The following is a 288,358-nucleotide window of genomic DNA, read 5'->3' on the forward strand; positions in this document are numbered from 1 at the left end:
TCAGCCAGCATGGATCTGAAATGCCATAAAAAGTTGTAAAGGTTTAAATTGTTTCACATTATATCAGTGTTTTATATCCACAATACACTGATATAATATAATGCACAACATAATAATAACGGAAAATCAAATTTATTAGTAAGACCATCCATCTGACATTTAAATAATTTAACTAAATTATGTTTATTCATCATTTTTATAAAACGAATATCGTGCGTGAGAGGAAATTAGTAACTAACCTACATCAAATAAATCAAAATTCAGTTGTTAAATTTCACATAGGAATTTTTTCTTCCGTTCCATCTTCCTAAATAGGCCTAATATTGAAACTTTTCAAGAGATATTTGAACATAAAATCCAATCTTAATAATTATAAATTATTTCAAATGTTTATGAAGAATGTTTTCATTTTCTGTTGCATAACGGATTCTTCGCGATGAATCAGTGGATTTTCCTAGATTTGTCGTTAAGAATTTATCTAAAATTTTCATAATTTCTCACGCAAAATTTGAATTTAAACATTATTCTTAATTATTATACATGCAACAAACTCATTTCACAGTGGAAAAAGTTCAAATATACCTTTATCACTTAATTTTGTTAGTTGTTGATTAAATTATTTATTAATTTTAGCTATTTAAGTCAAATAAGAATATTTAATAAGAAATTTTCAATTTTTAGCTAAATATGGGCCTATAATTAGAATCAAATCGCTATTCAAACATTTATATATTTTGGAAACAATTTTCGTAACTCATTTTGAATATAAAATTAATAAGATGCCTATTTTAAAAATTAAAATTGCTTTAATTTCAATAATTTCAATATGCTAGTATAGAAATTAATATTCAATAATATATAATTTTGTGAGAATGTCTAATTAATCAAAGTTATATACAGTACTTAGTTTAAAGATCATTGGTGAAAATGTCTTACTTTTTCCCTACATTTAATTATTCGATTTATATTTTAAAAATTATTATTTATATTAGGCCTATTATTGTTTATTGCAAAATTTTAAAATTTCCAAATTTTTTGTCAGAAAGACATTTATGTTATATATATTTTAACTTTACTCCAAATTGCTCTGTCTTAACCAGAATTGATACAAATCTTCATAATAAATATATATAATAAAGTAAAAACTCTAATAATCAGTTATAATATCAATTTATAATAAAAAATTCCTATTTGTTATAAAGTTAATAACTAAATAAGTGAAGTTTATTTTGACTATTTCATTACTAAGTTTATATTGTTACAGTATAGTATATGCAGTTCATTAAATTTTATAAATAAAAACAGTTATTTAGGAAAATTTTGATTAATATTTAAAGAAGAAAAAATAAACAAACATTCGTTTAAAAGGGAAAATACAAATATTTAAAAGAGAATAAAAATTTCCAAAGAATGTTTTTTCCAACATGAAAATTTAATGAATCAACAGGCGACCGACTGAGAAGGTCACCTACTTTCTTCTTCCAAATTTATAATTTATAGTGCAAACACGATATATTTATTTCCATGTTATAACTATGATAATCCAAGCGAAAATAATTACATCTTATAGGCTATTTGTAACTTCATTTTCATATTAAATGAAGATATTATAATAGTGTATACAGTATAATGTACTCATCAAATAAACCTTAAAGATAGAAAACTTTGATTTTATTTATAGTAAAAAGAATTTTTTATTTTGTTTGTGAATTTATTACAATATTAAAATCATAAATCTATAGAAATTTTAATTCGAAATATATAACAAATATTTAAAAAATTAATTAATATTTTACGCATGTAATAATTACCATTTTTTTAAAATATTAATACAAAGACTTTTAATTATAAATCGATGTCATTTTTAATTTATAACTCGAGCATATTCCTGTAAATTGCGGTTTTTGATTGTATTAAAAACCGCAATTATAAAACCTCGAATTTAAACAGCGGTTTTATAATGCGGCTAGTGTCGTCTTCATTTAAATAAACACGATCTTCCAAAAAATAAAACAATTTAAATACAGAATTCATTTCACAATCACCGGTCTTTCGACTCAAATGTCGTGTATTTAAGCTATACAAAAGTAATTGTATGACTTATTCTAGGCTTATTAACATATAGAAACACATCATCTTTTATTTCTTTACGTTAGAATTCTTTTAAGAGATTTTGCGTAATGCATAAAAATGATTTATTTGAATTATAAATATCTCAATGTAAAAACATGGCATGGCATATTTATTTATTCTGAATCCGCCCGTTTAATGTTTGCCTAAAACATTGCTAATAATTCATTTTTATTTTGTATTATTACGATTAAATGAATAGATGTATTTATTAGAAAAGTAAAATCCAAGCACCTATGAATCAGCATCGGATATCCTTACAACCTTGTGAAACCTGTTTAATTAGAAGGGTAAGTAACATATCCAAGGCTGATTCAAGGTTAGTTTCATTTATATTCGTTATATAAAGGCCTATATATTTATATATAATGATTTATTATGAGTTCAGTTTGTTTTTTCCTATCTCATCTATTGGTCATAACACAATTTGCAAATTTCGAAATCATTTAGGAATTAAGAATATCATTAATACTAATTAAGAAATTTTCAAAGTATTAAATTGATTGATTCCTACTCATTCGAATTCTCTAATTGAAAGCGACGTTATTAAGCTTATATATTAATTGTTGCGATCATTAAAAAACGCACAGCACCAAGCCTCATTCAAGGTGTTATGTGTTTTAATAATGGACGTTGTTTTCTAGTTATCTTAAATTGTAATCATTTTTAAATAAATAACGTGTTATATCAAGCCAAAAACATGGTTATAAGAACATATAAAGTAGGGTCCCATTATGGTCCTCAAATACAATATATTTTCCAAGAAATGACTGAACTATCATCTAGAGCAGCGGTTCCCAACCAGTGGTCCGCGGACCACCAGTGGTCCGCAAGAGCTAAAATATGGTCCACGAAAGATTTAAAACTTTTATTCATTTTAAATTATTATTCCCACATTGATACAAACTGAATTTAATTTTTACTAAAAATGTTATGTTTTCTATTATAATAGTACTGTTAAAGCATGTTACTCTTGAGTTTAACGATTACTTATGTTAAAAGTTTTGATTTTTAGATTGACAGTTTATTTTTCTTAAACCTTGTGGTCCCTGCTAACAACAATGAAATCAAAATGGTCCCTGGTCAAAAAAAGGTTGGGAACCGCTGATCTAGAGTCTAGGCGAGAGCTTAGCATGTGGAACACTTGCTTGAAAAACGCTTAAAAGATTAAGATTAATTGTATTTTTTCTTTTTTTTAAATTTTTTTAATTAATGGAAGAATTCTCAAATGGGAATAGCAAGCATCTTCATCGTCACTGTCCACTCTAGCAAATGAATTAAGGGCTTATTTGAGGTAGTTCTGGCAAACGATCCACCCTTCAACAGATCCTGCCCGGACACAAGATATGTTTGAATGTTGTCAGTCTATGTTAGAAACTGAAAAGTTTCAGCATAAGTACGTGAATCTACAGTTAAAAGTGTAATATTAGAGAACTAGCAACACGTATAACACTTAACATTGACTTATCGTGAGAATAAGAATCAGTAAAATTATAATATCTTGCTGGAAAAAGGGATGAACTCGTTTACAGTATGTAATTGCCAACTCACGGTGACCTCGACAGTGCAGACGTGTTGTAGAGTCTGTCATGAAGCTCTCGTTAATTCGCACCTTCCACTGACCAAAAAATGTAGGGAGTTATGTTCTGCCAGGTCACCTCTTATATGACTTTTTATTATTGTTAATTACATGTCTAGTATCTGACAAGAACATAAAAATGGCTTATTATAGAAAACTGATTTTATTGCCATAAAATTTATTTTCATATTACTTTTTGGAATAACCAAAAATTAAATGTGGTCTGAAAACTGAAAGAAAACCTGAAAACGTTTTGTCTCTATAGGAAAATTATTACATACGAAGAAATGTGTTAAATACATTAGACAGATTAATATATATTTATAAAATATTTATTTAGATTTGCACACACAAAAGAAATATGAAAATTTCAGAAAACCAATAATTATTATTTCTGAATTTTTTTCGGGAAATGGCTCATCTCGGATACGTCAGGCTCTGTCTCTTGTCACTCGACCGCCACATTATAGCCTGGAGAATCCACGATGGGTTTGAAAAAAGGCCCTTTTGATGCCTGATGGCTCGTCCATTAGGTAGGTTACTTTAAGAGTAAATCAAGAGCGGACAAATTTTGGGGTGGTAAAATATGAAAACACACGTAATAGTATTTTATAAAAATTGTCACGAATGGAAGGTGATGTTCACTGGCTTGCTTATTTAGCCTACATGTAAGATCGATTTTAGGTTAGGCTAGATTTAAAGCCGCGGGAGGTAAAAGGATATGGTATCTAGGAAACAAACAGGTATAGTCGTCGTTGTTTGAGTAAATGAAAGGAGAATGGAAGTACTGTAATACCTATGTCATGATGGCAAAGTAACAATTGCTAGTGAAATTGAAATTCAGAGAAGATTATAACGAAATAACTTTAGAACTTATTAACTTATTAATAGAAATATTCTTGAGTGCTATTACCTAAGGCTTGGCAAGAACAAAATAAAGAGTATTACTCATTCTTTCGTGTCTTCTTATCACAGTTAATTTTAGATTCTGTTTGGGAAGAAAATAGACAGACTGTAAATATATGGTCGTCGCTTTACTACTACGTGGACTACGATCAATTGATATTAATTACCAGTAACTACGATATTTTTTTATTTTAATTAAATGATAATTTAAACTTAAAGTTTGTGGTGCATACAATATTTTAATGGAGACTAAGCCACATGTCCCATTATAATTTAAATATGATTTTAAAAAGACGATGTGATTATGACGTAAAGCCTCTGATGATGTTGAGAAATGTCTGATCATAAGAAATGGTGTTAAGAAATCGTAAAGGTGATGAGAAATTAGAATTAGGAAGTAAATTGAATAATTTTTTTAACTGTTTAATCATCTGAAATTGTTTTATTTATGTTTTTTAGAATTGTTTCAAAATTTTATTTTGACTCTGGAAATTACGCAAATTAAAATTTCAGAATTACGATGTAAATGACGGAACTTTGCTGTAAAAATTATAGATCAGATTTTTCAAGGAGGGAAACTACAGAAATACCTTTCTTCTATAAAGACTGTAGTGAATTTAATGATTCTGTAACAAGACAAAAATGTAACAGAATTTCCTGACACAATTATGAAATCGGCTGTCAGAATTATACAAAATGGTAAATAAACTTAGTCTTAAATTCGAAATTGTATTTTGAAAATTAATTATGATCATCTTAAACAACCAACACTATTTGATAGTTATAAAGCTAGTTTATGTGAAAAACACCCGTCTCAGCGTAACTAGGAAAAGTCGGGGCCGGCTTCCCCTTACTTTTGTAAATAAATTAATCAAAGAAAAAAGTCAAATGAGTACAGGAAAAAGATTTGAATGTATATAAATATACAATATCTGAGTTTACTCTTTATTCACGGCACTAGTGACTACATCTAGTGGTAAAAGAGTGCGCGTTCTATTAATAGTTCGGGGTCTGTACTAATATCGCTTCTAGTTACACTACTGGTTTTAAAGCGTCTTTACGAAGTCAAATTGGTTATAATTCTTTTTGATACTGCAAAAATGTAAGTAAGATTATACATAAGAATTACAATTTTTTAAAATAAGTTTCTTTTTATTCTTACATAGTTTTTAATCCATCTTTTTACCGCCTGCCGACTGAAGAGAGAAGGAAGCATTCACTAAAATGTCGATTGTTGCAAAATTTGTGACTTCAGCATATCTATCCTCTTCGCAAAAGTTGAGGACATCTATGCATATGTTGGCGTACCAACTCTACAGTACAAACGTTGCTTAAAGACCGATATTAGCTCTTTACGCATTGATTCAAATAATCTTTTTATTTTTATAGTATATTTGTAAAATTGTGAGTTTAACTTCCGTATTATCAAAGTTCTTTTTTTAAAAAATTAACCGTAATTTATTTTAAATATTAAACATTTTTATTTTTAAAAATTACGGTGTGTCGCAGGAATCTTATTAAATTCAGCGTGTTGCTAATCCAAAGAGGTTGGGAAACACAAATTTATTTAATAGCAAGCATAATAATTAAATCACATTTAAGCTCGGAAATTTATCTACATTTACTATTGACAATACAGCAATTTCATAAAATGTATGAATTTTAATAATTAAATTACTATGCCGAAATTTTAAATATCTTTAAATAGTATTGGTATTTACTAGAAATTATTTTTATTACTTAAGAAATATATTATAAATCAAAGCAGTTACAGAGTCGAATTAATAAATCTTATGCCAGTTGTCACTTGTAAACAGCATTATTCTGTACGCTCGCATCAAAGTCCCTCCCACTATTTTGAGACTTATTGTATCGTAAATGTAATGAAAATTGTTTTAAAAATTTAATAATTAGAATATTTCTTTTTCTAAATTATAATTTAGTTTCCCGAATAAAATGCAACTAAATTTATAAAGATTAACATTTATTTTAGTCACATATAAGGATAGATCAATAAATAACTAGCCAAAAGCAACAGTTTTGTTGGTTGTCCCGGCTGATTATTTATTGATCCACCTTTATATATTGAATAGCATAAAGGAAAGGAAGTTTATTTAAAAGTTTTTCTGGTGTTATTAATTTAGATATCATGTGCTATTTTTTTTTAATCGTTTGATACGAAACTATAAATTTCTGTATTTAAAAAGTATTTTTTGATTTTTATAACCGACCTGTATCCTTCGTGTAGTTTATTCTAACGGAAATTACGCGATAGACAGGATTTCTGGTTCCTCGATTAGACTTTCAAATGTTTCTTTTTACGTGTGGACTTTTACATGTGGATTACCGCAATTAATTTCGCGCATTAATCAAATCCCGCGTTAAACAAGCGATGCCTGTATTATTAAAATGTAGGCCTATATCATAATGTATCTATAGTATAATACATTAATAGTATTGTAGTAAAACTACTAGAGCTTTTAAATATCATTGAATTTCTGAGGAACTGTCACAATTCTTAATATTTTATAAATTACCAAATTTGTTATAAAATTTTAAGAAAGACTTTTTTGGATATTTATTTGCCTAAATGTTGATATTAATTTATAGTTTACATATCAAATGTTTTTCTTTATTTTTCGTACATCATGTTTGTTCAATATAAGACAATAAGAATAATATAGCTGTTTAATATTGGAAATATTGGCACATATTCAATATATTTTGAATGCCTGCAGATTTTCCTCAAAGATTTAAACGATTGAAATAAACAAAGTAAAAATTAAACTGTGTTATTATATACATTGTATTATATTTTTCAATTGATTAAACAGTACAAGTAGCCATTTGCATTTCTAAACATAAAAACGTTGTAAATATAATGTTGTATGTTTTAGAATAATTGAGCAAAATAAATTACAATGTAAACAGTAGATTTTACGCAAAATGTTTGATTATAATATACAGAAATTTATAAGTTAAATATGATGTAATTTATTTTCAATATAATTTTTTTATTACAATTTATTTTTTCTTTTGTTATTTTCGCCAAATAGAACACTTGAAATGTCTCTTATTCAAGTTTTGATAGGTGTAAACTCTTCTTGATATTTAAAGAAATACTATAAAATTTAGTATAGAATAACATACAATTATTAATAATGGGAAAATTTTAATTAGGCGATTTTATCTCGTTATTATTCTTACCTCATTTTAATAATTATAAAGGTTATCTTTACGGGTATGATTTAAAGGTTTTTACAATGACTTAACAAAACAATTATTTTAAAAAATTAATAATTAAAAATAGAATTATTAGGTTAATAAAGTCTTTAGTTTAGAGAGGTTACAAATAAACGTTCTTCATATAATTTTGAATAACATATTGTATTTGATAATCGAATTAATGATCGGCTTCCGACTGATTAAAAATATAATTGATTACATTAACTTTTTTAAACAGGAAAAATTTATTTTTCTTGCTTGTTAATACCAATTATAATTTTTCCTGTTAAAACAAATTTATTCTTAAAGCTAGGCAATTTTAAAACAAAATCTTACTTTAAAGACAAATAAACCCAATTCCGTTTTTATACGGACCCTTCTTTATCTCACTATTTTGATTTAATACGTTCTTCATTTGGTGTTAAAAGCAAGAGATATTTTGGTGATTGAAAAAGTCGAATAAAAATAAAATGTGTGCGAATAATATAAATCTATTAAAATTTATTGATAAGTAAGCTCCAAAAGCTTTCCCCTTCTCAGATTTATTAACTAAAATTGAAATATTTTGTTTAAATACATCCTGTTTTATATAGAATTTATATTCTCCTAATTTACATAAAATCAAAAATTAAAATTTTATGTCGAATAGAACTACAAATTTTTAAACTTATCTAAGTTATATTTATTTACTTTGACTTTTATTTTCGTTTAAAATTTGATTTTAAAAATTTTATTGCACATTAATGGTATTTTTTTTAAAATATATAACAAAGACATTTATTATTTTTATAAGGTATATTTTTTCACTTGTAAAAATTCTAAAAATTTGAATCGTAAGTCTAATCTGTTACTCTAAAAGACATCGACAAATTTAATGTAAATGGAAAAAATTCAAACTTGCATTTGTTGCAGAAAAAATAATCAAGTGTGTAAAATAAATTTACTTTTATCTTTCTAAGTACATATTATTTGCTTACTAACAGAAACAAATCGATTAAAATATTTAATGAATTGTGCACTTTCTTTATTTCAAACGGCTATTCTATCACTGTATAAACAACAAAATTGTTACTCACTCATTCATGTTAATACGGATAAATTTATATATTTAAATGCTCATTTACATAAACAATTTCAAAATATACCACTCTCGCTAAGTAAAGACTAAAAGTAAGGTACATTTGAATTTTTAATCATCATGAAATAGTAAACAAAAATAATATTATAATCAAAGTGACCAAAACTATACAAAAGGACAATTTTATTACAATATAATTTATTGTATCGTAAAGTTTTATTATGCAATTCTGATTTACTCATTTCTCATATGCTACTTTTTTGTGCTCAGATGATTATTATTTTCATATTATTAAAGAATCAAATATCAAATGCTATTTCTTTTCTTTAATAGCATATATGATGTACTTTAAAGTATTGAAAAGACCGCAAATTTTTACCCAGTTCAACAAAACGTTTGTAATAATTCGTTCCTAAATATCACAATGGAATAAAGAGTATTATGAATTTATTCATAGCTTGGTGAAATCTATTCAAAATCCCAAAATATATATCCGATATACAGTAGTTAAGTGAAGTTTGCACTTCAAATCCTTAATGGTAAAATCCTCACATTACAAGATCTTATCACGATAATTTAAGATAGTTATTTGGGTATGACTAAATAATCTGAAATTATTTGAAATAATAAACAAGCTTACAAAATAATGTTTTAGGTTATTAAATGTAGTAATAATAACTATTATGTCATTGAAAGCGCTCCAGTAACTAACTATAGGACATAAAGGTCGAGATGAACTGAAAATGGAAACATGAAGGAAATATGCCAACGTAATGACTGGTATGATAATTGTTATTTCTTTCAGATCCAAATTCGATGTCTCTCAAGTTTTCTTGTACAACATCCAGAAATTTCGCTGAGGCTGCAGCAAGGAGTACAGCAATAGGAACAGGACGAGGATTCGTCCACTGCATGCAAGAATGATTGTACTGTACTTCAAAGCGAGAAACAGCAAAATCTTTGCAACTCGAAATGCCACAATAGCACGCCTTGTTCCAATAAATAAAGGAGAGCAAATAGCGTAGAGTATACTGATAACAATTATTAAAATAATAGGTCTAATAAATTTTTTTTCGCTAATTACAATTATTGTTAATATTATTTTTCTCTTGTTATAACTAATTTTCACTAACACCGTGTGTTTTAACAGTGAGAAATTTGTTACTACTGTTTCTTACTAGCTAGAACTATAGAAATTTTAGCAAATAGTGTTACTGTTAACAGCATTTTGTTACTTCTAGATTTAACTATGTAATTAAAACTAGAATTAACGAAGAGGTTTGTAATTTTGCCATTTAAGATCGATTTCTGACTGTAATACACATTGCAGCGTAAATTGTCTATAGTTCTTGCAGAAACCCGTATAGTTTATACCACATGGTTTATTCATTCCAAACTAAAATTTAATGTAAATTTGGTGAATACTCGACACATTTTCAAGTATCTAAAAACAGTAGAATTAAGTTTATTGTAGTAATTAGCCTGACACATTGATAATGACACGGTAAAATTAGCGCACTGTTTCTACATCAAATTTTATTTATTTTTTTTAGTAAAATTTACTTTGGAATTTATTTAATTATTATTATTATTAACGCTAGAATTTAAATATTGAAATTCAGAGGTTTAAGTCTGGGTCGCATAAGAGTAAAATGTGACGTAACGACGCGAATGATGTCACTTCTGGTCTAGAGAATGAGACTTCGAAGTTTAAATTTACTCAACTTTTTAGGTCGGCCGACAAATCGATCAATCAAGCAACAGGTAGACGTTATTACATTCGAAAATGTACTACCAAGTTTATGGCTAGCACATTTGCAAAGAGAATGTCTGTATACACGCGTTCAATAATGAATTGTTTTTACAGGAAGGGAAAATGATTTTAGGAGAAACTTCTTTTTTACCTCTACGTCCTTTAATTAATGTTTTAATTTTTATTTTTATATTGTCCACGTAGACCTTGTTTATAAATAGAACTTCTTATCATTGGCGTAGCCAGGATTTTGTTATGGGAGGGGCCTAGTAGAGGCTGTAATTTTCTGGGAGGGGCACCAGGTTAACTGGGGGGGCCGTGCCCATCCATGCCCCTTCCTGGCTACGCCCATGACTTCTTATACTGTTGTGGTTTCTAAATTAGCGGAGGGAAGAAATCTTAAGTCGAATGGTAAAACAAAAGTTATCTTACATCTTATTTACTGTTCAATATTAATACAACAATAATACCGACGTAAAATATCCAATAAACAGAGCTAAACATAATTTATCTTGACGTTTTCCTATTTACATTTTATTTTTCCTATATAAAATGATAAAAACTATTAAAAAAATTTAACTTCTGTACAAAATTTTTGAAATCCTTTACTCACTGGCTTATATTATTTAACTGTATTTCTGTTCTACGTCTCTTCGTGTTCTTATATTCTTTTTTTATTATCTTTTCCACTATTGCTTCTATTTTAAATACTTTTTCTACCCATAACTCCCTTTGTAAAATGAAACTGTTCGATGATTGATGGATTTCTCTTCCTAAGTTATCATTAATTCTATTACCTTGTATTTATTATTTTTTTTTTTTTAGGTAAATATGCTCAAATAATTGTCTTTTAAATCTATTTCGTTTTTTATTTTTATCGTATTTTCGCATCCTTCGTTACATTGCTTGGCCGCTGCTGAATTTTCGTAATTTCCTTTAATTGACCTTATATGTTCCTGTATACGTATTTTAAGTTTTCGTTTTGTTTCATCTATGTACGCTTTATTTTGTCCACGACTACATTGAAAAGTGTACACTACTCCTTTTTCTTCTATTATTTATATAACATAAATGTTTTTTTAAATAAATCATTTTTTCCGGTATTAAACTTATTTTATTATTTAATAGTTTCTTTGATCTTTCAAATGATTTAGGAATATAATTAAATTTTACACATTTTTTATTATCATCAAAATATTTTATTACTTTATTTATCCATTCGTCTAATAATTTTTAGGATAATCATTGAGCATAAATATTTTTACTATTCGTTGTATTTCTTTTTCCTGATTTTCTGTTTTACTAGTTCTACTTTTAATTTTATCTGTATACATTTTAAATGTTAAACTTCATATTTATTGGAAGGCTTACCATAATATTTTTTTCTCAAACCGGGATAATTTTGAGAAAATAGTCACAACAGAAAATAAAGCCTACCAGGATAACTATCTACGATTGAAAAGGATAAAGAAGTTGTTAACAAAAAACGAGTTAAAAGCAATTTTTAATAACTCAACTGAACATACATTATTATTAAGAAGTTATTAATATTTATCACTAGTGTAAACTTTCTTTAAAAATTCTTTGTCACTTAAATCGGTACCTTTAAAATATGACAATATATTTGAAGAAGTTCCTTTCCGTTGCTACTAGACTTACCTTAGTAAGCCTAGTAGCTGAAAAGGGGCTACAGGTCCGAAACACACAAAAAAGAGAGTACAGGTGAAAATAAAGATAATTTTTTTTTTACCATTAGACTAATGTTTCCTCCCTCTGCTAATTTAGAAACCACACCAGTATAATATGTCCTATTTATAAACAAGGTCTATGTGGACAATATAAATACAAAAATTAGGAGAAACTTTTTAATAAAAAATGTCTATCAAACATGAACATTTATAAATACATCAATAATTTAGTCACCAAAACCAATCAATTGCAATAAACTCATATTTAATTCGTCTTCATGTAGTTCAAATTTCGATAAAACTTTTGAAGTAATTTATAAAATTATGATAAAGATAAGTGTGCAGGAGCTACATTTAATAATAAATTAAACTGAAAAAAAAGTATATTGATAATCTCTGATGGTAAGCGCCATGATAAAAGTTAAAAGAGAATGGAAAAATTAAAAGTCTGAAGAAGTTTCCTACTTTGTTTTCTATAATCAGAATAAAGTGCATGTTATAGTTAAAAAGTACATATAATATTTAATTTAATGCGTAACAACTAAACAATGTAACTTATTAATGAAAATGGTACTTGGGGGAACACGCGCACACGTGTGGACGGACAATGGGAATTCGAATTTATGTAACGCCACATATATACGTCATGTTTTACACCCGTGATGCCGAGGCTAGACAGAGCCCTATGTACGCTACGAATTTATATTTTACGAAAAGCTTACATTATATTCTGTATTTTTACGATTTTCAACATATAATCTACTCTCGTTAATACGAAATAATTATTGTACGAAGTTGTTCGAATTAGCGGGGTTATCTATATAATAAAGCTACGCGGATCTCAGAAGCAGACTTCTGACGAGTGAGAGAAAAATGAAATGGCGGAAATTCGAAAGACAGCATCGACTACGATATATTAACAGAAAGATCTGAAATTTCAAAAATATCAAATACATTAGATCCTATGAGACGTCAAAGGTCACACGTCGAAAACTTCAGCACACAATATTTTCAACCTTTAAAATTCTTTTAAAATTTTAAGCATACCGCGAACACGTAGATGATTGTAAGCGTAGTTAAAATTATGAGCCCACTCTTGTGAGATGAGTTAAACATTCTTCGTTTACATAACATTGAACTTGTTAGTACTTTCTGAACGGAGAGAGGTTCAGTCAGGCTATCCTCTCAAAAGATAAAAATAAAAATCCCTATAAAATCAAAAAGTACCGATACAAAGTCAGTAAATTCCTGTTTTCATTTTTTTACTAAATCCAGAAAAATAATCTTTAATTTTTCTATATTATTAATTACATTTTAGGATTAGGAGTAAAAAACTAAATTGCTTTATAACACTCGAACATTTTTAATTACTATACAATGTACAGCAAAAAATATGAAATAAACGACATTTATATTATTTTATTTTATTATACATATATTATTTATCACACTTATATTTCTTAAAGAATCCATCGCAATGTTGGGCAATTTTAGATGCTTATCAATTAATCTGTAATTGGTAAGCATAGATTTGTAATCACATTTTCAGCTTCCACCTTTGAATGTGGTAAAATAAGATTTAATTTGGCTGTATATAAGTTGTGTATCAGAGTGTCATCAAATCATTTTCTTCAGATTACAGTATATCAATCCACATCTAGTCAACTCCTAAAGACTTCATAAAAAAACAAAAATACTGACTGGCTACAGTTTAAGAATAAATATATAAATACTTCTACTGCCATAATAAGATTAGTTTTAACAATTTTAAAAGATTTTCTCTAAAAGTTAATGTTAATGACACGTAAATGTTGATATTAACAGGTCGAGATAACATTATCTAGAATGAAGATTTATAACAGGAAAGTCTTAAATTTTATTATTCTATGGGAAATGCCTGGGATTAAAATTCCCAAAATTTAAATTTTTAGAAGAAAAATTCCGATTCTCCCCTTTTAGAAGCGAAATTCCCTAAAAAGAAAATTTCCTGGAGTTAGTATTACTAATTGGACGATTATCTTAAAAGTGCTACCACTGAACACTAGCAGTTGTTGGCAGATTTGCGCCCGACCAACGGTTTGGCATTGAAGCGTCACGTGTCTTAACACCTAAATAAAGGCCAGTTTCTCATTGAAAGACTTTCCGAAAGACACCCCTATTGGCAAATCGCCCACGTGTTGTGTTGCCGAATTATACCTACCAAAACAACCAACCTTCAGCGCTACCTGTCTTGGCCAATGAGCGAATGAGTCGATACAACGAATCGTATCAAACTGGTGTTTCCATGAGTCGACTCTCGGTATTTCGATGTTTCGAAACATCGACTCAGTTTTAGTGTGCCGCCCTCTGCAAAACAAAACTTTTGAAGATTCGAATATTAATTGAAAAGTCGAAATGACAAACGTTTTATCATGAAATTAAGCAAAGTCGATCATGAGAGAATATAGGCTACCTTCATATCTTAGTATATTTGCTTAGTTGTTTTATTTTCAATTAATCCACAGCGTAGAGAATCTCAACGTGCTTATAAATTTGATGATAGATATTATAGTATAAAAATAACTGTCCCCTAATTGAATAATGACATTAATTTGTCATTTTTCTGCACTCTAGGTACCACACACAAAGAACTTATATCCACCTTAACGTTACAAGCCATCCCTAATAGAGAAAATCTTCAATTTGGACTTTTTCTTCATTCCACGCAGTTCAAATATGAAGAATTTATTTACAAAAATATTTTTAGTCGTAAGATAATGAAGTTGTAATTTTGTTTAAATGTGAACATTTTTTTCTATGTAATCTTTCTTTTCTTACATAAAATGCCATTAAAGTGTTGAAATTTGATTGATTTAATTGTTCCTATATATAAGTTATAATATGAAAGTACTGTATTGGTACAACAGACTAAAACTGGATGGCCAAATTAATAATTCTAACAAATTTCCAAACTCGAATCTGTCGGAGATTTGAAGTATTTTCACGGAGCTCCAAACGGATACTTCAATTCGATACAATATAATTGATTAGTTGTGAATATTCAATTCAGTCTTTAATGGCAGTAAATCGAAACGTTTACTCGTTATGAAGCTTAAAGAGCAATATGAGATCTCACTATAGTAAAAAATCATTAATGCAACAGCAAAAAATTTTTAGAATACATTATAACGATTGTCTGTTATAAAATATCAGATTTTATGTACAGTACAGTATAGCCTACTTGTAGTCAAACGTGGTATTGGTCAAAACGTACTTTTTTAATACTAGAAAATCTTTGTAATCTTTGTAAAATTGTAGAATGTAAAATATTCATTTACTCTATATCTTAAAATATAGATATAAATGTTGATAAAAATACGATTTATATGTGAGAATTTTAATCTCATTTGAACTAGCACAAGATTAGAAAAAAGACAGAGCTCTCTTGTTAAATTTTTCATCACACACAATTATACTGATGATGATCAAACAGCATTCAGTTCCGAGGAGATAAGTTTTTTTTATATCAAATATGAATTTGATATAAAATACGATAAATAAATAGAAAAAACATAATATAAAAAAATTCAAGGATCACTGCTGAGTTCCTGCAAGAGAGTAGTGTTTGGTGACAGATTCTCTTTTAAAAACTCAGTAACAATCTGACAATTAAAGTTGAATGACTCTGTTATTGATCATAATCATCGTATAATGGATAAAATTTTAGAATGTTAGTGCTTTGCTGTAGCGAATTGAACCCAAATTCTTGTTACTGATAAAAATTAATCATTTAAAAGCTGTAAGAATTGTATTTCAATTTTCAGTAAATTTAAAATTAAAACATTGTTGAATACAGCAACACCAACATTCTAAATTCAATATCTCATGAAATTTTAAATCAGAAAATTGACTCAAAATAATTTTTTATAGTTTATTACCGTTTCATCATTTTTAATCTTATCGACAAGACCTTTCTTTAATGAATTATAAACATTAGGAAACAGCAGCAAAATGATTTTAAATCCTATTTAAATAGTTCATGATTATAAATTTATTGTAAAAAAATTATTCATTTCATAATTTTAAATAAAAAGTCTTTATTAAAATGAAACAAACTCGAAGGTTCTTATTTTTTCCGGATTTCCGATAAGACTAAGTAATATCACTCTTAACTACCACCAAAAAGCTAATGACTGATTTTAAATTTCTCTTAATTTAATTATACTAAGGCTTTTTATAAACGCCTGATCGATGGATTGACCACGTGGAGATTTTTGGGTTTTCTTCTAAGCGTCTAACACCTAAATATAGTCCATAGAAAGTCCTTCCGGGAGGCATCCCCTTGGCAGACTGTCCTCGTGTTGAGTTGACTTATCCCACCAATTTTATCGTTTCGAGATAAAAATTTAAATAAATGCAACGTCGTTTATATCTCTTTTCCGGAATTCTATTAGAATAATTTTACAATATTGTAATAATCGCAGCTATAAAACATCGAGCTATAAAAGCTTCAAATATAATTTTCCTATTTCTCTTCTTCTTATTATTATTATTTAATAATTCTATACTATTTACTTGCTGTACTTTATTCATTGTATTTTATGTATTTTTAATCGTGGTTTTACTATTAATGAGGGAGGAAGAAATCAAATGTCGCAAGACATTTTCTATTGTAATTGAAAATAAATAAATAAATTAGTAATTATTATCATAATTTTAGTAATTGAGATAAGAGATATATATAAAGTATTGCTGTAAAAAAACTATAAAAATATAATTTGTATAAAAAATTTCAACATATCTTTCACTTGTTCAGGAAATTATTACAAATATTCAACATTACTTTAACCCGAATTAATCTCGACTATAAATTCTATGATTCATACATGTGAATTCTCATTTTCAGTAATGTCATTGTCAGTTAAATGTTAAAACAATTCATTAACATACCAAATAAGTATTTCGCACGGAAAACCCGAAATTGAGGAAATGCTTACAGTTGATATTTTCCCAAGTTTTTACCGTAAGGAAAAAGTGTATAATATGAGTATCGTAATTAAAATTATTTTATGATTAAGCTACAATGTTAAATATTGATTGAGGTATAAATAATTTTTAATAATTATTGAAATTAAGTTTAAAAATTAAATCAAAAAATTCAAAACAGTTTCTACAAATAGATTTAATTGATTTTATTTTTCTATAGATCTAACTTTCGTGGCTTTCGAGCCGTCAGAGCCTTAATGGGCATTTTTCATGATTAATAGATGGAAAACAAATTATGAATTGGAATAATCAAAAAGCTCACTCTCCCTTTGATATTCCACCTCCACGTGACATTGCTTTATATAAACCATGATAATGATTCGGCTTATGGGGATAATGCTTCAATATAAAGGTTTATAGGCCTATATGAAAACATTATCATTAAGTTAATTTAAAATTTGATAATACTAACGCAAAATTTAATAAATGCAATTTAGATGACTGAAAATTGTCTTATTTTTATATAGTTTTAAAATACATTGTTTTAATTTTATTAATAATTTTTTTAATGTATCATTTCAGCCTAAAAATTTTATATGCTAAAATAAAATATTAATTTTTACAGATGTAATTATAGTTATAATTATGCTATATATGTAGGCCTATAATTTCAGGTTATAATTAAATGAAAACTTAAAATAGATTCTATCAATAACCAGGAAACCTGATGTATTCATATCAAAATTCTTATTAATAAATCGAATATCATTTCTATCGAAAAAAACTAATTTAGTCTTTTAATTTCTTTATCTTTTAAATCATATAATTTTATTGGAGTTAATTTTTTAATATTTAAATTTCAGTATAAACTTACATTTAAATATGTATTATGTATTATTATGTATTGTTTTCTAGAGCTTCAAAAAAGTTTAAATTATCATTATTTAATTTTAAACAATTCGAATATTCTTTAATTAAAATTAATGATTTACTTATGTGTAAAAAATTCATGGTCTTATATAACCAGATAAGTTATATAAGCCTAAACTATATAATGTATAGAATAATTTAATTCAATTACGTCCAGTAGACGAAGATATTCATTTTAAAATTTGTCGATAAAACATAAAATCAATAAAAAAAATCTACTCATATTGTTTCCTACATTTGGTTACTTTTTATATTGTTATACCATTATTGGGCTGCAATTTAAAAACATTGTAGACCTATAAATTGCTACTGTCGTCCATCCGTCCGGATTTGTCTTTCTTTAATCTCGAGAACGGAGTTAGATAGACGAAAGGGGAGATCAGATATGGAAAGCATACAGGCAGGGGGCCCCGATTAACCATATACAAAATTTCGTTTAAGACCGAAAGTCACGTTATTTCAAACATTTTCCCCTGAAAGGAGTTAGATAGATGACAGGCATGACTTTGTTGCTAACAGGAAAAGTATGATGTACAGGGGCAAGACATTACAGTATTTATTTGAGGTGGAGAACATATATTTTAATTTAAATAAATTAAAAATATGATTTAAAATTGCAGCCTGGCATTGTGACATAAATAATTGCTCGTCGTTTTATAGAAATTATTAAAATTATTAAAAAATATCGAAAATTCTCTCATTTCAGTTTATATATTTTGAGAATATTTTCTGAAAAGAAACTTCATAATCATCTTTAATTAACGTCGTCACTTTTTGCTTACTTGTTTGATTGTGACGTATTTAATAATTCGTCATAATTTCTAATATATTTAGTGTATAATCCGGATTCTCTCAACAACGAATATTCATTTCATTTTCGTGACTTTTCATTTGAGTCTGCACTAAAACAACCAGATTATAAAAATGGCGGCTGTCGAATTATAAACGTCAATTAGCATTATGAAACGAGAATAATTTTTGTCGAAATCAAAAATCAAAGAAATATAATTATCAAAATACATTATCTTTAAACTTTAGATGATAAAACTTTAGATTTTCATATTGATGAGAAAAATATCTACAAATAAGTTTCATAATATCAAAATTACAAGATTATATTAAATTTGTAGATAATAATTCTCACGGGTTCGGTAGAACTCGTACGAGTCAGTTAAAAGATTTTTGTTTCCCTGATTAACTTTAATAACTTAAAAATAGAAACAATAATAATAATGCAAGAGGCCTTTAAATCGGTATTTAAAAAATTATTTAATTAGAAAATGAATAAAACAATAAATATATTTAAATTATTATTGTAATAGAAAATCCTGCAATACATTTTTAAAGGAACTTTTTGAAGTGAGCTCTTTATTAAATATTTCGAGTGACATCACTATGTAATCTTGTACAGAAAGACTAATTATCTGATATGTATGATAATCTTAACAGCGCTACCAAAAATAGAGTATACTACAGAAGTTAAATTAATAATTTAATAATAAATAATAGAGGAATAAATAGAGAATTACATGTTTTTTGAAAACTTTACTCTAGTTACAAAAGAGCGGAAAAATTTTTTATGATTTGAAATAATATGTACAGTACAAAGAAAATAGAGAGAAAATACACGACGTAAAGCTGAATTAAAGCATTAAAATTTAAGGTTAATGTTACCTTAGGTAGCCAAGATGGCGGCTCGTCTCTGATTCCAGCAAGGAAACAGTGGGATGCACGTTCTAACCTAACCTAACCTATTCTAATAAATTACCATAATTATTAGCAACCAAATTATTAGAATAGGTTAGGTTAGGTTAGAACGTGCATCCCACTGTTTCCTTGCTGGAATCAGAGACGAGCCGCCATCTTGGTTACCTAAGGTAACATTAACCAAATTTAAAAAATCTATAATTAATATTTTCACAAATTACAAAAACAAAAACAAAAATTATAAAAACAAAATATAAATAAGCCGACGTTTACAGGAATAATTTTAATAACAAAAAGTAAACTATTTTTAATTGTTAATAAAAATAAACTTTTCTTCCATAAAAAGTATCGTGTTTTAAATCAAATCTTTAGGCAAGATTACAGCGTAATCCGGCGCAACGATGGATAAAGCCACTGAGCACCGGTAGTTAAGATATATTTTCATTACAAGAAAATATTTTCCAAAGAAACGCTGTCAACAGGGCCTGAAAGATATGATACGTCTCTACCAGTTGTAAATTAAATGTGGAACTTTGCACCGGAACAATGAGCTTTTCGCGTGGAGTTTTAAGCCTTTTTCTTCACGTGCCTTTTGCATCACGTGCACCTAGTGATGAGTTTCACAGGAAAGAGCATCCGGGAGGAAATACTTGGCAAATCACTCTCGTGTTGCGTTTTCTTATCCCATCGAACTAACCACTCTAATCCAAAAATCACTTTGGCATGATTATTTTAACTATATAATCATTTTCATGGTCAATTCAGTTACATTTTTAATCGAACAAACTTAATCTGTAAAGCGGCGGATTCTTAGGTTAAGTAATTATAAAATTTTAGTAATTAAGATTTTCCTATCACAACTTGATAGCGAAATGTATCTAACGGCTACTTCAAAGAATCAATTTAAAAACAAAGTATGCGAAAGTTTCCTTGAAGAAACTATGCCGGATATATACAGAAAATTGAATGGGCAGACCTTTTCGGCAATAAAAATTTAGGAAAAACTGAAAAGAAACTGTGAGTCACATTCATCGTAGCTTTACCAATAAATAATATTTTCTAAAATATAATGGTAAAAATGAAATTAATTTTTTATATATAAAAATTACAGCAAGAACTGTCATTCAACTGTGAAAGCCGGTTTTCAGAGAATACAATAAACTCTAAAACTGGTTATGATTATTCCCTTGAAATGCATTGTGTATAGAAACAGCTACTTATTTGGTAAATTAAATTACATTTTAAAATAATTCTTTCAATATTTTTCTATTCGTTTCAATTTATTAACTCTATCATTTTATAAAAATCACTTCTTTTTTAAATTCTTTCGGCCACGAGAGCACTAAGAAAGCCTTTTTTCACGGATCGGGCCAAACCAAAAAGAGAGACTTCGACTAATGAGAAACGAGCTTTCCACCCGAATTGAAACCCGGGATTCTTTACCGTAGTATTGTACTAATTTTCAGAATTAATAAAGTTATAATCCGTAAGTCTAAGAATAACACAAACCATTATAAGATCGAATGATCTTAAGACGGTTTGTGTCATGTTCTGTACGTTATGGTTTGTATTCGTTTCATATATAACCCGTGTAAATATTGATTCGCGTTCATAACTAGTTAATCTGTTTCAACTACCGCTTCCATTTACTTTGACATCACATTATACAATAACTAAAATTATATTCAGAATAAATTTAGTTATTAGTTTAATTTTCGAATGAAAGTTTTATATTTACTCCCACTAAAAACGAATCTTACTAGCCTAGGCAGATTCAAATAATCAAGCTAAAAAAACAAAATAAATTATTATTATTATTAGATATATTCGGAATTATTTGAATGCCATCGACCTATTAGCTTAAAAATACAACAAACGTTGAATATTTTTATAAGAAAGAAAAATTCGTAGTATTAAATTATTTTAAAACTTATGAAAGTTTTGATGCCAGAGGGCAGCACTATTAACCACATTTAAGTTCATCAGTTATGTTGCGTGATAGAGGATGTTGAAATTTTGAGAATCGAAACATCGATAAAATATTCACAATATGTACAGTACTTGTTAAAATGAATAAAATGAATGAATACTTCGAGGACTATAAATAAAAGAATAAATGTTTAGAAGGCCGTTTATATAGACCCGAAGGCCGATATTCAGTCCTACTGTCTAGTGTCCGTTTTATTTATCATCGGGATCCGATTAATTAATTTTTTCCAATTAAATCACATATAAAAGTTTTCCTTTTATATACAGCATTTAATAAGATTAGAAACAGTTAAAATACAGGAAATGAATCCAGGAAACAAACGAAAATCCGTTTACAGACGTGTTAATCAAGTTTTATATAACATAAAATTATTAAAACACATCAGAATAAAATTTAAATATGTATTATTTATTGATTATAGGATTAGAACTATTGAAAAACCTTAACACTTGTCTACTTTATACCAAATTTCGGTATTTCAACATGAAAAAATCTCAGAAAAATGCCCGTAAACTGAGCCTTATATAGTCACATAATCTTATTTTTAAACACATTTTAAATCATATCTGATAAAGATTGTAAACGAAATTGCCAAATAAAATTTAAAAAAATATCAAACATCGATCGGATAAGAAGAAAATTTATCATTTTTATTACATAAATCGATAGTCTATAAATTTTAATATTGAATTATTAAAAATGATTATACAGGAATATATCTTACCTTTACATATTATTACGTTAAATTATATTGCGTGTAATAGTAAAAGGATTTTTAGATGTTGATTATATTATTTGTTGTCTTTACGTAACTTATAAAATATACAGAATACGACGAAAGAATAACTTAACTACTGTTTGTATTTAAAACGGTTACGTAAAACGTTACAAAGAATAAATTTACCGATTTTTTAGAGTTGGATCATGAAAATTACGTACTGTACAGTACGTATAGCTTATATATTCTAGTTCGAAAGATGATATATATTGTAAACTTTGGCCATCCAAATTAAACATACGTTCGCTTCTAAGTCAGTCATCGTTTATTAATAATGATTATTTAGTGATTCATCAAATACTGGGGAAAATTTAGTAAATAGTGAACGTTTTAACGCTTTCTGTATGTTTTTCCGATTATTATAACTATCGAATTGGGAACAAAGCTCGTTCTAAACTTTAAAGTCGACGGAAGTTCACGTTATATAACAAAAACTTCGTGTGGACTAACTATATACAAAGCTCAAACTTCGATCTGTAACTTAATAAATTTACAGAAAACTAACTTACAACTTTTTCTATTTATATAAGAGCATCGCATCCGATAACATTTCGACACTGAAAATAAAATTATTTGAATAATTAAAAGTATAATAATTATCTTTTGATACTTTGCCAAAACTTTCTAGGGAGCTTACACATCCCTTCGAGTGCAAGTCAGCAAAACTTATCATCTCGTAAATACAATGTACACCATAAAACACGCGTATTGTTTATTTATATGATCATTAATGTATTAAAAACCAAAGAGATTATAGATTTATATATATATATATATTATTTATATACATAATATAATTCGGTATCATCCGTGATAACGAGGAAAACTTTAATTCGTAGAAATTGATTAAATGGCTACAAGCTGGACGATTCTCGGAAAACTGTACCAGATAACGCCCTTTCAGATTAGAATCAAACATGCTACGGCACAGGCAAAAAAAAAACACTGTTTAATATCAAATACCTGATTTAATAAAGTAACCGAATTAAAACTATTAACTGGTTCCATGTCTAATCACACATTATACACAATACTGTCGATAAATCTTGATAATTTACAGATTAGATCTGTCTTCAATCGCTCTTAATAAATCTTGTGTTTCAACTGTTACGAAAACAAATCTTTTCATTTGTTTAGGAAGGAAAATTCACCGAATGTAAACTACTAAAACTAAACTACACGGTGAAAATGGTTGGCAAAACGACTAAAGTTATAAATAGAACACCTTTAGTGTGGCCTTACGTAAGTGTTTATACTACGATGCCACGTATAACACTTCCGATTGTCGACGTCACAAAAGCTATGCCAAATCTCGTGTATCGAATAACTTAACACGGTTCGTTAAGTATATATCTATTTCGTAACACAATTAAAATTATTTGTAAGTAAATTTACATGAAAAGAAAAGATTTTTATATAAGTTGTATATCCGGAGTAAAGGGCCTTCTGCGTGAATCGATTATATTATCTTTTCTATCTTTATCGCAAAACTGGTGTTGTTAAATATATTCAAAACAAGAAAATCGTGACCCGACACGACCATTCTGCATGATGTAATGTTTTAGATTCCGGGAAGCCGATTGGACGAACTGCTTACGTTATTAGAAGAGCTATTCGTTAAAAATGATATCATGTCGGAGTTCTCCAATTGGACGCTTTAAGTTGATGTAATGTATATTTTTAGTCACAGATTATAAAAGTGTGCGTTAGTGTCTGTGGAGTCTTCCACCGATTAAACCATCCGAGTCGGTCACTGGACTTCTCGCGGCTAGAAAAATACAGAAAGTTGACAAAAAAAAATCTACCAAATTCTTTGGTGAGTTTTAAACTTTTTATTGCCATTTATTTCTATACAATATGACATTTTCTATTTATTATATATATGTAGAAAATGTTCACGTGTTTTAAAAATTTTAAATATATTTGTTTTTACTTGATTTATTAATTATTTTACTTAATTTAACTTAAGTTTTAATTCCGGCGAAAATTCCTTTCTATGATATACGATCTGAAACGCGTGTTTATATTATAAACACCGGAATGAATTGGGAAAATGAAACTTATTTTGCAATAAAAAGACCACTCCTACTCCGATCTCTCGTTTTATCTAATTAGCAAATATGAAAATAACATAAAAATTTATATTATATTACAGAATGATATTATATATAAATAAAATCAACTTTTTTTTTACCGAAAAATATTAATTTTAGTAATGTCATAAATATTTAAATTGAAGAAAATATTTATTTCTATTTTAAAATAATTAATTATGAATAATTCTCTTTTTCTTTCAGAATTTGGAATGAAAATTTAAAAAAAAAAACTTCCAGGCAGTAACAAAATTCTCTATCCAAATAAAATGTATGAAGATGGGTTTACATTTTATTCTCCTGAACTTAAACCAAATTTCAATATTCCACTGTGCGTTCAACATCTGGACAGTAAGTTTTATTTTAATAGTTAATAAAGATTATATGTAAATTTTTAGCATTTTCTCGGGAATTATATACGTACACTTGCATTTTTTCGGTAGCTACACGCGCACAAAACTGTTTCAGTAAAATGATACACCTTTATTATATCTGTACACTGGGCTCGATTCCAAGATCGTTATTAGACACGATTTAAAATCTATATTTATCGAGTCTCTTAAAGATATCCCACCGTATAATGATTCGTAATCATTTATTAGACCTCAAAAAAATTCACGTAAAACATTTTCAATTTACAATTAGCTAGTTTATTGGAAAATCATCAGATTAATATAAGAACTACTAATTTTTTGCCCATTAACAAACAATTTGAAAACAAAGTAAAGAGAATTAAGATGAAAATGCTAAAAAATATTTAATTTTAAAAAGTTTTCCGAAATCATTTGTTTACTTACATTTTCAGATTTTATGTTGGAAAAAGACAGAGTTAATGTTCCCGAAGTAGGAGAATTTTTATTAGAAAAAGAATATGACCCACTTCTTCATCTCGAAGATCTGATGATGTTAGATGACATCAGAAAGTGGAACGAAGGCAATAAAACAACAATTGATGATCAAGCCCTACCGTCATTTACGGAATTACATTCGATGGAGACTAATCACGTATTCCCATCACTGGCTCAAAATTCTAGTCATAATACATCATCTTGTCTAAATAAGAATGAAGAATTCCTTCCAAACTTCTTGGACACATCAAGTGACACATTCCAGGATCTAACTCCACTCATGCCAGGGGTTAGTAATTTTTAATTAATTATATTCTGGTATTAATTTTTTTAAGATTTATGCATAAAAGTTGTATACAATTTAAAATACAAAAATATTGGCAACTTTTATACTTAAATTTTATTTTAAATTTAACAGGGAACAACAGCTCAAACTGCTTCTACTTCATCTGTCCTGTCTGAATCGTATTCTACACATTCGGGTATCGGAGAAAATAGCTCATCCAATAGCTCATTTACCGTAAGCAGCTATTCGAGTGAAATTGTATCCGTAAATGAACGATCTTCGTTTTCTCCGTCAAGATGTTTTAACATTTCAACCGAAGAAATTTCTTTTGAGAACTCTGCAAAACTTTCAAAGTATAATAAAAGTTTAGTCATTAAACACGAAACTCATCAAGATGTACGACGAAAAAACAACATTGCTTCCCAAAGATCCAGAATGACTAGAAAAGAAAAAGAGAGAGAGATGGAGAGGAGGGCAGATATGTTGGAAAGAGAAAATGAAACTTTGCGGATCAAAGTTAAAAAAATGGAAGAAATTGCCGAAGAGTTAAAAAGGCACTTGTTACAAAATATTTTAAAGAGGTAAATCTCAAGTTACAACATAACCACATTCATCAGAAATCATTGGTTATTTATTCTAGTCTAAAAATCAGTTTTCTAAAAAAAATTGTTTTTACATGTAAAATTCCTTGTTTGTATCTTGGAATTAAATTTCATTAGTGACAGCAGAAAAAAGTTGTGATTTAGTTTCTAGAAATTTTTGACAGTTATACAGCTTGCAGCTCAATTTGTTTGTTTGTTTTTTATTATTTTTTTTTTAATCTTTATTCATAGTGTTTGATATTTTGGTAATAATGCTTGTATTTTGATATTTGGTGTGAATGAATGTAAATAGCATATTCTTATTTATTCATTTCATTTTATAGCATTTTTGCCTGAACGATAGTTTTGAAAACACATAAATCACAAATTTTACAATAATTTTTAAATATGTCAGACTCGGTTACATGGAATTACCTGAAATCCACCAAAAATTATTGCTAAATTTATTACTGAATTAAATAACTTGGCACTGTTAATTGTTTTGTTTCCATATCACCTTGAATGATATGTAATTTAAGAATTAAGATAGTCCAGATTCAATAGTAAATTTGGTTTCAGGTTATTCATTGTATCTAAAACAATATATTAAAGCAAAAACTACATTACATAGATTAATTTATATTTATTGAAATGATCTGAAATAGAAGTTAAAACAATAATTGGTTTAATTGTAATGTATTATGAAATATTTTCTCATATAAAGTGGTAAAGGTTAATAATATATTTAATACAATTATGTGTTTTCATAAATTACTGAGGTCTAATGGGAAACATTAGTGTGTGCAATAATATGTAATCAATAGTAGATAGGAATTTATTGATTACTTGTACTATATTTTGAATGGTTGATGGTGCATTAGACATTTTTACCAATTGTACAGGTGGAATTTTCCACATTTCATCCCATTTCTGCTCAATTTAATTGTATTCATGAAAATGTTGGATGTTAAGTCACATTTCTGTAAATGTTTTGTGAAAAGAAAAATAAACACAGTTGATTTTATAGAAATATGATTGAAGCATTATTGACATTTAAGAGGTTTTATTAAATATAATTTGCATAATTGTGTACAATAATATATATAACACTTGTGTAATTTTTAATTGCTGATTGACTGATATGTTATACATAATACATTTGTGCATTTTTATACTGTTTATATAAAATGCATTATCAAACAATCATTTTTTTTAATTAATCATTTCTTTAAAAAATGTATAATTTGCATTCAAAATACATATTTTCTTTGCTATACAAGTAATACTGATAATTCTTCAGAATGAACATAAATACTGAAAAATAATTTAAAATTATAAAGGAAAGTAAAAAGTAACATATTTCTATAATTGAATTAGATACATTTATTCAAGGGGGAAAATAGAAAAATAATAAATATGTGCATATAATCCTCTTAAATCTTTACCATAAAATTAAACAATGCCCTTTAAAGTTGGATTAGATAAATATTAAATAGTATTATTGTATTCTTATAATAGGGTATTCTATTGAAGTATACTGTAGTACTATTTAATATTTACATTTGTACCTTTCTGATATAAAAATTATGCAAGGGATGATCAATAAATAAAGTAACAAGTTATTTCTGAACATACCCTTGTTAGTTGAAATGTGAAACTACAAACATACTTAGGGATTAGATGATTATGCAGAAACAGTGTTTTTACACTGTTTCTGCATAATCATCAAATTTGCCAAGCACTTGTTCTACCAGGTGAACAATGCATCCATTCTATCAGGAAAAAATTTTGGGTCAACACCCTCCAACCAGGCAATAATGACCTGTTGTATGCTCTCTGTAGTCAAAGCATCCACAAAGATGTTTTTCATGGGCCCAAAGATATGGAAGTCACTGGGTGCTAGGTCAGTGCTATAGGAAGGGTCTCTGTGTATAGCAATGATATACACAGAGGTTGCAAAACCTCTGTGTATATCATTGCTGTGGGAATGAGTGCAGTGGGCAGTGTGTGGTCTTGCATTGTTGTGCACCTTCTCACAGTGTCCCTGGCCTTTTCTGATATTGAGTGTGCAACGAGCAGTCATCACTTGGCTGGAGGATGTTGACACAAAATTCTTTTCTGACAGAATAGATTCATTGATCACCTGGTGGAACAAGTGTTTGTTTCCACATAATCATCAAATTTGTCCAGTGTTTTTACCTACAGATTGTGTATCTGAAATTTCATATTTCTACTAATAAATGTATATTCAGAAATCGACTTGTTACCTTATTTATTGATCCTCCCTTGTAGTTATCAATGCATAGAAATTGACACTAAACAAATTATTCATAAAAGCTATGAAGCAACATTACAATAATAATACAAAAATTTATATAAAATTTATTTAAATACTATAAAATTATCAAACTGAATGTTCAAAGTAAAAAATATTTTATTTATTAAATGAAAAATTGTGATTAATGTTATTAAACACAATTAACTGTGTTTGAAAATTTCATTAAAATTGTGTGGGATGTATACATAGTACATTTAACAATAATTATAGTAAAAGTGTATTTACACAAATCATTTATGATATACAAAGATAATTTACAATAAATATCATCTACTCTATTAAATAATTATTGAAATGTGTAAATGGCATCCAAATTTTTACAAATATGATAATGTCTGACATGTAACAGTGAAAGCAGAATGTTTTTTTACAAATATTACACTCATTAAAGCAAAAAATTGATATTCACAAAGCCAATTTTGAGCTTAAAATCTTCATTATTTTGTGAAACATGTACTGACTAAATTGCATTATTTTGGCACAAAGATAGCATTTGCTATATGACATACAAACTTATTGAATATTAAATTGTTCCAGACCCTCACAAAGTTCAGATGTATTTTCTTCTGCAAGCACATCATCTTCACTGCTAAAATTATAAAAATTTTCAATATAATATATATATATTAATAACCAGTAATTTTTTAGTATTGCTTGAAATTAAATCAATTTTATTTGGTGAAAACTGATATTTCTGAAATTCACTTTTTCTGATAAACTGATTTTTTAAGAATAATAAGTATCAATAAATAATTTATTCAACTAAAAACAATGAAAACTACTTAGGTTTAACTGTATAATTATTTTACAATTGTTTTAACAATATGATATATACTTCTTTGTAAGTGTAGAAAATCTGTACCATATGCTATTGTTGTAGACTCACTACTTCAGCCTTTGATAATCCAGCTATGCCTTCCAATGTAATCACCTAAGTACTTTTGCTTCCAAGAAAATGTTAGTTATGTCATACATCCTGTTCGCCTCTTTACTCGGGTTTCATTTCTGTATACAGTACTGCATTCATATGCCTACCTCCATAAAAAAAATTGGTTCCAAAGGGCAACAGGTAAACATCATTCATTGGCTTTAGGCCTATACACCCTCAGTAAACTGACACCCCTCTGTACCAGAAATGATAAGATTAGTGAGAGTCTATTGTACATACATCTTTGTTTAATTTGTGAATATCAAACAAATATGTATATAATAGCATATACAGATTTTCCTCATATTAAAAAAGTGAAACTTTATTGAGGGGAAATCTGAAATGAAGAAAAATTTTCTTTTCAGAAAATGCTACATTGCATTTTGCTCTATAACAGCATACTATAATTTATAAAAGTTTTGTATCTATGTAAATAACATTTATTAGTGAAGTATTGACAGTTACAAAAGTATAAATTTTATCATCATTTTGAGCAATTTTAAACAAACTATAATAATATTTAATTCATTATTTGCTATAATTAATGTCCCTCTTCTAGAGAAACATATTTAATTAACCATAATGTAAAATTTTAATATAATATTAAGTATAACAGATTTAAGAACTGAATTTCACTAAATTATAATTCCTTAAATTTGAAAGAAAGTGAAATAATGCATATTATAATTTATTGGCATATTTGCACTAATTTAAGGAGCTGTCCTCTTGATAAGATTATCTACATTTCTTCCAACAGTCAGGCTGCCTTGAAACCACTTGAATCTTGTCAGTTCACTTCAGCACTTGTCTAAAAGAGCAGTTTGAGTCTCTCTGAACTGGCTACTCACAACAGCTTCTTTTGTATTGTGGATGCCAGAGCTTGAAGGAATTGCTAGTAATGTAAGTACTGATTTATTGTATGAAGGGAGCTTTTTATTTGATTTATTATTTTTAATATTTTTTTCTATAGAGTTATTAAAGATAATCATTTCTAGTCATTTAAAATAGTGGAGGATAACTCCTGGACTGAAGAGGAATAAAGCATTTTGTCTAGCTTTGATTTTTGTGCAAAGTACGGATTTTCTTTCTTTTAGCAAGAATTATATTTGCTTTTTGGTTGACATCATAATCAGTTTTTGGTCACTTCTGTAAACATTTATGCCTCCCTGAAACTCACCTTCTTAAACTTACACTGCTTTTGCAACTGTGCCAAAGAAACTTCTCTGTATCTCATTTGTGAAAGTGCAAACCTTTGCTTGGGTGGACTAGTTTTTTTTAATCCTAATAATATCTGCCAGCTTTCCTGAAACATAACCAGATGGATTCTTTTTTGGATTCCTAGTGTTGTCTACTAGTGTTGACAAATTTATTATTTATGATAATGTACAATGAAAAGATCATAAAGTCAAATGACTTCCTTCAACATAATCAACAGCCAGTTTATATCTGAGATACAGGCAAGGAATTATCTATTATGAACTGCTATCTCAAAATCAGACCACTAATATAAAGAGAAATACTGTTCCCAACTTGATAATCTGAAGACTCCCATCAAAGAAAAACAATTAGCATTAGCAAGAAGTGTGTGGCTTTCCAGCATGACAATACTTGATCCCATACATCTTTAATCATATGGAGAAAATTATTAAAATTTGGATGGGAATTTTGTGCTATCCCCATATTCTCCTGATCTTGCACCTTCAGGCTACCATTTCAATCTCTCCAAAATAGTTTACAGGGGAAGAAGTTCAGTAATTTAGACAATGTAAAAAAACCATTTAAAGACATTTTGAAGAAAAGTCTCCAGAATTCTTTGCACATGGTAAAATGAATCTACCCAACAAAGTGATTGAAAACAAAAGTGCATACAATTTAAATAAGGTTATTCTTTAATTTTTTAAATTTGAATACTGGTATTATTTTTGTCTAAAATGAATTTTTCATCAACCCAAAATTTACCATACTCAACAGCAGGGGTCTTCAACCTTCCACAGCCTTTGGAACACATCTAGTTTATAATATTCTTCAAGGAACCCTACATTTAGATAACAATTTAAGACAGTGTTTTCAACTTTGGTTACCTACCCAAGTTCCACCTAAACATTCGTTTACACATCACGAAAAACTGTGGGGTAGACTACCCCTAGAAAAAATGTAGTTGCAAACCATTCTTTGAGAAACACTGAAGAATGGTTTTAAGAAGGGATGATGGTTTGGGATGGATCTTCAGGGTATGGGGTAAGGGGTAACTCAGGGGAAATATTCTCTTATATTTATTATATAAAAAAATAAAAATCAATTTGTTTTGAATATTACAATTATAAAAAAAAAAATAAAAATGAAATATATTATTCTTAGATTTGACCTTTAACCAAACTAAATACTATCCATTTTAAATATATGAAACATGTAAATACAAAACAAATTATTATACAAACACAAGGACAAAATAATACAAAAAAACACAAAATAACACAAATAGAATTTAATACAAAAAAATCATTAATGACTAGCCTGGGCCTGTTTTTTACCACAAAGCATATTTATGTCCAGAGTAATGGTTGAGACTTGTAAACAAATTTCATCTTTTGCGTTTAACCTGTTTTTGTATTTAGTCTTTGTTGCTGCGTACAGAGAGAAAGATCTTTCACAGATATACTTTGATACAAACAACATTAAGTATTTTACAATGCCATCTCTTGAGGTTTTGTTGAACTGCAGAGAAAGGTGCATATGACGTTAAGGAACCCTAGAAAATTTTGCAGAACCCAGGTTGAAGACCCTGCACAAGAGCATCCAATATAGGTATTCCTCATATAACATGGCATCCCTACAACACTGTTTTGCTCTAAAATGATTCAAGAATTAGAGACATCCCCATACAAAATGTCACAATTTTTAAGTTCAAACTCCATCATTTGATATTTTTTTTATTCAAGCAAGTGTGTGTTGTCTCCTATTTGCCAATGGATTTTAGAATATGAAAATTTTCAATATTGTTTTGTGTCTTTTGCCAGTTTTCTTTAATGAGAACTGATTGTATGATATTTTTTCTTCCTTCTAGCTTCTCCCTATTCTAGCTTTCTTATATGCAAGGTGTCACTGTCATTGGTGATAGTTCTCTAAATGAACTCAAAACTTTCTCTGTTTTGTTTTTATATATTAAATTAAAAGTTACTACATAAAAAGATTAAATTTTTAAAGATCTCTTAGGAAAAGGCAAGCAAATGAAAATATCAGATTTTAATGAAAAAAGTAGAGAAAATCAAGATGTTGCTGATAATTCAGATTATGGTCAACAAGAAAGCTAAGATGATGACAGTATTTTGCCAAAAAGAAAACGTCCTCATTTAACAATATTTATCAGTGAAGAAAAAAATTAATATTAATGTGCAATACTTTTGATTGTAATTGTTAGTTAATTATTGATTGCTATAATTAACATTTCTCTTAATTATGAAAAAGACTAGTATACTTTTGCTAACTTTTGAAACCTAACCTTATATTTTGTACTAGTCCTTTTTCGTATAGTACAGATTCACATAACACTGCACTTTTCTGGAACCTAACTAGCATATTATAGGGAGTATATCTGTATATGTACTGTACCTGTACATTGAATTTTACTAAACACTTTGAAAAACAAATAACGAAATATCAAATGACTATACTGTATTTATTTATGAAAATGATTCTATAAACTGTATAAAAGTTTTTGAGTGGTTTCTTTGTTTTGAAGAAGTACCACTACAAACTCACGAAAAGTGATAATCATCTTGGATGTGATTTAATGTACTGTACGGTACATAAAAACTGAAATGACAGAACAACATATTTTAATGAAAGCTGGTCAAAAATTAGCAATTACAAAAATTACTAATAAAACATGAATCTCTTGATTCATGTCAAGCAATTTTGACAGAGTATTTGGTCAAATTTTTTCCCAAAGTTCTAACTATGTAGTAGTACTTCTATTGCTCTTCTATGCAATTAGTCTGTTCATTGTCACAACTTGTTGAAATGTGCAAAAAGAGTTTTTTTTTTTTAATACAAATATTTTTATATGATTTCAAATATAGTAAAACATTATGGAGAACTGTCCTTTGTGAATAAAAACTGGAATTAGGCAAGGATATGTGCTTTCACTCTTTTTGTTTCTTACAGTTATTTATTAGATAGTGTGGGAGATCAACCAGGTTCAGAAGTTTAAAATTAATAATAATTTATCAAACTATAGTTAATGAATGAAATACAAAACTTTAAACTACGAGGGTCGTTCAATAAGTCCTTAGAAAAAGATAGAAAAACAAATTATTTTAAGTAGATTTTTTTTTTATTTTTCAACATAATCTCCTTTAAGCTCTATACACTTTTCCAAGCGTTTCTCCAACTTTTTTAAGCCATCTAAAAAGTAAGATTTTGGAAGGTTCTCAAAATAGGCATCTGTTTGAGCAATGACCTCTTCGTTCGACATGAATCGTTGTCCGCCGAGCCATTTTTTTAAGTTTGGAAACAAAAAAAAGTCACTGGGGGCCAAATCTGGTGAATACGGTAGATGTTGTAATAATTCGAACTTTAATTCCATGATTTTGGTCATTGAAACTGCACCCGTGCATTGTCTTGATGGAAGAGGATCTTTTTCTTTTTCAAATGAGGACGTTTTTCCTTGATTTCTTTCGCTCAACCGGTGCAATAATGACGCATAATATTCTCCAGTTATTGTTTTTCCTTTTTCCAAGTAATCAGTGTAGATGATTCCGTGTGCATCCCAATAAACCGTGGTCATCACCTTCCCGACCGATTTTGCTGTCTTTGCCTTCTTCGGAGCCCTTTCGCCTTCAAAAACCCACTGTTTTGACTGTTCTTTTGTCTCTGGAGTATAGTAATGTATCCATGTTTCGTCCACAGTTATGTATCGACGCAGAAACTCGTCAGGATTTCGACGAAAAAATGCCAAAATAGCCTCAGAGTCAACCACACGATTACATTTATTCTCCACTGAGAGCAAACGCGGCACCCATCTTGCTGAGATTTTTTTCACACCCAATTTTTTGTGCAAAATAGAAAAAACCGTACCTTGTGATATGCCTGTGGCCTCAACTATTTCACGCACTTTGATTTGTCGATCACTCAAAATCATATCGTGGATTTTGTCAATCATTTCGGAAGTAGTCACTTCCACTGGACGTCCCAAACGATGTTCATCTTTTGTGGATGTATGGCCATGTTTGAACTCATTTACCCAATTGTAAACAGTTGCAAACACAAGAGCAGATGTGCCATGAACTTCATCCAACTCAGCTTTGATCTCTTTCGGTGTTAAGCCTTTTAAATATAAGTGTTTAATCACCGCTCAAAACTCACTTTTTTCCATTTTTCTAAATAAACAAAAGTTTCTTGCTTCAATCGACAATAAAAATTAAACCATGCGATGAATATGACTGAGATTTTCACAATTGTCCAGTGAGCCACGATGCTTACTAAAAACGCGCCAATTTTGATGCTACGAGCGCCATCTATTGGATTTTCTAAGGACTTATTGAACGACCCTCGTACTATACTGTAAGCAAATAATGATTAAAATGATAAATGTTAAAGCATTGCTTAAGACTATGGTAAATTCTAGAAATAAACTCTTGACATGAGTTTGACCAATTGGAACTTTGGCCAACCTTTACTTCATCTTATTAATTAATCAATTGTTCAACTGGTCAGAGATGAGCTACATTTGATGGATTATTTTCTTTGAACATAAAACTGATGCTTAACTCAATCAGCTTTGCTTGAGTCTGATGTGCATAGTGAGCAGGGGCCAGATTGGGCCAAAAACATATCCTTTGTTGTTTAGGTTTTGTTTATATAAAAAAAAGATCTCTTCTCAATGCACTCAGTTATGTGTGTTCTGGTTATGGTTTTGTTTGACTCCACAAAAAAGTTCTCATGATTTTTGGTCTGACTGTCGGCTGACAGTCCAGTAACTTTTATCCAAATTTTGTTTTGCAGTGCAATCTTTTCTGCCATTAAGTATTTCTTCCTTTTCTACAAAGTACGAGGCAGGAAAGGATAATAACTCATAATAAATGTTACTGTCCTTTTCTGCCTCTTACTTTGTAAGAAAAAGAAGAAATACTTGATGACAAAAAATTGTACTGCAAGGAAAAATTACTTCAAGTGTGAAAGGAGCATCTCTGCGTGAGAAGAAACTGGACAGTTTCTGTTACTGTTGTCTTCTCATCACATAACCCATGTTAAGCACAATCCTTTTCACAGCACTTTTAACTGATATCCCATATCGTTTGACCAACAAGTTGAAACTGAGACCAAGTTTTGTATTGAGAAAATGTTTCAGGATACACTTGTCTTTGTTGTCCAATTGCACCATTGGTCAACCTGAATCTGGCTTTTTGTTACTATCACAACATTTTTAAGTCTATTCAGGAGCTTTTAGATCCAACTCTGCTAGAAACCAGCAATCAAAATATTTAATAATGTCTGATTTTTTTCATGTCTAATTGAAGCTTGCGAAAACTCTCCACTTTTCATTGACTGTCTGTTTATTTCCAGTCATTGTGATAATTCTGAAGAAAATAATACATATTTAATATCAGATGAAAGCAGACAACTATGTTCTAATTTAGAAATTCATTCTCATCTTAATCAGAATGAATTTCTAAATCTTAAAGTTTTCTTTGACTTTTCAATTCCCATAAATAGTTTATAAATAATTAATTATAACTTTTCCAAATGACAATGGCTTCTTTGAAGCAGAAGAGCAGGTAGAGTCAGGGAACCCTCTTGCTCTTGAGATGGGAAGCTGTTCCTAAGTCATTAACCTGAGGATCAGTGGCATGCCGTCATTGGAAGCGATGGAAGCGCCGATTCCACTTTCCAATGACCTTCCCTTGTATTTTATAAAATATAAATTTTCATATTTTAACGTACTTTGCATTAATTAAAGTTAATATTTTATTATAACTGCATTATGTATCTTTTACAAATTTCTATACTACACGTGAAAAAAACGATAAGATTGCTATTGTATATTCGAATGATTCAGTGGCGGAAGGAGTGTCGAAACCGGGTCGGTTTCCAATCAGCCAGATTATAAAGGCATTGTCACATGCGGTTTACAGAGCACCAACCTCACCCGGTTTAGCTGGTAGAAGCGACACACTCATAAAGAGTTCTACTTTATATCCCGGAGTGGTTGTGGGCTGTTAGCCGCCTGCTAGATATTCGGCCACCCTCGCCCGATTATGTGAATCATGAGCAGACTAGATCAACGGCGGACAACCCCCGGCCCGCGGGCCAGCTACGGCTGGCGAAAAGTTTCTATCCGGCCTGCGAGATCTTTAATAGATTATTAAATTGGAAAAATAACTAATTAATAGTTATTTTTCCAATTCTTTGTAATTTTCGAAAACGATAAGAGAAATAAATGTAGTAATTAACTTTTTATTTATTTATTTCATATTTGCAGACTAAAAAAATTACGAGTCACAAGAAGGCGTCAATTAACTACTACGGCCCGCGGAAAAAAAAACGTAAAATTTATTCTGGCCCACGTTATAAAAAAGGTTGCCCACTGTAGACTAGATTTATAACTTAACCCAACCGATAGGAATTTACTGGCATGTTTTTATGATAGTTCTGTATAGTTGACAGGAGATTAAAAAAATCCATTAAAATATTTGATACATTTATTCCGCGTTTATTCTGCTCTCCCATCTTATATTACTTAAGGATTTCAATGTGTTTAACATTGAACCGGTGATATTACGATTTAGTATGTCCCATCTGTAAAAGGCAGAACACAAAGTAAAATAGACAATTACTTGGAAGATAATCAGCTCTGCTTCCAGGTAAGTAAAGTTAGCAAGAAGCTATCTTTGCATTGTGAATGATTCTAGAAAGAGGCTAAGAAATGAACAGAAAAGTATATCTCACATTTAGATCTAGAGAAGGCATTTGATACAGTGAAATGGGATCTATTGTTTAAAACTAAGAAGAAAGCAAGCTTAGACTGGAAGGATAAAAGGATAATTTACCAGTTATACAAACCAGCATATATATAAAAATATCAATGGGGTGGAGAGAGAAGCAAAGATAAAGAAGGGTCTCCTTATCTGTTTAATATATACATTGAAGAGATTACACATAAAATGAAGGGTAAGACAAAAGGTATAATGATACATTGCATCAGATTTGCAAATGATATAGTGACAATGAGTAGTTTAAAAAGAGAAATGAATCATATGTTTAGTATACTGCATGAGAACTTACATCAATGGGGTTTAAAGATAAACATTAAGAAAACAAAGGTGATTGTAGTAGAACAGAATATCAGGAAGACAAAAGCTAACATCAGGATTGACAGAAAGGAGATGGAACAAGTAAGAAATTTCATCTATTTAGGGAGTGAAATCATAGCAAATAACAGATTTATAAAGGAGTTAAAAAAACAAATAGGAATCATGAAACAAGCTTTCCAAAACAAAATAAGTCTTCTAACATCAAAACATCTAAGTATGAAAGCAAAGAAAACATTTACTAACACACTTCTCTGGAGCATTTTGCTGTACAGAAGCAAATGCTGGACACTAGGAAAATCTAGAGGCAGCAGAAATGTGGATATGGAGGAGAATAAACAAAACAAGCTGGACTGAACAGAAAACAAATGAAACAATTTTGAGGAAAGTGGCAAAGGAAGTTAATATAAGAAAAATAAAATTAAATTTTTAGGTCATATTATTAGGCACAATAATTTCCTATAAGCTATCCTTAAGAAAATATTCTCGGAAAGAAAGGAAGAGGAAGACCAATGGAAATGTATCTTGAAGAGGTCATGCTTCTATGGGTTTCCAAAATTATTTTGAATTAAAAAAGATTGCAATGGACAGAGAGCATTGGTTGCAGTGACAAGGCAAAGCCTTTAGTAATAGATAGATTCTGATCTTGCACATACTCTACATCATGAATCCAAGAACACATTGAAAGTTGTGCACAGCTTTTGCAAATACCTTAGGGATCATTCAAATATGATGTCGCCAATTTTAAATCATTTTTGACTACCTAGACTATTTACTCCTCACGTCAAATTTTGTCACCAATTTTTAGACACCCCCACGCTGATGTCATGCTTGATGACCTGCCACTCAATATCAAAATCAATCATTTCCATAAGCAAATATACAGCACATTAATTTATCCATATTTCCTGCCAAGGAAAGACTAATTTTAAAAACAGGCAATAGGAAAAGAAAAAGAAATTTATTGATTTACCAAAGAAGAGGACTCTGATGACATTACTTAAGTAATTCAACTCTTATAGCATTCAGCAGTATCTCTATCAGTAATGGTTAAATTTTAGCCATTATCCTTTCATATTAAAAGTTCCAACACTGTAATAAATATGCTATTTAAATAAGCAGTAACTTGCTGTGTGAGCACTGATCAAAATATTTCTGCATAATGATTTTAGTAAAAAAATTATTTCAAAAGGAAAAATTTTTGAGAATCTTTAGGACATCATTCTACTGACTCTTCCACCCCATCACAATCTATCACAAAATTTGTACATATCCCCCCTTCCCAGTGAGGATGTAAAATAAAGATATTTTTAAATCATAAATTGATGTTTCTGAACTCAGTAGAATTATTGTATTTGTAGAAAATATACATGTGATTTTTTCAAAGAAATCTGCAAAACTCTGTTAGAATTTGTTAGAAAAACATATAATATGCAAATTAAGGTGACAGCAGCATCAAATTTCACCCTAGTGACTAAATTTTGAAGTAAAAAGTTATTTTTCCAAAAAATAAACCACACACTCAGGACAGTATATTTACCAAATCTGGTTAAGATTTGTCCAATGGTTCTTTGTACAGTGAGCTTTGAACACCCACTGTTTAATTATGATTGCCCCTGTATTTTAAATTAAATATATTCAGTTCAACTAACATTTATTATAAAATTTTTCAAGATTTATCATTTTTTTAAAGTTGAACATATATTTTTCCATAAACAGTGATTTTATTAAGTAATGAAATAAATAAAAAAAAATACAGAAAAAAAGTTGTTATTTTCTTTTGTATTGAACCTAAATTCATTTTCTATTAAATGAAATTATCTTTTAAAATATAAAATTTCCAGATTTATAATAAATTATTTTCATTCTTGAAATCATGAAAACAATATATTGTTCAAAACTTTTTCTATCTCTAAGAGAATTGAATTGATTTTACACATTAAAAAAGGAAATCACATGCATCATAAACATTTAAGTTAGTAATATTTACTCACTGAATAATCTACAGGTCAAGAATTAAGGAAAAAGTGATTCACATTCCTCATAGAACTGCCAAAGGAAGTATTGGGAAGTGAAAGTAAAAATTTTTAGATATATCACCTGTGAAACCTCTTATTATGTAATATGTTTTGGAATTTTCATATTTACTCATAAGTACAGAAGGAAATACGAAAATTACAAAAATTTATTTCATTGTTTATTTTTATTAAACTTCTTTATAAAAATGAAAATAAAAATAAATACTTTTAAAAAACGAAATTGATTTTCTAATTTAGAGCATTTGTATAATATATTTATTAAATATACTGTGTCAAAATTTTATAAAAATGGCATTTTTAACCATTCAAAAACAAGAATCAACTAATAAATCTAATTAAAAATTCATTGGATAATATTTTTACTATTCATAACTTATATGTGTTCATTTGTAATGGTTGTTTTTGTTACAAAATAATACTTCAAATTTACTTTTTCTTTTACCATTTACCAACTACTTAAATAAATTTTGGATTCATTAAGTAGCAAATTATTTCATTATTATTATTAACATTTCAACATAAAATAAAGTTCAAAAAAATAAGAACTTTCATTTAAATTTAACGATAAGATAACGTGAAAAAATTTATTACTTTCATCATTCATAAATATTTCATTTGTATTTTACATAGAGATTATTCAGTAGATAACCAGGTCACATATAATAAAAGTATTTTCAAAATTGAAAAATTAATTAAAATATTTCCATATGAAAATCCAAAAATTTTTAAATGTTAACAAACAAAATAAAGTAAAAACAATAAACAAAATATTTATACATATTAAAACAAATTAAATAGGTTAAAAATTCTAACTTCTTATTATAATTTAATCTACTGACAATATAAAATAAATGATTTAACAGGGTATATTAATTAGTAATTTAAATATCCACATATAATTATGGAAGTTATTCATAATATATTGTAATAAGTAAATATTACACATATATAAGTATACAGATAAGTAATAAATACTTAAGCTAGGAAAACAAGTATTTTCCAATCTGCCAATAAAGAAACATTATTATTTGATGCTACTATTTCTTTATTATTAGATTACAAAACATATGTCTTTCTAGTTTTAGTATTATAATATAATAATAAAAAATCTATAATGGAATTATTATTCTCTTTATATTGGTAACAACATAAATTATGCTGAAGGCAAAATTCCAGATGGTTTTAAAGATAGAAATCACATGATAAAACAATGGTGCAATTTTTGTAAGAATTGAACAGCAGCATTCCTTATTTCAAATATTATAATTGGAGGACTTTAACAATAAATAATCTTTTTAATTGTATTTTATATATAGAAATAAAGTACAAGATTTAGACTGTGTAATAAGAAAATTCAGTTTTCTAAAATAATGCTATTCTAAAACAGCATCTAGCATTGTAAGGTAATGTTAATATAGGGTGTCTGAAAAGTTACTGTGCAGTAAGAAATTTGTAATGACATTAAAGGTATACTTATAGCATTGTTTATGAGACCTGTAAATCATTCCTGCTTTTTAACTTTGCAGTGCATGGCATTATTGCTTGTTCACAGACATTCTGGTTTCTGGAAGACTTCTTTGCTGATAGCATCATCTTCCATGGAATCTGGCCTGCTGAGTCTCCATACTGTACTACCCTGGCAGACATTTCCAGTATTTTCTGACATTTCTCATTTCAGTAGGAGAAACTACAATATTGTATGTAAAACTTCAATTTTATTAAAACTTTTATTTAAACCTTTTCCACTGCAGAGTAACTTTTCAGACACCCTATAGCAGGGGTCCCCAACCTTTTTGTACCTAAGAGCACATTCTAGAATACCAGCCGGACGGCGAGCACCATTTATTTTTTCAAGGTGAATTTATACTTAGACATAGTTAATAATACATACACATAATGTACAGAAAACATTTAATTTCAAAAATGTAATAAAACATACACAAGACTATTAACAATAATTTTTACAAAACAAGTAATTACTAAACAATGCATACAAAATTTAGAGTATAAAAATTCTTTATAAAAAATATAAATCTGAAAGTAAATGTGATTTTTTACATTGCATTTCATTGGCCATTGCTTCGTAATTAGGAGAGTATGATGATATTCCTGCTCGTAAGCAATCGTCAAGGAGTTCATCTGTACTTTGATTTTATGATATTCAGAACGGACCGGTTTATTTCATTTCAGGTATGGGAAATTTGGTTGGTGAACATTTGGCGGAGGGGAAAAAGAGATCGGTTGTATTTCGCTTTGTGCTTTTATCTGTGTTGGACGCCATTTCTACTTTTGAGTGGTTAATCATTAAAAACGAAAAAATTTTTACATAGCATTTTATTGAAAACCGAAATATTTTTATTTTTATCATGGTCGCACAGCGGCGGGCACACGTAAAACGATCGGCGGGCGCTATGGTGCCCGCAGGCATAGGGTTGGGGACCACTGCCCTATAGTGTAGCAAGTTATCTACTTTGAAAATTTGTTTTAAATATGATTTTATTCATTTCAGACCAGGTCTGTATTGTCTGCATGTATATATGTATAGAGTGGTACTTTGTATTATGACCATTCCAGAGTTTAAACAATGCTTCTATGTTCATACTACATGCCAGCAAAAAGATGTCCTTGCTGCGTAAACACCAGTGTTTTGGAGTTGGAGTCGGTAAAATTCTTTCAACTCCAGCAACTCCAACCTCAAAGTTTACTACTGTTAAAATTTGAAGTAAGAAAAATACTTTCTTACTTCAAATTTCTTAGAAAACAGACACTTTGATAAATTTAGATATCAAAATGATATTAACCTATGAAGGCCATTTCCTAGCAAAATGTTTCCTGCATATCTCATGAAACATGCTCTATACTTTCAGAAAATAGCTTTTTTTAATTTAAGGCTCACCAGTGGCTAAGTGGATAAATCCACTGAATATTTACAGTTAGTCATAGAATCGTGCCTGGAAAGTAAACACTTATGGTATTGCTTTGAAGCAGAAAACTTATCTTTACCAAAGAGAAGCTCCCAAGAAAAAATTTGACTTTCATTTTAAATGGCATAATTTTTACTTAGTGCAATATTTTTGTTACATCTCAGATGTTAAAGTGTCATGTCAGATGATCAATCAGAATCAGACTTTTTGTTTACAGACTCTACCACATTGGTAAACACCATCTGTTGTGCACCCAAGTCATCTCTTGTTCTTGTAGTGAAAGCATCTTTTGCATTATGCTTGTGTGTTAGTGCTTTTTCACTTTATTTTTGGTTATGTATATATAACTTCTATAGTGTTTGGTTATATATGTAACTCCTACTTATTACCCACAGCATGCAAAAAGTATGGAAGCAATGAAATCTGGAGGTTGTAGTATCAACAACTGAGGTGACAAAGGAACTTATCACAATGCATGGAAGTGATATATGTGTAGTTGAGCTGGTGGCTGTGTTTAAGGTGCCAAAGTTGATGGTGTGGGCCATTCTTAAGAAAAAAGAAGCAGCAAAAACAGCAAATGTGGTGTGACAATATTGGCCTCCAGGAGATTGTTTGTTACTGAGATGGAAGAACTTCTTGTGTGGATAAATGAGAAGCAATTGGCTGGTGATATCATCTCTGAGTGGATTATTTGTGAGAAAGCCAAGCAACTGCACAGTTACCTTAAGAAATGGGACAATATCCTCACTCTTCATCCTCACTAAAGGTACAGTAAATGCAATTTCTATTTTATTATACAATATTTACATATTTTATTTATTGTTTTCATGTTTTAATTTATTATTTAGGGTATTTAATTCTGTTATTTTAACCTTAAATTATGTGTATTTGCTGTTTAAGTTTATTGAACTGTTTAGGGTTTGGAAACATATTAATTCATTTTCTATTATTTCTAATGGTGAAAATTCAGATTTCAAACAACCTCCTGTAGAAATTAAATTCAAAGTATGAGGCATCATTTATCTAATTATTTCTGAAAAGTGTTTGCAATACTGCAAAATGTGCATTTTTTTTGTCTTTTTTGAATATAATTTCAAAATAAACTAAATTGTTAATTGCACAATCTTAACTCAGCTAAAATATAATAATAAATTCATATCACAATTTCATTCAGAGTTCTATCTCCTGAAAATTCAATACCGTTTATTATTATTTTTATCATATTTTACTTTCACAAGTACAAATTATATTATACAATATTTTTAATTAATTTATTAAATTGTAGAGTTTTCCCCAAAAATATCAATTAAAATTAATTTAATTAAACATATAATATCAAAATTAATTAATAATATAAATGTTCAGATTGTAAATACAGAGATAAAAACAGAATAACTATGCAAATGTTTTAAACTTAACTCATATATAAACATTCATATAATTTTATTGTAAAAGTACTTGTTTATTTACATAATAAGATCTCAAATATAATGAAAATTTTAGATCCTGGTTGGTAATTATAGTATAAGTTGTGAAATTAAGAATTCCTAAAAATAATTTAAAAAAGAAAAATAGTTCTAAGAGAAAATTAACTGATTACATAACTGTTTTAATAAAATAAAGATTCACTTAAATTTAAGATTAACTATTATCAAAGTATCCAAAACTTAGAAATCAAGTAAATAAAAACTAAACAGTACCAATACATATATTAATTACAATATATAAATTAGTATAAGTGTAGATGTATTTTGGAAATTTAAATTTATGTCAAGCATTATAAGCAGATTTTTTCAAATACTCATTAATGGTTTAGTAAATATTTTAAAAATAAACTATAAAAATCGAAATTACTTATTGTGACATTAAAAATTGCAGCTCAGCATTGTGAAAATTATATTTTAATGTAAATAAAAATTTTGAATTGAAATCATGTGACTTCCAGTCCCGACTGAAAGTTCATGTATATAGTTAATCATGGCCTGCAGCCTCTAAACTTTCTATATCTGGTTATGATTTTCATCTATCTAACCCCGTTCTTGAGATTAATGAAGAACAGAAAGGCAGACTACAGTGGGAATGTATAGGTCTGCAATTTGAAAATTGTAGCCCAATAATTTATTTAAAGAAGAGAGAAGAGTAAAAATTTCATATATTAAAAGAATTTCGAATGTTTACAGCTGACTCGCCCTATGCTCCAGCAAAACTTAAGACTACACGCAATTGAAGCACTCGAAGTGGCAGAAATATTTATTAAACCAGAATAGTAGCATTGCAGCTATTGGCATTACAGCACAAGGACCAGTACATCTATCAACTCTGGTTTAGGTAGCAATAGTGGTGCCTGCCACCTGTCCGGTTTTTAATTCATTGTCCGGGTTAACAATTAATTTTGTCCGGAATTTCATAGAAAAAATGAAATTATGATGAAACAAAGTACTAGCAAATATTTTTATAAATTTACTTTATTTTAACAGCGAAAGGCTTCACACACTCACTGAAAGTTAATTTGCCATCTTATGCCGATGTACGTTGCAACCTGTTGACCTTTTTTTGCTTCTCAGCACTTTAAAGCTAAGTTATTTCATTTCTTTATTTAAGTTGCTCCTACACAAGTTCCTAACTGGTTTAGAACTGGTGTGCACGTTATTCTTCGCATGGTAAAATAACATTGCGCATGTGTCAGGGACTCTGTTCAAACAAACTTGACCTGCCATCTGGGTCAGCAATTTTGAAAAGGTGGCAACACTAGGTAGCAATCAGTCCAAAAGGAAAATCTTATGCATTCATAACACCCTGTCCCATTTGCATCAACAAAGAAGTGTGCATAAAGGAGTGTATTAAGACAATGCTGATCCTATTCGTCAAGAAGCATCACTCAGATGATGTGTATGTCTTCTGGTTGAACCTCACAGCTACACATAACACAACATGTACAGTTTCTGTGCTAGAGGATTATGAAGTCTAGTATGTCAGCAAAGAGAACAATCAAATATTCTTTACCTGCACCCAATCAAACAATTCTGGTTCCAGCTGAAACAGAAGACACACCATAATTTCCATAATTCAGAAACAGAAGAAACAAATTTTGTTAATTTTGTGTTCCTACATAATCATGTTATAAAAATAAAAGAAGTTTGATTTTTGTGCAAAGTTTTTGCTTACACAACCTTACATTACAACAAAACAAAAATGATGTTTTCTAAGAATGTTTTGCTAGTTTATTTACAATATAAACTTTATTTCTTGTTTTTACAACTAAGTAGCATGGAGACACTGTTAATAAAGAAACTACTAAAAAATATTTAATATACTATTATACAAATTACATATTTTTAAGAATTTAACATACTGTATTTGGAATTTGGATTTCTGGAATGAAGCCCAATATGTTTTACTTTTTACTTTATAACAATCTAACAATCATACCAATGCAATTTTTTTTTTTTTTAATTAACTAACCTATAGTAACCTTAATTTCAAAAATAGCACAACAAATATCCCAAACTTTAATCAAGATTTGTAATATGATATTTACTATATCATTATTATAAAACTATCACAGATTTAGCTGACTTTTCATTATCCATCTACTTATATCAGATAATGAAAACAAACAATTTACAAATATAAAGTAACTTGGAAGAAAAAAATCAAAGCAACTTAAAGAATATTTACAATTAATCATGATACATATTCTAATACTTATTTTGTAAATACTAACCTATTGCTACAGGATGAACATGAACTATTACTGTTTCCACTATCAGCACTGGAATAATAATCACTGCTATCATTCTCATCAGAATCATTTTCACTCTCAGAATTTTCATCTAGTTTTGCTTCTGAATTCACATAAAATTTTAAATTAAAATAATAGAAACAAATATAGTGTGTCTTATTAAAATTTTTATCTTACCTAGTTTTAATTTTTCTTCTATTAATGGAAGAAATTCTTTTGCAGTTTTATTCTCTGGTTCATACTGTAGAACTAAAAAATTAATGTACTAATTAATATTAAAAATTTGCAAAAAAATACTTATTAATACTTAGTTTGGTGATCTACTCACTGATTCTGCAATAATTTAAAGCACTTTTATAATCTTTGCTCATAACAGCTGATAAAAACTGAAAATAATGCATATGAAATTATCATTAGAATTAAACTTAAAAATTATGGATAAATTCAAATTAAAACAAAGAATCTATTAATATCCAGTAGAAATTGGCAAATACTCACAAATGTTAAATGAATCATTCCTCAACACATACAACTATTAACTTTAATTTCAAAACCAGCATGCTTTAATTCAACTTTGACAAGCATTTTCAATCTAGTAACTAATCTGCTTCAGGTTTATAAAGCTTAACATTCTAATTCTGGAATGTATGTGTGATGATTGCAATATTTAAATTTAAAAATAAATTTGAAATTTAAAAGTTTTCTATGCCTTAGAGTTATGTGATAAATAATTACATAAATCTATATATGTAAATGAGGATGTTTGTTTGTTTGTTCACTATGCTCAACTCTTTATTGTATGAACCTTAGTTTGTTACAAGGGGTTAAAATACAGTCAAACCTGTTTTTATGCGGTCTTTTTATGTGCGATTTTTATTTGTGCGATTTTTTTATGCGAATTTTTAATTTGTGCGGTTTTTTTTGTGCGATTTTTTATTTGTGCGGTATAGTTGGCGACTAGTCTCGTGCGATTCGTCATGTCTCACGTTGACTTATTATAGCTAAATAAACTTATTATAGCATAAATGCACTTATTATAGTAATATTATTGCATGAATATGCGAAAAATGAAATAATTTACTTTTTAAGTCAACAAAACACCACCTGGACAAAAATATGTAAAACAGACGATAGACCAGACGATGCAGTCAAGTGCTGACATCTGTTGTCAATAAATTCTATTTCGTACGATTTTGAGTTATTTTCTATGTGAGACTTGACCGCATAAAAAAAAATATATTTTTTTAATTGTGTTGCGAAAACTATTATTTACAGCCATTTGTGAAGTTTCGTGAGATTTTTTTTATGCGTTTTTTTTAATGCGGTCCCTATCCACCGCATAAAAACAGGTTTGACTGTATTACATAAAAACTGAAGTTAGTACAGTTTAAAAAATTAATATAATAGCTTAGTACTACCAATAAAACACAATGATAATCATTTTATACATATTATATAAATCTGAAATTAGTAAAATTTAACAAATTAATTAAATAGCTTAGTACAGGATAACACAAAATAAAATACACTAAAATAATCAATTTTTAAAAAATGTGATAAATTAATTACAGCGGAACCTTGCTTAACAAGCATAATTCGTTCTAGAATCTTACTCGTAATGCAAAACACTCGTTAAGCGAAACAATTTTTCCCATATAAAATAATGTAAAATATGATAATGCATGGTTTTTGTTTTTATTGAATTTGGATTCCAGTAAGTAAGTATTTATTTATTTTAAAATAATGCAGAAACAAGCAATAAAACAGGTCTGGTTTATATACATCCAACACTCAATGTCAGCATCCCACCCTGGACAAGGGTGAAAGTGAAACGAAATTGACAGTAGAGTTTGGAGTGGACAAAGCCACAATAATCGACTGGAAAAAAATAGTGCAAAGATCAAGCAGTTTTGGGCCTCTACTTCAGAAAAATCAGTTGAAAATTGGCAAACAGCAAGGTCCTTAACGTTTGACAAGCTTGATGAAGCCTTTATTCACGTGGTTCACTCAGAAAAGAGAAAGGGGAACACTGCTAAGTGGACCTCTTGTTAGAGAAAATTTCCTCTTTGCCAACTGAAACATGTTCAGATTAGGCGGACGTTCAGATTAGTGGTGTTTGGACTCTACTGTATTAATTATTTGCCAAAATGTTTTAGAGTTATTGCATGTCGCCAATCTGCTATTTAAGTTCCAAACATAAGACATGTTTTTTCTTTTGACATAATAATTTATATTCTTTCAAATTAAATTAAACAAATCAAATTGTATTTGTTCACCAAATTTTAATATGTAACAACTGTATAACAACTGAAGAGGGATGATATGAGAAGAACAAAAAAAGAGAATTATAACATACAGAATTGTACTGTTGTTATAAGTTTTTGAAAAAAAACAGCACTATTAGGTCACTGAAATAATAATTTAAATTCTATTGTATTAAATTTTGATTTGTTTTCTGGAGGTTCAGGACACATTACAATCTAATTTGTAACATCAGAATGCTTTTATAATTTTATTTTAATCTGAAAATGGTAATATTCTAGTTTTGACTTGACTACTACATTTTTAATTCAATTTCTGATGGATATTAAAAATTCTTTGTTTTAATTTGAATTAAAGAATAAGCCTATTAATAATCTTAATACTGCTTTAAGAGCTATAACAATTTTCATTCCAAAGTAGGTTATTACTTTAGTTCAAACTTTTGAAATAGCTATTAAAACTTTAAAACATTGAACATTAACATCTGTGGAACCAAGAACACAAATTATAAGATTCTAATTCAAACTAACTAATAATTGGAATTATCAAATCTGAAATTAATAAGTTTACTATGTATATATAATTCAATATACTCACCTCTGCTAATACTTCAATAGGAGCAGTAACTGTCTCATCCTCATCAAATTTATGATCTTGAACAGCATCTTCCCAAATATCACCATCTTTTACATCAGAGTTTCTGTAAAATTTATTAATATTTAAAATTTAAAAATACATTTAAACAGTTTGTACACATAAAATACATAAAAAAAGCACATATGCAGAATAATGTACACATACATGTAACGAATAATAAATAGCATAAAAGTGCCTTATATTTATTCTCAAAACTAAGACTCAATTTTGAGAATGTGTGCATAGAAATCAAAAAATGATAAGTTTTACTTAAAATATAAAACATTTTTATGAGTGTTTGAATAAAAATGTATGACTCTTACAAGCAAGATTAAGCATTTAATTACTGAATAAATTATATTAATTATAATTAATAATTATAAAAAATGAAACAATTTTATTCATTAAACACAGTCAATCATGCAATTTTGAAATGACTGTGGTTCTATAGTTCTGTAGTTTTCTGTATCATGCATTATTTTTGAGATAGGAGCACTATCTTCCAAATTTTACCACTAAGGTTTCATCTTTTAGTGCATAGTCACTTTACTATAACTATACATCATGTTCATAACTGTAGCTATCTGCATTAGCATAACTGTGTAATGACTCTTTACTAAGCATATACAGGGTGTATAAGGATTTTACTATGCACCTTGTATGTACTGTACATCACAAATTACTTCAAGTCCACTTCAAGTACCTTGCTAACTTTCTTTAATTTGTAAATAAATTCAATAAATAATATTAATCTCATGAATGATATGAGTAGATATGTTAACTCACATTACCCAATCATTCTATTATGATTTAAACAATCACATTACATAAGCTTAAATATTGAAAATATCTATATATATTTCTTATTAATCTCCTTATTTTTAAAATTTATTTAGTTTTAATATTAATTTCGTAAATGAATTTTTGACATATTATATGTGCTTATTTGCACCTGATTTTGTTATTTATAGAATAATACAAGGTGTTCAAAAAAAAAAACTGACAGATTACAAGTAGCATTACATATTTATGGGAAACAGATCAACACTTTCAGTAACTGTGAGCAAAACAGTTACTGAATTCCCCATGATCTGAATTGCACATGTATTGAGGTTCATTTCATTTGGTTCAGCAGAGCTGGTCCCATGCATGTCTGAGTCCTGTCAACTTAATTCTAACCACACTGTAGTTTAATGAAATATTGTAGAAGAGAGCATTATAAACTCACTATTAAAACACATTCATAGTTAGTTCATAAATTTATAAATAAAAACATTAAAATTATTATTATTAAATTAAAATAACTTACATTTTACAAGGAATATTGCCATTGTGCTCAACTAGATTGTAAGTATCATCACTTGTAGCATTTCTAAACATAATTAGAAACATAATTTCATTTCATAAACAATCTGCCTTAAAAATTGTTCTAAATATCAAAGTATAAGTAATATACTAGATAATAATTTACGTAATACTTTTCATAATTTAAATATTAAATAAATTGAACACTTGTATCATAACGTAAGTAAATAAATATAAATATATACATATTCACAAAGAAACAAAAATAAGAAGTGAGAAAAAGTCAAACCAGAAAATTTACATGTAACTAAGTTTACTTTAAAACTTTCATTTCAAACTTGATTTCACTCTTATAAAAAATGTTACCAAATATTGTACATAAGAATTTTCATTATTTAATAATGTATGAAACAAAATGCTAAGAGTTATGCTTTTAAATATCAATATTAAAATGTGTAACTCTATACAGTCATCTTGCCTTAATATGAATTGCTATGGGAACAGTAGTTAGTTTGCTTTATTGAAAATTCATATTAATGATTTTCAAGGTTAAGGTTGTAAAATTTATGGAGTTAAGGATTAATCGACAATTCAAATCTCTAAATTATATTTTGAATTAATTTGCTAAATAAAGTTAAATAAAATTAAATTTATTTACAATAATAAATTAATTATCTAAATGATTTTCAAATCAAACAAAATGAGATGATGGTATTTGCCATTTAAGTGTGGAGCAGAGTGTTAAACAAAACAAAGCTAAAAGAACCTACAATTTTTTTTCTGTTGAAGATTGTTTAAAAAAGTGAAAAATATTTTTTGGTACCAAAAGAGTAAAAAATGAACCAAATTTGGCACAAAGTAGCCAAACCTGGGGCATCCTTGTATGCACTCTCAATATGCAAACTAGCACATTTGAATGGAACTGCATCTATTTAGAAGAGTGGACATCCTTAAACTTTAACCCTTGTTTTCTGAGTACAGTAGATTGGTCTGCAAAGAACAAGATGTTTGAATTGCTCTACAATCAAGGTCAAACCTGTCTTTGCTTATTAGGAAAAGAAAATTATTCTATTCAAAATGGAATATTTATTATAGTAACACATTTGTTCTTTGAAATCTTTTAAGAATTTATAGAAAATATTCACTTCATGACAATAAAGTTCCACATTTGATAAAGTCACTTCTCACAACAGACTCTTCTCTGTATACTACTGTTGGAGCCAGAGCTTTATCTTTTCCTTGTAGTTGATATCCATCAGAATTGAGAAGTGACTTCATCAAATGTGGAACATTTTTTATTGTTCTTTGAAATTTTTTAAGAATTTAAAATGTAATGTGGTCTGTTCTTTCATTTACAAATTTTTTAGAAATTTGTAACTTACTTTTTCACACTTTTTGACATGAATAATAAAATCATTATTGGAAATAGGGCTGTTCTGGGGTCTGTGAAGATGATTTGTAGTTCAGTTTAATAAATTATAGTAAAATTTTTGTTCAGTTTATCACATGAAAATTAACATTGTGACAATAGCATTTTGTCAGGGCAACAGCGGCAAAATTTGTTTTGACAAGAATGGACTTTATTGGTGTTTGTTTTAAGGTGAATTGATTGTATTCATCTTGTTTTCCTCTTCAATGTATAACTGATCATATATTATTGGAGAGAGACAGGCTTTTGTTTAATTCTATATATCACAATTTCTATCATAATACATCACTTATAAAATGCTTTGCAGGACCTGAGATTTTTTCCTTTTTATGTTTTGTTTATATAAGGAAAAAAACTTTTTATTTTAAAAAGTACAGTATAATTAGTCTTATTCTCACCCACAAGTTTGCAGGACTCTACTATAGCATAATACACCAATATTACTAACAAAAATATTATATTTAAATATGGCATTTCATTCTATCATAATAAAAAATAAAGTAGGATTAGCTTTAATTGACAAAATAAATGAACTATTCTTTTTATGTGGACAGTAAAGATTTTATAATCTAACTATAAATGTATCTAAATTTGAAAATAGCTCAATTTGAAAACTAATGAAAAGCTTCAAGTGAAGATGTGGAAGTTTTCCTGATTATAATATTTACAATTCAGTTGTACATTAACTATTAAAGTAATAAAGAATGTTAATTAGAAAATGAACAATACAAATCATTAATTGTATGTAGTATTGCCACCTTTTCAAAAATCGCTGACCCGTACGGCAGGTCAGGTTTGTTCGAACACAAGTCCCTGACGCATGCTCAATGTCATTTTACCATGTGAAGAATAACGTGAATGTGCATGCTAGTTCTAAACCAGTTAGGTCTTGTGGTGTAGGAGTAACTTAAATACTTAAATTAAGAAATGAAATAACTTGGCCTCAGAGCAAAGAAACAAATAAAAAAAAGGGGGGGGTCAACGAAATCCCATCAACCTTTTTTTTTCTTTTCAAAATTAATTCTTTTTTTTTCAAAATTAATAGTTAACCTGGACACCAGACAATGAGTTAAAAACCAGATGGGTGGTAACACTAATTGTATGTACAAGCAGTCTTGAATTTTAGGTAATTTGCTCTTTTGTACATACTATATTAACTCTAAATCATTTTTCATATACCAAATTTAGACTTTTATGCATTTTCAACTGCAAAGGTTTCAAACTATCATGCAAAGGCACTTTCTGCCAGTTTTGGTTTCAATAGCATCAAAATAGTTTGAAAAAATTAAAAATTCAATTTGCAATAAATAAATTCAGAAAATGACTAATATCAGGTTGTAAAGGTGAAATTTACACAATTTGAAAAAAAACTTTATTGGCAATTAACTCAACAACAATTACAGTTCAGTCTTGTAGATAATCATAAATATCAATCACATCTCATCACCTTTGAGCATAGAATAATTGGAGATTTTCTTTGAAGAAAGTCTTGAGCATTGTTCTCACATGAATATTGTCATTGAATTGATATTGGCAATATAGTTCTGCAGGACACAAAATATATGTAATCTGTTGGCACCAAGTCTGGAATATAAGGTGGATGAAGCTGAATCTCCCAGCCCAGACTGGCCAGATTCTGTAAGGTCATCTTTGCTCTATATGCTAGTGCATTGTTCTGGTGTTGCTCATAGACTGTCTAATAGACTGTCAATTTTTGGAGTGTATAGGAACATTCAAGTTATAGTGCTAATTCTCTAATGGTTCAACCAAGGATTATCATCTATCAGTTGCAGGAGATCATCATCATCAATGGTGGAATCACTGCCCGGATGGGCAGTGATTCCACCATTGGTGATGACTGGTACATGACTGGTACATGATTACATGACTGGTACGTGTTTCATCTTGAAACAATAAAATCTCCATCCTTAAATTTCTTGAACCAATTGTAGCAGGTTTGCTTGTTGACTGCATCCTTATCAAATATTTTGCAGATGAGATTGTGAGCCTTCACTACATTGTGATCACTTTTGAAACAAACTTTATTGTTGATTTTACATGACTGGTACGTTACATACGTTTAAAAATGTTTATACAATTTGTCTGTAAATAATGTTAAAACGCCGAGACGGCCCAGTTACATGCTTTCCTGTACTCACGGCACCTACACAACTCTCCGGGGTGCCCCCATTGTGGAGCAGCGGAAACTACACTACATTACTGGCTTCATTGCCCCAAATACACTACAGCCCGCAAGGACCTCGGCAACACGATGACCCTTAACATGTCTCTGGTGCGCACGCTGACGCCTATCTACTGGCCACCGGCCTCCATCACTCCTAGTCGGCACGTGGCGGCGCTGGAGCGCTACATTAGCCTCACTGGTCGTTTCGCTTAGAAACTGACAACGTTGGTCAGAGAAAGAGCCGCAAAGGCTATAATCTCCATATTAAACTGTGAAAGAAGAAGAGGGGCACAAGGCCCAAAACGTGTACCGTATCAACTAAATAAAGGTGGAAAAAGCCATGTGATTGTTATTAACATGATTTTGTGTTCAACACTTCTAAAAACTTTATTAGCAATTAACTCAACAATTACAATTCAGTCATGTAGGTAATCATCATAAATATCAATCACATCTCATCACCTTTGATGCAAAGTTTCAATCCTGTGAGCATAGAATAATTGGAGATTTGCTTTGAAGAAAGTCTTAAGCATTGTTCTCACATGGATATTGTCATTGAATTGATACAGCAACAGCAGGCAAATATTTTCTTTTGAAAGTTTCCTATTGTCAGACATTGCTGATGCATCTATTTCCAATGAAGTACAGTACATGATGAAATGTCCCTGGTTACTTTACTTATAATAATGTTCTATAACATTTTTTCCTGTTTGTTTACAGAAAAAAAACCAGCAACCAGTTGCTCAACTTTCCCAGCAACATTTAAAATTTTGGTAGCACCATCTGTTATAATATTTTATTTAAAAACTTTTTATATTTTTAACTATTATAAAATGGCAAAAACCTTAATTTTGAGGATAGAGATGAGTTTTATAAAAAAAATTGTAAATGCTAATAATGAGTAAAATTGTCATTAAGACTAGCCCTACTGGAGATACATGTGACCCCCATTATCTCCCACCCCTCAACCTTTAACCTCCAAAATTTAATAGCATCAATCCCCTTAATAAACAAATCTCCCTGCAAAATTTCAGAAATTTTTAACAAAAAAGCACAGGAGTCAAGCTTCAAACAAGGGTGAATAAAATCATGCCACCCACCCACTAACATCCATACATATAGAAATTACTCCTTAATTTTTTTGCATTTCTTGATGTCTCAAGGTGTCCTATGTCCAATAATGTAAAAATCTTGGGGGATCATTTATTGACCAATTGCCATACTTTCCCTCTGTTATATATAGCAGCCAGAAAAGAAAAAATCAAAATTTCTAAATTTCATCTTTACAACCTGATAAAACCAAAATGTCCAAAAAAAATTAAACAAAAGAAACTAAATAAGAAATCAGATAATTGATACTTTAATTATATAGATTTATGGTGTTTCTAAAAAAAGGCTTGCCATATATCTGGGATTAGGTCAGACAATCCAGAATTTACATGCCTCTAAGGTCTATAAATGTCATGATTCCAAAATTATAATTAATAAGATATTTAGGAACATGATTATGTGGTTTCTATATTTGAAAAATTTCATTTGGACTACTTATAAAGGGATACTCTTAGAAAACAATGAAAATTATTTGAATCTCATAGAATTTATTTACCATTATTCACTATTGTGACATTAGGTATAGTATTCACATATGCATTTTAGCATTTAAAAAAAATAAAGCAAAGCTGATAACTGAAAACTATACATATATACATACATACATACATAAATGTATACAATTGGTTAGAAATTCAATATTTTCTTATGAAATTTATGGTAAGACTACTAAAAGATGACTACATTAGGCATTGGACCTGCAATAAATTTTGGCCTGGAAATATATACCAAATGTAGGCCTATGTATATAAGAGTATATATATCACAGACTGAATATCCATGATTAAGGTCAGCAAACTGTTCTGGTACCCAGAATCAAATCCAGGAATTTTTCAAGAGTACCCATCTAAATATGTCAGAAAGGCCCACAAGTGGCCAAGTGGTCTTCGTACCCTGAACACTGGGAGTTTGGTCGCACCTCGCTCGGACAGGTTGGCCATGTGGAGTTTTCCGGGTTTTCTCCACGTCTGTAATGCCTAAATAAGGGCCAGTTTGAAAAAATCTATAACAGGCTTCAAAAAAAGGGCCCACAGGACAAAGTTGAAAAGTAAAATCATGGAAGCTACAGCCCAAGTCGTGATCAATTATCTTCAAATTAGAAGTTACAAAATGCATATCATAATGTGCCGAATGTCATTTTGCACAGGCCATTCCAGAGTGACTCACATCCAAATTAGGACCAATCATTTTAAATTTCAATAACACATGGCATTTGGCACAAACATGGCATTGCTTCATACCAGTAAAATCATGGGAGTTTACAACCCTAATTAGTGGCTGGATGGCCGAGCAATTAAGGTGGCAGCCTAAGCTCTGGGAACCCGGAATCAAATCCAGACGGGTCAAAAAATCCCCAGGAATTTTTTGGAGGTAATCTGTCCGGATATGTCAGGCCCCGTCCTCACCACTAGACGACCCCATTGTGGGCCTAGCTGAACCCATAACGGGCTTGCTTAAAGAGGCCCTCTTAGTGCCCATGGGGCAGAAAGAGCTAATTAGAAACAGCAGGACCCTAATTAAAATGACTTTTTTTTTTACAACTTAAATACAACAGACGGCATTTGTATTTTGTTTATTATTTTATTTTTCTCAATGAAATATGACATTCAGTAAAATAAGGAACTTCCATTGAGCAAACTGCCCACAGAAAATTTCTCATTGGTAATTGTAATCAATGACAATCCACCACTGATTACAATTACCAAAATGAATAAGTAAAATAAGAGAAACGTCCCCTGATGAGTAATGCAAATGTAAATATAAATAAATACTTTTAATTATAACAATATATCAGTTTTTCTTATTTTACATGCAGAATACAAATACGAAATTTGAAAAGAACATTTATTCATGCATCGGTGATGTCTATACCTGAAATCTACTTTCGATTCTGAATTCGCCGTCAAGATAAAATTGTCATTCGCACCTTCCATTCGTCAATGAAACTTCTGTAAAATATTTCGAATTTGTCAATCACAGTATTAAGACTCCACAATTTCAGAATTTCTTAAACGGATTCGAAAAATTTTGAAGAAAATTACGGCAACTGTTCAATGTTTACAAACGATGGCTACAGTGGCGCCTCTATTATATTGTTATCTATAATTTTATATATATACAGTGGCGCCTCTATTATTAACATATTGTTATCTATAATTTTATATATATAAAGTGGTGCCGCCTACTTCGAATTTAATTCATTCTAGGAGGCCGTTCGAAGTCCGAATCAATTTTTCTCATTAGAAATAATAGAAAGCGAATTAATCCATTCCGAAACCCCGAACAATACCCATTTCGATAAACTTAAAGCATCAAATAGACATAACTTAAAGGTAAAAGTAACACAATTAAATACCGTATTTTTGCGGATTGTCTGGCTATTCGGGGGAGACCAGGAAATCTGATATTTTCATATGGTAAAAACCGGTATATCGGTTTATCCCGGGGGAATGCAGGCATGCCGGTTTAAGTAAGGTTATACATCCCTCTTTAGAGGGCGCATTAAATAACGGAAAAAGTTACATCAGGTAAGAACATACGCGTTTTTATTCTAAAACTGTGAAACTGTCAGCATTACATCAAAAACTACGATTATATGTTTAATTTCTTCATTTTGTCTTCTTTCTAATGACGTAAAATTCTCGTGGAATTCCGAAAGTGTTTTTTTTTATGTTTATTTTATGGTAATTCGATTCAAAAACGCAAAAATAAACTTATTAAATTTAAGAAACTCGCCGTAAATTATCTCAACCTACTGTACTGTACATTAATTAACAAATGCTTTGTGTGAAATTTGAGAGGAAGGTGTTATTTTTAAGGCTCGGAAGAATATATTTTTTTCTTTTTAACATTTGTTTAACATTAACAACTAGTTTTGTTACATCTGAATAATTTTATATTTTATTCTCAGTTTAACTAGCATGCCGGTAACCCCGGGGTTTCCGACATGCTGGTTTTCCCCGTTTATATGCGGCGTGCCATCATTCCGCGAAAATACGGTAATAAATTTAAACACGAAAACTATAAATAAAATACGTAAATACTATATAATAAAATGAAAATTGAATTTATTGGTCACACACTGTCGACTTCTGCATCTCAACATATATGTATGATTTAATGAATTATAACATTTATGAAATTTCACATATTATAAATAATTGTTTACTCTTTACTTCACGTTTTGTTTAAATTAAGGTGACCAACTATTTTTTGTTCAAAAAGAGTACACTTTGCCGTACATACTACGCATGCGTCAAGACTGTCAAGCATGCCGTACATACTGCACATCAAAGATCAGCCTGGAGATTACGTACACAAATATTGGAGAGATAGATATATCCATCTCTTTTCACAAATGTAATTTTGACGTTGTTAGAAAAAGAAGTCTGTAGTATCTATCTATCTCTCCAGGTACATAATACGGCCTCTCAATTGTGCCGGAAACGGCAGCCATATGTGCGCACGAAATTCAAATCACTGTCAAACTCATGTCTGGTGTTTGCCCTGTCCTCTGACGTGCCGGAAACGGCAAGCAATATGCGCGCGTGAAATTCAAATCACTGTCAAAATAATTTTAAATATTTAATTAATAAAATTGAAATAAAATAATCTAAAAAAATGTTTTAGAAATACAAATGAGTATAAAATTATACAAATGAGTACTTTCAGAGTACAGGATTTGAAAAGAGTACGGTTTGCGAAAAAAGAGTACAAAACTCAGTAAATGAGTACAGTTGGTCACCTTATCTAAATGAAGTCAAGTGATGTCTTCGGGCATACTATGAGTTTCGGAAAGAATATAGCGTCGTATAAACAGTAAAAAACATGGTGATGGTGTATGGGGAAGATGCTGTAAACTTCGAACACGTCAAATGTGGTTTAATTTAAAAATTCTGTTTGGAAGATTTTGAACTAAAAGTTACAAAACGTACGGGGCACCGAAAAGCTGTCGACGAAGAAAAATTGCAGGAATAAACTTAAAAATCGACGAATAACACACAATACAGTGCAGTGGAACCTCGTTTATCCGGAATAATTAAAATAGACATACGGAAAACCTATATACGCGAAAAAATCAAAGAACTAACTCGTAACTTTTAGTTTAATAAAGCATTTTATTCGTAAAAATGCTTTATTAAACTAAAGAAATCGTCATTTCTTAATGTAAACCCATAGACCACGTGATGACAGTCGATAGAACATGGCGGCGATGACTCGTGTGTCGCTACTCTGATATCTAGTACTCTAGTTTCGCCGTTCCTTCCACTAACTCTAAAATGTTGCAGCTGTAAGAATCTGTTTGACGTTAGCTCAATGGAAATTGTAACTCCTGCAACTTTATAACCGAGGATCTAGTAACAAAAATAAATACAGCACAGTATATCACAATTACTTCGGTTCAAATTAGTCCTTCGGTTTCTCTATGGAGCACTAAACTTAATTACTAGTTGACCTTGAAAAGGGTCAAATTTTTTCACTACTCGCGCATTTCGATCTCTGAGGCCAAATTTTTGTCTAATTTTGCTTTCGAAATCTGAAGCGTTCGAAATAAGAGGTACTGTACCACTGTACATATAATAGTGACGGCAATTTTTCTTCTAATAATCGATTTTTCGATCAATCGATAATTCTCTGTTCTATAATTTACACATCGATTAATTGGTCTGACTTAATTTCGATTATATTCTAACTAGCAGGTAGGCCCGGCGTTGCTCGGGCAAAAGTAACGATAGCGAAGATTAATTAATTATTACGTTATACAGTAGAGCGTCGTTTATCCGAATTAATGGAGACTGGGGTTGTTCGGATAACCGATTGTGTACGAAAAAATATATTAACCTATCCGATGTTGAAATTTTTCTCCCTTGCGTGTCGCTTCGTGTTGAATTTTCGTCGAATTTTAAGCCTAACGAAAATTTTTATAATAATAATCGAGGCTATTGTATTGTTAAAAATTATTTCTTTATTTTGTACAAACAAAATAAATATATTGAAAAATTTAAAACAAAAAAATTATACTTTAGAAGTTAGTCTAATATCAAAAACGTTCGATTCAGCACAACATAGTCCGACTGGAACTCTTTCGAATAACCGGTTTTCGGATAAACGACGCTCTACTGTAGTCACAAAAGAAAAACAGTAATTTCATTAATAACAAACTATTTCTAAAGAAAGGTCGAATTTGAAAATCGAATGTTCTAATATTGTTTGATTTTCACGACGTGTTCTGATTATATCGTTCGATTTTCATCGAATGTTCTAACACCGGAGTTTGATGGGGGTTTCGCGCCTCACTCGGACGAGCTGGCAGCGGGAGTTTTTCCGGGTTTTTCTCCTTGCCAATGACGCCTGAATAGGGGCCAGCTTTCCCCCAAGTCCTCCCGGAAAGCATTCTTATCTCCCCATCTCGCGGTGGCCGTCTCCGATAAGGCCGTCTTTGGTCTTGCATCCGTGACCTCTCATCTGTCTTCTCGGATTGGCTGTCTTCTATAAGGCCGACTCTTCGGTCGCTGAGCGATCATCCTCCTGTTCTTCCGGAGTATAAGCGAAAAGCAATAGACTCCTCTATCAGCCCATGGAAAGGAAAGGAAAGGAATGTTCTAAAGAAGAAAGGTCGAGAAAAACCGAACTAATCTGTTTAAATTTGAAAATCGAATATGTTCTAATATATTACTCTTTTTCTTTTTTTTCTCCAGCGCCCGTAAATCTTGCACGTCGCTTTCTCTTCACTGGTATCACTGGTATGCGAGAGAAGTCTGTAGCTCATATGTGGTTTTATACTCCAGAAGAAACAGGAGATGATCACTCAGCGACCGAAGAGACGGCCTTATAGAAGACAGCCAATCCGAGAAGACAGGTGAGAGGTCACGGATGCGACCAAAGTCGGCCTTATCGGAGACGACCACCGCGAGAAGGGGAGATAGGAATGCCTTCCGGGAGGACTTGGGGAAGCTGGCCCCTATTCAGGCGTCATTGGCAAGGAGGAAAACCCGGAAAAACTCCCGCTGCCAGCTTGTCCGAGTGAGGCGCGAACCCCCCGATCGAACTCCGGTGTTTAGGGTCTGGTCTCCGCCAGTATGAGCGGAGACGGAGTCCACTCGTCGCTTTCTCTTGTTCTCCATTGTTACTTAACATTTCCATTGTTGACACTTCCATTGTTACTTAACACTTTGGTACTTAAATTTGGTACCCTGTGTACCAAATTTCAACTTTCAACTCCTAACCATTTTAGCGAAAATTGAGTCAACCTTACCCGTTTTCACAGAATGCAAGAATGGGTCCCCCCTTGTTTCCAGACTAATTAGAGAATTTTTAGATGAGTCTAAAAATATGTTCGATTTCCCACAAAAACGCAAAAAAACTACATCTGCGTCTTGCACGTCGCTTTCTCTTAACACTTCCATTGTTACGTAACACTTCCATGTTGACACGTCAATTGTTGACACTTCCATTGTTACTTAACACATCCATTGTTGATGGAAGTGTTAAGCCTTAATCCTGTCCCTCTCCCCCGTGGGAAGGAATTTCGAAAAATCCCTTCTTAGTGTGCGTTCTCGTGACGTACCCTGTGTATCAAATTTCAACTTTCAACTCCTAACCATTTGGGTTCTGCGCTGATTATTATTATTATTATTGTGAGAGTTCGAATTGACCGGCAAATTAAAAATGTAAATTAGTCATTATCTTGACATCAATAACCAAATTCCAAACCAAAAACTGACCCGTCTTAGGGGATTGGCCGTACCTATCGCCACCCCTCAAAACGCGAAACTCGAAACTGAGTCACACTCGGAACTAAAGACAAAATTCGCCTATTGGCGAGAAAATTAACGAGGGGACGAAATAAAAAGGAGGGGAGCAAGAACCAAGGGGTCGTCGCTCGTAGCTCCCACCTCTAGTCGGACTCGAAGCCTCTACGCCGAAATTCGACAAAGCCGCTACGCCGAAATCCTACGATCGAAGCCGCTACGCCACTACGGATTTTTGTATTGACTCTATCATCCGACTCCAATACTTGTTGAGGTATGACGACCATTTATTTGTAAACTCTCTCTCGGGTTCGAACTTTCCTATGTTAGTATATAATATCTCTGTCAATGTTATTCGGTGTAACTGCTCTTTATCGTTTCGTAATAAATTCTGTTTGTTGATTTAACTGGTGTCATTTATTCGAATCTCGCCTCTGTCTTATCAACGATCCCCCCTCTTTCCTCCTCCACTCGACCTGACAATTAATTAGTTCCAGACTGGACAAGCCATCCTTGACAGTGGGCGGGTCATAACAGACCTGTGAACCGAGAAAAGGAGGTCCGACTCCGTCCGACCTCCCGGTGGACCCACATTATTATTATTATTATTATCAACTCGTCTCGATTATATATATAGATTGATAGTGTAGTAAACCTAAATGTAACACAAAAACGAAAACAAAAACACTCGTGTATACACGATTCTGTATTTATTATACAGAACCCGCTTTCACTCCGTGAAAGTATTTTTTAACAAAAATTGCAGAACTAGTACGATTTCATATTGAAAAACAAAAAACTGTAGTAAGCACCGCAACAGTAATAGTAAGCAACTAGTTTAGGATAATAACCCAGAATACGCAAATTGATAAACTTCTGTATAACTACAAAAAACGAAAAAAACACAATTGCATTCAATTCCTTTAATTTAAACGTTGTATTAATATTTATTAAATTAGGATCCTTCAATACAGTAAATAAGACATTGTACGTATTATTTTTATATAATTTTAGTTCACGTTTTAAAAGAAAACGACTAGTTATGTAAAAAATATGTGTTTGTAAATTTAGGTCACAAATTTATAATTGTTTATTTAGGATTATAAGTTGTCTTTAGAGTAAAATATGTCTTGTTAAAATCGGTATAAATGTTATGGACAAAGTGATTAATCGGGCATTATTCATAATGCCCGGTCATTATGAATAATGACCATAAAGGCTGCGCGGTGTGATAAATGTTGATTCATTTATCAAATTGACCGGTCATTATGAATATTGCTACCACCTAGCAGTGCCGTAACTACGGCGGTGCCAGCGGTGCCCAGGTACAGGGCGTAGACCCTGGGAGGGCGTAGAAATGACCTGGACCAAGTTTTATATCATAGTTTTGGGGCGTAGTTACAGAAGTTTCCACCGGGAGCATAAAAGACTAGTTACGACGCTTCCACCTAGTCGGGCAAAGTGATAATAATACGTTGCGGAATGATCATCCGACATACGCTGGCCAATCGGCACTCAGTCGCGTGTGTGTATCGTGTTTACTACCGAATTTTAAATTTGATTAAAAAAAAACTCCACTTATTTCATTTAGAAATATTTATTTTTTGTGAATTATTTCAAAGTACTATTAACTGATATTCTTCCGGTAAGTTAGAAGTAACTTCCATTTTTGACTCTCACTTTTTCTATTATTAACAAATACGCAGATTTTGTAAAAATTTAATTGTTTTCAGTTTTTTCTGCTATTAACTCGTTTAATCGATTGTTCATGTCAATTAATGATTTCTCCATGATCCTTACTTTTCTCAAAGAAAAAAGATTAACTACTGGTCACATAAATTTAAAATTCGGCACTAAATGCGATATGCATGCGCAACTAAGATGTAAGTTCTGATTGGCTAGCGTATGTCGGATGATCACTCCTCAACGTATTATTATCACTTTGCCCGACAAGGTGGTAGCAGTATTCATAATGACCGGTCAATTTGATAAATTATTGAAATTTATTACAATGCCTGATTTTGTTGGTCATTATTCATAATGCCCGTATTAATCACTTTGTCCATAACATAAATATGACTCCGATTACACGAGTATATCTTAAAAGAACTTTTTAAAGCTGTTTTTTCAAAAATTTTAATCGATTCGGAGATATAAAAACTTTGCTAAAATGATATTTTAGAAATATGATAATTTTAAATCGCGTTTAAATTTGAATTTAAAAATTCGATTGCCGTAGAACGGAATCTTTTCTTTAAATATCGTTCGAAACGTCGAATTCCGTCATTCTGCTTCTGCTCCGAAGAAGAAAAACATCGCTATAAACGATCGTCGTGAAAGAAAAGCCCCCGAATTGAAGAAAATGACTCCTTCCGATGAAGAAATGCTTCGGAGATTTAAGGACACCTTCGGCGACGCCAGCAGAAAGATACAAAAAGCTATCCTGAGAAAACGTAGAGAAAACAAAATAACTCGAATACAGGGAGCATCTAAGAAAAGATCGAAAGCCGGCAAGGCCAAGAGAAGACGATCGAAATTAAAAAGAACGAGGAGGAGTAAGAAAAGAGGCAGGAAGGGAAGTGTAAGATCTCGTAGAAGGGGTAGTGGCAGCAGAAAGTAAGCAGGGCGTCGATAGAACGGCAATCTTCATCGAGAACCGGAAACAGAATTGCTAGATTCCTGTAGTCTAGCAAACAAACGGCTCTTTTCAGAGCCATTATTTATTGGTGAAGAATAGCCAAATCGATTCTAATAAATAAGGCTTAATGCATTGCATGTCGTACATTCGGTTTTTATTCAGATTTGAAGCGTTTCGAACGTCGTTTAGAGTGAAAATTGACTTTTTGGTTATTTAATAATTTAATTTTTATATAAATTTCAAATAAATTTTTTACTAATTAAAATTGTCTTTTGGATATATTTAAGGTGTTTTTTGTGTTTATATCAACAAACGAAATATTATGTTTAATAAAGATTTAATAAGTGCACGTCGCTTAGAGAAGTGAAGTATTTAAAACAGAAGAAATTTCGGACCAGATTAATATTTATGAAATAACTGTAAAGAAAACAATAGGTGCTTTTGTTTGTCGGAATAATATTAACATATTGATAGGCCAGTCTATGAAAATCCTGGTAATATCGATACAAGCTTTTCTATGAATGAAAATAATTTGTTCCGAATTCGATACTCCTTCAACTTTACATTAAAATGTTAAATCTGACTATAAAATGTTCATCTTCGAGACAAAAGTTGATGCTTTCTTCTTTAAAGCACTATTAATTAAATTTTTAAAATTTTATATTATTTATGTTTTTCATTTACATACCAGGAGCATTCATTTTGTTGCGAATAGATTCTTATGCTTTTTATAACATATAAAATTATAAAAAAAGATTAAAATTGACTTACGGGTTTACACTATTCCGACGATACAAAAGCACCTATTGTTTTATTTAAAGTTATTTCGTAAATATTAAGATAGTCCGAAATTTCTTCTCTTTCAGATCCTTCACTTCTCTAAGCGACGTACACTTGTTCCAGTTATTTCTAGAAAGTTCCAGAACCTAGAGGTGAAATTTGGTACACAGTTAGGGTACGTCATGAAAATGTGCACTAAAAAGGGATTTTTCGAAATTCCCCCCGCAGGGGGAGAGGAAAAGCACTAACCTGAAGAACGGCTTCTACTGTACTATTTTAGATGCGAATTTTTGTATTTAACTACGTTTTAGTAGGATACGCAATGAAAATGAACACTAAGAAGGGATTTTTCGAAATTCCCCCCGCGGGGGAGAGGAAGAGCATTAAGTGTTAACCTGAAAAACGGCTTCTACTGTACTATTTTAGATGCGATGTTTTGTTTTTAATTACGTTTAGTTTTCATTGAGTACTTAGGGGTATTAAATTGATAACAATTCAGACATTGTTATAAATATTTTTTGTATATTTCGATTTTTTTACCAAATGTTCGAACCGTTTTATATTCGAATTTCGTTTTGCATATTGGTTCGATTATAGAACGATTGTAGAACGATTGTATGAACGAATTGTTCCAGAAAATTTATCAAATTAAAAACGGTTCATTTGATTCTCAGCAATTCTCATCAAGGGCGTCGCCAGAGGGGGGCAGAGGGGCAGTTGCCCCTCCCTAGACATGCGAAAAAATTATTTAAATGCTAAGTCGTTTATTGCCCGATTTATAATTCCCGCGCGAAAAACCCAAGATTATATTTTAATTAAAATAATCTTTTTAAGCTTCTTAAAATTTATGAATCGTTTTTATTTTACCTACATACAATTCATATCCTCTATCAATTTATATCATCTTGCCCCCCCTGGCCCATTGGCTGGCGACGCCCTTGATTCTCATCATTTAAAGCGGTAGGTGTTAAATAACAATTACTATGGTTGTTGAAATATTGAATGTAAATAGGGTTTGCTTGCAAAATCCGCGCGAACGTAGCTGCGGGTAACAGCTAGTCTTATAATATAATCGAGATGGGTTGATGATGATAGTAATAATAGGCGCAGAGCCCAAACGGTTAGGACTTGAAAGTTGAAATTTGTTACACGTCATGAGAACGTACGGATTTTTCGAAATTCCCACCGCAGGGAGAGAGAAGGGGTTAAGGGTTATCTCGAAGAACTCGGCTTCTACTGTACTATTTTATATGTCTTTTTTGCATTTATGCGGAAAATCGAACATATTTTTAGACCTTTCTAAAAATTCTCAACGATATTTAGTGTTCCATCGTATTTAAAATTGACACGGGGAGTGCTTGAACATAAGTTCGCTTTGTTCGAACTCTTCGTCTTAATGTTCGATTTTATGTTCGAATTTATATTTATGAATAATTCGGGAAGATCCAGCTTATTTTTCGAATTTAGAAAACCTGAAGAAGAACCCAGAAACAGTTACGAAAACGTTTATTATTAAAAAAAAAAAAAAAATCGTTTATTATTCATCACTTTGTGGTACTACGCATCGGTTAGTGGTTGCAGTGAGTCTTAATTATCGTTATCCCGGTGTGGTAAGCAGATATCCAAAAATTTTCTAATTAGTCTCGGAAGAGGGGAGAGCTCATCTGCCGGGCTCATCTACTAGTTATTAAATAATCGAAAAGTCAATTTTCATCCTAAACGACATTCGATATTCTATATTCGAAACGCTTCAAAATTTAAAATCAAACCGAATGTACGACATGCAATGCATTAAGCCTTATTTATTAGAATCGATTTGGCTATTCTTCACCAATAAATAATGGCTCTGAAAAGAGCCGTTTGTTTGCTAGACTACAGGAATCTAGCAATTCTGTTTCCGGTTCTCGATGAAGATTGCCGTTCTATCGACGCCCTGCTTACTTTCTGCTGTCACTACCCCTTCTACGAGATCTTACACTTCCCTTCCTGCTTCTTTTCTTACTCCTCGTTCTTTTTAATTTCGATCGTCTTCTCTTGGCCTTGCCGGCTTTCGATCTTTTCCTAGATGCTCCCTGTATTCGAGTTATTTTGTTTTCTCTACGTTTTCTCAGGATAGCTTTTTGTATCTTTCTGCTGGCGTCGCCGAAGGTGTCCTTAAATCTCCGAAGCATTTCTTCATCGGAAGGAGTCATTTTCTTCAATTCGGGGGCTTTTCTTTCACGACGATCGTTTATAGCGATGTTTTTCTTCTTCGGAGCAGAAGCAGAATGATGGAATTCGACGTTTCGAACGATATTTAAAGAAAAGATTCCGTTCTACGGCAATCGAATTTTTAAATTCAAATTTAAACGCGATTTAAAATTATCATATTCCTAAAATATCATTTTAGCAAAGTTTTTATATCTCCGAATCGATTAAAATTTTTGAAAAAACAGCTTTAAAAAGTTCTTTTAAGATATACTCGTGTAATCGGAGCCATATTTATACCGATTTTAACAAGACATATTTTACTCGAAAGACAACTTTATTCTTATTTTGATTACAAATTATGCATTTTTCGGACCGGAAAACCTAACTTTAGACAGGAAAACAAACAGTTTTCATAATTATTATAATCATATAACAATATGAATTTACATAATATTTTGAATTTAGGCTACTTAATCTTGTATACAGTATGGCCAGGATCACACATGCGTAAAATTGTGTGGCAGAAAACTGAATCAGAAATCAACTTTCGGTTCAGTTTCTGTTTTACGCTTTTATGCCAGAACACACATACGTAAAAATTCTGGCCGAATAGGAAACACCACTGCCACCAACAGTGCTAATTTTATTAACTTTTTCCTCTCATATAGGCTATCTATCCCTTTGTACCTTCCATTTTTTCTCCACTTCCTCTGCTATAATATAGAAAATTTAAATTAATAGACTTATATTCCGAATTCAAATAAAGAACGTGTGATCTAAATACTAGGCCTATATATCGAATTTACAAGACCTACCTGTTGTTTGAAATTTTGCACTTACAGCCATCCATAAACGTTGTTTAAATACAGTGTCTTTATGCATGACACTGATGTGGTCGAACGGATTCGATAAACCCCTGTATTTCATTTATTTTTTGTTTTTTCGAGACCGTCACAATTGTAGGGTTAACCCTCGTTGCCGCCATTGTTAGAATAAAAACCACGTGTCTACTTTGACGTCACAGAAAAGACTTCTCTTTATTGGAGGAATTTTGGCGTAAAAATTTTACGGCGTAAAAAGTAGACACGCTCTACTCTATTTTCAGTTCTGTTTCAGCCAAAATTTCAGAAAAATTTTTACGTTTTCTGTTTTATACTAGATTTTACGCTGAATTTTACGCATGTGTGTTCCTGGCTTATGACCCCGCGTAACGTTGCCTCGCTTAACGCTGTTTCGATATTACGCCGTCTGCTGGAAGCCTAAAAAAAAGCTTAAAATTTACGCTGATTTAAATTTCATTGATTCGTATATAATACGATTATTGGCTTACTAATTTAGCCATTCATTCGCTGATTCACTGATTATCGTGAACTTTCTTGCAGAAATTTTACTTCTACTCGAATAAATCCTTTTGATTGCAAACAACAAGTGAGTTTTTCTGTAAGAAAAACGAAAGAATACGTGGAAAGAAAGAAAGAAAAATGTAAAATACGTCACCCAAAAATGCAGGAAAAAATCTTTATACCCGGGTACGTTCCAAAGCTCAATTGCAATTAACCATTAGCTTATTATGACATAATCAGTTCAACACTAGCGTATTCGAGAAACGACTTTTTGAGAGAAAACTAATCAAAATTAAGACGTAGAACAGTGATAAACAACCTGCACAACCCGTGATGTTGAAATTACATTCATAATTACATAAATTCGACATCATAAAATATAATACCATGCAACAATAATTGAGGCAGGGCATTAGCGAAGCCTTTCTATGTGGTTTACAATATGGCGTTCGATTTCATTTTGATCGATCGATTTTGATAAAACTTTACCATTTTCCATTCATTTTGATGAGGAATCCAAAAATGTTATAAAAAAAATAAGGATCCATCACTTCGTTTTCGTTATACAGAAGGGTTATCCCCTTCTATACCTAACAAATGCAAGCAGGGCCGGATTATCGAATAGGCAAAGTAGGCAAATGTCTAGGGCCCGTAATTCGGAGAGGCCCGGCTCCATTAGCCATTACCTAAAAAAAAAAAAAAAAAAAAAAGGCCAACAGCCATCCGTGCGTCAGAAGTAATCTCTCCCACGAGATCTCTCGCACCATCTACAAATATTCCTAGGGCCGCCTCTCATAGTAATACTGATGCGGGGTTATGATTCATTTTCTAAATTTATACTTATACGTCGCGACATCGCATCGTTCAAGTTGCTCGAGTGGGAAGTTATTACAATTCAATAGTGTTTTATAAAACAGTTAAAAAGGGTAACACTACGGTGTGACTTGGGGTGACACCACGATATCTGCACCGGGTGTCACCCATGCTTTTTTTTTTTTTTTTTTTTTTTTTTTTTTTGTAACTCTTTCCGCCCAGTGGGCACTAAGAGGGCCTCTTATAGCAAGCCCATTATGGGTTCGGCCAGGCCCACAATGGGGCGGCCGGGTGGTGAGGGACGGGGACCGACATATCCTGACGGACCACCCCCCGAAAAATTCCTGGGGATTTTTCGACCCGTCCGGATTCGATCCCGGGTCCCCCAGGGTGGTAGGCTGCTAACCTTGACCGCTCGGCCATCCGGGCGCTGTCACCCATGCTAGCTACGCTAATGTCACATTATATAAGATTTGTTTAGAAGCAACTTATTTAAATAGGGCCCCAATTTAAATTTTGTCTAGGGCCCGCTAGAGGCTTATATCCGGCCCTGACAAATGCAAGGGTCGCTTCTTTTCGGCTCCGCCTCAATTCTATCGCGATACGACAAAGTCGCGTGATGTCCTAGTATAATAATTTATTTATTTATTAACTGAACTACAGTCGATGTCTCATAGGACAAAAGTAATAATATAATAATATTACGAGAGCGGTTCAACTTCTGTACAATAGGCCCTGTATCAGTAATGGCGATGGAACTACAAGTGTTACATAGTCTCTATTTATGTTTCTCAAGATACTCCCTCACACCTTGACACTTCTCCCATCGGTCTTGCAGAATAGAAATTTTTGGCTGGTGCCGAAGCAAGGTCCTGCGCACAGTGAAACGATCAACGGACTTGGGAAATACCGGAACACTTGACCTGCAGTCCGGATCTGTCACCGTGCGATTATCACCTGTTTGTCTATTTGATGGAAGCCTTGGAAACAGGAGATTTATCCATAACGCTGATATCAGCGTTCTGTATATAGTGACACCGACATTACCAAAGACATCTGTTCTGAAGACATAGTTAACATCGTTATCAAAACGATGAAGAAATGTTAGCGTATGGAGAAGGTACTGTACCTAGAGAAAGAAACATAAACAGGGACTATGTAACACGCAGTTCCATTGCTTTACTGAAATTTCGGGCAGAAGTTGAACTGCCCTAATATAATTTGCATCATATAACGTTAATATGCAAAATAATTACTAATATACAGAAGGGAGTTCTGTCAAAAGTGATTACAGTTAAATGAAGTAATTTATTTAAATTAAAATGAATTTTAATAAATTAACTTTAAAATTATTTTGCGTATTATGCAACATAAATTACATTTCCTTTAAATTTCTTATCTATGCTGAACATAAAAGCAAGGGAAAGAGTTTGTGAAGTCCCAAAAACGAGTTAACATTAATTATTTATATTAGAAAATTGTTAAAACGAATGTAGAAAATCGTCCATTATTAAAAGGGACAAAAGCCGATCAAAGATCGGATTTGACGTGTTAGTCATTTGAAACCGCGACGCATGAAAAAAAAGGAGAAAGATGTCGAAAGACAAAAAGGCCTAATGTAAAATAAAACGCAATAATTGTAATGAGTAATGATTGTAGACGAATGTCCTCCAGTATAGATGGACCTTTGACAAGTCGCTCGTATACGAAATTTAGATCATTAAAATTAGGAAAAAGGGAAAAGTTAATTATAAAAAGGAACTTCATATCAAAGCATTGAATTTCAAAAATCTCTCAGACTAGACAACAATAGGGAAAATATGAGCGCAAGTTTCAAAGTTCCATCAATTCTTTCCATCCTGAGTAAACGGAGGGTGTCAAGTAGATTTGTCGAGGTGGTTCTTTCTCGTGACTCGAACAGGGGTCGTTTTTCGCTTGGAAACAAGCGAGGGACCAATCGAGAAGAGAGAAAGGAAGGACGTGGAGCCAATCAACATGAACAATACGAAAAAGAGAGATTGAAGTAATCGCCGAATTGGAAGGACAAGAGACTTTTCCGAGAGGTTTCAAGGGAGACAAGAGGTGTTCCAAGGTGTCCATCGAAAGGTCCGCCGACGCCAACCGACGAGTCGCTGCCCCGGGACCTTCTATCGAGCGACGATAGGAAACACATCGACACAAAAACGTTCGAACGTTCACCTTTGTAACGATCTGTGTATAGTGTGAGTTGTTTTATATTTAAATAAACGGGTTTCTTTGTGAGACACTTATTGTCTGTGTCATCCTCCCTCACACCCACACGCGAACGACCCTAGACCATCCTGTCGCGGGATTAACGATTCCCCCCTAAAGGTCGGCGAACTTACACTGGTGTCAGAAGCTTGGGATATTTTAATCCCACCAAAATTTCCGTAAGTTACGCTGACAAGAGAAATTTTTTTCAAAGTGGGTTGAAAAATGGAGGCAGACGCAAGTGTCCCCACGCGACCTCGGGACGGTGGCAATAGCGGTTCTCTTTCCTCCTTTTCCGCGTTCGGAGGAATGATCCCGACCTTCGCGGGTGAAACAGGACGTGTCACGGACTTTTTCGACACGCTAGAAGAGATCGCGAGTCTAGCAGGATGGACGCCTAGACAGTGCTTGAGTATTGCGAAATGCAAGCTCGCAGGCATAGCCCGAGATTTTGCGTGGCACGATCTCAATATGAAGTGCGTGACCGACTTCGGGCAGTTCAAACGCTCGATGATCACTCGATTTGATCAAGAGCCTTACTCGATTAGGGTCCAGAAATTTCACGCGTGCGCGCAGGGAAGAGACGAAAGGGCACAAGAATTCGCGGTCCGATTGCAAAGTCTGGCCAGCACAACAATGATAGAGCATGCAGGCGCAAATGAACAGGAAAATGCAGTTATCAAGCGCTGTCAGCAACAGGAACTGGATGAAAAATTGCGTGTCCAATTCCTGCATGGACTGTCCGATAAACTAAAGAGGAAGGTGATGACCCATGACCCTCCGACCTTTGCGGAAGCGCTGAGAGTAGCAATCCGCGAGGAAACAATAGATCAGCTAGTGGGAAAAACGCGAAATGTAGTCGCCAGCATAGACGATGCAGTAGAGAGTCACGACGCACAGACAGAAGAAGTCAATTCGCGGAGAGAATCGGCTCTCGATGCAAAAATCGCGCAACTGTCGACACAATTAGAAACCTTAGGAAAAAGACTCAATCAACCGTCAGCGCCCAAGCCTACAAATAAGTCCCCAAGAGAGGAACCCTCACGTGTTAACCGGACACAAGGAACTGAAAGGGCAAATAATGAGACGAGAAATCCGCGTTATCCCCCGAGCCTCCCGCGCCGCGAAGCATATCGATTTCCCCCGCGATCACAGCCCGCTGCCCAGCAAGGACAACCCCGCGCGCGATATCCTTGCTACAGCTTCCCTTCTAATCGGAACTGGGGACAAGGTTTGATGCCCCCTTGGCAAGAAAGTGGGAGTAGATTTGTAAACTTTCACTCAAGGAACCCTAGTTGGGCAGGACACGGAGAGTCCACGCCAACACCCCTCGAGTGGTATGGAGGAAATGTTTCTCCTCAATATCACGAGAGGTGGAGAGAGAGTCGAGAAGCACCCAAATGGCAAAACCCCGTTAGAAATCTGCCGAACCCTTTTAGAATGAATCGGTCCGAACCGACACCCTTTTTCCCTACACAATTTAGACAATTTGCATACGAAAACATTGGACAAGGTGTTCCGTTACTCTTTTACCCCCCTTGTTATGGTCTGGGTTGGTCCAGAAGCAGCTTCGAGATGGAGCGCGCGCCGAATAACGTGGCTACCCCTCGATTTTTAGCGCTGCCCGCATCGGAAAATAGATGCGTAGACAATAGGCAAACGCGAGACTCGGACAGAGTCACGTCGGTTACGTTTAGAGAACAAAATTTCGAAACAAATCAACCATCGAAAGGTCCGCCGACGCCAACCGACGAGTCGCTGCACCCGTGCCCGGGGCCTTCTATCGAGCGACGATAGGAAACACATCGGCACAAAAACGTTCGAACGTTCACCTTTGTAACGATCTGTGTATAGTGTGAGTTGTTTTATATTTCAATAAACGGGTTTCTTTGTGAGACACTTATTGTCTGTGTCATCCTCCCTCACACCCACACGCGAACGACCCTAGACCATCCTGTCGCGGGATTAACGATTCCCCCCTGAAGGTCGGCGAACTTACAGTTACATTTCCGGTAAAATGATATTATATAAAATCAGATAAATTTTGATATATGTTTTTTCCTCATAGTGATAAGTTTTACTTAACTTATTTACTTTTACTTTAGTTAGAATAAGATAAGAAATAGACAGAATTATAGGCTACATCCTTGTATTAATTTTACATTTAATTAATTTAATAAATTTATTCAGTGCTATAATTCTATACTTACTCTGACATTTTTTAAAAATTTTGTTTATCGATCTGTAAAAAAAAGCATTGTTGTTTTAGTAAAAGTCTTATAACACAATTTCCTCATTTATTTACTTATAACAAGATAATCAATTTTTTTTGTGTGTGTGTGTGTGTCAATGGGGAGGGCTTAAGCTCCTGTTGCCTTCCCTCTTTTCTGGTTTCAAATTATTTAAACTTAACGTCAAAAATGATTGAAATAAATCGTTCATTTTACTTCTAAATTAAAATCAATTTTCTGAAATTTGTGTTGAGTAGCGTCAGGCATGTTACATTTTTTCATTTACTATATTGGATGATAATTTTTCATGTACAAGAAGATCACCGACAAATTCTAGATATATCTGTAATTCGTGTTTGATCTTCTGCTATTTCTTAAGCATTTATTCTTCATTTTAATTTATTTAGAAATTAACTGTACGCGTGTTTTATTATGTTTATTAATTAAAAAATTTTGTTTGCATCAGTCATACTTAACATATTCTTAAAGCTTTTTTTTAAAATTATCATGACTTCAAATAAAGTTTAAGAAAATAAATTATCGTTTTGAGGGTGTCCTCCTGGAAACCTGTTAAAGAGTCTTCTTGGAGGAAGTCCTGTGAAAGAGGTATCTTCTTCAGAAGACTCTCTATGGGAAATTGATTTCTATTTAGATGTTAAATACGTGAAAAACCCGAAAAACTTCACTTGGACAGTCCGTCGGTTAGGCGCGAACCCACGACCAACTGTTCGTCCACTGGTGGGCAATTTTAATCGATATACTTAAAATAAATTACAGTTTCGTGCAATCGGAACTTCAGACGAATTTTTAATTTTTTCAGTTGTTAAAGATATTGAAAACTATGATAATTCTAACTCTTGCTGTTTATTACCTTCAAACACTTTTAAGAATATTGATAAATAATCGTCGAATTTGAACGTGTAATAAAAGTCCAATAATTCAGAGAATTTTAAAATCTACAAAACTTTATCATTAACCTTCTACATAATGGATTTCATACAATATTTTAATAATAAATTAACATTTGGTCTCATTATAAATTTAATTTCAATTATGCCATTAAAATTAATACGAAAATTCTTAAATTATTTGTTCAGAAATTTTTTGGACGTGCTTCACGAAGTAACAAAATAACACAAAACTTAGAAGAATCATTAGAAAACACTTAAAATTTCTAATAGAAGAAAATCCCGCAACGAGTGAATAACTTTCCTGGCAAAACATTTAAAATTATGCAGTCACCATATGTTATGAAATTCTCTTAAAGAAAACTCATAAAAGAACTATAATCGCTACTATGGGCGGCTAAGTAAATATTATATTTATCGTAATACTACCGTATTCAAAGGGTTAGTTAATTAGGAACTCTAGGATACCTATTTAATACGGTAGTACTACAATTTAAAAAAAAATTATATTATTAATTATTTAAAATGGCAAAATATTAATTTTGAGAGTAGAGAGGAATTTTATATTTTAAAAAATTGTAAATGCTAATAACGAGTAAAATCTTCATTAAGTCCGATCCCACTCGAGATATGACGCCCCCTCTATCTCCTCATTCCTTTTAATCCCCAAAATTTAAAATCATCAATGCCTTTAATACACAAATCTTCATGTAAAATTTCAGAAATTAAACTCGACAAAAGAAGTTAAACTTCAAAGTGGGTGAACAAAATCGTGCCACATACAGAAGAAAATACAAAGTTTTTTGCGTTTCTTGACGTTTCAAGGTCCCTCAGTCCAAAAATGTAAAAATCTTGAGAGGGGTGGTCATTTTTTGACCGATCGCCACACTTTCCCTTTTCTTATACCTAACAACCGGGAAAGTAAAACTAAATTGAAATGTCAAATTTACAAAGATTTTGATATTTTGTATGACATGTTAAATAGGTTAATGCTTTGCTTCACTTGAATCGAATCTTCAAGATACAAAAAATAGTTTATGAAATTTGTTTATTCACATTCATTTAAATACATTTCATAAAACTGTCAAGTAGTTAAATCTTCAAAATATCAGAAAAGTTATAAATTACTTACATTTTGATGATTATAATTTATTTTTTTATTTTATATTTTTAATCTCGATTCTTAGAAGTTATTTTATGTCATATTTCAAAATTAGTTTAAATCGAAGATAAAATATTGTTTACTCTTTCACAATAGTTCATCGTTCAGGAGAAGCACACCTGTCTTTTGAGAAATTTTATTATGCAACAGCAACTTGTCATGTGATTCATATTGTATATAAATACTTCTCACATTTTCCATCAATTAAATACCTTTCATCTTGCTTCAGGTATGTTTCATTTTATGTAAATATTAATATTATTAATTACTGTTTGTACAAATATTAGTGCATTTTTTAAAAACGTAACCATTATTAAAAATAAATTTTGAAATTTGAAACAATTTACAAGTCTAGTCCACTTGTAAACTTTCAGATTTATTTGAGTAGAACATATACGGAACTCTGCTTAAATCAGAAAGTGTTTTTTGTCTGTGATCGAAGTTTTAAGTAGCGAGTTTTAAAACTAAATTCTCTTTCCTCCGAAGAAATCTCTTCTGCATGTCCTGTAACATCGGCATAAAAAATTTGGTTGCATTCGGACTACTACCTATCTTCCAGCTGTCTGGAAGATATGTACAGTACTTTAAGTAGTCTATTAAATCAACCGCATGATCACTAAACATGCTTTTTTTTGCAAATATGTAAGCTAATGTGATGGATGACTGATCAGATGCACGTTATGCCATGCACGTTATGCCATGCACGTTAAACGCTCGAAACGGACAAAAAGCCTATGCCGCGGAGTTTAGTTTCATTTTCCTAGAAAATACCTAATATATTTTTATACGAGGAACGAGGATGGTTAAACTTCTGTCCAAGATTTGCGATGGAACTGTATGTCCACATTGTCCTTGCTTGTTTTTTCTATATGTATCACTTCCACACGCCGACATTTCTTCACTTTGGCAACGATTCTATTCCTACAGAATAGAAATTCTTGGCTGGAGTCGAAGCAGGATCTTGATCACATTGGAGAGGATCAAAGAACTTGGTTGGAAAATTACGGATCACCTGGTCTGCAGTCCGGATCTCTCACTGTAAGATAATTAGCTGTTTGTCTTTTTGAAGGAAGCCTTGGGAGACAGGAGATCCTTCCGGAACTTTGAAGTCAGAGAGTTCGTCTTGCAATAGGTCCAAATCATCCAAAGATTTGTATTCTGTAGGCATAGCATCGATGCTAAAATAATGGAAGTGTACCTAAAGAAAGAAACATAAATTGCTACTATATAACACACAGTTCCATTGCCATTACTGACATAAGTTGAACAGTCCCCGTATATTAATTTATTGAGATTTTCAAATTCATTGATAAACTTTAACCGAATTACTCAGGTATGAGGGCATCACCAAATTGTGTTTTTTAGAAACAACCTGTACCATCCGTTTGTTCACCATTTGCCCACTTTTCAAACAAAAATTATAGCACAACGAAATTTTGGACAGCTTCACATAACATTACACCTGCATTTTCGTGCTTTGTTCAATTTAGCACAACAGTTTCCCTTACGCTAATGAAATATAAATAATTTTATAAAAGATTTTTCGTAATTATTTTGGTATTATTTGTGAAATATAAATATTAAAGTTTTATATACTGTATCTTATTACAATTTTTACATTTAATGCTACAACAAAAATAAAAGAATTTTATTTATTTATTTATTTTTTTCTATATCCTTTAGCATTTCAATGATAATTTTCTTTCTGTTGGTACTTTCAGATTTCATAATTTGCCTTAAATTTAATTATCGTAATGTAATTTTATTCAATAATTAACATAAAAACTATTTTACAGAACTTTTCTTTGAATTGTTATTTTGAAAAACGAAAACCATGAAAATCGTTGCTGTGCTCTTCTTGTTAGCTTTTGTTTTTTGCACTATGGGTACGTGACAAGAAATAGTTTATCCATAAATTATGATATTTTACTTTTCAAAATAAAATCTAAAATTAATTATAATATAAAAAGTAAAAAAAATATCGTTCGTAAGAATAAAAGATTATTTTAAATAAATATTTTATTTATTTATAAATTTTCAAATTTTAATTTTATCATTCCTGTCGCTGTGATTTACATTGTAGAGATTGCGACTGGCTTTTCGGTTGCCCATTCAATCAAGGAGCATGTCACAAACATTGTCAAAGTATTCGTGCTAGAGGAGGATATTGCGGCGGATTTTTGAAACATAACATGCACATGTTATTACTGTAATAACGGATCGAAAAATGTCTCCAGAATATTGTTTTGGTAGCGTATAAAGCAAAATCGATTATTACAAATATGTATTGAAAATATTGTTTACATACCATTATTACTGATGTATCTTTGATTTGTCTATAAATCTTTCAAATTAAACAATAGATGTGATGATTTACTTCTGTCGTTATTGCGATAGTTAGAAATGAAATATGTTTGTAAAATTCAATTTATATTTCTGTATAATTCATTAATAAGTTGTAGAAAGAAAGAATTAATAATTGAAATAATAAATTTACTTTTCAAAATACACAATTTGTACAATAAAACTTATTTATCTGTGCATGTACATCAGGTAGCCTATCTATTTGTATCTATATGTGAGGCCATAGACACGTTCAAACCCTCACTAAAATTTGCGTTGAAATATTTTTGAAAGAAAAGACAAGAAAAAAGCTAGAAATAATTTTTGCATGAGAAACATGACGCGAACATATAAACAGTAGAAAAATGGAAGTCGCAAAATCAACTATCTCCAGTTGGGATCGAAATAAATATCGATTTTGAACTCTCCCGCGATTTAAGTTGAGATCTCGTTACACTTAGCAACGCTAGACCAACCACTTAGGAAACGAGAACGAGGAAATGCGATCAATCGGAATGGACAATCGGGGACAGAAAATAAAAACTTCGAATTTGACGGATGCGAAGGTTTCTTCCCCGAAAATTCTATGTATGACCAATTGTTGTGTGCCTATCTTCGTCTCCGTCTCCCTTCCTCGGATCGACATATTCCCATCACCGGAACTCGATTGCATCGTCCCAGAGCAGCGTCGAAGGAACTCTCACTCGCGAACCAGGGATAGTCCTTCAATTGAGAATATCTTGGAAAGGAAAGACCCAGAGATTTCCATCGACTTACAACTTCCAAGATCGAGGAAATCTTGTAAGCTCCTTTTTTTGTCAAATAAACGGATTGTTGTAAACGTTGATCTGTCTCAGTGCGATCGCATCCAGATAGGACCATCTCGATTAAATACAGGGGACGCGATAGTCAAGACATACGAAGGGATTTTTCGCAGTTTTTTTACGTTTCATTGTATTTAATTTTTTCTTTAAAATAATTAAATTTAAATAAATTTTTATTAACTAATAATCTATATCTATATATATAAATAAGAATGTTTGGATGTTTGTTCGCCATACACTCCTAGGCCATTTGACCAATTGCTACGAAACGCAGCAATTACATCGTTGTGTTATATACGTTGTATATATACGTTGTATTTACGTTGTGTTCATATAACCAAACGAACTATTATGTTTAATAAAGATTTAATAAGTGTACGTTGCTTAGACAAGTGAAGGATCAAAAACAGAAGAAATTTCGGACCAGATTAATATTTATGAAATAACTTTAAAGAAAACAATGGGTGCTTTTGTTTGTTGGAATGATATTAACATATTGATAAGCCAATCTATGAAAAATTACGGGTCACGAGTTCGGAAATCATAAATGTCTCACGTGTGTAGAAATTTAAGCAAATTCGAAGTATGTTTTTGTCCCAAGTTCCTTTATGTTTTATCCTGGTAATATTGATACAAGCTTTTCTATCAATGAAAATAATTTGTTCCGAGTTCGATACTTCTTCAACTTTACATTAAAATGTTAAATCTGACTATAAAATGTTCATCTTCGAGACAAAGGTTGATGCTTTCTTCTTTAAAGCACTATTAATTAAATTTTTAAAATTTTATATTATTTATGTTTTTCATTTACATACCAGGAGCATTCATTTTGTTGCGAATAGATTCTTAAAAAATTCTGATATCATTCTTATGCTTTTTATAACATGTAGAATTATAAAAAAGATTAAAATTGACATACGGGTTTACAACTATTCCGACGATACAAAAGCACCTATTGTTTTCTTTACAGTTATTTCATAAATATTAATCTGGTCCGAAATTTCTTCTGTTTTTGATCCTTCACTTGTCTAAGCGACGTACACTTATTAAATCTTTATTAAACATAATATTTCGTTTGTTTATATAAACACAAAAAACAACTGAAATATATCTAAAAGACAATTTTAATTAGTAAAAAATTTATTTGAAATTTATATAATTATTAAATAATCGAAAAGTCAATTTTCACCCTAAACGACGTTCGAAACGCTTCAAATCTGAATAAAAACCGAATGTACGACATGCAATGCATTAAGCCTTATTTATTAGAATCGATTTGGCTATTCTTCACCAATAGATAATGGCTCTGAAAAGAGCCGTTTGTTTGCTAGACTACAGGAATCTAGCAATTCTGTTTCCGGTTCTCGATGAAGATTGCCGTTCTATCGACGCCCTGCTTACTTTCTGCTGCCACTACCCCTTCTACGAGATCTTACACTTCCCTTCCTGCCTCTTTTCTTACTCCTCCTCGTTCTTTTTAATTTCGATCGTCTTCTCTTGGCCTTGCCGGCTTTCGATCTTTTCTTAGATGCTCCCTGTATTCGAGTTATTTTGTTTTCTCTACGTTTTCTCAGGATAGCTTTTTGTATCTTTCTGCTGGCGTCGCCGAAGGTGTCCTTAAATCTCCGAAGCATTTCTTCATCGGAAGGAGTCATTTTCTTCAATTCGGGGGCTTTTCTTTCACGACGATCGTTTATAGCGATGTTTTTCTTCTTCGGAGCAGAAGCAGAATGACGGAATTCGACGTTTCGAACGATATTTAAAGAAAAGATTCCGTTCTACGGCAATCGAATTTTTAAATTCAAATTTAAATGCGATTTAAAATTATCATATTCCTAAAATATCATTTTAGCAAAGTTTTTATATCTCCGAATCGATTAAAATTTTTGAAAAAACAACTTTAAAAAGTTCTTTTAAGATATACTCGTGTAATCGGAGCCATATTTATACCGATTTTAACAAGACATATTTTACTCGAAAGACAACTTTATTCTTATTTTGATTACAAATTATGCATTTTTCGGACCGGAAAACCTAACTTTAGACAGGAAAACAAACAGTTTTCATAATTATTATAATCGTATAACAATATGAATTTACATAATATTTTGAACTTGGGCTACTTAATCTTGTATTTACATAGTATTACTTTCCTTCTGTTATATACTATACAGTAGAGCATGAAAACTATGCCGTGGCCAAGGAACTAAGGAACCAATATGGCGACTCTGTAAGGAACATTCATGTCCTGCAGTGGCTTGCCGTGCCATTTGATTGTAAATGTCATCAAATATCACGGCACGCCACTGCTAAAAACGTTTTCATTGAAAAGCACGGATGTTATGTTTAAACTGTTTCGTAAGGATGATGGAATCATCAAATTATCAATAATTTCGACTTCTGGGTAAAGAACTAATGGTTGATTTCTTTACTCTATTTTTATGGTAAACAAGAAAGCGGTTCGTCTTATTTTTAAAAAATTCTCTTCGTAAATAAAGTAGTTGTGAACTTTATTCCAACAACGCTAAATATAAATAAAGTAGCATGTAGGCCCGGCATTGCTCGGACAAAAGTGACGATAGCGAAGATTAAGATTATTACGTTACAGTCCAAAAGAAAAAGAGTAATTTCATCAACAAACTAAATATTTCTAAAGAAAGGTCGAATTTGAAAATCGAATGTTCTAATATTGTTCGATTTTCACGACGTGTTCTGATTATATCGTTCGATTTTCATCGAATATTCTAAAGAAGAAAAGTCGAGAAAAACCGAACTAATCTGTTTAAATTTGAAAATCGAATATATTCTAACATATTACTCTAGCGGCCGGATGGCCGAGCGGTCAAGGTTAGCAGCCTGCCGCCCTGGGGGACCCGGGATCGAATCCGGACGGGTCGAAAAATCCCCAGAAATTTTTCGGGGGGTGGTCCGTCAGGATATGTCGGTCCCCGTCCCTCACCACCCGGCCGCCCCATTGTGGGCCTGGCCGAACCCATAATGGGCTTGCTATAAGAGGCCCTCTTAGTGCCCACTGGCGGAAAGAGTTACAAATAAAAAAAAAAAAAGTGTGCGTTCTCGTGACATACCCTAACTGTGTACCAAATTTCAACTTTCAACTCCTAACCGTTTGGGCTCTGCACTGATTATTATTATTATTATTATTGGGTTAAGTGAGATATACTCGGTTAACACCGGTGGCTGTGTACTATGCCGGACCAAAGTCAAGGCATAGTAACCAAAACAGAAATTAAAGAAGTGTATCAGTGTGTGTGTCTGTATTCAGGAATTTTCTCACAATATGACATGTATTCAATATAGTGGTCTTCTGTAGTGTGATGTATGTGTTTCTATTCAATTGTAATGTGCCCAGGCTTTTGTGTAGTGTGTGTGGTATGACACCTGTAGAGGAGAGAACAACAGGTACAATAAGCACCCTATCCATCCTCCACAGATGCCTTATTTCCTGGGCGAGTTCTGTGTACTTGCTAATTTTTTCAGTGCATGCGTTTTGTATATTGTGAGTGTTTGGAATGGATATGTCTATAATGCATGTGATTTTATTGTTTGTCAATGAGTGTGATGTCTGGTCTATTGGGGTAAATTGTTTTATCTGTGATTATGGCTCTGTCGTAGTACATTTTGTGCGTGTTGTTTTCCAATACTGTCTGTGGAATGTATTTGTAGTATGGTTCGTGGATGTCTACTAATTTGTGTTTCTTTGCAAGCTCTTGGTGTATTAATTATATTTTCTACTTGATTATGTCTGTGTAAATAATCTGTCTGTGCCAAGAGCTTGCAACCAGAAGTGATGTGTTGTATAGTTTCTGGCATAATGTGACATTTTCTGCATGTGTCATTTGTGAGTGTTGCATCTTTGAGTATGTGTTTTCTGTAGTCGAGCTAACCAGCTGTTTGACGCAGTTTTGTCAACAAAATCCTGGGCCAGATCATAAGGATGCCTGCCATGGAGTGCCTTTCTAGCCCACGATTGCTTAATCGTGTCTATGCTTTTTATATGTTGTGTTGTGTCCATATGATGTGAGTGCAAGTTTAATGGTGTGTTATTTGAGTCTGCTAGAGTTACTGCTTTATGTAATTGTGATGTTTCTTGTTTTTTGTAGAAAAACTCTCGCAGTGACTGTATTTGTTTGTAGTGAATGTTAACTATGTCAATCAGGCCACGTCCGCCATCTTTACGTGGAAGGGTTAATCTTTCTGTGGCAGATTTAGGATGATGTTGTTTATGCTTAGTAAGTGTTGTTCTTGTTTTCCTTTGGAGTTGCTCAAGATCTGTGTGAGTCCAATGTATAACTCCAAAAGGATATGTAAGTACTGGAATGACATATGTGTTTATTGCTTTAACTGTATGTTTTGCATTTAACTCTGTTCTGAGAATAGCATTTAACCTACTTTGGTATTCTTTAATTAATCTTTGCTTTATTTGTGTATGTTCTGTTAGTTTGGCCTGTTGGAATCCTAAATACTTGTAGAACTCGCCCTCTTCCATGGATTCAATAACGTATTATTATTATTATTATTTTTACTATCAACTCGTCTCGATTATATATATAGATTATAACTCCACAATGAAGCAATTAAAACTTTGAGACATAATTTATCTATTTGAGAGATTTTTATAATTATTTTATTAATTTATTATATTATATAACTAGCAGGTAAGCCCTGCGTTGCCCGGACAAAGAATAAGAACATTAAGATTAGAGATGTTGTGGCCGTCGTATTCAGCCCAAAACGTGAATGGCGGACGGCCGAACTCCGCCATCTGGTAATTCTAGATGGTCAATAATGGCATTCGCTATGGCGAGTAGAAGATCGGTGAAACTTGTTTTTTTTTTTTTTTTTTTTTTTTTGTGTGTGTGTGTGTATTTGGGGTTAAAATTATTATTTTTTTTAAATTAAAATAATGATTATTTAAGCATTTACGAATAAGATTGTAAAGAAACAGACGATTTTAATCCAGAAATTATTTAATTATTCAATTTTTTGCAAGTGATGCGAAGTGCCTGTAGAATTTACATATATTTGTCTTCATAGTAGCTTATCTTAAGGTAGGTTTGTTCTTCCACGGCGTCTTCTACCATCAACAGTGTAATATGTTTGTAAATTTTCTAAAAATTAATTTTCCGATCTGCTTTCGAATTTGCATAAGTCACTATTTCCCTCAACAAAAGTATGAGGTAGTCCTATTGTCCGATCGTACGGTAGGAGAGACAACGCTAATTAAAAAGAATTGTTTAGTGTTATTAAACATCCTTTAAATACTTTAAAATAGTTTAATTTGTTTATTTACCTTCGCTGGTAACCCTCGATGTTAATTAAATGTATCTGCCATTTTTTCTACAAATTTTCCGTGAGTCAATTCGTACGTTTCTATATTCAACGGTTGACTCAACGGTGAGGAGAAAATGTTTCTAAATGGACCGTTGAGTTCTCCGTTGAGATTAGTGAAGGTCCTAGAATATATTTAGGACTTTGGAGATTAGTGACGTCAGCGCTGTTTCACCGTTGAGCTCAACGGTCTCAACGACCTGAAAGACCTTTGAGTATTCAACGAACTAAAATATGGCGGCTTCCACGAAAAAATAAATTTCGCTTATAGAAACTATTCCTTCGCTCTTGCTGTGGATGCTGTAATAGCGGACAGATTAATGAACAATCTGTATAGCCTATAATAAAACATGTGATGGCACGATTATGTTGGATAATTTGGTCAATACTGAAATATTAAGATTTTTTTTTCATTTGTCCAAAATTGATTACGACCGATATTTGACCCTCTAAGTCTTCCTAATAATATAAATATTCAAGAAATTAATTAAAATTATTAAAGAAAGACCAAGTATACTAGAAAATGATACAGATAAGGATTCATTTGAATAAAAGGATTTATTCGAATAATGGTTACGCGAGTTACTTTAATTATTTAGCAAAACAGTCGCAATCGTTGCCTTCTCCTTAATTAAGTCGGCCATCATGAAAAGTGCCCTTTCAACGGAAACGTTTCTTTTTTTCTACAAAACGTGACGTCAGATCGTTCAACGGAGGGACTCAACGGAAAATTCACTGTTGAGTCAACCGTTGAATATAGAAACGTAAGGTATATAAACTGTATTGACAAAATGTATGCATGTTTAGTTTCATAACAAATACATAATAATAAATTTTAAAAAACTTCAAAACTGTGTTCTCGCTTTTTCGTTTGCAAATCGGTCAATCACTTTCTCCAAATGAAGTTGACAAGCTATTGTTTTTTCAATTGATATAGTAGTCAGAGCTAAGACGTTGTGACACGCTGCTTCTTAAATAAGTTTTGATTAATTTTAGTTTTGAAAAACTTCGTTCTGCTGTCGCTTTCGTCGCCGGTAAAGTTAAAAACAAAAAAAAAAAAAAAAAAATGAGGCATGCTGCAATAATGTCTGAGAAGCTACTTGAGGTTGCGGTGTGAATTAAAAGTAGTTCGGCAACTAGTTGGCGTATAGAAATAATTTCTTTTATCTGAGTATAAAAACGCATTTTAGATCGAAGAAGTTGAGGTCCAAAACAAGGCGAAATGTCGGAGGGATATACCGATTGTAACAATTCTGATCTTTTCGGAATATTTTTATCAGATGACGCGACAAAATATGCAAGTGATAATCACTTAAAAAGTGTACATAATTCTTGAACGGAATCAAATCTAATAGTGAATTGATTGATTATTAAATTCAAAATAAATTTACAAATGTTTTTACAAGTTTTTATTTCGCCCTTTCTAACTTGGCGCCCTCGTGATTCGTGCGCCTGGAGCAGTTTGTTCCAATTGCTCCACGGTAGCTACGCCTCTGCTTCTAACTCTTCTATTATATAATATTGTGGTATTTGATTTCTATAACTACAAAGGATATCTTACATAATGGTTTATCGCACTGAGTGACCAATCTAACACATTTAAAAATTCTTTAAATTGCTCGCCGGTAACCTCGTATTATGTAATTTTCCTATTCGATTTGAAAAAAGTAGTCTATAAATTCCAACTGTCGTCTCTCCATCTTTGTCCTTCTTTAATCTGGAGAACGGAGTTAGATAGATAAAAGTCGAAACCAGATATGGAAAACGTAAGAGCAGGAGGCTCGGATTAACTGTATACGAACTTTCGGTTTTCACCGGAAATCACGTTATTTTAATTCAAATGTTTTCCCGAACGGAGCTAGGTAGAAAACCGGCAGAACTCTATTGCTAACAAGAAAAGTATGATGGGTAGAGGCAAGACACCACTAAAAATTGAGAACATCGTGACGAAAAGTTGCAGTCCGGCATTTTGACGGTGTCACAATAAATAATCGCTTGTTAGTACTGTACAGTACATATTAGTTTGGTTTATTTGGTTACGGCGGCAACGCGATACGCGAGCGATCTGCCTAGGAGAATGCATCCCAGGCAAGTGCTATATGGTACCTGTCGCAGTAATTATATAGCACAAAATAGACGCGTTATATCATTTCTTCAGTAATTAAGGGAATATAATATATATACAGGTAGGCCTCCTTTTTTTTTTTTTTTTTTTTTTTTTAACTCTTTCCGCCCTGTGGGCACTAAGAGGGCCTCTTTTAGTAGGCCCATTATGGGTTCGGCCAGGCCCACAATGGGGCAACCGGGTGGTGAGGGACGGGGCCCGACATATCCGAACGGACCACCCCCCGAAAAATTCCTGGGGATTATTCGACTCGTTCGGATTCGATCCCGGGTCCCCCAGAGCGGTAGGCTGCCACCTTTACCGCTCGGCCATCCGGCCGTCAGGTAGGCCTCCTACAACGCGGTAGATACGTTTCTTGAAAAAACCGCGTTGTGAGAAATCGCGTTATAGGAGACACCAACTTAATACAAAAACTGGGATTCAGTTCTAAAAAGAGAAAAACTGTCTTTTATGGTGTAACATTTTCACCATTTTTTAAATTTATGTACATAAAAAGCTTAAATAAAATTCAACATCATATAAAAACTAAAAAGTTTATGATTTCAAGTCAAAATCAAAAATAAACATAATGTTATGCTCAAATTCAGTTCTCATCGTCACTTATTATAGTCGTTCGAGAATGTTTGACTGGCCTTATTTCAAGATCTGAGCTTGTTTCATTAAGTTCCACTGCACTTATGTGATCCGTTGCGATTTTTCTGTTATGTGAAAGATAATTCGTTTATAAATACCCTAAACCGCGTTGTAAGAAAATTTCTGCGTTTTTTCAGCCGCGTTGGAGCGAAAACGCGTTATAAAGGTACCGCGTTGTAGGAGGCTTACCTGTATTTAATCAATACTACGCTGTTATTTAAATATTTTATTTGTATTTATAACATATCTCAATACGAATGTAGACCATTTTAACTCCGCCCTATGAGCACTAAGAGGGCCTCACTTGCAAGCCCATTATGGGTTCGGCCAGACCTACAATGGGGCGGCCAGGTGGTGAGGGACGGGGCCCGACATATCCGGATGGACCATTTCCCGAAAAATTCCTGGGGATTTTTCGACCCGTCCGGATTCGATCCCAATAACTCAAAGTGGTAGGCTGCTACCTAGACCGCTCGGTCATCCGTCCACCAATATAGGTTAGTAAGAATACATAACATGTTATACAGAATATTAAAACAATGTAGAACATCAAAACATTAATGAACCTGAAGCAGTTCTCGATAGAAATACGAAAACGTTTGTTTGAGCAAGTTAATATTTTTGTTTTACTGGAAATAGAAAGGTTTTAAAAGACATATTAAAACAATAAAAACGCATATACGATTTTAAAAATTCAAGTGTTTAATCTAATTTTTTCAAAATTTTTATTGTAGCCCTGTTAAAAATTGATCTAAAGAATTGAAGTCATGATCAAAATTTTCAGCTAATATAACTCTTTACATTGTGGTGAATAAGAGAGCTTTTTACTCAAATTCATCGTGGATTCGGTCATGCACACAATGGGATTGTCGGGTAGTGAGGGACGGGACCTTACATAATCAGAACAAACCATTCACAATAGTTTCTGGTTTGCTCGATCCCGAGTTCGCAAGAGGTATAGATTATTATCTTAACCTCCTCCTCATCCAGCCATAATAGTCGATTGTCTAACATATCGAACTTTTGTGGAAGTTACATGGATTATTCTTACATACTACATAAAATAAACACAAGTTTAGTATATTCATATGTGTTTATAAAAAACTTATATTGTATATATATACTTTAGCCCACGAGATAACATATCTGTTATCTAGTATGACAGATATATTATTTACATTATACATAAATGAAGCGATGTATGCATAATGCGTGCAATTGTAATATAATTTAGAAATCAATTGACGTGTTTAGCATTCGAAAAAGTTTAAAAATAGCATGCAGCTAAGTAAGCAATCCAATAGCATATGCCATTTCACACGAAACGGACTATGCTATTGGTTTGCTTACTTAGCTGCTTATCACCAATTAAGACGATAGGTTGATAATTTTAAAATCTCTCGACTAAGTTATTAGTTGCGTAATTTTAAGAATAGAGTTGGCAACTTTATCGTCAATTTCTAAGATGGCGGCTACCGGTGGAGTAGTGTGTAAAGTTGGTCCTTCGATTCTGAATGCGGATTTATCAGAGATTTACGCCGAATCTCAACGTATGTTAGAAAGTGGAGCAGATTATCTACATTTAGATGTTATGGATGGACATTTTGTACCTAATATTACCTTTGGGCATCCTGTTGTTAAATGTTTACGTAGAAAAATTCCAAACGCGTTTTTCGACTTGCATATGATGGTAGCCAATCCTCAGCAAGTTAGTTATAATCACCTTTTTCGAAATATATAACTAAATATATTCTGAAGGGTTTTTCTTTATAAAAATATATTTTATTTTTAGTGGATAGAACCCATGGCAGATGCTGGTGCTAGCCAATATACTTTTCATTTAGAAGCCACAGAAGAACCATTAGAATTAATTAGAAAAATTAAAGAAGCTGGTATGAAGGTAAATATTAAAATATATTCATTATTAATATATATATATATATATATATAGCTGGTAAAGTATATTAAAACTGGTAAAATTGCAGCTCTGGGCCCTTAGTTTAGAGTTTTTTGTGCTACAACTCCTAACGTGTCACGTGGTATCATCTCACACTCTGACCAAGGCCAGTTGATCGCTTCGCTAGTAAGGCCGTCCACCAATTCTCTCCGTCTATTGTACTGAGCGTATAGACGCTAGTTGATATTTTCTCCGCTTGTGGCGCTGACAATTGGTGACCATCCATGGTCAGCGTTTCAGTATAGAGGAGTTTGGAGACGTGTTGCGTTAAGTATTTTTCTCATTAATGCAGGATGAAAACTTTTGACAATCAAGAAATGAGCTGCTTCAAACGATGTTCCCTAGTTCGTGAAAAAAGCATGGGAATGCTTTCGAAAAAAGCGAAATAATAATACAGTATTTTTCACACCTTTATTTTTATAAGACGTTTTTAGGAAGAAGTAATAACAGAGTATTATTGGCATGGAAAATACAAACTTTTTCACACTAATACTATTTTATGATCTCTTTTCGATTCTTAAAGATACCAGTAGTTAATCGTTAATTTAAAAATTTTTTTTTTACTCGAAAATACGCAAACTTATCAAAACTAGATTACCTATAGTGTCTACTATAAAAAATTTCACATTTTCGGACCATATATGATAATTTATTAAAATGCTGTGTATTAAATCTGTTATAAAATTATTACTTTTGTTAATTAAGACTCTAAGAATAAATATCGATATAACCTTTCGAAAAAATTTGCTTATTTTTTTGGCAAAAATAAGCACATTTTTTAGATTAGTAAAAAAATTTCGAAAAATTTTTGCGGAAATATGGTGATATTGAAGGTAAGAATTTATTATAATTAATATTGGAGAAGTACGTAGAATTGTGAACAAAAGCAACATATATTGTTTTAAAGTTCAAATTAAAAGTATAGCTATGGTAAAAGTAACATTGCTTCAGTTTACATTTCTAATATAAATAAAATTCTTTATAGAAAAAACAGAAGTTTATTACATAAAAATAATTAGTTTATTAAATAAAGTGTACTGTTTTTAAATGAATTTTACAAACTGCAGAAAACAGAAGTGTACTTAGCTTCCTCCTCATCAGAAATTTACAATATGAATTAGACTTAATATTTACATTTAATTACATTAGACTTTTAATATTTTTCTAGAAGTGGGCTTATGATACAGTCTGAGAACTTTTTCCACAGTTTGACTTAATTGTCCAGTCCAATTGGTTAGTAAAGGGCTAACAAACTTTGTTACTATAATATTGCACATGCGATTATTGTGATTTGAATGTGCACCATCAGTGTTAGCCTTACACCACAGTGCAGGACAGTTTTTCAAGTATGGCAAAATGACCTTTATCAGCTTAACTTTCAAACTAGCCTGACAAGATTTGTGTATGTCATTACATCATCAAAAAAATCTGTAAGAATTCTAATCACTCCCACTAACGCTGGTCTCGGATAACGAAGCTGTCCTCTATCTTGGTTTGATATTAAGCCAAAAAGAGCTCCATTACTTGCAGGATGGTTTCAAGGCACTCATAGCATGCAATCTTCTCTTCAAGAACTCTAATTAAGTAACCACTGATAACTGCCAGAGAAGCATTTTCAATTGTACAGGGAACACTGCAGTCTTGTGTAACAGATTGCAATTTTTGCAAAATAGACAGTGAAGAATCATGCAATTTACAGACTTTATCTTCAACATTATAATTGGTTTCTGTCATAACAGGTAACAACTTTGAGGAGAAAGAAGAGCATGGTGCATTTCCATTCTGTGCAGCCTGTAAGATACCAACTTTTAAAATCATTTGTGTTGTAAGAGATGCTGATCGTGCATCTAATTTGTCATTTCCTCCATTAAACTGACGAATGCAGCTAAAGAATGACTCAATTGGATCACTGTTAAATCTCTCGTCAAAACATATCTGAATTTGACGGTATTCAGCAAGTACTTTACAACATCAACTGTGCTGAGTGTTGTCAGATAGAGAGCTACACAATGAATGTATTTTTATCTATATACCAAGCTGCTGTTGAAGAGAAAGTCCCGTCAACTGTGTATAACTCACGAATAAATATAACAATATACAAGTATAACTATATATAATTATCACAATTTCATAAAATAGCTATACCTGCACACAAAAGTACAAAACGACCAATTCACTGAACGCGTGAGTCTCACCGTTAACTAGCGCCAAAATCTTTCGCAACGGCGAAAAATGGAAACAGTGTGAATACGGCAATTTTTCTTACAGCGGACGGCCTTACTAGCGAAGCGATCAACTGGCCTTGCTCTGACATTGATAGTCTCGAGTTATGACTCGTGCTTTCCCATCTCATTATGTGAGTTCCTACTCATTTTGAGTTGAGCATGTGAGATCTCTACATGAAAGTGAAAATGGCTGACGGATATGCTATTCTGATTGCAATCGAAGCATTAGAAAGAGCTGAAAGATGTTGTTTACGAAGGCAAAGAATTTTTTGACCACGAGTAGATGCCTTCTCTTTTGTATTTCTTTTCATGTCAAGCCAGCACTAATAAAAAAATTTTAATTCATAATTGATAAAATTATATAGCAAATGTTTTTAAAAATAAAAAGAAGTATCTAATTTATCGAAAAAGAGAATATATAACACATGCAAGCAAGGGGAGATCTGGACTGACATATACCATAAACCCTGCTTTCAGCCCATTATCATTCCACGCCAATATGTCGATTCCAAGCACATCAAGTTGGCATCTTTCAGGGCGTGGATTAAACGTGCTTATACACATTGCACAAGCTTGTATGACACGATAAGGGAGCTGGAGTACATTCTTAAGATAGCCCAACAACATGGATACCACAAGGAGATAGAGGGTCTTATTACATCCTTTCAATCCACAGCACTGCATTCTCCCATGGTGGACAGTACGAAAAGAATAGTGCTTAATTACATCCCATTTTTAAACAAGATACATAGATCTACTGCCAGGTCTAATAATTTTCGCATTGTATACCAATGTAATCCTACTGTTTTCAAACTTTTAAGAAATGATAAAAAGAAAGAGGATCAGAATTCAACAACGGGTATATATTCGGTGCCTTTACACAACCAACGTTTCAATTCCAAGCTTGTTTATGTGGGTGCAACGATGCAAAGTTTAAAACAAAGGCTAAAGGAGCACAAATATACAATCAGTAAGAACCTTGACAACACTGCGCTGGCATCATACGCAAGACAGCATGATGTTAATGTCCAATGGGGTCAAACGGCAATTATAAAAACAACAACAAATAGGCAAATGGTCAAACATCTTGAGAGATTGGAAATCTACAAAGCGCACATGGCAACTGGTTGTATAAACCATAGATGCATTGTCTACTGCGTGGAGATTCTTTTACATTAATTAATGTTATTAAAAGACAATGCTGGTTTCGTTGTTATATCTTATATTTTTTTCCTTTTCACTATTTATTTTGTTTATTTATCTATATTTTGTCCACTTGGGCGTTTTCTGTTAATTTTTATATTTATTCTGAACACATTTTATATTCTATATTTAATGTTCTATTTTATTTTTTTGTAACTAAGTAAGATCATTAAAAACGATTGAAAACATTTATTATTTTAAATTTTGCTAGATTGATAAAGGTGTAGAGTATTTAACTGAAAAAAGGAATTAAACTGATAGTAAATTATATGTATAAATTATTAAGAGCATAGACACTATATTAAGATTATTTATTAATCAGAAATGTTAAGTTCATTGAACAATTTAAGAAATAGATCAAGGTCGAAAACTATATGAAGAAAAGATTAAATTAAAATACTTACTTTGGCTGTACTATAGATTACTCCCTATAGAATTTCGGGACTTTGAGTATATGAACTCGGGACCGAGACGAGTTCAACGATATACCTGAACTCGGGACCGAGACGAGTTCAACGATATACCTGAACTCGGGACCATGACGAGTTCAACGATACCCTACTTTTAGACCGGAAACCAAAAATAAGAAAGTAATGATATTAATGATTTCTTGCCTTTCACAATGCATTCTATGCCATTTTAGAGTTAGTTTTCCACTAGATGGCGTTCGACGTTCATGCTCCCGATGGACTCCTCTCAGAGGGGAGCCACCAGCAAGCCACCCAGTGTTTAACGTTATGGATTCATGGTAGTTCTTGAACAAAAGAAAAAAAAGGAAATGTATATTGAACTACAAGCAGCAGCACCTAGTGGAAAACTAACTCTAAAATGGCATAGAATGCATTGTGAAAGGCAAGAAATTGTAAATACGATAACTTTCTTATTTTTCGTCTCCGGTCCAAAAGTAGGGTTCCGTTTAACTCGTCTCGGTCCCCTGAGTTCAGATGTATATTCAAAGTCCCAAAATTCCATAGAGAGTAATCTATATAATCCCTCTTACTTTTTTCCATTCCACAATGGATTTTTTAGCTCCAACACATGCATTTACTTTTTCAACTAATTCTCTCCTCAAATCAAATTGTCTTTTTCTTGTAAATTTGTTGAATTTTCCACTGTTCATTGACAAGACTATGTCTTGTCCATAAAATTATACTGCCGTTTTTGTTACCAGCTTAGAGTTATGAAGGAGTACATGTCAAGAGTTGATATTTGGCACAGAGTATTAGGTGCCCAAATCATTTGCGCATAAAAAAAATTCAGACTTATAGGTAGTCAGGGGACCGAGAACTGAGTCAAAATAAAATACAAAATGTTGACCCTCTTCTACAAACAGGCAAAACAGACACCTCACCCCACCGAAGCCAGTGGGGAGAGTACCACCCACAGTCATTCTAAGAAGTGAACTCTGACCTTAGGATCGAACATGTAGTATCTTCTATGTTAAATAAAATTTGTAATCTAATTTTGTAAATTTAGGAGTGCTTCAAATATGACATTAAAACAGGTTATATTTCGTTACAAGTGGGTTTTTTTTAACATTATCTAATATAGGAAAATTGTGGGACCAGATAAAAATTTGACATGTAGGGCAGAGGGTGCCACCTTGTGACCTTTGCTCTTTGACCTCATTTTGCTCCTAAACTCTAATGAGGAGAGACATCTTTTTACTTCATTTAGTTAACCTTTCGATTCGCAGCCGTGCCGATCTTGGATTTATATTATATATCGACCCTATTGTAAATATCGTGTAGCCGATCCAAATTAAGTAAATTATCGGTTTCTTAGTTAATTTTTATGGGCAGAACAAAAGACACAGAACACGTGGTCGAGGTCAACAGACAAGGTAAGACACAACCCAGTATTGTTTGTGCAAAATAAAAAAATAATTTTGAATGATACAATAGCCACGATTATTTTTTCAAAAATGGGAAATTTTCATTAGGCATCGACAAAAATTCAACCGAGGCCGACACGCAACGAAAAGAAATTTCTACATTGGATAGGTTAATTTCACCGAAATGCCTCGTGGACAACCTCGTGGTTGTGGCCAGCAAAGTTGGAACTATCGTGCTCAAAACTAGCGATACCAAAGAAAATTGGAGAATGAGAACGAGATCCGCCATGAGCGTCAAAGTGATTCCGCTTAGTAGTGAGTCTCCGAGACATAGTCTTGTCCCAAATACGGTTTTACTGTTTTACTTGTTTTCTTATTATTTGCTATATATGTTACTAATATTTCTTTTTGCTTTTCATTTCTTTTTTAAAATAAAGCATTGGAGGTTTCCATTTTGCTTCTGCGTCCCATATTGCTATAAGACAAAACTAACTGTAACATGTGTAAACTAACTCATGTTGATTTGTTTACAACTTGTTACAGTTAAGTTGATTGGTCAAATCATTATAGTTGCAAACCCAGATACATTGTAAATAATCCCATCATGCTTAACGACATACATAACCAAGTGAGTATTACATATTTCTGCTCGCCTTTCGAGTTCGCTTGATGGGTCTAACTCGAGACTATCAATTATGTGAGACACAGTAACATGAGTGAGTTCAATGACATCAATTCAAATACCACACGAAAAACTCAAGACTAATATCCTGTTTGCACTGAGTATTTCAATCCAGTTGTGATCAAGATCAGCGACTGTGCTGTGGTGTGACGTCTCTTGACCGTTTCAATCTCGGCTGAAACAAGGTTCAGTCATGATCGACTCTAGCATTCTTGAAATTCTTGAAACTAGATCCAATCATAAGAGAATTCCCACTATCCCATGCGCATAAGAAAATACAAGATGGCTGCAGAACACGTGTTTGGCTATGAACAGAGAAATAATAAAGATATTTAGAGACAATGACATCTGTCTATTATTAGATATATGGCAAGAAAAAGTATTTATTTCTAACCAAAACTTCCATTTTGTTTGTTGGTGTTTGTGACTTACTGCATAGTTATGTCAATTAACACTCATATACCTTAAAAGTCCAGTAGCAAATATTTAATAGAAAACAAACGTTTTCTACCATACTTTCAGTCTTCTTCAGGTTTTAAAAAAAGTAGTTACGTCAGTTTTATCATCGCATATAGTAGCAGTGTTCTTGTCAGGCGGACTGCCTGTGCGAACAGTTTGACATTCGACTGGCAACAGTTACAATCAAGATTGAAGTGAGTCATGGATTGTGTGCGAACATAGTATAAGGGCCCTGAATGAGGCTTTATCAGAGCTGAGCTGAACACCATGCTCGTAGGTATAGCCTTCTCTCAAATCAGTGTATCTGGAATTTTAAGATCCTCAAAAATGGAGTAAAATTTAAAAGTGAAAAAATTTAGAAGTATTTCTTAAAACAATGCTAAAAAGCAACTGTTTTCCACTTAACTGTTTTCTCAGGTTTTATGGGCTTTTAGCTATAAAAGCCCATAAAACCTGAGAAACACCACTGCACTGACTACTCCAAGGCATGATCAGAATCACACTATACAGTCTAAGCTTATTGTGTGTTTAACAAATAGTGGATTTGAGGGGCTATATCTCACAAAGGGTTGCATTTACAGCATCAGTTCCTTCAGCCTTTTTCACTTCTATGGGTATGGTCTACAAACTGAACTCAAAATTTCTCAAAACAAATTTTACATACCACTATTCCTCTAATAATTATTGCATAGTATCACACAAAATAAAACATTTTATGAATAAATCAATAATTATTAGTACTTAATTTCAAATATTCTAACTAAATCAAATAGATAATTAAAATAAGTCTACTGTATAATTTGCAGCAGAACACTAAACTGATAATGTAAAACTTTTTAAAGGAAAAATACTCTAATTTAAGCATATTATTATTATTTTTAGCAGGAAGATCTTTTTAACATCCAAAAATGCAAAAATTTCTTTATGATGACAATCAAGCAGTTTTAACCTGAAAAATTATTTAAGAAATGCAACAATTTTTTTGCAAAAAAAAAAGTAACAATTCTTTAGAGTTTTTGACTAACTTTATCATCATTATTATTATTTTTTGAAAATATAACCACATTTTTATGATATTTTTATAACAAATTTTAAAAATGTTGAAATATATCTATGAAAAAATATGAGAAATAAAAAGATATGTTTATAAAATAATGACAAAACTTTTATTTAGCTATTTAATCAAGACAATTCAGAAAAAGTTTTTAAATGCAGTTCATTAATTTGCAAATTTTCCATAGCAGAATGAGCGAATACTGTATTTCAATTTAATGTCAAATGATCTGTCATATTATTGGCTTATAATTACACTAATTATATTCCAGTAATACAGCAGATCATTTTGGTATTAATTCAAGATTGGGTTAATGAATTTATTGTGTATATATATATATATTTCATTTTAATTCAAGTTGTCACAAAATTTAACTCATTAAATACTAACTTTTTCACATTAACTGGATCAATAACTATAAGTAAGTATGCAGAAAACATTTGTCGAATTTACATTAAATTATATACCAGGATTATCAAGATTTTGATTAGTGTATTCAGTTATCATTAAATACTGTTGAAAAGAGTTTTGTAGTAAAAACAAAGTTTTTTTTTTTTAGTTCTTTTAAAGCTGTTTTGGGATTAAGCAATGAATCTTTCAAAGCTGGAACTTATCTTAAAATTAATCAATATTGCAACATTTGTTTCTAATACACTATTTCTGGAAGACATAAGGAAGTTGTGATATTGATTAACCACTATCCTACTCCATTTTATTGTAACACTTTTGCATTTATTGCTATATTATTTTTGTACTACAAATTTCTCTGGGACTGCTTTAATTTTCCCAGAATCTTGTTTGTGTTTTCAGATACTGTACTGTACATGTCTGAACCTCTGCTTGACAGATATGTTAACAGTTATGCAATCTACATCTCTAATCTTTGTTTATGGATGTTTATGTAATTTATATTATCATGTGATCACACTCATCATGCTCTCTATTTTTTATTTTTCATTTCTATAACTAATTTATTTAATTAATCTAGTTATTAAATTTGATATTAAATGGCAATATTGTTGATTTTTAATTCTAAATTACACGTTTAAAAATTGAAGAATTGCAATAAAGAAACTATAGTGATATTTAAGATTTAGATGTACAGTATTTTATATTAGTGTTTGTTTATATATGAAATACTTTTTGTCATAATTAGACAAATATCTTAATTCATAGTTTATTATGAAAAAATAGATTCAAATATGGTGGTTTGAGTTCCTGGTAAAGAATTTAACTTTCTGACTAATAGAATGTAATTCCTATTATTTCTTCTTGATTAGGAGTAGTGTCGCCACCTTTTCAAAATTGCTGACCCGGACAGTCTTCCCAATTCCCCCCGCTTTTTTTTAAATTCCTACTATTAGTTCACACTCTCCCTATATCTTGTTTAAATTTTCAATTGTTAATAAAATGCTTTTTATTCATCCACTCAAGTTCAAATACATTTTTTTAAACTTGTAGTGGATGACACTTGATGTTAATACAGTTTTTTCAAATATTAATTCATTAATTAATTAAATTTAAACTGTGGTGCCTGTCAGGAATATGCAGATTTGGATCGATAGAGGGCACAAGGAGAAAAAAAAGCGAACTTTGTAATTATTTAAGAAAAAGTAACTAAAATAAAATTTTTCTTTGTTGATTTAAGTAGGAATTGACTTTAAAAAATTTTTTTTAATATTATCATCTTGTTTTTCTTAACCCTTCCCGCTCTGTGGGCGACTTGTTTAAAGAAGGCCTCTTTAAGCAAGCCTATTACGGGTTCGGCTAGGCCCACAATGGGGCAGCCGGGTGATGAGGGATAGGACATTTTAAAGTTAAGAAGTTATACGTAGAAATAAAAAAATTAGGTTTTTTATTGTGAATAGAAAATAAATATTTTTTTATTAGAAGGTAAATGTACTGTACATGATATATTATTAAAGTAATAATCAGGTGTGGCATATCCAAAAATAATTAATAACAGTCTGATGTTGGTATTAATTGCAAAAATAATAGATAAAAGTAAGAATAATAAATAATAACATATACCAACGTTAATATTAATTTAATTTAAGTTACAAAAGATACAGTATATAATATAAATATAGAAATTTGAAAATTAACATCAGTAATGGTTACATATGGTTACATAACAAAACTATATGAAAATAATTGAGAAAAATTACATAAAAATAAATATTACATTATTTTTTATTTACCATTTATTTTTATTTTTGGTTGCTCCTAGCTGCTTCTAGAAGCTATTTAGTTTTTATTATTTCTTTGTAAAAATTTTTATGAAGAAATAACAAAAATTGTGGCCATAAAATGACATTACACATGCCTCGTAGTACAAGGCATGTGCAATGTCATTTTACAGCCAAGAACTGAACAATGCGCATGCCAGTTTTAAACTAGTTAGGTACGGATGCCGTAAAAGAGGGAGAAACCGCCGCCCTTCCAAAGGATGAATTTGGGCAGCTGTTTGACTGGACTGGCATTCCTAAACATGAGAAACAAGCCCTTTTAACCCTTTTGTATAAATACAGGCACGTTTTTGCCTTAAACGACTACGATTTGGGCTATTGCGATATCGTGCAACATAAAATTGATACAGGTGACGCGGCACCTATTTACACTCCTCCATATCGAATCCCCTATGCCCAACGGCAGCAATTAAATGATATTGTGGATGGCCTTTTGGCCCATAACATTATTGAGCACTCTACTTCCCCTTGGAGCTCCGCTGCTCTTTTAGTTAAGAAAAAGGATGGTTCGTTACGCTTAGTGATAGACTATCGTAAACTAAATAAAATTACTAAGGTAGACCCTTATCCCCTGCCTCAAGTGCAAGAATCTCTCAGCCTAATGGGACAAGCGAAATATTTCTCTACGATGGATACCGTCTCCGGATTTTGGCAATTAAGTGTGTGTGATAAGGAGAAGACCGCCTTCTCCACCCCAGATGGGCACTACCAATGGAACAGACGTCCCATGGGGATGCGCAATTCGCCTGCAGCATTTGAACGAACAATGGATTTTGTCCTACATGGCCTAAAGGGAAAGACATGCCTTGTATATATGGACGACATTTTAACTTTCAGTCCTGATTTCCCTAGCCACCTTGAACGATTGGAACAGATTTTCCAAAGATTAGGAGATGCTGGAATAAAGCTAAAGCCAAAAAAATGCCATTTCCTACGCCGGCACATAAAATTTTTAGGCCATGAAATCTCGGAACATGGCATAAAGCCAGACTCCAACAAGATAAAAAGCGTCCTAGATTTTCCCACACCTGTGAACGAGCTGGAGATTCGATCCTTTTTGGGTCTAACTGGCTATTATCGTCGACATGTGGACGCTTATGCAAAGATCGCCAAACCTCTAACAGACCTACTTCGAAAGGATGTACCTTTCGAATGGGGACTTAATCAACAAGAGAGTTTCGAGAAACTTAAGGAAATTATGACGTCGGCACCATTATTAAAATCTCCTGATTTTACCAAACCTTTCTTCCTCGCAACTGATGCGTCAAACGTCGCCCTAGGAGCAGTATTGTCCCAAGAAGAGAATGGCCAGGAGAAACCTATCGCCTATGCTAGCCGGTTACTAAGGAAACCGGACTTAAATTATAGCGCAACCGAAAAAGAGTGTTTAGCCACAGTGTGGGCTGTGAAATATTTCAAACCGTACCTATACGGCCGCAAATTTACCATTATTACCGATCATCGACCCCTTCGATGGCTTTTAGATTGCAAGGATTCTACTACAAACTCGAGATTGTCTCGTTGGATCCTTTCCCTTCAGGAATTTAACTTTGATATCGTACATAAGGCGGGAAACTCTCATAAAAATGCTGACGCCCTCAGTCGTATACCAATCCGACAAATAAGGGAAGTTGATCCTATTTTCTCTATAGCTCAAATAGCTAATTCTCAGCGAAGGGATGAACGCTGGAGCGCTATTATACAAGCGTTAAAGGATGGTGAAACCTCTGGAACTTATAACAATTTGAACTTAGAAGAGTTTTATCTCAATGAAGACGAAGCCCTTTGCCACAAAGGAACAAATAAGACACATACGGATTGGTGGGAACAAATCGTTATTCCTGCAAGTCTCAAGGAATATATTCTTTTTACTTTTCATGATAATCCCCTGGCTGGACATTTGGGAGAACTTAAAATGCGAACAAAAATAGCTAGATCATTTTATTGGCCGGAAATGACTAAAGAAATCTGAAATTACTGCCAAAGTTGTCAAAGCTGTGCAAAACATCGACGACGTGGTCGCCGAGCACAGGCTGAACTACAATTATTTGCGCCCCTTTCTCATGTGTTCGAGCGCACCGCCATGGACATCGTCGGACCACTTCCTGTTACTACGAACGGGAATAAATACATCCTGGTATTCATAGACCATTTTAGTCGGTATGCAGAAGCCATCCCGCTACCTGATGTTACTAGCAAAACAATTGCGAAGGCGTTCGTGACTCATATTGTCCTACGTCACTCGACCCCGACACAGTTGCTAACTGACAGGGCACCGAACCTAATATCGAAAATGTTTGCGGAGGTATGTAATCTATTACAAATAAAGCGTCTTCTCACTACTGCATACCATCCAGCCTGTAATGGCATTGTCGAAAGATTTAACAAAACTTTAATTGACATTCTATCCCATTACGTTTCGGAAGATCAACGCGACTGGGACGAATGGATTCCCTACGCATTATTTGCCTACAATACTTCAGTACACGCCTCTACTAACGATAGTCCCTTTTTCTTGTTATATGGAAGAGACCCCACATATCCTTTTGACTTAGTTGAAAGCCCTGCTAGAATATCCTATGACATAGAAGATAACTTTGCCTCCGAATTGAGACAACGGATGAGACATGCGCATCAAACTGCCCAACAATACTCGGAACAGGCAGCCGAGATAAGGCAAGAGCGGCATCGCGGACAGAATAGACCTCCCAGTTACAAAATAGGGGACCGAGTGTTATTAAAAGAAGTCGTCACCCCTCGAGGATTAAAACAAAAATTAGCAGCGCGATGGTCAGGACCATACAGAATTACCGAAAGACTTAGTCCTGTTAACTTCCGGATAGAAAACATTAAGACTAAGCGGAAACTGCACGTACATGCGGATCGGATAAAACCTACCCTGGCACGACAAGAATTTAACCTTAATCCTGATGTAACGGCCGTGCCACTTCCATCCCCGGAAGAGGATACAAATACTGCGACGCCACAACAACCCACTTCTCTCGATCCTTGGGATGAGTTTATCTTAACGTCCATACCCACTCCTCTACCGGAGGAGCAGCCGGAACCGGAAAGCGTAAGCGAGAGCGAGGAACGGGGAAGCGAAGCGTCAGAGGCGGAATCAGATGAAGAACCGGAATCTACCCCCCGTACGCCCTTCGAAGCCACGGGCCGGTTGCGGAACTTCCTTGGGTAATGCCTCGCCCCACACGCAGCCGCATACCTCGATTCATTTCACCTGCCTCTAGTAGGTCATCTTCCCCATAATTTAACTTATGGTAGAATTTATAAAGATTTTAGCAACTTAATTCATACCTTTTTCCCTGCTTCTTACCCAGTTTCTTCTCCCTTCCAGACGACTATGGCTTCTTCGGAACAGGATTCGACGCTGACAACTTTGTTAACATGTCCCATCTGTTATAACATCATCAAACCACCGGTGTTCCAATGCACCAATGGTCACCTTGTGTGCTCTCTGTGCCGCCCTCGGATAACCACGTGCCACACGTGCCGGGAGACTCTCGGTCACATCCGAAACCTTGCTCTAGAGCAAATCGCCGCCACCCTGCAGTTACCTTGCCGCCATAACACCTTCGGATGTTCCGCGGTGTTGCGGGAGGCAGAACGAGAGACACATGAAACCAACTGCCGATACAGACCGATAATCTGCCCTTTTACGCACCTCAACTGCAGATGGGAAGGCAAGCGCGTTGACTTAACGCCCCATATCCTCCAAACACATCCCCAAGTATCCAAACTCTGTCAGTCTTCCCTAACCTTTTTGGGTGTCCCTGCCGGCGACACCCTACCTCAAGCCTGGGCCGTTATATTAGAGTGCCATTTCCAACAATTCCTTCTTTTGGTTACTAAACAACATTCTAATCACCCAACTTTTCTTATTAATGTCTATCGCCTCACGGACCGCGTTCTCAACTCCTCCCCCTTTTCCTATCTAATAGCATTTAAAAAGGGGCCACACACCCTCCATTGGAGATCTACCCACATTCACGTGTGGGGATCTGACGACCCACAACCCTTTTGCAAACCTCTAGAATTGCCAGCGGATCTGGTGCATTCCTTCTGCGGCCATAACAATTTTAAATTCTTCTTTAATATTGCAACTAACTAATCCCCTCTCCCTTATTGCAGAATGGCGGACGCAGACGGCTGGTGGGAAACCGATCTCCCGTCCCCAACTCCGCCCCCACCTAGAGAAGAAGTACCGACCGCATCTCTGCGAGCCGCCCTACATTTCGCCCGCTCGCAGCGGCAAAAAGGAAACACGCCAGTCCATATATTTTTTCCCATCGGCAGTGAGTGCCCAGCTACCTGCGACGAGGCCATTCGGGAGGCCAATCAACACAGTGAAATGGCCTATCAACAAAGAAACAATGTCACTCCCCACGCCGCCCGCACTCCGCTTTTTGATCCACCACCGTCCCGAAGAGCCTCCCGATCAACTCTCCCTTCGGGCAACCGCCGCCACGCTTCTCGCCCGTAAACACTGGTATCATTCCTTCCTACATCTGTAAGGGAATATATACAATGGACTATATATTATTATACTAATCACCTTGATTTATGCTAATCGTTATATTTTTTTTTTTGTATATCGTAATTACAATCAATATGTATATTTCCATAATAAAAACAGAGAGGAAACAAAAGAAAAGGGTTTTTGTCCTTCATTGATTTCGGTAACCATTTTCCTACGGACCGCCTCTTGCCGCGCCCGACGTAACTTATCGTAACAATATCGGTTACCCTAAAATAAACTATTTTGTAGAGACTATGAGGGACCCGCCATTCTAACAAAAAAATATTTTCCCCTGTTCTAGTGAACGACACCCTAGCTCAAGAAGTGAAGCTTGAACCCAACGGCTTTAGCGAGACGTGCGCCTTACCCACTACTCAGGATGAAGTATCCCCAGTTTTTCTTCCTTCTCCTCCACATCGAGTTCACACCGACGGAAACCTCCATGGAACTCACGAAAGGCGTTATCTTCCTTCATCAAGGAAATTTCCTAATGACCGCCAGTCACTGGACCTTGGTCACTGAACTCTCCTTCGAACATGTAGAGCGCCAAATTCAATTCATCTCACAATCTCTGAGCTATTTGGAGGCGAAGCTTCAACCACTTGAACATGTCCCTACAAAAGGCTTCGAGGTGATGCGAGCTTCATTTCTTAATTATCGTAGAGAATATCAGGAGCTCACTACTCTAATCACCTTACCCTTGCCACAGAAAGAAAAACGAGGTCTAATCGACGGCGGAGGAAAACTTCTTAAATTCCTCTTCGGAACAGCCACCTCTGATGACATCGAGACCTTAAATACCGAAATATCAAATCTCCATCAACAAAATGTGGGAATTATCCATTTATTACGCTCGCAGGCTACCTTGTTAAACGATACACTTAATATAAGCAAAACCAACCGACATCAGATTTATGTGTTATTCAAACGGCAAGAATCTTTTGAAGAATTAATGAAGCTATATAGCTACGAACTAGCTTTTGAAATAATACTCCGAATACTCGAATTCTCTATCCAAGAATTCCACCTCCAGTTAGTAGCATTGCGAGAAGCGATTGATGTTTTGGAACATAGCCAATTAAGCTCCTATTTTATCTCCCGAGAGATTATGTTACAGACTCTCCGGGATATTCAACTTCAGCTGCCAGAAGGCTACTCCATGATCGAACCTATTAAACCGGATACCCTGTTTAAGTACTATCAATGGATTACTACCATTGCCGTAGCTCTGCCCGGCAAATTAAGAATATTTGCCAAAATTCTTTTGATCACCCCAAGTGGGTACTTTGATATGTATGAGATTATAAAATTTCCTACATATGTATCTCCCCTCAAAACCTTCTTCCAGTTTCAAACTGATTATCCTATCATTGCTCTATCTATGGATAGACAATCCTACATGTTATTGCAACGACATGAACTACTACTGTGCCAAATGGCCCATTTACCCATTTGTTCCCTAGACGTTCCTATACAACGATTCCCTCAACAAAGTTGCGAATATGCGCTGTTTAGCGGAAATGAAAACAAGGTCAAAGACCTCTGTACTCGTCAGATAGTAACAAAATATGCACCCATTTTTAAAAGAGTGGATCAGCAAGGAATATGGATCTATTCCACTTCTGACCCTCTCACTTTAACTATCCGTTGTCCTACTAGACATCAGAAATCACCCTTTTCATCTACCACGCATAAAATCAACAATACAGGGATAATCAAGCTACAAAACGCATGTACAGGTTACCTGCCTGGAATTATCCTCACCTCGCACTTCCAAATGCAAACAACCCTACAACTTGAAATTGCGCAACACTTAGTGGTTCCCCAAATCGAGCAAATCTTGAACCGAACGGAAATTCAGCTACTCCAGAAACGACTCGTCGAACCACAAACACCCAAACACGTGAATTTGAACGCGAATTCCGATATTAAACTCGTCGATCGATCGTTATCAGCCGTCACCTATGACCTCGATCACCTATTACGAATGACACCGAAATCAACTCCCTCATCCTCCCCTTCTTCAGTAATAACCATAATCGCCAGCAGCCTTGGGATCATTGTTACTGGACTTTGCCTCATCTGCTTCTTTCGATATTATCGGCGATGCCAAATAAGTCGTTCAACGAACCAACAACGTCCACCGGAAATACGACCGGAAGAAATTTCCCTCAACGAAAATCTAGGTCAACCTCGAACCGAGACCCTACCTAGCACTTCCCAGGAGGTGACACCCCGAGGCGATCTAACTCTACGTAAACAACAACCCGTTGTTCAAACCTATTAAGGGCCCCTTTACTAAACACCCAACCGCCATATTGTAATCCATTTGTATTTTTACTTTATATTATACTACACATTATTTTATACCTTCGTATTCGCGTTATATTCCATATTATTTTAATTTTTAGTTTACCCTTTGAGAAATTTTTATGTTTAGCTAGCTTTAGGCTTAGAAAAGATTAACGAGAGAGAGAGTAAATCGACAATTATTGTAAATCTTCCTACCTCTGTACCGAATTCCGTGAGAACTTCAAGCATCTTTTCACTGCTCTTTATCTTTTTTTACTGTGAACAGTCCAATTTCAGTACCTCAACCCATAGAATGCGGACTCACGAACCTGTTACGACCAGACATCCGAAGTAAGTACCAGAAATCCATCCATGTGGACGCCCGACCAAGAAGAAACCATTCCCAACTTACCTACAATTTTGTCAGTATCCGACACCGTTTATATCTGGACATTCCAACAGTAACGATCACCGACCAACCATCTAGCTTCTTCACACAAAGAAAATTCCAACGAACAGTTTCAACTCACTGTGAACTTTGAACTGTACTCTCGACCCGAACTCATCAATGACGTCATCCAGCCAACCGACCACTTCCAAGCCACCCAAGACCTACGTCTCCTACCCTCCAGCTATAAAGATTGTCACGCGTCAAACACGCGTCAAGATTTATTTGTCTAAACTAGATATCGAAGTTTGGTTTAACGCGACTAAGTCACCGCTCCCTGTCAACTCTGTTACCGATTATTTATCCTCAAGAGAGAGAAATAGAAACAAAAACCCACATCCATTTCATGTAACCATACCTCTTACCCCTCTGAACAAAAACGCAGCAAATAATTTTAAAATCACACTAATTAAGTATGATTTTAAAGAAAGCGTAAAGTGAATGTGAGATCTGGAATCCCCTTGAACGTAAAGTTTTCCTAAATTATATCCGAATTAATAATTACCCCTTTATATTCGGATATAATCCGAATATAATCCGAATTATACTAACATTATTCCCTAAATCGAATCAAAATTTTTTCTATTATAAACATCCTGCCAAAAACTGTCTTGAATATAAACATCCTGCCTAAAAACGGTCCTGGACGAGAAAATATGCATCCCCGGCCGTATAATTGTCAACTATCCATTGTTCTTACGCTGAGTACAGATCATCTTGCAACTTAAGTTTATAGTTAGCGCCCGAATTCGCCGTATTGTTTCCAATCCCGGGAACACCTATGGCCTAAGCACCTGCACGTGACCAAAATTCCCAGCAAAAAGCTATATATAAGATGCTTCCTCCCTCCCCCGGTGGAGAGTCAATCATCGATTCATATCGAGTCGCGATCTTACCCGTTGTGCCTACGGAATATATTTGACGATTGTGCCGCAAGTGCCACGGACCCTTCCCTACAAAGGAATAAGCGATCATCGTGACAAACAGCATATTTGAATTACTGATTGGTCAAGAGCAGGGGTGGGCAAAAGCCGGCCCGCGGGCCGGATCCGGCCCTTTTGCTAATTTTATCCGGCCCGTTGAAAAATTCCGCACGCAAATTTTTTTAAACTCTTTTATGAGATTTTGTTGACATCAACATTATTAGTGTGCGTACTGTATATATAATAGGCGTAATAAAATGGGCGGTCGGCTGACTACACTAGTGTGGACGATGTCGCGACGATCGCTCTCAGGGCGGTTTTTTCGTCGAACACAAAGGAGATCGCGCTAGGTTCGAAATGCATGTGTGGACGGCATATGCTGCACTCCTCTCACTTTTCGAGGGACGACAGGTCGCACCACGCGTATTGTTAATTTTGATTTAGCACTGATCGCATACTCTTTTTTGTTCGAGTCTAATATTAGTTTGCAAATATAAAATTGAAAAAGTGGACTTTTTGTAAGTAAAATTTTAAAACATTGGTTTTATTTTATTGTATTAATTAAATTATTTATTTGTAGACCTTTGTAAAATGAGTCAATCTAAAAAAAGAAAAGTTGATTTGGAATGCAGAAACTTCAATGAAGCTTGGACGGTAAAATATCTTTTTACAAACATTAATAAGAAAGCAATTTGTTTAGTTTGTCAGGAAACAATTGCTGTTTTCAAAGAATACAATTTAAACAGGCACTTTACAACAAAACATCCAAAATATGCATCACTTTCTTTAAAAGAACTTCAAACTGTAGCAGAAAACTTAGCAAAAAACTTGAATAAGAAACAAAATATTTTTACCAAACAAAGTAATATAGAGAAATCTACCACAAAAGCAAGTTATGTTGTCGCACACAAAATTGCTAAGTTCTGTAAGCCGTTTTCTGAAGCAGAATTTGTTAAACAATGCATGGTACAAGTGTCGGAGATATGTTGTCCTGAAAAGAAACATATTTTTGAAAATGTAAGCCTTTCGAGAAGAACAATAGTACGACGGATTGAAAATATTTCAGGAAACTTACTTGACCAGCTAAGAACAAAAATTGCTGATTTTACCTATTGTTCTCTGGCTTTAGATGAGTCCTGCGATATTACTGATACAAGTCAATTATTAATATTTATTCGCGGCATTAACAAGAAATGTGAAATTAGCGAGGAACTTCTTAGTGTGCATCCAATGAAAGATACAACTACTGGTGAAGACTTCTTTCTCGCTGTTGAAGAGTGTTTAGTTAAAGTAAGTTTAACTTGGAATAAAATAGTAAGCGTCACTACGGATGGTTGTCCTAGTTTAACAGGGAAAAATGTAGGCTTACTTAAACGAATTCGCGACAAAGTAAAAGAGTTACAACCAGAACACGATATATTATTTTTGCACTGCATTATTCATCAAGAAGTGCTATGCAGAAAAGTTTTGAAATTGAATCACGTCGTTACTGTTGTGACCAAAGTTGTGAATTTTATCCGAGGACGTGCCGTAAATCATCGACAGTTTGTTGAATTTTTGAAAGAAATTGAAAGTGACTTCTACGAAATTCCTTATTACACTGAAGTGAGATGGCTTAGCATTGGTAAAGTTTTGGACAGATTTCAATATTTGCTTGATGAAATAGTATCCTTCTTGTCGATAAAAGAAAAACTACATGATTTTCCTGAATTGCAAAATAAGGCTTGGCTAAACGATTTCTCGTTTTCAGTAGATATCGTAAAATATTTGAATGAACTAAATATAAATCTACAAGGGAAAAACCAATTCGCTTTCAATATGCACTCAAACGTCAAAGCATTTATGACAAAACTCAATTTATTTGCTGAAAACTTTAATAATAAATTATTAAATCATTTCCCCTCATTGCAAGCACGGCGAGAATCATTGAAAAATACAGATTTTTTTAAATATAGTGCAATAACACAAGACCTGCATTCTGAATTCCAAAGAAGATTTCAAGATTTCAAAGCTATTGAAAAACCTTTATCATTAATTAGCCAACCTTTCAATTTCGATGTGCAAGAAGCTCCTGTTGAAATTCAACTAGAACTAATTGACTTACAATCAAATAATTTACTAAAAGAAAATTTTCACTCAAACGAATTGAGTGCTTTCTATGGCGCTTTGAATAACGAACATTTCAAACATTTTTTGAACTATGTTCAAAAATACCTTGTTTTATTTGGTTCGACATATATTTGTGAAAGAACTTTTTCTTTAATGGTTTCCACGAAAAATAAATATCGATCACAAATTACTGACGAAAATCTACACTCGGTATTAAGGATTGCTACAAGTGATTTGGAACCCAATTTTGAAGAAATAATGTCAGATGAACATTCGAGATTTCACGTTTCGCATTAACTTTAAATATTTATTTTAACGTTTGATGTTTTTCTTTTCTTTTTTGAATTCTATTTACTATTATATTTACGAAATGCAATATAAATGTTAAATTGTAATAACTATGTGTCAATATAAAATAATTTGTATCGTTAAGACATAAATAAGTAACAAAATAAAATCTTTCATTGACTGGTTTATCTAATAGCCATTTATTTATAATAATATTTCTTTAAAAATTACGTGACATATTTTATTCAAATTGAAATGATACTTAGTGTTTTTGTCAAAAAAAAAAAAAAATTGGGCAGGGAAAAAACTCCATCCAAAACATCCGCTTGTGCAAAGCATACGCGGTATAGTCCTCCGGCCCGGGAGACATTTTGAAAATTTCATTTTGGCCCGCGCTTTAAAGTATTTGCCCACCCCTGGTCAAGAGGTATGGAACCCACTTATGTGAACTCTCTCTCTCTCTTCGCGTGATAGGGATATATAGCTTTATATATATATGTCACCCCTTTTAATGTCAGATTTTTGTACCGTATATTTTGTTTTCCATTAAATCGTTGTTATCCTGTTAAATGGTGTCTTGTTTGCTCGAATATTTGCTTATCGTCTTACCACGACTGCACTTTCCCTCCTACACTCGACCAGATAAAAAGCAGTCCCGTCCCTACAGGATCCCTACCGACAAATTAAGCCATTCCTGACACGTGGGCAAGTCCCCCCGACTTGTTGCCGACATTAACCAGGGGTCTGACTTTGTCGACCCTCCTCGGTACCCACATATCTTACTTTGATTAGTTTCTACTACTCTTTACAGAAGCTAATCTAGTACTCATCACTAGAAGAGCACAATGCTATTCCTACGACTGTGCCTCTTAGTTTTAAGTAGCAGCTATAACGCGCTACATCTTCCCTCGGACCTGAGGGAGTTCACAAAAGGAGTAATTTTCCTACATCGAGGAAATTTTCTAATCACAGCAAGCCATTGGACCTTGGTCACCGATATCACCTTTGAACCTTTGGAGCGACAAGTTCAATTTGTCTCCCAATCATTAGATTACCTGGAAGCCCTGATCAAACAACAGGAACAGCAAGCGACGAACCAGATCGCAACAGAATGGAAGCTTCCCACTCAGGGCCTCGAACTAATAAAGGCCTCCTTCCGTAACTATCAACGGGAATATCAAGAACTCATTATTTTAATCACACTTCGTCCCACTCCCCAAAGGAAAAAAGGACTCATAGACCTAGGAGGGAAAGCTCTTAAGTTCCTCTTCGGAACAGCAACCTTCGACGAAGTCGAGGCGTTAAATACAGAAATTGAAACCATCAAACAGCGGACCGAGGGGATAATCCACTTAATGCGATCACAAACTACCCTAATACAAGATACGCTAAACATAAGTAAACATAATAGACACCAAATTTACGTTCTATTTAAATGGGTAGAAAGTTTTGAAGAATTAATCAACCTATACCGCTTCAATCCCGCCTATGAAATTATCCTGAGAACCGTTGAATCATTCGTCCAAGAGCTACATTTCCAGCTATTAGAACTACACGAAGCGATAGATATCCTGGAACAGAATCGGCTGAGCACTTATTTTATTTCCCGCGAAGTTCTCTTACGTACTCTCCGAGATATCCAAACTAAACTTCCGGAGGGGTACGCCATGATCAAACCTATTACGCCGGATACACTATTTAAATACTACCAATGGATCACTACCATTGCTGTAGCATTACCGGGGAAGCTAAGAATCTTTGCGAAGATACCATTGATCACCCCTAATGGGTACTTCGACATGTACGAAATAGTACCATTTCCTACCTACATGCCCATGGTAAAAACTTTATCCGATTCCACACTTCATATCCCGTAATTGCGTTATCTATGGATTGACAATCCTATATGTTGCTACAATTGCACGAATTAAGCACCTGTACAACAGCCCACTTTGCCATTTGTTCAGTGGATATTCCCATCCTAAGAGCTCCTCAACGAAGCTGTGAATATGCGCTGTTCAGCGGAAATGAACTGCAGGTCAAAGACCTATGCAATCAGCAGATCATCCTCAAATATATGCCTACTTTTTAAATGTTGGATCAACCCGGAGGGTGGATCTTTTCCACTCCCAAGCCTCTCACTTTAACTATTAGATGCCCTAATAGGCATCAAAAGGCTCCCTTTTTATCTACTACACAAAAATTAAATAACACCGGAATAATCAATCTCCCAAATGAGTGTACTGGCTATTTGCCAGGAGTTATCCTCACATCACATTTCCAAGGCCAGTCAACTTTATCACTACAGTTGGTGCACCAATTGGTCATTTCACAAATCGACCATATTATCAATCAAATGGAGATTCAACTCCTGCAGACTTGCCTTAAAGAACCGGCAACACGCGAGACGATAAAATCATCGACGAACTACGACATCCGATTGGCAGATCAGTCCTTATCCAACGTCAAATACATCTCAACCACTTGTTGCGAATGACATCAACCCCCGCACCAACTTTCTACTTACATATGTTAACCACTATACTTTCTAGTTGCTTTGGTGCTGCAATATTCTTTATTTGCCTTATCTATATTTTTTGGTCAGTTACATGCCGCCGCCTACAAACTCTGGCAGGCCGACGACAACCGCAAGAAACCCGACCAGAAGAAATCCCTCTCCACGAAAGGGAAGCTAACCCGCTTCCGGGAAGTGACGCACCCTTCCAGGAAACACCCCGGAGCGATACCACCCGACCTCACCAACATTCCATTGTTCAAACTTATTAACGCCGCCATTTTAAGGCCTTTGTTCAGACCTCTCTCTCTCTCGAAGTTTTGACCTTAACATAATCATAAAACCATATATATTATATTAAATATTCCATTTATTCGAATTTTATTTAGCTATTTTAACTAACGTTTTAAATTACAAGAACGTATTGGCTTTCCCCACTAGAATTAAGTTAGATTTTATCATCCTATCGGCCTGAGGGAGAGTAGACCCCAATTATATCTGTAAAATGCATACCTCTATCTAAGAACAAATAGAACTCTCATTTCAAATGACTGTTTATAATTAAATTTTGTGAGTACCAGATAGGACGACATCCTTGCCTCAACAGAACCCTCGCCTAAGACTACAACTACCCACTGAAGTTAAGAAGGCACCGACACCGCTACCCTACAACGAACTACGAAAAGTCACCACTCATCTGAATCCTCCATCCATCAAGTTCCTGTTTCTATCTCCAACGGACAAGCAGCAAGGTCGCACTATCCAACGAGTTCACTTCAACAAAAGAACAATAACGACCACTTAGGACCTTGAACTTTTACTCTCGTACCCAAGCGACGAAAGGAAGCTACGTCAGCACCACGTGCCAACTGGGAGAACAACCCTACTTCCGGGAATGCCGTTATTGTGTACCAAACCCGAAGTGTCTGTTCTAACACCGCAAATTGTTATAACGCGCGCCTGAATAATATTTTATTGTCGCAAAGGAATAATTTGTTAAATTCACCATTTAAATCACTGTCGCTAATTTAAGTTGCCATTTAAATCACTAATTAGGGAGAGAAAGTACACTAAGTATAGCCATCCTCCCAAGAAAAAAATCGAACCTGCCCTTTATGGACAGGTACAATTTTGGAAAGCCCAAGGTGATGTGAAAATTTGAACCCACTGGAACCAAACACTAGCAATAAAATTTTTATTGCTTGGTTCCCATGGAGAAAACATGAATCATGAGGAACAAAATCTGAATATTGCTGGTTGGTGAAGGAGAGGAACATGACCAAGAAGATAAAAGGGCGATGAGAGAGGGAAAGGGGGTTGGTTATGTAGTGTCTGTTAAACAGTGTGTCCGTCCCGAGGGAACCCGACGTCGTACGAAAGGATACCCGAGCCGAGGATACCTCGAACTTGTTACAAGAACTACTCGGACCAAGAGGTATGACCTCCCCAATTTGTGTGAACTCTCCCTCCAGGTACCCTAAACTTAGGCGACGGTATTTCGCCCATATTTATAGCTTTTAGTCTTAATAAATTGTTGTTGTTTTTCCATTAGTGTCATTTATTCGAGTATTGCCGCGCTGCTCTATCGTCGGACCCATCCACTTCCTCACTCTCACTCACGTAACGTGTGATGCGTAACAAATCCGAACCGCCATCTTGACCGTGGGCAGGTCTCACCGACCTGTTAGCCGACAAAAGGAGGTACGACTCCGTCCACCTCCCGGTGCACCCACAAATTGGTGTCAGGAGTGGGGTCAGATGTAACTTTGTTGATTAAAAAATGTAACTTTGAATGTAATCTGGCTTTTGGAGTGGATAGCGATGGCTCATTTCATGTTCCCCAAAACCTTTTTCATTCAATATTTTGTACCGAATCCACTTTTTGTCTCCCGTAATTATCCACTTCAAAAATGAGTCATTTTTGTTCATTTTAAGAACAAATCACATACTTAGACCATGGTCCATCAAATGTTTTTCTGTTAAGTTGTGGTACCCAAACATAGCAACTGACATAACCAAGACATTTCAAATGTTCATATAGGTACTGCTTGATATTTTTAGGATTTTGGCAATCTCTTGAGTACTATAACATGAATTATTATCAACTAATGTTTTTATCTGATCATTATCAATAGCAGATGATACTTTGCATCTTTCAGAGAAAAATTGTAGGCTTTGAAATGAGAAACTATGATATGTACCATGCTTGCACCAACAGCATCATCTCCATAAACAACACGTATCTTTTATTGGGTCTGTGCAGCATTTTTATCCTTTTGATAATAAAAAAGCATTAAATGTTGGTGATGCACTTTCTTGTCTTCCATCTTTTAACTTGTTAAAAAACACAACCAATTTCTATGCTTTTTCTTTCAAATGATGATTAAAAATGACACTCTTAAGTGCATGAACCATAAAATGCATATGAAAAATCACAAAATTGTTAATAATGCTATTTACCAAAAAAAGCTAAGAAATTTCTGAATCCAATATTATGTAGCAAAATTACTATGCAATAAATTTCAGAGAAGAGATTTCGAAAAAAATAGAAATTACTATAAAAAATAAGCAAATTAATTAATATAAAAATAGACTAATGTATAAAAATTATTCATTTATACATAATAAACAATTGCTTACCTCTAGACAAATTGATTTGTTATTTAATTAGTTATTAGCCTTAATATAACCTGATTGATAATCTAGCAGATAATTTGGTAATAACAAATTGTTAATTTATTCTTTCAGAAATATTTTCAAACCTCTCAGTTCAGCATCAACTGTTATTTAATAGAACAACTTTCAAATTAAACAAACAAAATATTTGTTTACTTTGAAAGTTGATTTATTACTTGTAGAAAGCAGCTGATGTTAGAGTTCATAAAGTTTGCACATGATTATGAAATATGATGTATTATCAAATCAAATTGATAATAGAAATGTTTATCATAAATATTTCATATTAAAGATAATTTTGAATCTGCATTGCAAAATGTACTTGTATTTCTTTTTTAATCCATTGATTTTATTATATAGTTCAGAAAATGAAGGCATCAAAATCTGAATGACAAATAGGGAAAAAAAAATGTTATAAATGATGCACATCACTGCCAATTAGTATATGTGATTTTAAAGTTATAAATACATTCAAATTTGATTATGTTAGTATTTATTTTACAGAAAGTGCTTTCATATTTTAACAATAGTGTGTATATATATATAATATATATTTATTCCAAACAATCAAAATTCTTGAAGTATAAAGAGAGATTCTCCTAGAAAAAATTTCTGCTATTTATGTAAAAAATTAGCACTTAATATATTTATAAGAATTTTTAACAAAAAAAAATCTTATTTGCAGGTTGGTGTTGGTTTAAAACCAGCAACATCTGTTGAAGAATTATTACCTTTGGTGCAACATGTAGACATGATTCTTATTATGACAGTGGAACCAGGTTTTGGAGGTCAATCATTTTTGTCTGAAATGATGTCAAAAGTAAGTGCTTCTTATTCAATCATCAAGTTAGAAAGATTAATGTTCCTGAAAATATATATTTTAGCATAAAGTTATTAAACACATGTCAAAAATGTCCAAGTGCCCAGCAACAAAAATCATGGGTAAACAAACATTCTTGGTCTCCTTCTGAGCTCTGTTTTCAGTTTTTCTGCTTTCCTTTAAATGGAACATGAATTGAAGCTAATGTTTGAATTCAAATTTAAAACACAATGTGGTTCAATGGACATATGAAGTGGTAAAACATGCACCATTACATAATTTGGTGGGCTACATTGATTGGATGGCTTTCTGTAGATAGTGCAAGATTGTACATTGCTTGCCAAGCATATAAGATTTGTTTTTCTTGAATAAGAAATGGTGCATGTTTTACCAGTTCATATATATCTGTTGAACCACATAGCATTTTAAATTTGAATTCAAACATTAGCTTCAATTCACATTCCATTTAAAGGAAAGCAGTAAACCTGAAACAGAGCTCAGAAAGAACCTGAAAACATTTGTTTACCTGTGAATTTTGTCACTAGGCACCCAGAGTTTTTGAGGTGTGTTATGCAGTAAGTCCAGTGTGAAAGTGTTTGAACTATTAAAGCTATTAATTTTTAATTTAAATATAAAACGGCCAGTGAAACAAGAAAAATTTATTTATGTTCTTCAAAACTGATAATTTTATAAAGGATTGTAATTAAATACAACATATATCCAATAAATGAAAAACATTCAAACTATTTTTTGAATTTATTGGATAAATAATCCACAACCTTCTGAACCATGTTCAGAAGGTGTGGATTATTTATTTTTAACTTCTTCCTCCAATTCAAATTCTTTGTGATTTCTAAACACAATAACACAAATAAACTTTATTTTTCCTGTTTTCATTTTGTAGTTATTTTAAATGGATTTAAGAGTTAATCTGGATTATGGAATTTATTAAGCCTTTCCTATCAGTAATAAAACATTTTTCAGCTAACTTTGTTTTACTCTGAAGATAAATTTTCACTTTCCTGGCTCTTATATATGAGAGGGAAAGTATGGCATTCAGTCAAAACGTGGCCCCTCCAAGATTTTTTACTTTTTTGGACTCAGGCCCTTGAAATGTCAAGAAATGCAAAAAAATTTAGGGAATTTTTGTATGTATGGAAATTAGTGTGTGAAGGGGAGGAATGATTTTGTTCATTCACTTTGAAGCTTAATAATTCCTATACCTTTTTCAAAAAGTTCTGAAATTTTGTAGGGAGGTGTGTGTATTAGGGGAATTCATGCCATTAAATTTTGGTGGTCAAGAGAGTGAAGAGATAGATAGGGATTCATGTATCATATCTTGAGTAGTGTTGGATTTATTAAATCGAACCCTACTCTAGAATTGATACATTATTAACATTTACAATTTTTTTAAAATAAAATTCATCTCTATTTTCAAAATTAAGGTTTTTTGCCATTTTATAATAATTAATAATATAAAAAGTTTATTAAATAAAATCTCATAACAGAAGATGCCATGCACAATTTTAACTCTTGCCAGGAAAGTTAAGCAATGCGTTACTGGCTTTTTTAGAAATTGAACCAAAATAAAAATAGTTACATCATCAACTATTTTTATTTTAGTTAATTTTTATTTTAAAATTTATTCTTATTTATTTATTAATAACTTTTTAAATATTGTAATAACTTTGTTTTTCAAATTATTTTAAAATTTAATGTCTTGTATATACAATATATTCTATTCTAATTTGAATTTTTGGTCTTGAGGACAATTTAAGTAGTAACAAATCAAAAACATTTGAACAGTAAAAATGAGTTATATTTTTGTTATTTACAGCAAAAAACTGATCTTGTATTATTATTTTGAATTAGATATAATTGTATTTTTAAATAAAATACAATTTTATCTAATTTATTAGTCCTATTTATTATGATGGTGATTAATTTTAAAATTGAATATATCTACTCACAATGTAGTAATTTCAAATTTTATATTTTATTTAAATAATATATTTTTGTTGTTTCTAGTCTGAAATTCCAAAAAAAGCATTTTCCAATATATTACCATTATATGATCATAATTTACAGTAGAAATGCTTTGGATGGAAAGCATAAGAACTGAAGTGAAATCAACTACGTTCTCAGAATGATTTTTAAATTTTTGTCTACTTTAAAAATTTATATTTATTGATGTAAATACAGCCTTAATATGTACTATATAAAATCTATATTCTTTGACTTTTACTGGATAGAAAAATTATGATTTTAAATAATGATATTATATGAAAGAACTACTTTTTCTTTATCTTCTAGTTAGTTTTTTCTTGTTTTAATTTAAAATGTTTAAGCCCTGATAATTTTAAGAAGCCATCAACCAATTGATCTTTGCACAGACTGGATCTGTGCGAAGATCAGTTTGGGGAGATTGCAGTACAGCAAATATTCAGACAAGTGAAATCCCATTGCTTTTTCTTTTAATTCATTGATAAGGATTAATTTTGCTATTACAACAGCTTTGAAATGTCATAAAAGAATTTCATGCTGTTCTTTTGTGTTTCAGTTATACATGAATAGTGTTTAATCACAAAATTATAAACATTATACTTAATTTAATTAAGTATTTCATTTATACTTAATTTTACTAAGGGATATTTATTCATTTATTTTTACTTATTATATTATTTCTTTATTTATTTATTTTTAGAATTCTTGTAATCAATTTTTTAAAATTTTTGTATTCACATTCTTCTATTTTTCTGTTCTATTATAACTGAAGAAGGTCGGTGAAACTGGTCAAAAACATTATTATTTTATTAAATTCATTGCTGGATTTTAAAAGTGTGAATTTGTTTTTTGTTTTTTTTTTTTTTTGGTGATCTGTCTCCAGTTAGTTCAAAATATATAGATAATTTTATTATCTTTACATATGAAAACAAGAATTTATAGCTAAAACAATTTTATGTTGCTTTAACACAAAAATAAAAAATATGGAACTTGAACTTCAAAAATATTAATCTTAACTGATTTAAAAGTTTTAATATTTATATTACATTAATCACTACAATATTAAATTATAATCTGTCTTAAAGGTAAATATCCTTTCAAGAAGTTATAACTTTCATTTCTGAAATATATGTTAGATTGGGCATTGTATAGTGACTTTAAAAAACATTTTCTTAGCTAACTTTATTTGATTCACATTTCATCTTACTTTTTTGTAATTTTACGAAGCATCTTCATTTAATTTTTTTTTACATGAAATAAGATTGGAAATTCTTCAGAGGTCAGGCCTGATAAAATTTCTTTCAAATCTTATTTTTCTCATAAGAATTAGCATGACATTATTATTTTAATTAACTTTTTTCTGCTCCAGAAAATATTCTTGGATTCTGTTGGAAATTTTTGCTTATGTTTTAACTGAATATTTTATTTTTACTTAAACAGTTTGATTTTTAAGAAAATTAAAGCTATGATTATAATTTTAATTTAGGAGTAATCAAATTAATGTTAAAATATTTTCCTTTTCATTGATGCTTTGTCATATACATATACTTCTTTAGCATGAATTAGGATTTGCCCTCCAGAGTTTCATATTTTATTTACTTTTGCATCATTTTTTATAAATATTACATAATTATTTAACTAAAAGAAATTTATATTTTGAAAATATATTTATCTGAATGTAAAATGAAAAATTATATTTAGTTCATTTACAGATTCAACATGCAAAATAATAATATAGTATTCATGAAATAAAAAAACAAGGAAATGAAAAATTTTGAGGAGGGGGAAAGTAAAATAAAATAATAATAATAATGTAGCCTGCGACATATTGCTAAAGATGAAGTTTTATATTAAAGACTTTTTCTGATCTAATAAATTTTGTTTGTTTGCTTGTGGCACTCTTCTCTGTGATGCCTTTGCCAAGCCAAACACAAAAGTGTCTACAGTGTCAGTGGAATTCAATTTCTTTTCTTTCAATATTTCCAGAATATTTATTTTTATTTATGTACTTATGAACCTGTTCCATTGTATTTTATAGAAAAATTTGTGAAAGCCCACAAATTTCTGTCATATGATCATTAAAGTTTGTTTTAGTTTATTGATTCTGATTTAAAACCTAATGATGCATGAATATTTTGAAAGTATTTACTTAACTTTAATCTGCTTTCAATGTTTCTTTAAAATGTAGTGTCTCTCAAAATATATTATTTTAAATTATTATATTGTCAATTGCTGTACTAAGAATGACTTTCTTCATCATTTGAAAGAAATATTTTAATCTTTGTAAATATTTCTGTAAAATAAGATTGAATGATTCTATGCAAAGATATGTAAATAAAACAAAATTTATTTTATTAAGAGAAGATTGAAAGAAAAATGCTGAAATTCATAACAGTGTGACAGAAGCAATTATTCAATGTATGTAGTCATCAACTACTACATGTACTGTACCAACATTTAACAAAATCACATGTTGTTTTCTTAAGATTACTCAAGCATCACCTGGTACATTAACTAGTTATATATTACTTTCGTGTGTGCCTTAGTATATTGCATTTTATATTACAGGCAATTTTTTTCTACAGAAATAAGGTTAATATCAGATTACAATAATTAGGATTATATATTTGCCATCTTGATGTATAAATAAATGGCAAACAATAAGAAAATAGAATCAATATATCAAAGAATAGATACAGTTAAATCTTGATAGCTGATGGCCTGAATAAATGGTCACTTCAGATAAGTGATCATATTTTCCTACTGAGGGTGGCAAATAACCTGGAAATCTTGGGGCTCTGGTAAATAATTTTGCCTTCAATGGACCATGGAAACATATATCATAGCCTACTGAAACAGAAGAATGCAGGCTATGATATCCAAGTTGACACTTGAGATCTGTTAATAATTTTATATTAATTATTCTTTTGACTGGGAAATGTAAATAAAAACTAATTTTTAAAAAAATATTTTTTTCTAAAGTATTGAATTATTCAAGTTCTTGTATTTTTCAATACAAATCTTGAAACCTAATATATTAGTAATGTGTGAAATGACTGCCAGATTAAATTGGGCTAATACTATACAATTATTTTTTAAGAAGTAGCCTGATTTAATCCAACAGTTATTTGGCACATTTTTCAGTACATATTACAATAATATTATTAATTAATGAATGGATGAAGCAAGAACAAAATTTAAAGTTTGGTCATGATCTACTCTTATGTTACATTATCTAGGCATTCTCAAGAGACTTAGTTGGAATTTATGAATTCTGGTTCATCACACACTTTGTCCTTAATTACTTATATTATACTTGTGTCCACTTTAATTGCATTACAATAAATATATTTTAATTGGAAATGGTGTGTTTCTTCTCCCTCAGTATAACAAGTCCTAGTTCACAAGAATGTCCAAAGTGGACACAAGTATAATACATGTATTTTGCAATTTCAAGCTTTTCATATATGATCATTAGCAATCTTCAAGCCATGCCTAGTGGTTGTTAATTACTGCTTTTGTATTAAATAATATTGGTTAAGCTAAATAAAGAGATTATATCATTTTCATCTGTAGACTAAATTTTTATTGTTTAGAAAATTTTTGATAGCCTGAGTGATTTCAAAAAGAGGGGCTTTTATGAAGAAAGTTTGGAAACTGCTGACATAGGATATGGGAGAGTATGTAGAAGATATTTAGTTTTAAGGTTTTGGTCTCAGAAACAATAAAGAGAAAAGAATAAATTATTAGAGTTTAGCGAAGCAATAGTTAAAGTGACATGTAACACATTATTTGATACATTTATTCTATTATTTTAAAAGAACCAATTTCATGATAAACTATACTTCAGTTTGCAAACTCACCAAATACAGAGTAAAGGCATCATTTGCATTACATGTTTAATTGCTGTGTAAAGTAAAATTCCACAAGGCAAGTTTTCACATAGTTAATGCCTGGAAAGTTAGTGCACTAAACTTTAACCCTTTGGTGAATGCACTTTTCAGAAGGTCACAAGAGTGCGCATCGCAGCAATTACACTGCATGTGTAATATTACTTGATTTAAGTCAATAATAAATTATTGTTTTGAAAATATGAATCAGATATACCAGAAAATTAATTTTACGACATTTTAATGAACAAATTGGTTATAAAATATTTAGATAATAAAAAGAAGTCACTCTACTTCCATGTGATGTTCACTTTCACACATGGCACATATAATAACTATTAATATATTACTATGCTTTTTGCAAACATTTCTACTGCATGCCCTATTGTTTTTGTGTTTGCCACAAATAAAACAAATTCCAGGTTTTGCTACTTCTTTGGGTTGCTTTTTGTTTTCCTCATATTTTTCCAAAAATGTGCAAATGTCTTTAGGAAGTGTCAGCATCATAGATCTTTCTTTCAAATGTTCTTCCATTAGACTTAAGGCAAGTTTTTTTTATAAAATGTTGTCTTCTGTCTTTGTTATCGGGATTATTAAATTTAAATATAATATTAGAATTTATTCCAGCAATGTCGAAATGACAATAAAAGAGAGCTAGTGGCCATCTCCTTGTAATTCGGGATGTGGTGTAGGATGAACACATCTGATCTACAGTGTCTACACCACCTTTAGTAGCATTGTAGTCCAAATTTATCACAGCTTTGTTAGTTTCCTGATCAACTTCAGGAGTGTCATGCATGGTCGAAAGAAAGATTACAGCTTTATTTTTCTTTAGAACTATTGAAGCAATACAATAATCACACTGAAAACCAAATAGACATGAATTTATTTGTCTGGTTTTGTTTGGAAAAAATTCTGGGGGTATTTCTTGTTTGTTTTTCTTTATTGTTCCTAAAAAGGTAAGCCCTTTATTCAACAAATCTACGGCCAAAGGATAACTACTGTAGTAATTATCTGTAGTAACATTTTTTTTTCTATTGGCACAACTGATCTCTTTTACTATATCATCGGCCTTGTTTGATCTCTTGTTTGATCCTTGCATCTGCTTTCCACAATAAATCTCAAAATTAAGAGTGTAAAAGGTTCTAGCATCACATAGAGCATATATTTTTATGCCATATTTTGCAGGCTTATTAGGAATGTATTGTACAAACCTGCAGCATCCTCTAAAAGGATGAAGCATCTCGTCAATTGTCGCAAACTCACTTACATTGAAACTGCCTATACAATTGTTGACAAACTCTTAGTGAAAGTCTCAAATTGGTGCAAGCTTATCAGTTATTTTTCATTCCTCATTGGTTTCTAAGTTGTCAAATCTAAGGGTGCGACTATGCAGACGCGAGCGAGCGAGATTTTCTGAGCAAGCGAGAATATGTAGCAAGAAGAGGCGAAACGCGATAAATATCGAAACCTGTTAGATATGTGCGAAAACCAGAAATTCGCTCTTTCCAGCGTTATTCCTCGCTTCTCGCTTGTGCATGTTTTTCCTTTGCGAAAACTAAATCGCTCACAACTTCTCGCTCGCTCTAAATTCGCGTCTGCATAGTCGCATCCTAAGTGCACGAAGCAAAAACCGAAAACGTTTGTAACTGAAAAGGCCCCGTAAAAGGATCATTCCTGTACCATTGGAAGACCAGAGCTCATAGCAATTAGTATGACTTCTTTTTCTTATACCAATCACAAAAAATGTTCCAAAAAGGGCTTTTATTTCTGTTGTGGTTGTATCTCTGCATCTGTATATTTGACAGCCTTTTTTTCCTGGATATACAGATTTCGTGAAAGCTGATTGGAACACTTATATAAATTTAAAAGACTTAAAATATGAAAGACTAATATAAATTTAAAAATTTATAGAAACTTATGACGTTAATTTAATATATTTATTCAATAAACTTGCGGATATTGACCTACTTTATTAAAAAATTGTAAAAAATAAATATAAAAGTATACTGATATTTTACTTACATGGCAGGGCAAGTAGTGACAGTTACAACACAAATGAGGTACAACTTGATTCAAAGTCCAGTAACAACTAAACAATTAGTATAACTGACTCGATTTCACAAACATTATGTAATGTGTAATATGAAGACTATAAATACTATGACGTACTTCTGCAATAATTAAATACAGCGTCAAACAAAAAACTTTATTTTGCAGCAATTTGCCATGGGTGTGTTCACTGAAGGGTTAAGGAAAATTTAGTTTTTTAAGTAAATAAAATTTATATTTGTACAGCAAATTTTCCTTTATCCTATTCTTTATAACGAAACTATTTGGAAATATGTTTCATGGGGAAATCAATTTCATTTTGGCTCATGTTCAACTGAAATTTAAATCAGACCAATCAGAAAGAAAAGTGACATGTGCATTTGTTTACCATTAGGTGCCAACTTATTTGAAAGAGACTATAGTAATTTAAAATATATCAATTGGATTAAGAATCAACTGATATAAGAACTGATTCTGGATCATGTTTTCTTTGCTCTTTGAAGATTCTTGGTGAACCTTCAAAAACATTTATGATGCATTGAATTCTGCAACTGTGGAAGATTGAACACACACACAACACTGTTGAGGATATAATAGTTGAATTGTAGATACAAATGGAAGTTGATTTATATATATACAGTAGAGCATCGATTATCCGACTCAATTGGGGACTGGGGTTGGTTGGATAACTGAAAAAACGGATAACCGAAAAGTATGAAAAAATACGTTATTAGTATAGTATATTAGTATATCCCATGTAATTAGTATATTAGTATATTGCTATTAACTTACTTTGCATTGAATTTTCATCGATGTTAAGCCCAACAAATTTTTTTTTTAAATAATAATCGTCACTATTGTATCGTTATAAATTATTTCTTTATTTTGTACAAAATAAATACAGTCAAACCTGTTTTTATGTGGGGGATAGGGACCGCATTAAAAAAAAACGCATAAAAAAAATCTCTCGAAACTTCACGAATGGCTGTAAATAATAGTTTTCGCAACACAATTAAAAAATATTTTTTTTATGCGGTCAACAGGGACCGCATAAAAAAAGTCTCACATAGAAAATAACTCAAAACCGTACAAAATAGAATTTATTGACAACAGATGTCAGCACTTGACTGCATCGTCTGGTCTATCGTCTGTTTTACATATTTTTGTCCAAGTGGTGTTTTGTTGACTTAAGTAAATTGAAAAAGTAAATTATTTCATTTTTCGCATATTCATACAATAATATTACTATAATAAGTGCATTTATGCTATAATAAGTTTATTTAGCTATAATAAGTCAACGTAAGACATGACGAATCGCACGAGACTAGTCGCCAACTATACCGCACAAATTAAAAATTCGCATTAAAAAAATCGCACATAAAAAGAGCGCATAAAAACAGGTTTGACTGTACTGTACAAAAATAAAGAAAAAATAGAAAATTAAGCCTTGTTTAAATACTGGCCTCCCTTTCATGGTTGAGCCAGTGTTACCAGCTAAAATGCAAAAATTTTACAAAAATATTAAAAGTAGCCAAGACATAGCCAAATATTGTAGCGCCATATCTCTAGTGGACATTTGAATTTGCCGACTAGAACATGGTCAGTTAACCGATGTGATGGTTGATCAGGGGGGTCGGATAATCTATGCTCTACTGTATATATATACATCTTAAAGCCCAGTGATGATCATATCAAAGCCAAACAAAATTACCAGATTAAATTATTCAGTATTTAATAATTATTAGTAGAGATTGATTTAATTCAAGATCTAGTTTGATTTTTTTGGAATATCATTATAGTAAGATCACATATAAAAAGGGATACCAAATTGTATTGTAAGGGATGTTAGCTAATAGCATTGAAATAATTTTCAATGTTATTACATCTTTCTACAAAAAAAAATGATTATTTATTGAGATTTCTAGTACTTTTCATTACTTTTAAAATTTACACAAAAATTTAATTGTGTATTCAACAGAACGCTGTAGTTAACTAATTATATTGATTTCATTTGTAGGTAAATAAGCTTAAATATGTTTAAGCTTGCATTGTTTTAACCCATATTTGACACTTATGCAAAGAAAACTCAAGAATTCTTATATCTTCATGAAGATTTGTAAATACAACTTTATGCCTGATATTTTGAAGAGAATTATTACACAACTGTTCTGATTAGCTCTATTGATCATTGTCATCTACTAGGCTTGAATGAATGTAGCTTTAAACAAATCCGTGTTTCTCAGTTTTAGAATTATAGTAGAGCGTCGTTTATCCGAAAGCCGATCAACCGAAATGTCGGTTAACCGAAAGCTTTCCAGTTGGACTGTGTCATGCTGAATCGAACATTTTTGATACTAGATTAACTTCTAAAGTATAATTTTTTTTGTTTTTATATTTTTCAATATATTTATTTTTTTGTACAAAATAAAGAAATAATTTTTAACGATACAATAGCCACAATTATTATTATTATAAAAATTTTTGTTAGGCAAAATTAGTGAAAATTCAGTGCAAAGTGACATGCAACAGAGAAAAATTTCAACATGGGATAGGTTAATATATTTTTTTGTACATAATCGGATATCAGAAAAATAAGTTATCCGAACAACCCCAGTCCCCAATTGATTCGGATAAACGACGCTCTACTGTATATCAAAATAACTTTTACTTCAAAGAATAAATAGTTGTAAAATACCAAATTTTTTCAGATATTAAAATAATCACTATAATAATGTCTTTAGTATTTTAAGAATATTTCAATATGAAAATGGCAATAAAAATAATAAAATTATGTTGAATTTTTAATATATTTTTATTGATAAAATTTTATGAAATAATAATTCTAATTATCAATAATCTTGAAAAAATAATTGAATAATTGTTTTCAGGTGCAGTTTTTGAGAGCACGTTTTAGAGATTTGGATATAGAAGTTGATGGAGGAGTTGGTCCTCAAACTATTGATATGTGTGCAGAGGTATGTTTTTATCATTTCCTAATAGTTTTTATTCACAAAGTCAAGAGTTTTTCAGAATTTATCTTATAAAATCTTTATTTATGGTAATCATTGGGTTTAATCTGTTTTGATATATTGTAGATGATATTAAAAGATTTAATAATTAAAATTGATCAGAATATAGTTTGCCAATTAAAGTTTCAGGATTAAGTCCATACATACATTTAAAAACACTAGAAATAAGAGTCTAGGTATCTGTGTCCTCTACATTCTGACTTAGATATTATTTGTCATCATTCATATTACAGAATTTGCATTGTGCAAATCATTGTCATTGTATTTATTGAAAAAAGCTAAGAACAAACATTAAAAAATTTGTTGTAGATTGGATAAAATTATAATTGAACTTATAAATTCATGGAACAAATATATGGTAAATGACAGAATAATATATTTATAGGAAAAAGTATAATATAAAAATATTCCTGCTAAATGAGTTTTTGAGATGATATTCGGATAAAGGTGACACAGCCATGATATTAACCACACCATCTCTCTTTGTGCCAATAAATAACATTTGGTTAACTCTAAATACTGTTAAAGATCCTCTTCATGTATAAAGATGTAAATGTATTGTTTATCTTTATGTATTTTTCAACATTTCTTTACATAGTTTAAATGAAAATAACATATATTGGTATTGATTAATTTTGAATTGTAAATAACTTTCCTATAATGTGATATAGTAGGCCTAAAACTTATCATTCACTTATTGCTGCACTTTGCTTTTCCATTTTTATATTAGAGGCTAAGTTTTGATTTTTACTATCATCTCTCAATGTCAAAATATTTCTGATCAGTCAGAATTTTGAGACATGCTAGTCTTTAAAATTTAATATAACTGTTTATTTGAATATTAATCAAATCTATTGTAATGTTTGAATTTATGACATATATATATATTCTATATTTTGTTGTTTTGTCAGTATATTGTATTTTCTTTTGCTTCGATAAAAATTAGATTTAGTTTTTATTAGAAAATATCTCTTATGTATCACTTTTTTTTTCTTATTAACATTTAGGCCTTGTATTGTATCTTTGTTGTATTTTAAATCTTAACTAAATGACAAAAATCAAGGATATAATATTAAAATGACTTCTGCTGTGGCTAAAATTAAACAACTAAAACAAATATTTCAACACACCACATTTATAGCAACCAAATATCTCAATTTTTATTGCATAATACAATATATAATTTAACATTTATAAAGCCAAACATGAAAAAATGTTCAATAAATTTGTAAACACTTACATAGATATGAGAATTTCACATTAACTTGAAATCAGGATAAACTAATATTTAAATAAGATAATTAGGAATAATTATACTATTATATTTAAAATGAACAATAGTAATAATTTATTGCAGAATATTTTTTAAATTATATAAATAAACTCAGACAGTAAAAGATTTATTATCCAAAATGAAATGACAGAAAATGCTACAGAATTTATTTATTGATCTAATATCATAATTTCTACTTTCATCATTCTGCAATTAATGAACCTTATGTTTTACTATGAAATAAAAGAAATTTGTGATTTAATGTTTTAATTTAAAATTCTTTAATATTATGAAATGATATGAAAAAAATCATGTTCAAGTTGAATAGAAAGTTAAATTTTTTTTAACAGTCCTATAGTCTTCATCAGATAATATAAAATTTATAAAATTCTAACAAAATTATTTTATATTTCTTCCCTAAATAAGGCTACTGAAAATTTGTTACTACGATAAAATCTGGAAATTTTAATTTGAATGTGGATATTAGTGTGTGAAGTGTATCCAGGAATTATTTTATGATTTATGATCAATTTTATCCTGGAAGAACTTGTGATATTATTTACATAATTTTCTGATTAATATATTATTTTCTATATTAAATAAACTTTCTTACATCCTCAGGTTTTTTGAGAAATATTAGAAGTAGCAGATAATATAACTTTTACTGTGCGATATGAAAAATTATTTTTCAATAAAACTTCAAAAAAAACTGTGAATTAAATATTAAAAATAGCAAAACTATTAAACCATTGTTTCTATAATCAATTTCACAAAATTTAATTCAAAATTAAAAGATATTTTATGCAGTTTGAGTTAATCTTGTAATCATCTAAATGCTATTTTTGAGTTAATAAATTCCTGTTTATTTTAGTTTATTCTGATCTCGGATATTAAAATTGTAAATAAATTCAATATTTTTAAATATTTGAATATAAAAGCATTGAAAATGATTCTATAGACCTGATTCCCATCTTGAACATCTAAAAGTGTCTTCTTTGAAGTAAAATATGAGTCCCTTGTAAAAATTCCCAGTGATATCTAAATATCATAAAAGAAGAAAGTAATTAATTTTTAAAATTGTTTATTATTAATTACTTAATTATTATATTTATCATAAATATTAAATATTGAATTGAAATATTTATGTAGTTTATTTTAAAAATTAGTTTGATGTCTATATACAGGGTGTACAGTAAAGTCATGTACTGGATATGTTTTGTAAATTAATGCTTTTAGGTTACTCCATAGGAAAAATCTAGTGGGGTCAACTTTGAGGAACATAAGTGCTATTCCATGATGGGCTACTATGTTCTGTTGATATTCATCAGTTGTAGAACTGTTTATAAGCCACTGACACATCTGGCCAAGAATTGAGTGGTGCCTGCTAAACTTGCTATTGTAACGACTACAGCATGTCATTGTGTTTTTTGTCCATAGTTGTATACAGGATATTAAGATAGCATTCACTTGTCTAGAAGCTATTGATGAGTATGGGAACATGTTTACTCCAGATCCATATCAGATGTTTAGTGGTGTTGCATATCTCATGTGCATTGTGGAACATGCTGTGTCCAATGGTGCATGTCATGGCAGTTACAGATTCCATTCCAGAAAAAAACCTCATCAGGCCATAAAATGTGCTTAAGCACATTAGCTGTGGTGGGCAATTTGCTCAGTAACTATTCCTTATGTTAATATGTTATATTTCAGTTGAGAAAAATGAATTAGCAAAGAAAAGTAAACAAATTAACAAAAAAATGATACAAGAACAGTCTATTGTATTAAATTCGAAGTCTTCAAGCTGTAAGTTACTGTGATAAAGACTCATGTAAACAGACATCTATCCCCTGACTAACATGGACTATTAATTGAAATTTTAAAACAATTAGCCCTGATTTGGAGATGGGCCACTACAAAACATCCCATTCAAACTGACATTTGGCCTGACATGATGTGCATTTTGTAACTTCTAATTTGAAAATAACTAGAAATTACTAACTTGAAAATAACCTGATTACAACTTGGGTTGTATGTAGACTATCATGATAGAACTCATATTTAACTAATACTTTGCATCACCTAGATTTGATCCTGAGTCCCCAGGGTAGTAGGCTGACACCTTAACCATTTGATCATCCAACCTGTGATATATATATATATACACCTATATTTGGTATACATTCCAGGGCTGAAATTTGTTGTTGTGATTTGTCCTGGCTTAAATTTAACATTGTTATGCCAGTTGCAGATAGCAATTGAATGAGTACATGTTACATAACATAAAATTTGATATAATTATGTCTAAAGCAGTGAGGCAATATGGACTGAATCAAATAGGCTTTTATGTGGTTATGTGTGGAAGTATGCCAAAACTTTGGGGTCCTGAAGATAAGGGCAACCTAGACTGTGCTAAATTTTGTTTCCTTGTAAGGTACTGTATAATTATTTCACAACAGTGTTTATGAGTATAAAGCATTGTCAGTGCTCTACTATTTAGCAGACTGCATGATGTTGGCTCTTTATAACAGCATTAGCATTGTTGTTGCCATATGATTTACCAAGATCACCGCTTTAATTTGTATCTTATATTTAGAGAATTTATTTATTATGTTGGAATGAATGTGTAATTTACACATGTTCCTTTTTTGAATGAACTCATTTATTTTACTGTAAACATTGCAGTGGAACTAATGCATCATATGCATATACTTGTGCAATGCTGGAAAGATCTCTTTTGCACCTGAATAAATGTTAGTATTACATTTATATTACAAAATTACAGTACAGTCATGCTAATCCAAACAGCTTCTACCATCCTCCTAACTAAAGTAACAGACTTGTCAACTGTACATATAAACATAAGTGATATGTTTTAAACATTGTTGTTCATTCTTTCTGTGACATTGTTTGACTTAACAACAATTCTAGCCTCTATTTGCTGCTGTAAAGTAACTTACTACAGTAAAAAATAGCCTCAAAGTGTAAGCATCATACCCTTACTATAGAAACATAAGATTGAGATCAATGGACACTTAAAAAGAGGAGATCAGCTAGTAAGCTTGCAAAATGATTCAATGTGGGAAAATTTGCTATTAGTGACATAAAGAAAAAAGGTGAAAAACTGAGCATTTGCTTTTACCAAGTGTGAGCCTGGAAAGTGAAAAACTTTGAAAGGAGGAGAAAATCCTGCATCATATTCATGATTTGTGCAACAAAGAACCCAAGAATATGAAATTGTTGCTGCAAAAGCCAAATTTTTTTATGAACATATCATAGAAAAATGATTTTATTGCTAGCAAAGAGTAGCTTGATTGTTTTAAAAAGAGATATGGAGTAAAGTTACTGGTTGTCACTGGTAAATGTTTGTCAGCAGACACATCAGTTTTGCAGCATTTCACAGAAAAGTTTAAGGAAAAAAATTAAGATATGAATCTAAGACATAAACAGGTATACAATGCTGATGAAAGTGGGCTTTTTTGGAGCATGTTTCCTAATAAGACACTTGTACATAAGCATGTAACTTCAGCTCTTGGAAGAAAAATTAGCAAAAACCAATTGACTTTTTTGATTTGTGCTAATGCAGCTAGAACTCATAGACCACCTTTATTTGTTATGGGAAAATCAAAGAAACCATGTACTATAAAAAATATTCTGTCGCCAGTGAAATATGAAGGGCAGAAAAGTGTTTGGATGCGCCAAGAAGTGTTTACAAAATGGTTTTCAACTGTCTTTGTTCCTTCAGTCAAAAAATACTTGCAAACATCTGATTTACCACCAAACACCTTGCTTATCTTGGATAATGCTCCCATCCACCCATCAGAAAACAGGCTAAGAAATGATGATGGAACTATAACAATGTTTCTATCACCAAATATCACTGCAGTTCTGCAACCTGTGGATCAGCTTGTGATCCAGTGTACAAAAACATACTACAGGAAAAACTTCTAAGAATCATTAATGAAGACGACAATGAAATGAAGGATGTTGGGAAATCCATCAACATTAAAGATGTCCTGTTCTGGATAGCCAACACTTGGGAAAATGTTGGAGAGCAACTTTTGAAAAACGTTTGGAATAAGCTCTGGCCTCCAACAGAACAAGTTGTAAATCATAACAATTTAATATTGACAATGAAGTAACAGACATACTGAACATTATGATGAACTCAAAATGTTCCAACATCTTGCAATAGGATAACTAATAGACCATAAGAATGTAATGAAGGACTGCAGATGGAAGAGAACAATCCTCATTCATTATTGACTAAGCAGGAGATAATTCAGGTTTTGCAGTCACACCAACTGGTCAATGATCAGGAAAATGATGAATGTTAACTCTTTCACACAAAGATACAGCTAGTTGTGAAGAAAAACTATTACAATGGGCCAAAAACAATAGTAGCACCCTCCCAGAACTTTTGTTGCTTTGTTGTTTACAAGAAAAATATTTCAAGCTTTTATGCAAAGAGTAAAACCCATAACAAAATTTCCGATTATTTTTGTATATTGTGATTTAAAAAAATTTTCATTTCTATAAACTATAAATATTATAGAAGTATTTGTGTAAAAGTATTTTTGTATTGTATCTTTAAATTTCCTTAATTTTTTAAACATTGTGTATCTTTTACTACTATGTATGCTAAGAATAAGAGCATTTTTTGTATTGTGTGTCACTAAATAACTCCTGCTAATCCAAACTTTTTATTAAACCAAACTACCACCAGTCTCAATTCATTTGGATTAGTGCAACCGTACTCGACTTATTCTCACTTACTCAACAATTTGATTGAAAGTAGCTTCCATACAGAAAAACAAAATGATACTTGACATCCCCTTTTGACTATATGTTATGAAAAAAGTCGAATATTTTAGGCCTGCAAGATATCAAATTCAATTTTTGAAGTCTCAAAGAATACCATTGTGGTTGATTAAGTATCATCTACCTATTTTTAAAATGCATATTATTATTATTTAATTAATTATTATTATTATTGTCTTATATCTATTTCTCTATTAAGATGGAGGTTTCAACCTGATGGTTTCTTCCTTCAGTATGGCTGCTGGCTACTGGAAGAAACCTGTAAAGTGGACATATCAGCCTCCTTGTTGCCATATTGAGGCACTAGAGACATGAGTGGAGGGCCAATATAGTGATGATAGAGAGGGATCAATGACATCAGGCTGAGATGAATGGAAGCACCCAGAGCTGAATGTTCCTGTTAATATTGTGGGCAGATGAATCAATAATGGAGTGTAGTCTTGTCATCTCCATAGTGTGGATAGGCTGGAGATGATGAAAGATTTTTGGAGTAAAGGAAGGTGGTAATTGGAGCTGTCTCCATTCAGAGACAGCACAGAATGTCTCCAGCTGTCACAATGTACAGTGTCTATATGGTCAGTTATAGGAAGTCTATAGGTCCTGGCCTTTCTCACTATGTATAGATGACCATATCTCTGTTAGATGATGCCTGAAATGCTGATAGATGGTTTGTTTGCCAAATTGAGCAGATATTGCCCCAACTGGGCTGCATTATATGGTCTCCTCATTGATTGGAATATGTGAATGACCAGAAGTCAATATAGAATGACTGGCTAGAATGGAAGCAATGAGGGCAGCAAAGTTAATCAAAACAGAAGAAGCCTTGTTGCCTTGACCAGGTCACTGCAATGTGGTGGTGAATTGTGATCAGCACTTCAGTAAATCCTGATAGGGAAGAAATCTGAAGTGGATGAAGATGGAAAGGGCAAGTAGTTAAAAATGTAGGCCTGTAGTCACTGCAGCATGAAGTGCTTAAACACTTTTGCAAGAACTGATGTGAGGGAGATTGGCCTGAACTGGTTGAACTGGGAGGTGAACTGGTTGGAGAGTCCTTTGGGCTTTCAGACTGGACAACTATTGCAGTTTTCCACACCACTGGGCATTTATCCAACTTTCAAATTGTGTTAAAGTGCTGAATCAAGGTTTGCCTGTCCTTTTGAAAAGATGTTTGAGGAGTGAAGTGCTTGTGAGTGTGAGTGAAGTTCCATCTGGTTCAGGAGGGTTTGGCCATAAGGACAAGTACTAACTGGAAGTCAAAGAAGTGAAAAGGGTACTGATACACAGCTGATGCTGAATGGTTGCAAACATCCAAAAATTTGCTTTGCAACACTTTCTTTTATGTCTTAACACTGATGGTAAATATATCTTAATTTTGCAATTAAATTATTTATTTTATTATTATAAATTTCAATGCATATGTGGAAAACACTGATTGGATTTCTGAAGGTAGTCAGAGAGGGAGGCTTCTAATGATGATACACTTTTTCAATAATTGCTACTTCAAACAATTTGGCTCCAAAGTCTAAAAATATTACAAAGTTATATTTACTTTGTATAATTGTTATCTTGGAAATATATAAAACATTAACAAATAAATTGATTTCTCTAAATATCACTAATTTGAAATTCCATAGAAGAATTTTAAATACATGAGAATTGTACTGAAATCAACAGTATGTCTCTGCTTTACTTTGATAGTGGCACAACTAAAAACTTTATTTATGCAAAAAAAAGGGTGGAGGCAAAATCAAACTCTTTGAGTATGGTATGTACAGTACTTTTATCATGTAAAATGGCATATTTCTGCCACCATTGGATTCCTACCAGAGATCATGTGTTTGTCATCAACTTGTATTGAACTGTTAGTCAATTAGAATTTTTAAATGTTTCCCTTATAAAATTAACATTTTTTTAAATTATGCCACTGTCAAAGCAAAGCAATGATATGTATTTATTTCAACTTCATCTCAGTGGAAAAAGACTGTATATAAAAATCAAAAATGTACATAGATTCTTTTTAACCATGTTTTGAGATGTTCAAAGCAGTAAGCATTTCATTTGTACAAAGCACTCATGATGTACAGAGAGCTTAGTGATGCATAGTATATTGCTCAATGTGAACTCTATTCTAAAGATGTAAAGCCCAAAAGCTGCAAGCAGTATGTTTCAGTGCAAACTGTAATTGATTTTCTCTGATACTACCTTATTGATGGCTGACATTGATTTATTGAGGACTTGTTACAAGTTTGGCAGACTTTGAGTGTCCCTCAACAAAAAAAGTCACATGGCTTGCAGTACCATAGTGGTGAGTTTTGGTATGCCAAGTTAATCAGGCAGGCCTTTCAAACAGATCATATTCATAGCCTGGAGGTGTTGGAAATATATAAAGTCAGCCTAACCAGCAATTGTATTAACTTTAAGGACTGCAATACAGTGGCACATGCATGGAAGTACATGTATGAAAGAGTTGAGCAAAATTAACTCATAATAATTTCATCTTATACAATATCTACAGCCTAAAAAATTGATATGGATCACATGATCGCATTTTCACTGTTTTAATGGGGGTTTCTCAAACAGGATCTCGGTTGTTTTTTTAACCCGGGAAATCCCACAAATTTCTTAAAAATTCACTTTCTTCTTATTTTGTGTTAAGGTTGAGGAAATTTTGCAAAGAGAAAGCATAATTAATTCATAAACTGTCAGAATACATTTGTATTTATTAGTTTTTTAAATTTTTGCTCGTTATGGAATGTCACAAATGGTAAATAATCCATATGAAGCTTATTTGTGGCAGGATTCTGAAAATTCTTTACTTGTCAAAACCTGTCATATCTGGAATAATTGTGTGCTTACTCTGTCTTAATTTTTAACCATCCCCAGTAGCTTCAAAAACTGCATAACACCAAGTTGTGCAAATTAGGAAAGGATTCAAACGAGTACGAAGTGTGCAAGTATGAAACTTTTCTTCATAAACCTGATTATTAAAGATAAACGAACTGCCAAATTATTGGGCTATAAGCTTAATGTTTCTATTAAAGCAATTGAGGTAGACAAATCAAAAATACTAGAGAACAAAAGAAGTACTACAATCTCAAAAACAAACTAGAAATCATCTAGGCTAAAGATGAAAAAAAAACATATCTGTCTTCTCTTAAATGCATTAAAGATGATTCTACCCACATCAATTGAATCAAAAAGGACATTCTCAGTAGCAGGACTTTTCTTTAGTAAAAATAAGAATCAAATAGAGTGATCAGAGTATCGACCATCTTTGCTTTTTAAAATTTTATTATAAAAATTTACAATAATACTTTGTATTATGTTTTATTTAAATAATGAAAATTACCTTCTAACTTAGAAGTTTGATCTAAGTTCATTTTTTTTCTTTAAATTTTCAACTCAATTCAACAGACAATTTTGTTGTAAGCAGTTTCCAACTAACTTTAATAAACTTTTTCTATTTGTGAAAATTTCTACATAGCTCAAAAGTAATTTTTTATATATATATCTTACAGCATTAATAATATGATTTTGGAGGTTACAGAACATATAATTATTTTTCATTTTTTAAAGTAATTTAATATCATTTGATTCTAAGATATACTAAATATCTTAGAATTAATTATTTTTATCCCGGGACAATAAAAACACCGGGAAATGAGAAACCCTAGTTTTAATCAAACATCCATATAAATTTGTCTCATGTGATGAGATATTCGAAATTAAAAAAACTATTTTCTAACATTATCATTCTGACATTCGACTTTGGAAATTCGGTTTTGTTAAAAATCCTGAGGCAGGCCTTGGTGAAGGCTGAAAACGTTTGAGTTTTCATTGAAGTGCTGTTACTGGATAAAAGGTTTCATTTGTATTTAATTAATTACCCTAGTAATTTGTGAAGAAGATAGTTACAATTTTGGTACTAATTTTGTTTTTTATGGAAATGTCTTCATGCTGAAATATCACCATACTCCAAGTTTGGTTGCATTTGGACTGCTAAATCTCTCTCTCTAGACAACATTGAATAGGAATATTTTAATTCACTCACTCAGTATAAAACCTCACTAATCTGAATCACCCCATGCAATAGTTAGTTATTTCTCCCATGATTGACTCCACTCTGTGGGCACTGAGGCCCTTTTTTAATAATGCCTATCTTGGGTTTAGTTAGGCTTGTAATGGGGACAGTTGAATAATGAGATAGTTGGATGTCAGAGGCAGTTAAGGCATCATAATTAGTTTGGATTAGTAAACATGCACTGTATATAACAAAATAAACTGATTTAAAAATTTGTTATACAACAATTATAATCTTAAACAGTTTTCAAATTGAGATAACATATCATTGAAATGCAAATACAACCTAAATTAAAAATTGTGTGTAAACTTGATTTTCATGTTAATTCATGTATAAATTGCATTATAAAATAATTCAAAATTTTTGATATGTTAACTTGAATACCCAAAAGCATAATGAATCTAGCAGCTGTAAAGTTTTGTAAAATTATTGCATGGAGAAATTCAACTTTCATATGTTAACTAAAATAAATCTACTTATTGTAACCACTTTATCAGTCAGTTATCATCATCAGTATAAGCCAGCGATTCTCAACCTTCTTAGCTCCGCGAACCCCCAAATAGTAAATATAAATAAAATTAATATTTTGCGACCCCCACCCAAAGGAATAACAGTAAGCCTTACTATTATTAATTGAATTTTAAATGTAATAATAAATATAAATTTCAATCCGTTTAGTGAAAATGTTGTTGCCGCTGTTGTTACCAGTTGAGATTCACGACCAGCTCATCAAAATGCTACAACTGCAACTTATATCTGAAGATTTAAATACGTTTTGGCTTGCTTGTTGACATGAATATGGAAATTTAGTCACAGAAGCATTGAAAACATTAATCCCTTTCGCCATGTCTTATCTCTATGAAAAGGGTTTTCTGTCTATGGTTGCACTAAAAACTAAATACAGGAATCGTCTTTTATCTCTCAAAAACAATTTGCTTTTGTGTGTTTCTAACATAGATCCACATATGGAGAAAATTTTAAATGAAAAACAAATGCAACCATCACATTAATTTCTTTTCTTTACATGTGTACTTATTGTAAGTAAAATGTTTATAAGTTTATAATAAATGATTTTTCTCATAAAATGATTTCATTATTGTTTCGTGACCCCCAGGTTGAGAAACACTGGTATAAGCAAATCCTAAAGTTCCTATCAAAAATCCAAATCATCTATACTACTATATTATGAATCATATAGTTTCAGATTGTTTATCAATGATCTGAAAATGGATTACATCTACAAAATTTCTTTAGAATATTTTCTTTATATGAATGAATGATTTATTTAGTAATTTGTTCATTTATTTTTTTTCCTTTATCATATCTGAAGGGGTGCTAGTCTGAAAAGCACTTGTAAAGGATTTATGTTTATTTTCCCAGCTGTTATACAGATGGAAAATATGGTAATTGAGCAAAAATGACCCCTCCCAGATTTCTACATTTTTGGACTTAGGACTCCTTGAAATGTTGAGAAATGCAAAAAAAATTGGGGGGAATTTCTGTTCGTATGGATGTTAGTGTATATTTGGGGGGCACTATTTTGTTCACCCTGTTTGAAGCTAAGTAACTCCTGTGCTTGTTGTCGAAAATTTCTGAAATTTTGCAGGGAGGTTTGTTTATTAGGGAATTGGTGCTATTAAATTTTGATGATTAAAGGTCAAGGGGGTGGGGAGATAACGGGGTCGTGTGTATCTCCAGTAGGTCAGACTTAATGATGATTTTACTCATTATTAGCATTTACAATTTTTTTTATAAAACTCATCCCTACCCTCAAAATTAAGCTTTTTGCCATTTTAGAATAGTTAAAAATATATTTTATTACAACTTTTCATAACAGATGGCACCACTAAAATTTTAAATGTTGCCAGGAAAGTTGAGCACTGTTTTATTGTTTTGTATCTATAGTGTCTAATAATACAGGAAATCCTTGTTAATTCAATTCTGTCCAAACTATGATATGTGTATGTTAACTCATAGTTCAAGAAGATTGATCTAAATCTATTGAACTATGAACTATTGAACTAAGTTCACATGCTCCATACAATAAGAGAATAATAGACCACAGACAACTCTGTTCTGGTCAACATGACTTTACTTTTACAGTAACGCATTTTCAGATGTCACTTACCCATCGACTATTGTTTCTTCTCTTATCTCATAAATTACAGCTGGGTTTCAGGGTTGAAAGATTGGTGCTACAAGTAGCAGAGAGATATTTGTAGGGCTCTACACTACTAATTTGGGCAACTTATTACTTTTTGGGCTACATTTCAAGAATTCTGCTTTACTTTTTATCTGGCAACCTGTGAGGTTCTTGCTGGCAGGTGCTGTTTACCTGCAGTTAATTAATAATATAAACAAACAAAAGTAGCATTCTTTATACATAACTGTATTCCATTTTCTTAATTAATTAATAAATTATACCAACTGCATGGCATTTGGCATATTGTTCAGAAATAAGTAAATCTTAGATAATTTGAGGTCATGATTTTGTCCCTTGAATTTTAAACTAACAAGAATTTCCTGTCTTACTAAGGGTACGTTCGTTAAGTCGAATGAGTTAAACACGTTAGTAACGAATCGTTCGAAAAGTAGTAGTCTCGCTCAGTGCGCATGCTCCGCGGTGATGATGTATCGAACGAAACTCTAATGAAGCTCACGAAGGAAAGAGTTAGTTTACTTCGTTAAGAAAATGGCGCTCGACAATATCGATGTTTCTAGATCTACTCGAGTGTTTAAATTGTGAATTAAAAGGTGAAATGATTGAAATAACTGTCCATCCGAAGCAACCTAATAATAATATTTTGGATAAGGCTGCACTAGCAACATTCATATCTTCGATTTTAGAAACAGCCATTTAGTTATAACGAATCGTTTAGAAAGTCTAACGAAACAAGAATAACGATGACATCATTCTCATTTGACTTAACGAACGTACCCTAAGACATGATCATCATTATTATTATTAAATTACTGCATTTTCATGGATTGACTAGCATGCTGGCTAAACCGCAACTAATATATCAAATTCATCAGATCTAAAAGCTAGTTGTTAATTAAACGTTAAAGAAAACATTCAAGTACAATAAAATAATAACATTGTAATTTGACTGACTTAAAATCAGGAAGAAAGTTTTCCTTTACAAAACAATAAAACAATTAATGACTTATTGACATTAGTAGTAGTTAGTCAGTGTGGGCTACACTGACCATCTATCCTGATTTAAAAAAAAACACCTTCCTGTAAAATTTCACACACAAACTATGTTAATTAATCAGTGTAAGCTGAGATAATTTACAGACAGTTTCTTAAATTTAATATGTTTATTTTTGCATTTTTGAATCAAATAATAAAATACACACAAAAAAAGCACTGTCACATCCTTAGAAACAAGACAAAATGAAGAAGTTAAATGTATAATTGTAGTTTTTGATATAATGCTGACAATTTTAAAAACAGAGTTTTAGAATAAAAACTCTTTGTTTTCTTTAGTGTATCCTCTAGAGCAGTGCAAACTGTGGGTTGCAAGAAAATCTTTTGGGGTTGCCAAATTCAAAGAAATTTATTTGACAATAAAAAAATATAAGGCTTTTCTTCAACAAGTATATGCATAAATAAAACCGTTGTTTCATAAAATTGTGTTTTATTCAGATATAAGCACAAATCCCAGAATGAATTTCACTTTAACTACATTGACGATTATAAAAATGTCTACTGTCTATCCAGTGGTCACGACAAAATTTTACACAAAATGGGGTGTCGGAAATTAAAATAGTTTGCGCACCACTGCTCTAGAGAGGGATGTAAAACCTCACTTAAACCAGCATGCCAGTCATTCTGTGAAAATACAGTAATAGTAATTTATTTAATGTTTGCATACTGTTAGTATTTCAAAAAAAAAAAAAAGTCTTTGAATTAAAAATTTGTTGTTATTCCATTTAATTTGTTATAAACAGAAAAGAAATGAAAAATTCCAATATCCTTTCCAAACATTATCAATATTATGGGCATCCTAGATATTTATATTAACATGTTTAAAATAAATGTACAAGTCTTCAGAATTCTGATGGAAAATGATCCCATGATTCCCTAATTAACAAGCTTACAAGGAGACCCTACGGCTTTGGGGAAACGGATTTTGATGATCTTCGGTGTGGAGGTAGCACACTGTGTGAATGAACTACCTGTAAAATACTAAAGTGCAATACTCAAATGTAATCGAGAAAAATGAACTTAAAGTTTTCTTTAGCACTTTATATATAAGTTATGCGTACTTCCGCTTGAGCGTGCTGTGGCTTGAGTGGTAACGCTCCCGACTCGTATGCTTGTGTACTCGCGTTCGATTTTCTTGTTCTGTATACTTTTTTTTTATTCATAAATACTTAAATAATATAATGTTATTTACTCATTCATTCATTTTAATTTAATTTCTACTGTTCCAAGTCTAATATTTTTACTTTGAAAACCCACCTTTTTCAAGTTGAGAGAGAACTACTTATGCCGGGTTTGAACATGGGTGTAAAGTCTTTTTCACTCATTCTTTAAATTAAAATAAATAAATAATAAAAAATAAATGAATGAGTAAATAAATAAATACATTATAAGTATTTATGAATTAAAAAAAGTATACAGAACAAGAGAATTGAACCCGAGTATGCAAGCGTTTGAGTCGAGAGCGTTACCACTCACGCCACAGCACGCTCAAGTGGAAGTACGCGTAACTTATATAAAGTGCTAAAGAAAACTTTAAGTTCATTTTTCTCGATTACATTTGAGTATTGCACTTTAGTATTTTACAGATAGTTCATTCACACGGTGTACTACCTCCACACCAAAGATCATCAAAATCTGTTTCCCCAAAGCCGTAGGGTCTCCTTGTTAGTCAATAAAACTATAGGCTTATGCTAATCCAAGGTCCATTTCTGGATAATTTCTAGAAGTTTGTAAAAGATGCTTTCTAACTCTCTCTTTATATTACTTTTTGAATAAACCCAACAAAATAAAAATCATGGGTATTCTTAACTAGTTTAATAAGATGCAAATCCTGTTTCATTACCATCTTGTCTTGTTCTTATCTGATCTTGGTAGTTATGTAATTGGATGTCTTTTAATTCAGTCAGCATAGAAGATATCTTTATTTCATAAAGCTAACTTAATCATTGGTACTAATAATAACCCTGAAGAACCTTTACTTCCAGTAAGGTCAAAAGAGTTTGACGATTTATTGAAGTTTTGTCACTGGAAGTAAAAGTTCTTTAGGGTTATTGTCTTTTAATTCAAATTATTAAAGGAAAGTCTTGAGGAAATGAATTTGACTTTTGCTATTATAGACAAGTTTTTGACTGAATTTGATAGAAAGCTTGTTTGCTGGCATATAAAATTGGAAAATTAGTAAGTTTATCCTCCTATGCCAAGAAAAGTATATTATGATTACTTAGTGCATTCATTATACTGTATAGAATGTGATTTTTACTAAATACTGGATAATAATCAAAATACAACCAAAAATCCAGCTCGTAAAACACAACATTGTTAAAAGCACTTGAAAACATTGGAGAAAAATTAATCATTCTCAAGTTAAAGAACTTATTCAGAAACATATATTCCATCATAAGTTCTATTCTAATATAATTTAAATTACACTACTGGCCATTATAAATGCTACAACAGGAAGGAAAGTCCCTTTAACCGGAAAATTCTTGTGAATGGAGAGAGCTGCAGCTATGCAAGTGAGGTAACTGTATAGTAAAGTGACTATGCCCGACCTAATGCAAATGACAGCAGCGCCCCAAGTAATGAAATTTGGAAGATAGGCAATGCGAAACGAAAACAGATACAGCAAACTTTCCAATTAGAAAGTTTTAGTGCATCAATTAATTAGTACAAAACGACATGTGGTTCACACGGCTAAGATAAATTGTCGCCTGTATACCCAAAAATGTCCGAAAGCGATGCACGCCATTTTGTGTAAACGTTTGAAAGGAATAGGTATGAAGAAATATGCACAATTTATTGCATAAAATACTTACTGTATTGACATAAGTACTTACGTCAATACAGTTTGATAACATCACACAAAAAACAATGGAAAGGCAAACTGTCACACAGTGATAACAAGTTAATGTCAAGTATGTTTGAAAAGTTTGCCATTGCTCACAATACATGTGAGAGTAATTCTGCATGCACATTTCTCAGCATGGAAGGTGTCACACTATTGTCTCCACGATCACTGGACCTCACTCCATTGGATTTCTTCCTGTGAAGTTACATAAAAGATCGGGTTTATGCAACTCCACATATAAGTCTGCTGGATCTACGTCGTCATATTACAGATGCTTGCAATAGTGTGACACCTTCCATGCTGAGAAATGTGCATGCAGAATTACTCTCACATGTATCGTGAGCAATGGCAAACTTTTCAAACATACTCGACATTAACTTGTTATCACTGTGTGACAGTTTGCCTTTCCATTGTTTTTTGTGTGATGTTATCAAACTGTATTGACGTAAGTACTTATGTCAATACAGTAAGTATTTTATGCAATAAATTGTGCATATTTCTTCATACCTATTCCTTTCAAACGTTTACACAAAATGGCGTGCATCGCTTTCGGACATTTTTGGGTATACAGGCGACAATTTATCTTAGCCGTGTGAACCACATGTCGTTTCGTACTAATTAATTGATGCTCTAAAACTTTCTAATTGAAAAGTTTGCTCTATCTGTTTTCGTTTTCGATTTGCACTGCCTATCTTCCAAATTTTGTCACTAGGGGCACTGCTGTCATTTGCATTAGGTCAGGCATAGTTGCTTTACTATACAGTTACCTCACTTGAATAGCTGTAGCTCTCGCCATCTCAAGAATTTTCCGGTTAAAGGGACTTTCCTATGCACCCTGTATTTATTGTACACATACAGTATAATGGGAGGAAAACATGATTAAATTGACAGGTAATTTTGAAGTACAGAGCATGCAGAAATCAGTACCCAGAGCAGCTGCCTCTGACAGCAATAACATCTATAATCCAGCTGGGCATTGAGTTGAACACAGATGACAGGTACGGGTACAGTTGTCCATGTGGTTTCAACTCCATGCCAGAGTTCCTCTATCGTATTGGCTGGTGAGTGGTGGTGTGCCAGTTTTTCGGCAACCACTGAGCAGACATTCTCAATTGGTGACAGATCTGGAGGACATGCTGACCAGGGCAACATCAAACACCCTCTATATTCAGAAAGGTCAGGACAGCATGGGCAACATGCAGTTGTGCATTGTCCTATTGAAAGGTAGTGTGGAGGCCTTGAAGATAGGGCACAACAATGGGCCTTAACACATCAGAAATGTAATGGCAGCTGTCCAAATTTCCAGCTATGTGAACAAGAGATGACCGGGATGTGTACTCAATGGCACCCCATACCATCACTCCACAGTGCTGGGCCCACAAGATGATAATGAATGCAAACTGGCAATGATTGTTCCCCTTGGTGCCTCCACACACGGAAATGGCCATCATGATGCTATACATAGAACCAGGCTTCATCTGAAAAGAACATGACACCACTCCTGCGTCCATATTCATTGAACACACCATTGTAGGCACACCTGTCTCTGCTGCAGTATCAAGGTAAGCTACATCAATGGTCACTGTGTTGATAATCTGTGATACTGCAGATGTTGCATTGTCTGTGCAGACATTTGTTCTGAAAATGATCCAACTTCCTGACTCAGGGTACATGATGTGGCTGTACAATGCTGCAAGGCCATTTGGAAAAGATGTCTGTCTGTCCTCTTAGGCAATATTGACCAGGGGCCACTGAGATCCTGCACAGCATTCTGTATGGCCCTCCTGGACCCATCAATTCCCTATTCTTGTGACAGTCATTGGATCACTTCTAACGTGAGCAGTAATAGCATGGAACAATAAACTACACTTCTACCAAAATCAAACTCTGACATATACTAGTAGGCATTTCTCCTCCTTACACAAGGCATAACGAAACCTTTACACAAGCAACCTCCTGGAATATGGAAATTGCATTTGCACCAATGTGCAAATGCAATTTCCATATGAGAAACCAGCTTTACAATTGTCCCTTTTATACAGACTGTAGATGGACTTACTCCTACCTACTTTGCGAGCATTGTTGAAATGCTTGGATATGCAAATGATTAGCAGCATGTTGCAAATTTCATGTTTGTTGCATAGTGTTGCAATTTTAATGGCCAGCAGTATATAAAACAAATACCTGATTGACCATCAGATGCATGTTTGTATCTAGATGTAAAAGTAATATTAAATATCCAATAATGCCCTCTAAGCTGGGGATAATGTATTGTTGTCCTTGTAAATTTCCAGGTACTTAAGTATAGAGGAGGCTCCCGTGTGGTGAATGAGATGTGCATTATCAATGTTCACCTGCAGATCCTCATCCAAGGTGTATGTGGCTAAAGCTGTAGTAGTTTGGTTTTTATTAATTGATATAAGATGTTCTTGCAGATGCTGTTTTAATGGATATATTGTAATCCCAATGTATTGTAGATTTTGGCCATCTCTGTTGTCCTGAAGTGGTATGGAGTATACTCCTGGAAAGAACATCTTATTGTGAGGGTCCTTGGTGATTTTAAGAAGCTTATACAGGGTGAGTTTTTTATCTTGAGACAATGAAATATCTTAATTGGATCTCATTATTTTGGAAAAAGGTTTAGACAAAAGATTGTAGGCTTTTGAAGGGGCAATCAATTGATGACCTTGACCTTCGAGGCCATTTGAAGGTCAAGTCTTTTTTTTCAACGGTAATACACATTTTTGACCCCAGCAATGGAAAGAGTGGGAAATTTCACAATCGGATATACCCTTGACCTTAAGGTTAAAATTAAAAAGTTTTTCTAATGGGAAACCATACCACCCTGTCTATTCCAGTAATAAAAAGTAAAATTTACATTTTTTCACGGCCTTATTGCTTTGACCTTTAAAAGCCTTCACTACTTTTAGCACTACCCAGGAGTAATGATGTGGAAGTAATAGTTTTCTGCTCCCTTTGAGATTCTTATTTTCAGTGAGTCCCCTTGCCTCTCACTATTGCTTATGATATTGGTTTTGGGAAAAATTTTATAACAAATGTTCAAAATGATGCCCTTCAGAGGTCAAATTTGGAGTACTCAAGGTCCATGGCTGATTGGGAATAATGTTTTTGACCCCAGCAATGGAAACAGTGGGAAATTTCACATTGAAAAAAATTTGACCTTCAAAACCCTACAACTTTTGTCTAAACCTTTTTCCAAAATAATGAGATCCAATTAAGATATTTCATTGTCTCAAGATAAAAAACACCCTGTAGATGGTGGGGTTCCTTCTGTAGGCTAAGGAAAGGTTATTGTCTCTTGCCATTTGTCAGTATACAGCCATCAGGGTCTTGTTATACTGCACAACCTTGAACTTATTTCAAAATATGAAAAAGACATATTTATTTATGTTCTGTCTTTTTCATCTTTCTCTTATATCTTAATTTTGCAGTTAAATTATTATTATAAATTGTAATGCAGATGTGGAAAATACTGTGAATGGCAGTCTGAGGGGGGCTTCTAATAGTAGTAATTTTTTCAATAATGAAATATCAATGTTCACCTGCAGATCCTCATCTAAAGGATAATGCACATCTCATTCACCACATACTGTAGCCTCCTCTATACTTAAGTACCTGGAAATTTACAAGGACAACAATACAAATTATTATATTCCATCAGATGTTCTATTCTAATATGTTTCCGAATAAGTTCTTTATTTTTCTCCAATGTTGTGATACTCAACACTTTCACAAGCTGGAGTTTTAGTTATAAATTAGATACTGAATAGTTAAATTTCAGACATGATTTATACAGATTTTGCAGTTTAACCTTTGTTAGATTCAGAGATGGCATCTGATCTATTAAACCTCGCTGGGTCTTCTAGGTATGAGAAAATTGATTTAATTATCAAAAACGTATGTCATTCCTTCCAAACCAAAATTTAAGCCTGATATATAGAATGGATGTGTTCAGATTCCAGAAATTATGAAAACAATATAATACTGCAGGTTTAAATAAAGTTTCATATTATCCAAATACAAAACATTATATTTGTCATGCTGTTTATCATTACTACTATAAAAGATTGTCCATTTGGTTTAACTTTCCAATTCTAAAAGCATGTTTAACTTAAAAGGTTACAGGTGTGAATATTATCATTAAAAAGATTCTAAGCCTTAAAGAAAGAAGTAATATTGTAATCTCAGGTATAGAGGATAATGATAAAATGCACAATAGCTTATTTATCTTCTAATCTCATTAACTTTTGACTGAACAATATGTAATAATTTCCATGAAATCACAAGAGAACAAAAAATTCATGCCAACAGCCACATCCTCATCCAAGAGATGCTGTCTATGAGAATGGTTTTTAAATTTTTCATTTTATCTAGTTAATTACTTCCATTACTTTTGGAAGTGCATTAGAAAGTTTAATAAAAATAGAAACTTGGGTCTTATTAGTGTGTATGTGTGTGGTGTTTTAGCAATTGGAATATTGCAATGCACTCAAATTTTTGTAGTTTTGTAAGTACTTTCAAAGTTGCTTAAAAACTGATTGATAGTTTAACAAAACATATTTATTGACATTGTATGATGTTAGAGATGAAAATGAAATTCTCATTTGTTTTATAGTGACCATCCATATCATGACTTTTCAGTCAGAGCAAACTAAATAATCCAATCCAATTTTGTGAATTTTTTTAAGCTATACATTATAATCCATTTCTAAATTTAAAATTGATTCAAACTGTTGAAACATATTTGATTTGTCGATATTTTTCGAATAATTGTAATACAGAAAAGAAATTAGGCAAATTTTCTTTAGTTAAAAGGAAATAATCTTGCATTGATAAAAAAAAATTAATGCCATTTATGATGAAACAAGGTTTAGTAGATTATTAATTTGTAAGCAAGTCATTTCATTATGAAGCCTCATATGAGTCTTATCAATTGAAGATGGAGAAGCCTGGAATGTTTTTGTATAAATTCAACTACAGTAAATAAATAAATCAGTACTAAACTGATTGCCTTGTTTTCTTATTAAAAACTGTTTATTACAACAAATATTGAAGTAAAGCCAATTAATGATTGCAAAAATATGTTTAATTAATAATAATAATAATAATATAGCCTAAACACTTAGTAATTTGGCACTAGAGGTAGACATTAGATGCATCTCTTGTTAAATTAGTAATTAAATAATTAATTTAGAAAGTTCTGGAAGAAAATTATCAGCTCAAAGCAGGACTCAAACCCACAACTTCTGCTTACCATCGTCACATTGGCAGTTGTCCAATCCAGACCTTCATCCAATCCTCACTTCCAGAACTTATTTTAGATATTGTAAGTAACCAATTATGGCTATAACTCAACCGCACAGTAAGTGAGAGTTGTAGGTTCAAGTCCCACTGAGCAGATTTTCTTCTTCCAGAACCTTCTAATTATTAATATATTATTAGTATTAATGTAGTCTAATATATATTAAAGCCAAACAATTGCCAAATTATAACTATAGGGTTTGAATGTTTTTATTTGATTTTGAATAGGTTATAAATATACTAATCAACTGCCATCATCTAAATGTTTGCAGATCTCATGGTTTTTGGCAATCACTTAGAGCTTAATTTTTCTATATTAGGAAAAGTTGAACTGGAGATTAATCTGAAGTATATATAGTGGGCTTTATCTGAAATGACATACCATTTTATTAGAAATACTGAAAACAATATCATGATTGTATAAACAATAATTCTAGCAAAATGAAGAAAATATATCTATGCATGATATGCAATCATTATAACAAAATTTAAGCCTGCTTTTTTAGTTACTAAAGAACTATAAAGTTTAATACATTATAACAATTTTTAATAAAAATAGCTTATTAGGAATTAATAATAATTATTGAAATTGCAGTATTTTAAAATGGCAAGACTTATTTCAAGGAATGCAATTTGGCTGTAATAAACAATTTGAATTAAATTTTATTCTATCAAAATTGTGATGCAACTATGATTTCTTTAGAAAAAAATATGACTTCTAGTGCATAAAAGACAGTAAATGCATAGGCTTTTTTCCCAAGGTCTAATGGTCCATAAAAAAAAAAAAAAAAGACAGGTACAAACATGGTTACTTTCTGACAATCACCGTAAAGATTGAGGCATTTATCACATCTGTGGACGAGCTTTTCCATCCCCTTGTCATAGAATGTTGCCGCCAATGACTTGAGATGGGTCCTAATGTTGTTTTGAAGATTGTCAATAGTCTTGAACCTCTGCCCTCCTAGCTACTTTTCCTGTTCAGGAAAGAGGTGGAAGTTGCTGGGTGTTTTAAGCTGGATGGAACACCATCTTTAAACTTAATGTGTGAATACTTCCACCTCTTTCCTGAACTGAAAACGTGGCTAGCAGGGCAGAGGTTTGAGACCAATGACGATCTTCAAAACAACATTGTTAATTAATGAAAACCATCTCAATTCACTGGTGGCAGCATTCTATGACAAGGGGATGGAAAAGCTCGTCCACAGATATGCTAAATGCCTCAATCTTCACGGTTACTTTTTGACATAATCACACTGTTTGTTATTTACACTTTGGATAATAAGTGTAAATAACAAAACTAAGTTCATAAAACAAAGACAGATTCTATCAGAGCTTGAAAAAACCACCCTTGTAATTTAAGATGCATTATCAGGTTTCTCTAACTGAAAATGTGAACAAAGTTCTGAAAAAATTCTGATGATAATCTGTCTATGGTCTTGTATTATAGATTTAAAATCTATTCACTTTTAATGCATTTTCTAATAAACAACCATATTTTTCCAGGCTGGAGCCAACATGATTGTTTCTGGAACTGCTATAACCAACAGCAACAACCCTAGGCAGGTCATTTCAGTTCTCAGACAATCAGTGGAGGAAGCCATACAGAAGACTCAACTGGAACGATGACATTATTTATTACATTCCCGAGAGCTATCCAAATCATATAGATGTAAATTTAAGCTAATTTTTTAAATGCATTTTGTATCGTTTAAAAATATCAATAAGCATCTATTACTTTATGTACATTTTAAAACTTATTCTATTTTCTCTAAATACCTTTCAATTCCAATGTATGTGTTATTGTATAAAAAATAAAAATTGTATTCTTGGAAATTGCTGCTATTTATATTTTTATAGGTTTTTGACATTTGTTAAAAGTAGGGAGATACCAATGAATAATCAAGGCTAATTTTATTCATTGTCAATTAAAACAGTTAAATATACAGTAGAGCGTCGTTTATCCGAATCAATTGAGGACCGGGGTCGTTCAGATAACTGATTATGTACAAAAAAATATATTAACCTATCCCCATGTTGAAATTTTTCTCTGTTGCGTGTCACTTTGCGTTGAATTTTCATCGATTTTAAGCCAAACAAAAATTTTTATAATAATAATTGTGGCTATTGTATCGTTAAAAATTATTTCTTTATTTTGTACAAACAAAATAAATATAAAAACAAAAAAATTAAACGTTTTTGATACTAGATTAACTTCTAAAGTATGATTCAGCATGACACAATCCGACTGGAAAGCTTTTGGATAAACAACGCTCTACTGTAATTTCATAAGTAACCAATGGCATCCTTGTACTGTCCAAGTTATGTCCAGAATTTCAATAATTAACACACAATTCCATTGTCATTACTGAAACTGCCCTTGTAAACAGAACAAAACACCTCAACATTGAAAAATTATATTCTGAATGTTTTTACTCATTTGATATGCTACCTGAAGATGATGTGTTAGATTCAAAATAGAATTATTGCTGCTCTTTAACTATTCAATGATATTAGTACAACAAAACTTTCATTCACTAAGAAAATTAAGCGTTTGCACTGGATAGTAAAATTATTTTTTTCTTTTTAATTATGTTTGTATTTTGGCTGTTTAATAAGTATAATATCATTTCATAGTATAATTTTGCTTTATATTCATTCCAAAAAATTTAAATTATAATAAAATTTTGTTGATTGTTTCATGGAAAGTTTGAAAATTATACATATAGTATAGTATCATATCATTCTTGGATATCATTGTCATCATAAAGGAACAACAATGAAGTGGATTACAATTATTTGAATTAAATAAGGCTGACAGATTGTCAGATAGTATAGAAACAGAAGGAGAGAGGATGTAAATGATAAACAAAAAAAAACTGGATTTAAATGTAAAGCATTTCTTTCAATTGAATAATAATTAAAAAAGATACCTTTCTTCAAACTTAAGCAAAAGTGTTGATATTAATATGAAGTCATCATCCAAACTGCTTTTTTGAAGTACCTTTATAATTATAAACTTAAAGTACCGTATTAGCCCGAATATAACGCGATATTTTTCGACCATTTATTTTCCGTTAAAAAATCGACTCGCGCTAAATTCGGGGTTTAAGTAATGAAATGTAATATAAACAAGGACATTTTCCTACAGAGATTGAAATGCGACTGAACGTCAGACCTAGCTCGACCGACCACTTCAAAACAGCCATGTGATCTAGTTAGTAGGCCTGCGCTTTTGTTTGCATAGCGCTACTATAGTAAGGCTATGTCTCCGCTTGTTCGAAGTTCATTAGTCACGTGATGTTTCGACCTCCTTTTAGTGACGTGGGCTCTCACAGACGCCATTTTTTATCTTAAAATTGTAAAATTTTTGGCTTCGCTCGAAAAATTATTATTACATCTTTCTTTTCTTTATTTTCTCTACTTTTAAACAATGTAAAATATTTCTATATTGAGAAAAATGCTTTATTTGTGTCGAATTTAATGTGATTTGATACGTAAAACGCAAAAAATAAACATATCAAATTTCAACTCGCTGTAATTTATCTCATGTTTCACCAATTGCCATCGGGTTTGTTTCTTAATGGGAAGAAATATGCCTCATTCAAGTTAAGTCAGTAGAAATTTCGTACTACTGCGAGAAAATTTGTCAATAGACCCGCTCTACCCCTTAACGCGAAAGTCAATAAACGCTAATTGTTTTATAACCGTATTTTCAAATGCTTTTTTCTGAGTTGTAAATCGACCAATTGACTAAGTTTTTATTTTGTTTTACTCAGAAAAATGTTGTGTTTAAGATTTAACAGATATTTTCTTTACATTTTTACACATGAATTTTATTTTAAATTTTTATATGATATAGTCGCGTGTTAGGCTTAACTCGATCATTGACATGAATGTAACCTGTGTTATTAGCTATAAATACCTAAATAAATGCTTATCTGATTGAATTTTACTTTCTTTGAATTCTTTTACGAGTATTATTTTTTTTTCTAAATATCTTTATGAAAATTTTGGAGTCGCGTTAAATTCGGGGTCGTGTTATATTCGGGCTAATACGGTAATACATTCATAAGACTGCTTACTGTGAACAAAGACATTTTAAAACTCTCCTTTCTCACCCTCAACATGTAGCTGATAACCTAAAATCATTATCACCAATCTTAATCCTGTAGTTTAAAATTACTATATTTCAAGCAAAAAACAAAATGTATAACTTAAATTGATGGCATTAGTAATTTATTCAGCTTATAATTGGAGTAACTATCAATTATTAACAATACTTTAAAAAGATATCAAAGTTATACATTTCTTTGTTTAATGTCAGGACCGATAAAACCAGAATTTTCACTAATTATAGTCTTATTTTACTTATTCTGTTTAATGTTATCAGTAATCTTTCATCATAGCAGTCTCAGTGTGATTGCAATAAACAGATTCTACTGTATAACTCAAACTAAAGAACTTTCGGATAACAAGATTAGGTTTATGATTCTCCTAACAATGTGTGTGTTTATAACAGAACTCTGACAATGGACAATACTTTAGATGGTTTGTTCATATTCAATATTCCTCAAAACAAAAAAAATATTTAAGAGAAATTTCAATTGGAAAAATAAAACACAATTATAGTATATACAAGTATAAATTAAACCATTAGCATAAATAAATAAATTAAACTGTCTTTGGCAGTATACGATGCATTAATAAACAAAACCACAGGCAATGGGCACACAGAGCATAAGGCAATGTCATAACTGAAGGTAAATAAATCAAGACAAGTATTACATATAATTTATTTATTGCATCACTCAATTGCCTACTGTTGTATTTCCCTATTTAATCCAATAAAAAATCTGTGGAACTCTTAATAGAATTCTTACAAAGTTAAAATTAAAGATTTGACTGCCAGGATGGCACCAGTCTGCCACTCTGGGTTCAGGGTTTGAGGCCAAATTGGCTCAAATTTTCCTAAGTGGCTTGACCCCAATATGTCTGGCACTGTCCTTCACACCACCTGGCTGTTCCCATTCTAGACCTGGCTGTACCTACAATGGGTATGAGAAAAAAGCCCTCTTAGTATTCATGCAGGGTGGAAAAGAACAGAAAAGAAAATGAAGGCTGGAAATAAGTAAAGATAATAAAGAAAAAAGAATGCTAAATCAATTTTATTGCATATATCAATAAAATCTAAAAAATTCATGTTATTTGATTTTTAGTAATAATAATAGCAAGTTATAAAATAACACTAAATAAAAAAAGAGCTATATATTTTAATGAGAAGAAAGTGATGTCATTCCTTGGAAATTCTTTTAACATTTGAATTAATATTTGAGAGTTGAATTAACATATCAAGGTTTAATAGATTTCTACAATTAATTTTTGTTGATGCATAATTTGATAATGTTCTTTCATATAAATGTATGCTGGAAAAATACAATAAAGCATGGGTTGCTTTTCTGGATAAGTCTATATTCTTTACTTTAGTCACTCCAGAATGTGATTAAAGAAACCTTTTTAAAAAGTTTTGGTTAATTAACCATATTGTGATCAAATCTTTGTATTACAGTATAGAATATTCCACTAAGTTGGATTCTCTTTTACACTAAACAGGTTTGGAATCTAGGAACTATTTTTGTCATTCACAGAGGGAAAACAATAATTGGTTATAATAAAGTCATGAATATGGTATAGTTCGTTTCATGAATCTTGACTAGGCTGTAAAAATGTGCAATAGCAGGGACCAGTCTATATACTTAATGAATAGAACAGATTGATGGTTGAATATGTGACAAGGTCTCTGTTACCAAAACAGGGCTTTCAAACTTTTAAAAACTTTCAAAACCTTGACGAAGTACCATATACTGCCCAGCCAAAATATGAAACAATTTGTAAGAGTAATTGAATTGATTGAAGACATAATTGCATGAGTAGAGCACCAAATCTTCAAGTAAGAACGTGTTTTATATTTAATTGTAATGAAAACATGTTGAGCAAAGATAGTCTCATAAATTAAAATTTTACAGTAAATGGTAACACAGATAGAAGCATGTTATGTATACAAAACAAATTGTGTGTTAATACTAGATACTTAACTTTTTAGTTTAAGATTAAAAGGTAATACATACTAAGAAGAGTAAAATATAAAAATTAAAAAGGTATATAAAATTACTGTGTAGTATGATAGAACTCTAAGTTTCATTTTGAGGAACCCAGGGTTCCATGGAACATTTAAGAAACATTGGTCTAGTGGATATAAAGAGCAGGAAATTCCATTAGCAGTAATTTAGCTATTAATGGAAGAGCAAGACTATATTGTGAGAATTTTTCTACTATCATTTCTAATGTTTATCTTGCTCTTTAACTTAATGAACTGAAGATTCTTCCATTATTGAGACAGCTATAAGTATTGATCTTAATTATGATATGATTGTTTAAAAATTTAAGAAAAATGGAGATGTTTATTGACAGGAAGATGTTTAATTCAGCATGACACACTTTGAAGACTTTTCCTTTAAAACCTCTACTAATTTTTCTTTATCATCTTTATTCTATTTTATTCAGGAACCTCATATCACAATCAACAAATAAACTTTGTTCCTATTATTTTTAGGCTTTTCTTGGCTTATCTTCAAGGTTGAAAGAATACTTCAAATGTATGATTTTGAAATTTCATCAAAATACTTTCATTTGAAACATTTTAGCCATTCCAACTTACAAGCCAAACCGTCATGCACCTTCTGAATGATTCAAATTTGTTCAACAACTTTTAAGTTCAGCTAGATTTATAATCCTTCCTTTAATTCTTTTTCTATGACTCATTTCCATGATGGTACCAATTGTTAGGATCCCTTTTATTAATTAGTGTTTCTATTTTTCTCCCATATCCAACTATTCTATGTACTGTACTGTATATGATATAGCTTCTTCTTCCAAGAATTTTCGTCATTATTTCTGAGCTTTACTTCTTTCATTATCTTTTTGTCTACAAGGGTTGGGTCATTCTTGCCATTTTTATAATCTTTGATGTACTCGTTCAACCCAATTCCTAGAATACTTTTTATCTTGCCCATAGTAATCCCGTTCTCCCATTTTCTCTATAAGGGTACTATATAAAGTCTAGCTTTTTCATCTTTTTTCCTTTTCTTTCTTGTATCTTAAGATATTAAATATAACAGCAGAATGGCAACATGGTTAAAGGTATCAATCTACTGCTCTGGGAGACCCAGGACCAAACCTGGGTGAAAAATCTCAAGAATTGTCATGTCCTGGATATGTTGGGCCCCTCCCTCACCACCCAGCTGTTTTCATTGTGGGTCTGGCTGAACCCACAATGGGAAAAAGGCCCTCAGTGAAAACAACACAAAAGACTAGTATAAGCAGTGCATCTCATAGTCAGTTTTACTAACACTTTATCAATGCATGTTATGGAAAAATGAAGAAAAAGCTTTTATAATCACTTTATATTCTACTTCTCAATTGTTTACATTCATCTGTCTTTTATTTCTAGAATTAATTTATTAGATGCAATTATCGTCAAAGAGTGGATTTGACTTAAGAATTGGCAAAAAAGGTTCCCGATTGTCCAGCTTTACATGAACAAATTATGTTATCGATTTTATGAGATTTTTCCTTGAAATTTAAAATGCCAGTAATCTTTGCAGGACAATGTGTGCATTTAATATCTTATTTGTGATTTATTAATACAATTCTAATTTTATTTCGTTTAATCTGATTTTCTTTATTTTGATCTTTAAAGTCACACCTCGTCCTATATGTGAGGTTGTCTTATATGTGAGTAAATAAGATAATTTTATTTTAAAGTTTTGGAAACATTTCAAAAATATATTGTTTTTGTCTGTCCAGAAAGTGCATCATTCTGGATCATTTAGTGCATCAATGCATTTCATGTTGAAAATGAAAATTTCTGGATGCAATGCCAATCAGGTGAAATAGAAAGGTGTTACTACTGGAACACCTTTCTATTCCCAGGTCTATTGTCCTATGATTTATTTGTTTCCTTGAATCAAAGAATCGTGAAGGGAACATACTTTAAGAATGTTTCTGCTATCTAAAGTAACATAACAAGATTTCTGAAGGAATTATCAGAAAATAAATTCCAAAAATGCTATGGTGGCACGAATTCAATATTTTATTCATGTATAGAATTCCAAGGAGAATACTTTGAGGACAATGGCCTGTTTTTGTAGCAACATGAAGTTTCATGCATTAAACCATTAAGAAAACTTATCATCACACTTCATACTTTGAAGCATCTTGCTAATGATTTTTTCTAATGATTTCACATATACCATCTGTAAAATGAGTGATCAATACTATGATATTGATCACTCATATTTTACAGATGGTATATGTGAAATCATTATTACTTAGAAATTCTCGATGATCTATTGAAGGATCAGAAGAAAGTAAGTTAATATTTTACTCCCAGTCACATGGTTAGTGGCAAATTTTTCTTATATTTTGTAAGCATTCTGTTGTTCCATTTATATTAACTTCATTTATAATTTCATTGATTTACATATTATCATCAGCACAAATTTAAAATATCCAACCAGCCTGACAACAGTTTTCATCAAAAATTATAAAAAGACAAAATGAAGTCTGCTGCAAAGAAACTATTAAAAGGTAAATAGTTATACTCAATTGATAAATGACATTTAACAATAAATCAACGTTTAAAATTTGATCAGGTTTAAGCTAGTCAGGAGTCTTGCTGTTATTAAGATGAAAGATTGTAGCATAAAATAGGAATAGAACAGCAGAAATATTTAATTACAAAAACTGACAAAGAAAATTAGCACAACAATATAAAATTAATATTAGTATCATATTTCTGTTTGTCTTCTTACTTTTTCAGTTGTAAATAGAAAATATATTAGTGTCATTTTATTAACTACTTGGAATAAAATGGATCTACTTATTTAAAAATCAATTCTAATTTGACTTACCGTATTTTACAGACTATAAGACGCACCTTAATTTTTAAGCAATTTTTTTAAAAAATACCTATAAGACGCACCTGAATTTTGGAGGCAATTTTTCGGAGAAAAAAGTGCGTCTTATAGTCCGTAAAATACGGTAATCTTACAATTTATCAAACACCGAAAATGATTTTGTCTAGTATTGTAATTCACATATGAATAAGATTATCTTAAAAGATATTAAATTTATTTTAATATATGAATTGTGTGTAAGAAGAAAGATTACTTGAGCAGAATCAAAAATATAAAAATCATAAAAAAAAAAATTATAAATGCTTTCTATGTATTAACAATTACAAAGCCTAGTACAAGTGCACTGAATTACTTCACATTTTGATAGCTAAAAATTTATTTTTGCTTTGACAAAGGGTCAACATCAAAAATTATCAGTTCAGATAATAATCATAATTTCTCATGTTTAATGTTATCCAGAGAACTAATGAACTGATTACATTAAATCTGAGTATATTTCCTGAAATATGAAAAACAATTTTTGTCATTATATAGATTTCATGAAAATGTACATGACTTACTATATGAAGATATCAACAGCTCTATTTAGATAAAATTAGTGGCTTGTTTTATAATAATTTCTATCAGGTAATATTTTCCTAGCAAATTCTATTATTAAAATGGTGATAAAAGTCAACAATTTGGGAAAACTGTCATTTCATTTCCATCATTCCAATAATAATCTGACACACTTTAAACAAATGATTCTTCCAGAAATCACAATGCCACTTCCACCAATGATAATTTTGTGAAAGTTTTCATTTCTATCATGTTCTAGGTAACATTCATTGATATCCAGTTATTATATTCTATATAGTCAATAATAATTAAATCTCCTTGATTCTTAACTATCTAGTACTTGTTGAATTAGATGAACTATCTCAAATTTAATATGTAGAAGTTTATAGTCTACATTTGGATTATTATTAACTCTTCAGCCAAAATTAAATATCATCTAATTAGGCAATAAAGAATCCTATTTTTTCAGAAAAGTATTTCTAAATATTTATCATCAAAAATATACAATAATTGCAATTTTTCCTAATTACTTATGAAGCAGAATACTTACAAAGGACTATTTTAGATACTTACTAAACAGTTTTCTATACAAACATTTTTCTAAAACACTAACAGTAATTATTTTCTAATGAAAGAATTTTGTAAAATGAAATTTTTGGTATTTAAAAAATGAAGTACAAATTACTTCGTGTTTTATTTATTTATTTGAGACTGAATACAGAATAAAAGCTTTGTTAGCATTGACAATACTCACTGTTTCACTCTACACAAACATAAGACACTTATGGACATTTAAGGCACAAGTTGCCAGGCCAGATAAATATTGCCTGCTGTATTTGAAGCAATATACTGTTAAACAGCACATTTTCATGTCCTATAAACATTAACAGTTACAGCAACAAATTAAAAACACTGACAATCAACAAAAATTGCAAAACATAAAATAAAAATTCTTAAATTGCAAACTGATGAAAACAAATATTCAAATATATGTCATATATTATTTTTGATAAAATAGGTGTAATAATAACATTTATTAATAATGTGACCTAACAGCTTGTGCAAAACCACCCCATATCTAATTTGTATAATGAAATCAATGTCTAAACACAGCCAGGAAGTATAGAAAACAGTTATGAATGAGATGTATTACAATTAATGATTTACAAGTGTGAATGATAACCATATGAACAATTAAATTTTTCATTTGTATTTACGGTAGTTCTAAATTGATGCAAACAATCACTTCCAATGTTTCATCTATAACAACTGACATTAAACATTTTAATAATGTACATGATGATGTTACAACAAGAAATAAGATATATTGGTATGATCAGAGTTATGATGAAATAATTGTACCTGGTTGTATTATATATTCACGTTGGTGCTCTTCCACTATCACTTTGACTTTTTCCTTCTTTGCCTTCCTTTTTTGTTTTAGATTTTGCTTCTTCTTTCCTTTTCTTTTCTTCTTTTTTTTTGTGACCCTTTGACACATCAACAGGTACACCAACATTCACAGAAAGCTGTTTTATTTCCACATTGTCTAAATGCCCTTCTGGATCACTCTCAGAACTAAATTTTTTCCTTTTTATTACTCGCCCACTTCGACTTTGTTCTGGCTCTCCTTTATCTTTGTCTTTGTCCTTATCTTTATCTTTCTTCTTACTCTTTTCTTTATCTGATTTTGATTTCTGAATAAAACAAAATTTTTATTTTTCATATTATTGAAATAAAATTATAAAAAATTCATATGTATATTTTAAAAATTTAGAATAACTGAATACAAATTAATACTTAAAAACTGACAAATTCAATAATTCTTAATAAATGAAATTAAACAGAATTCCTTCCTTCAACTAATTCAAACTGAATAATCTGAAAATCATTTTTGTTAAATTTTCTAATTTTAATATTTTATCATCATCATCATCTTCAAAGAATAATTGAAAAAAGTTTAATTTTTTCACTCAATTACAGTATATGATATTTAAGAAATTGTAAAAACTTCTACAATAAGTTCAGGAATTATTTATCTATATATTTTGTGTAGAAATGTGTAATCTTCCTTTTTAAATAATTGATTTTAATTGCCAGCTTTTATACAGTGAAAACATTAAATATTGGATTCATCATTTAAAAATGATCAGTGTTATTAGTTTATTCTTCTGGTTCTTTTAATAGAATAATAAGCAAGATTTGATTATTTGTTTTAATTTTTAAAACAATACATACAAACTTTATTGTATAAAACTTATTCTAATACTGAGTCTAGAAGTTCACATATCATTTATGGTATGGGCTGTTTCAAATAGGGTTTCTCAAACAGGATCCTGGGATCCCAGTTGTTTTTTAACCTGGGAAATCCTGCAAATTTCTTAAAAATTCATGTTTTTCTTATTTTGTGTTAAAGTTGAGGACATTTTGCAAATAGAAAGTATAATTAACCCATAAACTGTCAGAATACATTTGTATTTATTAATTTTAAACCTGCTTATTAGTTGTTTAAATTTTTGCTTATTGTGACATGTCACAGATTGTCAATAATCAATATGTAGCCTTTTTGTGACAGGACTCTGAAAATTCTTTACTTGTCAGAACCTGTAATATCTGGAATAATTGTGCTTATTCTGTCTTAATTTTTAACCATGCCCAGTAGCTTCAATAATGAGTATGAAGTATGCAAGTATGAAGTTTTTCTTCATAAACCTAATTATTAAAGCCAAATGAATTTCCGAATTATCGGGCTATAAGCTTCATGTTTCTGTTAAAGCAGCCAACATACATAAATCAAGAATACTAGAGAGCAAAAGTACTACTACAATCTCAAAAACAAACTAGAAATCTTCCAGGCTATGGGTGAAAAAACACATAACATCCGTCTTCTCTTAAATGCATTAAACATGATTCCACTCATATCAATTGAATCAGATTGTGTAATGGGAGTATTGACCATCTTTGCTTTTTAAAATCTTATAAAAATTTACAACAACATTTTGTATTATGTTTTATTTAAAAAACAAAAATTACCTTTTAAGTTAGAAGTTTGATCTAAGTTCTTTTTTTATTAAATTTAGAACTCAATTCAAAGCATTTCTTTTTTGTTTTGTTATTGTATGCAGTTTCCAACAAACTTTAATAAATTTTTCTATTTGTGAAAATTTCTATGTAATTCAAAGATAATTTTTAATATATATCTTACACTGCATTATTAATATGATTTTGGAGGTTGCAGAACATATTAAATTAATTTAAAAAATGAAAAATAATTACAACATTTAATTTCGTGATATTTTGTATATCTTAAAAATAATTAATTCTATCCCAGGATTCTGGGAAACAGCTCACTTTTATCCTGGAATCCCAGGAAAAGATCGGGAAATGAGAAAACCTAGTTTTGAAGTAAAGATAGAGAATATAAAATTTTGGTATATATTGACAATAGATCTGTTAAAAAGTTATCTGTTTTACATTGTTTTAACAGCTTTAAAGAAAAAAATCAATATTGCTTAGAGATGAAAATTTACTTAAATATTTTATTATAAGTTTAAAGATTTTATATTACAATACTCCAAAAATGAATTTCTACAATTTGTCAATACATATATCATTTTTATAAATGCTAAAAACATTGTAAGTGAATAAAAATTTATTCATTTGCAATGTATCACCAATGTTATATGAATCTGATTCATATAACATTGATGATACTAATTGATAAATTTATTTAAATTTATAATCTCTTTGAAACTTTTTGGAGCGTGGGAGACGACACCCAACAGTCTCACAAATACTATAAAAAAAAATTGTTTCTGTCAGAAAAATAAAAGGCTGGAATTACAACAAGGGAAAGTTTCAAAGTTCAGAGGAATACTTACTGATCAATAACGATCAGATAATATTATTCTGAATTTCAAAACTTTCCCTTGTAATTCCAGTCTTTTATTTTTTTGACAGAACAATTTTTTTTTTTTATAGTATTCACAAGACTGTCAGGCAGGTACTTGTTAAGTATTGCATCAGTTTTTATTTTTGAAAGGTGAGAGTGGGCAGATGATGTCTAATGTTGCTGGGCAGTATGAGTTGAACAGGTCTACAGTAGGTTGCAGTTCAATCTTATCTAAGAAAGATATTGTATAATCAAGGAGGCTCAAACAGCTTAAGGAATAACAAAAATCACATCTGAGAAATGAAGATCATTGAAGAGCTCATAATGGAACCTGAAACAGATCTGACAGAAGAACACCAAGAAACTCGGCAAGATATGTTTTATTATGAAAAAGACGAATAATGCTCTCTGCTATCTGCTGATAATGATATCTGCTATTAAAGATCTTTTGAAGAAGTGGGAGGATATCAGAACAATGGTCTTAGAATGGCATCCAAACCAAGTTGAGGTTAATAGGCTTGGGGATCTCTACAATTACAATGCTATTAATTACTTCTTAAAATCCTGAAGAAGAGAGAAAAGCAATCGACATTAGACAGATTCTTTAACCCCCATAAATGGAAAAAACATGACTAATAAAAATGCAAAACTGTGTATATATCTATTTTGGTTAATGTTACCTATGGTAGCGAACGTGGCGGCTCGTCTCTGAAACAGTGGGGATGCACGTTCTAACCTAACCTAACCTATTCTAATAAATTACCATAATTATTGCCAAAAAAATGAGAAAATTTAAAAAACAATAAATGATTCTCGATCAGTGAACTAGCAAGAAAAGGAAACCTTATTAAACAAATTGAAAGAACCAAATACAGATAAAAATAATCATTCAAAAATAAGATTAAAAATAATTTTCTGCTATTTCTATACTGTGAATTTAAAGTAATTAAAACTTGTAATTACTTTCTTATCCTTATGCTTAACCTTATTTGGTTGTGTTTCCTCAGTAACTTTGGAATTTGCTTCTTCGTCGTCCTCCTCCTCTTTCTTCTCTTCCTCATCCTTTTCCTTTCTTGACTTCTTTGATTTCTAGAAATTATATTTAGAAAATTGTTAGATAATTAAAATATTTATATAATTAATATTCAGGTTAAAAGAAATATTTACAAATTATTTTTAATTACAAATTCATTGTCTCTCAATTAGTTTTATACAATAACAAGTCAAAAGGCCCAATGCAGGCATCGGGACATACTAAATTACAAATAAAAAATAATTTATATTGTTAATTTAAATAATAGTTAGGGGCATCCCTAGTGGCCATTTTTGGCATACTGTGACAGAAAGAAAGAAACTGCCCATTTTTTCAGCTTTATATAGTAGAGATAATATACATAAGCAAAAATGAAATTAAAAATAGAAACTTAAATGTTATTTGTATATAAAAATAGATTTATTTAATATGATGTAAATTTCAAAAAGAAAGTTCAAATATAAATCTAGATTTTTTTTAAAAATTTTATTTTAAAAAAACTTATTTTTCAGCATATATTCCTTGTATCTCTATACAAAATAAACAAAATTTCTTTGATTCTAAGATACATGAGTTTGAAATAAAATTTTAAGACTTTTTGAATGGAAGGAAAAATCTTCAAATAATCAATTTTATTGAGTTTTCTTATGTAATAACAAGCCACATGTGTGTTCTAGAGAAGTTCCTTTTAAAATTACAGTAAATGAATTATGTAACTTTTCCCAGAAGAGTTAAAATTGTGTGGGCACCATCTGTTATAAAAAGTTTTTGTAAAATCTCATATCATTATAAAATGGCAAAAATCTTATTTTGAAAGCAGAGATGAGTTTTATAAAAAAAATTGTAAATGCCAGTAAGTAAAATTGGTAGTTCTAATTGGTATATTATAACTGAATGACTATCCTTTAACCAATAAGCATCGACTTGGGTTTGTGGGGTGGGAACTTTCTTGGAAAAAGTTATACCAACTCGGAGCTACATTGTCAGCTACAAATGTAAACAAACAATTATAAATCATTATTCTTATCTATTTTTAGCTTGAATTTAATAAATTTTTATGTATATTTATCCTATTTAACAAATAAGCATGTTTTTTAAACCATCAGCCATAAATCTTTCAAAAAACAAAGTACTTCCGGTTATTGTGGTACTTCTGTAATACATAAGAAATACATGTATAGTCGTTAATATAATAAAGTAATAATCGCTTATTATAGTCTACTATTTGTACAATAGTGTAAATAACGTATAAATAAAATCAAATACACATCATCAATAATAAAAGTGTATTGACCTAGATTTAGAAAGGCCACCACCCCCCATGCCGATCAGCATTATAATCTATAGGCCGTATTATTTCTCTACATTGATTTAGAAAGCTGCAGTTTTTTTATTTGACAGAAAATAGATGTATCTAAGTAACGTATATAACAAATTAATGGAATATTTATAAAAAACGTTTTTTTTTAATATTTTGAAATCTTAAATTTTATTAATTTTTTTTATAAATACATAATATTTTGAAGTTAACAATCATAAAGTGTAATATGCACGTGATAGAAAACCGAAAACAGATTATATCTACTACAATTTTTGAGAGAGATATCACAAATTGAAAAACTACTTTAAAAACCACAAATTGTGTACGTAACGGCAATGTTGTTTCGGATTATTGAGTGCACAACTGACAGGTTAAGTTTCAAAGTCAGTGAACAAAATTGTGTCACATACACACAAACTAACATCAATGCAGAGAGGAGAAAATCTTGATTTTTTTTTCATTTCTCAACATTTCAAAGTCCAAAAATGTAAAAATCTTACGAGGGTGTCATTTTTCACCACACTTTCCCTTGTTATGTGTAACATCCAGGAATGTAAAAATTGGGTTTTCTTGTTCAAACAATTTTAGGAACATACTGTATATTCCATGTCCTCCAAAAATGATAAAAACATTATTAATTCATCTTATTTATTTATTATAGTATTTAAGGAATGTCTTTAAATAATTATGGATACATTCTTAAAGAATATATTCTTAGTTATATTTTTGATTTTTGCTTGTGTTAATTCTTTAAAAGGAGCAGAACAATAATCTAACATCCCTTCTAATCTAGAAGCTTTCTTCCAGGTTTCTGTAGTCTTTTATGTATCAAGACTAAGACAAGATTTGATGATGATGTAAAGTTCCTCACATACTACATATGTAAACTGCATTAGGCACAAGTTGATTACTAATGAAAATCAACACAAACTCTTTGACGCCTTTTTTATACACAGCCATTTTTTGCTACAATTCAAACGTTTTCAGTTATTTTTTAATAACCTTTTTCAAGAACCGTTACAGTCGAATGTGGTCGTAATTTGAACAAACATTGTCAATCATAATGGAACTTTTTTAAAATGCTTCTATTCGCGATCTCCTAATGGGAGATTTACAAACCATAAACTTATAAAAAATAAAAATAAACTTATATCATTAATACGCATGCCAGCTTTTCACTCGTGATATGTATCACAATAACTTAACGAATTCACCTGCCTATCCGTTAATATACCTAATATACTCTTATATTAATCACTTTCTTGTAAAGTGCTGCTGTACACGAATTTCCTTGCCCGTTAATATACCTAATACAATAGTGAACTAAATACCGCGTTCATGTAAATATCTGCTGTAGCTGGTTTTTTCTCATCTGCCGCTACCTTTTCTTCCTTACAAAACGCAGTTTCTCCATGCCGTTCAGATCTTGCTAGCTTCCCTGAAGTTAATGGTCTGCCCTTTGTAGCTGGTTTTGAAGATATTCCATGCTTCTGCATACTTGAGGTGTTTTTTTATATACTGGCATGCGTATTAATGATATAAGTTCATTTTTATTTTTTATAAGTTTATGGTTTGCAAATCTCCCATTAGGAGATCGCGAATAGAAGCATTTTAAAAGTTCCATTACGATTGGCGACGTTTGTTCAAATTATGACCGCATTCGACTAATGGTTCTTGAAAAAAATTATTAAAAATAACTGAAAACATTTGAATTGTAGCAAAAAACGGCTGTGTGTAAAAAGGTGTCAAAAAGTTTGTGTTGTAAATTAACGCAGTCATAGAAGCGTGTAAAGTATGATGAAATCTATGTTGCTATGCTATCTTAATCTTCAAACTAACAATATTTTATTATTCATTTCAACTCAATACTCAAATTTGCTTTTCATTGACATAATCTAGGCTAGCAATCACCAACCGGTGTTCTGTGGACCACTGATGGTCCATGGAGAAATTTGAACATTTGATCAACTCAAGGTTATGTGAAGTATTATGAAAGAAATGCAAAATAACTGGTTGCTTTTTCTCACTCATTAGGGTTTTTTTATTCAGGATCTAAAACCAAACACAAAATCAATATATAGCAATGTCAATAAATAATGTGAGTTCAATTGTTCTCCTTCATGGAAAAGAGCCAAGAATCTATCTATGAACTAATTTCAATCAAGCAGCAACAAACTTCATTACTAATTTGTTATAATTAAACAAGTGAATTTCATATTAATAAAGAAAAATGGAACTTTTATAATCATTATTCTATAGATGTTTGTATCATTAAAAAAAATTCATGATAGTGTTCTGCAGGATTCAAAATTGTGAATTTAGTGGTCTGGGAGGTCAGAAAGGTTGGCAATCACTGATCTAGGCCATCCTGATACAATCTTTAATAAGAGGTATTTGACTCCCTGAGCTAAGCAGTTTTATTGTAAATCATAGCTATTAAAGATTGCAGTATAGTTGTATTATAGACAAAAGGCCTCCAAATTCATTGCAGAACTGAAGGTACAGCTTTTCCCACACTTCATTCATTTAGTGCTGTGATGTCTTCATTGAAGATAAATATTGAAATTATAAGGCAATACAACTTTAAAATCATTTACAAAGAACTTGCAAGTAAAAAAAATACTCACTATACAATATAATAGGTGATTGTTTGTTTCAATATCTAATAGAATTCATTGATATCTTTATGGGTTACTCAATCTACTTTTGCCTAAATTGTCATAACAGTCAACTTAATAAACACACCTTCCAAAAGTTGGATAGTTTAATCACAAAAAAAAAAAAAAAACCTTATTTTTACATCAGCATGAGTTTAATCTTTCATATGGACATAGAGAAATGTTTTTGACCTAATAATAGGTCCACTTCAGGTCTCAAACTTTTTGTTCTATTTTGGAATTTGATGGAAAATGATATAAAATTTCAAATTTTGGAATGAATGACAGTAAAGTTCAAAATCATGTTTGATGTCCTTAGAATAACTGTTTACATATTTTAAATTGATGTTAGATGTCTGTAAAAATTTGTAAACATCTATTTTATAAATTAATGTAGGTTTTTGCCTTTTCTTAATTAATGAGATCCATTTTCTTGGTTACTGTTTGGATCAACATTCTATGATGATCCAAACAGGAACCAAGATTAATATTTCATATCCATTCTTTTTATATTGTTGTGCCAATAAAGATTTTTATCATCATTTAACATTAGATGAAAAATATTAAAAAAAAACAGTTTTAGTATTATTAAAAAGGAAAAAAATAATTTTTAAAAGTTTATTTACAAGCATTTAAGAATAATAAAATTAAAAACAGATCAAAAAGATAAATAATAATAATGGTAACATACATCATGGTAAACACATCTGTCTGATAGGGGGAAAAAAGAAGGGGGTAACCAGAATGAAGATGAATTTATAAATGGAGACAGTAATAAATTTGCAGATGAATATAAGTATGAGTTGTTAATCATGGAAAAAATTTATGTAACTTAACAGATAATCAATATCTAAAAAATTTTTGTTATAAATGAATTGGAATTTTATAAAAACATACAAATATATACAAGTTTTTTAAATAACATCATTACAAGGAAACATGTTGCAAGTGTTAATTAATTATAAGATAAACAAATATCAAGAAAACAATTGTAAAAATTGACTGAAGAGGTACTAAAAGTCGAAATCAAAACACATTTAACTTTTAGTCCCTCTTCAGTCACATAAAGGATATTATAAGTGGTCTGAATTGTCTATTAAGATTGGCCAGTATGACAAATCTAGGTAAAAGTGAATCAAGTAACCCCTAAAGATGTCAAAAATAGGTAATGTTTGACAGCTATGGCTATTTTGTTGTTCTGTATGTACAAAACTTTTAGTTTTAACATTATGTCAATGACATTTTGAAGACATTTTAAACATTAAAAATGAGTTCAAATTAAATGTACACATCCAACAAAAGTAATTTAAACAGATGTAACTATTGAACAATATAGCTAAAAATATCAATTACTGGCATACTATATGATCTACTTGTGATAATGCTAATTGTTATTACGTATACTCATATCAATGCATACCAATGCAATAGAAATGTATTAACATCACTTTGATAGAAATCATGAGAATGAGAAGCCAAAAAGTCATTAAAGGTACATTTTATTGCATCCTCTTCCTTGAAAACTTTTCTTGCCAAAAAACTGTCCAAATGTATAAAAAAAGTGATAGTCTATTGACAAAAACGTCTGGAGAATAAGATGGATAAGAGAAGAATTTTATTTGAACACTTTCATTTTTGTGACAAATAATTAAAGAATTGCAGACCTCCAAGTGATGCTTCTTATCTCTCTCAGAGTTCATGTAGCACCCATTTGTCAAGCTTCTTTACTTTCCCTAACATGTTTAGATGTCAAGAAATGATTGATTTATGTCCAGTATGTTCAACCTTACCACCAGTTCCCAGAGAGTCAGACAATGTTCTGATTCAATGACAATCTTCAATTCTGGTTTGTGAGATTTGTATTCCCGGAATAAAATTTCTGAACCAATGCATGGTGGTCTGCTCGCTCACAGCACCTTCACCAAAAGTTTATTGGTATTTCAGGTTGCTTAGGCTGCATTATGTCCCTACTTATACTCGAAAAAGAAAGTACTCCAAAACATATGGAACTCACAATATAAATGAGATTACATTTTTAAATTCACATATTATATGTGTACTCTTCCAATTGCAAACAGACTGTTCACATGGAAAAAAAGTTAAATTACAAGGCCAAAAGTTTAAATTTTAAAAAACAGCCATTTAATTTGCAACAACACTATATATAATGTTCCTTATAAAAAGCAAGCATTATTTGGACTCACAAAAGAAAAACCACTTCAAATAATTCTATGCAGATTTATTTCAATTACGTTACCTTATCTACAATAACTTTTTCTAACTGATGTCCACAGAGAGTTAACAAGATATTTGTACAAGAGAAAAATCACAAGGTCAGATTCTATATCTTTTTTTTTTTTTTGAATTTACAGTTCAGAAATATGGAAGGAATATATGTATGTATTCAGTCTACTCTTCATTGCAGCCATCTTGTTTATTGAAATATTTATTTTTAAATTTCTTTTTGTATACTTTTTATTAACTGTAGTATATTTCTTCTTAGTTGTTTCAAAGTATGATTGCTTATGAAAATAGAACAACAACAGAAAACACTCCTATCTTTGACAATGATGCTAAATCAGAATTAATCTCATTGGCCAGCTGGCTATCCCTCTACACATTGCCAGAATATATCTGATTGAACAGAAAGTTCTCTCACTTTTTGGAACTTCCTAGAATAACTTTTTTTCTGGGACATTCTAGAATGTTCCATGGTAGCATATAAACAGGTTGGGGTACGTGCTATAAGAAAATACCAAATCCAGTCCTCTCACTCTACTTTACCATGACGAACCAACATCTGCTAACCAAAGAGCAAGTTCGCCTGCTCCTCGTTTATGACTATCATTCCAACAAAACAGCAGCCAATTCTATCACTGACACCAATGCTCTGTTAGGCCCGGATACTGTCGCCAGAAGAACCGCATACGATTAGTACAAACGCTTCAAAAGTGGAGATCCCTAACCCAAGAAGATCATGCTCTCTGTCTTCTGGGATTCTAAAGGAATCATCATGTTCGAGTTGCTGCTGCAAAATACAACCATCAACGCAACTTTCTACAGCAAACAACTTGATGTCTGCAGCAGAAACTGGCAGAGACCCGCCCGGATCACCAGATCATCATCCTGCTGCATGACAATGCACAGCCACATATGGCTAGGCAGACCCGCCAGAAACTACTGGACCTGAACTGGGAGGTCTTGCCCCACCCGCCGTATAGCCCTGACATTGCACCTTCCGATTATTACCTGTTCGCCACACTCAACCATCACCTGGCTGGCAAGGAGTTGGCAAGGAAGGCTCAACAATGAAGCCAACTTTGAGACCAGCCTGACCAACTTCTTCAAGTTGCAGCCACCAGAGTTTTATTGAGATGGCATCCATTCCTTGCATAAGCATTGGCAGGAAGTGGTCAACAACAACGATGATTACATTGATGATTGAAGTCAATTCTAAACATAAAAATTTCCTTGGCTAAATAAAATGCGTCCAAAAGTGCAAGAACTTTCTGTTCAATCAGATAGAAATGAGAAAGGAAAAACATGGCAACAATTTGTTTCTTTTCTAAGTAATAGTAGTCCTTGCTTTAACAAGTGTCTAATTACCTGGGATTTGAATTCCCAACTTCTTTTCTTACATTCATTACGTTGTGGTTGTGGACACTTCAATAGAGTTGACCCATTTCACTTTTTACACAGATAGATATTTGTAAAAAGTATATTATTTTTGTTTTAATTTACTAGTAATTTACTGAAAATTTTACTAATAATTTACTGAAAATAATATTAACTCAAAAATCATTGTAGTTTATAGAAAGAAAGAAATATATAATCAAATTTTTTAAAAACTTTCCATGGAAGTTTTCAATTTTTTAGTTGCAAATAAAATTGTGGGCAACAGTCTACCTTCTGTAACTACTACTACTGTATTTTTTTTTCTTTTTATCTTATCTTTTATTTGTCCTTGTTGGAGTAGTTTAATACTCACTTCTGAGTGGTGCACTTAATAAATACAGTAAAACCGGTCTACGGCGACCACCCATGGTTCTTTCAAAAAGTGGTCTTTTAGACAGGTGGTCATCCAATACAGGTGGTGCTTTAATACCATATTTCCATATGTATTTTGCACACGTTTTAGCCATTTCTACTAAGCAAAGCTTGAAGTGAGCAAAAATAAGCAAATTTTTTCAACGATAGAGCTATATTGGTATTGTATTTTATTCTTACTGGATAACTCGATTTACAGGAGTCGTAGTGATTTTATAAGACAGATTTAATCCCAATATTTTAAAGATTAATACAATATTCGCATTCTCTCGATTATAATGCACACTTTCTTTTTTCCGATTTAATTAATTCAACTTGGTTCTTTTCATTTGCTCCTCAGTTATGTGTATTACGTCTTCGATATACAAGCACACCGTATCTCTCCATCACTTTGGTTTTGGTTTTCGTTACTTTAATCTTATTTTAACTTTATAAAATACTGTATTTTTTTAATATTTAACATTTTCTTAAGTACAAAAAAAATATTAATTAATAATAAAATGATTTTATTATTTTTTCTTATAATACAATTTTATTACTCTCTGCGATTGTCGAATGACAATGGCAGAATTGAAAAAGGAAGGTTGCCTGTAAAACTAATTTTTGCATTAATGCATTTATTGTTTTTTGAATATTTTGCATGCAAAAAGTACTTGAATGAGATCAGCTGATTAATTGTATCGTGTACAATATTTTATACCCCCTAAGGAAAATACTGTAGGTCTACAGTAAAATAAATTTTGTTTTCCCACAGTTAAACTTCACTGCTAACAGCTGTTGTGATAAACCATTTTCACTTTCTCTGATAACTTTAACAAGATCTTCTAACAACACCACTTCACATTTCTTTTGTTTTCAGACAATTTCAAACAAACTGAAATGAATTTCCTTTGTTGCTAGACTAATTCGTTAACACCTACACCTAATTTCAAGGGTGGGAGAAGTGCCCGAGGTGGATTCGAACAAGAGTTTAGACCAGATATATTCGCGGAAGTGGTCACTTGTTACAGTTGTTGGATGTTCTTTTGGACCAAAAATCCATGCCCGTGATCACACACAGGTGGTCATTTAATACAAGTAACTTATACGAAGACTATGTATAAACTATTCCGTGCCAGACATTTTTGCCTGTTTTGACAGGTGCCTGTCGAATGCAGGTGGTCGCCTAAGCAGTTTTCACTGTATAAAATAAATACAGTCGAGTCCACATAAGTTGACACCATTGGTTAAGTAGTCAGTTTCTGTGGTCCGGCTGACTTACATAGGCATTAATGTTAAAAAACTCCGGTTTACTCGACACTGTTTAACTCGTCACCACTGGATAAATCGACATACTTTTGCCATCCCACATTCCGATAAGTCTGTCACCCCCTCCTGAAAAAATGAATTCACTCTGCCTCTCAAGCCAGAGGCATTAAGAATCCTTAGACGTTACTTGCCAACAATGACAATTGCAAAGATGATGTTTTCAAGGCGTTCGTGATCGTTGAAAGAGAAGGTTGAGACAGTTAAGTGCTCAAAACAAACAACACTAAATGAATTTTTCAGTTTTTCATCAACAGAGTAATTGTAAATGGAGGATACAACGTATTGTAAGCCTATACTACTGTATTTTATTAATTGTAGTTTTGTGGTTTTTTTTCCAACTTTGCTTTAGTCGTCACATCAGATAACTTGACACATTTCCACTTCCCCTTGGGGTGTCGACTTATGCGGAGTCGACTGTGTGTGTGTGTGTGTGTGTGTGTGTGTGTGTGTGTGTGTGTGTGTGTGTGTATACAGGTATACCTCGAGTTACGTCGCTCTCGAGTTACGTCGTTCCCGATTATACGTCATTTGTCAAAAAAGTATATGGAAAAATAAAAATCAAGTTTAAGTCAGTTTATTCGACTTTAAATCCGCCCACCATAAACATTGAAGTCGTAATATCACTAGAAAAGTGTTGAAAGCACATAAAATCATATTAAAATATGTACATTTACAGTAAATGTTAATATAATCATCATAAATCCTAGGGAACGAACCATGAAAACATCTCTGTTTCTGTGTTGTCGTCTTATTTAGCGGTCTTTGAGTGCTCATTATTGACATTTCCTCCATTATTGGCATTTAGTTACGATGTAAGTCGAAACTACGACTTACGTCGTAACTACACAAGTAAATTCGACTTATGTCGTTTTTCAACTTATGTCGCCTCCCCTGGAACCAATTACCAACATAAGACGAGGTATACCTGTATATGCATATATATGTATATATATATATATATATATATATATATACACACACACACACACATACATAAAAATTACTTGTTTCTTTCCAATATCTAGTGATTTCTTGCATCTATAAGACACCAGTCACTGTGACCTAAAATCACAAATCACAATAACCATAGAAAAGCTTATCAAAATCCATTAAATACATTTATGGGTCTACTTGTAAGACTGAATAATATGCATTAGTTGGTCCCAGACTTTTTTGCACACTAACTCCTTGGTTCAATAAACTTATTTCCAGTGTTCCTACCTACTTCAAAATTTTTGTAGAATATTGGTTTCCATAACTAAGGAAAACACTAAATTCACAATAGTAACAACTAATTGTATATTTAGTCATATCTAATGAAAATTTTAAATGATATTTATTCAGTAAAACTAATTAACTTAAGTGATTTCAGCTCAAAAAAGCTTAACTTATTTAGTAAGAATCTCAAATAACAAATTCAATATTACTACACTATTAGTAAATTACGTGTGTGAAAAATGGGCTCAATACATTTCTCAATGTGTAGTCTAAAGTTTTCAGTCACTATATTTGATAAATAATCTGGATTTGATTTCTTTGTATGGAGAGAAGATAAATGACTACACTAAAAAAATGTTCTATCAAATAGAGTTAATCTTTGATTAACAAATTTTTATTTTAACATAGTTCCTTAGCTATGAAGAATTTTTGTATTACACTTTTTTTTTTGTATAATCCTTAAAAGGTCAACTAACTCAACGTAAGTGACTAATATAGATCTTTGTCCTTAATCCTTATACTACATTCACACCCAATCCACAACTCACTTTGATCTCAATTTACCCACAATCTCGATTGCAACTGTTGCCAGTCAAACGTCAAGCTGTTCGCACAGGCAGTCCACTTGAGAAGAACCCGGCTATTGCACGCGATGATAAAACTGACATAACTACTTGATAAGTCACGAACACCAAGAAACAAAATGGAAGTTTTGGTTAGAAATAAATACTATTTCTTGCCATATATCTAATAATAGCCAGATCTCATTCTCTCCAATCATCTCTTATTTCTTTGTTGATAGCCCAACACATGTTTCACAGCCATCTTGTTTCTTTTCACAAGCATGAGATTGTAGGAACTCTCTTATGACTGGATCTAGTTTCAAAAACTCTAGAGTCAATCGCGATTGAACTTTGTTTCAGTCAAGATTTGAAATGGTCAAGAAAGGTCGCACCACTGGCACAGTCGCCGATCTTATCACAATCTCTTGAAATGTTCAGTGTGAATGGGTATTAGGCCATGTATGGTAAGTTTTTTTAAGATACTTCTCTACTTTCAAGAACTTATCATCTACTGGCACTTGTAGGTTATGTATGATTTGGTAAAACTAAAAATACTAAACTAATATTAAAATCCACCATTAAAATTACTCAATATGACACCAATCATAGAACTGGGCTTGACCCTATGAAAATAAACACACTGAAACAAAAAATATCCAGCAAAAACAAACTTCAATAAATACTATAAACTATTTCTATATTTTATTGTAACTTAACCTGATGATGATGATGATTCAAAACTGTCTAAAACATTCATTTAGTTCATTAATGTTAATTCTTGCCAGATACTTTTGATTTCAGTGTGTTTTTTTTTTTACAATTATTCAATCAATATTTATGAAATATAATAATTTTATATTCCATAATAAGTAACTAATCATATTAATAATCAATCATAAATAAGTGAAAAACAATCTTGGTAGAGCCCATCTCCAGCACTCCTGCTGCCAACTTGTCTTTTAGCATCTATTCAAATAACTCCACTACTTACTTTACATTCACTATAAGTTGAATGTCTGTAGTATTTCTAATACTTCAGAATTCTTTACATAATATATCTTTAATAAGTGATTTTGATTAAGCTCACTATCTTTTCTTCCATTCTAACAATGGGAGAGGAAATCTTTTCAATAATAAATCTAACTTTTTTTTTTGTTTGTTTTCAGAAAATCAAAGAGACTGGATGAAGTTGAAATTTGGGGTTCCAACTAAACATGTGGCCACTATGTACTGAAGTTCAAATTTGTTCTGATATTTAAAAACTTTTTGATTCAATATTAAGTAGAGGTGGACTTAGTCTCAAAAGACATTTTACCTTATAAAATTTGTTTGACTCCTTTACCATTTAACTGTTTCATTATTAGTGCTTAGTCATTACAGATGGAGTCGTGTGTGACAAAAGACAATATAAAAATATAAATTAAAATAAATTCAAAACGATTTTACATACCTTGTGTTCTTTATGTTCAGACTTTCGTTTCTGTGGACTCTCTCCTTTCTAAAGGTAAAATTTTTTTTTAAATCAAACTGGAATTTTAATTATCTTTTACTTTAAATTAAACTTTAAGAACAAGACAACTGATTTTTGTCTATTTCAAAGACATTTTTCAAAGACAGCTAAATGCTGGATATATTGTGTTCAATTTACTTGGTAGCCTAAAGTCCAGCAAAAGTTCTTTACTCATGTAAACGTTTTTGTCCACATTCCATTGAACTTCATGCTGTAAAAATGAAAAATGGAACCGCAATGTTTGAAAATTTGAATGCAGCAAGTTGTTGTTCGTTGATTGGTGGATCCGAGTGGTCACTGATTGGAAGAGACATTCTCATATGAACCTGTAGATTATGGGTGATAAAGGAATGCACATCTCAGAACCCACAATCTACCTTAATCTGAAATGTACAAGTCAGTCACGTACAACACAGTGCTGGCTCCTATTTACAAAAAGTTAGCATGCACAAATAACATCAAGTTGGCCTACAAAAGGAGCCCACACATCTCTCTCCTTAGAAATGCCAAAGACCCACCTGTTGGCAAAATATACTCCATCCCCTTGACTGACTATAGAATCAGAAATGAATTGGAGTACGTTGGAGCTACTGGAAGACATATCACTTCCCACTTAAAAGAACACCAAACAGAAATTTCCAGGGGATGGTGTTCTATCACATTATCAACTTATGCTTCTGACCCAAGTGTGGCAGTCATTTTGATAAGATCAGCATCCTCCACCGAACATCCAAGAAGGAGCAACTCCACTACCTTAAGCTGCTTGAAATATACAAGGCAGTATTAAATAAGAAGGCAGTCAACTTTAAGGATGACCACACATTCTCTAACCCAGCGGTCGGCAAGCTTTCTGACCTCACAGACCACTAAACTCACAATTTTGAATACCGCAGACCACTAAACTCACAATTTTGAATACCGCAGACCACTATCATGAATTTTTTTAAACGATACAAAATCTGTAGTATAATAATGATCATAAAAGTTCAATTTTACTATATTAATATGAAACTCGCATGTTTAATTATAACAAATTAACACAAGCCTAAAGTTCATTGCTGCTTGTTTGAAATAAGTTTATGGATTCTTAGCGCTTTTCCACAAAAGACTACTATCGCACTCACAATATTCTTTATTGTTCATTATTTATTGATAGCAGTCACTTTGTATTTGGTTTTAGATTCGAATAAAAACCCTCAATGAGTGAAAAAAGCAACTAAGCATTTTGCATTTCTTTTGTAATACTTTGCATAACCTTCAGTTGATCAATGTCCAAATTTCTCCACGAACCACCAAAATTTTCTCGCGGATCATTGATGGTCTGCAGACCACCAGTTGCCGACCATTGCTCTAACCGATGAAGAAAAAATTCCCACAGATTCATACAGGAACTGTCTCCTCCAATCAGTGACTGCCCAGATCAGAAAAATCTCTACCAATCAATGAACAACAACTCTGTGCATTCAAATTTTCAAACATCAAAGCTCCGTTTTCCATTTTTACAGCCTGGTGATGTCCAATGGAATGTGGACAAAAACATTTGCATGAGTAAAGAACTTTTGCTGGATTTTAGGCTATCAAGTGAATTGAAATTTTTAAAATTTTCATTTACAAATAAACCACAAAATGATATTATTATTATAGAATTTAATATTTTTAATTGTTCCATTTTATTTATAACTTATTTAAAGGAAAACATTTATTATTATAATTATTATTAATAATTATAAATAAATAATAAAATTATTAATACTAATAAAAATCACTGGACTTTAGTATATATTTTTTTATAACAAAACACTAAAGTCCAGTGATCTTGTTTTAGGCAAACAATTTAGAGAATACAATAACACAATATGTTTATTTTATAGTTTTTTTATTCATATGAAGTATTCTCTTATAAATATGACATTTGTCATATTTCAAATTGTTGCATCATCATCTCAAATTTACTAAGTATATATTCTCTCTTTTTTAAACATTTTACAAGATATGGATTAAAGTGCATCTGAGTCACCATATTTTACATCAGAATACCCAAGTGCATGCACATTTCTTTTTCATTGTTTTAAATACAAATAATTTAAAAAAAAAAAAAAAAAAGACAAGCAAAAATCAAATATTAGCAAAAGAGTTGTAATAAAAAATACTTGAAAGATAACTCCCTATCACCAAACAATAGAAAATATTCTACTTATAAAAATTTCAATAGCTAACAGACTGATAAATATAAAAAACAAAACAAAAAAACACAGTCAAACTTCCATATTACAAACTTCTCTGTATAACAAATTTTTGCACTGTACAGCAAAAAATATATGTAAAATTGCTTCTAAATAACAAACTTAAATTTTTCTATAATGACTCTTTTTAAATTTGTAAGGATCATTGATCATTAAAAGTCAATTACTCCATTTGGTTGAGATGGAATTTAGTTTCAATTTAAATGTTTTTGTGGATATATTTTGTGCAAAAAATGCAGAAAAATCATTTTTATGGTCCAGAGAAACACTTCAGCCTTACTGTCATTTATTTCCAGCTGAATTTGTTACACATTATCCTATGCTATTACAAAGTTTTGAGAGACCAGATCAAGGACGTTCTATAAACAAAAACAGTATCTCGTAAAGTAAGCAACATATGATCTTGAAAATTGGCATGTGCAGAGACAATACATCACAATATTTTCCAGAATTGTCAAATTCAAAGAATGGCAATTATATGCAGTGTAATTATGCATGAAAATTGCTGCCTTATGCATGCAGCCTTTCTTTAACATTTAATCTTCAATGTGTATCTAAATACAAAAACATGAAGACATCTCAAAAGTGGAATTAAAACTATTACAAAATTAAAGGAATTTCATGTAAGTCTTCATCAGTAATATTGAATGTTCAGAATGTTAAAACCTACTGTGGCTATTTTTTCTAAGAAAAATTAGTATTCTGATGTAAGTTAAATAAGCCTTAACATATGAACTATATACTGTATTTTACGGACTATAAGACGCACTTTTTTCTTCGAAAAATTGCCTCCAAAATTCAGGTGCGTCTTATAGGTTTTTTTTAAAAAACTGTTCAAAAATTAAGGTGCGTCTTATAGTCCGTAAAATACGGTATATATTTTTTTCCTGGTATGTACTGTATGTACAGTGTACATACACACCAGAACAAATCCATTAACCAAATGGATTGTTCTAAGAAAACACTGAATTCAAATCACATGGTGTAGAAACAAGTTCCATCAACAAAAAACAGTTTATAGGGCTACAGATGTATAAGCATAGGATATTAAATTATTATAAATCTATGTTGCATTATATAATTAATAAATGCCTAATAATAAAGGAAATATGATAATGGAATAGTATTATTACAATCTACAATACTGATCAGAAAACATTAGTACATTGATATTATATTAAAAATTTAACATTTTTTTTTAAAAAAAAAGCTTAACTTAAATATGAATTACATTGTCTTTTGCAGGATGTTCATCAATTACAAGTTTTGCATCATCATCACTATTAGGAGCATCTTCCTCCTCCTCCTCTTCCTCTGCTGCTTCTTCTTCGACTTCTACTTCTTCTTTCTCTTCATTATTTTCAGTTTCTGTCATCTGTTTAAAATCAAAAATATTAAAACATCAATATTTCATATTAAAGTAAATATTTCTACTTTAAATTTTTAAAAATAAATATTTTATGTAACATTTTATAACATTGTCTGAAAAGCATTAAAAAATAAAAAAAATCTCTTACTTACAAGATTTCTATTTTAATTGTAAATATTCACAAACTTTTTAGCTGGATTTCATTAATAAAACAACTATTACATCCACCAAAATTTTGGTACAATACATCCTAATGTTTTTAGACATGTTCAATGTCTTTCTTCATTTGTGTAATACTTATTTTAATTGTAAATGTATACAGTCAAACTCTGTTATTACTTTATTAGTTTATGAAAAGTCTGCATTAATCAAAGTCCTGTGGATGTAGATAGACATTTCAATGTTAATGAGTTTGGTTTACAAAATATTGGTTAAAATGTTAATACAAAGTGTATCATGGCAACTCGAATTCAATATCAATCATAATATGTTGCTTAATACAAAGAACATGGCTTCCAGCTTTCCCAAAGTTATACAAGCCAAAGCAGTAATGCACAAGCCACATCATGAGTAGGGGCATATTTTTCAACTTTAACACTGGTCACAATCTTATGAAATCAATGTTATTGTTATCATTGACAATGCAAGCATAAGCCATTTCAATGATGTTCACTCCAAAAAATTACACTTTCTTTCTTATAGTCAGCACTTCATAAACTAAAAATGCTGAATGATTAGTCAAGCCAATTGACCTGTGCATTGGAAAACAGAAGTTAATAGGATTAAGAAATAAAAATAACTATTCATAAAATTATATTTTTAATTGAATATTTCCCCAATCATATTAACTTCTGTTTTCCAATGACATGCATTGGAAAACAACTAAAAATCTGTAGTTTTATGAAGAGTTATTATTTTTAATGTTTTAATGACAAAAATAGCAAAACAACTAAACAACAATATTAAATACTGTACTTAGTTCATAATTTGAAAATTAAACATAAATTGTTTCCCTTAAAATCTAAACAAATAAGTTATTTTTAAATAAGTAAGGTTTTACTCATATCTGGCTACAAATTCAATTTGGCAGCTAGGTTAGCATGTTATATCAAGCAGCTTTTAATCATTAATTCTACCAACTTTGTACCTACGTAACAAATGAGTACATATTTTCTTTCTTCAAGCTAATGTAGTATCTCAATAAAGTGTGTGTTTAGAACAACCAAGTTTTAATTAATTTGTTTTATCTTGTTTCGATAGGTTTAAAAAAATAAAGTGAAATAATAGAGAAAATTTGGCTTTTATCATTTTGATGGTATGATCATTAAGTTTTTGAAAAGTTTATAGTAATGAGATTTATATTAAGCAAAGTGTAAATGTTTAAGTTTTTCAACTTTGTATTAACAAGGTTTGGGTGTATATGCAATTTAAGTAATTTAATATATTATTTTTGAGCAAATAAGGTTAAATTTAATCTTTGAGCAAATTTTCGTAAAATCAATAACTTCATGAATTTTTGTAAAATATTTATATATTCATAAATTTGCTCTCTTATTATTTTAAATTATAATTTTTTTGGTCTTAGTGATTGTTCTTTCTTAAATTGTTTATTTTATTTAGTTATTTAAAACTATATCTTGTTTCCTGAATCGTGACTGGGCTGTAAAAATGTGCAGTAATAGGGACCAGTCTATATACTTAAAGAAGGAAACATTGACTGTTTAATGATATGACAAGGTCACTGTGCATTACCAAAAAGCAGTTTTCTAACTTTATAAAACATTCAGATTGTCAGAGTACCAAGCATTGCCTGATCAAAACATATGAAACAATCTGTACATATATGTATTAAGGCTAAACTGCTAAAGACAGCAGTAATCTGATACATGCATATATAACCCATAACCCCACACACACAGTAGAATCTCATTAACAGATTGCAGAACAATAATTTCTTGAAACAACAGATTTTCTTCCAAATCAATGTAATTTTGCCTCCTTTCAGCAAATCCATAACACAAAACAATTTTTTCCATCTATTGTAAACATCTCTTTTTTTTCAATGTTTAGTTAATATTTGGGTGTTTCCAAGAATTTGTAGAGTTCAATTATGCAGATGTTACATCTGGAATATGTACAATTGAAGAATTGTACAAAGAGTTAAGTAGGTTGATACAATTGAGAAGTAATCACCTAGTTTACATTCTGATGCTGTTCTAAGTGTAGTGCCAAAATTTAACAAGGCCATAGTGTGTTTCCAAGTTTTGAAAACCTTCCTGATGAGTTTCAGCATTAACAAACAGTCTGTATAATAACATTGTTAACATCAAGCAATTGTTGTATTCAATAGGCAGAAAAGTGGCATCAAAACGAACTAAAATGGACAAGTTTTTTTAAACAAATCTTGAAGTCAAGTGAAGTGCTGACGAGCATATGTAATTTGCCTCTTTTTGTGCTTACAGTATATACAGTTTCTATCAACTTTGGTTGTACACACATAAGGCATAATATATGATCCTGTAACACACATGTTTCTATAGAATAAAAAATAGAGATCAAGGGATGGAATAATTTCAAGTGCAGATGTTTCTTATATGTAGGGGGATTAAAGAATAATTTTTTCAACAGCTATTTTTCTGGGTGTGTGGGAAATCTGCTGTTTGCAATATAACGAATTCTCTGAACAACAGATGATTTTCAGCAGCCCAATCAATTCATTAAAACTAAATTCTACAATAGTTAATTATACACACAACTTAACAAAGTGAGGGGAAAATATCAAGAGAAAAATGCAGCATTTTAATCTTCATGACTTTAAATACTATCTTGCATGTATATTGTCAAATATATTACAAAAATAAAATAAAACAACTTCTCAGATAATCACTGGGAAGGATAATCAACACACTAGAACCTTTTTTATATCCTAGTAAGTACAAATTTTAGTTAAAACTAACATTTTCGACCATACTCATGGTCTTCCTCAGACTTTTGACTAGTACCATTTGAATATGGAAAGAGTCAAATAATATATTTAAATTTATTTTAAATTTTGAAATATTTAAACGTTAGAAAATAATTTTTGGCTGTATAAGCTACAATAATGATAAAAATATCACTACATCACCACAAATAAGTAATAAAGATATAATTAATGCTGTAGAAACGGCAACTACATGCTAGTACAGTAGAGCATCGTTTATCCAAATCAATTGGGGACTGGGGTTGTTTGGATAACTTAATTTTCAGATAACTGATTATGTACGAAAAAATATATTAACCGATCCCATGTTAAAATTTTTCTCCATTGCATGTCGCTTCACGTTGAATTTTTTGTCGATTTTAAGCCTAACGAAAATTTTTATAATAATAATCATGGCTATTGTATCGTTAAAAATTATTTCTTTATTTTGTACAAACAAAATAAATTATACTTTAGAAGTTAATCTAGTAGCAAAAATGTTTGATTCAGCACGACACAGTCCAACTAGAAAGCTTTCGGTTAACCGATGTTTCGGTTGATCGGCTTTTGGATAAACGACGCTCTACTGTATTACCCTGTGATCATTTGTAAAAGCAGCAATTTTCTGCACCTACTAGTTTTTCACCAAACTGTTAAATGTGCTTTCATAATATCAACATGATATGTGCTATCCATCTAACTAAAAAATGTTTCCACTTATCACTGGCCCTCAAAAAACTGCTGCAGAAATTTTTCACCTTGCATATGCAATTGACCATAATTTTTTTCACATGTCTGCTTGCATTCATGGTAACTTTCCCACTCTGACATCATTTATGATAATCTGAGATCATCAAAAATGACATCATGGAAGTCTTTCGCAATTGCTACAAGAGTTAATCATGAATGTTTATCAGCTATGTATGAAATAATGACATGGCAGTCTGCAAGTCACCTACAACCTTGAATTCTTGTTGCTGAGGTAACGTGGGGACACTATGACCTTAAATCATTTAAATATTTTCATGGCTTTATTTCAATCCTGAAAAATACAGAAAAATCATTTTCTAGAACTGACAGCCTTCCTGTCATTTATTTCTAGCTGAACTCGTTTCACATTAGCCCATGCTATTGCAAAGTTTTAAGGGTTCCCTATGGAAGTACAGTCAAGGACATTGTTCTATAAATAAAATTTCAATATATGACATTAAAATTTTGGAAGTGAAGAGAAGACACATTACAGGATTTTTCAGAATCATGAAATTTGAGGAACAGCAACTCTATGCAGCATAATTATACAAACAAAAATCAACAGAAAAATTACCACCTTATGCATGTATACATGTTTAAAAAAGAAGTGTATGTGATTGCAGATTAAAGGTTAAATAATTAAAAATATGAATCAAGATTGACTAATTGCATACATAGCATGTAGTGTTTTATCAGATTTTTTCATGAACATACAATTACAGTATAAATACTATATAAATTGTTTAAATAAAATTTAAACAAATAGGTTTATAGTTGAAGATATGTTCCAAAACAGGCCAAAAAAAATTTTATTCAACAAATATTTTCATTTTGCTTAAAGCCATCTTCAAGTTCTCTCTCTGAATATATATAAAATGTAAAAAATTCATTCCACAAATTGCATATATTTTAAATAAACTTGCAAAATTACACAAATACATATTATTTGCTAAAATAAATATAATTTTAATAAAAATGAATGTAAATATTAGTGTTTTTATATGTTCTCAAATTATTTTGATTTTATGTTTAATTAATGATGTGTTTATCATTTTTATATTAATTATTTTTATTATTATGCATTTTATATTTAACTCAGACAGCACACAGAATTAACACAAATACAATTCACGTCAATACAATCAGATTTACTTATAAAAATCACATCATAATTTTCCAAAAACCATGAAATTAAAGAATTAATTAATAGCTTCATACCTGACCAAAAAAAATTAGACAAGAAGAATTTTTCTACATTGTGCTCACACAAAATTTACAAAAATAATCTCCAAGTCCTTAGCTAAAAAAGTTAATTGTATAATAATTTACAAATATAACCTCAACTATATACAATTTAATTAGAATTACAAAAAAAACTATAAAAATAAATGAAAAATCACACACAAAAAATAATAGTAAGCAAGGAACTTGACAGCAACATACTGAAATTTTCAAGATTTTTAAAAATAATGTGTTAACAAAGAGATAGTGATACACCAAACCAATGTTTTAGTAATATCTTTTTCAAAACTGAAAGACATAGATGATAATTTTGGTCATCTTCCAGTTTACAAGAAGTTATAAATTCTGAACATGCAAAATATGTTGCAATGTCCAAAATTTACAAACAAAAAGTGAATGTATTAATGAAATGTTTATATTTTTATGTTATTCATGAAGATTCACTATCATCACTAGACCCGATATATTATAAGCTAGACACCAACCAAATGCCGAATAGTCCGATAGAATTTCAGCATTTGGTTGGTGTCTAACATAAAAATAATTTATATACTAACATAGAAATAACTAACAGAATGATTAACATTAATCAATAATTCATTAATTAGAATAATATCATTAATTAAAATATAATGTCAAAGTAATTTATGAAATTATATAAAAACACAAATATTTAATTCCTAGAATGCAAATAAAATTATTATTATTTTTTTAAACTGTATTAGTATGCAGTTCTCTACAAAACTTTTAAATGTCAGAATTTTAGTATAATATCACCATTATAGTCATTAGGAATAAAGTTTGAAAAGAAAAGCTTTTTTCTTTTGAGTTCATAAATAACTTATTAGTGGACTATATCAATAATAATTTCTAAAATTTAAAGTCCATCCCACTTAAGATTTTTTTCCCCAGATTGTTGTTTATAAATTTATAGCAATAGAATATTTTTTGTTAGTTCCACAATAATGTGTGAGGTCTGTTCAAAAAATAACCAATCTTTTTGAATTAGGCAAAAACAGTGTCCTAGTGTTGTGAAGTTGACAACACTATGTTTGTGATAACCTACCAAGTACGCTGCTTTTTTCAGATTGTTGATATCTCATTTTGTTCCTGTGTTATTGTTTTTTTGAATGAAAGGTGTTTCAGTGTTTGTGGCAATTTTTGCAATGTGTGATTTATGAGAGCAACAATGCAATGTAAAGTTTGCGGGAAAACTTTTACAGAAACATTTAAATTTTTGAATCAAGCTTATAGAGCCAATGCTCTAGGTCAGTGTTCCACAACCGGGTGCCACAGCACACTGGTGTGCCGTCACAAGGTGAAAGGTGTGACGTGAACTTTTACATATTCTATTAATTTTCAAGTTTTATTTATATATTTTTATCACAGTTGCTGTGTTTCTTATGCTTGTATTTCATTCTCTGCCGCAGCACTGATGAAATAAGATAATGTTTGTTTATTCTTTATTACAAGCCATGCATTTTTATGTATTCTAAGACATTAAATGTAAAATAAATTTGCTCGCAGGTGTTGATGTCTGTTTAATAATAATAATAGGTTAGTGGCACTACAATTCTATTAATAGTATCATATTATATATATTTTTGAGGAAAGTAACATTTTGGTGTGCCGTGTTAAGTCATAGTTGTGCCACAAGTAGAAAAAGGTTGCAGAACACTGCTCTAGATTGTATACAGTGTCATGAATGATTCGAATGTTGATTCAAAAGTGGTCGTCAATTAGTTGAAGATGAAACTCGACCTCAACTGATGACACTCATGTTCAGAAAATCAGAGTTGTGCACTTTGAATTTTTGCCTCAAGGTCAAACAGTCAACCGTCAGTACTACGCAGGTGTTTTGAAACAACTGCATAAAAAAAATTTGCAAAAAAAGACCAGAGTTGTGGCAAGACAACTCACAGTTCCTTCACCATGACAATGCACCTGCTGACTCAGCCTTGTCAATTTGCCAGTTTTGTGCCAAAATCAAATGACTGTCCTCTCCAGCCTCCATACTCACCAGACCTAGCTCCTTACGATTTTTTGTTGTTTCCATAATTAAAGTCAGTGCTGAAAGGACATCATTTTAACACAATTGATGACATTAAAACAAATTTGTCACAAGCATTGAAGGACAGTCTGAAACAAGCTTACTGCTTTGCAAAGTGGAAACACCACTGGGATAAATTTGTGAATAGGAGAGGGAAATACTTTGAAGGGGACAAGGACCAATAATCTGTATCTTGAAAAATAAAAATTAAAAAAAATAAATAAATAAAGTTTGATTATTTTTTGAACAGACCTAGTATAGTAATCAGTATATAGCCACGATTCTCAATTATCTGTGCACTGCCTTACCATCATTAGTATAGATAATTGAGAGTATACCGTGTTTACTTTCAACAAATTATAATATGTACTTGTATAACTTTAAATGTTTATTTAAAATGTGTGTAATAAACATCCAATGATCGCATAGATGATCACACTACAATTTGGCTATTTTAAATAATTAATACAAATTAATTTGCTACTAGAGGTAGACATTAGGCACCATCTCTTAACTAAATTAATAATTATAATTTAAATAATTTAGAACCTTCTGGAAGAAAAGAACTTACCTGGGGCAGGGCTTAAACCCGAAGCCTCCGCTTGCCAGTCGCGCCACCCAGATTCCAAGCAAGCCTTCGCTTCCAATAGCAAATTAATTTGTATTAATTACTTAAAATAGCCAAATTGTAGCCTGATCATTGGATGTTTATATATACTCATTGGGCCTTACGATATTTGTTATATTTATAATGTGTGTAATTTTTTAATGAATGAATTTAGCTTAAATTTTTTTACATATTTTTATAATTCTGTAAAAGGCTTGCCTGAAAATGGCTTTAATTTTAAAGAAGTCAAAAACATTAAGTAAAATTTTCTTGCTGGATTTAAAAGTTTTTTAGAACTTTTCTTTATTGGAATTATTAAAATGTGTTTAAATTTTAAAAAATAAAACAAAAATTAAATTAGAGTAACATTTAAAAAACTAAATAAATGTTTTTATACTGAACTTCTATACTAGACTTACCAAATATTTTAATTTTAATTTATCTAATTAGTTTTTTTTAACTTTAGTTTCATAATCTAAAATACTAATTGGGAAAGTTCAAAACACAAACTAAAAATTTACTTTAGATAATTTCTTTGTCTAAATAAGTAATTTTCAACCAGTATGACACAAACTTTTCATATAGGTAACACCTAAAATTCCAAAGTTATCATTTAAAAATGATAACATTTATTCACTTTTTACTACTATTTCTGCATTTCTTATATAAAAAAAGAACATTACAAATCTTTAACAATACATTTTGTTTATACATAAGCATCTTTTGATGCAATATTGGTTCATTGGTATACCATCAAATCTCTGTGTACAATTAGTTCAAGCAGATTGGGAACTACTGCTCTAGACTATCTTTTTGAAACTCTAAAGTTTATTTTTATGTACCAGATGTAAATTTAGTTGATTAAACAATCAAAAAATAATAATAATAAAGACATATTCTTTAAAATTAATTACTTACTATATGACTAGGTGGTAATGCTGTCGGATTATTTTCTATTTCCCACAATCCTGTGTTAAAATGTTTCCTCTTATGGGGTTTCCCATACTTTTGTTTGTATTTATCATATGGAAAAAGATCTTTTGATCCTAGAACAGCTCTGGAAATTTAAAAATCAAATATTGATTATCTAAAAATAAATTACATATATAAAACTAAAAATCAGACAAAAATTAAATTTTATATCATCATATCTATTTAAAAATATATACTTAATTCTAAGAACTTTCAAAAAGAAAGCTTTATTAAGGAATATGTATAAAATAGAATTATGGAATTGCAAAAAAATACACACACACACAAGAACCACATATGAAGAAAGTGCTGAAAAACTTAATAAATAGTGAAAAATAAGTTTTTAATAAATGATTACCCATATAACTTGCTTAGAAAATGGGAGAGAGAATATTTTAAATATCAATATAATGTTAAAGAACAAAAGAAAATTATTTATTGTGATATCATCACAATGTTGGGCTGCAATTTCTAATCACATTACTTTCTCAGTTCTTATATATAGAGGGAAAGTATGGCAACTGGTGAAAAAAATGACCCCCAAGATTTTTTACATTTTTGAACTTGGGACCATGAAATGTTGAGAATGCAAAAAATTTAGGGGTATTTTCTGCATGTATGGATGTTAGTTTGTGTAGGGAGAGCACAATTTTGTTCACTCTCTTTAAAGCTTAATAACTCCCATGTTTTTTGTCAAAAATGGCTAAAATTTTGCAAGGAGGTTTGTGTATTAAGGATTGATGCTATTAAATTTTGGTGAGTAGAGTGGTCATGTGTATCTCCAGTAGGGTCACACTTAATGATGATTTTATTGTTATTAGCATTTACAATTTTTTTTATAAAACCCATCCCCACCCTCAAAATTAAGCCTTTTGCTATTTTACAATACAGTAGAGCATCGGTTATCCGACCTCCGATTAACCGACCGCGTTCTAGTCAGCAAATTCAAATGTCCGCTAGTGATGTGGCGCTACAATATTTGGTTATGTCTTGGCTACTTTAATATTATTTTTGTTAAATTTTTGCATGTTTTAGCTGGCAGCACTGGCTTGACCATAAAAGGGAGGCTAGTATTTAAACCAGGTCTAATACACTATACTAATAATGTATTTTTTCATACTTTTCGGTTATCCAACTTTTCAGTTATCCGACCAACCCCAGTCCCCAATTAAGTTGGATAATCGATACTCTACTGTAGTTAAAAATATAAAAAGATTTTAAAACAAAATATCACAATGAACAGCATTACCAAAAGTTACTGGAAAAGTTAAACAACTCACTGCAGGATTTTTTAAATTTATTAAATTTAAAATATATGCTCTTGATTTTAGTAGTGTCTTGTTCCTGTACATCATACTTTTCCTGATAACATTAGTGTCATGCTGTGAGGCTCTGGATAGGTCCGAACCTCACTGAAATTTGCGTTAAAATCATTTCTTTTTAGAAAAAGATTATTTTTTTTAGAGGAAAAAAAATAGAAGGTAGAAATAGTGTTTCTTAAAGAAAACGACGCAAACTTTTAAACAATAGAACAATGGGGAAACGTAGATCGTCTATCTCCGAGTGGGAATCGAATTAAACTTCGATTTTGACCTCTCCCGCGCCCCCGAAAGGTTTCGAATTGTCACCAGGTGACGAGAAGAGACCAATCGGAAAGCGGAATCGGAGGAAAACAGATAAAACCTGAGAATTCAAGGACGCGAGGGTTTCTTCTCCCGAAAGTTCCAAGTGACGGATCTATTGTTGTGTGTGTGTCTGGTGCCCATCTTCGTCTCCGTCTCCCGACCTCGGATCGACATCTTTTCATCAACGAAAGTCGACCGCATCGTCCTGGAGTCGCGGAGTCGTCGAGGGAACTGGCCATTCGCGACCTAGGGACACTCCTTCAAAATGAGACTATATTCGAAAGGAGAGGAAGACCCAGAGACTGCTGCCGACCTAGAACTTCCAAGATCACGGAAATCTTGTAAGCTTCTTTCGTGTCAAATAAACGGTTTCTTGTAACCGTAGAGTCTGTCTCAGTGCCGATCGCCCACATACGACCCTTCGGGACCGCTTGACCTTCTTGACATAGTCGGCACCCAGTCGGCAACCTCACAATGCCAGTCATCTAACTAACTCCATTCTGGAGAAAAATTTTGAATTGAAATAATGTGACTTCCAGTCCAGACTGAAAGTTCATATAAACTTAATCAGAACCTCCTGCTCCTATGCTTTCCATATCTGGTCTCAACTTTCATCTATCTAATTCCATTCTTAAGATTAAGAAAGGACAGACAGTGGGAATTTATAGGTCTACAATTTTTTCAAATTGCAGCCCAAAAAGTAAACAAGTATGCCTTTCCATATGTTAAAAATATTTTTGAAAATTGTACTAGAAAATTAAAAGAAAAACAAATTATTTTGGCATATATAAACATCTCTAAGCCTGATATATTTGTGAAAAGCCAAACAACTAGCAAATAACATCAGGCTATTTTTCCACAATTATATTTAATTAATTTCTAAATAATTTGATCTAGAGGGAAGCATTAGGCTCCATCTCTTATTAAATTTAATAATTATAATTACATTAAATAATTTAGAATATTCTGAAAGAAAAGAATTGGCCCAGAGCAGGACTTGAACCCACAACTCCTGCTTACTGTGCAGATGCGTTGCCAGTTATGATAGCCAAGCCTCCAGTCCAATCTCCACAAGAGGAGATCAGACTGGAGGCTTAGGTATTGTAAGCAGGTAGTTGCAGGTTTGAGTCCTTCTGGGCTGATTCTTTTCTTCCAGAATATTCTAAATTATTTAATGTAGTAATAATTATTAAATTTAATAAGAGATGGAGCCTAATGCCTCCCTCTAAGTCAAATTATTTAGAAATTAATTAAATATAATCATGGAAAAGTAGCCCAATGTTATCTAATAGTTGTTTGGCTTATTGTAAATTATTTTGGCACCAATAATGAAGAATAAATTAAGTAAAATAATTAATATATATAAAAAAGTAAAAATTTATATTTTTCAAGAATTAGAAGTTATCTATGAAATTAAATGCATGTGTCAAGAACAGAAAATATACATAGAAGAGGAAAAGTTGAAAAAAGAATTAACCACCACCTGGCAGTGATTAGATTGAAATATGTAAATTTGCCATGGTAAATGAAAATAATTGTAATATAGATATTTCAAAAATTAATATAGTGAATAAAGAAAGCTAGAAAGCAAATCTATAAAAGAAAATTTAGAGCATCAGGTAATACTAAAATAAATAAAATGTAAATGGCAGTATGCAAATTTTCATGGGTTGGTATGACATTAAAGTAGTTGATAATGCACGACTAAATTGTATCTCCATACTCTGGTATGGTAAACAGTGTGTTCACATTGTACCACTTGTTCTCTGTGTATCTACTTCAACAACTGAAGAGGAACTGTACAAAAACAGTGTTTGAAATGCATTTAGTATAAGCAAATCTCTTCTGTTACAAAATAAGGACTTAAAAAGATCAAGTAATTTTTTTTAAAAATACCTTTCTTTTTGAAGATTTTTAGAATTAAATATATATTTTAATAAATCTCCCATAATATACAAACAAAATAAAATTATATCTATTGTTATTTAATATACAGAGCCTAACTATACTGCTAAACTTGATGTAGACATATTGTCTACTCAATAATTAAAATCATATGTCTAATCAACTCCAAAGTTTAAAAAAATTACATAATTTTAAAATCAACTGACGTTATTAGGAGCTGAGAATTATACAATTCCAATGTTTTTGGGATAGTAATAAAGACACTGTCTAGAGCTTAAACAACAAATTTAATGTTACTTTTCAAAAACACTTTTTAAATTAAAAGCATAAAAAAGACAAACCAATATCCGTACAGAACACTTTTGTAAGCTACATCAAATTATTAAAAAAAAAAATAAAACAATTTTATTTTTAAATATCAAGTATTAAATTATGTACCAATACATATATTTAAATCATCAAACTGATTAAAATTATTATCCAAGATAAATAATAAATCATGACTTACAAATTTATCAAGAAATTAATTGCTACGTCTTTTTTTGCATTCACTTTCATACAGATAAAAATTTGTATCATCTTTATCATCATCTTTATTGGGAATATCATTTCTCTTATTGACCTTCCATCAAACTAAACTTATGGCATTTCTTTTTAAGTTATCTGATTTCACTTTCTGGGTCTCAACTTTTGATCTTTCTATTATTCAATATTATGACTTAACAGAATATTAAATGAGAATGTTCTCAGTATTTTGCTATTTCCAATTATATCTTTACTCCTTGCATTTTTATTTTCTGAATGCTCCTAAAAATTTTTAACATGTCTATTTGTTATTTTAATATATTTCATATTTTAGTTTGTTGTATTAATGTCTGTAATTTCACACACTTGCAAAATTGCAAGTGTGTGAAACTACACCAGTGTTCCTTCATTGTAATCTTAATGTGTAAGTTTAAACCTGGTGAAGAACTATATATAAACTAGCTTGAAAGCATTAATAAAAGTTCATTGCTAGATATCTAAAAAGGTGTTCTATTCATTCTTTACAGTGACATTATATGCCTTACATGTTAATTAAATACAAGTTTAATATAAACAAAAAAGTAAAAGTATAGTGAATGCAAACTATATTAATGTTCTTTTAAAAACAATTTCATTAGTATCATTCTCACTGGATCATGTTTTCAAGATTTTACTTCCCACACAAATCTCTTTTAACATGTTATTTCGGAACTTTCATGCAAGAAAACCTTGGTATTAGATGTAATTTTCTAACATTTCTATTATTTTTTGTGAATCTCTTATTGATTTGTTAGCTGTTTAAAAAAAAATTGGAAAACTCCAACATTCTATTTTATTGGAAGATTGTGTTACTGAATTTGAGCTTGTTTAACCCTTCATGAAGCAAATTTGTGGAAAATTGGCAACTAAATTTCAGGAGCCAGGTTAAAATTTCAGGCTCCTAATTGAGACCTATTCTTCCTGTATTTAATCAACAAGATAGCATTATGTATTAAAAGAGACAAAATAGACAACAGCATTTTGATATTGTTGTGGGTAAAAACTGAAATAAACTCTTAGAGAGCTGGCAACTTTAATAACAAAGCATGTACTGTCCAAAGACATTTACTTAAAAAAAAAATCTACTGAAAGTTGCATGTATAGTAGAAGTAAATAATATAAAAGTACCATACACAGAGTTCTTTTTTTCATTTCTATAGTAAGAGACCACCTTTGTATGCAGATTTTTAAGCTTACACAAACATATATATATGTAAAAAAATTATCATATTTACTCAAATATAAGACAACCTCACATATAGAATGAGGTGTGACTTTAAAAATCAAAATAATTAGATTTATTAATACAATTCTAATTTTATTTCATTTAATCACAAGTAAAACATCAAATGAACATAAATGCACACATTGTCCCGCAAAAATTACTAACATTTTAAACTTTAAGAAAAAAATCTTGTAAAGTTGAAGCATAATTTGTTCATGTGAAGCGGGACAACTGAGAACTTTTTTTTGCCAATTCTTAACAGTAGAATGCACTCTCCGTTGATTAAACTCATGAGTTTCTTCGAATTCTGATTTCCGAATAATCATCTGTTTTCATGTGGAAATGGATTAAAACTTATATCAGGCTCCCGTGTGATTTTGGAATTTCAATCTGGAATTCAATTCAAAAGCTTTGCTTTTCCTATTGCTATTCATCTTTATTCCTGATGATATACAAGAATGATTCAAACAACCCAGATAAAATACTTATGTTTTTAAATACAAGAGGGTAAGCATCCGGTAAAAAATGCAAATACACAGATCACAAAAATTATTTGCAAAAATAAGTATAATCTTTTGCTCGTGCATATAGGATGACCTTGGAATTTATAGCAGTGATAAATAAATAAATAAAAACCTCATATTATATACAAGTAAATACAGTAATCCATTAGATAAGAGAGCTTAATTATTTTTTTTTACATTACATTATTTTAAATCCTTTTATAGTTCTAGAATTGTCTAAATGACATGTAAGAATTCTAAATTGAAAATATTCATTTGCTTCTCCTAAAATTAATTAGTTTATCTTTACTGGAGTTTAAATTCTGATGCAGATTTTTCTGTTTTGGCATTATTTGATAGACATTTCTAAAATAAGGCAGTCTCATTTATGTTAAAAACTTGTTTAGATGTATCTTCACTGATTATCACACTCAGCTCTTCTCAGAAATGTTCTTTAACTGCTATATCCACACTGGCTGCTTTGTCCTTTAATGAAATGCTATGTAAATTTGTGAAAGCCTTGAAGTGCTCAAACCAGCTATAGCTAACTTCAAATGTTTCCTCCTTATCAGTACCATTAGAAACTCCACTAAAATCCATTTTTGACTTAATGTGTGAATGAATTGAAAGTTTCCAATTACCAAGTTGCCAGTCTTTACCAAGAATATGTATTTGTCCTATACACTCAAAAATTTTATTGTAGTCTAACAGGTAAAGGAAGCAGTTCAGTTTTTCTAAACGTTTTTTCCACCCTTCCAAAAGCCCTATCTATGGATAAATAACTGTGACTCTGCACCAGATATGTAATCTCAAAAATTACACTATATACATATCTGAAAGTTTACTTAGCATTACTAATAATGTGTAATTTTTGCTTTGTGCACCTCATCCATCACAAAACAAATAAATTTTCTTGATTTTTGGATTTTTCTTATGAAAATTTCTACAAAATAAGATGCAACCTCTTTCTAGATTATCAACTAAATGCTTTTTGAACTTCTTCAGAAAATGTGGCCATTATTAAAGAAAAATTAAGAAAATCAAACACAATAGCACTTGCACTTCAGAAAGCAGTCATTACTGTGAAATAATCATGTGACCAATACACATTTTTATAATTGGCTGTTATGGAAATGCGAGTTCAGAAATAAAAACAAAACAAAAAACATCACATTTGAAAAAAAACCAATTTTTTTTATACATTTTTCAACAGAAAAAACACCTGTTTTGGAAAAAAAATATTATAGCACTCTAGAGAAGCATATTATCAATGTGTTGATGCTATGAACTAAACAAAAAAAAAAAAAAATGGAAATACATCACTTTGGAAATAAGCTCTTCAATTATGAATGATTTTGAATAAATATCAAGCAAGATGGTAGATCCAGCAATTTCACACAATTGAGCTAATTTTGAAGAAAATTTGTAGCACTTTTTATGTCAATGCTACAAATTTTTTTTTGCTTATTAAAAACAATATATTCTTGACTTTTTATCCTCTACCTACAAATTTCTGACATAAAAAGATAATACCTATTAATTAATTAAAAGTCAAAGTTTTAGACAGCTCTCTTGTGACAAAGCACTAGGTTTTGCAACTTTTCAATAAGCATTTGCATGAGTCTCTGCTAATTTTTAGAAACTTTGCCATAAGTATTATAGCCTGCAGTGCCATAAATTTTTTCACACTTCTGTTTACAACAGAAGTGTGAAAAAATTAAACAAGCATCATACAAAGCCAAACGATTGCCAGATTAGATTGGGTTGTATTACTGCCACTTTGGCATTAATATACTATCAGGTTTACAGATGTTCATTTATATACAGTATGACCCCTCTTGATGCGGGGATACGTTCCTAGATGACAAAGCGCTAAATGAAACAGCATTAAATAAGGTCATTTTAACAACAGAGTAAATAGGGAAAGGGGGAACACACAATCAAAAATAAACAATTTTACTTTAATTTTAAGTTATTTTTATATTAATTTGCATAATAATATATTTTACATAACACACAAACATATGTGCACAGAAATATAAAGTTCATTTTTTGTGATGAAAGTCCTGGCTCTTCTGAAATTCTTGATTCTTTTGCGATGAAGTCGTCTAGTGTCATTTGTCACTTTCTTTTTCTTTCCTTAAGCAAATGGCATTAGCAAAAGATCGCATCCAAAACGCCTCATCTTGCTTTTGGATTCTCTTCAAAATTTGGATAATTCGCTACAATTTAATCAATGATTTCGGTTATCATTACCAAACTTTTAGTAAGGAAATCTGTAACAAGTTCTTTTGATTTTTTGTTTTCAGAATCATTATTTTCCAGTTCTACATGAATTTCTTGTTCTGCCAGTTCTTGAAGGTTTTTGTTGATAAGGCTTTCACCAGAAATCTGCAGTAACTCCTCAATATCCTGCTCATCTACATCTCCTAGTTCTGCTGTATTAATTTGGTTGACAATTTGGTCAATTTAACAATATAGTGGATAGGCTCTTCTCATTGAGAATTCTTGTATACCTCCAGCCATAACTTCTTCCACACTCCATTCATGCATTTATCAGTTAATTCTTGCCAAGCGAAATCAATATTTCCTATGGCATCCATGATGTTATATTTTTTCCAAAATTGCACCAAACATAGATTTAAGGAAAATACAGCACTATGACAAATTGCCACCTTTTTCTGATTGGTTCGTGTTTGGGAATAATTGTATTACATACGAATCAATGAAATGCCGCAATAATTTGAATCAGTGTAAATTTTGAGCTATTTTTAGGCTTTGAGCAGACCTCGTTATATCAAATCAGCGTTAATCGAGGTAGCGTTAAATGAGGTCTTACTGAATATGTTTGTATACAAGTATCAAACTACAGTTAGAAAAAAAAAAAAAAATGGCATTAATCACTTTAATCTCTAATTTTTTCAGTCATATTTAACTAACTTTTTTCAGGATAAACTTACAAAACAAACAATGGTTGAGTTTGAATAAAACAAAAAATTAATACATTGCAGAATAATTATATAAACAATTTAAATGTTAGCACTAAGCCTTATAAGTTACGAAAATGCAATATATAAAAAACTCAAAAACAACACACAAAAACTCAAAAATAAACAAAAAATGTGTGTATGTAAAATATTTTTGAGATACAAAAATACAATAAACAAACTCATAAACAAAATGTAACTTATAAGGTCTGGAGCTAACATTTAAATTATTTATTCTCCGATGTTTTAAATTTTTTGTTCTATTCAAAATACAACCAATGTTCATTTTGTAAGTTTATCCTGAAGATCATCGGTTAAATACAGCCAAAAACATGAGAAATTAAAGAGGATAATGCAATTTTTCAGGTTTTTTGGAGTGTTTTACTATTCAGTATTGCATTTCTAATTTAATTTACAATGTAATACTCTTCTTCAACTTTTTGGTAATTCTACCAGCAGATATGCACTTTTCACTAGTGACTATGTTAAGCTCAAATAAAAATGTTCAATAAGAAGAAAAAAAAAAATCAACCACAATACATTCTAGTTTCTCAGATTTATCCAAAACACTAATTTCATGTTGTGGCCACTTTCAAAATGTGCACAATACATTTTTACATATTCAATAAGATCACAAAGCAAAATTCTAAAAAACTGTCAGTATTACAAGAAAGATGTAACAAGTACAAAAAGTATTATAAAGTTACTTAACATTAAAATTTTATTGTAAGCTGTCTATAACACATTTGAAAAATTACAAAATCATATTTCAAAGAAATAAACAAATAATGCTATTTTATAAACAGTAACTTCTCACCAAAAAACCAACAACGGTGCGTTATCAGATGTAATTACAATTTTTCACAAACGTTTTCGAACATAAAAGTTCTTCATCAGGTGAAAAACGGACAACTTATACAAAAAACGTTCGATGGAACAGATCTTTCGAAAATCTGTTCCATCGAACGTTTTTTGTATAAGTTGTCCGTTTTTCACCTGATGAAGAACTTTTATGTTCGAAAACGTTTGTGAAAAATTGTAATTACATCTGATAACGCACCGTTGTTGGTTTTTTGGTGAGAAGTTACTGTTTATTTAACGCGGTGTGCGATTGATGAGTAAAATGCTATTTTAACTTGTTAATATCATCCATATATACTTTAATTAAGGGCATGTTCAGGGAAGGCTAGTCTACATAGTGCTCAATGTCACCTAGTTATGAATCAGTGATTGCTAGCAATATCACATGATGTAAATGGAAATTTTACAAACTCTAAACAAAATTTTGATACAAATTATTTAATGACACAAACTGAAAAACAACAAAGTGAGACCTTGGTGTATGTTAATTTTACAATTCATTATGATTTTAAAAAATAGCCCATTATTTTCTTTTGTTTTTGACTGGAGCATTTAATTGCAAATAAACAAAATTGTTTCAGATTAAGTATAGTATAGGAAAACAGATTCTTTATACTGAAAGTTTAATGTATGACTTTTAAGTAGAATACTACAATGTTTAGCTGGAATTTAAAATATGTACAGTATTTGTTACTGTTATTAATAGATTAAGTGGTACAGTAGAGAGTCGTAAATCGGCACCCTGGTAATCGGCATGATTTTCAGTCGGACTGTGTCGTGCTGAATCGAACGTTTTTGATACTAAATTTACTTCTAAAGTATAATTTTCATGTTTTTATATTCTTCAATATATTTATTTTGTTTGTACAAAATAAAGAAATAATTTTTAACGATACGATAGCCTCGATTATTATTATAAAAATTTTCGTTAGGCTTAAAATAGACAAAAATTCAACACAAAGCGACACGCAACGGAGAAAAATTTGAACATCGGACAGGTTAATATATTTTTTCGTACATAGACCGTAATCGGAACAAATCTCTAATCTGAACAACCCCAGTCCCCAATTGATTCCGATTTTCGGTTCTCTACTGTATTTAAATTAGAAAGAATTCAATGTATATCAATTTTAGACAATTATATAACCATAATTGTTGTTTATTACCACAATAATCAGAAGTGCTTACAAATGGTAACAATTATCTGTAGTCCAAATTTAAATATTAGGTAATTAAACTTTAGCCTGAAGATATTTGACATTACTATTTAATAATTAAGATTGTTCAGATTAAATTTTTCTTATTGGTGTAGTCAAAATTCAAATATATTTATAAATACTAAGCCAAACAATTGCCATAATTAATTGGGCTAATATTATGCTATAATTAATAATTAGAAACTAAGTAATATATATATTATATAAACATATATATTTACAAATTCTTATAACATTCATATTTAAATACAACTCTCATTAAATTTGTATGGAAACATCGCACAGTTCATTCATATCTCACAATGAACTGTCGGCAATTTCCAATTGTTTTTGTGGTTATCCATACAACTGTTTCTTTCCAACTTTTTAAGAACAGTTAAAAAAACAGAAAACCACAATTAAATTTTTAGCAATTAAATTAATTTAGACTATTACTAATAAAAATCACACAAGTTATTTCAAAAATAGTAGTACAAATTTAAAACAATGCATTTATTCCTGCATAGGAAAAAAAAAGTATAGCGAGACTAATATCTCTACTAGAAAGATTCAAATCATATTAAGTACTGAAAGTTATTTTATGTGAGATGAAATAAAATGCAGGCCAAAATACAAGAAGCATAATTAAACTATGGAAATAGTTAATTCTGACTCAGTTCTATCTTTCATTATTTTAGATCAGTGTTTCACAAACTTTTTGGACTACCACAAATATAAGCATATTTTTCTTATATTTTTTTTTTTTTTGTTTGTTTCAAAATGGATTTTTGCCCTCCTTGTCTTCCATCCCCCATGTGTCTTCTGTCCTCCATAGTAGTAGTAGTGCCCACTTTGGAAATCACTATTATAGATGAAGAAAAAATTTAGCTTTATTATTAGTACTATGTTATTGGATTGAATCCTAGTCAGTTAATACCAGTACCTAATACAATGATAGACCAAGATCATAACATATAATCAAATAACAGTTTTTTTTGTAATTATGTTATTTATATGTATCTGTGTTTAAAAATTTCCTGTGTGACATGTTTAGTATGGCTGCTATCTTAATTAATGTGATATAAAAACAAAATTGAAATCTCATCAATATTGCTATTTTTGGCTGTACTAATTCCAGGGTCTGTACAGGTAATTCCATCTGATTCCCTGACCAATTATGGCATTATTTCCTGATCTATTAAGGTCTCTGCATTTCCCCTTTCTATTATGTAATATTCGACCTAGTCTATTTAAGCCTATTTTGCACACAATTATATAAATTTTTTTTATTAAAAAAACACTTTATTCACTTATAAAAAATGAGAAACTTCACATAAAATTGATCACGTAATTAGCTTTGTCATTTCTACATCATAAAATTTCACAATTTAATTTAAGTTAATTTGTAAATTTTGTTTAAATAAGAAAAAGACTCATGTTGCATCATAAAATCAAATTTTCTTAAAGCAAGGAAGCAATAAATTCAAAATAATTTAAACAGAAGAAATTGCACACACTGTGAGAGAGAAAAATCACTTATCATGTGCTATTTTTGGTCCAGCATGGACCCATTCACGGTCATTGCATTTCTCCCCCCCAAACTTAGTGGGAGTGGCAGAGTTTTGGTGGGAAAGCAGGTCTTCGATGTGTTTTTGAAAACCTGACTTTAACTTTATGGTGATATTTTGGTATATATGCAAAATTCCACAGGCCATCTAAAGATGGAAATTTGCAGTTAAAGAGAAGACATATCATAGATCCTTCAAAATTGGCAGGATTATCTCCATCGTATTTTTTGTTGTTGGCAACTTCCTGCCAACAACAAAAAATACGAATAAAAATACATAAATTGCGTGAGATCTGTCACGCGGTCCAATATGTCCAGTACACAATATTGTTAAGCCAGCTGACAGTTCTTTGCCTCCCTTCCACGGCATCAACTGACTGCAAAGGGTTAGCCTGTCAGGCATGATCTGATTACTATTGCAGTTTTCAAGTCAAATATGTTATCTAATTACTGTCTGTTAGCATATATCATCCTTATCAAGTTACCCCATAGAGAATCTATGAGGTTTAGGTCTGGATTATAAGCTGACCATTGAAGAGATTATTATTATTATAGGCAAGAGAGACTATTATAGAAGATGCTGAATATATAAACACACAGTAATATCTTTCTGAAAAATACAGTTTTTGTCCATCACTTCATCTCAAGAGAGGAAGGAGATAGTTTCCGAGATGATCTTGATATTTTTCTGCATTTAATCACTTTAGCACAGAGATAATAGATGATTATAGTTAAAAGCAGCTGAAATCATCTCCCTGTGTGTGCTGTGATAAAAGCTAAGGATCTTATCATAAATCATTCCAATAGCATTGGATACTACTGACCCATCTAAATTAAGTTTTTTTTTTTCATTTCTAAAGGCTTCATGCTTCATGTGTCTGTGTCCAATTTACTGCATGGCAACTGGTAAATATTTCTGCACATGGCTTACTGACAGCTTGGGCTTTGACATCATTTTCTCATACTTGTGACTCCAATTTCTGTAAAACATTTGTAGTTGAACAGGATGTAACAGGAAGCTGAAATGCACTTGTAATTTTGCTTTAAGTACCAGTTGTTGCAATTCTTAATAACCCTTTCGTCTCTTTCCCAAAAGCTTTTTGTCTTCCAAAACATTGATTTTTAACACAAGTATCTGAATGTTGTAGACATTTTTGCACAACAGTCTTAGATTTCCCAATTAGCCCAGCAATAATGTGCTCCAAATGCCACAGTCTTGATAGGCAGTCATCTTTCTCCTGCTCTATCAAGGATTTTCTACACCCTATTATCATAAGCATTAAATACTAACCATACAATGGCTGTATGCAAATCATGTTACTGATTTCAGTTTATTTTGAAACAATCTATAAAAATATGAACCTGGTCTTATTTTCACTTGAGTATCCTAGTTTCCCATTAATTCTAATTATTGGGAAACTAGGATACTTGAGTGGTCCTAAACATTTTTTAGCACACGAAATATATCAATTTTACTAGATAATGCACATGCAAATTCAAAGTTTGACAAAACTGAATAAGTTAGAATTATACAGCTTTAATGGTTAGAAAAGTTGGTTAATGTGAGCCTAGGTATACAAAATGGTGGCGCTTCCGGTTGCCATCTTGTTTGCACACACAAATTTGCAAACAAGATGGCGACTGTCAATAACGACATAAGTGCACCTATATTTAATCTTTTTTAAAACAAACATTTTTAAAACATAAATTTGCTACTTACTTTTTCCCCTGCTTTTGGTTACTTTTCCTACTCTTGGACCAGAAATGAAAAATAAAAAAAGTCATGCATACTACCTATAAATTCAAATCGATGCATGGACGAAGTGAATTACGAGATTCTATACATCAGTGATTCGAACAAAATTTGCCTGTATTGTACATAAATTTTACTCTTAAGAACTGCAGTCTTACGATTCACATTTATCGCCTTTTCATCTACGATAGGCAGCATCTCCATAGAGGTTGGCACCTGCGATCCACAGCCACCTAGTCTTCCATGTGTCGTTCACGTTGTCTTTCGTGTCGGAAATCACTATTACATATCCTTGGTTATGACAAATTTAACACGTTTAACACATATTTGCACACTTTAAACGCAAATTTGAACCACATATAAATCCTTTACAAAATTTTTACCTCACACAATGTTAACACACCTTTAATACAATTTTATGACATTTAACACGCATTAAACACATTAAGGACACGTTTAACATGTTAATTACCATTGACAAACTTTCCTCCTCAATAACTTTAGACTTCGAGTAAATTGTACAAACTTTAAAAAAAAAACAGACACTTTTAAAAAATTAACAACGTGCATAATCCGTCTACATTGTAACCAAAATTTGAAATTCACATTATTCCTCATGTTTCCTGAACGGAATTTTTTGATGAATATTTGCATACGAAGGCATCATTACTATCAGCGCCATCTACATTTCTTTTCTAAAAACACTTGCCATTGAGGTTACCGGAAGGGCCTCCATTTTGTATACCTAGGCTCACATTAACTGAAAAGTTTGTGTTTTTGATTCACAACAATAGGACAAATTACAGTGGAACCTCACTTAACGAGCATAATTCCTTCCAGAATGTTATTCATAAAGCGAAACACTCGTTAAACAAAACAATTTTTCCTGTATAAATTCATGTAAAATACGATAATGCGTTCTATGCTAAAAAAAATAATATACATAAAATATTTGAGTATGTTTATTCAAAGAAAATTATACAATATACATTGTTGAGTGTGAATCATCATCGTCTTTTCTTCTAGTGCAGAATGAACCAACATAAATGCAAATTCGATTTGCAGAAAACAAAAAAACATCGAAATACAGTAATTTCTAATATTTAATTATAGCCTTTACATAGCCCAAGAATTTGGCATGTTTATTATATAATGGGCTATGTTGTGTTGTCGATGTTTATATGTGATATATCTACAACACACCAACCACTGCCATAAATCATTGGGCTATAATGGCATGTGTGGTTGGTGTGTTGTTGTATTGTATCAGGTTCATAGGGTTGTTTATTTGTAATGTGTCTAAACACAAGCTTGGAAAAATGTGTGATCACAAGCGACACTAAGATGCTAAAGGAACAAATGCTAAACACAAACTGATGTGGCATGCACACAATCTGAAACTTCACCTCTCCTTGTCAAAACATCGCTTGTTAAGATAATCATTTTTTTTTACAATTTGCTTTGCTCGTTATGCAATTACTCATTATGATGTGGCCGTCAGCCATATTTTGTTTATATGTATATATATAGTTCATAAGTTGTAAATACACACATATTTTCTATCTTCCTTCTTCCTTCATTTCTATTCTCTTATTTCCGTTCCTTTATTCTTTGTCTAAACAATATAACCGTTATCGCTGGAGGGCAGGATTACCCCCTTCTAAGAACTAAGGGGGAGTGTGAACAAAAGAAAAGAGGAAGCCCTGAGGACTAAAGGGTAGAAGAACGACCACTTTTTGGCTGGACCTCGGAGGGAACAGACGTCGTAAGCAGTGCTCCAGATTCGAGAGAGAGTGGAAGAAAGGGGACTGCGGCCGAGAGAGAGGACCTGCCAAGACCAGAGAGCGAAAGAGGTACGAGGACCTATAGGACACTGGGAGAATTGGAGATCCTAGATGTCGAACTGCTGGTTCAGTGGAGACAGAAAGGAGATCACGATTGTGAGAACACAAATCATTAAGGATATCAACTAAACCACTTGGACCCCAGGTACTTTCTATCTGCCTTTCCATCTTTTCTTTACTTTCCTAGGTCTATCTGTTTCCTTTCCCTATTAGTTTTAAGATAGCTATAAGGTTAGTTTTAAATTAGTCATTAAGTTTAGTTTTTAAGTCGGGTATAAAAGTTTTGTTACGCGCACATGTATCATCGCTTGTTCGCGAATAAGTGGCAACCCCCCCTTCCCCAGCGGGAATACTCAAGTTGGGATCTTATTGTAAATACGAAAGAAAAGAACCGTGTTCCGGGAGTAATGAAGGATTATTTAATTGTATACAGAAGTTTTGTTTTTTGTTTCATATTTGTAACGTTTATTCGCAGACTTACAATTTTCCCGGTACGAACAACCACAATGAAAGACGCTCATTAAGCAAGGTTCCACTGTATTAAATTGAATCTTTTCGAAATATAAAAAAAGTTTACAATTCAATAAAGCTTGCATAGTTTTAAGCAAAAATCAGTTTTTCATTTCTTATCTTGTCATTTTGATAGATTTTTCATACACCATTAAGCTTTTGTAAAAAAATTACCAATTTTACTAAGCAACTGGTGATTTTATTTCTCTCCTATCATTTTTGAAAGGTTACAGCTTGTTGTTATTATAGTTCTGTTGTTTGATGAGTCATTTGCCACATTTGCTTAAAGCTTTCAGTACTTATATTTTTGAACTTACATTAACATGCTAATAGGTTTATTTTAAGTAGCCTTTAATCCTTTTATATTCAATATATATTATCCCTTTCTACAAATACATAGTAAATAATTGTCTTTAAGGGTTATCACACAGTTGAAACCATTGTTGCCTTAGTTACAACCTAAAATGCATTTCGGCTCCTAGTGTTAAATGATCCTCATCAGTTAGTTGATCATATATTATATATAAGGCAAATAATATATTAACCATGTTATAAGACTCATATAGACATCCATAAACCTAAAAATATCACCAAATTAATAATAATAAAATGCTAAAAAACCATCTCCCAATAAAATACCTAAATCATACTCATCTATATATATAAAAACGAATGTATGTCTGTGTGTGTGTGTGTGTGTGTGTTTGTCCTTCATGCATTACCACACCATTTATCCGATTGCCATGAAACTTTGGGAAGTTGTTTAATACATTCCCGCGAAGGTTTGTGGCATATGTGAAGATCACCATTTCCCCCCTTTCAAAAATATATTTATATATGGATTAAGGCTTTTATGTCCAACAGATGGCGCTAACTTCAGACGACCTAAGTTTGCTTTTCTGTGAGGCATTATGCTTTTCTGTGAGAATGGACCTAAGCAGATCATTTTCTACCTATCTATATAAATAAAATACAACGTTTGTTTGTTCCTACAGATTCCTTTGAAATTTTGACACAACGTTGCATTCGAATATGCATGTGTTTTTATATAATATACATGTCGAAATTCTCCCTACGGGGGGAGATGGACGGGATTAAGGCTTACCGTGAAGAACTCGGCTTCTATTTATACTATTTTACATGCGGTTTTTTGCGTTTTTAATTGCGTTTTAATAGGTGACGTCAACAGAATATACACTAAAAAGAGATTTTTTGAAATTCCCCCCACGGGGGAAGTGTTACACATTTATAATAGATACATTTTGAGCCACAACAACGCGTGGCCGGGTCAGCTAGTAGCCTATAAAAACATAAAATGTCACAAAGATACAAAATATTTTGTTTTCATTTTTCTCTTTTGTTATTTCAGCTAGTGACAGTCCAAAAACAACTTTCATACACAGAGACGACCTTTTATTGGAGGCTACACTCCCATGATCATGTGCAAATTGGAAGCAGCGTCCTCTGGTCATTTAGCCAAACTCCTGATATTTCATACTCATAAAATTCATACTCATAGCTGTTGACAGCTTTACAAAGTAAATAAAAATAAAAGTAACAAATATAATAATATTTTATAAATAATATAATTTTATATTTTATAAATGTAATTTTTTTTAGCATTTTATTATTACATTTTATTAACTTTTCTTGGAACACTCTGGCATACCAATTCAGAGTGATCCATGAAAAGTTAGAAGAGCTGGAGTGAATTAAAGTGTTACCTCACCCAGAATACAGCCATGACCTTGGTTCCATCATATTTTCACCTCTTCCAGTTGTTGGCAAATTTTCTGAGAGGATGTTCCGTCAATATATTGCATGATGTCAAAAATGAGGTTCATGTGTTTTGGCATCAAAACCAGCCAAGTGATATCATCAAGAAATCCACCAACTTGCAGAAAGATGATTCAAAATCATATCTAACAACTGCCTTTAATTTGAAGAATGATCATGTCTTTGTGTTTTAGTATAAATAAAATTTTGTATCTTGTGTCTATCTGAAAACTTTTGAATCAACCTGATATATAAGGCAAATAAGGCAACGATGGTTTCAACTGTGTGATAACCCTTCAAGACAATTATCTACTATGTATTTGTAGAAAGTATAATATATAGTAATAATTATAAATTAATTTTAACTTAAAATTTATTTTTACATTAAAGGATTTAAAAAGATTTTTAAAATCAAATTTAATAGGCTGGTTTAATCTTTTTTCAAAAAAAAAATTAACACAACTAGATTACATTTATCATGAGCATTTTTGTTTCAAAAAAATTTAAAATATTAGATTTCAGAATGAATTGCTGATGATGATAAAACTATCATCCAATTACACAGAAAATTTTGTCATCTAAATATTTAAAAATTTAATTTAATTTATAATACTAAAATTTTTAGTAAGTTTATGCTTAATAATAATAATAATAATAATAATTACAGAAAATGAAAAACCTATTTAGTAATAGTTTGCTAATTTTCAATCAATCATTTAATTTTCTATAGTTACTATTAATCTTTTCAATAAGATTAAAAAACACAGAAATGACAACTACATGATAAATAAATAGATCACTGCTAATTTCAGGAAGCCTACTTTTGTTAATTAAAAGAAATGTTTTTGGTCAAATTTGAGGATGGTCTGGACAGAAAACATTTCTTTCAATTAATAAAAGTTGGCTTCCTGAAATTAGCAATGATCTATTTATTTACAAAATGATGCCAAGTTATGTAAACTTTTATGACATCTACATGAAAATATTTTAAAATACTTACGTTTCATAAGTGCCAAAGAATAAAATTGGGTATTTATTTCTGGGTACTTTTTTGCCAGGAGGAGGAGCCTCTTCAATCTAAAAATATTTTTAATTCAGTTTAATTTAATCTGAGAATAAAAACTTATCAAAAATTTAATATTTATACACATTATATAAATAACCCTCATAACATTAATAGGATAGTCAAATGTTTAAAGCTGTTTTGGACTTATATTTTTTATTATAATATGTAGTAACACATGCAAAATTCATACATGAAAAAGTTTGTTCTACAATTGTCATAGGAAAATAAAATTTTGTTAGACCTTTGTTTACATCAGTGGTTCCCAATCTTTTCTAGGATGCGGAACACTTTTGTGAGCAATTTTCTTTAGCGGAACATTTACTTAAGTTAATACGAAATACATAAGCTTCTCCTCAGTTATTTTATTAGAATTGAGAAGTTATAATTCAAAATCTCTACTCGTATTATTAACGCCAATTCTAAGACAGGAAAAAATATACCTAAATAACTTTAATGGGAAACTTGTGCCTGATGTTTTTTACATATTTCATTCAGTTTTTATCATTGCCTTTATCTTATTCGAAACAGTAGTACACTCCGTAAGTACAAGTCGTACATATATATTTAAGTTTATGAAAATTTTATAATTTTAATTTTTTGATATTCGGCGGCTCGAATACGATTGTACACTTTCCAATTTGCGACTAAATCTGCGGAACACTTGAGAGATGCATACAGAACACCAGTGTTCTGCGGAACACCGGTTGGAAACCACTGGTTTACATTATTAAAAAAATAAATAATCACAAGGGCTGTTCACCCAGTAGTTGACCAGGTAGTTGCATGATCATTTATGACAGCCAACAACTGGGTTTTCTGTTATCGAGAGCCTTACAAATGTAGCAACTTTGAAAAGATAAGTGAGCTCAATAATGGGCATTTTGTAGGAAACAAGCACCTGAAACACAGACCCCCCCCTCATTATCTTCTAAAGACCTGACAAAGCTCACTACATGGTTGACTACCAGAATTTGTTATTGTGCAATAATTTTTTCCATCCCTATGAGTGAGACAACTAGTTATTCTTGCATATCATTGGGAATGGAAACAGCCTTACACTTTAACCTGTATTTTCTGAGTACAGTAGAATGGTCTGCTAAAACCAGGTGCTTGAATTGCACTACAATCAAAGGTCAAACCTCTCTTTGCTTACTAGGAGAAGAAAATCCATTCTACTCAAAACATTTATTACAGTACCACTTAGCTTTTTACACTTTTCTACATGAATAATAAAGTTATTATTAGAAATAGGATTATTTCTTAGGAGTTGTGAAGGTAATTTAAAGTTTAACTTAATGAATTCTGGTAAACTTTTTGTTCACTTTATCACATGAAAGTTAACATCATGGTAATGGCATTTTGGCAGAGCAATGGTAAAATTCACTTTAATGTGTGAGTTTGCTTTATCAGTATTCATTTTAAGGCAAGTCGACTGTTTTAAGATTTTACCATAAAAATGCGCTTCACAGAGATGGGGAAAATATGCTTAATTTCCATGCAAGGTTTTACTGTATGTAACCAGCTAAAGTTTCCTGCTTCACTCAGAAAATGATATATATTAAATAAAGTTAATGTTTGCCTGAAATTGCAATAAGCACAGGTTTGGTTGGTTTGAACAAACTTGTGATAATCAGTGATTATTCATCATGATGCAACTGTATAGCAGAGGAATGAGAGAATTCAATCTGTTGGATTTTTTTTGCTTCAAGTCATATTGCCAAGCCATCAGTGATAAAATCAAAATCACATGGTTCAGTATTAAAATAATGATGGAAGCTAATAGACTATTAGCTGTGATTCCAATTCTTTCTTCATAGTTTCAAATCAAATATTCCAAGTCAATAAAATTTGCAACAACAATTTTACAGTGAATGATTCAATTCATTATTCTTTCCTAGAAATTTATTGCATGACATCATTGATTCATTTTGAGAAACATTCAATCATTCTAAACTTTCATTCTCTATACAAACTACAATATAATTAACATTAAACAATTATAACATTGTAAAGCCTAATATGTATATAGAAACATCACCAAATGATTACCTAAATGATCAGGCTATAACTCCGCTAATTTTAATAATTAATACTAAATAATTTGCTAGTATAGTAGCAAATTACTGGTATTAATTATTAAAATTAGCAGAGTTATAGCCTGATTATTTAGGTGATCGTTTGGTAATGTTTCTATTAAACAAAGTATTATCTTTAATTACAAAAAAATAGATTATAATTGATGTTTGCTTTATATTTTCATAATATCAATACTGTTGAAGATGACAGAAAACTTTCTATACATTTCTGACATTTTTAATACCATCTTCTAATTTGCAAATACAGTTTAACCTGATTATATTGTCATCCATGGAACCGGCAATTTTTTGACGTTATAACCGAGTGTCGTTATCTGCAGAGTCATAATTTCAGTCCCATAAAAAGTACCAAGTGTGTTTAAGAATCTATTATAAAATCAATTCTAACTTAACATCGTATGTATTACCATAAAATTATTTCTTAATGGTAATACAGTATATCGTATCTATTATAGTAGTAATAGTAGTAATAATAATAATAAGTGCAAACTAAATGTTTAAATCAACTTTTTTACATTATTATGTCTAAGTTTACATCGATGCAATAAAAAGTTTCAAAAAATACCTTTTATAAGAAATTTCTATTTGTCTTAAGTTTTGATAATGCGGCACTTCTGGTTTTGAGAATAATGTCGAATTAAAAGGCAACAAAAGATTAAACTAATGTATGCCAATTAAAAAGAAACAATAATAATATATAATAATAATCACTTAAAAAGTCAGTTATTTTAGATTGTAGGCATTTTTCACCTAAAAATTGTTTACCAATGTCATTTTCTAAATCATAGACATTGTTCATTATTTCAGATGAAGTTTTCCAAGACTTATAAAACATTTTCAATAATCTTATTGCATTACACACTTCCCTAGTTGACGGCACTGCATTTTCTTTGTCTGATGTTTCATCATCATCATCCACATTTTTTTCGTCTGAAGATTTAATTTGCTCAACAATATCTGCATCTGTATAAAATTCAGATGTTATTAAATCTTCATCTACATTCTCATCTTCGGTAGTAAGATGACAAAAATTTGCCATTTTCTGAACTTTGAAATGTTTTAATTAATTCTGATAGAGGAATGTTGTTGTCCTCATTATTGTCATCATTTATAAATGTAATAGCTGTTTGACTATTACACAATTTTGTACGGCAAAAACAGTTTGCTATTATTAGTGAACTAACCTTACACCAAGATTTTTCCAAAAAAACAACTGCATCTAATAAAGCAATTGCCATTTTATTATCATCTTCCATATTTGTAATAATTTTTTTGTAAAAGAATTTTCTGAAATGAGATTTAAGGCTTCTTATAATTCTTTGATCCATTGGCTGAAGTACGCTAGTACAATTCAGAGGAAGAAATACAAGTTTAATGCTCTTTAAATTTTCTAAAATTGGACGTGCTGGGCAATTATCAACAAGCAGTAAAACTTTTTTCATTTACCAATAAGTTCTCTATCCCATTTTCAAATTTCTTCTTCAAAAATCTCAGATGTCATCCATGACTTTTAGTTGGCTTAGTAATTTACTGGTAGTCTTTTTATGTTTTTAAAACTTCTTGGATTCTTTGATTTTCCTATTACAAGAAGTTTTCTTTTGTCTGTACCAGTCATATTAGTGCAAACAAAAGCTGTTATCCTATCTTTTGCAAGTTTTCCCACCAACACACTTTTCATTTTAAATTTAAATGTTTTATCTGGTAAAAGTTTGTAAAATATTCTAGTTTCATCTGCATTATAAATGTCTTCATCTGCATATTGCCCCCTTAATTTAGGCCACACATCTCTTAACCAGTTTTCAACGTCCAGTAAATTTACACTTTTTGCTTCTCCACACACTTTTCCAAAACTTATGCTGTGTCTTTGTTTAAAACGGTCTAGCCATCCATTAGAACATTTAAAGTTAGTATCACCTAATAGTTGTCCAAATTCTTCTACTTTTTCCATTAGTATCAGTCCATTTAGTGATAAGTTGGAACTTCTGTATTGGTTAAACCACTTAATTAGAGCAGCATCAATAGTGGCTTTTTCACATAACTTAATTTTTTTCATTTGTCCCTTGCCATCTTGAAACCTTTTCAAAATTTTCTCTCTGTTTTTTTATTATTGTGCACACTGCAGAATTTGCTAAACCAAAATCTCTGCATACATCTGCCTTTTTTCTTCCACTTTCAACTGCTTTAATTATTTCTACTTTGCAGTCTAACATTAACGCTTTTCTTTTTAAGCTAGCCATTTCACCTGATTTGGTGCTAAACTACTGTACAACACGAGTAACTAGAGTAACTGTGTGAACTAATCCGATTGTCATGTCGTTTAAAGATGTAACAAACCTCACCCCACCGAAGTCAGGTAGTGAGAGTACCACCCACAGTCGTTCTAGGAAGTGGACTCTGACACTAGAAACTGAACACCTAGTACACACATTATTTTCTTTGTTAAATAAAATTCTTAGTCTAATTTTGTTAATCTGGGAGGGCTTTAAATATGACGTTAAATGTCATTACAAGTGGGTTTTTTAACATTACCTAGTAGGGTAGAGGTACCAGTTTTGGCCAGTGTACCAGTTCTGGCCAGAAAACAAATTTAACTTAAAAATATAATCACCATATTCAAATCTGTCCAATGAAACAAACTTTTATTGTTAACTGTGTGAACAGTTAACAATAAAAGTTTGTTTCATTTGTGATTATATTTTTAAGTTAATTTGTTTTCTGGCCAGAACTGGTACTACACTGGCCAAAATTGGTACATCTACCCTACAGTAAAATCATGGGACTGATAAAAATTTGACATTATATTAGGGTTGTCGTTACATCCGATGACATTATAATCAGGTTAAACTGTAGTTTCTTTTTGGTAAACTGAGAAACATTTTCTTTTCTTCATGGATATCTTTCTCATAGAAGGGTTCATTTATAACTAGAAAATTAGGTACACTGTGTGCAAAACTTAAGCAATGATTGTTTTTTCACCATAACTCCACAAGAAATCACATGGGAGACATGAAATTCAGAATACAGAGACAGTATTTTGTACTCAAAGGATGAAGAAACCAAACTAATGCAAAAATGAATAGAACTCATGCAGTATGGAATCAAACAAAAAAGGCTTCATTGAAAGAGTAGCGGTGATACAAATGATTGTCTGCCCAAAAGGGCAAACAACAAACGGATGCCCCTTAGTAAGGGATATGACTAGGGTTTCTCATTTCCTGGTCTTTTGCTTGTCTGGGGATTCCGGAAAAAGTGAATTGTTTTCTGGGATCCCAGAATATAATTAATTAGTTTTAAGATATAAAATAAATCTTAAAATCAAATGATATTTCATTTTTAAGTAACTTAATACCTGCAACCTCCAAAATAATAATAATGCTGTGTAAAATATGTATAAAAAAATTACTGTTCAATGAGCATCTGTTTCAATTGTTAGGTGTTCTCCAGCAGATATAATCATGCTGAAAGGTGACTCCCCAAAGCATCCCACCCATGTTCTAAGAGATTTAAATCAGGGGTGTACGCTGGCAAATCCATTCTAGTGATATCTTCACTTTCTAGAAGCTCCTCAACAGCACGAGTCTGATGTGTCCTGGAGTTATCATCCATAAAAATGAAGTCTGCACTAATGGCACCTCAGAACAGATGCACATGAGGAAGGATCATTTGCTTACAATAGCAATTTCTGGTAACAGTACTTCTGTTGAAAATTTGGTGCAGTCCACCCGTTCATCATAATCCCTCTCCAAATGAGCACACCAGGACCACCATAATGGTCTCTTTCCATGATGTTAGTGGGATAAAACCATGTCCCTATCTCTCTTCATATCAACTGGCATTGAAAATCACTTGTGATACTGAAACGACTCACACCTGTAAAGACGATGTGACTCCACTGATGAGATGTCCATTCTTTTTGTTCCTTACACCAATCTAAAAGTGCTGTCGATGGGCAGCTGTCAATGGGATGTAGTGTTCAGAATGGCAGACGACTAGGTCACCTCTATGAAGGTGCCTGGCCACATTAAACAGTGACACTTTTTGTCCCATTGCCAAACACAGCTGCTGAGCAATGTTGCCTGCTGACTGGTATCTATCTCTTTTAGCCTGCAGGATGATATATCAGTCATCCATTGGCATTGTTTTTCTTGACAACCACCACTAACCTTTCTTACAGCTGTACCTGTGGTTTGGAAGACTTTCCAAGCTCGTGAAATGACACTTTTGTTGATTCCAAACTCTTGTGCTACACTCATCACACTACGGCCCCTCTCAAAATTGCCAATGATTCTACCATATGTAAAGTCATTCAGATGATTTCTTCTAGTTATATTGCACGTACAAACTCATTTGAACTTGCAGAAAATTTATTACATTATATAATCTATCTAATGTAATAAATTTTATTCTTAATGAAGAAGATGGTATCCACATTGCAAGATATCCATGGTACCAACATTGCAGTATTTTTAATTGTAAAATCGATAAAAATAATATTAAAATTCTGTATAAAGAAAATAATCTTGTTAAATGTTGCATAAAAGAACATTACAGTATTAAGAAATATGAAAATACCATAAATTTAAATAAAGGTATGAGTACTGATGCATGTTGGGATAGCTTTGTCAACTATAAAAGCACTTGTAACTTGATATCAGTATCCACTGATGAGGTCTGATTGGCAAAATGCATTTGGAAACAGGAAAAAATATATATATTTTAAAAATTATTAACTGTCTAGTCACAAAGCCATCAAAGTCGGTGTGGATTGAGTGTTTTATACTCAAAGAATTTTTCTAAATTTTAATTTTTAGAATTATACTTACAGTTAATTGATAATTTTACAAATTTAATTATTGTAACACAATAATGACTTCTTCTAATAACACTGTAGTGCATAACACAGACACAAACTAAAAACCTTTCACAGTGTTGTATACGATGGTGGAAGCCAAAAACGTTAGTTGGTTCTCTGAGGCCTTCAGGTTGAGAACTAAAAGTCATCCCCACCAGACCGCCAGAACAGTGTTGCCCGTAAAATAAACAACATACGTGTCGCGTTTCACCCCTCTTCCCGGCTCCGTTCAAATTCTTCGAACAGGTACCTCCACGCATGCGCGACCAAGTCCCTGTCCTTAAAGTTGATGCAGGTGCCATTGACGCTGGCTTTATATATCTCCCACGCCTCTAGTTGCCGTATGTGATCATAATGGAAGGCACGCCATATTAACTTCATGCTCGGGAAGTCTGCCAGAATTTCCGGGTCGGAAACGAATGTCACAAGGGCCGTGGTGGGCCTATTGTTTTTGAGGTCCACTTGATGCTCCCGTAACCGTTTCTGCATAGAACAAAACGGTTGCACCAATGTAAACTAAATCCCTACCGAACCTATCGTCTCTGATAGGGACAGAATAAACCCCAGGGGCCCTGTCACGATCTATCGCGTCCTCGGCATTACGTAGCAGGTCGTAAATCGTGCCGGATCTCCTATAGGTGATACTAATGTGACGCCGTCTAGCTATCTCCCTGTATAGGGGGGGGGTCAAGCTGCTGGCAGTAATGGACGACCATGCACTTGCTTTCCGTGACAGGATGGTGGGTGCTGCCCGTCGCAGACTGGGCATCCAGAACGCAGCGTGGGGTAGGACGGTTGGCGTAGGTGCGGGCTAGGCTGCAGACCATTTAATTATCATCAATTGTTGAATAAAAATGGACTTTGCTTAGTAAAAATTCATGAAATGAATGATTCAACAAGCATTTCTTCCATTTAAACAGTTTCAGTGCTTTTATCAGAAGAAAATTAGGATAAGTAGGACAAATTTAAAAATAGCAGAAATCATCACTTAGAAAAGGATATTTGATAAAATATCAAAATAAAAAATAAATGTTCTTTTTTATGCCTTAATGAATTTAATCATATATAAGTTTGCTACCATATAAATACTTTATATTTGTAATTTTGAATCCAAAATGGTTGTGGCAGTTTGTTTTATCAGTTTTCAGTTATCTGAGGTAGTATCACTCCACATTACTTCAAATGAATTGGGGTTCTACTCTATTTCAATTTTATTTATTTATTTCTTTTTACAATCTCTCCACACACTGGTAAAATAAGTATATAAACTCTTCAAACCTGTTAACGGAGTCGATCTATTTTTAGAATTGCAACCGTTTTCACAGCCCCTCTTGGGCTCTTCTTCGGGCTTCGTCATTTAGGCCATTACTGTTCGAATAAACATTTGATTTGAATTTCTTTTCCAAATATTATCATGTGCAACAGCTAGATGGTTGTACTGCGCATGCTCCATGAAGAGGGGATAACGGCGGATGTGCAGACGGCAAAAGTCATTATACCCAGCTACAACTCACAGCAATTGAAACGGCTAGAAGCCATGGAGATATTTAAGGCGGGAATACGTAATACATGCATTAATCATAAAGAAGAAATGATCCTATCCAGTGCATGGCAGGTTTTGTTAAAAAACAACGTTTAAAGGGAGGAGCATGGAGCATGCGCAATACAACCATGTAGCTGTTGCACATGATAATATTCGGAAAAGAAATTCAAATCAAATGTTTATTCGAACAGTAACGGCCTATACAGACGAAGCCTGAAGAAGAGCCCAGGAGGGGCTGTGAAAACGGTTGCAATTCTAAAAATAGATCGACTCCATTAACAGGTTTGAAGAGTTTATATATTTCTTTTTATGTGAAAATTGCCTATCAAAATGACTGTCACTTATTAGTTACTAGAATAATAGGTTATAGCCTTCATTTTTCAACATTTACAATTAATAGATATGTGAAAAATTTGAAAAAAAAATGAAAAATGTTAATTACAATATTAAATTAAAAATTTTATTTCATAGTATGGTGAAAAGCAGCAGTCAGTATATTTTTTTAAACTTTTTTAGCATCAGTTCCTTTAAATCTTAAATATCAAATAAAGTTGAAATTATACAAAAAAACAAAATAGTTTTACAGATTAGATTCTAAAAGAGTATGCAAGAATATGATTCTGCAAAATTCTCTAGTTTTCTTTCCTAAAGTAAGCAAAAACTAGATCATCAGATACCAAAAAATCAATCATCATATCTTATATCTTGTAAAGTTTAAATCAAAAACAACTTTCAATGTTTGATTCCTTAAAACTGAAGTTTAATGTAAAATCAAGAAATTCTAAATCTAATCCTAAATTTAAATTGTTTTTATAGAGCATTAGTTACTACTACTAAAAATAAATGTAAAATCAGAGTAAATGTTAAACCAGTGATTCTCAACTACAAATTTTTGAAGTGTGCCGCCACTGCGAATACCCATATATAAGTGATGTCAGACAAGTAGTTTAATTGGTTCTATCTTCCTAGGGTGCATTTGGAAATTGTAACCAGTGTTACCTATAACTGCCAGCAGTTACCAAGGCATTTAGAAAATATGACCTAAATAACCAATTGCATTTAAAAATCGCTGTTTTCTCTCGGTTGTCCTGCGGTACATACCGAAGTAACAGTGTGTGTCACCAAATTTTTAAATTATTAAAAGTGTACTGTGACGAAAAAAAGTTGAGAAACACTGTGTTAAACCAAGATAAAATGAAATTTCACTGTGTTAAAATGACAATAAAACTTAATAATTTTCTGCTTTTATTAGAGATAAAAGTATATAAAAAAACCAAAGCACTTTAATACAAATAAAAGCAGAAAATTTACTGAATATATTGGTCTGTAGTTAATGTTAATTAAATACTAGAAAACATTCTCCTAATTTAATAGAATATTGGTACATCTTTCTCACATGACTTTTATTTTAACTTAAATATTAAAAATTGTTAATTAAATTTCTTTACCTATAAATCTCAACATTTAACAGACAACCCAACTACACCTTAAGTTGCTGAGACAATTTATTTAAATGTAACTAACATTTTCAGCTTATTCGATAAGCCATCCTCAGGTTAAATGAGAAAAAATAATGATGTTTTAAAAATAGAATATATAAATTCAAATACAAAAATAACAAAAGATTATAACAAAATATATATATACAAGTATAAATATAAAATAACAACTTAAAACATTTAACTTAAAAAAATTTAAAGTTTATGTATATTTTTTCTTTTGTTATTGCTTTTAAGGATTTTATTTATTAATTAATTTGGGGAAGGAAATAAATTGTCAATAACACTTCCTATCCTATATGTAAAATAAGTTTATCTTAGTGATTCACAAGACAATGCATAACATATACAAATATAGGAAGAAATAGCAGAGCCAAGAATATGCCTTCAATATGTTTCATTTAGAAAAAAAATTGAAATTTTATCACCACTTAAAGATAGAAAAGTAGGAAATTTTTTTTAAAAAGAAGGATATTTCTTACTTTCTCACTAATAAGTAGGAAAAGTAGAATGAATATGAGGCTTCCAGTTTTTAAAGGTCAGCATAGCCTTTCATTAAATGAAAGTTTAGCTGATAGAAATCTACTTCGAGAAAATATATATCAAGAAAAAATAATTTTAGTTTTATTGTATACAATTTGTAGAAATTTTACAAATTTTAAATTTATGCAAAGAATTATATCAACTGACATAATGTAAATATAGTATTAATAAAGAATTCTGAAGAAAAATAATATCTCTATCTAACAAAAGTATTTAATTACAGAAATGTTTTCAATGAAGGTCATGTGACAAGGAAACACAGACCCAAGGTCTTTGTTAATGTTAGTTTTTGTTGGAATAAACCAGGGGCAAAATTGAATAATTTCAGGAATTAAATGAGTTTCTGAAAAGAAGCAATAAATGCAATTTGTGAAAACAACAAGAATAAAGCTATACATATTGCCAGTTTGCCTTAGTACTAGTTAGTTACTAATTATTCTGTACAAGTATTCAAAGACAACTGATTAAAAATTTAACACACTGATAACTATAGATTTAAGTAAATGATTAATTAGAGCAGAAGTAAGAACCTTTTTTAACTGGAAGGCTATATCCTCTTTCAAAACTAATTTGTAAAGCCACATGATTTACTGAAAGTTGTGTAAGTATACATATTTAGCATACAAGGTTCATATAACATAAATTGTAGCATTCAGATAAATTTAAAATGTTCTCTGTTCTCTTTTTCATAACTGCTGTTTAATTTTGTCGTCATGAATTTTATCAAGCTACACACTCTCTCTCTCTCCTCAACCAATGGTTGGTGGGCAAACATGGGTGTGTGCAGTCTTATAGCTTCTCTCTTCACTTAGCTAGCTGTTTCTATCTGTTGGTAAGGCCTTTTCCATAATAACTCGTCGAAATATTCCACTCTGGGACTTCCACGTCCCCTTTTGCCCTATTTTTTCCTTTCAATAAAACATTTATCCATTCTGAGTGCTGAATTAGATGGCCTATCATGTCATTTCTCCTTTTATCTATCGTTAGGCTACACTAGAAACAACAAAAGATAACAGGTTTCCCAACCCTGAATTAGAGAATTAGAATTTCTGGAGAGGCCAGATTATAGTACAGTAGACCCCCCTATAACGCAGCAAAAAATTGCAATCGTATTCATATAACACGCTAAGAGAGACTCGTATAACACGGTAAAACGTCATCGCCGACTCATGTCGCAACAGGATTGATCGAATCTGGACCAATAGTGGTTATTTTACAAACCGTTGAGTTTAAACGAGCACTGGAGCTACTAAAAAAACATTTATTATTCAACGGCCATAAAAATTATATTTTTATTAATGATGTCTCCAAAGTTAAGTTATTTTTCTGCGAAAAATTCGCTGATCAGGAAACACGCGTCCGCCATTCAATGAGCCACTCCGCAACGAAAACAAGCTTAAGCAATGGTGTCGTCGAACAGTGCACACTCAGTAAGTAATCCTACAATTTTTTGTTTATAGCATAGTTTATATGGATTATTCCCAAACAATTATACCTGATTTGGAAATGTTGAGTCAAATTAGTCTAGAATCAATTAATTTTATGGAAGAAAACCTTTCAAACATCTGTAGCCCCTAAACTGCACTCGTGCCAGGCTGTGATTGGCTCATGTATTTAAGTGACTCGTACAACACAGATTCATATAACACGGAATGCATCTACCATGTTATAGGGGGGTCTAGTGTAATATGAAAACAGTTATTCTGTAATGTAATCAGAATTTCCAATGGCAAAGCTAGAAATTACTTTTTAGAACTCAAATTGGCATGTTTGCTGTTGTGTGAACTCATATTTGGATACCTAGCAAGAACTTGGAAACAGCAAAAATTCTTTGCAATAGAACAGTTCCCAATTCTTGCTTTTAAATACTCCAATTTATTGTTGGAATCACTTTGAATTAAGCGTAGTAATGAAATTCGTTACACATGTAAAAATCAAATAAATCTATCATATTATCAAGCTATAGGGCTATAAGGCTAATTTAATAATTAGTTGTAACGTAATTTGACTAGAGATAGGCATTTAAACCATCATCTCATGATAATTTTAATAATTGTAATAAATTAATTTTAATTTAGAATTTCTGAAAGAAAAATCTCTCTTCTTTCAGAAATTCTAATTTAAATTTGTATTTTCAAAAAATATTTTTATACGATCAAATATCACCTGAACTAGACATTTTATTGTTTTTACAAAATATTCTGTATAAGATGTACACAAAAAACAGAAGTTATAAAAACTGAAAGAATTGAACATTGTAATTTGATTATCATCATTCTCATGCATATAATTTGACTTGCGCCAATAATCATACAGCAATCATCAGAAATATTTGTTTTCAATTACAAAATAATTGCATTCAATTTTACATTTTATAAAGATCATTTAGTCGCATTAATAATAATCTTCACTTAAATGAATGTAGAATAAAATATCCACTAATTGTGTTTTACTGATTGAAAACAATCTTCTCCAATTGAGTGTTGCATATTTTTTTTCTTTGGCAGTCAAAAATTATCTAATATTTGTAAATTCACCATAATTGTTAAAGAAAACACAGCAACTGCAACTTTTATGAGTATCTGCACTAGGTTTCTGATATGAAATGCAAGACAGCTATTACTAGCATAATCAACACGACTATGAGGCATTTAAAGCAGAGGCTTAAGGAGCATAGATACTCCATTAATAAAAGCTTGGATACTACTGTACTAGCAGCTTTCGCTAAACATCAAGATGTTGACATTCATTGGGACAAAGCGTCTATTATTAAGGCCACGACCAACAAACAAATGCTGAAATATTTAGAAAAACTAGAAATCTACAAAGCCCACGTTAACACCGGTTGTATTAACCATAGAGACGCTGATGCTTTGTCCACGGCTTGGAGATCGTTTTACCGCAGTACATAACATTTTTTCTTGCAATAGACAGGTTTTTGTGGCAATTTTTTATTTGTTTTATTTTTATTTTTATTCTCACTCCGATATGTTGCGCATGCGCAATTTGTTATTTTCTTATCCAGAACGGCATTTTTACTTTGGAATTAATTTGAATTTTAAATATTTGCTTGAGTTCTATTTTTTCTGCATTCTTTTTGTTTTTGAGTTCGTTTTAACTGATGAAGGCTGTTTAAAACAGTCAAAAACATTTTTATTAAATATTTTTAATGCTGGAATTATTAAGGTTTTTGTTTTTAATAATCAACACCTTCTACAAACCATTACTCAACCAAATAAATTTAATGAATCCGATAATATACAGTATAAAGACACTAAACACACCTTACACACTTTCCAGCAATTAAATTTAATTAAAACAAATGTTTTTGGCCTGACTATTTAAAAACTTGATGAAGGCTTATCAAAGTTTCTATTTTTGGAATAAAGTATTCTTTGATATAAATTGCATTTTTTTTTATCATCAAATATAAACAATTATAACAGAAACACACAATTATTTATTGCAACATCGTCAGAATGCTGAGCTGCAATTTTTAATCATATAAAAATATGATTAAAAATTGTATGCTCTCCACCCCAAATTCGTAGGGCTTGCCCCTATACAACATATGTTTCCTTTAACAATAGAATCGTGCAGTTTATCTAACATCTTTCAGGGAAAATTTTTGAATAGAAATAGCACGACTTCCGGCTTTCATCGGAAGTTCTTATATAGTTGATTGGGGCCCCATTCCTAAAGTTACCATATCTGGTCTCATCTAACTTCATTTTTGAGATTAAGGAAAGACAGGCAGATGAACTGATGACAGTGGGAATTTATAGGCCTATAATTTTTTCAAACTGCAGTCCAATAAAATAAATATATTTAGTTTTATATTTAAATGTAACATAAAATACAATTAAGAACAAAAATAAAGTTTCACGTATCTAAACGCCTTTTACCGGTGCGCATATCATCCACAACAAAGTAGTTAAACGTTTTAGAACCTAACGGTTCTTCATCAGGTAACGATCCCGAACGGAATGCGCTTCGATTCAAAGTCGTGAAGAAATACGATCTGGAACATTGTCCCGACCCGATGACGTCAATACAGACCTGCATGCTAAGCATGTTGAGTTCTAATTTATCATTTTATCTAGTAGGGCCTGCCATGCCGTCAATAGAGCTATTTCGCCCTTGTAGTTAATGCAATTACCTTCATTAATATTGTTAAGGCATATGTAGATTGCCTCCAGCCATCTGAGGTGGTTAGCGCGGTGGGTGGTGTGGATGACCTTTGCCTGGGCAAAACCCGAAATAGGTTCAATTTCGGGTTTTGCCCAGGCAAAGGTCATCCACACCACCCACCGCGCTAACCACCTCAGATGGCTGGAGGCAATCTACATATGCCTTAACAATATTAATGAAGGTAATTGCATTAACTACAAGGGCGAAATAGCTCTATTGACGGCATGGCAGGCCCTACTAGATAAAATGATAAATTAGAACTCAACAAGCTTAGCGTGCAGGTCTGTATTGACGTCATCGGGTCGGGACAATGTTCCAGATCGTATTTCTTCCTCGACTTTGAATCGAAGCACATTCCGTTCGGGATCGTTACCTAATGAAGAACCGTTAGGTTCGAAAACGTTTGTAACTACTTTGTTGTGGATGATACATGCACCGGTAAAAGGCATTTAGATACGTGAAACTTTACTGTTCTCCAGTGTAGATATTCTACCATCTTTCAAAAATACAGTAACAAATATAAACAAAATAATCCAATCATGGCATTGTTGTAGCCTGTCAGGTTATTTTATTTATTTGTGTTACTTTATTTTTATTCTTAATTGTTGTCTATTTTAGTTTACAGTAGAGTCCCGCTAAACTGAACATCTGTCTAATCCAAACATATTTCAATTGGTGGAGAGGAAATTTTTTAGCTTGCAAAATATACACTTTTTGTATTTTCCAGTTGAATTTAAATGGTATTAATGGTACAAAAAGATTTAGAATTCCACAACAAAAAAAAATTGTATTTTATTGTAGCACTGTATTAATACTGTACAAAATTAATAAATCAAGTGTTTGACATGGCCTATTAAAACAACAGATCTATATTGTACTTACACACAAAAACAGAAACAAAAGTCAATGATGGTGTTGGATCTATATAAAATGAACCTGTTTTACTGCTTGCTTCTGCATTATTTCAATTATTTGGCTAATCCGAACAAGACTCGGTCCCAATTAGTTCAGACCAGTTGGACTCTACTGTATTTTTATATTTAAATGTATTTTATAATTGTTAGAATTTTTTGTTATATTGGATAATCAAAAAACCTGTTATAATATAAAAAAATGTAATTCACCACACTACACCTTTTGTGTTACCAAGATAGTTTTATTGAAAAAAACTAACGTTTTTGGCCTACTCAATAGGCCATCCTCAGGCTTAACTTGCAAAACGGAACATTGACGTTACACAGAACGTTGGCGTTACACAGAACGCCAATGTTCCGTTTTGCAAGTTAAGCCTGAGGATGGCCTATTGAGTAGGCCAAAAACGTTAGTTTTTTTCAATAAAACTATCTTGGTAACACAAAAGGTGTAGTGTGGTGAATTAAATTAATTATTTGCTGAGCACGTATCTGTTTTATAAAAAATGTGATTTGTATGAAAGAATATTTTATTCCAAAAATAGAATCTATTTAAAAAAACCTGATGAAGGCTTATCAATCAGGTTGAAAACATTTGTTTTAATTAAATTTAATTAAGACCAAACAATTTACCAGATTAAATCAGGCTATGGTACTGCTAATAATAATTATTAAATACAGATAACGATTAACTACTGCCGAATTATCGGGCTAGCAAATGGCTATAGTAATATTAATAATTTAAGATAATTTGGTACTAGAGTTAGGCGTTAGGCGCCATCTCTTGCTAAATTTAATAATTAGAATTTTAATTAAATAATTTAAATAAATTTAGGCAGTAGTTGATCGTTATCTATAACAGGCTAGTAGTTGTTTATTTGTATTAAATACAGAGTAATTTGGCACTAAAACACAAAAATAAACATGCAGAAACTTAACATTTAAAACATTCAAGGTACAGAAATCATTATACAAACTGTGACTTAGTTAAATATGATTATTTTATATTATGTTTTATTTTAATGTTAACATCTATTTTTGGCTGTTTTATCCATTCCCTCAAGATTACATACTAGAATACCACATTCTTTTTATCTTGAATGTTTTAAAGTTTAAATTTTTGAATGCTCCTTTTTTTGTGTTCAACAACTGAAGATAATCTATTAAACCAGAACAAAAATGTTATTGGATTCATTAAATTACTTGCTGGGGTATTGATTTGCTTATTACGCTATTTTTTTTCTAGTTTCTGATGCTATTTATTGATATTAGTCAATGTTCATATTGCAATTTCATACAAAATTTATTGCAGTCAATTTGTATTTTTGATTAGAAATCTTTTAAATATTTATAAAGATTATTAAATGATGATAATGTTTATGAAAAAGAGTTTATATGATCTCATAAGAACCAGCAACCCCATTTTGGGCCACAATTCCCTATTTGGGAACCACTGATAAACATTTTTCATTCTTTCTTGTAAAGAGAAAAATGCTAACTTTAAACACTCCTAGCCTTACTATTCCAATTTTCTTAATTATAAATTTTCACTAATTTTTGAAAATCATTCAGCATTACAAAAGCAAGTTTGAAAAGCTAAACTGATGGTCTCGAATTGAATAGTCACTTCTATGCCAATTGAAACAACATATAAAGCAATAGAACAGAATAATAAACTTCAAATTTATATTCATTCATTTGGAACAAATACTGTATATGAAATTTTTTTTACAATGTGTGTTAAACCAATCAGGGTTTTTGAATTAATAAAATAATAATATACAAACCAATTACAAAGTTGAAATGATCTATCATATTATTAGGCTATAACTACTACTGCCCAATAATATAGCAGATCATTTGGTATTTATTCAAGATAGCTAATGGTTGCAGATTTATTGTTTATAATTATACCATCAGTTGATAAATCATAAGGCTCAGTAGAGGCAAGCCATCAAGTAAGCAAGCAAAAAAAACAAAACAGCCAGCTTAATGAAGCAAACCTTACTATACTGGAATCAGAATACTATCTATCCAAATTCACATTTTATTAAAAAACTAAAAGATATATGTGTCATCCAGACAAAATATGAGTATCATCGTCATCTGCTAATTTATTTTAGACCTACATATCAAATTTAATTGAGTTTTGTCCATTTGTTCCCAAGATATCAATTTTTATTGATATTTTTCATTTCACTTAAAAATTATTCTTTTCTCCTTCAGTCAAAAAGTTACATTTTGCAAAAGTCTGCTTGGGGCGTGCTCATCATTACATATGTCATTTAAATTTTTTCAATAAAAATTTAATTTTTTAAATAATACAATATTGAACTTATTTAAATTATATTAGACTATATTAATAAAATGTTCAAACTTTAAACTAGAGGTGGGGAAAAATCAAGTTCCTCTTCTGGGATTGGAACTGTTGGAACTGATTTGTGTGTGAAACTCTTCTGATGAAACTCTTTAGTCTGTTGGACTAGACAGTTCCACAGAATCATTATATTCTGGCAGAATTGCTGTTGGACTCAACGGTTTCTTATTGGTTTTGTATACAGTATATAGATGATAAAATATTTGCTCTCCTCTGATTTCATCTCCCTTATTAACGCCAAGGAAAATATAGACTTCCATGAAATTTGAATGCCCCACTTTCCTCCTGATTTGATCTCCTTGATCCTCCATATTAACAACAGTAGGCTAAAATAACCAAGCTTGTAATATAGTTTTCATTTTAATATTTATCCTTCTTACTTTTTGGTCAGGTAATGCTGCACATCTGCTAGTTTACGAATAAAAACAAATAATTAAAAACTCTAATAAAAGTATAAATTTTTAAAGTATCTCCATAAATTTAAAATACTCAAAACTAATTTCATTGTTCCTTAAAAGTCGTGGAACGTTGTCAATTAGTTTTATGTTCAAATCCAGATAGAGAGTTCACTTTTCCGTTAAAAGCTGTATTCATAAAACTACAAAATGAAGAATATGTTGGTAGTTTTGGAACTGAAACCGTCTTAACAAGGACTGTCGAGACAGTTTCAGTTCCATAACTATCAATTGTTTGAAACCGTTTCTAATACTTTTGAGTCCAAAGTGGTTCGACCGGAACTACCCACCTCTAACGTTCAAAATTACAATTGTTGGAAGTAGAAGGTACCACTGCATTTTTGTCCTTTATTGGATGCGTATTTGAATTTTGAAAAAAATTGATAAGATTTGATTTCATTATTATAGTTTTATTGGATCATTTATTTACCAAGCTGTCTGTTAGTGATGGAACAACTATTATAAACAATGGACTTTCACGTGACTTGTTTTGCCTATATTCTACAAAATTGTACTTATTATTTGATGTTACCAAATTATATCGAAAATCCTGCAATTATTTTTCCTGTCAGATCTGATATGGATTATATACAAATGCTGCATAGCAAGGATAAATGGATTTGCTCTTATTATGACACAAAATGTATTTGTATATCCAATTATACAAATTATGGTAAAATATCTCCAAAGTCAAAGTATTCTTAAAAAGATTGTATCGTCATATTAATACTATGACATCTCTGAACTTTCCGAGTACAGCAACAACCAAATAGTCGACTGGGGTGTATATGGAAATGCTTTTGCTGTTTTCTTAGTATTTGGTATAAAACACAGTACAAATGATCATTGATAAAAGTGTTCTCATTTGTTGAAAATATGTAATTCATCTAAATTAGAGCATTTTCCACAGATACCATTTAAAGATGTTGTTGGAAAAATTAAACCCTTGCCACTTGCTCTGAATAATAATTTGAAATATATTTAAAGAATTATTTATTTTCAAATTTATCTTTATATTTATTTCTCTACTATAGAGAATCCGTGTGTGATGTTTTTCATCTTACGGCCTTCCACAGATAAATATATTGTAGATGAGTGGACTAAGATAACTGTTTAAAAAGCGCACAGAATGAAAAACCAGTGATATCTCCAAAAACATACCTGTAATCCTTACAGGTACAGAAACTTCTGTCAAGCATGTGTAGATCAATCATTTTTAAATTATTACAGTTTTATCTTAGATGTACACAAAATGCAATACAATATGAAACCTTCATTCAATGACTATGTTTTACATTCATAATTATTTCACTATGGAAAGTTGATATCAGGGATGTCAAGTAATCATTCTGACACCGAAAGCTGTAATAGTAACGTCAAGAATTTTCATTATATACAGTTTTTGTATCAGTGCCAATGTCGTTTTTAATAAAATAATATTTTGGTTTTCAAACATACACTTGGCAATGTGTTCATTACAGATCACAACTCCTTTCATTGTTGCTTTAAAGTATATATAATGTAATGAATTTCATTATAAACATTTTGAAAGAATTATTAAGATAACAGTACCTAAAATGAAGGCTCAAAGTCCAAATAAAAATGCAAAATATTCGTAATTCGGAAAAAACAGCAAAAGTCTTAACATACTGTCATCTTTCAAATTTCAGGAACAAAATAGTCTTTACAGACAGAGTCAGCCTTTTATTTCAGGCTTATCATCCACCTCATTATGTAAAAACATTTCAAAAACAATTTCCAGCTGGCAACACAATCAGAATAAAAGTATTTTAGAAAAAATTAATGAAATGACCAAGAACAATATAATATATTTATTGTTCTTGGTCATTTCATTAATTTTTATATTAACTGAAATATTTTCTTTTTCAAAATAAAAAAAGTTTGAAGTTAATTTCTTAGAATTTAGCAAATTTTTTTTTTACTTTTTGTTTTACATTATTAATTAATGTATTTAAATAATAAAACAAGTTAAATAATAAATGAAATTATTAACTACATAAGCTATATAAGGTAATTATACTGCATATACCTGTATGCTACGTATACTATGTATTTAAGATATTTGAGTATTTGAAATATTCAAATATTTGAGATTAGGTTAATATCTGAATTTGAGAAAAAGTGATATTTACTTATCTCTATATAAAACTGCAATTACAATAATGTTATACAATGGCTGCATTCAGCAGACTCAACAGCTGCAACTGAGCAAAGATGTTTTAATCGGTAGCTGTTACAGAGTTACATCTCCCAAACAACGAGCGACGTACGCGTCAGAATAGGAAGCAGTCATCGTCGGTCAGTTACAGCTAGCAATAGGTAGCATAAATGAAAGACGCTACCAAATGCGACATCAAATCACCAAACACATTTTGAAACAGCGCTACTGCAGAGGGCATTTGGCAGAAAAGTACTCAACAACTCTGGAACCGTCGAGTCTGCCAAATGCAGCCAACGTTGAAGTTACAGAAAAAACAAATTTGTGTTTTTGAACAAAAGTATTTATCAATAAATAAACAACAACTAACCCATTATACATTAAAGTAAGACACCAACCAATGCCGAATTATTCGGCTAGAAACGGCTTAGTTTCTAGCCCGATAATTCGGCATTGGTTGGTGTTTTACTTTGGAGTATTTATCTCTACATTTTATTTTTTAAAAAAAAAATCAAGGTACCAAATCAAGCAAATATGAAAAAGATTTTAAAATAATAGTTATGCTCTGTTAAAGATGGACTTTTAGAAAAATGTTAATGAACTAAAGTCAGGTCAAACAAATGTGATCATTGGTTACCTACACATTTATTAACATAACTCCAAAACAAATGCTTAATTAACATACAAAATTACACATTTTCAAATTTAGGCCTATATATTGTGATAAACAGTGGATATTTTTTTGAGTTTATTAATATGTAAATCGCATACAATTACTGTTAGGAGTTTAGATTATTCACGGTTTAAAAAATGAACGTTACGTTTAACTGACGACTGAAACTCACATTTAAAATCAAAAACATTTGATAGATAATTAAGCTATGTAAACTGCAATATTCTCGCGTTCATATTTAAAAAATAATAATCAAATTTACTAATTTAAGTAGAAAACCGTTGAATATTAAGAGAAATAATATTTTAGTATTAAATCGAAAACTGTTTAAGCCTATATTTAGGGTTAACGTCCTTGTCAAATTTTGGTTGTTTCTCACCCTTTCTACAAAACTTACCCTTGCAGGCCAAGGTGGATATCCTCGCACTTTGGCAAAGACCAGGTCCCCACTTTTATACTGCACTTTTGAACTCATCTCTGTTAAAAATTAATCCGATAAATTCAACATTTATCGTCACGGATCATAAACGATAACTTCCAACGGTCCTCTTAACCCTAAAGCTGAAAAAAACACTCACTCGTTCCCGCCATCTGTCGATACACGTTGAAATTAAATTATGGAATTTGAATATATCAAAATATCAGTAATAATCAACTAATTTATTTTTATATAATAACTAAATGTTGACGTTAATTTTTATACATATTTTTAAAATTTTCTTTTTTATATATTTTATATTTATTTTTGGCACAATTAAAGAAAATATAAATACTTGTTTTTCTTTTATTTGTTTTTTTTTTCATTTTTTACTCTTTCGGTCCTGTTGGCACTAACAGGTAGTACTTTTTATCAATGTGATTCAATTCATTCTGAACGTCGAAGTTTATAACGGTACTTTAATAAAAATATCGCTAAGTGGCGATTTTGATACTATGCAGCGCGACCCCTGATTTATATCAGGGGTCATAACGACAACCCTGAAATATTAGCGGCCGGATGGTCGAGCGGTCAAGGTTAACAGCCTGCCGCCCTGGGGAACCCGGGATCGAATCCAGACTGGTCGAAAAACCCCCAGGAATTTTTTGGGGGGTGGTCCGTCCGGATATGTCGGTCCCCGTCCCTCACCACCCTACCGCACCATTGTGAGCCTGGCCGAACCCATACTGGGCTTGCTAAAAGGGGCCCTCTTAGTGCCCACAGGGCGAAAAGAGTGAAAAAAAACTTGATATGTACATATTTGTTTTCTCTTTTTAGTGATTAATTAGTTGTTATAAACTACCGGATGGCGATTGCAAGTTACCAACTAATTGCTAGCGCTAACATTTGGTAAGGAGAAAAATGGCCGAATGGCTAAGCTGTCCAGATACTAGCTTACCACTCCGGGGACTAGAGATGAAATCCGGACAGGACGATAAATCCGTAAATTTTTCTGGGGTGGTTTGTTCTGGATATGTCGGCCTTGTTTCCCACACCGGCCGGCCCACAATGAAGCGGCCTGGGCCGCTTCATTGTGGGCCAGCCGGTGGGGGTTTGTTTGTTTGTTAAGTTATGGCAACGCAACACTTGGGCGATCTGCCTAGGGGGATGCCTTCAGGAAGGTCTTTTTAAGGAAACGGGCGTTAGGCCGTTTCCTTAAAAACCTATTTAGGCGTTACAGACGTGGAGAAGCACGGAAAACTCCATGTGGCCAGCCCGTCCGAGCAAGGCGCGAATCCACGACCGAACTTCCAGTGTTCAGGGTACGAAGACCGCTTGGCCACTGGTGGCACGCCAGTGGAGACTAGGCCAACATATCCAGGACATATAGACCGGCCGAATCCATAAAGGGTATGTTTAAAAGACCCTCTTACGCCTAGTACTCAGATGCGGAAACGAACGAAGCTGATGGAATAGAAATTTGAAAATTTTCAACTTTTACCGCGGGACGATAAAAATTAGGCCAATAGGAAGGCCGTTTAGCAATGATGTCATAAAAATTACGAAGAAAGATAGCATTTAAACTATGGCGGCCAGCATGGCTGAAAAGGGGATACTATAGATTACCACCTGTAGAATTTCGGGACTTTGAGTTTATATCTGAGCTGAGGGGACCGAGACGAGTTCAACGGTACTCTACTTTTGGGCCGGAGGCAAAAAGTAAGAAAGTTATACTTTTTTTCGGCGATCGCGCGATGACCGGGAGTCGCGTCGCTTTCTCCGCTAAGCCTATCGCGTGTTTAACAGGCAGTCCGGCAAGTCGGCCATATATATCTTCAACACAGGCAGATGTTGATCCACGAGCACACTGATTGTCTACAGTTCGAGTTAAGTCCTTTTTGCACACCCTCGCGTTCGTCGACCTCGGGGGCTACGGCTCCTCAGTCTCGCTATCGCTCGCGGTCGGCTAGTACTACGAGCGCTATCGCGATCGGGAGTCGCGATGCTTGAACAAAAGGAAAAAACGGAAGAGGCGTTCGACTGTTCGTGCTCCCGACAGACTCCCCCGGGAGAGGAGCCGCCGATTGTTTAACGTCACTAGTTATTGATTCACGGTAGTTCTTGAACAAAAGAAAAAAAAGGAAGTAGCATTCGACTGTTCGTGCAATTTCTTGTCTTTCCGAGTGCTTGTTTTTAATTTATTTTCAGACTTTACTGCGAGATGGCAGCACCAGCAACTACGGTGCTGTCTGCATGAAAGCATTAAAAAAAGTATGATAACTTTCTTATTTTTCGTCTCCGGTCCGAAAGTAGGGTATCGTTCAACTCGTCTCGGTCCTCTCGGTTCTGATATATACTCAAAGTCCCGAAATTCCGTAGGTGGTAATCTATAGTATCCCCGTTTTTTCTGTATGGATGTTTGTGTGTGGGGGCACGATTTTGTTCACCCTTTTTGAAGCTTAAAGACAGCTTTTTGTCGAAAATTTCTGAAATTTTGCAGGAAGGTTTCTTTATTAGGGGAATTAATGCTATTAAAGTTTGGTGATTAAAGGTCGAGGGGTGGGAAGATAAAGGGGATGGGAATCTCCAGTATGGTCAAACCTAATGACGATTTTACTTGTTATTAGCATTTACAGTTTTTTATAAAACTCAAAGGTACCCTCAAAATTAAGCTTCTTGCCATTCTATAATAGTTAAAAATATATTTTATTAAAAAACTTTTTATAACAGATGGGGCTACCAAATATTGCCGGGAAAGTTAATTATCTCGTTGCTGGATTTTTTCAAGTGGGTAAGATCTTCGTTGGATTTCTTTCGGAATGCTTTTTATTATTATTATTATTTCATAATGAAATTTCTCGGTTTCTCATCAAACGGAATTACCAGATCTTGGTGGTTATAATAAGGAATATAATGACATGACTATATATTGTTAATTTAATATATATCAATAGTTTCAAAAATGTTGGAGAAGCGGGATGTTCATTTTGACATCCAGCTCTTCTAAATGTCCCAAAAAACCGGTAATGAAAAAGATTCGATTATAATTTTTGTACATTGCTGTAGAAAAATGCAGCAATTAGCAGTATATTTTTAAGTTATTGGTTTGGTTAAATATTTTGGGTACATTCCAGTGTGCATCAAACAGCGCATCGGTGAACCTGTTTTTCTAACTTATCTGTTTGGAAGTTCCTGATAAAATAAGTGATTCTTGGTAAAAAAATTTTCTATAAATCATTTTATAGATATAAATATTTGTTTAAGTGCATAAAGTAATTCTTCATTCAGGCTTTTGTTGGCTTGATATTTAAATACAGTTGTCACATGTTCTGGTTTCGGTAAGGGAATTCTACAATCACGGATAAGTGTCCTGCATCCTTCGTTTATGCATAAATGTTCTACTTTGAGAGTTATAGCCGTAAAATCATAGAAAATGTAAGTATGTAATTTATAGTATTATTTTAATTTCTCGTCAATAAAGTATGGTTATGAAAGCACCAAAAAAGCGTGCGTCATACTTTTTCTATTATGCTTTCTATTTATTGCATACATGCTAGTTACATGTGTAGACAGGGCACAATGGCGGAAAGTGGTTCGGCGCCATTTATTACATTACAAACACGTAGACCAGAGGTCGACAATCTTTGAGCGGTGTTGTGCGGAACCTAAGTTATAGTGTTATTCCGGGTGCCGATATGATTCCACCAATTTTGTATTATATAGTATCAAAATTGATCTGGTTATAAAGAAATTCAAAAATTAATAATTAAAATTTAATTTACTACATTTACTCTATTCAATCAGAGTGCCGCCGAAAATCGTCCCACGTGCCATAGGTAGCCGACCCCTGTGTAAGGTTAGCCGATGGGAGAGAAAGAATGTTACGGCGGTCGAGCGGTCAGACTGTCTTGTGGGAATGGACTGACATCACTGAGACGGGTTACCATCTAAAACCGTTTAATAAACATAAAAATGGAGCTCACAACAACTCTATAAATTCGGCGTAACACCAATCCAAAGAGTGGATCAGTCCGTGCAACAGTTCAATAGTCCCGTCGTTCGTTTAAACTTCCGATGAAGGTGAGGTGGATGGTGTCGGCCCCGAGGCGCACTGCACAACTTGATGTGACGCTTTTCGACGGCGGGATGTACCTGGGCGCAACTCGTCGGGAGCGGAGGTCGGAGACAAAATCGAATCGACGATCCAGATTTCGTTGTTAAACTTTAGCCAGAATCCAGTAGCGGAGCACTCTGAACCAAAGACCAAGAACTCCGAATGTCCTTGAAACGACGATTTTATAATCTTTCTCCCCCAAATCGCCTCTCCATTGGTCTCTCATTGTCACCTGGTGCCAATTCGAAACCCGATGGAGGGCGCTGGAGAGGTCATCGTCGCGACAGAACTTGATTCCTCTCTCGTCGCGTGTTTCTCGAATTCGTTCTTTTCCATTGTTTTAAATACACAGAAAAAACTTCCATTAAACAATGGAAAGCTCCAATTTCGTCCCTTTTAGTCGACCCCGTTCGGGTCCTCACAGGGCACCCCCCTTTCGTTTAAAATGTCGCCACCGGATGCGACATTTTAACCACTGGCTTTTGGCCTCGCGAGCGAATACCGTTTTGAACTTCACTGGGCATCCGACATTGAACTGATAGCTCTCGCGTGGCTATCGAGTTGTAGGAGGTGTCGCGTAACATTGAATAAAAGTTCGGTTTCCTATTGAAACAGCATTTTTTTTCTAACCGGAACTCCCGATTTTTTTTTTTAATTGTTTTTAAACATTTCTGTTTTTCTCTGTAGATTGAGCGATTTATATAAATCTTAAAATCCGATTCTAAATCTCCTAAAAAGCCAAAAAGAGGCAAATACCGACTGCATTCGTGTTCCTGTCCAATTCTGCCGTTTAGGACCACGAACAGTGATTCAATAGATGATTTGTCTCATCTGTCACAACAAGAAGCTGAGCGCAAAAGCTGTTACCTGTGCTTCCGGTATGCTTTCGTACCGGCGTACGTGCAAACCATGTTCGGAAGTCACAATATCTCTCTGTAGCTACGTCTCTAGCTCCCCTTTTTTTTATGTCCGTCTTCTGATTTCGGCGACATTGTCCTAAAGGAGCTTTTGTAGATAACTATGAAGCAATGACGACAATTTCGGTTTTCCTCCTATTATCGTTCATCATCTCCCCTCGTTGTTTTCTGTGCGTCAGAATTTTTTTCTGTGGCAGATGTGATCATCAAGCACACGCATTTTGGGGAAATTTTTTTTTCTTTAAATTGGATTATATGAACCACTCAATCTTTGACAAATTCATCAGTGTTCCGTTCGTGACATTTTTTTTTTTTTTTTTTTTTTTTTTGACAATTCTTGGTTTTCCGACAATTTGGAATTTGAAAAACGCGTTTCGTCATTGAACTTTCAGGATCTACAATGAGTATTTTACACAGATGTAAATTCGTTCGCGACAATTCTGTTCACCAGGGCGATTGTTTTTCACATTTTTTTTTTTTTTTTTTTTTTGGTATGGTGGCCTCTTCCCTACGGAGAGCTCACCATTTACATCGCGTAAATAGGCCGATAGGCGTAGGCGGCGGCAGGCGCTCGCGACCCTGAATTTGTGACGTTGACGCGCCCCCTTCTCCTTCGCTTCTGCGGAGAGGTTCCACCGTTTGCCCGTGCCTATGGGTTCGTGGCAACACCCAAGGATACTCGTCCGCGGGTCCTTGACTCCGCAAAGCGTATCGGTGTGTCGGTTGTGCCACGGTGGTTGGCTGACTACTCTCTATCGCTGCCGCGGGCTCTGCCTGATCTGGCTGTATTGACGTTAGGATAAATTCATCCCAGGGGGTCTACTGTTTCGGAGGCTTGTGGTTCCGAAGCCGAAGTCTCGCATTGAACCGTCTCTGGCCTTTGTTCGCCGGTGTATAAAGATGCAAATTCCATTCTCGCGATAGCAGGTTTCAGACGATTTGCGTGAACGTGTAACTTCTTACCCGTTTGGATATGTTGGACGACGAAGTCCACTGGACTAGTCTCCGCTATAATCCTATACGGTCCCTGCCATCTAGGTGCCAATTTCTTTTTCAACCCAGTTGGGACTACTACTTCAGTCACAAAGACTCGGTTTCCAACTAAAAATTTATGGGGTTTATTTTTGCGCTGCTGGTATCCCTTCCTGTCCAGCGCGGCCTTTTCCGCGTGCTCTTGAGCTAATTGGTGAGCCAAAGCCAACCTCAACCTTAGCTCGCTCGCATAGTTCTCACTAACATCATAGCTTGGTCTGCTAGGTTCAGTGACCACGTCGAACGTATAAACCGGATCTCTCCCATATACTAAATAGAATGGGGTCTCATTCGTGCTGGAATGCACGGCGGTGTTGTATGCGAACAGCGCAAACGGGACCATCTCGTCCCAGTTGTGTTGGTCTGCATCGGTGTAGTGTGTCAATATATCTACTAGAGTTTTATTTAAACGCTCTACCATTCCATTGCATTGGGGGTGGTAGGCAGTAGTAAGCAATCTTTCTATTCGCAAAAGCTCGCAAACCTCGCGCATCATCCTCGAGGTGAAATTTGCGCCTCGATCGGTTAGTAGCTGTTTTGGAACCGAGTGTCTCAGGATTATGTGCGTAACAAAAGCCTTAGCGACTGTCCTGGCTGTGACGTCGGGCAACGGCACTGCCTCGGCCCATCGTGAGAAACGGTCCACGAAAACCAGTAGATATCTATTGCCATTATGGGTAGTGGGAAAGGGAGCTTGAATATCAAGAGCTGTCCTCTCGAATACCTTAGTAATTCGGGGAAAAATTTGCAAGGGTGCCTGATGCCCGTGCTGCGGTCTCTTTCGCATACTACATTCCTGACATGACTGACAATAGTGAGCTATGTCCTTGTTCATGTCGGTCCAGTAAAATTGAGTTTGCGATTTTTTTTTTAATTTCTTCGTTCCCAGGTGTCCTGAACTAGGGATGTCGTGAAACGTCTTCAAGACATATTCGACCATGTTTCTGGGTATAACCAATCTGTCCCATAATTCATTTCTGTCAGGGTTAGACTTCCTATGATACAACGTCTGTTCTGCATCTAAGTAGAATTCACTACTCTCGGGACTCGGACTCTGTTCTTGTGACGTGGAAAGGTCGGTTAATCGCCGTCTAATCTCTACACAAAAGGGATCTTTTTGTTGTTGTTCTCTGATCTGGGCTTTGCTGAATATTGGGAGTAACTCGTCAATGGAGGCAATCGGTACTCTACTCAATGCATCGGCATTGGTGTGCGCCTTTCCTGGACGATGAACTATTTCAAACTGGTACTCCTGCAGAGCCAGATTCCACCTGCTCAACCTTGAGCTCTCGTCCTTCACGTTGATAAGTCATTTTAGAGGCCGGTGATCGGTTATAATTTTAAACTTCCGACCATACAAATATGGTCTAAAATACTTTATAGCCCAGATGATGGCTAAACACTCCTTCTCCGTCGTGCTGTAGTTTCGCTCGGCCTTCTTGAGCAAGCGGCTCGCGTAAGCCACTGGAAGTTCGCCGCTTTCATTCTCCTGCGACAACGCAGCGCCTATTGCTACATTGGATGCGTCTGTTGCTATAATGAAGGGTCGACTAAAGTCAGGCGATCGCAGAAGTGGAGCAGAGGTCAACACTTTCTTCAATCTCTCAAAAGCTGACTCCTGTTCCTCTTGCCATTGGAATTTCGTGTCTTTCTTCAAAAGCTCGGAGAGGGGCTTTGACATTTTCGCGTATTGGGCTATATGTCTTCGATAGTATCCCGTCAATCCCAAAAATGCTCGGACATCTCGCTCATTTCTCGGACGTGGGAAGTCTCGAACAGATTCTATTTTTCCCGAATCCGGTCGGATTCCCTCTTCTGAGACCTCATGTCCCAAAAATTTTATCTGTCTCTTTAAAAAGTGACATTTCCTAGGTTTAAGTTTTAATCCCGCTACGGCTAATCTCTGGAAGACTAGTTCTAACCTCTCTAGATGGGAGTGGAAGTCGGGACTAAACACAAGGATGTCATCCATATATACTAAGCATATTTCGTTCTTCAGCCCACTTAATATCAAATCTGCGCACCTTTGGAATGTGGCAGCTGCGTTGCATAAACCCATCGCGAGGCGATTAAAGTGGTAATGCCCCGATGGAGTACTGAACCCCGTTTTCTCTTTTGAATCCGGGCTCAGCGGCAGTTGCCAATAGCCACTCAACGTGTCATGAGTAATATTTGGTCTTGCCCAATAAGCTCAATGATTCCTGAATCAATGGTAAGGGGTATGGATCTACCTTTGTCACTTTGTTTAATTGCCTATAATCTACCACAAATCGATAGCTCGAATCAGCTTTCTTAACTAATAAAGCTGGCGATGACCATGGGGAGCTGGATGGTTCAACTATCCCACTCTCCATCATGTCTTCAATTAATTTGTCCATAACTTCTCGCTGCGCATAGGGAATGCGATATGGAGCCCGATAGAGTGGAGGACTATCGCCCGTATCTATCTTATGCTCGGTCAAATTGCAATAGCCCAAGTCAAAATCATCCCTCGCAAATACCTGTCTGTATTTATACAATAGGTCCAGCAGAGGGGTCAGTTTGTCCTTCCCTATTTCGCTTAAATCGAATAAATTTGCTACTTGAGCTCTAGTTAACTCTTTTCCCTTAGGACGTAATGCATTATTTCGTTCGCCCATTTCCTTTGTTTCTTCCTCCGCCTTAAAAAAGGTGCCTACTTTACTTCCTCTATTTAATTTAATAGGTTGAGTTGCAACATTCATAATTCTAATCGGTATTTTACCGCGGTGTTGTGTTTTCACTAAGATCCCTGCTATAAACGTTTCTTCTCGGTCTAAGGTGCAAGGTTCTACTACTCCTACCTGGTTAACGACTTCTCCTCTCACATTTCCTTCCACAATGACTTCCGATCGCGGAGGAATTACGCAATCGTTTAACAACACGACGTCTTTCGGAGCGTCATCTTCCCTTTTGTTTTTTCTAACTGCTGATCTTTGGTTTAGAGTTTCTAAATTGTTTCTCTGTTTGTTTATCTGCACGCGGCTACCTTTTCTTTTTCTTTTATACTTGTTACATTTATTAAACTTGTTCCTAACTTCGCTAACATTGTCTAATCGTGTCACATTTTCCTCGACCCTAACGTGTTGCTTCTTCTCTTTCTGTCCATTATCCCTTGTTTCTAATCTTCGCGGATTACTAACATTGTTGTGAAAACTCGCTAATCCCCAAAAGGTTATCTCATCTCCCGTTGGGAATATTAGCTTCGCATTTTTAATGAATATGGTTATATCATATTTCTCAATCATATCTCTTCCTAAAATTCCCTCATTTGGTTCGGTTATTTTAGGATCTACCACGTAACAGTCGTGCGAAAACGCTAGGTTACCGATTTTAAATTTTATGTTATATTTTCCCATTGTTTCTATTTCATGCCCTGTTACGCTTATTAAATCTACCGCGCTCGTTTCCGCTTTCTGCAATTTGCTCAAATCAGGAAAGAGAGATTTAGATACTAATGTAACGGCTGCGCCCGTATCTATTGTTAGTCGCGTACTTTTGCTTTCTATTTCGCAGACTAAGGTACACGGTGGTAATTCCAGCGGAGAATCCTCACTCTTTGATCTCCCGATTCCCGCTAATGGGATTGCATTGCGCGCTTCTTCCCGTAAACGTTCCAAGTCGCGTGGTTGTTCTCTAACTTTAACCGAAATAACTCTATCGCCGCGATTCCCTTTTGAATTATCTCGACTTTCTTTCCTCTGATAATCGGCTTGCTCGCAGCTTCCTTCTGAACTTGGCAAGGCTAGGCATTTGCTGGCGGTCGCCCTAAACGATGTTCGCCGCGTCGCGTAACTCCTTTCCGGCCAATCCTGACCGTACCGCGCCGAAAAATAAGGTGTTTGTTCCCAATTTTGGTCTTCCTGTTGCTCAAACTGCCTATATTGTGCCTGATAAAAAGGAGCACGACCCGTATATTGTAAATACGATGGGTTTGAAAAGGGTGCTATCGGGGTCTGTCTCCTAGACACCGACTGATCGCACTGATTAAATTCCGGCCATACCTGATATGGATGGACAAAAGGCAAGGGTTTTTCCCTGTCTACTTGTCCCGTTAGGGAAAAGGATTCGGTCCGCGGTATTGCCACAACGGCCTTGGATAGAAATTCGCGGGAGGTGGCCTAAATGATCACCCACCCGGCGGTGTAGAAAAGTTCGGAGGGTGTGGTTGGCGTTGCCCGCTCAAATAATTCTGCGCTTTTTCCCTTTCGAAATTGGGTTTAGTAGCGGATTGGGGTGTTTGCCTAAATTGCGTGTACGCGTCCTTGCGAGGATTATTTATTGGTTCTTTTGAAGTGCGCTTCTCAAATCTTTTTCTTAAATCTTCGAGTTGTCTCGAAATTTGCTTGATTTTCGCATCCAGCGCGGGTTCTTGGTCTACGTTTTTGTTCTCCCTTTCTATTGCGTGATCGTCCTGCGTTTCCTCTACGCCCGCAACCAAATTCCTATTTTTCCCCGTCAGCTGTTCCATCGTTTCCTCCCTAATCGCTATCCTTAATGCTTCTGCAAATGTGGGAGGGTCTTGTGCCATAACATTTCTTTTATGCTTCTCGTTTAGTCTGTACAAAAATTGGACACGAAGCTTTTCATCTAGCTCCCGCTGCTGACATTGTCTTATGGTTGCGCGCTCCTGCTCTGTCGTTCCCGTGTGTTGGATGGTCGTCGCGCTGGCGAGAGTTTGCAACCTAACCGCAAATTCTTGCACCTTTTCTTCCCGTCTCTGGACGCAAGCGTGAAATTTTTGCACGCGAATCGAATACGGTTCTTGGTCAAACCTCTGCACCATTAATCGTCGAAACTCGTCGTACGCGATGACGCTTTTCATCTGCATGTCCCTCCATGCAAAATCTCTGGCTATGCCTGCTAGTTTGCATTTCGCGATGCCTAATTTCTGTTTCGCGGTCCATCCCGCTAAGCTAGCTACCTCGTCCAACGTATCGAAAAAGTCGGAGATGCGCCCGCTTTCACCGGAAAAGGTTGGAATCATCCCACCAAACGCCGCGATTGAGCCTCCGCCTACTTCCCGCGTTTGTGATGGGGCAAATGGAACACCTGTCTCAGTAGCCATGTTCTGACCCACGTTTCTTTCTCACTCCGTAAATTTTGTGTCGGCTTCCTCGGGATTCTGGCGGACGGTACTGCTACCTTTCCCCACCAGCGTGACTTGGGCCGAAAGATCCCGCTTTACTGACACCAGTGTAAGGTTAGCCAATGGGAGAGAAAGAATGTTACGGCGGTCGAGCGGTCAGACTGTCTTGTGGGAATGGACTGACATCACTGAGACGGGTTACCATCTAAAACCGTTTAATAAACATAAAAATGGAGCTCACAACAACTCTATAAATTCGGCGTAACACCAATCCAAAGAGTGGATCAGTCCGTGCAACAGTTCAATAGTCCCGTCGATCGTTTAAACTTCCGATGAAGGTGAGGTGGATGGTGTCGGCCCCGGGGCGCACTGCACAACTTGATGTGACGCTTTTCGACGGCGGGATGTACCTGGTCGCAACTCGTCGGGAGCGGAGGTCGGAGACAAAATCGAAGCGACGATCCAGATTTCGTTGTTAAACTTTAGCCAGAATCCAGTAGCAGAGCACTCTGAACCAAAGACCAAGAACTCCGAATGTCCTTGAAACGACGATTTTATAATCTTTCTCCCCCAAATCGCCTCTTCATTGGTCTCTCATTGTCACCTGGTGCCAATTCGAAACCCGATGGAGGGCGCGGGAGAGGTCATCGTCGCGACAGAACTTGATTCCTCTCTCGTCGCGTGTTTCTCGAATTCGTTCTTTTCCATTGTTTTAAATACACAGAAAAAACTTCCATTAAACAATGGAAAGCTTCAATTTCGTCCCTTTTAGTCGACCCCCGTTCGGGTCCTCACACCTGATACAGACAATAGGCCTGGTTCTGTCTAAGGTCCAGGCCTGTTGTCTACATGTTTTAAGTTTGTACTTATTATCCCGGCAATTTCTATCAAATTATTTGTGTAACATAATTTATGAAATAAAGGTAGATATACTGTGGAAAAGTATTTAATGCTTAAAGAGAATGCAAAACTTATTACAATAAATTTTGACAATTACTTTACAATTGAATAAAATTTTCCAAATCCAGTATGAATTTCTCGAAGAAAAGCATCAAAATTATTCAAAGTACTTGATGATGATAAATTTTTATATCATAAATCCAAAAGAAGTATCGAAAGAAGTTTCGAGTACGAACTTTTTGCTCAATATGTTGCGCGAAATAAAAAAGGATTTGGGAGCCATTGAGCTTTTCTGTCACTTGCGTATAATTAAGAAAACGTTAATCAAATGCTTTTAAATTTTCACGAAACATGGAATTTTGAAAACAATTTAATGTCTGTATTTATAAATTTACTAAATTTTGTATAAATTTACTAATATATATCATATCTTCAAATTCTGTTAATCACAATTTCCTGCATTATCCAGAGATCGATTATTTTGGTTGATAGTCATCCAGTCGTACATATAATCGTACTTGAAATTCAAGCGATGAAACAAATCTGTGAATTTTCTGCGGAGATACCTAAAATCAGGAACTTCTTCAAATTTTAGACTTCTACAATAGCGCAGATAATTGGCAAATTCATCTGGAAATCCATTGCACAGTGTTTCGATAGAAGTAGATGCTTTCTTTTCGAAGACTTTTTTGAGCATTTGTTCGCTAGTCGCAACAACCAATCCATCCCAAGGAAGATATCCTCGAACGAAATATATTAAGACATAACCTAGATTCCATGTCATCGCGTCGACTTTGTTCAATTCCTGAATGAACATTTAGGCTAACATAGGAAACTGTTCCTGTTAAATTTTTACCTTCTTTGTACTCGATATGTTTGTCGTCGAATTTATACATTTTAGATAACCCAAAATCGGTGACAAATACTCTGTTACTGAATCGATTTAAACCCATCAAAAATTGCCGGGTTTGATGTCTCTGTGAATAATATTCTTCGAGTGGATGTACTGTAGACGGGTAATCAATTGATCGGCCAATGGCAACACAGTTTTAATACTAAATCTTCTTCCGCAATAGTTAAATAGATCTTTGAGGCTCGGACCGAGTAAGTTCATGACTAAAGCATTATATTCTTTATATTTTCCAAAACATATAATGTTGGGATCACCATATCCTCCTTGCAAGGTATTATAAACTATATACTCAATCAAAAGTTGCGAGCGATTAAGAGTAAAAGTTTCTAACTTAATCTCGGAGTTAAGTAGGTGGAAGTCAAGACCGGATATGAAAACCGTAGGAGCAAGAGGCCCCCCGATTAACTATAAACGAACGTCCGACGAAAATCAGAAGTCACGTTATTTCAATTCAAATATTTCCTCCTGGAAGGTGTTAGATAGATGACCGGCACGACTTTATTGTTAAAGGAAAAAGTATGATGTAGAGGAACAGGAGAAAGCCATTACTAATTTGAGTAGAGAGCATATTTTAAATTAAATAAATAAAAAATATAATAATAAAAAATTGCAGTCCGGCATTGTGACATCATCACAATACTGGGCTGCAATATAAATGAGCAATTATTTAATTGCTCATTTATATTGTTTTCTTTATCAAAATCCCTATTTTTTCATTGATTTACTACCCGGTAAACTTAAATATTTTGTTAGAAGGAAGTTAAAAAAACGATCTAAACATAAAATTTGGTAAATCTCGCTTATAATCAAATTTATTTTTATATTGCGTAGTATTACAAAATTGTGTAGAAGTTATATTGGAATTTTCTGTGCAAAAATGAGTCAGCTAGTTAATAAATATTTTCGCTTATATCATATATCAAAATTCGTAGAATCATTTAATGAAGAGATGGTTAAAAAAACGTGGTCCGAAAATGATTTTAAAATGAAAATGTATAATCGCACAATATTAAAGAAAAAATAACTTTTACATAATAACTCTTGGATGTCTTGTTTTGAAGTTTAATGACAATACAAAAATATTAGATTTTTGAGTCCATCCTTTCATCCAATTTCACATCAACTACAGAAGTAACAGTTATAGTAGCTCGAAGAAAAACTTCGTTAAAAAGACAATTAATAGCAGAAAAAAGTTTTTTACAAAGTTAAAACGATATTAGACGTCAGCCTTTCCTTGTAGGATCTAACGCCTTTACATTAAAAACAAAAGTATAATTTTCTCACCATACTATTAAATCTTTAGCCTTTATAACTGGTCTGGCCCTCTAGTGGTTTTTCTGCTATTAATTGTCTTTTTAACGAAGTTTTTCTTCGAGCTACTATGACTGTTACTTCTGTGGTTGATGTGAAATTGGATGAAAAGATGGACTCAAAAATGTGATATTTTTGTATTGTCATTAAACTTAAAAAAAATAACTTTTTAATTCATTTATTAATATTATTTTGTAATTAACAAACACTACGCACTTACATACATTAAAACAAAACTTTTGTTTTAAATTTATTAATTCATATTATAGTTATATGCAATACCACGTAAATATTCTATTATATTTTCCCTACGAAATTTGAAATTTTCAAAATCCTTTAATTATTGGACTTCATCGTTAACTTCTACGTTTACGTTAATGTTGAAAACTTGTTACTGCTCTTTCGTAATCAACATCACATACTTTTTAAATTTACCGTAGCCCGTTTATAAAAATCCATGAATTTGAATACTTGTGATTTATATTTTATAAATATTTACAAAAAGAAAAAAAATTCTTTATATCGTATGCTTGTTAAGCATACAAAAATTTTTCAGTTTCTGTCGCCCAATTAGCCGCTGCCCAGCTGTCGTGTACCCATTAAGATTGTTAATCATCATATTATGATTTAGTCCCAGAAAAAATTCCTAATAACTATGCCGGGCCATTTTTATATCGAATCTATTTAATCATGTGCTTCTTGTAGAGGGAAATAGAGGCAGTGTCGCGTGTAATTGGTTGCAGTTGTTAAGTCAAAGTTTGACAGCTGCAGCCAATTACTGTGATGGTTTTCCTACTTCTAAGCGCATGCATCAATTTCATTTTAAAATGAACTTGATCTCTTTTTCACTGATTGTGACACCATTTATGATAAAACCGATATCTTAAGGCCAGTGTTACCAATCTTGAGAACTTTGCTGAAATTTGAAGAAAATAATCTGTCAAGAGGAAACTACAGTAGAGCGTCGATAAGTGGAACGTCGGTAAGTGGAATGGCCGGAAAGTGGAACGATTTTCAGTCGGACTGTGTCGTGCTGAATCGAATGTTTTTGATACTAAATTTACTTCTAAAGTATAATTTGCACGTTTTTTATATTCTTTAATATATTTATTTTGTTTGTACAAAATGCAGAAATAATTTTTAACGATACGATAGCCTCGATGATTATTATAAAAATTTTCGTTAGGCTTAAAATCGACGAAAATTCAACACGAAGCGACACGCAACGGAGAAAAATTCAACAGGAAGCGATACGCAACGGAGAAAAATTTGAACATCGGACAGGTTAATGTATTTTTTCGTACAAAGTCGGAAACTGGAACAAATCATTAACTGGAAGGACCCCAGTCCCCAATTGGTTCCACTTATCGACGCTCTACTGTATCTTGAATAGGCTTGTTCTTTTGAAGAATTTTGTTATATTTTATTTAATTCAAATTTAAAAGATGGCATACGGTAGTAAAACTCTCTAAATCAGGTAGGATGGCCGAGCGGCTAAGGTGGCAGTTTACCACTCTTGGGACTCGAGATCGAATCCGGATAGGTCGAGGAATTTTTCGAGGTTTAGTCCGTTCGAATATGTCGAACCCCATCCCTCACCACCTGGTCGCCTCATTATGGGCATGAGCGAACTCATAATGGGCTTACTAAAGAGACCTTCTTAGTGCCTATAGGGTGGAAAATATAAAATATATTTTTGTATATATATATAGTGGTAACTTGTACTTCAAACGCTGAATTCTTTGTCATAGTTAGCGTTCGAACTCGACAAAATTTCTTCGGAGTTCGAACTGTGCATGCAGTAAAAGAATGTGTTCGAACCATAAACACAAGTCATCTCTCGCTCTCGTGTTTTCAGTGCTTTTTTCCCACTTCGTTTTTGATATGTTTGGTTATATATCGTGTGTGTTGTTCGTCGATCTTTAGTCGTCATATCGGAAAACTCGACACATTTTCACTTCTCCTTGGGGTATCAACTCATGCGGACTCGACTGTGATAACAATATCGAGCAATTATTTATGTGGCATCGTCACAATGCCGGGCTGCAATTTTTAATCATATTTTTTGTTTATTTAATTTTAAATAAATGCTCTCAACCTCAAATTATTAGTAGTGTCTTGCCCCTGTACGACATACTTTTCCTGTTAGCAATATAGTCGTGCAGGTCATCTATCTAACTTCTTACAGAGGGGAAAATTTTTGAATTGAAATAACGTGACTTCCGGTTTTCATCGGAAGTTTGTATATTAATCAGAGTCTGCTTTCCGGAATCTTTTCAGATTGGTCTCAGCTTTCACGTGGCTAAGTCAGTTCTCGAGATTAAGGAAAGACCGATAGCGTGACTGACAGCAGTAGGAATTTATAAGTCTACAATTTTTGAAAATTGTATGAGGCTGCGTACGTAGTAGTGATCATGCCATCACTGAAATTCGCGTTGAAATAATTTTTTAACGAAAAAAAAATAGAAACTAAAAATAATTTTTTTTTTTTTGTATGAAAACGCGACGCGAAGTTATGAACAATAGAAGAATGTAAGTCTTAAGATCGACCATCTTCGGTTGGAGGATCGAATTAAACATCAATTTTGACCTCTCCCGTGATAAAAGCTGATAACTCATTACCCATTAGTAGTGATTAACCTCTTAGAAAGCGAATACGAGGAAAAGCGAACAATCGGAATTGGCGATTGAGGATAGAAATTAATAAAAACCCAGGAATTCAAGGACGTGACTTCTCCCGAAGGTTCCAGTGTCAGACGAATTGTTGTGTGTTTGTGTGTGAGCATATTCGTCTCCGTCTCCCGTCCTCGGATCGACATTTTCCCCATCACCTGAAGTCGACCTCATCGTCCCGGAGTTCGAGACGTTGAAGGAACTCTCATTTGCAAATCACGGACAATCCTTTTGGAACTATCTTGGAGGCTCAGAGGCCGCCGCCGACTTTGAACTTCCAAGATCGCAGAAATCTTGTAAGCTTCTTTCGTGTCGAATAAACAGCTAGCTGTAACCGTAGAGTCTCTCGGTACCGATCGCACCCACATACGACTCTTTACGACCCTCGTCAGTCTTGACCATCGCGTCCTCGTCGGAGACGTTACAACTGCAATGCAATAATCATGCGATAAAATAATGATTATAACAATGTTGCACATAAAAGCCAAACGAAAATTTCAAAGGTTCGAAACTACATTGTCTAACTTCAATGCCCAGGGTCTTATTCACTCAGCTATCACCACGCTTGGATATGAAACGTCCAAAGACTTATAAGCTTAACACTAAATTTTCAGATGCCCATTTTTTTAAATCGCTTGAGAAGTGGGTCTTATTATTTGGACACGGAGCATTTTGTGTTTAAGACTACGTGCTCACCAAAGTTCCGTTCGAATCGGAGACTCGAACGTCTGGTCCTCTCCTTGTGAGTGACAGTGTAACATGATACTTTTGCTTTCCAGACGCCAAACTGATAAGGCTACCGGCACCTGCATTAATTAGGAAGTTAAACCGGTGGCGATAAATAATTTGAAGTGGCGAAAAAAATTAAAAACTGGCGAAATAGTGGTGATATTTTTAAACTTTCTAGAGCAATCCCTGCTAGTCTCTTAATCATGTTAAAATTATAAACAGAATTGTTGTAATGAATTATGTAAAAATTTTACTAACCTGTTTTTTTGAAACTTTTGTTTTCTCTCCATTTACGTCGAATTTCATCTATTCTTCTACGTACTGTACTAGCACTACTCATTTTCTTTGAAAATTAGATTTCCGTAATTACGTTTTCCGTGAGAAGTAACAGTCGAATCTATCCTTCCTTCAATTATTATTTTTCTTCTTTGCTTCCATCTATCAACGCCTGGTAAAATGATACCTTCTTTTTCTCTCTTCCATTTTATCACCGAAACTCACGTCGGAGAGAACTCGCGTCATTTGAAAGTTCCCGACTGTTGGACGAAGAGTATACTCTCGAAATCAGATCACTGATATTTTTCGTAAATAGTAAATCCAAATACGTTGAGCTTCGAAAATTGCAGATACGATATGTCGTGAATTTGTCTTATTTAATTACGTCGCGAGAATACCACGTTGTAACCAACGACACTTTCGTGAATCTGGACCCAAGCGCGTAACCACAAAATGTATAGTGTGTATCGTGAATTTTGCAAAATGTATCGTAAATTTTGAGACATTTTGAGTTATCCACTACAATATTCCCAGTGCCTTATCCCTTTAACGCCCGAGTGAACATTTTGTAACTAAAATATGTTGCAAATAAAATTCCACAGAAGTCTCCATGTAAAATATGTAGTCATTGTAATGATTCACCCCGGTTATATCATTTTGAAATGCGAACTTTACGAATTCCTGTACCTAATAAAATATGTTCAAAACGAAAATGGAAAGTTGTGAGTACGGTGTATCCAAATTACTTGAGGAAAGTTGGAGAAATTTGTATAACTGTTTGAGGAATCAAATTCAGATCAGGTTCGCCATTCTAGTTGTGGTCCTTTTGAAGTCTAACGTTTTTATTCAATTATTTGTTTTTAGGATGCTTGTTTTCTAAGTTATTTCAATGGATTGATTTAAATGGATGATCTTATATACCAGGGGTGGCCAACTTTTGTGCACATAAGATCTACTTTTTATCGTAAAAATGTGTCGCGATTGACTTGTTGTCATAGGCATAGTCTAAGTGGGGAGGGGGAAGTGTGAAATACATACTATGTTTATACACTGTTTCAGTAAGAAGTGCTTATGAGTTGAAAATATATCTCGACTCATAAGCACTCACTGCTTATGAGTCGAGTCATAACTGCGTGCATACAGTTGCGTTCGGTTACAAATATAATACATTAAGTCAAGACATCGCTAGCGATCGACCAAAATTGGCTTGGCGATCGATCGGTCGATCGCGATCGACTTGTTGGCCACCCCTGTTATATACCACGTATATAAAATTGAATTCACATCTATCTTTTCGAGTATCACATGGAATCGACTGAACTAATTTCTTTGAAACTTTCTATTAATACACATATTTAGGATAATCCTGGAAAGATATAATACCTGGTTCTTATCAAATCCTTCGTATAAATAGGAAGTCTTTTCCAGAGGCCGATGGGTATGAAGTGTATCATGAAATTTGAATATAACAGGTTGATGTGTTCATTAATGAGCAAAAGTAGGCATGCTGGTCAGCTTGTTATTTCAGCAAAAGTATGTAGCACTAAATGTATTGTCATTGTCATTTTCATCAGTGTGACATTATCATTGAGTCCCTAGAATTTCTTTAGATATAAAATTGTTCTTGATCGGATTTATTATATTATAAGTTTGTTATAAATATTGTACATATTCTTTTTTGATATATACATTTTTATACGTGTTTTTATATAATCATATTACCTTTACTTTAATGTATCATTTTCCGAGCCAGACGGTGATTCTCAGGTAGTTATCAATAAAACGCAGTCTTAAAGATTTTATTTTCTGTCAGTAAAAAATAGCATTAATTTTACAGGACTTGGAATTACTACAGGCACCTAAGTTTTCTTCGGTCTTCGGAAAAATCTCAGCTTTCTCCTCTGAACTCTCTTAATTTATATGATTAGAAAAATATAGATCACGTGTCGTAGATGAAACATTGATTGTAATTGGCTATGTGGCAGTGAAACGATGATCACGGTCACCGTAAAAATCTTCGTAATAAAAAGTAACGGTCACCGATCATCGATCGATACCGGAAAATCACTGGATCTCTCATTACTAGGGGCACGTTTGGAAATTCTAACAGATGTTATAGGTAACTGCTGGTAATTACCAGAGCGTTTAGAAAATGTAACCTGAATAACCAACAGCGTTTAAAAATCACGGTTATGACGTCACCGGTTGTTCTGAAGTACTTACGGAAGTAACCACCCGCTAACTGAATTAATCGGAAGTGCTGGATATTACGTGAAGATCACGTGCAAGTTCTGAGACACGTGATTTAACGTTCCGTGGTTTTGGTTTAAAAGGTTACACCTGAAAATTCGTTATTGTTTCAACTTTCAAGATAGAAGACAATGAATTGTCAAATGATAAAGGGCAGAATATAATTGCAAGTGTCAAGTGTAAGAGTAATATTAGCTGAACTACGCATACTTACTTTGGTATAGAAATAATTAATATTATTGTTAACTTTGTTATTATTATTATTAAAAATTATTATTGCTGTCATTAAAAGTACAATGTAACTTAATCAAGTTTGCTTTGTTAATAAAGAAACATTAACAATAAAATTATCGAAACAGAAGTCTCAGGAAAAATTTTATTTGGTATCGCTATTTTACTTGTATCAATCCTTAGATATCCCAGACAAATTTCTTAATAGTTTCAGATATTCAGTTATTTCCTCCGATTTTCTTAACTTTCTAGCTTTACTAGCTTACTGTTGAGGTCTTGGAGTTTTCGCTTATTTAACGAACGTTTGTTTAATATGAACAAAGCGTCATTAGTTTGTATGGGGCATGGGGGTAGGGCGGACCTCTTTAGCTTTTCGATTTTTTGAACAAATGAAATACGTAGAATGTTTCTTTATTAATTAAAAAATGTTAAAGATTTTATTTTTCTGTCAGTAAAAACAACGTTAAATTTTAATTACTATGGATCCCTAAGTTATCTCTGGGCTCGGGGGAAAATCCCTAGTTCCCCTCTCTTGACGGCCTCTATGAGGACTTATGTTTAATTGTAATGTTTTATTTCTGTAGATGTGTTATTTGCATGTCAAATTTGAGTTATATCTGTTTATTTTTCAAAAAATAATTTTCGGATTTTAAGTTAATTCTGCACACTGCGAATATGCAATTTGATAATTTACAACTTTTAATACATTTTAATCGTCATTTATATTTTATAAAAAAAATTTAAGCTATATTTAATTACATTTTATCAAAAGGAGATTTATTATTTTTATCGAGAGAGAATTTAAAAGTCAAGTTTTATAAACGTTACTAAACACACACTATAATAATTTCAATATATTATTTAAGTTAAACATTATTTTCCATAATAAATTTTTCAAATGACGTAAGTATTTTATTAAAATAAAAATCTACAGATATAATTCTTTTTATTTAACAACTAAAGAGGAAGCCTGAATTTTCTTAATTGTTCTTACGATGGAAAACAAGAAAATATAATGGTAACGCTATTAGACACGATTGTGTGATACTTTATTTCATACTGAAATTTTATGTACTTTGACAATTAGAAACAAACGCCAACTTTTCAAATATTATAAAAGCATTGATTTTATTTTGATTCAGTGAAAATTGCCGAGTCAGAATAAAACAAGTGTCAGGCAAGTGCCTCCATCTGGTGATGTTCTATAAATTTACAAATTTGTACAATTCAGTTCCTTCATTGTTGATAAATTTACATTAAATATTTTAAATTGTAATTAAAATATCTGAAATAGAAAAGAATGTATATATTTAAAAAAATACTAATTCGAATTAATAAATTAAGAATAAAAAAACAGAGATAAAGAATAAATATGTAAGTACTGTATAACATTTTAATTTTAGTTGTAATCATTGAAAATTTTTATAAAATACCAGCATTTTATATATAAAATATCGATTATAGATAAAAAAATTAATCATCTAATTATCAAAATTATATATAATATATTGTTAACATAACTAATTTAGCATAATTTGAATTTTTTAATTTTAATATATTTAATGACAAAATTTGAACAATTTTCGTTATATGAATAACCGAATGAAACATTTATTAAAACATTTTCATATTGTATGAGAAGATGGCATATTTTGTATAAAAAGTTTTTAAAATATATAAATAAGTAGCCTATATCTTTGGATCAGAAGAATCATTTTAATATGTTGAAAAAAAATTTTAACGCTTTTATTGGTCATGTTTTTTGAGATTAGAGGTGAAGGATGGTGGAGTGACCTCACTCCCACCATATACATCATTACAGTAATATCATTAAAATACATTGTCATTGGACTTAAGGATGTCCTCAAAGTTTCGGCCTTTTATTTTAAATAGAAGTGGATGAAATTTTGGTTGCGAGGTTCGGAAAGCCCAGAATCAAAGAAGAAATATATTTTCAAACGTTATGTATACTTTTTGAAAATGAATTTCTTCTTTGATTTCGCATATTAGTAGACTATTCTAATTTAGTGCTTATGAAAAGTATTCTTCTAAGAAAAATTTAATTAAAACAATACGAATTAGCGTGATTTAAAGCACGAATAGTTTTTATAGCCAATATAGGCCTACATAACATAATAACATTTATATATAGAAATATATTACTGTATTTAAATGATATTTGATATTACTTTTATGTAATTAAAAAGCAATACTTATTGGAAATAATCTTGTTTCGAAATGTGCAAACATACCTGCTTTATCTTTTTGATGAAGTGTAATATATGAGAAATGGATAATTTTGAATAATAGTCCATAAAAATTCAACTGCGTATATCCAAATTACCGATTCTTGTTCTATAACGCGAGTATTCCTTACATTACAAACTTAATCTAAAGAGTTTGTTTATATGGGTTAACTCTATTGTTTACGTAATTCAGAGAGCATTTGCTTAATCTGTGAACTGGTAAATCTCATTACATCTATTTAGAGAACGGCGCTACTCATGCCAGAAATATCTAGAGAGGCATTAAAGGGAAAACAAGTCATTGGTCTATTCTTTACTAGTAGACTGGGTCATGATAAGGATAGAACAATCTGAAGTAGGAAAAAAAAAACCATTTTTACTTCTTTAATTAGCCTATTTCCTATTACATAGATTAAGTAAAAGAATAAAATCGTTACGAAAATAATAATCATTTAGACATCTCGAAATTATGAAGTAAAAAATGATAAAGTTACAAATATTTCCATTAAAACGTGTTATTATTTAAATATATTTATAATTAATTATTTCTAAAACAATAGAATGTTTGATTAAAAAAATTATGAAATTCATCTTTATTCTTTTTAATGATAATAATTTGCATTGTATTTATTTTTGAATAAATATTCTTTTTTAATATATGAGAATCGGTCATAAATATTATAAATATACCATTTAAAAGTACTAAAATTAAAAAGGTAGTATACAGTGTAGGTATGTAGGCTTACTAAATAAAAAAGTGCAGACATTCAACCTTCCGGATAAGTGCCAGAGTATTCAAAGAAACTTTAGTGTCTCTGAATCCATTGAGATAAAGACAGTAAAAGTTAATGTCACATCATTGCTTTTTAGCTTCAAATATTTATTTTTTATTTTATTTTATTTTGTTGCAAAAGTTATTAAACGAGTCACTGCTACAGTTTTATTTTGATTTTAGATATCTACTCATTACCCCGGTTGATAAAATGTAACAGAAATTGCAATTTCGGAGATTATTATTCTTGAATTCATTGAAACCAAATAAAATAACAAGTGGAAATTATTATTTTTTAAAGAATTTGTTTTAGAATTAAAGAAATGTAATAATTTAAGTAGTGCAAGATTTTGTAGCGTAAAATCTATTAAATTATAAAGCTGAAAATTAAAGAAAATTATTCATAAATTTAAATTCATAATTTCAGAATCGAATGTGCTAATTGTAAAGTATAAAATCAATATTTTTGATTTTAAATAAAATGTTTAAATTTGATTAAATGTTTGGTGGAAGCATAAAATATCACTGCAAGGCATATTCTGCTGACAGAGGTGACTACTGCATATGTTTAAATGTTTCTGTAATGTAATCTTAAACACGACTATCTATTTATTAGCTAATTTTTTATTGTTAGCTATAAATATTATTCAAAGAAATTTTGTTTATTTTGAATTATTTATTAGTTATTTATTATTATTGTTGAATTATTCGTATTATTAATATAAGTTCAAGCATGTATCTTTATTATCTTCTAATATCTTCAATATAAATACATTACATTCATACTGTACAGTACAGTACATATAAGAAATTCTATACTTTTTATGTCATTTCAATCAATAAGTTTTAATTGATTTAATACTCTGTTTAATTTCGAAATAAATTTTGTGTTAATTAAATATTTTTAACTAAAAATTCAGAATATGTTCATTTTTATAAAATATATGAAAATAAGTTTATAAAAATGATGGTAAAAGACGTTTATTTAATATGCTTCATAATAATTTAACATCACTTTTTGACTTCTGCTATTTTATTTTCATATATAAGGTTGTTAGTTGCATGCATGTTTATATTTAGCATTATACTATAATAATTAAACATACAGGACCTAAAATTACAAAGCATTCAAAATGTGATACATATATATTCAATTATCATTTTAAAAACCCTGATAGCAAGTATATTAATAAAGTATAAAACGTACATAAAAGAATGTATTTTTAATAATGATTCTGAATACAGTGAAGATTACTTTTATTTAAAACGTGTAGATCAAAATCCCTAACTTTTTGATGTAAATAGGTAATATAAAAATTTATAACATAGATAATATGAAAAAAAATAGAAAAATAAGGTGTAAAATTATTTGCTAGCTAAGTAGAGTACAGTACATAATTTTTTTTCAATATCATTCATAAATGAACGGAAAAAAACATTAAATACAGACAAATAATATACATCCAGATTATATGAAATTGAAATACAATGTAACAGACATATGTTATATTATTTTATTAGAATAATGCGAATAAACTTCAAATAATAATGTAAGATATAAAATAAAATCGAATTATTGTGACTGTCACAATGCCGGGCTGCAATTTTTAATCATATTTTTAATTTATTTTATTTAAAATATATGCTCTCCACTCAAATTAATAGTGACTTGCTCCTGTACATCATACTTTTCTTTTAACAATACATCTATGTAACTGTTTAGGGAAAAAATTTGAATTAAAACCACGTAACTTCCAGTCCAGACCGAAAGTTTATATATAATTAATCGGGGGCACCTGCACCAAAGATTTCCACATCTGGTCTCGGCTTTCATCTATCTAACTCCCTTCTCGAGAAACACAAACAGACAGACGGACGACAGTGGGAATTTATAGGTCTACAATTTTTTCAAATTGCAGCCCAATAATATAAACATATATAGAGGTAAAAATTATCCTTATACATAAAACATAAAATTTTCCTCGCTGTGTATCGTCAAATTAGTTGTAATAGAATTCCAATTTGAAAAAAATTGTAGACCTATAAATTCCCACTGTCTTAGTACGAATGTATGATGTACGAAATTTAGAATTAAAACACGTTTCTTTTTACTTTCTTGGCTATTATACAGAGGGAAAGTATGGTGATCCGGACACACCAGATTGTCTGTCTGTCCGTCTTCCCATAATCTCGAGAACAGAGTTAGATAGATGAAAGCTGAGGCTAGAGGTGGGAAACTGGAAACAACAGGTCCTGATTAACTATGTATGAACTTCTGAAGAAAACCAAAAGTCATGTTACTTCAATTCAAAAATTTTCCTCTGAAAGGTGTTAGATGACCAGCATGACTGTATTGTTAACAGGAAAAGTACAATGTACAGGGGCAAGACACTACTAAAATCAAGGCCTTATTTTAAATTAACTTAATTAAAAATATGATTAAAAATTGCAGCCGGCATTGTGACGATGTCACAATAAATAATTGTTCGTTTTATATTTAGGTTTCTTTACACCATTTACATTAATTTAGGCGAAATATCACATTGGTTCAAATATTTACGTTTGTTTAAATAAATTATTTTTGAAATAAAAAACTAAATGAATATTCGATACTTTCGATACTTATCTGCTAATTCATGTAAGACAAATAAATATTTTTCAAGTGATTTCTTATAAGTAATTATATAGAAATATACACATCTTAACATTGTATTTGGGTTTGAACTCTAACAATAAAGTTTAGAGAAATGAAGAACGTATAAAATAGATTTCAAGGCTGTTTTATTTTATTTTATATGTAATAAAGCTTCTTCGGTTTAGATACAGTTACATAGAGTTTGGGAATTTTAAATTTTTAATATTTTTAGTGAAAGGAATGAAAATAAAAATTTCTTATAAATGTCTCTGGAAATCTTTGAAGGTTATTTGCAGAACCCTAAAACTCTCTCAATAAAATTTCAATAAATGAAAATAATAATCCCATTATTTTCTGCCATTTACCTGTCATATAATTATATAAATTATTCTGGTTGGTCACGGGTTTGCGCCCGACCAACGGGCTAGTGAAGTGGAGTTTTCCGAGTTTTCAGAGTTTTCACCTAAATAGGGATAGAAAATCCTCTAAATTTGCCTACGACGTGTAAAGGAACAGTTTAATCTTGGGTGTATATAGTGAAGGGCCTTTATGCGTTGCTCTCTTTTAAAAGATTACACGAATAATTAAATTGTAATACTAAACCTCGGTCATATTATAGATCGAAAATACCACTGGTTCAGCGTGTATACATTACAAAGTAAAAATGAATAAAACGAAAAGTTACGTTTTATACTTCTTAATATAAATAAATATAAATTCATCCATTCATTTTTAATGGAAGGTGTTCTTTGTTTAAGATGTACTGTACAGTATGTCCATAAATGTATGATGTACGAAATTTAGAATTAAACACGTTTCTTTTTACTTTCTTGGCTATTATACAGAGGGAAAGTATGGTGATCCGGACACACCAGATTTTTACATTTTTGGACTTAGAACGCTTTGAAATATTGAGAAATGCAAAAAAAAAAAAAAAAAAAAATTGACGGTAATTTTCATGTATGGATGTTAGTGTGTGTGGGGATGACACGATTTTGTTCAGTGTTTGAAGCTTAATAACTGCCGTGCTTTTTGTCGAAAATTTCTGAAATTTTGCAGGGAGATTTGTTTATTAGAGGATTGATACTATTAAATTTTGGTGGTTAAAGGTTGAGGGGGTGGGGAGATAAAGGGGATCGGGGTCGGACTTGACGACGATTTTACTCGTTATTAGCATTTATAATATTTTAAAAATTAATCCTTACCCTCAAAATTAAGCTTTTTGCATTTTATAATAGTTAAAAATATAAAAAGTTTTTAATAAAATGTGATGGTGCCGCAAAATTTTAAATGTTGCCGGGAAAGTTGAGCAACTCGTTGTTGGATTTTTTTTTCATTTATTACAGTATATTTCAGTACACTTTTCCACTGAATATTTACTGATTAATTAGACATATAATTTGTGTATTTAAGACTATAATGAACGATTTAATTTGTAATCAGATATCCACATTTTCCGTGATTCTATCCATTAGTATTCGAAAATCCGAAATAGGCCTACTAATTCTATCTTTCATTAATAAAATAATAATATAATATAATATTCATTTCATAAAAATAAATAATAAAAATCTCAAACTGCCAATAGTTTTACATATATATTGAGGAATGCTTGTCTCGCATTTTGAAATTAAAATATCATTTTAATGACTAATCACTCGATAGTTTCATCCATAATGAAAAGGTAGACATCAGAAATTCATAAACTTTTATTTAGGATTATTTATTTTATTTTTAACTTCTATTTTATCAAATTTGGAATATAAAATTTGGATATATATTACATATATTTATTTATTTATTTATTTTTACGTATTTATGTATATAGATCATACGTGAAAGTCATTTAACATTCAGAGAGTTATCATGTGGAAGAGATTTTAACTTCATACACCACTTAAAAACTTTTATATTATCGTTATATATGCCTATTTGTAATTAAAATTCAGAAAAAAATTCGATATTTAAATTATTTAGCTTAAATTAGAAATTCATTTTCTTTTAAACTTTCAAAAGTTTATATTTCGACATAATTATAAAAATTTTTTTTGATGTTTTAATAGAAAAACACTCTACTATTTAAAACTTTTTAACATATAATTATATGATATAATTTTATTTTGATTGATTATATTTTTTACTTTCCCGGCAGAAAAAATGACCCCCCTTTCCAGATTTTTATAGTTTTTGACTCGAGGACCTTGTAACGTCGAAAAAAGGCAAAAAAAAAAATTCAGGTTTTTTTACTGTGTGAATGGACGTTAGTGTGTGTGTGTGTGTATGACACGATTTTATTCACTCACTTTGAAGCTTAATAACTCTTGTGCCTTTTGTTGAAAACGTCTGAAATTTTGCAAGGAGGTTTGTGTATTAGGGGGATTGATGCTATTAAATCCAGGGATGGAGAGTCGGAGTTTGAGTCGAATCTTTTTATGGGAGTCGGAAGTCGCTTTTAAAAAAATGACGACTCGGGAGTCCGAAGGCGTGTATTTTTCCGCCTGTTCCGCATCCCTAATTAAATCTTGGTGGTTAAAGAGAGAGAGAGAGAAGAAATAGCGGATGTCATATATCTTGAATGGGATACGGCTTAGTGAAGATTTTATTCATTATTAGTATTTACAATTTTTTATAAAAGTCATCTCTACCCTCCTATAACGTTCAATAGCTTTTTCCCCACATTATAATTAATAATATAAAAGTTTTTTAAATAAAATATCTTAAGAGATGGAGCCACACATAATTTTAACTCTTGCCGGGAAAGTTACGCAACTCGTTGCTAGGGGGTATTTTTTCCTTAGCCTTGAAACTTTAGTCAAAATATCTTTAATTAATACATATGTAAAATTACCAATGTTTGATATTAATGATAATAGTCTTGAATATATATTTATTGGATTTCTTTAATGCTTGCTCTCATTAAATTTTATTTAAAACTTTTATTGTTGCAGTAGTTTAATTAATGTGCCATTATTAATATAAAATTTTTTTGCTTTTAAGGACTTTTGTAAATTTTTTCTTCTCATAAAATTTTCAATATAAATTATTTCCGTTTTTAATCATTTCAACTAAATTTATTTTCATTTATAAATAATGATCTTCATCAGTAGTCTAGTTTTTACTTAAAATTAAATTAGAATAAAATTTGCACATTATTTAAAGACTGAATAATTGAAATATTTTAATTTGTCGGTTATTTTAACTAATTAAAAAATTACAGCTTGATCGTTAGTTTTTATTAAACATTTCAATCTGCATGAAAATTGCTTTCATTTAACCTACATCTTGAAATTATTTCATACAACGAAATATAAATTTTTTAATACAAATTTACATTTTGCTATATGAATTAATTTAAATTATTCAGTAGTGTATAGGCTGTGGCTATTAATATTAATTTAAAATTTTTTAATCCGCTTTTTTTTTCTAAGCTTATTTAAAAACTTATTTCTTATAAATTTCTGTAAAAAATTTTCGATTGATAATTTTCTTTATATAGTAACGTATACTCAAGATCAGCAGTGTCTAGTACTTTTGGTCTATGAGCCAAATTGTACATATATATAAGTGGCAGGTTGGCAAATCATAGCATTTTTATATATTTCAAGTACAGTATAACTCCGATTATCCGAGATAATGTGGACCGATGCTATCTCGGATAACCGAAAATTCGGATAAAACGGACGACCACAGCCATTTAGAATTCAAAATTATAAATATTACAGATTTATATCATATCACTTTTTACACCTTATTGATTTTTATCATATATAAAAACAATAATTTTTACATCATTTATTATACAGCTGCACAATAGTTTTGAGAATAAAAATGTGTATTATTGTAGTTATCATTTAAAGTGAATACATTAAATGATAAAAGATAACAGAAACAAATCATTTCGTAATACGTGTTATCGTTTTAAACAAATTACAATATAAGAAAAGTAGTGTTTCTTATTACAGGTACGGCTCGGATAATTGGGGTTTGGATAAGTTACTAGGAATTCTACTATATATAAAAAATATGTTTTGAAAAAAGTGTGTCTCCTTCGATATATGTAAAAGTATATGAAGCATTTTTTCTTTAACTTAAATTGAAAGTAAATGAGCATATAAAGTTAGCATATCGAGAATTTATAAAGCTGCTATCATTAATGCTCGAATATCTTCACGAACCAGAATAAATTGTGTAGCAGGTCATAGTTTGTGTACTGCTGCTATAAATCTGCGGTATTCAAATCATTCTTTAGAATTTCACAAAGATTTTATACATTTTTATTTACATTGCTTTTTATAAAAATATTGAAAAACAAGAATTTCTAAACCTTATCTTATCTACACTGCTGGCCAAGTAAAATTCAACACCATGATGGACTATAGATATTGAAAAAAATGGAAGCTTCCTTCATGGTGTTGCATTTTGTTTGGCCAGAAGTATAACTATAAAAAGCTTTATAATTTAGAAAATAAAAATATAAAATTGAAGTCTCTCTCACAATATTTATTTCTTTAAACTGTGATAAGATTCTGCGAAAATAATAATCGGCATGAGGATTCTGTAATGTTAAAACCTTAATTTAAATACGTTTTCGAAATTAAACGTTAAATATGTAGGAAATAATGCTGAATAAACTTGATTGATTAAAATTAAAATTATATTATTTTATGTACATTTTAAATGTAATTAAAATATTTATATAAAAATATAATAGTAACCATACTTTAAAATAATATTAAAAATTATAATATAAAATTAAAAGTAATAAAAAAATTATAATAAATATCCTTTTCAGCAATAACGAATGTAAATGTAAGAAATAAATTTTGATTGTTTGTAATTCAAAACAGTGATAAATACACTTATATAATTAAAAAAAAAACAGAAATTTCAATTTTTATAAAGTTATTACGGACATATTTGTTAACATAGAATAGTCATTTTAGACCTTGCATGTATATTAATAGTTTTAATTTGTTCCCAAGGAATTGCTTTAACGATAAAGATTTTTTAATAGTAATTCATACGAAATGAAATTCTTATATACAAAAAAGCTAGGCGAGGATGCAAAACTTTATTACGATAATGTAATTTTGTTGTTGAGGCTGGTTAAAAAAAAACAACGAAAATGATTGCATATAGGCCTAGTAGTGAATAACCGGAATCGTTATTTCAGTTGATGCATATTAATAATTTGTCAGCAAGCGACTTCGTTAGTTTAATTATTGTTTCGGCTTAGTAATAAAAGTATTCGATACGAGTGCTCAGAATTCGGTATTCTCATTAATGGCATCACTTAATCCCAGATCATCTCAATCAAATCAATGTAAAACTGCACAATTATTATAAAATTATAAAAATTTTGTTGAAATATATTTAAATTAAATTTTACTGCCATCCTTTAAAATGTTTTCTGCTATTATATTTTCATTTTATATGATATTAAAAAGAATGAAATTTTAAATGAAGTTTTACATAATCTTATGAAGGGGATTAAAATTTTAGGTTTGATTATTAGAAAAATTTATAAAATACGATAGTTGACAGATTAAATGTCAATATATTTGACAATACTAATTTTATATTTAATAAGAAATTTTCAGATATTTTATTTTTAATAATTATTATAGAATTTATTACAGTGGGATTTAATGACCATATTATAGTGTATAATTTAAATCGGTAAATAAAAAAGCATTATTGTGAACTAGCATGAATTTATACTGTACTTCAAATGATGATATAAATTTTTTTATATGGCATTCAGAAAAGTAAGAAGTACAGTATTGTACACATAACAGTATAAGGCTAACGTTTGTGTATTCAATGCATATCGCTGCTTTGCTTCGATAGTGGCATAATTTTAAAAATGTTAACTTTACAAGGGAAGCTTTTAAAAACTCTAATTGACTAACAGTTGAATACGAGTTGATAACACACGTATGATCTGTGTTGAGCATCCAATGGAGGTAGAAATATGCCATTTTACATGATAAAAATACTGTACTTTAAGAGTTTATTTATGCAAGAAAAAGCAAAATCAGTCTCTTTTTTATTGTATCGCTATCAAAGCAAAGGAGCAATATGTTCTACGTTTTAGTTTTTTTTATGCATTGTCTACTATTGATTTTATAAAATTAAAATCAATATTAATACATTAAGTTCTTTGAGAATTAATATAGTAACTTAATTTTAAAATTTAAGGTCGTTTACAAGTTTAGAAAAATTAATTTTTCTGAGCTTATAAATGAGAAAATTTATAATACTGTCGTTTGAAAAATTATTCGTTAAATATAGTTATATTCGATTTCAAATTGTTAATAATCATTCAACAGTTATTTGATAAATTGCCAAAAGAATAATTACTATTAATAGTCAAATTTATCTTACACGCCTACTACTCAATTTTCGTTTTTAATGGATTATTTTATTTTGGACGTGTAACCACCTACGCTTCCATACAAATCGTCACACCTTCCTCATATGATTGGTTTACCGAAGAAAATAAATTACCAATCATCTTTCAGATTTCTATGCTCCGTCTTTAAAATATTAAAAATATAAAGGATAAAAGGCGTGTCTAGCTTACTTAGAACAATGCACATTTAGTTATTGGTTATCAATTTTATTTTTCAGTAGGCTTATGCAATGATAGTTTTCTTAGCTGATTATTAAGATATTATATTCCTCATTTGATCTCAACGAATATATAAACTGTTAAATTAGTGAAATCGTGTGATTCTGTTTCTTTTTTAAATATCCATCGTTGTTGAAGGTTCAAGGTTACATTGGATTTTAGCCAGGTTTTATTGTTAGTAGTTATACTAAATCTGCACATTAATCAATTCTATAATAATTATAAAATGTATCGAACAATTTAGATTGCTTAAAAAAGGACTTAAAACACAATTTATTTAATTAAGTTATTTTAAAAAATAAATAAACGAAGCTAATGTTATTTTTAAAATTTAATAAGTTAATAATGAATGTCAATTTTAAATAATATTTTAATTGGCATACAATTTAATTGGTAAAATATTTTTCTATTAAAATGGGGAGGTATTTGCTATGATATGATCAAATTTGAATGCTTTTGGAAATTTTTTTACCTCTTCATTTCAATATTTTCGGAATCAAAGTCTTATCTTTGATATTCGTCTTTAAAGTTCTCTAATTACTCCTGGAGCGATGTACGGGGACTTGACACATTTGTTTTTCTTATAAGGATGTCTGTTAGTCTATTTCTGGTCATCACAGAAACAATGCATTATAAAGAACTATCTCTATTGGTTGACTGCTTTCTAACTTTGTTAAATTCTTGGCTGATATCCAAACATGAACAAAAGAAATTCGCGTAAAGTTTTAAGAATGCATGAATTTCATCATTTTTCATTTAAATCGAATATATCTTAACTATGACATAATTCATTTTAAAAATGTATTTATAACATATAAAAATCTTTTAAAATATTATTAATTTCTACTATTTTAAATAAGATCGAAATCAATGCGATGTGTTTTCTTTTCTCCTTTAATTGCAAGAGTTTTATTTTCAAATTTAAAATTTATTTTTTGTTATTTTATGAGCAAAATATACTCATAAATTTTTTATAGAAAATTAAGAAACGATCATAAAATGAATTTTGACATTATTACTTTTTCCTTATTTTACACAACTTAAATTGAAAGAATAATAAGGCCCTTTATCTTTGAAACTTGAATAAACGTAGAAGGAAGAGATAATGTGATCTTTTTTGCGTCATTATCACGTGTGTTAAAGAAACCAATGGTAAAATACATTGTTGAAGAAGATAGAGAAAATTGTATAAACGAGGTCTGGCCAGAATCCCACTTTACTCTGAAATTCACAGAGCAACAGATAGCATCATTGCCCTCTGTTCATCCCTAAATTCAAGAAGGAGAGATGGTGAGTTTAGGAATTATATTTTATCTTTAATTGAAATTGCCTTTATTCCGTTATATATTCTGCACCAAATAATTTATTGAATTGCAAATTACTGTTCAGTAATTAAAAGAAGGAGAGATCTAAACTGCGTTTCGTTCAGTAAAATGAATCAAAAGTTTCAACCGAAGAAATTGAAACTAGGTTCTTATTTTATTCTTCGGTATTTAATGTTAGGATTTCATTCAGGCACAAATTTTAAGTTTCTTATGATTCGTATTTAAAAATTTTATCGCGTTTATTTAAAATAGATTAAGAATACAGAAGATTTTTAAATTAATTTTGGCTTTAATTTTCTTATAGGCCGATCTGACACCTGTTCAAGTTGAAGGTAAGATTATTATTATTCTAGTATGTTTTTAAGTAAACAGATGGCGACAGTAGTATAATTGTAAATCAATATAAGGATTATTTTTACTATTTTCAAGTCTGCTTAAATTTCTGTAGAAGAATATATTCAGAAGTTATCTTTTATTATATATATATTTTTTATTTCGTTTTAAATTCTATGGAAATAAAACGGATTTTTTGTGAAATTTCACCCATAACTGGAATCTTACAGGCCTATATTTTCAACACATTAATTTAAATGTTGAATATGTGACTAATTTTATTTTTATGTGGAATTAGTTTTCATTTTAATTTAAAAACAAAGAAAATTTACAGTCGAAAATGTTTTAGTATTACGAAAACACGTGAACGTTATGATTTAGTATAAATTAGATTTTATTATAAATTATAAATTTAATGGCAAAATTAAGACAGGAGTTATTGAAATGTTCACGAAAGTTAATCTCAGAAAAGTAAAAAGAGAAAAGAAAAAAAAATTGAAATGAAATATCCAACATGACGTAGAGAATCCTCTTTCTTTAGTCTATGAATGCCCATTAAAAACTATTTTGGGAGAATGGAGTAACCTTATACATAAGATGTGCCAAATTTGGTTGGCGAGATCTGATCGTGCGTACGAAAAAATGAATCACTCATTTAATCTTTATTAGGTTTAATTTATGAATGATTGATTTCGTGGCGTTGAGCTACTATTTTAAAATATAAAATTTCCAGTTTTTAAGTAATTTAAATTTTAAATATCCGTTAAATATCAACTACGTTTTAATAGTATATTTAACTTATGTAAAGACTTTCAAATTGTAGTTAAAGTTTAATATATTTCAATTATAAATATAATATATATGATAATAAGAAGTATATGTTTCTTATCATAAATTACTTTTTCCTATATACATTATTTGCATATTTAAAATTTCATTTTTCAATGATAACAATAATAATAATTATTATTATTTATTTATTTTTAAGGAAGATAAATTAAGAAAATTTACTTTAAAAAATCGAATTCTGTAAAAATTAATAGAGAAATTTTTAAAATTTATATTTATTATCAGATAAAGTTTTGTAATAAAAATAGAAAAGCAGCAAATAGATCTTTTTAATTATGAATAATAGATGAATATCAAAGAGTTGAATAAAAATAACAGAAAATGCAACTCGTTAAGCAAAGTATGAAGCTAAAAAATAAGAAAAAATGATTATATAAACTAAAAATACGAATTTATTTGTAGAAAATAAATTTACAGATAAAAAATGTATAGTACGAGTAATTTAACACAGTTTTTGATTAATAAATAAACTAATATTAACAAGATATTAACTTCATTTCTTTTTTCTGTTCGGATATTTTTTAAAATCTCAAATTTAACGCAATACAGTATTTATAAATGGGTGGCATTTTATTACCATAAATTTTAATTGGCGTTATTTCAATATATTTCTCATGAAGTATAGGAAATCTACAGAATAAAAATTCCATAAAAGACGATGTCATTTTCTGTATAGATTTGGACACCGATGAATATTAATTTACGACGTAAAAAAACTCTAGTTACAACTTTATTTATGAAGTAATTTATATAAAATAGTATATAAATAAAAGTATTTATTATACGAAAAAGTAAAGAGAAATGCGCTCATCAGATATAGCAATGCTATGTAACAAATGAATGACGTATTCGAACAAATATAGAATTCGTGTTTTTAGATCTTCCTGGATTGTACCCACAGTTCTTATCACAGTTCTGTATGCAAAAATCCCCGTAGAAAGACACCGTTTCGAAAATCTTTTGCTTTTTATTTTAGTTGTAACTCTTATTTCGTTTGTTTTGATAAATAAAATTCAATAGTCAAATAATTAATATTTAGCGTTTTAATACAAATGCTTATCATTTGTAATCATAAAATGATGTATTTTTTGTTATTTAGTGAGAAATCTTTTAAGCTTTTTATATGTCAAATAACTTACTTTGGTTTGAAAGAATATTATCGATACATTTTAAAAATTATCTCGTATATAAAATATAATAGATTTCTAGATCATCCATTTGGAGAAAAGCTAAATTGAAACTAGATGAACATTCTAAAAAAAGTAGGCCACTTACAGATAATATACGCTTACTTCTGCTGATGATTAGAGAATATAAAAGAATATGATAAAAATATTTAAAACTAGATGTAAAGTCTATTGTGATGTTTGGAAATAAATTTAATTATCTTAACATAATTCAAACTCACGTATCATATCACAATTAAATTCACATTTAGGTACCGTTATTGTCTTATTCTTTCATTTAAATTTTTTTTTTTTTTTTTTTTGGTCTTATTGTCTTCCGATTCTAAGACTTACCTCGACTTTAAGTCGACTTTAAGTCGAATTCTAACATGTTTTTATAGAGGGAAAACTTTTTAAAAAGCAATTTTATTAAGTTTTACAGAGTAACAGTTTAAAAAAGCAATAAAATGCTTTGAAATAGGTAATGTTTAGTAGCTTTTATGCCCTTCAGCATATACAATTAATTTCTTTTATAATGATGCAAAAACAATGTCATCTAAAAACCATTTTAAACATTGAAAAGGGATTTAAATTATAAACTCAATTGAATTTAACGATAGTGGTAATAAATTTTAATTATATGTCACTACTGTATCCATAGATCAATATTTATTATTTGTTGTAAGCATTATTAAATTTGCTATAAGAAACTGCAATAGATATGAAATTTTCGATTAATTAAAGACTAATAAAAAATAAAAAATGAGAAAATAATATATTAAAGCTGTTCGTAATAATCACGTTACTTTGACTTTACCTAAGTGAAATTTGATAATATGGGAAATGCTTTATATTATTATCAATAAATCACACCAGAAAATGTTACGATTACTGTACGTACAGTACATTCATAAATACTGTAGAACGAATGCTATTAAATTATATTATTCTATGTTTTGTAGTTTGTAAATTAATGCAAGAAATGTTTATAAAAATACTTTTCTTCGCCATTGTAGAAGCCAGAGATCATTTTGAGATCTATGATTTCAATGGCGAGGGCAAGATTGATGCTTTCCATTTGGGCGATTGCATCCGCTCTTTGAATCTCAGACCAACTGAAGCACTTATTGAAAGCTTAGGGGGTACGAAAAAGCCAGGTAAGAATTGATAAATCTTTAAATATAACTTTGCGTTGTTTAAAATACTGTGGCCTTATTCAATGATATTTTGAAGGCGAGAAAAAGATGACTTTTGAAGAATTTTTACCAGCCTACAGTCAAGCTAAAAAGGATAAGGATTTCGGTACCCTAGCTGACTTTCTGGAAGGATTCAAGGTGTACGATAAATTGGAAAATGGAACAATGATTATGGCAGAATTGGCCCATGTATTAATATCTCTAGGTAATATAATAATAATTATAAATATAATGATTATATATATAATGTAATGCAAACTGTAATTAACTAATAAACCAATACTATAATTTAACGCATGAATTTATTGCATATAAAATAATTTATCAACATACATTTAGAATTTTATTTAGTTTCTTAGTATTTTGGCATGTAAATAACTTTTGGTAAATAGATAAATATTATAAAATTAAAGAATTAATATTAGTAATAAATGTAAGGTATATAAAACAACGTATTTTGAACGTTGCCTATATGTGACATATACATGAAATAGTATATTTTGTAGTAATTAAAATATATTACAAATTAATTAAAATTACTTAATTACGTTAAAAAATTTTATAATTTAGGAGAAAGAATGACTGACGAGAGTATTGAGGATGTTCTGAAGACCCATGCAGGCGAAGAAGATGAAGACGGTTACATCCATTACGAACGTAATAATTTCGAATTTTATAAAACAATTAAGATTTAAAATAACATTACAATTTTATAACGTCGATGTAATTAATTTCTCTAGCATTCCTCAAAGGAGTAATTAATGGACCATACCCTGCACCACCAGAAGAAAAGTAAGCGTCGAGCCATTATCCTTCCAATCTTGAAATCCGTACAACTGGTTTTAAATGATTAAACTTTGGGGGAATCGCCAAATATGCTGCAAAAACATGCATCGAGAAGACATCTTAAATAATTCAATGCCACGTCATCAAAAATACTTCTGAATTGTTGCTACGGATTACAAGATTTGCCTAAATTGTTGTAAACTTATCAAAATAAATAATAAATAGTCTTTTAAACGTTTCCTTAATTTACAAAATCATTAGCTGAAAAAGGAGAAATTGAAAAGTAATTATTTAAAACAATACTAAGTAAAACTAACAAAGTTTATATTGCAAGAATATTAAATGAGTTAATGTTGCAATATAAACTTCTTTGATATCTTAAAACACTTGAATAGAAATAAAATAAATTGAAGCATATTTCATGTTTGTCAGTGATTGTGTGGTTTGCGTGATGTACTGTACAATAAGAAAATGTTTTCGCGTAAGTAAACGAAATGAATATTTTAAGTAAATAAATTGCTGGAATTTTTTATTAGGGAATTTTTTTAATAAAATATGAAAAACAGAATTGTTCTTATAGGATTTTAAACTACGCATATTAATCGAAATACATTTGGCCTATATTTAAATGTAAACTTAAATATTTTGTTTTATAGAAAAATTAATCAAAATTAGACTTTACTAAAGTAAAATATAATTTATTAATTGAAAAATTATTTTGTATTTGTAGAAAAGTTTAGGATATTTCCTTACAGATGTGTTTATTACAAACGTATTAATGAATCGAGTGAGGAAATTCTAATCTAACAGATTGAACAGTTACTATTACAAGTTTTTACAATAAATTTATAAAACGAACTTTATCAATATTTTAACATAGATCTATAATCCTGAAAGAAAATAAATCTTATTTGTTAGTTTTATTTTTAAATGTTTTTTTCTTTTTCTATTTGTAATGTAAATTGCCAAATTTTAAATCGTCGAAAGACATTTTTCGTCAATCAAAAATGCCAAAATTCGGAATTCAGTTAAAAGAAAACACGCATTCAAATTATAAGCTTTAAAATGTTTTAGCTAAGTTAAAGAAAGTGAAAAAATAGCTTTCAGATATTAAAAAACCAGTTGTCTATAAGTTTTTAAAAATATTTAGATTTAAATGATTGCGATGTTTTGTTATAAAATAAAAGCAATGTTTAAAATGTGAAGAAGGACAATGGGAAAATGAAATAGTTCGTATTCATGTTAAGAAATGAGTACATACATAAATAAAAATAAGAACGAAGAGATTGCAACTTATCGTAACGAAGAGACTTTTGAAGAAGCATAAATTGAATTGTCGTTTTATAATATTATATATGTTTCTAATAAATCAATGCTTATTTCAGATGAGAAACGACTAAAAAAGAAAAGCGAGAAAAGAAGAAATAAAAAAACTGATTAATATATTAATAGAAAAATGGCTAATATTTGTTAGAAGAGATTAAACAGAATTTCTACATGCCTGATCAGCTCATGTAGAAATTCTATATTTATTGCTGAAGATTATTGACTAGATTATTGCCTGATCAGTGGAAGGGCTATAAATGTTCAGTGATCTTGAACAAGAATAATTGGTAACATAACAGGCACAATGAGACAAAATAACAGGAGAATTCTGACATATTATTAAACAACGTAACTCATTCAATGATTTTATCACGTAATAAGATAACGATTGCTTCTGTTAGAAAAGAAGTTTCTGAAAAATTTTTGGCAATTATTTTTACAAGTTTTGGAGAAGAAAAGAATGTTGTCATTATATATCAATGTACAGTACCGTGTCACATCCATTTAAATAAACAAAGAATAGTTCTTGCCTTAACACGCTTTTAAAAGATACTATTAATGAAATGTTTTTTAAGATTTGAAAACCGTCATAGAATTTTTTTTCATTCCGAATCATCTTATTAACTAATAAATTATTATTTCTTTGCAAGATTATTAGCATTACCCAAAGGTCATTCATGGAAACTGTTAAGTTATCTTGCTAATAACTTTTTTATCTCAAAACGTATTTAATATATTAATAAAACGTAATATTGTGTATGTTTATTAACTAAAACTAATGTTTAATGATAAATGAAATTGAAAACAAAGAATATCTAATATCCGGATAACCATCTGTTATCCGGATATTAGATATGCACTAAATATTTAAAATAAATATACCTGTAATAAATTTTTTCATAACTTTTATCTACTGTAAAATTTAAATAATAATAATTTACAAATTTGAATTGTTTTTTTAGAAAATCAACGTAAAGTGTCCTATTTCCCCTATATGCAGTGTCATAAATTGAGATTACATACTGTACAGTACAGTACATAGAAATAGACTCAGCTATAGGGTATTTCTCATATAGATGGCATAGTTAAATAACAGTAATGGCGTCGCAGAAATAATCGAAACACATCGAAATTTATTGAGTCTAATGTTTTCGTCGCGCTTAATTCAAAACATATCAGTAATTAATAAGTGTAGAAGAGTATGTAGAAGAAAGAAAGGATGCCTGAAAAAGGTGAACAAACTCTGTTCGCTGAACATTCGGTTTTTTATGAGATATTAGAGTAATGTTTTACGAAAACGGAAGTTCGAGAACTTTGCCTGCGTACGTGAAAAGAAATCCGCATAAAGTCAAAAGCCAAAAATGTCTACACGGCTTACATACTAGTATTTACTTCGAAACTTTTTGGTGCCATTAATTGTGTTTCCACTCCAGCAGTACTTGTTTATTTTAGGAAAATAATGCAAGCTTATCTTTTCTGAAATTGCTTTACTTTTACATTGTGGCACACTGCCGTATTTCCTACTTCAAAACATTTCAGTTTCAAGTACACCAGGTATTATTCATTTATTACAATGAACGAACGAAAATACTGCCTACAATCTGCTTGCACTAGTGCTAAAGGAAAGTGGTTTTTATATAAAACTTTATATTTTACCGTTAATTAAATTTAAAAAGCATAAATTATAAAAAATATGTTATGTATTTTTTGTATACAACATGAACGAATCATTCTTATAATAGTTCCTCCGTATTTTACGAGGGGGCTCATCAATATGTAAAAAAAGCCCTCTAGCCTGTATTGTAAAATTTCTGAAAATGTTTCGAACCTCATTGAACATAAAAATGTCCTTCAAAATTTAGATAAACAATAATAAACTGACGAATTATAAGATTTTTCTGAAAGTAAAAATTTAACTGTGAATATATTATGTTCTTAAAATAAGTTTTGAATCCTGAAATTGAAATTGTGTATTCTTAAATACTGTATATCTTTAATGAATAAACTTCATTAAAAGTTAATGTAATTAAAATACAGTTAGATCTTTCATATATTTATAAATGTTTGAATAATTATTCAAGTGTATACTACAAATACTATACTTACACTTGGTGATGGTAGTGATGTTAGTGGAAGATTTATCATAAAAAATGCATATTTTTCACATAAGTATATCAAATGTAGATTATACTATTTAACGAAATCTAATTATTTATTTAATATTTAATTTTTTTAAAAAAAGAATAATTATACTAAGCTAGAACAATACAGTGCCAACGACCCAGGAAGTTTTTATTATTTATAAAGTGAAATCTTTTATCTTGATAACATTTTATTGCCATTTTTAAGTATAAATATTTTATAAATATATAAAAGCAAAGTTGATATTTAGATTGTTATGATTAAATTTTCATTTAGTGAATTTTATGGATGCAAATTTAATTTATACAGGAATAAGCTGTGATAAAATATGATCTACAGCAGGCTGACGAATGCAACTATCTACAGTGTGATAAATAATTGAAATATCTACTTAAAGTAAAAATAAGAATAATAATTTCTTTCCTTTTAAGCGATGTATATATTCTGTAAATATATCTGCATTATATATATTTTTCTTATTGAATATACAATACACACTGTTATTTTCAAATACCAATATTGACTAATATTTAATAATAGAATACATAACAACTTTGCATTTGCAAAATTCAATGCACTAATTATTTATTTATTGACACGCAATGTTCGTTCTTCGTGAACTGTCATTATTGAACACGAAATGACATTATTCTTAAGCAAATTTTAATTTTTTAAAAATTCTCATTGCTAAAAATTTTATTAAGTTTTCGATAATTGCGTGCAATGCGAATCTACCTGTATATAATTATCATATGTCTTTTATTCTGAAACGTTAATATTGGATACTAAAAACAAAACTATTTTATGTTCGTAAATAAATAATTTAAATATTGATGTTCTGTCAACTACCTGTGTGTTATTGGATGGAATGATTTGTTATTAATTTAGAGAAAACAAGCAATTAACGATTATTTTTATATAGTTTTTAAAGGAATTTTAAAAACCTTTTAAATTTTTGAAAATGTTTAATAATTTGTAAAACAATTTTTATATGTTACATGTAATGTGTGTTTTTACATTTTTAGATACAGGAATGCTTATTTCAAGTTATATCAACTACTTATATACATTAGTGCTCTTTAAATTTAATAAACTTCGTTTAATGGAATTTGGTCGAATTTAAAGTTAAACTTCCTATGAAATTTTATTGAAAAATTTCAAAAAATAAGCTTTCAAAATCTCTCTCTTTTGGATAATTTCCTTGCCGTCTTTACCGAACTATTTATTCAAACTGTTCTATCTCTTTGTGACTCTTCCCTTTCTTTTTTTTCTATCAACCTTATATTATATAGTATTTTGGAAGCCTTTTTTTTTCCATTCTTTCAACGTGTACTTCATTATTGCCTGTATTTATTTGGGCATCTGTTATGTTATTTATATTCAGTAGTGTCTAGTTTCTTCCTCTTTATCTGTTCTTTTAATTCAAGCTAAGATGTTTCCGGTCTACTGCGGTCCTTCCTTTTCTGAGCCAGATTTCACATCCGTAGTAACGAACAGATTTTCCAGTCCCATTACGTAGGGCTAGTCTTATTATTTATATTGTTATACTCGTGTTTTTCAAATCTTTTTTTAATAATTCCATTTATTACGTTATATGCTATTATCCGGGCTATCGACCAGGAAGACCTGGAGCTCCAGGCTGTCTTTATTTCTAAAATTTTCTACTTTATATTTTCGTTATACGTCAAAAATATAGTCATTTTGGCTTCATTTTTGTGAAAATAAATAAACTCATTAAAGAATAAGATTTTTGCTTTTATTTGAAAAAAATAAAGTTGTGTACCGAGCGAGAACCCATAGTCTTTGTATTTTTCGACGATTCAGCCAACTGCACAATCCACGAATTGCATAATTAAGTCAAAATATTCTTCTAAATATACTTTATTTAACTACTTAATTAATTTAAATCTAATTGGGCAGCAATTTGAAGAAACTGTAGACCTATAAATGCCCACTGCCGTCCGTTCGTTTGTCTGTCTTTCCATAACCTCGAGAACAGAGTCAATTAGATAAAAGCCAAAACCAGATATGGAAAGATTAGGGGCAGTAGACCCGATTAACTAGACACGAACTTCTGATGCAAACCGGAAGTCATGTTATTTCAATTGAAAAATTTTCCCCTGAAGGTAGTTTGTTTTAATACATTTTACATTGAATACATAACGGTCCCTCCGCTGTCTGTCTCTTTGTATTTCCTTAATCTCATATTTTACAAAAATTAAATTGACTTATTGGTGATTTTATATTTTTCTCAGAGCCGAAATGATTGATTATAGTCGATAGGACCATTTTTGTTCTTTCGGCGATCCAAAAATGGAAAATAATTTGATTGTATCAGCTTACTTCACAGAATCAGTCGGAAGTAAAATTCATAAATATATACTGTATTACGTTAGATTAGTATTTATTACTATTTGCTTTTTGTACAATATTGTAATAAATTGTCTGAACTATATGTAATTTGTTACTATATGTACTTTGCTAATATGTTACTATATGTAATTTGCTATAAATTTTAAGGACTTATTTAATACGGATTAATTATACCACAGTTTTCAATTAGAAAACTGTGGTATAGTAAATCCGTATAATTTCTAGCAAATTACATATAGCTGTTCAGAATATTCAGACTGGTATTCTATTGATTGAGGTTAAATATACAATTTGGGACTTTGTAGAATTTGAGTATTTAAAGTTTGGCCCTATTTATGCTATCAAAAGTTTTATTTTGTTGATAAGTAGTAATTGTCTTTATTAAATTTTTATGAATTTAATAAAGACAATTTAATAATTTTAATTATTCTGGAGTAAACGAGAACAAAGTGGGCATCCTCTAAAGGATGCAATTCTGATTGGCAGTTTATTACGTCCTTAAGATTTTATATTTTAATGCGTTAAAATTAATATATAAATTTACGGTAAAATAATTTAATATGAAATTGCAAAAAAATATTTTATTAACAAATAAATCTTTATTTGTTAAATAAAATATTTATGTGCTGTATTTATGATTTCGCCCTGTAAAACATCGTATCAATTGGAAAGAGAGGGGGAAAAAAGCAATCCTTCAACAGGAAAGATGATCTTTCGTGTTTAATGAGTTTCTCCTCCGCCGGAATCATTGCATTTTTTCTTTCCAAAAACTACTGATGATTTGGCAAAAAATACAATTTTATACAAAAATACAAAAATACAAATACAAAATGCAAACATAATTTAGATCACCTAATTAATCAATAGATTCAATAAAATTACGTTCATTACATATGCTTGTTTCTATCTTCATTTATCTTCATGCAAGGGCAAGCGAAAACTAACTACCGTAAAAGACAGTCTTCCAAATAGTACAGTTCTTTGTATCTCGCTTAAAGGAGAATTAGAGTCTATCTCGTCGCTCGCAGACTATAATTACTTCAATGTAAAATGTATTAAAACGAGTTTACTCTGACAGAATACCATTTTTTATTGCTATTTACGAAAAGACAAACAAGAAGAAGAGAAAGAATAAAGCAAATCTCAGGCAGCACAATTGCCTGGATTCTCACCTTTATCTGATATGCATTTTTAAATTTCAAAATATCGTATTTTAGATAAATTCAAATATTAAATTAATGAATTTTCTTAATACAGACAGCTTTTCGCCCATAGATGCTATCATTATAATAACTGGACTGCAATTTGAAAAAATTGTAGACCTATAAATTTCCCCAGTCGTCCCTCCGCTGTCTGTCTCTTTGTATTTCCTTAATCTCTAGAACGGAGTTAGATAGATGAAATCTGAAACCTTAGGGGCAAGAGGCCCCGGTTAACTATATACGAACTTCCGATGAAAACCGGAAGTCACATTATTTCAATTCAAATCTTTTCCCCTGAAAGCAGTTAATAGATGACCAGCACGACTCTATTGCTAACGGAAAAGTATGGTATACAGGGGCAAGATACTTCAGTACTAATTTGAGGTGGAGAGCATATACAGTGGTTAATCGGTTAACGAACAGTTCGGATACCGAACAAATCGGATAACGAACATTTTCTCGAAAGATTTTTATGTTCGGACAACGAACACTTTACAGAACATACAGAAAAAGAAGCGACATAAAATAGTAAATACCGATTGGTCTTCTCTTGTCTCCAGGTGACAATTCGAAACTTTTTGGAGCTCTGGAGACGTCGACATCGACGCTCAACCCGATACCGATCGGATAGTATTCCTCCGAATTTTGAAACTCTCCCTTGTAATTCCAGCTTTTTGTTTACCTTTCTGACAAATTTTTTATAGTCTTCGCGAGACTGTCGGGCGGGTACTCGTTAAGTTTTGCGTCGGTTTTTATTTACGAAAGGCGAGCGTTTCACTGTCCCATCAGATATTCGTTAACGTTTTAATACCAAATTTCGAATTTCATCCGAGCCTTGCATTTAAATAATTTTTTGTGCGCTAGTTGATTTCTGTTCTCTGAATTTTTGTAAGTGCTTTTCTAAGCTTATTATTTAAAAAAGAAACTGGTAATATTATGGAGCATAAAAAGAGTGGAGTGTCAAGAACTGTTCTCGCCGTAGAAACCAAGCAAGAGATAATAGCCAAGGAGGATAATAGGAGGTGGGCAGAAGATGTCTGATGTTGCTAGGCAGTACGGCTTGAACAAGTCTACAGTAAACACAATCTTAGCTATGAAAGATATATCAAGAAGTCTCAAGCAATTAAAGATCTTTTGAGGAAGTGGGAGGATGTCAGAACTATGGCCATCCAAATGGCATCCAAACCAGAATGAGGTTAATAGGCTTGGAGATCTCTACAATTACAATGCTATTAATTACTTCCGAAAAATCCTGAAGAGAGAAAAGCAATCGACATTGGACAGATTCTTTAACCCACAAACGGAAAAAACATCTAATAAAAATGCCAGACTGTGTATATATGTATTTTTATTATTGCATATATACTTTCTTGCTACGTTTATATATTTTTTATTTTTTTATTTTTTGGAGTCTCCATAACGAATTAATCAAATTCCCATAAAAATCTATGGTAAGTCAATAATCGGTCAACGAACAATTCGGATAGCGAACAAAGTCTTGAAACGGATTATGTTCTTTAACAGATCACCCACTGTATTTTCGCACGTCCCGAAATGTCCCGCACCATACCAAATTTGGACTGCTAGGCCTAAATCTCTCTCTAACAGCGTTAAATGGGGGTACTTTAATTACAATCACTCAGTACAATATATATAATAAAGTACAGTACATGTACTTTTTTATAATCTGATATAAATACAGACTTAAAATACCTTATACCTGAAATACACTTTGTGTATTTATGAAAAACAAAACTTCGTATTGTCCAGAAAAAAAAATGCTTTATCAATAGAAAATATAAATATTATATTCACACATCTGTAGATTTTTTTCATTTAAAGTCTCAATATAGACTTGACATTTCAATTTGGAGTCATTTAAAATTGATTTGTAATGATGTTACTAAATTTACAATCTGATAGTAATATTTTATGAAATATCAAGGTATTACGTTTTTCAAACCGAACTGAATTTTCTTCTAAATAGCATTTAAGAAACATTTTAATTTTATTAATAAAAATACTTATCCAAATAATTCTACGCAAAAGAATATTAAATTTAAATATTTTAATTTCATTTTTAACTTATAAATAAGTTAACTTCTTTACACTAAAAGTTTGTAAATTTAATCTTACGAATTTTATTTGTAAAACAATTATTCCAGTATCGTTTTTTTAATATTAGAAATTAACTATAAAAAATCTTCAGAAGAGAGTAAATGTTACATAAATTTATATTATTACATGTTTACTCTTACCAATATTATAAAATTAATTAATATACAGTATATAGGCTATATTAGGATCCTTAATCATATTCAAACTAAAGTTAATTATAGATAATCTTAGCAGAAAATTTATTTCCTAAGTAACTCTTAATTTCATTATTTTCACACGTTCCTGATATTTCGAGGCCCGTCTGTCACTACCAGGCTTCCTCATTGTGGGGTTGGCCGAACCCATAATGGACTTGCTAAAGAAAAAGGCGGAAAAATGGGTGCCCATAAAACGAAAAGAGTTTTATTTTTGCTTTGTACAAATTTACCTATCCAAGTGTACTGTACTTACTGTTCTATTAATCATCTTGTATGCAAATTAAAGTTAAACAATAATACTTACGATCTCGGGTAATTATATTAATTTTAAACACTTCCACTGAAGCACAATAATAGCTGTCAGATTGCTACGCCGAGAGATCTAAAATTGACGTTATTGTTTAATTCTCGTATAAGATGGAAACAGGTCGCTTTAACTGAAATTTGTTGTAAATATCGATTTTGTTTGCTTTCGTGGTTCTTCTCAATTGGCAAAAATAGTAAATGCGGTGTTTATGTGTTTATTTCCCATCGTTTCACGGAGTTCAATGCAATAGAAGTTTCCTTTTGCTAATTTGGGAGAAACTTTTACTGCATTTTACTTAAAATTAGCAAAAATATATAATTTTCGCTAATTTGAAAAAATAAAGGCATATTTTTATCAACTAGCTTAAATATAACAGGAAAAATTTCAAAGTGGGACAATATTAAATGATTCTTAGAATAGTCTGTTGACTCAAAATTATTACTTAGCACGAGCAAAAGTCATTATTTTTGTTTCTTTTGCCCAAACATCCTTAAACCGTGTATCCAGATTATATTAAGAATATAATATCAATTATTTCTTCTGTGTATATTGATGAGCTAACAAGAAAATAAATAAATACAGCAGTCCCTCGTACTTCAAATTTAATTCGTTCCAGGAGACCGTTGGTTCGAACTCCGAATAGTTTGAAATCAGAATCAATATTCTTCATTAGAAATAATGGAAAGTGAATTAATTCCTTCCCAGATCCTAAACAACACCCATTTCGACAAACTTAAACAGCAAATACACATGATTTAAGGTAAAAGTAACAATTAAATTCCCTAAATAATAAATTAGAACACGAAAACAAACTTGTGCATTGTAATATTTCCATTTTTATAATTATTACAACTAAAACTAAACAGTATTGATGAGATTTTGATTTTATTTTTACACATACCATATTTACACGTGGTTTATCCCACTTTCTAAGATTCTAGAGATGTTTTCGACTGCCAATACTTAAACAATTTAAGCGATTATATCAACAAAACTCAATTATTAAATCGATATTCCGAATCATTCGACTGAATCAAACTTATGATTAAGAAAATTCGGTTTTACTTTAACTACTGGAGATATTGTATTAGTGTAAATAAAATTAGTTATTTAATGTAATATACGTACTTTTATGCGCTAAAATAGTCTTCACTAAAAGTTTTATGAAATATTATCATAAAACAATATTATCCGTATAAGTAGCCTACTTATGGCAATGAATTTTTGAGCGCCAAATTAAAATTTGGTAACCAAATTTTAATTAATTTATCGCTAAAAATTTAATTAAATCGTATATATCTTAGACTATTATGAGATAAAACGAAAAGCATATTCGAGATATTCTTGAAAAATGCCTGCAAAATTCTTCACATAGCTGACATAATTAAAATAATGCGTTTATATAATATAAATTACACAGCCTATATATGTAATAACATGATGTTTCCTTATTTTGTATTCTATAATATAAAAATGTTCACTAAAATTCAGTTGTTATAGTACTTTTTGTTCAGAGAATATCATATTGATTTGTCACTAGTTATTATATCGGAATCAAACGCAAGTATCACTTTGTTAAACTTAAATTCCAGGTATCTACACAATTTAATTTTGTTGTTAATGTATTATTTATTTGTCCATTACAAAGGTATACCTATATTTACTTTATCTCTGTTATACGCGACTGTGATTTATCGTCTAAATAGTATTATCAAATACTACTGTATATTGCTAGTATCGTTCAGGTAGTATTGTCACGATTTTAGATTTTATAGCCCTATATTTTTCAAAGTAAACACATTTTATTTATTGGTTATTTTAATTTCTTGGCATGATCATTTGCTATAAATATTTTTTCTAACGTTATTTTTATAGGTTTCTCTAAATTAAAATATAAATAAAACATAATAAATACATTTCTTAAATTTAATATTGATATTTCATTCAATAAATGCATTTTCACCAAAACCACAATTTTAAATCTTACATAAAAAGTTTTTGAAACGAATTAAATATTATTTGGTTAATAATAATATGCTTATATAGTGTCTAAACATATTGTTAAAATAACAACAGTTACTTTTCAGATATATATGTTTACTAAGTTTTAAAATTTAAAAACATTTAAAAACTAAAGTAAAAGTTTCTATTGTTACATTCTTTTCAATATTACACGTGTTTGTCTATTTAATCTATTTAAAATTTCTTTATTTTTCACGATTCCTTGAAAATGATATCCATTTAAACTAACTGAGATTTTCAGGATAGGAATGTGATTAAAAATAACTATTATTATTATTATTATTATTATTGTTTTATAGAAATTTTACTAAAAAGACGAACTCTCTCAACTCCTTTTATGTAATGAATGTCATACAGTTTGAAAATATTGTAGAAAAAGTAAGACAGCAAAGAAAGCACGTAGAGTAAAAGCTCTAAGAGACTGAATTTTTTCATGATGTAAAAATATATCTATGTAATTTAAATTCAAATTTTTTGAATGTCATTTCATGTTTAAGTCACTCATTCTAAGGATTTATACATTTAATTAAGTGTTTATTCATCCGAGTGATTTTTTGTATAATTGCTTGAGGCGAGGGTTAATTCAAGAGATGTTATAAAAATTGTAACTATTTCCTGGATATTTAATATGCAATTTTATTTAAAATTTTAAGGTACAAGTAAATTATGCTAATTATGATTTTATTTTTTTTCTGTTGTAAAAAAGGGAATTATACAGATTTTTCCATTACAATATTATTTTTGTTTTTTCTGTACTGGCAATACTGATTTCATTGGTGCTGTACAAAGCTTGTGGAGGAAGGTCGACTTTTCATAAATTGTGAAACTTTAAATTGAATCTTGTGATTTTAATAGCTAAGTGAAGTGTTCGATCTCCTTCCAAAATAGTTTACATTTTGAAATAATCAGTTTTCAAATCTTTAAAGTGGTTGTGATAATTTTCGTTAGGACATATAGTAGGTCCTATGTTGTCAATGAACAATGGCAAAAGATCTTAATAAATATTGGTACCGTGTCGGCAATAATGTTAATAATGGGTTTTACAGCATCGGTATTTAATTACTATCCTTTATCATTAATATCGGAATGATAAATATCAATACTGCTAATATAAACCACACAGCGGTAACCAAATTTCAGCATACAAATAGTGCCTCATACAGTATTTTAAAATGAATTTTAAGCAAAGATGCTGCTTTAAACGATCTGTGTACAACAAATCAACATTTCTCTAACATAAACGTGTATGAATTAAAGTTTTGACGAACAGTGTACACCGGTTATTATGCAACTTATATTAACTTATTAATATATTAATAACATTTTTAAGGAAAGTTTTAAAGGATATGTAGCATGCTTTTGAAAGCATAATGATGTTTAAAACTTCATTTAAAACGTTTATACTTATACAAAGTAAGTTTTTAAACTTATATATTATCCTATTAAGGTAAAAGTGGATACAGACATTCATACATCGCATTATTTTCGAAATATTATACGATGTGTGAACTCGATTGAAAAAGGACGAGGGTTGACGTTAGGCTGGCAACTAGTCACAATGCATTTATCAAACTGTATCATACATGTTCTAATGTTCTAATCAGTCAGTATCAGTAATACGAAGAGTATTTTCCGTAGGCGACGTGCGATAGAACTCGACCCTTATCAGAAATATCGCACGTATTGTAATTTTAAGCACGCGGGAAAAAACTATTTCAAACTCAGAAAAAATATGGGAAAAAAAGAAAGACAAAGAAAATTAGATTTGCAACATGGAATATTAAAACCTTGACCGAAAATGCGTGAAAATAACATTTCAGAATGAATGTAAACATGGTTACAGAAAAGGGACGGAATGGAAATGGGATGTAATATAGGGATGTGTGAGAAAGATGTTAATTAGCTCACGTAGAAGAAAACAGTGGAAAGTAAACTGTAAACTTAGTGTTAGGTACAGATTGATAATATTTGGCAATAGTTAGAAAGATAGAAGATTGTCAGTTAATTTCTTAACTAACAATAATCCAGTTAGGACAGAGATTTTTTTCCTTACTAATTAAACTAACCTTCATAATACAGTATAACTATTACTCATTCTTTTCAAATTAATTTAGACTTATATAGAATAAAGTTTTGGAAAATAATCTTATTTGACAATTCAGTTAAAGAAATTTCAAAGCAAAAATAAAAAATAATCCGACAGTTCGAGATTATATTAATGTTGGATAGGATGTGAGAAGTTACGAGGAAGTCAACATAGGAATAAGCTTGAGAGACGAAAGCAGAAAAGAATTTATGTTAGTACATAATTTAAAAATACAAAGTCCCGACGAAAATTAAACAAAAATTTAAATTTAAAAATCGTCACCAGAGGGATATATCGGCGTAATCTACATTAAACAGCGCTAATTCTCAGTGGATAAAAGGAGCCGAGATCTCGACGGGATAAGGATGACCTAAAGAAGATGTCGTAAGATTACCATACCAATTTTAAAGATTTTTTAACTTTATTGGTTTTTCTGTGTTTTTTAAAAGAACTTTTTAAAAAGTAGGCAGTTGAGTAGCCTAAAAAGGAAGGTCCGGCTGTCTATAGAATTGTTCTGGAACATCAGTGTAAATGGTGATCGTCTAATAAATTTTAGAGCGACTTGTCTCTTGTTTTTTTTTTTTTTTTTTTTTACAAACAAAGTCCCTATAATTTATTCACCTGATTATGAAGCATAAGCTTAATAAATCGTACACGAAATTATTGGAAGGCATTACAGCAGATAAGTTGAGAAATAGTGTTAAAAAATCAGTACTTTAATTTTATATCAAACAGACCAACACAATAAATGAGAACATTTACTGTAGAGAAAAGTATAGAGAAGGTAGGAGAAATTTATTTATGATGTATTGTGCCGTACAGTATGTAGCTATGGGAAAAAGCTGATATAGCAGGCATGGGCAAATGCGGCTCCGAGAACCGCATGCGGCTCTTTTTGAGTTACATGCAGCTCTTGCTGAAAGTGTTAATTTCTGTTTTTTATTAATATTTTTACAGTTTTATTTTTATAATTTTGTGAAAATATGTTTATTAAAAAAATTCAATATTTGTTTTATATTATATTTATATTATATAATAAAATCGCACACTTTACCATACTATCCACCACGACAGTACAGAACTGCGGCTCCCATGCATTTTGCAAAACCTACATTGCGGCTCCCACTGAACTCTTGCTTGCCCACCCCTGTGATATAGGATTTCTGGGATATTAACATTACTATTATTAGAAGAAAAATGTAGAAGAGGAATATATTAATTAATATTATTGTGACATCGACACCATGCCGAGCTACAATTTTTAATCATCTTTTAATTTAAAAAGATCATATTAAGACCGGAAGTTTAAATATAGTTAATCTGGGCCTCCGACCCCTAAACTTTTCATATCTGGTCTCGATTTTCATATATCTCTGTTCTCGAGATTAAAAAAGGACAGATATTCAGACGGCAGAGGGAATTTACAATTTTCTCAAATTGCAGCTCAGTAATAAAGTTTGTGTTTAAAATACAGATACTGATTAAGAAAAATGCAAGGATTTTCAGTCTAATTAAACTATCAGATTAAATAATAAGCATCTGTACTCATATCATGAAGCACGTTAGCACTCTATGGTAAACTTCAGCCACACGTGTATTGTTAAAGTGCCAAATTTGACCCTTAATATCTCCAGGACCAATGAACCTATTTAGATGAAAGTTAAAATAGTGTCCATGATGTCTATGGGCATCTTAAATTTTGAATTAATTCATTGGATCGTTTTGGACTCATGCGATCGGCATTTTGCCGCCTAGATTTACAACAAGAGAGAATAGCGACACCAAGCTACCGAACTATCTATCGTAGAAAGAGTCTGCATATGTTTATAACTCTTTCGAGAACTGACCATTTCCTGTTGCTCTTTTGAAGGTTTTACTTAAAAATATTCAGTACTTATAAAATAATATCCCATTTTTTAAAATTTTGGCATATTATTGTCAATCAGTTATCACGTGGCATGACTTACTATTAGGTATCACGTGACTGTCGGTAAATATAGAATTATCAAGAAAACTATTCCATTATGAAGTTATCTGAAAAATACACGAAATCTACAAAAAACTGGTGGAACCAGTTGAAAAGTAAAGCTCACAAAAACATCTAAATAAAAGAAACTTTGCAAAGTTGGGGCATAAGAATGGTGGAAGCAGATTGTCAATAAGATTAACATGTGAATAAAGTGCACATCACAGACCACAATTACAGGAAGTTTTGGATGAAGCAATGTATTGAATGTACCCATGATGATAAATTGGGAAAACAAGCATCGTCACAGAAAAAGGCTTCGAGCTTTACTTTGTGCATTAAAGTCGTTGCATCTACAATAATTTGTGAAATATACTGTTGTCATAATAAACTTATGTCTACCCACTTCTGTGTGATTGCTCCAACATCAATATGTGTAATAAGTCCTCCATACAGCCAAAAACTTGGTGCTCATAAATTCATATTGTAACATATGGACAAAAAGCAAATCACCAATACAATAATTTGGCTGAACGTTAGAGCATCTTTGAACAATGTTAGCGAAGGAACCTTAAGGCACGAAGTAAAGCTCAAAGCATTTTACTGTGACAATGCTTGTTTCCCGATTTATTATTATGGTGGCATTGCTTCATTCAAGACTTCCTGTAGTTGTATTCTGTGTTGATGTACACTTTATTAACATGTTGCGTCTTACTGTCAAATCTGGTTCTAGTATTTCTACGCCATAACTTTTAAAAGTTTCTTTTATTTAGATGTTTTCGCTGAGCTTTACTTTTCAACTTGGTTTATCAGTTTTTATTTTCCCTGCTCTGTTATATATAACAGAGGGAAAGTAAGGAGATCGGTCAAAAATGACCCCCCCCCCAAGATTTTTACATTTTTGGATTCGGAACCTTGAAACGTAGAGAAATGCAAAAAAAAAAAAAAAAAAAAAAAAAAAAAAATAGGGAAAAAAGTCGGGATATTTTCTCTATGTATGGATATTAGTGTGTGTATTATTTAGTTCATCCTCTTTGAAGCTTAATAACTCCTGTGCCTCTTGTCAAAAATTTCTGAAATTTTGCAGGGAGATTTGCGTATTGGGGATTGATGCTATTAAATTTTGGTGGTTAAAGGTCGAGGAGATAGGGAGATGGAATGGAGTCGTATGTCATATCTCGAATGGGGTCGGACTTAATGAAGATTTTATTCATTATTACCATTCACAATTTTTTTTATAAAACTCATGCCTGCCCTCAAAATTAAGCTTTTTGCAATTTTATAATAATTAATTATATGAAAAGTTTTTAATAAAATGTAACAGATGACGCCACATGCCAGTTTTAAATATTTCCGGGAAAGTTAAACAACTCATTGTTGGATTTTTATGTGATTTTAGATACGATTTTACACTCAGCATTGTTTGTCATAATTGATTGCTTTCGAAATTAAAAACTTTAAAGTATCTTCTAATAATTTTATGATGTCGTTATTTTTCACTTAATTAATTTCAGAAAACAAAGCGTATCTTGCAGGAATCAATTTTTATTTCACAATATCACTCGCTATCTTATAGCTAGACATAAGCGTGTTTTGGTTTCCTTTTATCAGTATAGCAGACATTCTGAACGATTTCTTTAAATTTCTGTTTAAAATACCATTAAATATTTATTGTACTAAATAATAAACTACATTAGAAATAAGAGACACTTTCAATATTTTTTCATTTTTGCTTTTACATTTCATAAATACGTTATAAAACATTAAAACTTCTTTCCATTTTAAATTTTTACTCTCATTTGCATTCGTAAAATTTATAATACATTTTAGTATCGCAATTTTAATTAAAATATATTATAATAATTTATAAAAACCTTTTAATTTACAATTTCTTGCATTATTACGAACCATTAAAACAAAAATACTTTAAATTGGCGAATAGCTATTAACAAGAAATTTTGACAAATGATCCGACTCATTCTTACAGATTAATACGTTAATTACGTTAATATACGTTAATATACGTTAATATATTAATACGTTAATATACGTTAATTAAAACAACTAAAATAAATTTAAACTATAAAACATTTTAAAGGAATATTTAAAAACTACAAAGACCGTCCGTATTAAAATATTAAAATATATTTAAAACAAAATTTCTTTGCGGCTGTAATTAATTTCAACTTTAATTATTTTTACTTTTTAAAATGTAAATACCTTTCTTTAACATACTTCTTGTTAATACAACAGTTAAAACTTACAACTATTATGGTTTAAATCAGAAACAGGTGATATAAATTCGGAATTAATGGCCGTTTTATTTCTCTGGTTTATAAATTTTCAGGTTATTACAGGTATAATATTCAAAAACAAAAACAATTCCTTTTCTTCCATGCGGCTTTCAATTCTTGTGACATTCCTCAAAAGCAAGTTTTCAAAATTGTACCAGTAAAATTGAGTAAAATATGCTGTTGCATAGTCGTAACAAATGCTTTTGTTCCTGGTGCAATAAAATATTTCGACTCCTTTTTCAGTCAACGCTCTTTTATTAAACCCTGATAAGTTAATATATCGATTCGATATTGTAACAAGTAATTAGAAATCAGGGAGGATCTGGAGGATCTCATTAAGAAAGTGAAAACAGGAAGTGCAAAGTGGTAATGGACGCTCTGTTTTCACTTTCTTATGTTGATGAGAAAGAGCATGAGATGCTGACAGCTTCATATTTTGTCTCCGAAATACATAAACATGAGCTTTGTACTAGATAGATTAATGAACAATTCTGCTTTGGCAGAAAAGCGATATGCAATTTACTAAATATTATAAAAGGTAGTGACGTATCAGCGATAACAGAAATTAGAATTGTCAAAGCAATGGTTTTCTCTGTGGTGACTTAAGGATATGAGAGTTTGAGAAAGAACAAGAGAAAGAGGATAGACAAGTTTAAACTGTGGGCCTGAACACGATTACTTAGAACCCCAAGAATTTCGAAAAGAACTAACCATTCAGAAAATGTACAAATCAAACTCATCCGGGTTTACCAAATTTTGGTCATTTCATGCTTGCAGATAATCAGTTTTTAAAAATTACGTTGGAAAGCTTTTAATCGTTTCGTTTATAAGGAGTTGGAATTGAATAGACAGAACCTAACCAACTTAACATTGCATTAATTTCTATAAAAGCAGACGGTCATTTTAGTTTCAAAATATTATTAATTTGCTTATTATGTATTAATAATTACATCAAAAGTTATTACTGTACTTCTTTATATTTGATCTTTTTATGTAAATACAGAACATTGAATATTTCTTTACATTAATAAATGTAAATAAAATTTTAAAATTTTAATGTTTAATTTAAAAATAATTTTAATTTATATTTAAGTAAAATATACAAGTCTTCCATCTTTATAAATCTACGTTTCATTAAATAATAAAAGTTTATTTACTCATTATATTTGATTGTATATATATTTATGAAATTAATAATATAATTCATATTTATAGATTTATTCAAATTGTTAAAAAAATTATTATCTTAATCAACACTTTATAAATTATTATTTATATTCATTTAATAATTTCAGTATTTCTCTTACACTTATTAAATACTTAATAAAAAAAATAAATGTATTTTTACTTTCCATTCATATTTTTATAACTTAAAAGTAATAAAAACGCATATTTAAGTATAACCTGAAAGGAACATAAGCCTAATTTATTATCCATTCAAAAGAATGGTGCATTGACCATCCGTCACGCTGAACCACACACAGTACAGAAAACCTACAGTGTATTTTTTATTCGGATATTCCAGTTAATACAGAAATACATTTTGTTGAAACTGTTCAAGAATTAAAATATTAACCTTGTTTACCAAGTTTATTAACGTTTCCATCACTTCTGAGCTTTACTACATAGAATACTAATCATGCACTTTACATTTTCCTATGAACTGTACTGTACGTAATCTGAACTTTAAAAAGGTTTAAACTGCTTTTAATAAATACAAAAACAGAGCAATTCTCCGCTGTATTACGCTCCAAATGATACTTATAATGACCATTAACTGACGTAAATTTCTCTATAAAGATAAATTTTTCCTAATCTAAACTGTAGATGAGAGCTTGATCCTGTGCATGTGATCTGTTGTCCGTCTAAAGATATGGACAGAGAGAAGATAACTCTAACAGGTTCCATGCAATTGTAGAAACTCATTTTTTAAATATATTTTTAAGTTTTATTTACATATATTTAAATGATAATTAGATTTAAAATGCCACTAAATAAATAAATAATATATTTATTAAAATTACTTTATCTTCTCATTAATCATTCATATTTTCTATTTATTATCTCAATATTTAATATATTTTTTATCTCTAAACTTATTGCTCATTTTTATAATTGTTTAAAGCATCATATTCTATAAATTAGTTATAACTGCAAGAAAATGATAAAATTTTAATATAGTTAAAGGTATAAAAATAAAATAATAAATATATATATATGTGTGATAATAAATCAGAAAGGCAAAAATCTATACATAATGTTCTCATTAAATTATTAATTTAAAAAGTCTATCGAAAATTTAGTTTCAGGAAATATGTTATAAAACGAAAATTATGTGGTTAGTCTTATAAATAAAAAAAATGACTATAATTCAAGGTCCGTTTAAAAATTAATACAATAAATTATTGAAAATGTTTTGGAATTACTTGGAGTAAAATACATTACGAACTTTTTCTTTATTATTTATTACCAAATTGACATTACCAGAAAAATTATCTCATTTATATTAAGTTGAATGTTTAATGAATCACTCGTAATGAATTGACTTTTAAACGAATCACCTTTCGAATATAAATCATAAATGAATGATAAAAGAGTTCGAAGAAATAAAAATATTAGAAATTTAAAGAAAATTTATATTAAGTTTATTTCATCATAAAATTAT

At 31.4% G+C, this 288,358-nt stretch overlaps 5 protein-coding genes, 3 long non-coding RNA genes and 1 other non-coding gene across 12 annotated transcripts; 5 read left to right on the forward strand and 4 right to left on the reverse strand.

Annotated features, from left to right (window-relative positions):
• The first annotated feature begins 5,637 nt into the window (after positions 1-5,637).
• On the forward strand, positions 5,638-10,004 carry LOC136989013 (uncharacterized). Its single transcript, XR_010882846.1, has 2 exons — positions 5,638-5,717; positions 9,724-10,004. It is a non-coding gene; the product is annotated as an uncharacterized lncRNA (long non-coding RNA).
• Positions 10,005-24,405: 14,401 nt separating this feature from the next.
• LOC136989129 (transcription factor VBP-like) lies at positions 24,406-27,567 on the forward strand. The gene is made up of 4 exons (XM_067287230.1): positions 24,406-24,545; positions 25,027-25,173; positions 25,628-25,959; positions 26,089-27,567. Exons 2-4 carry the CDS (start codon positions 25,092-25,094, stop codon positions 26,539-26,541), a joined length of 867 nt encoding a protein of 288 aa, XP_067143331.1. The 5' UTR covers positions 24,406-24,545; positions 25,027-25,091; the 3' UTR covers positions 26,542-27,567.
• A 1,386-nt stretch (positions 27,568-28,953) lies between these two features.
• LOC136989130 (glutamate-rich protein 2) lies at positions 28,954-57,863 on the reverse strand. Of its 2 annotated transcripts, XM_067287231.1 has the most exons (8): positions 57,787-57,863; positions 57,617-57,693; positions 51,025-51,087; positions 49,677-49,779; positions 47,146-47,203; positions 46,995-47,066; positions 46,800-46,920; positions 28,954-29,464 (listed from the first exon to the last, which is right to left on the reverse strand). In XM_067287231.1, the coding sequence occupies exons 2-8, from the start codon at positions 57,676-57,678 to the stop codon at positions 29,389-29,391; spliced, it is 555 nt and encodes a 184-aa protein (XP_067143332.1). In that variant the 5' UTR covers positions 57,679-57,693; positions 57,787-57,863; the 3' UTR covers positions 28,954-29,388. The 2 variants fall into 2 exon arrangements, with proteins under 2 accessions (XP_067143332.1, XP_067143333.1); XM_067287232.1 differs by having other exon boundaries at positions 28,954-29,461; positions 57,617-57,855.
• Positions 57,864-76,998: 19,135 nt separating this feature from the next.
• Positions 76,999-78,964, forward strand: LOC136989112 (uncharacterized). Its single transcript, XR_010882858.1, has 3 exons — positions 76,999-77,022; positions 78,590-78,679; positions 78,877-78,964. It is a non-coding gene; the product is annotated as an uncharacterized lncRNA (long non-coding RNA).
• Positions 78,965-89,435: 10,471 nt separating this feature from the next.
• Positions 89,436-150,702, forward strand: Rpe (Ribulose-5-phosphate-3-epimerase). 2 transcript variants are annotated; one of them, XM_067287199.1, is made up of 5 exons: positions 89,436-89,775; positions 89,860-89,967; positions 116,204-116,338; positions 127,173-127,259; positions 150,373-150,702. In XM_067287199.1, the coding sequence occupies exons 1-5, from the start codon at positions 89,533-89,535 to the stop codon at positions 150,493-150,495; spliced, it is 696 nt and encodes a 231-aa protein (XP_067143300.1). In that variant the 5' UTR covers positions 89,436-89,532; the 3' UTR covers positions 150,496-150,702. The 2 variants fall into 2 exon arrangements, with proteins under 2 accessions (XP_067143300.1, XP_067143301.1); XM_067287200.1 differs by lacking the exon at positions 150,373-150,702 and adding an exon at positions 133,604-133,679.
• Positions 128,847-229,422, reverse strand: LOC136989085 (hepatoma-derived growth factor-related protein 3-like). Of its 2 annotated transcripts, none has more exons than XM_067287179.1 (8): positions 229,245-229,421; positions 207,463-207,539; positions 188,093-188,231; positions 179,426-179,569; positions 175,892-175,939; positions 163,258-163,383; positions 159,765-160,099; positions 128,847-129,624 (listed from the first exon to the last, which is right to left on the reverse strand). In XM_067287179.1, exons 1-7 carry the CDS (start codon positions 229,320-229,322, stop codon positions 159,782-159,784), a joined length of 930 nt encoding a protein of 309 aa, XP_067143280.1. In that variant the 5' UTR covers positions 229,323-229,421; the 3' UTR covers positions 128,847-129,624; positions 159,765-159,781. The 2 variants fall into 2 exon arrangements, with proteins under 2 accessions (XP_067143280.1, XP_067143282.1); XM_067287181.1 differs by lacking the exon at positions 128,847-129,624 and adding an exon at positions 153,651-153,914 and having other exon boundaries at positions 229,245-229,422.
• LOC136989159 (small Cajal body-specific RNA 14) lies at positions 199,297-199,429 on the reverse strand. The gene has a single exon (XR_010882876.1). It is a non-coding gene; the product is annotated as a small Cajal body-specific RNA 14 (non-coding RNA).
• Positions 229,423-250,819: 21,397 nt separating the features above from the next.
• LOC136989117 (uncharacterized) lies at positions 250,820-262,579 on the reverse strand. Its single transcript, XR_010882864.1, has 2 exons — positions 262,478-262,579; positions 250,820-251,003 (listed from the first exon to the last, which is right to left on the reverse strand). It is a non-coding gene; the product is annotated as an uncharacterized lncRNA (long non-coding RNA).
• Positions 262,580-263,163: 584 nt separating this feature from the next.
• Positions 263,164-267,898, forward strand: LOC136989138 (myosin light chain 1-like). Its single transcript, XM_067287237.1, has 6 exons — positions 263,164-263,295; positions 263,635-263,662; positions 266,695-266,835; positions 266,912-267,079; positions 267,445-267,531; positions 267,615-267,898. Exons 1-6 carry the CDS (start codon positions 263,293-263,295, stop codon positions 267,668-267,670), a joined length of 483 nt encoding a protein of 160 aa, XP_067143338.1. The 5' UTR covers positions 263,164-263,292; the 3' UTR covers positions 267,671-267,898.
• The last annotated feature ends 20,460 nt before the right edge of the window (positions 267,899-288,358 follow it).

Source organism: Centruroides vittatus, unplaced genomic scaffold (genome assembly GCF_030686945.1).
Source record: "Centruroides vittatus isolate TY-2023 unplaced genomic scaffold, ASM3068694v2 scaffold_435, whole genome shotgun sequence".
Taxonomy (NCBI): Eukaryota; Metazoa; Arthropoda; class Arachnida; order Scorpiones; family Buthidae; genus Centruroides; species Centruroides vittatus.

What these genes read in the sequence shown, in the direction of transcription:
- LOC136989129 (XM_067287230.1), top strand. Translation starts at nt 25,092, where the DNA reads ATGTATGAAGATGGGTTTACATTTTATTCTCCTGAACTTAAACCAAAT. An exon ending in GTGCGTTCAACATCTGGACA is followed by an intron (nt 25,174 to 25,627) that starts GTAAGTTTTATT and finishes TTACATTTTCAG; the next exon opens with ATTTTATGTTGGAAAAAGAC. An exon ending in TAACTCCACTCATGCCAGGG is followed by an intron (nt 25,960 to 26,088) that starts GTTAGTAATTTT and finishes TAAATTTAACAG; the next exon opens with GGAACAACAGCTCAAACTGC.
- LOC136989130 (XM_067287231.1), bottom strand. Translation starts at nt 57,678, where the DNA reads ATGGAAGGTGCGAATGACAATTTTATCTTGACGGCGAATTCAGAATCG. An exon ending in TTTAAATTATTGCAGAATCA is followed by an intron (nt 47,067 to 47,145) that starts GTGAGTAGATCA and finishes TTAATTTTTTAG; the next exon opens with TTCTACAGTATGAACCAGAG. An exon ending in TGTTCATCCTGTAGCAATAG is followed by an intron (nt 29,465 to 46,799) that starts GTTAGTATTTAC and finishes TTATAATTTTAG; the next exon opens with CAGTGAAGATGATGTGCTTG.
- Rpe (XM_067287199.1), top strand. Translation starts at nt 89,533, where the DNA reads ATGGCGGCTACCGGTGGAGTAGTGTGTAAAGTTGGTCCTTCGATTCTG. An exon ending in TGGTAGCCAATCCTCAGCAA is followed by an intron (nt 89,776 to 89,859) that starts GTTAGTTATAAT and finishes TTTTATTTTTAG; the next exon opens with TGGATAGAACCCATGGCAGA. An exon ending in TGTCTGAAATGATGTCAAAA is followed by an intron (nt 116,339 to 127,172) that starts GTAAGTGCTTCT and finishes AATTGTTTTCAG; the next exon opens with GTGCAGTTTTTGAGAGCACG.
- LOC136989085 (XM_067287179.1), bottom strand. Translation starts at nt 229,322, where the DNA reads ATGAGTTCAAAAGTGCAGTATAAAAGTGGGGACCTGGTCTTTGCCAAA. An exon ending in ATCCACCTTGGCCTGCAAGG is followed by an intron (nt 207,540 to 229,244) that starts GTAAGTTTTGTA and finishes AAATATTTTTAG; the next exon opens with ATTGAAGAGGCTCCTCCTCC. An exon ending in TTAAGCATAAGGATAAGAAA is followed by an intron (nt 160,100 to 163,257) that starts GTAATTACAAGT and finishes TGTTTTATTCAG; the next exon opens with AAATCAAAATCAGATAAAGA.
- LOC136989138 (XM_067287237.1), top strand. An exon ending in CCATGTATTAATATCTCTAG is followed by an intron (nt 267,080 to 267,444) that starts GTAATATAATAA and finishes TTTATAATTTAG; the next exon opens with GAGAAAGAATGACTGACGAG. An exon ending in CGGTTACATCCATTACGAAC is followed by an intron (nt 267,532 to 267,614) that starts GTAATAATTTCG and finishes TAATTTCTCTAG; the next exon opens with CATTCCTCAAAGGAGTAATT.